Source organism: Pyrgilauda ruficollis, unplaced genomic scaffold (genome assembly GCF_017590135.1).
Source record: "Pyrgilauda ruficollis isolate IOZ18807 unplaced genomic scaffold, ASM1759013v1 scaffold29, whole genome shotgun sequence".
Taxonomy (NCBI): domain Eukaryota; kingdom Metazoa; phylum Chordata; class Aves; order Passeriformes; family Passeridae; genus Pyrgilauda; species Pyrgilauda ruficollis.
In genome coordinates this window covers 6,340-294,697 of record NW_024524266.1, presented here as the reverse complement: position 1 = coordinate 294,697, position 288,358 = coordinate 6,340, and the positions used below count along the sequence as shown (strand labels likewise).

The following is a 288,358-nucleotide window of genomic DNA, read 5'->3' as shown; positions in this document are numbered from 1 at the left end:
TGGTTGATGCTTTGAGCATCTAAGGAAACATGCAAGAAGTATTCTTTCCTCTTTGTTCAAATGCAAAAGTGACTAGGGAAGAAGTGAACAGAAGTAGTGAGGTGTTGAAGGTAAAGGAGACTGAAGTTGTTACACAAGGAAAAAAAAAAAAGAAACCACTGTGGGTATCCTTCTCTGTCGAGACATAAAGCTTCAAATGCAAGTCCTTGGGTGTTTTCGTCAGTTGAGACACCCTGTGTGTCCCTTCTCTCCTCCCCTCACTATCACTGTTTGATTTCTCATGTGTGGAATGAGGAGTGTTAAAATAGAGGAGAAATGTGAAAATTTCTGAAGATTCTGATGCAGGGACTTACTGGGTTTTCACAGTAAAGGCCCACTGATGAGAAGTTAGCTCTGTGGAAAGAGTGGGCTTTCTTTCAGCATTATCATTTTCACATAAGGGATAATAAATATTTATTTCAAAACTGGGTCTGTGCTGATGGTGGGAGACATGTACTGAGACGGCCTTTACCCATCTCACTGCAGACCTTTAAATGTAATGCTGATCTGGTGAGAATCTCCTGTAGTTTTTAGAGCATTAAAAAGAAATGAGCAAGATTGCCTGGCAAACAAATAAGGGCTGTACATGAGAGGAATAATACTTCTTTAAAGTGAAGAGCTCAAACGTGCTTTTTAACATACCTCAACTTTGCAGTTTACTTTTGATGTTGCGATTTTCTTTTACTTCCTAGTATTAATTTTATTTTTTGCTTATTATGCTTCAAACAAGAAACTAAGTTGTGTTTTATAAGCTTGAGTGTATCTGGAGTGACAGCACATTGTTATATTTAAAAACACATGTTATGCAGCTTTTAATATAAATTATCCAAACTCACTTCTTTGCAAATGAGGAAAGAGATTCAAAGTAGACCCCATGGAAGTTAAGCTCCATAAAAACCAAGTTCCTGCTTTTACATTGCATCTCAGTGGGTTTGTAGTTCTCTCTTCCTCTGTTTTCTGTTAAAATAAACCCATTCTGAAGCCCTTAGTGTGTGGTTATATCTGTCTATCAGTTTTCCACTTCTGTAGAAGGTGAGCTTTCAAAATAGTAGTTCAAGGCACAAACATTATATTTGTGTTCAAATAATGCCACCTCTGAAAATGCTGATAATTACTGTTTTATGAGCATGTTATTTTAGTTTGGGGAAGATAGAGTAAATCCTTGCTATTGAGAGATCTATTTTTTAAATTTTAGAGTATAAGTGGTCTTTATAAATCTTTATAGACATTTATAAATGTTACCATATTATGCTGTTGCAACACTAAAAAGGGTTTAATGATCAGGGTTTTTAAAAGCACTAGTGTTTGGCTTATATCTACTGTGGTTTGCTTTAAAATGTCTTGATGTCTTTGGGGGGATTGAAATAGAGCCTGTGAGTTAACTTTCTGCAGTTGTTGTACATACTGTAAATTTAATGAAAGACATGCCAGTAGATGTGTGCATGTTAATACTAGTGGACCTGGAGAGAGTTAATGGGCTTTTTGTGTTCTAATACATTCTATGAATTAGACTTGACAATTTATTTTAAGCTGTTTCTGTTTGGGGCAATAAAGATGCAATTGTATCCTGGGAATCCATGTATGTGTATAGAAACACATAAAACTTTTTGTGGAAACAAGTTGCATGTTGTAGATACAAAGGATGTAGGTGTTCAGAGGAGAAAATAAAATGTGAGAGCTGTGACTGTTTAAAGTCTCCATATTCCTCTTCTAAGTAGCCTTTTCTCTTTCCTTTACTTGAATTCACCAGTTTTGCTTATGAAATAATTTCTCCCTTTCCCAAACGATAAAATGTTTGGTTTTGTTTTGCATGCATTTTTTAAATGTTGCTTCCCATGTCTACTGCAGAAAAAGCAAATGGCTTTAACAAAAGGAACAGCCAATTTCTCACTCATGTCTGGTTGAATCCCCATTTAGGTTTTTCTGCTTTTGTGTCAGTACTTCTGAGAGAGAAACCTGTTCCTTTCCTGGGTTTATGCACAAGAGTCTTGTATAGGCAAATGTTTGCAGTTCTTGCTGTCCTTCCTTGTCTGAATTTTGAGACCTCTTCCCGGCTTTTAGCATCCCCTGTTAATTTGGTGCTTTTGTAGGAAGGCTTGTTATTTCCTCCAGTTCAGAGGAAAAACCTTGTCTCTTCTGTAGAAACCTTTCTGTTCAGGACTGCCTCAAAGCCTATTTATCATCTGGTAAACTAACAGGAGAAATTATCTGACTTAAGACCTTAAGTGGGTTGTTTTTGTTAAAACATAATATTGTGTGTGCTTGTGATTCTTCACAGTGCCAAAATGGGTTTGCTTGTAGAGAATGAAGTGTTGTAACACTCATGATATTGAGCCAAACATAAGTCTCACTAGTTTTTCTACTTATATGCAGAATAACTTCAGAATATGCTCATCTTTTAGTGGAACCTTTGGGGGGGTTTTTGTTGGGTATTTGTTGGTGGGTTTTTTTTGATTGTTTATTTGTGGTTTTTGTTAGTGTGGTTTTTTTTTTTTTTTTGTGTAAGGGGATGGTAAGAAAGGAACACTGAAATAAAGTACTGTTCTTGCTATGTTTCCCTCTCTTCTTGTTTCATTGAGTTAAATTAACCAGCTTAAATAGCTTTCTGGTTAAGAAAAGTATCCTAGAGAAAGGATAATAAAGTAGATTGTTCCAAAATGGTTAATAATCAGCAAGGCATGCTTTCAGGCTACCAACAGTATTGTCCATTTAGCAAATGCTTTTCTTAGTACTCTTGAATATTTTTGTTTGACTAGTTGCAGGTGCATGCAGATTTGTGTTGTCCTTGAGAGCTCTGCATGCTTTCTGTGTTCTAATGTGGGTCATGCATTTGCCAGTTCTGATATAATAAAAACAGTTGTCATGGAAAAGTAGTAGGTAAGTGAAGATTTAGACTTGAGTATGGAAGGGAAGCAGGGAGGGAGCGAAACATTAAAAATGGTGCAAAAGTGTAATTTATCAGAGCATATAATGTCATGGACTTGGGCTTCAATTTCATACTTCACCTATTTAAAATGTTGGAAGAATTAAATACTTGACAGTGTTAATCAGCTTAAGTGGACATTTAAGAATTAAACCTTCATTCTTAAACATCCACCTTAATTCTTAAATGTCCAGAGAATGCTTAGACCCAATTGCATGGGTTGTTAGGCCCCTTATTGAGAGGTGCTGTTCCCTGCATGAAAAGAACTCTTTCTGGAACCGAGGAGTCTGGAGAGTATTGGGGCATCAGGAAGAGTGAGAAACTAAGAAGTAAGGATTGTTTTCCTGGTTGTTTCTGCATGAAGGAGGCCTCCCTGATGTCAAGTGTGTTTTGTTCTCTTGATTAGCAATATTGCCATTTACCGCAGTGCTAACATTAGACTCCTCTACTACTACAGCGATATATGATAAAAGTCCAATCAGTAGAAGCAACTGCTCAGATAGTAATGACTCCTTCCTACAGTGCCATATTTATAACACTGATGACCTGGAGTAATGTGATTCTTGGACTGTTATTGCGGCAGTAGAGGTGGATATAAATGAGGAAGGAAGGAAGTGTTGCCTGCATAAAGAGAATATTTTCTAAAATCGATACAAGGTTTCCACTCCTTTATATTTTCCTAATCAGGTAGCATTGTGAACTACCATGGCATTTAGTAAGAGGCATACAGTTGCTCAAGTATGGTTAAATAAATTATTTGAGCTTAGAATGGAGCTTTGGTAACTTTCTTGGCGGTTACTGCCGTTTATTGCACTTATAAAAAAAGCACCCGTGTTTTAATCTTAGAGGATAAATCCCTCAAAATGTATTGTGATGGTACATAGAGATGTTACCCTACTTCTGTGTATTTAAAAAATTCTCTTTTTACTCTTGAGATTTCAGGATGTTCCTCTGATGTAATCTCTGCTGCTTGTGTGTGCATGTTTGGAGCTTTCATATTGTAAAGCATCCTGTATGCTGCTGTTATGCATTGTGGAAAGCAGCTTCACTCTCTCCATTACTGAGACAGCTTTCTAATGTCCTGTGGAATGGCCTTGCCTTTGTGTTCTCCAGCAGGGATGCTGTCTGTGAAGCATGCTTCAAGGGAAAAGTGTTGCTCTCATTTCTCCAGTCATCAGGCCTGTTACTGAGAAAGTGGACCTTGACAAGTGTCTCCCAGTGGCAAGTAAACATTTGTTCATTGAAATTTTTGAGTCTATATCTGAGTTGTTCTTAAATTTTCTTTTATTTTTTTTTTTTGTCTAAGACAAATCTAAGCCACCAGAAATGAAGGAAAGACATTCAGTGGGGTATAGCATGCAGGTTATACTTCTCAAGAACAAGTTTATACTGGTTTAAATCCTGAGAGTAAATGGCAAAGGCAAAGACTGAGTTATTACATCAGGTCATCTGGGCATCTTAGATCTGAAAATTGCATGCAACTAATAGCTTTACTTTCCCAAGAGACCTTGAAGAATAGAGTAACTAAGAGAATAAAACTGTCAGATATTTATGTAGCAATTGTAATTTTGTTACAAAATAAGATTTTTAATCTTTATTTTGGCATTGTGACTGTGTCAAAGTTCGTACTCTAAATTGTAAGAAAGCAGCTATTTAGCTATTCATGCTGGGCTCGTAGGAGGACCAGCCATTATGTATACAGTTGGTATCAGATGAATTAAAGCTTTGTCAAAACAGAGCCTGTGTGGTGCCCAGTTCAATATGTAAATCATTTAATACATTCAAGAATTCTTGTAATTTTGACCTTGGGAGATTAGCTAGGTCAGTAATGGGCATGCTTGACGACTTAGCAAGGAAGTAAATGCTAGTGAATTGTGGTCTCTGTTTCCAGATCTGGTTGAGCTGGAGGAATTTTTTTCATTGTACAGGGAGTCCTAGATAGGATAAACAACCTAGCCAGGGCCCCTCAAATAGAGTGGTGACAGTGAAAACTAGAATATGTCTAGTGAATGCTCTCAGTAAGACTAGGCTTTCTGATAGAACTGATAACCTAAAATGGAGGTTTTAATCTTTGAGCACCATCTGTTGTGCAGGGCAGCAGCAGGTGGTGTGCCTATGGAGAGGAATGCCAGGAGTGGCTGGGTGTGCTGCAGGGTGGGTGGAGCTCTGGTGGCAGTGAAAGCTCTGTGCAGTTATTTGCCTGCTACCACTTTCTCCCTACCTGGTTTCCATTCAGCAGTTACCCCGATATTGGCTTTGAGAAGTCTGTACTTAGAAGACAAGTTAAGAAAAGACATATCTTTGCCTAATGTTGTAAAATTACTTATTGTGTTTGGGCTGAGATCTCAGATCAGCTGCAAATATCCTCATTTCTCATGTTTACTACTGTCACTTTCTTTAAAAGGCTCTAATTGCTCATTGCACTTTCATTAATGAATCGAAGTTACTACACCATTCTAATCTCACACATTATTTGTCTGTCTTCTTCAACTCTACTCGGAGACCTGCATGTGATACCTCTTGTGGTTGGTGAGGAGGTAATGCACAGCTCAGTTGTAATGTCATGTGGAAAAGAACTGGCGAAAAGCAGAGAATGCTTGTGTGGAAAATAACGAAATTTTCCCTTCTTCAAAATCAAGTAGTTGATTTTAACTAAAAAATGAAAGCAAATTCGAGCTACTACTTCTTAGCTGTTTTTATTTGGGGGAGCAGCATATCTTTGGGCTTATGGATTTCCTTAAGACACCTCCCTGCTAGGTGGGCACCTGAGAGTCATCCAATTTGTTGTTTTAATTGTAGTGCCTACAGTAAAGGGAGTGTGCACTGGATGGGGGAGCAGTCCTCTGCTGCTTCTGTGTGGGTACTGTGCAGGGATGGTGAGCAGTCTCTGGCTTTACTCACCTTTTAGGTAGTGCTATTCAGATTTCGCTTTTTTCCTTGTAACTGTTCATGATTTCACTAGCTCAAATGCAGGTTTTACATGCTGGGGCATGCTGAAGTGTGTGTATCACCAGCTATGCTTACAAAAGTGTTTTTTCCATAGAAGACATTGCTTTGAGCAAAGCAGAAACTGGGAGGGTTGAACAGTGTCGGAATAGCAACGAAACTCTTCTGATTTTGAGGCTGAGGGTTCTGTTTGATTGCTTTCTGTACCTTCAGATACTCTAGTATTTCTTCTAATCACAAGAGAGTTGAAATAGAACAAAAATGAAAAACTGTGGGTAAAAAATTTAGTTCTTTTTAACAGTATATTTATTAAAGGTAGTTTGCTAGTCATGACAGTTTTGAAAACAATAAAACCAAAAAGCTTCCAAACTCTTGGAAAAATTATCATGCATAAAAACTAGACAAAGACTCTAATTCTCTGTCCTTCTAGGAGCAATGACTATATAATCTGACAAAAAATGAGCATACTGTAATCTAATATGTCATTTCTTGGTGTAATAAGAAAGCTATTCCATGCTCTACTTCCTTTCATGCTATTAATAAGAGGCTGCCACATTATATTACTTTGTTCCTAAGCTGTGGCTTAAATTTTTCACCCTTCAAGCAGGCCAAATTCAGTGATCTGATGCCCACTACATTTATTTCATATACCAAGTCAGATGAAGTGACAGAATAGCTGCAGGTTATGAAACTTTGACATTTCAAGAGGAAGCAACAAAAGGCATCAGACTTTGACAGCTAGTGAGCTAGATCAGAAATGTCTAACAGAATGTAAACGTTTCACTGTAGTTCAATTTGATGTGTTAATAAATGGAATGCCAGTAATTTGCTGTGTGCTAATATTTTTAATGGAAGCATATATCTAAATATGTAGAAAGCATATCCCACCCAGAGAGCATCTGAGCCAAAATCAGCTTGAGACCATAAGTGAGAATTGCCAGCTGCCATATTCTTGCAGAACTTTGGGCATTTGTTAACACCTACTGTCAGTGTAATTACCTTTGTCTGCTGTTTTGTTTCAAGTCTGGTTTTCTCAGGACTGCTATGATAAGATGCAAGATGATAGAATCATTTAGGCTGGAAAAAAAATCAGAGTCCAGTGATTAACCTTACACTGCCAAATCCACTGCTGAACTGTAATAGAGTTGGGTTGCATTATTGCCATGCTGTTAGTAATTTCCAGAGCCCAAGAAGTTAATATAGACCAGCGTGCAGACAGGTGTCTCAGCTTGCCAGTGAGAAGGGTTAAGTAATGATGATAGAAAAGGGGAGTTGAAAGAAGCCAATACTGAGCAAAAGACATGCTTCAGGTAGGCAACAAGCTTTTTAGGTGTTCTCATTCTCAGTCTAGTAGTGTCAGAGAAGATGAATGCAGAGTGCTTGGTATGGTGAGCTGGTGGTGACACTGCAATGGTTCATGGAGGATATGGCCAAGAAGGGGCTGTCATAGGGCAGTATTTGAGAAGCAGGATTGCTCTGTGATGGTGGTGAGCTGTTAGACCTCCTAGGAACTGGTGAGGAGGCTAAAAGGTTTTTCAGTGGCGAACTACTGGAAAGTGTAGGAATGAGCAGTGACTGGGCAGGTGAATTAAAAACGCAGGGATTCCCTTTTAGTCCCTGGGATTGGAGATGCACTCTGCCTGTTGTCAAAATCTGAAATTAAATTTAAAAATATACTAGCTTTATTGTAATAAATTTTTTATCACTCCTTGAACTGAAAGCTCTGGAAGAAAAGGGGTTTTTTGGGTAGTATTTCACTGAGTGATGAAGGGCCAAGGAAAATACTTCTGTCCCTTTTTTCTTGTTGCCTCTTTTCTGAACTTTAATGTGTTACCAACTTAAATCCCCTTAAATGGTATATAAAATTATGTATAAAAACAGACAAGTTGGTAAAGCATGGAATCTTGTGTGGCTTTACTAAAATCCTGTGTGCCTTTTGAAAAAGGTAGTAGACTGAAAACTATTTTAAAATGAGCTTACTCATGCTGGAAGTGTTTTGAGAAATTTGATGGAAGAGAGATAAGCAAAGAGACTGCAGTATCTGGGTGTGAATATGTAGGAATTGTATTACAGATGAGTTGCTTTAGTGGAAAGGAGGATGGGATAAAGTAAGATGTATTCGTTTAAATTGATTGAAATCCATCTTAAAAAGAGAAGGAGGTTAATATGGTTGCTATTTTGTTCACTGATAGTACAGCTGTGCTGTTTATGCACATAATCAGGATACTGACAATTACAAAAATGCTAGAAGGCATGGAAAAAAACCAAAAGGAAGAAGTTTTGGTAAAAGTAGTGTGGTTCATTTACTCAGAACTGAGGAGGAAGAACAAATCTTACTACTGAATGTGATGGAGACAATACTTATTTCAGCTGTCAAGGGTGGTTTTAGATCATCTACCTTGATGCACAAAGAGGAAATTCTTATCTTAGGCAATGCAGGAAGTCTGATTTGAGCTGTTACTTTGCAGTTATCTTGAAGAAATTGCTTGTGTTATATTGGTATATGGCATCCCTGTATGAACAAAAATACTCCCAAATATTTATTTTTTTAATATTAATTTAAGATTGCTTGTTCTTCCCCTTCCCAAAAACCAAGTCAAGCCTCAGATTCAGTGAAGCCAAGTAAGAAGAAATGAAGAGGTAGAGCTTTGAAGGCGAGTCTTGCATGTCAGGACAACAGATTGGAGACTTGGAAGTAATATGTGTCAAGAAATGAAAAAAACAAAACAAAACAGGTTAAATTGAACGAAAAAAGCTGATGGTAGTAATCCTTCCAAGAGCAGAACTCTTTGAAGAAAGACAGGTTTAAAATTAAAAGCGCAAGATAGTGACTGACTTCACTGACAGTGGGGAGAATGTGAAGAAGGCTGTTGCTCTGTTCAGTGGCCAGCACATCAGGGAATTCTTACAGAAGGTGCTGTTACAGCAAACAAGTCACAGGAGGTTTTTGCAGAAGTGTCCACTGTTAGAAGACTGTACATGAATTCTCAAACTGAAGAATTTCTTACAGGCATGATCAACAAGATCTTTCTAATTAATGTGTTAAGAGGCAATCAGTATAAATTAATAGGATAATCATGCAAACCAGTTAAAATTTACTGAAGGTGTAAAATACCTTGAACATATAAGTGTCTAGTTTTTTTGTCAGAAGTATGTAATCCATCACTTAAAACAGGCTGTGTGTACCAGAGGAATGGAAGCTGCAGATGTGATACCACAGTGACCTAGGAACTGAGTGCTTCAAGAAAGTAGAGTACCATAAAAAAATTTTAAACACATCAAGTTAAAAAAAAATGGCCTTTTTTAGCTAGAAGTCGTGCATCATGAAGCAGTTATAATCCTTGGAGGGTGCAGGGAGGGAGAGGAGTAAGTATATGGCTGGTGTAATGCACTTCGATTTATAAAAAGCATTTGACAAGACCTTCTGCCAAAGGCTTTTAAAGGAAATCAGCTGCTGTGGATTAAGAGGAACCACCTCCTGTTGTATTAATAACTGGCCAGAAGATGAGAAAAATGTAAGACTAAATGATCAATTTCCACAGAGGTCCTTCCAATGGGATCTTCAAGGATATGTGCCCTCAGCAAATTCATACATATTCTAGACAAAGGAACAAAGTGTGCTGACATTCAGCTAGGAATGCAAAATCCAAAGTTAATTGTGAGATGTTCCAGAAGAATTTCAAAATAGACAGATACTGGACAATAAATAGCTGCTACTATTTCATATCTGCTAATTGTAATATGATACCTACTGCAGGAAGAGGATGAACACAGTTCTGTTTATATGTCTGCTTTAACAGAATCCTAGTTAGTTGTGAACCTTTGGCAGAAATGTTATGGGTTTTTTGGTCCGTTCTTTCAAGGTATATACTTTGAAGGCAGCAGTGTTTAGGAAAGTAATAGAAAGTAGAACAGAAAAGATCATTATTATTCTTCCTTGGTGTGCTGTATCTGTCCTTGGTTCCTGTCCATGGGTAAAACTAGTAATGGTGACTGGGATAATTGCCGTGGCCTGGCTTCTGTTTGACAGAAGGCTAAACAGGATTGAGTGGAAAGAGGAAAGTTTGTGGGTTAAAATTAAGCATGAGGTTCTTCTGGAAAAGGGACCCAAAGGATGTGTCTCTGCCTTTTTTTTTCCCCTATTCTCTAGCAAGTCCCACCACTTTATTGCAAGATAATTTCCATTATGTATGGATTACTGTATGATACTAAAAGATGCTTTGCAGAGGAGATTTTATAGAGAAGGTCACAGAATACCTTAGAGAAGACTCCTGATTACTTTAAGAATTAATGCAAAATATAAAAAAAAATAAAGCACTGCAAATATATCTGACTTTTCAAGGCTGTCATGTAGAGTGTGTGTAATTCTGCTGTCTCTGAGTGATTGTGTCCTGTGTAAAACTTAGGAAATTTTCATTTCTATTATCTACGTATGGGAATACCGTTGTAGACTAACTTGGGCACGTGAGCTTGGAAACCTGAAAAACAGCATTGTTAATAGAGGTATTAATCACCTACAGCCCTGATTATCTACTTCAGGGGAAACAGTAGTGAAAATTCTTTAAAACAAGAGCAGCTTTAATTTAGTCCCCTTCCTCCAGGCCCAAAGTAACAGCTCTGGTCTCCTCTTCAGAGACCTTGGTGAGTGTTTCTGGGTCACGTTGATGGCTGAAGCAGTGCTGCTTTTGTGAAGAATGCAGGTGTTACAAATTCAGTCATGAAAATATTCCTGTGTGTCACCCGGAGTGACTCACCTAATGGACTAGCAGAGTAGTTGCCTCCCTGTGAGCTGTGGTGGTTGATGACCACCTACTTAAATTGCTATCAGGTATTATAGTAGAAGATAAAAACTGATCATCCAGTGTAAGCTGCCAGGAATAATTTTCATTTTAAATTTGATGTAAAGGACTGAGGTTATTAACCCTTCCTTTCATTTCCCCAGATTGCTAATAGAAATTTCTGAACAGTTTTTAGTGACGGAGAAAGGGAGATAAAATGGGGGTCACTTTTAAGTGAGGGGGGAAAAAAAGCTCCAAAGTAAATTTTATCTTGTCAGAGACAGTCTGGCTATAACATTACACTGGTTTTGCACAGGGGTTGGTGGTGGGTTTTTTGGTTGTTGTAAAAATTTATGCTGAGACATATACTACAGAATTACAAAGGGAAATAGATACAAATTGAGAATTTTTTTTTAATTTACTGAGTTATAAATTGTATTATGAGAGAACTGCTTTTGAAAGATTGTGGGTTTTGTCCTCAAATTAAAACCTGTAGAAAAAAAAAAAATTGTAGGTGAGACTTCTGGTATGCTTGAATCTGCTATAACTGAGGATCATCTGAAATTCTGTGAAATACTAGTTTTTCTCCATGTAGAATAAATCATTTAGCAAAAAAACCTGGATTTTTGATTTTGCATTTTTAAAATGTTAGTATAATTTTCTGACGTAATGTTAAATTGGTAGTCTGTTTAATGCTGTAAACCTGTTTTTTCCACTTAAATTTTTATTGAACAGAGAGGAGTCACATTTTGTATATGGAGATGAGAATTTACTACCTTCTCCTCTTAATGAGTGAGGCACTGGACTCTCTTAATAGTGAAAGTCACCTGAATATTAAGCAAACTAAAAATGCAGCTATCTCAAGTAAAATTTTTTTGACTCTTGTGAAGATTATTCTTGATAAAGAAAGAAGCTTTTATAAGGGCCTATCAAATGTTTCCTGTTAGTAGTCATGATTGGACTTTTGGAGCATTTTGAAGAACAGTACTGCCACAGCACTGCTCTTAAGCCTTTGAATTTACATGGTTTCTTCAAGGTTTTCTGTAGAAAGGAATTTTTAAGCTCCAGTTTAAAACAGTCTAATCCATACCAGATGCAGATTTTTTTGGATGAAGTTTTGCAGTCTTAGTCCTGGTGGTTTTTATTGCAGAAAAGATTTACTGGTATTTCCAGGTGTAAGTTCAAGAGCTCATTGTTATTCTGCAGTTACAACTTCAAAAATTATAGGAAGATTTTATTAGTTTGTGCAAGAATTCATGTGGAAATGAGCTATGACAGGATTAGGTGTGCAGAGGGAAGGAACAGGTTCTCCTTTAAGGGACTATGACTGTTGAAAATAATTTCTCTAAAGGTAAAAATATTTGACTTCATTTGCAATTTGTATGCTCATGCCAGTCTTGTCTCTAGGAAAAATGCTTCATTTAATCAACTCCTGATAATTCCTAATTCTTTGAAAATGCCCAAATCTGTTTAAATACTTAAAATTCATATTGTTTTATTTGCTAAGTCTGACAGTATACTGAAACATGACCACTAAATTGCTTCTGTTCATTTTGTCTATCTTTTTTTGTGGTTTACCATTTACATACTAAGCTACTTAAGCCCTTTTTCTACTTAAGTATTGTTAAACCAGCTAATGCTGTGTAATGTGGGTCACTGACTAAAATGATGTATACTACTCAATTATCTGAACAGAAGGAATGATAGGAGGAGGGGAAGACTGATTTACTTCTTGAAAAGTTGGGGTTTGCCAGTTTTTGCTTCCTCAATGTTTGGGATTTTTTTCCTGAAGACATTGCATACATTGAACAGTTGAGATTTAAACCTAAAATATTTTCCTGTAAGGACAAGGTTCAGACTTCCCTTTTTTAATTTTTGACTAAGTCTTGGTGATTGTCAGTTTTAGGTGGCTCTATTATTGGAGGAAGGCGGTTTGCACGATGTTTTGCTCATTCCAGTGCAGCAGAAGTTGTCTGGAGAATTGTGTAGTTCATAGAGGGATTGGTATTTCCCAGATAGAGACTAGAAGTCTCAAAGCTAAAATCATTATTCTCTAATGTGTGGAAAGAACATGGTTTCAGAGTATTTGGGGAACTTAGAGGGCTTATTTTTAAAATTAAGGTACAGAAACATCTGTGCAAGTGGATTGCAGTATTCGTATCAGTTCTTATGAAAGAAAAAGCTCTTCAATTTTGGCAAAAATCATGTGACATGCTTATTTCCACAAAACAGAAAATGCCCGTGGAAAATGACAGATAATCTTAGAGATGCTGATGAAGTATGAAATAAATGCCTGATCTGTGTATTGTTTAAGTGTCATTGCTGCTTAGCAATTTGCTAGTAGAGCATGTCTTTCTTAAATGGATTTCTGTCAGGAATAGAATAGCTTCTCTATTTATGTTGTGTGTAGCTCCTTTTTGAATGTGGAATCATATTTACCAGGAACTTCATCTTAGTGACATTGAAATGTGTCAGATTTATTTCAGAAGGAACATGTTTTTTTCAGAGGACTTCTGCCTATTTGCTGTTTTCATTTTCATTACTCCTCTTTTCCTTTAGTAATTTTTTTTTCTCTCTTCATTCCAGCCTCTCTTGCTTCTTGGACTCAGTTATATGGTGCTGTCTTGCAGATACTAGTGTTGCCTGGAAGGGCTCAGGAGTTGCATGGAAAATGAGAATATACTGATCTTCTTATGCTCAGGGCACACTTCACCTCTTGAGATTCTCTTCCTCGATATTAATTCTTTTGTCTTTCTACACGTGTTGTATTTTTGTTCCTGTGCACATGCTATTTTCTTTGCTCAGAGTGTATTTTGTTGACGCTAGGTTTGAATGTCACATCTATTTCTTCTTGTTTCAGAAGAATGAAATTCTTTCCTCTGATGTCTATCTCTGGTGAACAGTCATATCTGAAGAGTGCTTTACAGTTCTGATATCATCAGGCAGGATTTTGTGAACTTTGTCTCAGTTGAGTACTAAATAAGCTTCTGTAGAAATGTGTTGAGATAATTTTTGTATTTATTGCCATGTCCTCAAAGTAAATTGTGAGTAGTTTGGCTGTCTTCCCAGCTGCCTTTGTCATATGTGTTAGTACTATGCCAGCAGTCTGGGTGTCTTACATATATGTGCTTGTAGTTAAGATAGAGTTTAAAGACTCATTTATACTTCAAGACAAATTCTGACACAGCTGTTTTACAGAGAGAGTGTGCAGTCAACCTCATGTTAGGTAATCCTTTGGTGTAAACTCACATTTCTTCATCTCCTGTCCCTTTGGTCCCCTCATTTCCTATGACCCAAGGGTTGTCTGCCTTTCAGTGTTGAACACAGTTTAGCTTCAGCTGTGTGGGGCTCATTATACCCAGGGAACCATCAAGGATGCCTAGCCGTGATTCTGTTAGCAGGCACCAGGTATGGTCCTGAAGTTAGGGATCATTAAAACTTCAGCTCTTGCTGCCTGCAGCCAGTAGATAGCTGGTGTTTGGTCTGTGAGTCAAATACTAGTAGAAACCATGAAACAACTTGATGTGGCACTTAGTGCTGTGGTCTGGTTGACAAGATGGTGATCCAAGGTGTTGGACTCTGATCTTGGAGGTCCTTTCCAACTGTAGGGATTCTGTTATTTGAAGCCAGCTATAAATATTTCTAGCACACTGGTTATATCTCTTGCTTACAGTTAGGCCATTATTATAGTGGAGACTTTTGTAGGAAGTTGAATATGTTAATATTGTGTGACAGCCCACCAAATACTATTTATGGGCCTTTCAAAGGCTGAAGTAGATGGCTTTCCATTAGCCATAGCTTAGGAAGTTTAAACAGCTGTGCCAGTTTTTGCTGAGGTTTCGTTCACCAGAATGACCTGTTATACTTAAAAAATTCAGTGAGTACAGCACACACAAAGTGCCTCCAAGAAGCATCATCACCTTCTGAGGCTGAAGATACTTCTGTGGAATTGCTCTCAGCTTCTTATTCCTTATCTGTATCTTTGGGCAGCAGCTGTGTAGTCAGAAGCAAGATCACTTTGTCTGTGCTGACACTATGACTTAATGTTGACTTGATCATACTGGAGTGAGATCAGAAGTTGCTTCACTTACCTGTGTTGCAGGCTATGAATGCTCTTAACAGGGAATTAGGAGGGAAGAACAGGTTGCCTTACAGACTGTGATGATTGATTGCATGTTGCTTCTAGTTCATCACCTTTTTAGCCCTAAATATGTTTTGTAGAAATCTTATTGCAAAACTAAGGTAATTACAGTGTTAGTGTAATAAAAGAGGATGTTTATGAGACTTCTGACATCATAAGTCATCCCCATATAATACTGTGGGGATACTCCCTGTTTCAGGCACTGTTTTCTGGGGCAGGAGTCTGCTGGTACCTTATGGACAGGTTTTTGTTTAAGCAAAGAACAGCCATGCCACTTGAACATGTTTTTTTAAACTCAGGGCTCTGTTGTTCAGTTAAAAACTGCCACTTACCCAGGAATTTAAAAATAATCTCTATAAAAAGGTTCAATTTAGCTGTGGTGGCTCTTATCCCCGTGGAGTATCCTCAATGGTAAGCAGTGATATTTTAATGACTGTAGTTATTGTACCGCAGGTTGAAGGCTTGAACATTTTTAAGATTGTACTATTCTCTTAATGTATTTTGCTGGTTTTGTTTCTGAAGCTGATCCATAGCAATTAAAACAGGTTATCCCACTTTTTAGTGTTGAGCTTTTGTTAATGTAGGTGTAGTGATCTTCAGCTTTGAGGCTACAGACTGCTAGCCTTAGATAATTGAAATAAGCAAAGTCTGAGCTTATTCCATTTGTTTGATAACTGTATTAGTTTTCAATTCTGACTATCACCAGTTCTGTTGACTGCACAATATATGTATCCAATAAATACGGATGTATAGGTGTAGTCATCTGTCTTGTCATGTTTGTCAGCAGAAAGTTTTCTGCGGTGGAAGAACATTTTAAGTATCAACTAGGTAAGCAATTAGAAATGTTATGGTTGCTAGAAACTTGCTAATAGAACAGATGGCAGGTGATATCTTTCTAAACCCTGTTCTGAAATATTCTGTATAGATTAAGTAAAATAAAGTCTCATATTATTTCAAGTGAGTATGTTCCTGTAATGAAAAATGCCTTGGGATTTAACATTTTTCAGTGGAATGTTAACACATTTAACAGTGGAAGAAATATGCAGATTGGTGGGGACATTAAAAAATTCTCAGTGAGAGATCATGTTTTTGTGAGCAAATGATGAGCAGTGCCTTCTCTGTCCCAGATGCCTTTTGGCTTTTATTCTTTCATATAAAATTCTATATTCCAGGCAGCCAGCCAGCATTTGTCGTCAGTTTGCCAAGTTGAAGAGTTGTTAGAACTTTTTTCCCATTGGAAAGTTTTTCTTACCCCTCTTCCAAAAACCACCTCTACAAACAACCAAAATTTCACTACTTTGTTTGGCATCTTCATTTTCAGTCAAACTTCACAGACAATTTTTGCATATCTGTTCATAAACCAAATGTTTTAGTTCTGATTCCTTTTTATTAATTTGTATTTTATAGGAAAACACATTTTTCACACTTCAATGTCATGGATTCCTAGGTTTTTCTAGACAAAAAGTTAGTTTCTTCTCATCCCAAAGAGTCTTTGATTATTAATATAGACCTGCTGTGTGCCTGATTTGATTTAGATTGATCTTTTATAAAATAAGGAAGGCTGGAATAGTACTTTTTTTTTAGGTGTCACCCATGCCCTGTAAAATGTTAGCAGTACACTTCTTTCTCTACAGGCCCATCCTCTGGCCCTTTCCCAGCTGATGAACCACCAGTTTATAGCCACAGCTTTTACTTTTAGTCCTTAGAGGTGCTTCAGTTTATACTCTGTATGATTAAATTTTACTGCTTTTTTTGCTACAGTTCTCAAGGTGTTCTAGTAAATATCCCAGTCCTCTTTGTGGTGTCTAGCTTTGTGTTGTCATCAAAATTTACCACTACTCTGTAAAACATTATTGTGGTTGTTTCTGTGCAGTGGTGTGGGTGATCCTCTCTTTGCCCAGGCCTTGGTCCTGTTTAGTCCCCAGCTGTAGGTGTACTTTGCTTTGCTGGCCAGGCTGAATGCTTGTTGTTCTGAGTGCCATCCAGACACATTGCAGCTTCCATGCTTTCATTATCTGGCACTTCCCCACAAAAAAGCAGATTTATTCTTCTACTCTGAATTTTTTTTTGGTTCCCTGTAGTACAGTGCAGGGCAATGGAATCTTAACATGGTTTATGTTGAAAATGACATCTGAGATTGTAAAGTCCAACACTAACCCAGCACTGCATAATATTGTATATATGTATTTCTTTTGTTCTAGCTCAAAGGAAAAGATAACAGATTTGGGAATCTCTGTGGAATATCAACTCCACCCTGCCTACACACACACATTCCCCCACACACTAGCCCATGTAACATTCTTAACTGTTTTGGGGAGACTGTTACAGAAATAACACATCAAGGAGCAGTGCAGTGTGTGGTCCTGCTGCTGGGTTGATCTTGGACCTAGCTGATGGTTCTGTTACTCTTTAATAAAGAATAGCCTAAAAGCTACTTTCGTGTTGACTCACGCTGAACTCAGTTGGGAAGGTTCTCAAGGTAAGGTGTGTTTATGATCAGATTTTTTTGTTCTTTTGTTAGAATTGCATGTCAGCAAAGAACAGGATGAGCCGGCTTCGTTTCGAGAGCACAGTGTGAGACTTGATTTTTCGATGGAAGTTTTTTGTCAGTATGAATGCAAAAAAAATGCTTTCCCAGGAGGAGGACAATGCAAAGCAACTTTTCATAGCTGAAATGGGTAATCTAAACAGTGGAACCACAGAGAAGGATCTTATTAAAATGTTGATATATTTTAGGGAAAAAAGCGTTCTCATATATGGCAGCCTTGAGAGAAAAAAAACTTAGAGATGGAACTACAAGAAGTGTTTAAAGATCTTGTCATATGTTTAACAAAAGAAACTATTTTTCTGTTAGATTACGGTATTTGTTTTATTTCCTCTTCCATGTATCCAGGTTGTGGCAGCATAAACTATATGAAAGGTGGATCAAGAGGCACATTGCATAAGAGGATGCTGCTTGTTAAGTCTGGGTGACTTAACAGCTTATGTTATGACTTCCTTTTCCTTCATGGAAGAGGAACTGTTTTAATTTAAAAAAGTATTTTCTTCTAGAATCATTGTTTCATTCCCACCATAGTTGTTTAGATCATGTTGTTTTGAATGCAGTTAAGAATAAAGCTGTAAAACTCAAATCCTGTTGTTTTTTTCTTTTAACTTGATGGTGTGTAGCACTATATTTGATGTGATAATCTGATTCAAGTTTTTCTTTGTGATTCCTAGAGTAAAGCCTGCAGTATTTGCAATTTGCAGATCAGTAGGTTGCTTTTCTTCTTTCTGCAGATTTTTTTAAGGCTTTAATATTAGTGGATATTAGTAAATGTCTTGTTTATTCCAGGAAGTAAATCTTACTTTCTGTAACATTTGGTGCATTGTTAACTTCTAATCTCTTATTAGCAGAACACAGAAATTGAAGTTTGTAATTCCAAGTACTTTGCTTTCCCAAAAAGAAAAAGCCAGCATAGTCCCATAACAAAGCATTTTTATTTTGTTTCTGTCAACATAGAGTGAAGGGGTAGAAACTTTTTTAGTTTTCAAAATGGAGCAATCTCGAGGAAATACTGTATACACAATAAAATAGCAGTGCATCTTGAAATGGGACAGTCTTGTGCCTTTTGGACTAATAAGGCAAGCTACAGTGTTGTGAGTGAAGGATGAAAGGGCATGGGATGGTAGCAAAGCTTCTCAGAAAGAACACTGATTTTTCTATAGCATTATTGCACATACATGAAAGTCAGTTGCTACAGGGTAAAAATTGTTGGTTATGGGCCATGTCTTCTTTACTGCTTCAGAGTTGGTAGTTTAACTGTTGAGGGAGGGAGGAAGGAATTTATTCATGTATATAGCAGGAAAAATCTGAGATGGAGAGTGCTTTTTATCAGTATGGGTAGGGTTAGGCACATTGAGAGAATCTTACAGGTTTTTTTATTATTATTTTTTGCTTGTTTATGCCATGTTTAAATGAAGATTGTTACAGTTAGGAATAACCACGTGTTATGTAGAGAGAAGTGATGATGGAGGGAAGTTTATGTTGTGATTGTTTATTTTATGTAAGTAAATTGAGATGTGTAAGATTTCTGAAGGCCTTAAATACCTGACTTCAGGAGTGAAGTAGTTTTGCTGGTTGGTATGTGTCTGACATAAAAGAAAGGTTTTGGTGTTGATAAAGTGGTTGTCAAGTCACTGTTTATCCTAAAATTACTTTTTGTCTGTTTAGCTTATTAACTTAGATGTGGTACAAAAAATATCAATTAAATGGCTTGTTATGCCTTTGGTGATGTGCAGTGGAAAGTGTCCTATGCAGATTTCATTTGTGGAAATGGTGCTAGATAGGTAAGTTATTCTGATGCCTTCTGGTCCAGGGAGGAATAAGGATGAATATTGTGTCATTGACTGGCTTATCAATTAAATGGCTTGAAGAACAGTAATTTTCAGTGAAGAACAGTATCAGATTTAATTTTGTCTAGTAGTACATAGATTCCTAGTAGAAGTCAGAAATGATGCTCATAAGTGGAAGGCAAACATTTGTTCTCTGCTTGAGGCTTTTTGTGCCTTGGGCTTCTTTGTGTTGTTGCTCTTTTCCAGCTTATAGGAACAAGCTAAATGCAAGGACTTAGGAAAGCATGACCTAACAATGCCCTTCCCCTATGTGAGGCAGGTCTTTATTCTCAATGGATTATGAAGATTACCCACATTTTGTCAACTTCAAATATGTTTGTTATGCCTAATGTGTTCAGAACCTTCAAAGCTTTACGTAGAAATAGACACATTGAGCAGACCAGATTTACCAGGCAGCGTAAAACATAGTTTAACGAAATCCATCACTTTTCTAAATTTACAAGGTTAGCAGTGTTTTTGTAGAAATCTGTGACCAGATGACCTTTCCCCCTTTGCCTTTTTCTGATGGATTGCTGTTTATGCTTGAAAGTTAGATGTTGAAGGTCTTGTGACCTTGGAAATTGATCTACTTGAATTCTCTAGAGCCTGAGCTCGGAAACCTTTAGATCCTGAGGTTTACTTGCTCAGCATGTATGGTTCTTTTCCTGGTTTGACTTTTCGTTTCTCTTCAGTTGATTGTTTGGTTTTATATTGAAGGAAGCATTTGTAATAGGCTGAGCTGAACAAGTTATTTTTTTTGTTTTAAATGCCAGAAACTGACGTGCAGTGTTGGTTCTTGGCTCTGTCTGGGAGTGGGAGAAACACAGGAAAGATCACTTCAGCAGATCTAAGTGATGATGAAATTGGTGATTTTTTCCCCAGGATTAAAACAAGGTACCATGTGTTTGCCACTCTCACAGTAATTACTAAAGCTTGGAATTTATGCTTAAATGATTGTAGAAAACACCTTTAAGGAATTACTTTGTGTATTGGTGTAATTTTGAGCAAATTGAAATACTTACAGTGCTTTTTTTTATGCTGTTCCATTTTTCTGAAAGGGAAAAGCAGCAACAGCTTGTGTGTGAAAGCACCTTTGTTACTGTACTTGGCCCACAAGACACAGTGCTGACCTGTAATCCTGGTATTATCGGTATTGAATGTCACTCTAGGGATGTTTAAAGAAAAAGCTGAACATTTTTAGAGAGCTAGAACAAAGCAAATGTCTGAAGAGGATGCAAGTTTTAAAATGTTGCAAAATAGACATCTCATAATTGATTTTTCAATTTTGGGTCTTGGAAAAGTAGTAATAATCTTCTTAAAACAGCCTCACATAACTTTGATTTGATCTTATTGGCATCACTGGAAGTAATTGTTGTAATTAGAGCTGTGATCTGCTCTCTTATTGACCTACAGGAGAATGGGGAAAAAAATAAAGTAGTAGATTTGATGTGTATTGGCTTATTACTTGCTGTAACTTGAAGGAAAAGTGTGGACCTTCTCATTTATTTATTCATTCCAAGGAATTTCCAAGGTGATTTCTTTTCTTAGCCTAGCCTTGTTCTGTAACCTAGAGAATTTTTGAACTAAGATGATAGGACAATCCAATACATTACATCATTTGACTGAATTTAATGTGAGCTCCCTGGAGTGGAACTTCTTAAATCAATAACATTAGAGCCACTCATTTTTAAAGGAAATGGCACGAACCAATAATGACAAGCTAGCAATAAAAGAGGAATAGCCTTTTTGGAGGCATTTCAAAAGAAAAGTGTGTTCTTAGATCTTCTGATGTGTGATCATTTCAGAGACACCGGAACTACTTAGCTAATGTTGAAGAGAACAAATCGGAAAGCTGGACATACGTTGGCTCTGTATAAAATGGGAGAGATACAGGATTATTTGCAATATGATCAAAGATGCTATCCACAGTTAGATGCATAGTACTTTAAAGTAACACACAATCCAGACCCCCTTCAAGCCTTAATTGAGGTAGTTCTTACCTTGTGGAAATTTGTGTACCAGTACAAAAACCAAAGTTGAAGAGTAGTGTAAAGAAGTTTTAAATGGCCATGAGTATAGGTTAAATGTATTGCTTTAAAAATGGAAACCAAATTGAACAGTTGTCAGTTAAATTAACTGTGATTCTTCTTAAAGGAAAGGACTTTCCAAGTATAGTAGTTGCTGATCTTTCCCCAGTTTTACAATAGAAAATAAAAAATGGTTAAATCAGTGCAACAGCTAGTGTTGGATTTGTCTTTTTCAGGTGCTGCCAAGGGGCTGCATTGTTTCCTGTTCTCTTTTACAGTACTGATAGTTGAACTGATTCAGTGGTGTGAACTGATCCACAGTATTAAAAAAGCTTGGAACTGAAAACACTGATAGATTAGGAGGTTAAGAAGGTAGCAGTAAGGGACTAGGTTGTGTTTTGTCTATCTTGTGTAACTCCGTATAAACTCAGTTTTAACATAATACATATTTCAGAGCAAATATGGTTCCAGAGATGAAGTCATACCAAGAGTTAGATATGGGAAAATACCTGTGTTCAGAAGATCAGAATAGCAGGAGAAGATACTTCTGTCTCTTTCAGCAGCAGGAGGTTGTTGTGACAATCATTCTACAAGACTGCATCCCAAGTGCAAATCAATATTTTTTTTGTACAGGTTGTCTCACTGGGATTTTTTTGTGCTTCACTAGACGAGATGTTCTCAGGTAGATGACTTCCCTATCCCCATGTCTATAAATTTGAAGTTCATTTTCTTCAGTGCTATATTTTTTTTAGAAATTGTTTGTCTGCTTTCGCAGCATCTTATGGATATGTGGTGAAGAAGCTTTCTTAGCTGATACTAATCTTAATCTTATGAGGTATGGAATAAGCAGCTTGATTTGTGTTGCTCAACCCTTCTGGTGGTGATGGCATTACCATGTGGCCATAAGCTACAGAAAGGCCACTAAGGTGGCTCTACTGTCACAGGGGGAATTTTGTGTGCCAGCAGTTTTGTACTGAAGATGCAGTTTTTCCATGTCTTTTTCTCCCCGAGAAAGACTTTATGAAATGAATGTGCCTGTACACTGGCATCTGTCACATGTTTGAGGCAATGGTGACTAAGTTTCTCCTGCGCTTGGGGCTGCCAGACAAGGATGAGATCCTCCTTAAGTGGGGTCAAGGCCAGGGTTTCAGCAGACTCTGCCAAGGCATGGCATTCTGACACTGTAAAGCAGTGGCCACTGTGGTGGCCCCGGGGTCTGGAGACTTCACTGGTGCTCCACTTTGTCAGGCCAGGTTTTAGGAGCTCTGCTAAACGTGGTGGCAGCCGTGTGGGTACGGCAGGGTTTGGTTTTGCTAGATTTTCAAAATCAGTTGTTTGAAAAAAATGTTTAACATAAGGAAACTGAGTATCATATGAATCAAATTCCTTCAACCACATGCATACACTTCAAAAACTCTTCTGTCAGTGGAACGTGAATGCTTAGAGTGTGTGGGTGGTCCCTTGTGAGGTTGGCCTGCTCGGCCTTGCAGCGGGGGCTCTGCAGCCATACCAGCTTTACCTGCGAGCGCCTCTGGTGTTCCGGGAGAGCCTGCCCTCTCTCAGGTGCTGCCGCCTCTGGGGACCCTCCTGTGTGGGCCTGCAGTGACCGGGGCCCTGCCCTGTGTTTCCAGCCCAGCTCTGCCTTCCTTCTGGTGCTCCCACCATGGCTCTCAGGGACAGGGCCTTGCGGAGGGCCCTGAGGGGCCGGCCCGGCTCTGCCATGGTGGCGAGTGTCCCATTTCCTGCCCCGTGCCTGGAGCTTCATCCCCAGGTGGGTTCGTCCTGTTGCCCGGCCTCCTTTGGCCAGTGCCTTAGTGTGTTACTTGTTTTCCACTCCTTTGGCCTGTACGGACTTCCTCCATGCTCCTTCTCTTTTTTAAATCTTTCTTTTTTTAACAGCTCCTGCCATCTAGAATTACTTTCATTTTATGTTGTAAGTACAAAAGAGCATTATGGAGTCCAGTATCTTCACAAATCACAGAGGTTTTGCCCCCTATTAAGTAAGTCTAACACTGGCTATTCACCTCTTTTACCAGACAGTCTTCAGTTGAATTTGCTAAACAAATCCCATTGTGAATAAGTAAGAAGGAAATACCTACACTTCGTATTTCTTGGAGGGCTTGCAAGGGTCATGGTGTGGCCTTTCATGTCCCTTCCTCTCTAGGATCTACCTGAGGTACATCAAGCTTGTACCTCTTAAGACATCAAGACAAAATCATGTTTTTTTCATGAGTATCCCTAACTATTGAATATTTGCTAAATCTAATGTTGAATTAAGCTTTACCATATTTAGAAATGCCTAGACTTCCACAGTGAAGACATCAATGAGGATGTTGATACTGAGGTGAGGGATTAAAAGGGAAACAAAGTTGAAACCAAACATTTAAGAGGTAGAATTTGGTTGAGTTTTACCTATATGTAGCTATGATATTATGAAAAATCCTCTGCTGGGATTTTTCCTCTCCTGAGAAGCTGAGGAGCCTCAGGAGAGAAATGTAAACAATTACTATTTGCTGTTGTAGAATGCAACAGGTGCATCTGTGATTGGTCTATGTAGATTGTTTTCTATTGATAACTAATCACAGCCACCTGTGCTAAGGCTGTGAGCAGTTACAAGATTTTGTTATTTTGTTCTATTCTTGTTGTAGCTTTCTAATCTCTCTGTTCTTTTAGTATAGTTTTAATGTAGTATTTTAATATAATATTTAACATAATAAATCAGCCTTCTGAAATGAAGTCAAGCCTCGTCCCTCAACACGTGGAGAGTTCGCCGCAACACCTATAAGGTTTCCAGCTCACATCACATTTAAGGAAAATCCTTTTGCAGGTGCCCAGTTTCATATCTGTGCAGATGTATAAACAAAGCACAAAAAGATGTATAAATGGTATTTTACTTACTGCAAAAAAGTATGTAAAATTAAAATGGAAACATTGGGAGTAGGCAGATTACTGTACACCACTAAGAAAAAAACCAGTATGCTATTTCTTCCTTGTTCTGGTATCTACATGGTAAGAAATCTGGCTTGTTATTGCTCTCTCTCCAACACTGAAACAAAGACAGTGTCCAAGAATTGCCTTATACTGATTAAATTGAGAGAAGCATAGAAATGAGTACTTCATGCCATAGAACCATAGACTACTGAAGCAATGCACATTCCATATAATGGATAACCAAAAGCAAGTTGCTTCACAGTGTTCACACTAGTAAAGTTCATATGCTGTCTCTAAATCTAGATCTGAGTAATTTTTAGACATGTTCTGTGTTACTGTTTTATGAGATTTAGATACTTTAAGAGTTAAAAGCCAACTTTCAAAGTATTTGTTCTCTTAACTCCGAAGAGTGAATTTGAATATAATTGTTACTGGGTATTAAATCTGATTTTCACTCTCGTGACCAGTGACAGGACGCAAGCAAACAGTATGAAGCTGAGTCCTGGGAGGTTTAGGTTGGATATCAGGAAAGGGTTTTTTAGCCAGAACATGGTTGGGCACTGTAACAGGCTCCCCAGGGAGGTGTTGACAACATCAAGCCTGACAGAGTTCAGGGAGTGTTGGGACAATGCTCTCAGGCACAGGATGTGATTCTTGGGGTCACCTGACCAGGGCCAGGAGTTGGACTCCATCCTGATGGGTCCTTTCCAACTCAGCACATTCAATGATTCTGCGATTCTGCTACTGTTAAAGTATGGAGACCTTTAAAATGATCAGCTGCATATAGCAACAAGGAGAGGGAGAATTACTTGCTTAAGCATTAATTGGAAGGGATAGGTATTTGTTAGATGATGGGGGTTTTCCAGCAGAAGTTGCTTTGTGACACATTGTACCTCCCATCTCCATGGTCTAGCTCACTTCTCTTTGCACACACACAGAGAAAGCACTTTCTAAAATTTGTCATGTTTCAGTTCCCTGAGCAAATGCAGAAGAGCTCTCTGAGAGTGTGATACTTTAGTTTTTTTGGGGTATTTTGTTTGTTTTTTTGGGGTTTTTTTTGCAATAAGGCAAAGTAGAAAACATGATTGTAACCTCTGTGCTCTCAGTAGAGCTGAAGCAAGCAGCTTCATCAGCTGGACACAACACTGTTGTAGAGACATTGTATTTTTTTTTGCTGGTCGTGAATGAAACAATAGTTATTCCCCAAGTACCAAAGTCAAGGTTTTCTAAACCAGCTAATTTGGATACTGAATTTACAGACGTGTAGCAAAGTGCCTTGTAAAATAATTACTACTAAGGAAATATAAGCAGCTTACAAAGAACATTACCACAGTTCTTACAGGGACGCTAGATCATTGTAACTTTTATGCTTGTGAGTTAGCACAAACTTTCTTTTCACAATAGCTTCATTGGAATAAGTAAAAACATACAATTTATTGTTTTGTTTTTCCTCCCCATTAACAGTGCAAAGTTAGCGTTACAAGGACACACTTTTGGTTTTATGTAGAGCTGAGGCATCATTTTATGGTCTTTTTTTAATGGAGTATACAGGAGAGATGATATAGGTTCTAATACAAATGATTTAACATATATACTCAGGTTTTATAGTACTTGCTTTGTTTTCACTCAAGATTTCAACTAATATATACAAAAAATTGTGGTGTTTTTGGCTGTTTGTACCTTTGAAATAAAGCTTAGTACTATGAGTCAAGAGAGGATGCTATGAATGTGTGTAGTGTGTGTGCAAATGAAATCTGAATTTGTCTCCAGTAAGTATTTTTATAGTATATTAAGATTATTTGGAGGTGTAGTTTTCTGATAGGACTTGTTTGTAGGACTTCAACTCTCTTCATTTGAAAGGATTTATGTTAAGTGCAAATACATTTCAGCACAGCTTCTATACTATCATTTTACTCTTTCTGTAAATGTAAAAATTTACCCAAATTGCAAATGTAACCATTATCTGTTTAATAGCTCCCTGCTGCTGTCCTCACAAAAGCATCTGGAGGTTTTATTTCTAGAAGTATGCAGTCAAATTCGGTTTTCTTCCTTTTGTAATGTTATATCTTCACTGAAAAAAGAAACCCCAAACAAAAAACAACAAAACAAACAACAAAACCCCCCCCCCATTTAAACCCCAGTGTCCTTGACTATTTGAATATTGTCCATAATATATCTCCTTAAAAGTTATAAACTTTCTTAACAATAGCAGATTTAACTCACTTGTGATGAATTTGATGCATAATATCCTTACTCCTTGCATGTGCCAGAACTTGTCAAACTGGTGTGAATGTTACTTTCCTTCTAATGGTGGGTCCCGTGCCATTTCCACCTCACAGTGCCCCACTGAGGAGAGATTGTGGCTCAGCTGAAGTAAAACATTCCAGCTGCCACCGGATAGCCTCTTGCATAAGCACATAATCAACTTACATTAAGAAACAAAGTAAGTCATTATCTCCTCTTATCAGAACACTTGCTCCATTTGAATTCAATGTACAGTGTATAATTGACCTCTTAGGAGCCATGTGTACTAGAAAAAAAATCTAGCAGATTAACTGGTAGACTCATAACCTTGCTCTGCACTAGACCTACAGTAGCTATTTGCTTCCAGGGGTGTTCTTGTTGGATATGATAACTGATATGGCTGCTGTGGCAAGGCCTCAGATGCAGTCATATTCTAAAAATAAAATAAATGTGAAAATATTTTCTGCTTTCCTTGATTTTAGCTGCTTATTTATAAGAAAAAATGTTGAGTTTTCTTTTCTGTTTGTACTGTGTCTCCTGCGATGATTCAAGTTGCGGTCTATGCCTGGTATTCCCTCTGTCTTTATTAAATGTAGTTGTATTTTATTTCTAAGGAATTGTCTAATAGCATGCTTCCTAAAACCAAGAAAGGTTAATTGTTTCTAGATGGCAAAAGTAAATTACTTTCCCCTCCTGAAACTCTCTTACGGATTGTTTCCTCTTTTATTTAGAAGAGGGGAAAAAAAAGGAAAGTATTAGGAAGTGGGCAGAAATAAATCTTGTAAGACATTGTACTACCAACCAGGGCACTGCCAAGGATTACTTATCTCATTTGCAGTAATACTCCTTGGGCTATCACCTGAAGTTTTATTTTTGGCACTATCCTTTTGGTATCTTGCCCCGTTGTTGTTGCCTACGGGACAGCTGTATCCTGTAGGATACACGTCCTGAAGAGTGCCCCATGTCAGCAAAACACATTTGGAAATGTGGATTTTACAAAACTGGTCATGTGCTCTTCTGCAGAAATCAAACCTGCCTCATGCATTAACAGTGTGTATTTATGTCCATGGGTGAAGTAGGATTTCTAGAATCTTGTTATTTTACTGCATTTTGAGGGGAACAAGGAAGTTAGTCTAGAGCAAGGATTTCTGATTTGATTTAGGGATTGCCTTTGGCTTTCAGCATTTTCAAAGGTTTAAGATAAAGAATTACCTAATAGAATAAATATCATGAATGGTTAGACTTTTGTTTACAAAAAGCAGACTGAAACAGACTTTTGTTTACAAAAACAAATTGAAATTGGCCAGGTAATCAATGACCTCATGTTAGCTGGTTTGGACAGAGCATAGTATTTCCTCTCCTAAAATCACTGAATTTTAGGCATTTGTCTTTCAGTTTGTGCAACCAGTTGATACCTGGAAGTTATTTGATCTAAACATCTGCTCAGCATATGGGCAATTTTATAGTTCATTGAACTTTGAAGTCAGTCAAATCTGATTCACACTTCCTTATTTGTAGATAGTATCAAATGATTACAAAGTACAGATCTGCTGTGCACTTTTGAAGGAAGCCCTATTTGGAATATATGTTCCAGTATGATAACAGTATTGGATATTCACTTTATATTTTATTCTTACTTCCTCCATACAAATGTAAAAAAAGCCAACACAGCACGACAAGCTAGTTCAATAATCCCCATTCCTTTTCCTAGTCCAATTTTGCAGCAACTGAGAATTTTCAATTTGGGACTTCTTTCACTTGCACCGATTACAGGAATTTCTAGTCCAGCAGGAAAAGACACATGAGGGGGCACGTTGTTTTCTGGGAATTAAGCATAAAAACTGAAACTTTAGAAGAACATTTGTCTATTGGACTGTTTTCAAAAAGAGCACTAGGGAAAATCTATTAAAAATATTTTCTTTGCTGTTGTGGTACCTCCATTTCTTAAGTATGTGTATTCATTTGAAACAAAAATAATTGTTAGCAAATGTGCTTTTTATGATTATTTAGCTATTTCACTTTGCAGGTTCTGCCTGTCATACACAGCAGATTAAAATAGATAATCCTGATGATTTTGGTTCAGTACTTTTTTGATACTTGTTCAGTTGAAGTAATCTCTCAGGTGTTATTCTTCTACTGTAAAGGTGAATTGTTAATTTCTTGGTTTTTTTTCCTAAGATAATCTGTCATACTGGCTATCCAGAAGCTGGGTATATTCAGCTTGGTTTCTGAAGGAGCTGTAGAGCCTGTGATGCCCTTCAATATTCGTATGCTTTTTTAAATTTACTAAATAAAGGTATTTCCTGCCAGCATGTACTGGGAGCTTATTATTCCCAAAATTTGGGGTACAGAGACTCCTCTTATTGAGGAGAAAATGTGATTAGTTTTTTTTTCTTGCGTTTTTTCCTTTGCTTATCATTGTAAAGGGAAAGAATGGCAGATCAGCCTTTGAAGTGTGAGACATTTCTTCAGAAGATTATTAAAGACGTGATTTGATGTTGTGGAGTATGTTTGTCTTGGGGGTAAAATATGGAGATTTTTCTTAGATTCTAGGGTCCTGAGAGAGTTTTATGGCAGAAAGCAACTATCCCATCACAAGTTGTTTTTAGGGGATGATGTATAGTAACTACTTGCCTTCATCCCTCCCCACATCCAAGAAGTCACAGCAGTAAATCAAAGTCTAAAAGTCAGTGACTTCTCTTATGTTTTTATGTATGCTTTTGCTGCTGCATAGAAACCAGCAGCATCAAAAGGTTGTTAAGCCTCTTCTCTGTATCACTGAATGACAGACATGTGGAGGTTGAGATTACACTTATCATCTCATCCCAGACAAACCTGCATAACCTCCTTTGCCTTTATTATCACAATCATTGCAAGTCAGAATATATTAATCTCAACCTACAGTACAGTTCTAGACTTGATAGAAAAATCTTTCTTTAAAAATACCTTCCCTTTTCTGCATGAAGGACACAGAACAGTTTTGATATATTGAAGTGCAGTGTGGACATTTTGTCTTCCACATATAAATAAAGGGAGGTGTATGGATCACAGAAAGCTTAAAATAACATCCCCCATATTGTATAATTATACTAATACAAGTCTTTTAGTAACATTTTAAAGTGGGAAGTAGCTACAGTTCTGCTAAAATAAAACAATTTGAACCATCTTGCTTCTGACCAAGAGATGGTCTTTCATACTGTGTTTAGTATACTGGAGCTTGACTTAGATATGTTGGGTGTACTGTGTTGGCATTACTTTGAGCTCTCTGGTTATTATTAATGCTTTTATTAGTAGTATTTTAAAGTATGAAATGTTTACTCAGGGTGGCTGTTCATTGTAGATTAACTTGTAGTACCATACAGATGACTGACTATATGTTGAGAAAGTGTTTTGTTTAAATGTTCCTCACCTTCGCTGTATCACAAATTTCCTCAGAGTTATTAATGACATCCTGGTTTAAAATTCACCCTATTTCCGCTGAACTGTTTAAGATGATAAAAACTGAAAATCTGTCCTGGAGTTCTGGTGTCCTGCTTGTTGGGGAATTAGTTAGATAATGGAGTTTCTCTGACTTCAAGTTCCCAAAGGTTTTAGTTATAAACCCTTATTTTCACTGTTTTAAATGCTAAATATGCACTATTTTGATTTGTTGAGTTTGTGATTTAATTACTTGTGTAACAGATATTCTGGACTTTCTAGATTTTTTTTTTTTTTTTTGCTAGGAATTGGCAACTAGCTTCTAACTAAGCAGTCAGTATTGTAATGAATTTTTTTGAATGTTATATATATATCTTATTCTGTGTGACTATATATGACAAAGGAAATAGCTCTAATGTAAAATAATTCTTTTGTATGAATATCTAACTTCTAAAACACAGCTAATAGCAAATACTAATAAAGGTTTTTTTGTAAATATTTGGCTGATTACTGTAGAAGTTCTTGAAGTCTTTTGATGTTTGTAAAAGTAGAGTTGTGAAATATTTATTGTACTTCAGATTGTTCAGTTGCAAGTCTTTAAATCTGTTCTTTGAGAATAAAAGTAAATATTAAAAAGCTCACTGCAAAAAAAGAGTTGTAATGTTTAATCTTAATGGAATTCGCATTCCTTAAGTGCAGTGAAAACAAAAGGTGTTCTAAAATCTTGTGGTTATTGGTGTCATAAACTTCTTACGCATCATAAGTAGGTTTACTCATACTCCTGATGTGAACACTCAAAGCTACTGAATGTCCTTTATGTCATTTTATAAGTTTAAAATTCTTGTCTTTCATCAATGTAGACTTTATCTGAAGTCAGATTTATGATCCTGATGCCTGCTAATTTTGGAAAATTTAAAATATCTTCACTATTACGCGTGAGGATTGAATGTGGCATTTCATCAGTAACACCTATGTGTTAGTAGATAAAACTGTACAATAGAGTTTGTGACCTCTTATCTGAATCAACATATGGCTTTTTCCCCTAGAGTATTTCAACATGTGGCCTTGCTTTGCAATATACTTGAAGAAGTAACAGCTTAAAATTTTATATTTCTTGAATGTTTCAGAACTGTACTTGAATACTATTGTACATGTAAGAGTCAGAAGTACATTGAAAGTATTTGAAATAGCTCCAAATAAATGTTTCATTAACCTTTTAGCCATCTGTAATTAGGGTCCTTCCTTCTATCAAAGCGTCTGTGTGTTCACCAAGCTGAATTTGCATGACATCGTATTTGGTGCTGATGTGCAACAAAAAGCATGGAGATGAAGGAAAATGCTAGTTAGCTTCTAGTGCTACATAATTAGTCCCATTATTCTGAACAGCCAAATTATTTTTGAACTACAAGTTCATGATTTCTTCAAGATGAAGTATAGGTGTGCTGGGGTTATTTTGTGACTCTTCAAATAGTGCTCAAAACCAATTGAGTGTAAGAGAGAGAATTTACGTGTTACACTGCACAGGGAGTATGGGGCAAAATATAATCACTCATAATAGGAAATTTGGCTATTATTATTGTCATTTTTACTTATTCCAGACCTTCCAGGCTGTTGATAAATTTATCAGTAATGCAGGCATTTGAACTACACCTGTTTACTTTTATGGCTAGTTGTGTAGACTAATATAGTCTGGTCTTAGGGGGAGTAAATTCAAGACTAGCCTACATGAGCAAGATCTTCATTTGAAAAATTGTCAGAAAGTGACACCTGCCAGTTTTTCTGAGTATTTAGGTTTTTGCTTATATATGTGGAAAACTTAACAGGTAGCAATTCATTTAGTAGTTCAGTAGCACCCACATGGTAGTTTTTTCTTTTACAGTAAATATTTGTACTGGAGAATCACCAAAATATGTAACAAGCTTTAGGTTGCTATGGATGGAACAGTTTGTGTAATAACATTTAGATATTCTTTGGTCACTGACTTGGTGGCCTGCAAGACCAGCATTTTACAAGTTGTTGGTTTTGTGCTACTGTCTTGGTTTGAAAAGACAGGTGTCTTCTAAGGAAGGTAGGAGCCTTCCTTGAAATGGAAAATGTACATCCCTTCCCTCCAAATTATTGTAATTTTGAAATTAAAGGGCTCTCAGGCAAAGAAATGGGAATAGGAATAACAGTTCTTTACTAGGAAAATTAAAAATACAAACGCAATAGTTCAAAAAAAGAGAACAAACCGCTGACAGAGTCAGACTATGACCTGACACCCTGTGGATCTGGGTGTTGGTAGCAGTCTGATTCAATGGTGGCTGCAGCCCTCCTGCAGTGACAGATGCGCTTCTGTTGGAGCAGGGATCCTGTATAAGGGTGCAGTTTTCCTCTGAAGGCCCAGTGGTGGTGTAGATGGGCCTGGTCTTCCTCTGGGAATCCAATGGAGAAGACTGCTGCCCCTCTGGCAATCCAGTAGGAAAAGGCTGCTCTGGTGTTCCAAATCTGAGATTATATCCAGGAAGGAATGCTTGGCTCCTCCCCAGGGCATCACACAATGGGATGATGTCATTTTATCAGTCATGCAGTGACACTCAGTGGCCCATTAACAGAAGATACCGCCTGGAGGGAGGATTGGAAGAGATAAAGAAAACTGCCCAATTAACAGAAGATAGCTGCTCCATCTCTAACAGATGGCAAATAGAATACACACATATCTTACAACTCAGGACAGGTATCATAATATAATGCAAGAAGGTTGCCCCATCTTCTGTTTGCTAGATTCATAGCTTCACTAACTCTATATACACTTAGACTTCAAAATTGTTTCCATTCCTAACAGGCACTGACCATTAAGATAGTGAGTAGTTGCTACTTGGCAGTGAACGTGTTTTACAGATTTAAACGTGATGACAAGTGTTAACAATGGGGGGAGGTGTTTCCTTGACATCAAAACTACATTATATTTTTGTAGTAAAAGTAGGAATAGAGGTCTGCTGCTCAGCTGTGTGTCAATAGATCACAGAGTGCAATAGTTAACTATGCTTTTTATTTTTTCATCCATAGTTTACATGAGCAATTTAGAGACCAGGAGACATGTAGATGAGGCATTTTCACAGCCCTTGTATAAAGAAGAATGCAGAAGTCCATATATTTTAATTATCTTTGTCCTGAAATTCAGGTGGGAAACGTGACTCTTCCCCTCTTGTTTGCTAAAATCCTAGTGGAAGCTGGTGTCACTCTGATCAGTTCTGATGGTAATTTACTGTTCTAAATATAAAGAATATTTTTAGGGTACAGTCCCTTTTGAATAATCTGAAGCTCCTGTAAGAATACCATTTAGGAATAGATTTCATTGCATCTGATCTTGGAAAGTCTTGCTGATGCATACTGTCTCCATATGCATAATGTTGTTCCTAGGAGAAAATGCACAGCAGGTATTCTTGCTTGATTTTTCTTAATAATTTAGCTACTTAATTTAATAATTAACAATGTTAATTTAAAAGAAAAGAACTAGTGTGGCAAATCTGTAGGTTTGTTACTTATTTTTAAATGAATGATAGCAATCTGCTGCTTGCTTCCCTCCATCCCCCTGTCTCTTTAGAATCTGTAAATACAATTTAAAAAAAAATTCCACGTTCTGTCCTGAAAATTTGATAGCTTTAGATTCTTTTTCTTGTTGGATTACTGCCAACAGAGGATCTATTGGCAACAAAGAGTAAAAAAAGAAAATCTGCATTCTGAAGTATCTATACAACTCTCTTGAAAATATCTTTGTAGCTACTCTGAGTGACTGGCACTGCATGTAGATCTTAGTGGCCTTCAGTTGCCTTAAAAAGATGAAATTGCTCTTCTTTTACGGCTTCACTTGGCACCTAAGGAAGCTGTAAATTTCCTCCGCAAAGCTTAATTTCAGATGTTGGTCTGGAGCTACTTAGAAATAAACTTGCTTTTTAATTAATTTAAGTACTAAGGCTGTTGAATGTCCTGTGTCTTATGTGACACTTTCCCTTCTAGCTTCTCTTACCACTGCACTTTGCAGTGTAGTTTTTTTTTCTCATTTGCCTTTCTAATTGCAAGTGAGACCCTTGAAGGATTTCCATGTAGGGGCGGTCCTTGACTGCACCTGGGCAGAGGAGCAGAAGGCGCACTGTGTCCCTGTCCCACTGGCTACAAGGGGCAAAATGTGCCAAAACTAGTACTCTGACAGGAAGGAAAAGTGTAGCAAAAGCATTTTTCCTGATGCCCAGTAACTCACGTACGTCACAGATCCACTTTCTTACCATCAGTGCAGTGGTTCCATGAAACTAGATGAAGATTGTAAATTAGGATGGAATAGGAAGCTTTTATCTCTATCACTTTTATTGTTACTTTTCATGGAAATAAACAGGGAAACTAACGATTCACCCAAAGAGAAAGCACAAACATCAGAAATAGCTATACCTAACTGGCCAGTATGTCAGCAGTATTTAGAATGTAAATTGACTGCTTAGAAAAGATCTCGGTCTTCTTTGAATAACTTGAGGTGAATTTTTATGTATGTGAAACAATTATTGTAACCCTTTTTAGGTGGAACACAGATCACTGGCTTTGTCATCCAGGAGGTCAAATTATTCAACCATTCAAAGTACAGAGTATGGGGAATTCAGATAAAAAATATGTTCCAAACTGGAAATCAGAAAGGAGAATTAGACTGTCTTCAGTGTGCTGTATTGCAGTGTCCCAGTGCCAGCTCATGTGACACAACTGGAATATAGTTTTATTAGAATAGCTTCAGAAATGTTTTACTCTTAAGTATGATGCTCAAGGAGGCATTAACTGGAAAGCTAAAATAAAATTTATATTAAGGACATAGAAATGTTAGGTATTTTACAGAAACTGGAACATTTGTTGTTGTGACAATGTCTCTAACAGCTGTGAATTACGGAACTTTGCATCATTTTGTCATCATACTTTTCTATTTTCTCTTCAAAAATGTCACAAAAACTTAATTCAGCCTATTGCAATAAATCCATTCCCCCTTCTGACTGCATGCATAAGACCCTTACAGGAGGTGGAAAGAAAGATCAGAAAACCAGGATGCACCAAGTAGTAGAGACTATGGCTTGATTAGTCAACTTGTGGGCATGGCACCATTTTTTGTAGTTAAGATGTACCTGCTATTGCTTCTAATCACATCTTTTCTCTGAGAGCATAAATAAAATAATCTATTTGCAGTTAAAGGATGTTAATATCTTCTTTCTTTTCCCTCTGCATACACTTATGTCCATTATTCTGTGACTTGTAGGCAATTGATTAGAGAGAGTTTTGATTTCAAATGTTATTTCTGGCAAAAATCCTCATCCAAGAATTTAAAATTCATTTGCTGAAATGAAATAACATTCTGTGGCAACAGATCCCATTATGGGTGACCCATAGGAAATGTGTTAATTAGTCGTAGAAGTTTCTGGGAGAGAGTTGTTCTGGTTTTTTTTTTGTTTGGTTGGGTGGTTTTTTGGGGGTTTTTTGGGTGGGTTTTATTTTTTTTTTTTTTTGTGCTTGCATCTGAAGAGCTGCATTTCGGTATTCCATTAGTTATTTGATGGCATATGTCTGTGACTTGTAGGTGAATGAAGTAATTTCCTTTCTGTTTACAATGTCTCATCTTGAGGTAGTCCTTTTTTAGAATATAAAACCTGATAGGGTATTTTGCTGATAATTATATGAACTCTTTTATCTGTGCTATTCTATATTAATATGAAACATAACAACCTGAACAGTTTTCAACGTTATACTCTTCATTCTGAGCTTGGCAAATTCATATGGAGGGCTGGTATAATGCTGTGCACAAAATGTAAAGCATAAGTTCTCTCTCTGTAGATATTTGTGGGCTGGCCTATCATTTGAAATCTAACTAAGATCCTTTAACACTGATGAAAATTTCACGCTTTATCTCCACAAATACATACATGTAAGTTTTGGGTTTTTTTTTATTTTTATAGAAGTGGACTATTTAAAAGCTTAATCTATTTTATTGGTTAGCAACTTTAGGGAATGTAGATGATTTAAAAATCATTATTTCTTTAGATGGATTTTTGTTATCTGTAGATCAAATCTACCTTTAAAAGGACTGGGTTTGGAAAGATGACAAAAATCTGTACTGTGTACCATTGTTTGAGAAGGGAGATGGCTGCACCTATTCCTGCAGAATGGTGTCCAGTGTAAACGAGCAGGTACTGAGAACATTTGACAGACAAATATGAGATCATGTGATCTCATGGTTTGGTAAATACTGCATAATAAAGATGGTTTCCTTACAGTATTAGAAAGGAAAACAACTTTATTTTTCTCTTCACTTTAGTGAATTACAGCTTTGAGATATTGAAGTTGTTTCTCTTCACTGAATGAAAAATTGGAAACTGTGAGCCTTTAGTGCAGAGCTGTTGTAATGCGTGAATGTTTTTTCACACTGTGCACCATTAGTTCTTCCTGTAGATTCGGAGTGATAATGGCTTGTCAGTATCTGTTATCCTAAAACTCCAAAGTGGTTGAGCAGCTGTGTGTTCAGTGTGCAGTTTTAACAGTGGTGCTAATTGCTTAATTGACATCAAATATTCGTGATTCAGTAAAACACCAGGCTGTTAGGAAAGCCTGCCTCTGTTGGTGTAAAGTACTTCTGTGTGGAGGAAAGGAGTCACAGCCTGGGTGAACAAGGCTATAGCCGATGCTGAGAATTTGTTGCTGTCAAATCTGTGGTTAGAGTGCACTATCCCTTTTAATCAAAAATCATTTAGAAAAAAGTAGAAGAGAATACTGTTCAATGAAATGTACTTTGAGCTTGGCCAGGGCAGATTGATTGAGTTTTCAGCAGTACTTGGTGCATATTAACTTATTTGAGTAGTGTTTGTATTTATATTATTTGGAGAGAAAATAAAATATTGAAGATTGTTGCTGGTAATTATGCCTGAGTTAATAGTTCAAGTGGAGAGTCAGGAAATGTCATTCAGTGTTTCCACTGACTTCAAAATCATACATTAAATCTCTTTACTAAAAATAGGGGAAAAGACTTGGAATCTTTCAAAGTCAGTTACTTTTCCAGCAACTACCACTAGTATCTTCCTATCACCCTTTTGCTGTCACCCATTGAATACCAAGCCCCTTGCCTTTTCAGGCAATACATGTGTTTAAATTAAATCTAGATAAAAATTACCAGAGTTACATGAAGGTGAATTTCAAGCTAGTTTGTTTGCTTTTTTAAATCAGAAAAAGATAAGCTGCAGAAATACTTAAACTATTAAGATAAAATCCTGTTAACTGTTTCTATTTCTATCTCTGTGCCATAGTCTTTTGCTGGTCTTTGCTTTCATGGTTGCTGACACTGCTTGAAAGAGTAAAAGGGCTATGTAACATTTCATTGATGTGCCAATAAAACTAGGTCTCAGTACATTGAGCTTTACACTATAAATAGAAGCAGATAATGCTAAGGTATATTTATGGTTTCTTGGACATATTCTTAATGGGCTTAAGCAATGGAACTTAAAAAAAAAGAAGTTAATGCAGTTTGTTGTTCTGGCAGCAGCATCAGACTGCTTTTTTCAGTGACTCTGGTGACATTCTGTAATACCAGAACAGTAAAAGAATTGTTAGATCAGGGTGTTTGGCTTTGGAGGTTGGCATTACAGGACATTCAGTTGCTGTAGTTTGATTTCTCTATGTGGACCATGTCCTGACCTAGAGTGCTGTTTTTCTAAAAGTATCTTCTTCTGCTTCACACAAGTGAGTTGCCTTGTTGCCATATGGAGCAGTGCATGTGAGTTTGTGCATTGCAGCTCTACCTCACTGGCAAAGAGAGCCTTACTCTCCCATGCTTAGTTTTTTACACTTGTACTGTGAGTAGTTTGGGAGGTTTGAAGTTGTTGAATTAGTTTGGTAAAGTGCATTTATTTTCTATAACCTATTAACATAGTGAAAAAGAAAAAAATGTTCTGTGCTAGCAGATAGTTTAAGTTAGATATGGTTTTATACATTTGTGGTGAATTTATCAATCTGTGTTAAAGCCAGATGAAATTAAGCTAATGGAAGAGATGGTCTTTATTTTATATTGATGCTTAAAATAATGCCTTGCTTTAGGGACACATTCTAGAGTGGTTGGCTTACTTAGTGTTGACACAGTGCTCCAGGGCTATCAGACCTGTAAATACTGGCAGTAATGGCAGGAGGGTGCTGTTTAGCGCTCTATCTTCCCAGATTCATAGGAAATTTTGGAGGCCTGTTTTGACTGAGTCATGATGAAGTCTCAATGTATGCAGTGAAACTTTAAAAAGTGCTTTTTTGAGCTAAGAGCGTTGTCATGCTGTTTGGGCTGGTTCATGATAATTGTGAGATAAATTGTCAAGCTGGACCTCTGTAGAGGAAAGTAGAAGCTGAGAGGTATCTTCTTGGTTTTCAAAGTTTATGTGGCATTCCCATTAGCTGTTTAGGTAATCATCTTTGAACTTAGGCACTTCGCTTACCAGGAGTAATCTTTGTGCTGCGTTTATGTTTGGAATGTCCTTCCTAATTAAAAACTAAAAAATTGGATGCATTTTGCAGGAATATCTCCCATTCCCTTGTATTTCTAGGAGCATTAAGTGACGCAAGTGCCAGTAGATAATTTGTGTGCATTGTACACTTAGTGCACTGACAAGATAAAAAAAAGTACTGTGTACTGATAAAATGGTAAAGATACCATGTTTTGTTATTGCCATAGAAGTAAGGTGGAATATAGAAACATTGTCATGCTTTACTTCCTTCCAAAATGTTTTTGCTTGCTCAAAGAATGTTATCTGGTCTTCAGGAGTGGGTGAATGACACTTGAGTTTTTGACAAGTCCACTTGGTGGTAAGGGAGAAGTTGTCTGACTGGAAAGTCAATGCAATTTTTATAATGACCCACGTCCTAGTTTCGAGTCTGTGCTAGCTGTGGCATGGGAGAAATGTGTGTGCACTCCCACTGAGCCAGGGGCAGTTGCAGGGCTTAGCATAAGGCCCTGACTGGGCTATTGGTATGTCTTATGAGGGGCTGTCATTTTTACTTCCTTTGTAAACAGCTTCATGTAATGCATAAGTGACTCTTTCAAGTTACTGGAAGTTGAATAACACATAAGAAAGACATGGGGCTTACTTTTTGCTTTAGTTTTATGCCTAGCATTGAAATTTTGTCCTTTGATATCTTCTGAACATAATGCCTTCATTTTTCTGTCGTGTGTAAGAATCAAATAATGACTTTGGGTCCTTTGTATCTGCTTCTAGTATCTACTTCTGGGATGGCAGAAGTTGCTTTTCTTTAGTCCTTCTACTTCACTTTACATTTTGCTTGATGACTTCTACTCAGCTATTTTGTGGTTAATAGTCTGTGTCCAATAGGTTTTCTTTTTATATTTTTGATGTTCTCTCCAACCTCGAGAAAGTCATGCACATCACAGAGATAATTGTTTTATTAGCTTAACTGCTCCAAATCTGCAGAGTATTGCAAGATTTTATGTGTCTATTCCCAATAAATTATGTAGAAAGTGATCTTCAGCTGTGTTGCACTTAAGGGCAGTGGAAAAATCACAGGTGTGAACTGATGAAGAAAATGTTAGGGTGAAAGTTTTTTTAAGTTTGAGAACTAAATTTATTTTTAGACTTAATAGCGAAGTGTGTACTAGTAAAGTAAATGGACCTAACTATTTAAGACTAGCTAGAAAAGAAGAAACCATGTCTGTATGACTAAACTCTGTCAAGAACTGCACAGGAACATCCAGCTCCAAGGGGAATGATGCCTTGGCTGTGTAAAGTACCAAAGTCACACTGTTTGTTTGGGGTTACTTTGCTCGGTGTCAGTCTGACAGTTCATCTCCAGAGGCAGACCAGCACCGGTGCCCAGGAGCACTTTCAGGACGTATTTGATGTACTAAATACCATGTAGCTGTTGAGGATGCAGAAAAGAAGCTTCTCTCTAATATGCTTAATGAAAGAATGTGTAAATGCATCAGTGCAACCTAAAGCAGAGGTTTTGAGTTTAACTTATGATGTATTTAAATTACTCCAGATCTGACCATATGATAAAGTTGTTGATGCCTGGGCTTCTCCAAGTGTTAGGAAAGTGTTCTGTGCTTCAAAAATGGTTTTTATAAGGTAGGTGTGAATTAGGCTGTTGACTAAGGGATGGTCATTTTATAATTTATGTCCCCCCCAAAAAATTAACTTCTAAACTTAAAAAATCGGTTATTTTGGTTTTGTGTAAGTGCTTTCTTTACAGTGGTTTGTACTTTTTTACAGTTAATAGAATGCAGAAATAGTAATTTTGGGCAAGCTATAGGTGTGGTGGAGTTTGATGTTAATGTGAAAATTTGGCACACCTTTTTTCCTACAGCTTTCATAGAAGAGAAAGTGCTCTGAGTTGACAAACTGAGGTCTTTTCCTGGCAATCTAGGAGTCTCTAAGCTTGTTCATGTGTGGAGAAATGATTACTGCTAGTATTTCAGGAGAAGAGAGTTTCACTTTGCTGCAAATGAAATTCTTAGTTATGGCTGGCTAGTCTCAAAAATGTGAAGAATTTGTCATATATTAAAATACTTTAATTAGCACAGATTTTTATTAGTGGCGAAAAGACTAACAAACATATAAATACTTATTAAATACCTAATTTGACTGAGGTTCTTAAATCATTCACCCTTTTTTCAGTTATAAACAAAAAAAGAACAGTGATTTTTGTGGATGCTCTTTCATTGTGCTGTGGGAAAATGAAGTGCAGTTAAGGCAGAGTTTTGACATTTGACTTGGCTTTAGGTGTTTTGGTGATCTTGAGCTGATACAGAAAAGTGTGAGGGGCCATGTGCTGCGGGCTGTGTGTGTGTTGTTGGTCAGGCATGTGATTAGTTAATTCAGTGTGTGACTCATGTTACTGCAGAAATACTGAGTGAATTGACACAGTAACTCTTTTTTCTCCCATAGTGTGCTGGAGAAGAGAATTGGGTGGACAGTCGGACTATTTATGTTGGGCATCGTGAGCCACCTCCAGGCGCTGAAGCATACATTCCACAGAGATTTCCAGATAATAGAATAGTCTCATCAAAGGTACCAATATTTTCTTTCATTCATTTAGATAAATCAGCTGAAGTTATTCTTTGTTTGTTTTTTTCAAGATTTTTCCTAGGCTTCCTGTATATTTTTCCTTTCCATAACCAGTAAAGGTAAAATGAAGATGTCTCAGATTACTTCTGGATAAACTAGTTGCTAATTTGTCTCTAAAATGAATAGAAATAGAATAATTTCTCCCATGTTTACTGTAGTACATAGTATAGTACAGTCTTTGAGTAATAATGAGCTTTTCAACAAAGAAAAAACCAATTTTGATTTGAGGCAATCCTGGAGTAAATAAAATCTTCCTAAAGAAGGACTGCATCCTTTGTACTCAAAAGCAATACCTCAAAGTAGTAGAAATAATTTAATTTGTTAAGCACTTAGATTCATCAAACTCTCTCTACCCTAAGTATCATTCCCTTCAAAAGCTTCTACTGTTCCTGTGGGATTTTGTCAACAGTCTTCGTTATTCACATGTAAATACATCATACTTAAAGTCTTGGTAGTGTAATACATTTGTGCTGTTCAGAAATCTTCTAGTTGTCCCTTAGCTCAATCAGTAAGTTTTAACTTCAAAAGCTCCAGCAGCTTTTTGTGAGCAGTTGGGATGTTGGTACTTCCCAGCTGGCTTCCTTTAACCAAAGTTTTTACTGCAGTGGTGTAGACATTTGAATGCTTGCAGGTGATGTGTGGCTAACAACTCAAGAATTCCCAAGTTTGCAATATACTTAGATTTTAATCTTCATAAGCTTCCACCTTCAGCTAATACAAAATAATAAATCCAAAATAATATCTCCTTTACTGAGAATTTCTTTTTGAATAGTGTCTCAAATCCTCAGCCATTTTAAGAACCTTGGTAGCATTGTGATCTCAAGGAGCTGAATGATTACTCTTGTGGACCTGAACACTTGCCAACCATTAACATAATGAAAGCCAGACTTTTCACAAAATGGTGTGTCATTCCCATGTGAGATTTTCTATTCTTACCATAGTTACCATAGTTCATTCAAATAAAGTGTACTAAGCAGCAGTGTAGTATTTAGTATTTTATCTTTTATTAGATAGAATGCTTGAAAGGTAAGGCAGATGAAGTACAGTCAGACTGGTACAATGGGAAATCCTGTGCTCTACGCATTGGGTTTTATTGCCTTTTGAATTATGGAAGAGTAAACACACTTAATGCAAATTTTTGTACTCCTCTGACATTTTTCTTAATTTTTTATCTCATTTAAGATGCATGTAAATAAAACTATTGAAGTTACTGCTGATAGTTTTATTGAATAAAAGCATCCTGTTCAACTATGTTTTGACATACTAAGTTAGTGGGAGTTACAAGTTGCTTTGCTTTGCAGAGTGAGATTTTTAAAGTATGACTTAAACCTGCATTGAACTAAGGCATCCCTGCCAGCAATTAGTAACCCACCAGTTCAGGACACAGACTTTACTATATTTTTATTTAGATACAAAGCATATTCAGTTAAATATTTTAAATGTTAAAATATTTAGCTGTGAACTGTATCTGTAAATAACCTTTCATAAACAAAAAGTAATAGTGGAAATACGTTTTATTTATACAAGATGATTCTCAATTTTTCTGTTTATTGATTAAACTTATCTCTTTTAAAAAATGAAATATAGGTTGTCTTTGTGAAAATAAATGGTGATATTCAGGTGATTTGTGAAAGTGGTGATATTTCAGGAGGGAATAGAATTCATGTAAATGCTGTATATTGAAGAGTTCCTCAGACTGCTGAAAGCTGTTTGATGAAAGCTCTTGCCTGTGTATATGCGAACTTCCTGTGCTGTCCCTTTCAAGTGAACTCTATTATTCCCATGCTCCATCCCAGACAAGCTGAACAAAGCAACATAGTGGCTTGACCAGCATTCATTCTGGTTCTGTAAGCTGCTTCCTTGTACCCTTTCACCTGTCCTTGTCCCTTGCTCACTTATGAACCCTCTGAGGGGGCACCTTACAGTGTAGGGAACACAGACATTACATTCCTACTAAATGCTCAAATGTGCAAAATTAAGATGACAAATCCATAGTTGTTAGAGTAAAGGTACATGCTCACAAGCACACTGTATAATGTTACCTCAACCATGAAGGATACTTCCTTCATCTTTCATCAGCAAGACAGACAGTAACTTTCAGCTGGGCTTTTATAGCTGTTTAGTGCTTATGTAAGAAGGTGTATGATTGCTCTTCAAGGATGAGGAATTCTAAACTTGCAAGTATAGACTTTACCAATTTAAGACAAACTGAGTTTCTAAAAAGGGTAGTTGAAAAGCATGAGAAAATGGCATCAATTTTTCTGTCTGTATGCTGCTTTACTAAAAATGTCACGTCATAATGCCCTGAAAAAGACATCAACTTGCAGTAATGTGAGCCTTAGACTTTACTGGTCCTTCCAAAGGTACACTTTGCTATGCTTCACCAGAGGCTTCCTGGTGTCAGCAAGGTAATACTTTGATTCAAGTGCAGAGGGATAGTTCATGTACATTGCAGTGTCACTGTGGAATGTGGTTAATGCTCTGTCTGCTTAATGATACATTCCTGATTGTGAAAAATTGTACAGGGACAGACCTTGTCTAGACAGAAGTGTTCTACTGGTTTGATGTGTTAATTCAATTATGATATTAACAATATATTGCAAAAGGTGTGTGCTAAAGTAAAACTCATACAAAAGTATGCTAAAGAAACTCCTGTCTTTTGTATTGTGCATGCAGTTCCTTTTACCTTCTAGAGACAGTGACCTTTATTATATGTATCCTTTTGTTGATTTAACTTTTAGCTACTTCAGCTGCCTTGGGTGTTGGCCTTTGAAGTGGTTGTTATGTGCCTTTGATTGAATTTGTCACATGACAGTGCTGCAGCATGGAAAAATATCAGCTAGTAGAAAAATTCCAATGTTTCAAATGTAGAAGAAAGTAAGTAATTGAATTGGTAGGAAGGTGGCTTGCCTTTTTTCTGAAAAAAAAAAAATATATACACATTTTGATACTGTTTGCTTTTTGGTGGAACTTACAAATTAAAAGGAAACTAAGTTAAACTAGGCAGCCATAGCAGCTACCAAAACTTGGTGAGAAACAACCTCTTTTCCTTATGAAACAGGATTTTACTTTTTGAAAAAACTGATAAATTATAAAAACTTCTTAGTACAAAACTTCCTTGAGGTTCAGGCTTCATGTTATTGTGCTGGGAATATGATTGTGTATTAGTAGTCTTTAATGAATTTTTCCTTTGTGAATTCCTTCAACACCTTTTAAGCCCATGTAAATTCTCAGAATAAAGAACAGTTGAACTGTAGAAATGTTTGCCAAAAGAAACTATGAGCCTTCATTTTAAAACTTCCTGCTAATTTGAGTTAGTCATTGTCCGATTCAAGGATTTGGAATACAGTTATCCCTTGTTTCTAATCTTGTTCCTGTTGGTGGTCTTCCGCCATATTTCCTTTCCAGGAGGAGTAGCCTGAGCCTGTTCAATAATTGTTTATGTAAAAGCTGCTCCATGCCTATTTTGCTCAGGTTTGGTCTGATCCTTTTCCCAAACCAGTGGAATCATGCACAGATTATTCAGTACATAGCAAACTGTGGATTTATGTAGTGTCATGATGATGTTTTTAGCTTGCTATTAATTAATATTTTTCAATATCCAAATTCCCTTTTCCTGAAGTTAATCTAATACTTTCATAGAATTGCTATGCTTCAAGGAGCTCATTTGTTGACAAAGTAGGGATTTGCACTTCTTGTTCTACTGGAATCAGTGAATTGAAGACTGATTGGATGTGTACATTTCTCTTGAATAGAGGGAAAAATTGTACTGAAAAGAACATCTTTTTTGAGGCAAGAACATGGAGTTCATAGGAACATGTTTAATTAAAATTAATTAAAAAAAACAACAACTCTCCCAAAAGCCCATAAAGAAAGAACCACAAGAAAGAATCAGAAATTCCTGGATAGGAGTTGTTTGTTTAATGAGAGCGAAGAGAATTACCTGTGTGTCAGAGACACCTGGCAAAATTAGAAAATCCACAAACTTTAGGAACTTTAGGCAGGAGAAGAGATTCCCCCCGCCCCCAATATCTTCCACAGAGATGTTGGATAAAGGAGACTTACAAAGGCTTTTACTCTTCATTTCAGTCTGTGATAATCAACACAAAGTATTTTGCCTCGGTTGTCCTGTCCAGCTGCAGACTTTTACTGTCATAATTTAAAAAAGAGGAATTTTACAGCTACAGAACCCACTTATGATGCCTGGGTCACCAGCATAACTGAGACAGCAGGGCATGTGCTCCTGGAAGATGATACTGAAGAGTAGTGGGATATGACTCTTGCGTGAAATGCAAGATTGACTCTACAGTGGATGCGGAGCTATTACTTGAAGAATTTGCCCTAAAGAGATGTCACTCTAATTAAATTATACATGAAATTATGAAGTGTTCATTTGTGCTGTAGCTTTATTTCCTGTTCTTCCTTATAGAAAAGCAATCAGTTGAACTCAGGTGGGAGAACTGGACCACTGTTATTTCCTGCTTTGTAATCTGATCCATGCTGTATTCATGGATCAGAAGCAATACTGGTTTTGCTGTACAAATAATGCAGTCTTCAGTTGTCTGTCTGTTTCTTGAGGACTTTTCATTAAATACTGATTTTGGTTTCTGTGATAGTGGCCTGAGACAATAATGCTGTGTGTTGGGAGTCCTATACATTGCAAGGCAAAACTTGGCTACCTTCAGTGCTAATCTGATTGAGATGACTCACAATTAATCGCAGTGACTAATAGTTTAATAAAGTTAAGTAATTCTGACATGTTTCAGCAGATGTTGATGAAATATTCCTTTCTTTGAGCAGAAATTCATGTCCTTGTGCTGTACCTCTTCTCTGCAGCACTTACTCATATAAACACACAAAGACTGGGTCTGCTCCGATTTCTCATTTTCTTGCCACATTTAGAAGAAATATTAATACTTACTGAAGCTTAAGGAAATACTAAACCACCTCTATCAAGATGAGCCACTTGGAACCCAGCAGAAACCTAGGCTGTCCCACACTTTCCAAGGTGCTGCTTCACAACTGGAAGCCTTTGTGTGGCCTCCCTAGGGCCGTGACATAGCAGTTTCAAGATGAGGAGTCCAAACACAGCCCTGAGCAATGGTATTTGAAAACCAGAAAAGTATCCAAAGCCTGCAGTGGAAAGAGGCATGGTCGTAGATAAATGATTGTGTAGCATACCCTGGGGGGGCAGAGAGGGTGGGTAGACAGAAATGTGTATGGGACAGGGACTAATGTTGTGTGTGCCTTTTACTGATCTGCTCTGAGCGCAGCTGTAACACAGAGCTCTCATTTTCTGCCCAGGTAATCCCCTGACTCCCAGCCACACTGGGGGAGCAGGAGGTCAGATCCCATTCTGCAAGGGCTGAAGGGTCAGGTGTGCCCAGCCCTGCCAAACACTGAGAGGGAGAGGAGCTTAGAGACGAGAAAAGTAAATGGACTTGGCTGGCAGTAAAGCTTAAATGCCTCTGAATCAGTTGGACTCTCAAAGGGGCCATCTGAGGGATTTCAGTACCTGAGCTGTGATGGGAGTGCATGAGTGTGCACTTCTTCCAGGCACAATAATACAATTTCCTTCTGGGGGTAACTCTCAGTGCCTAGAGAGAGCAAGGAAAAGCTCTTCTTTGCTCTTGATGATCCTGCTCAGCATGGGATTTCCAGGTCAGAGGTTCTCTGCAACCTCCCCTGTGTTCCCAGGAGAAGCCATTTACCCTTCCCATGGCTCAGTCCAGGGTTATTAGCAATATTTTATCTTCTGGTCTGGTATTGCCCCTAACAGAGCTTTTAAAGTTTTTGTATTGGTGTGGAGGAGGGTTCATGTAGCAAAACAGAAGCAGAAGAAAGGAAAACAACAGATCCAAACCTAAGCCTAAGGGAAGACAGTTGTAATTCTTCTCTCTTTACAAGTGAGAAAGTGAAGCTTGCTTGCTCTCTCACATGCTATTTCTTCTGTTTTCTAGTATTCTCTGTGACTTCTGCATTCAGTCATTCTTGCAGTAACGTTTTGGGGTTTTTTGAATTTTAAAATTGTAATTACATAATTACAGATGCTGGAGGATTTCTTTGTCAGAGGAATTCCTGGAGTTAATAGCCTCTATTTGATAAGATTGAGAGTTGCTGAACAGAGACTACTAAAGACAGACTTGTTTGTGATAGAAATCCTCTTTTATCAGCAACTGGTTTTAAGGAATCCTATGCCAAAATATGTATCTTGGTTCGTCAAGTGTGCCATTTGATGTTAACTTCCCCAAATCTGTTTCATTTTTGCACTTTCTCTGAACGTACTGGTCGTTGTTATTCACTTGTAAAAGCTCTACATGTAGCAGAGCTTTCACTGATCCTTGTGTTGTGAATGACCTTGTAATGTGGAGAAACTGGAGTCCCTCCTGCAGTGGAGTGATAAACACTGTGCAGATGGTGCATATGTTAATACTTTTGTTAATGGAGTGTTGTGTCTTTCTGCATTTATTCCAAATTGTCATAAATATGGCACAACACTTTTCAAAATATTCCAGTTCTGTTGAGTAGCATATAAGCACAGAAGTCTGTTTTTTTTTTTTTTTTTTTTGCTTTGAGTCAAAGTCTTCATTTTAGTTTAATACATTAAAGAACTTAGATGAGCTATGCTATAAACTTTCTGTATGTTTACAAGCAAGTTACTTGAGTTTGACAAGGCATACTCTCAATTCTCTTCTTATAATTTCAGATAATTACTGATTTCCTGATTTTTTTATACCCTTTGTAATAGCTTTCTGTACCAATTCTCTATATAGATAGACAAATCATGTTTCAAAAAAAGTAGTATTTTTATAAATAAAATTAACTTTAAAGAAACTGTGAAACTTTTGATCAGACCTTTTTCAGCTTTTCTGTTGAACAGTGTTACCTATACATATATATGTAATATTTATGTCATTTTAGTAACATAATACTTTTAAGGTGGTGTTATATATAAAGTGCTATGTTCGGTACCTAAAAGGAGACTACAAAAAAGCTGGAGAGGGAGTTTTACAAGGGCGTTAAGTGAAAGGACAAGGGAGAAGGGCTTCAAGCTTAATAGAGGGTTGGTTAAATTTACCTTGAGGATGGTGAGGCACTGCAACAGGTTATCTAGAGAAGTTGTAGATGCTGCATCTCTAGAAGTGTTCAGGGTTGGTTTGGATGGGGCTTGGAGCAACCTGGTCAAGTGGAAGGTGTCCCTGCCCATGGCAGGGAGTTTGGGGCTAGATCCTTGAGAAGATCTTGAATGTCCTCTTCCACCCAAACCATTCTATGGTATGCACACATGCCTGCAATCTAGTTTTTAAACTGCAGCTTTAAGAATGTATTGTTTCTTGGTAATTGGTATAAAAATGTGTTCATTAAAAATACTGAATTCACCATGGACACAAATGAATGCAAGATCAGCTTTTCTCTATATACTCTGATTTTATTGTCCTCAGAATGGATTTTGTTTTGTGAAAAGGATGAGAATCATCGTAGGAAGATGTCTACGAACCAGGGCTAAACCAGTATATTAGATGTTTTTATTGTAGTAGCTCTAAACATTTACAAGAAGCAGTCAAAAAGGTTGAGTGAAAAGAGTGAAATCAGGGTGTGTTAGAAGAGAGGTGGTGACTATTTAAAACAAATAATCTGTAAGAAACTGAGGTGTTGACAAAACTCAATACAAAGTGCTTTTTCTTACAGCTTCAGCTTTTGATGTAAAGTGATTACTTAAGAACCTCTCCTTTTGCTTAAGAAAATACCTGCCTCTTAGTGGAAAGAGAAGCTTGAAATATGAGCCAAAATTCTGGCATCTGGATACCAAATGGAAAGGTCAAAGTACAGTGTCAAGAACACTGTATTTTACATTTTTGAATTTGTGTGACTGGCTTTGGAGGTGCTGAAAGCAAGGTGATATTAGTTAAAGAGCAAGATGGAGCCAGGGGCATGGGCGGGAATGCAATGGACATGCTCTTGAGTGCAGAAATACACCAGCACTGCAGGTGCTACCGCAATTATTAATGGGAAGAAAATCTACTTGAATGATGCTGTTTTGACACCAGATTTATCTTACAGACTCTTGCACAGTGCTTCAGATGCATCTGTTGGCACCATGTTCTTCTTTTGGCTGGATGCATAACTACTACTACTTTGTGTCTGATGTGTTACCTCCTGTATGCAAAAAGCACCCGTGTGCTCTGGCCTGTGGGTCTTCTGTAGCATTTGGAAAAGATCATTTAAGCCATCTCCAACTTGAAAGCTTATCTTTGTAGTGTGTAACTGTTTGGATAAACTTATATCCTTCAATTGAATTATAGTGAAAAAAAGTAGTTAAATATACATAAACCACTTTTTAAGAGTTTACAAAGAACGTGACTAGAAATATCTGAAGAAGAGAGATGATAGTACTAACTCTCACTACAGTAATCCAGTGGATTTAATATGGTCAGTTTTAATGACTTTCACTTAAAAATTTTTGTTTTGTTCCTGCCTAGCCAGGGTAGAGAAACTGCCTTGAATACAGCAGTCATGGGATAAATCTTGTTCTGAGTAGCAGCCCCTCGGTTGCTTCTCTCGGGGGTGATTATGTTGGTTAAACATTACTTGCTCATTTGTAGATACTGCTCTGAGCTACTGATGGCTTGGGTAAGGGAAGGTCTGTCTAGACATCTTAGTGTTCTTTCTTGCCTAAACTGCAAAAATCATTACTTCTCTGTTGAAGATGAGTGGGCAGAATAAAGACATACATAGTATGCCTGAAACCCAGAGTCGTCAAGTGCTAAAAATTTGTCAGATTGAAAATAAAGTTTTAAGAAGTAGTCTGTGTTGAAGAAGCATCCATTTTAGGAAGCACTTCTCAATCATAAAAGTGATTTGTTCCCATGTTATTCACTTTATTTACCTAAGAGAGTTGTTGATGAAAGATGGAGCTGTGGTAGACCACAGCTTGGCAGAGAAAGGAGTGGACTAAAGTTGGAATATGAGGAGAATTGGATACTAAGGGTAAAGGTGAATGACCTTTTTACGGATTGTTGTTTTAATTGATTTACTTGATTCCTCAATCAGATATTTTAAATATCTAGTCCAACATTAAAATTGTCTATCACCAGACATTTAGTCAAAAAACCCTCTAGGAGGTTTTGAGTGGAAGTTATTACATAAGAGGTTACATTTTTATGTAAGGAATGGTGATTTGGGGGGCTTGTGTAAATCATTGAAATTTTAATGGTCAGAAGACCCTTTACCTTGGAAAAAATATTATTTCTATCAAAAGAGCTAAACAGAAAAATGGAAACAAATGTTTTTCACTTTCTTTCCCAGCAGAGATTCTTAAAAAAAAAAAAAAAGGATAAAATTAAAAAACAAAGATCACTTACCTGACAATGATGAAAATATGCAATTATTGTCATTGAATAGAATCCATACGGTCATCTATCTATAATAGCAGTTTTGAATGGTCAGCATTGTTGTGCAAGGAAAAATAATCAAGTCTAACTCATTCTCCCTGAAAATTCCATGTAGCTGGATAATGAGTAGTGCAAACTGCATTCCTGTCTGATGAAAAGTGTTCTGATTGCAAGACTAGAACATTTGATCTTCTAGCTGTTGCATGTCTGCATGCCTGAGTTTTGGCTTGCTCACAGGTGATTTAATACTGAACTAGCTATTATGCAGGATTAAGTGTTAACTTAGTACATATTTAAGGTAGATACTGATTTTTGGCACATGACAGAAGAAGAACATTTCATTCCTATGTCTTGCATGTTCAGGCTTTAACACCCAAGAAATACAAAGATTGCTGTATATAATAGGGTTTCATATACATTTAAAGCATATTTCTCCTGGATACTTTTTGTCTCTAGATGTAATAGGAGTACTTTCCTCTGGAGCTCTGTCTTTGCCTTCAGGGCCAAATTCAGAAGATATCTAGTTCATGGAATAATTTGGTTATCTGCAAGTATAAGTGCAATCTGCCAAGAGGAGACAAGGCACATTTGTAACAGAGCAAATAAATTAGGATAAGCTTCTTAGCCCATCTCGTTTGAAATGAAAGTTTTATTGGAGTTGTCATTTTATTATGTGTCAAAGGATAATTTGGATAATAACATGGTGCAGTGCTAGTTTTCTCAAGCCATTTTTCAAACCTTTTCACACAATTTTAGCTGACATTTTTTCACATGTGTTCCAATAAGCAAGGCTTGCAATGTTTTGCTGGAGCTTGTACAAAGTGGGCTGTGTAAAAACACTGTAGTTGAACCTGCTGCAGGGCAGGGGATGGGGACTAGATGATGTTAAGGTCCTTTTACCATTTTTACATTACTTTTTAAATTTGAAGTTTTCACATTTTCTGTTTGCAGCTTTATGTACTGTTTCTTATGTCATTTTACAGCACTTATGGTAATTTGTAAGATCAGTACAGAAAAATGTAGCCACTTACTCTTATTCACCACTGTAGTTTATCTTGAGGAGTATTTTTGTGTCCCTGCCAAGGAACAAAAGAGCTGACGACATTTATTTGGTTGTCTTGTTGTTACTGTGTAGTTAACTCTGAGTGCCACCTCTCTCGAGTCATGAACACAACATAAAAGTGAATTAAAATTGCTCTTTGAAATTACTAAGGTGCTTTTAAAATCCATTAACAGCTTTAAATAAACCATTCCATAACTAGCTAACTCTGGACAAGTATTGTTGCTAGTTAAAAAATTATTGCAATCCCTAGTACAAAGATTATCACAGTTCAGGAAAACAATACTATTCTGAGAATACATGATTGTCAACTAAGATTCAAATTCAGGAAATTATTAAAGTAAGTAACAAAACCACTCCTGCTTCTTGTTTAGTTTAATCTTGAAATGTGATTTACAAAATTGAATGTGAATAATAATTTCTTCACAAATGCTCATAATCTGTACATTTGTTTTCAGTACACATTTTGGAACTTTATACCAAAAAATTTGTTTGAGCAATTCAGAAGAATAGCTAACTTCTATTTTCTCATCATTTTCCTTGTTCAGGTAAGATATCCCCATTTCCCAGTAAGTTCTGTGCTCTTTCTAAAATAGGGAGAGGTTGAAAAAGCTTTTAAAATTACCTGATTTTGATGATCATGGAGGTAAATGGTTGCACCTAGAAAGGCTTTTATGCACTGAAGATATGACAAAAGGGGTTTTATTTAATTTCCAGGTTGTCAATATGAAATTAATCTGATGAGAATTTGACAGCCACATTAGTTGGACGGCAAGATGTATGTCTTGAAAAAATTGAAAATAACGTCTGTAATTTTTATTTTGTAATACACATCCAGATCAGTAAAACTGTTACTATAAATTCTGTTGATGACAAAGTTTTCTTTGTTTTGCAAAAATACTATATTTTATAACAAAGTAATGTTTCAGTCATAGTTTTCCAACTGTACTGTGATCAAAGCCTGTCAGAACTGAAATAATAGGTACTGATACCTTATGGAATTACATAAGTACTTGTTTTTGAAATGAGTTCCATGAATATCTAGTGTGCTGCTTTATAGGTGTCTTAATTCTGAACCTGTCACAGTCACTTATTGTTTAAATAATAAAAAATCTTACTAAGTGAAGAGCTGTATTACTTTGCGGACCAGATTCTTCATAAAAAAAGCAGTGCAGATTCTCAGCACAACTTAGATTTTGCCATTTGCACCCTCTCTGTGAATTCTGCCTCTTTGTTTATATTTGCAGAAGCCCCAGCTCAATATTTCAGAATTTACTCTTTGTATGCATAAGGACAGCTATTGTATAACATGTAAAGCCAGTGCAATGCTAATTTCTAATGGTGCTCCATAATTTTGCTTCCAAAGCTGCAGTGCTCCAGTCTAATACTTCCCTAAAGTCTTGCTAGCAAATATTTTTACGAGGCATTAACATCTGATATTAATGTGATCTAACTAGAGTATTGTATCTTCTTATATAATATATATATTATATATCTTATATTATATTTTCTTATAGAATCCAGTTTTCAATTTTTACCAGTATAATACACATTCTTAAAGTTTTATTGAAGTACTGTTTTTTTCAATTAAAATTCTTTGATGTCCTTTAACATATTGATGAAATTGCTTGAAAGATCTTACTTAAAAGATTGACTGTTTACATTCACAAAAATATAACCAGAAAATACTTGTTCTCTTTGTTGCAGTTAATCATTGATACACCTACTAGTCCAGTTACAAGTGGTCTCCCACTTCTGTTTGTCATCACTGTCACAGCTATCAAACAGGTGAGTAATGTAGGGAGCAAAAGTAAAACTAAAGAGAGAGTTGGGTTAGTTTGGGTTTGCTTTCCAAGCAATGTCCCCTCCCAGCCTCTTACCCACCACTGCCTGCTGGTCTGCTGTAGGAGAAGGTTGAGGAGAAAGCTGATGCTGACACTCTTCAGTAGTAGCCTAAACACTGGCGTGTAACCAAGACTGGATTAGCCCCAAGTACAAAGCACAGTAGCACAGGACTGTGGTGAAGAAAGTTAAAACTCCACCCTAGATGGTCCCAAAACAGAGGATAATTTCGGTTGTCCCTTAATAGATAACTTACTGCCTTCACAGTCTTTATGCTAAATGCAGACTTCATGAGTCTTCAAAGAAGCTATGGAGAGTTGTATTTCTCTTTCTTTTCAGTGGCAACTATTCATAATTGAGTATATTCTACAGTAAAATTCAGCACTTCTTGTTGAGCAAAAGTTGTGATACATGCAAGAGGTAGTATTTTAGTGTGACTTTCCCAACTCTTAAGATTTTAAATGTTACACTTTAAAGTGTTGTTGTTAGTAGTTACCTACCAAAGCCTGACAGTCTGTGCCTGGTACTGCAGTTCGGTATATTTCCTTGATTTTTCTTCCCAACAACTTGTGTACATTTTGAGACCTTCTGAGGAGCTGTACCAACCCCTCGAAGTATATTACACTAAAGCTATAAAGTCTCTGTAAATTCACAAATTATTTTTGAGAGCATCTAAGGCAGTGATACTTTTGTTCTGCACTGAATTTTCAAATCTGCTCAAGAGAGTTAGATCTAAAAATGCTATAGACTACTAGTGGTATTTTCCATCTCTTAACCACTTATGACTTTGTCAATCCCAATCTTTGTCATATGGCAGGACCTTTTCAATAAGAAAATTGCAGATTCCCTATCCTTTAGTTTGTGTGCTTGTATAAAACACAAAGTCATAGGGTAATTGAGCACTAAAAATAGGGTACGCTGCAAAGTTTCTCAAAACAAAATTCTTCACAACTGTATATTGTATATACGGTTAAAAGGTTTGGCTGAAATGTAAGACAGTCATCAAATATGACAACTTTTTGTCATGTCATGTCTATCATCTTACAGGATAAAGTCCCATTCTTCCAAAATATATTGCCTACACTACCAGCTTCTTGACAACTGCTTTTATGAGTACTGTGCATGTACTCGAGTCAATAGAGCATGAGCAAGAGATGATCACTAAAATACCAGAAACTGTTCTACACTTTTGAAACCCTTATTCATCCAAATGTCTTCATTGAAATACATGGTTTTGTTTGACTAATTGTAACCATGAATGCTCTTTTTCATAGATATCCACCAGATCTCTGGTACTGACATGGATCACAATTTCATTTGTTCTAGTGAGAATATTTTTGCCCTTACAGTGATCAAGGATAATTCTTAAAATTTTCGTATAATGTAGAGCTATTCTGTGTCTTTATAGCCAAATGTGCATCACTGCATCATTCCATTTCACTCTTTTCTAGGGTTATGAAGATTGGCTGAGACATAAAGCTGACAATGCAATAAATCAATGCCCTGTTCATTTCATTCAGCACGGAAAACTGGTTAGAAAGCAAAGCCGAAAATTAAGAGTAAGTAACTATGACTTAACAGGTTTTGTGAGTCAGACTTTACTTCACTCTTCTTGTACACTTCACACATAAAACAAATTATACAGAAACGTACTGTGATGATGCAGCATTTATTGCATTTAATTATTAGATCTACAGTATAGTAATTTTTAGTTTTATGCCTCTGAATAAATTTTTATGAAATTTAACTCCTAATGAGTTAAACTGTCTAATGAGATTAGATAAATCTCACTTATTATCATCATTCTAAGATTTTATTTTTCCAAGTTACTATTGCTGTGCTTTATCAGGCTGTTTTGCTTAACTGGAATTAATGAACTCTTTCCCTAAATGTTACTTTCATTTTCCATTTTTAACTTGGAATTTTTGTCATGGTTTATCTTTTCTCTACTTTCTGTCCACTGTAATTATCACAGAATCATGGGATGCTTTGGGTTGGCAGGGACCTTAAAGATCACCTAGTTTCAATCCCTGTGCTGTGGGCAGGGACACCTTGTACTAGACCAGGATTCAGCCTGGCCTTAAACACTCTCTGGGATGGGGTATAATTACTATTATGCACATTAATAATTTATTTAAGCCAGATTGTGACAGTCGGTGCTATGTATAGAGATACATGCATATATACAGGCAAAATACATTCTAAATATTTTCTCAAAACCCATCAAATCACAGTCTCTCCATTGACCTTGTGAATACTGCTACATTCCCCTTTTGGTATATTTTCAGAAATTCGTTTTTGTTGCTTCGTTGGTTTTTTTTATTTTCTTTAGAACTCAGAAAATTTGGTAGATATTTGTTTGGAATTTTCTTTTTTTTTTAATATGTTTGTTTGGATGTCTTTTTCTGCTCTGCTGTTTTTGGGCATAAGTGTATCAACAGTGTTTACAGCCTTTTTGCTGTGACCTTCCATTTGAGTGTGAGAGCTTTTGCCTGGGGCTTCCTGGTAATAACAAAAAATTAGGACATCACATGCCTGAGAATTCCAGGTGTGTTAACTAACCAGTTAAATATTCCAAAAATAGTCAAGTACCATGCAACTGGATTTTGAATTTTAGTGGTTAATCTGTCACCCATATTTTCTTAATTTCTCCCCTGTTTTTTACCTCTAGAGGGTATGTATCGAGTGACTAAATGATAGGAGAGACAGACCTTGAAAACACTTGGATAGAGAGGGATATCTGTGTCTATTTGTAAATGGGTGACATTCTCAGATCTATATTACATGAGAAAACAGACTAGGTTGTAAAAAGTAGACCCCTCTGCACCTAAAACCTGAGGACACTTCATTAAAGAAGGAATAAAAAAAAGAATTGCTAAAAATGGAGTTCTTTTTCACACAGTCAGGGAATGGTTGAGGTTGGCATTGGCAGTGGCTTTACTTTATTTTACTGGAGGTTTTCTGGTCCAGCCTCCAGCTGCAGCAGGGCCACCAAGAGCTGTTTGCTCAGGACCCTATCTAGACAGGTTTCAAGTCTCTGAGGATGGGGACTCCACTGCCTCCCTTGGGCAGCTGTTCCTGCTCAGTCATCAGCATGATGAAAAGTTCCCATGTTCCAGGCTGTGCCCACTGCCTCAGGTCCTCTCACTTTCCACCAGAAAGAACCTGTCCCTGTCCCCTTTGCATCCTTAGCTGACATAGTAGCAAATACTGGAACAGCTTTTAAATTGTATTAAGAGGCTATCTACTAGTACTTTTATTTGGTTTGGATTGAGGAAAGTTAGAATTTCATACCTGATTGTTGCAGATATGCTTTGAGTTTGTGTTCTCCTGTGCCATTTGTACAATCTGCAATTTTTCATTGCTATTGGTTAAAAAAAAAAAAAAAAGCCTTTTTCAGATCTACAATTAGGTAAATCTCAATTTTTTAATAATTCTAAAATTTTATTTTTAGGTGTTACTATTGCTGATATTTTTCAGACTGTTTTGCTTAACTGGAATTAAGTGACTCCTGCAAACTGCTAAGGATAGTGGAATTTAACTCTATAAGGATATAACAAGCAATGATTAAGCTGAGTCTTATAATAAATTTTGGCATAAAAGTGTATTGAACAGGTGTTGACCTACATGAAAAATTGCAAAAATTATGTATTTTTGATGGGATTTTTATTAAAACCCTGATATTCTTAGAACATGGAATATGTCTTTGCCACTTGTTTAATCTCCAAAAATGTAGAAAAACTCATTTTTTTGGAATGATTTGCATGAAAATTTGAATTTGTAATTGGTTGGCTGTTCTGTTCCAACATTCTAACATGCTGTAAAATATTGCCTATGTTTCTATGAATAAAAATTATTCTGCTCAACTTTAAACATGGAGAAAAATAGGACTGAGTTCCTAAAGTGGACTTCTTAAAAATTCTGCTAAAAATGTATCCTGTTTTCATCAGCAGATTAAATTGCTGGCTTTTTCTGACACTTTTTCAGCTGTGTCTAAGAGCAGCTTATATCTCCTGCTGTTTTTGAAAGTTTTGTTGTATTTAGTCTTAAAATAAAGATAATATCTTCCATCTCTCAAATAATGTTGCAAAACTTAATAAGACAGTACTTGCAGGCTGGTTATCCTGAGAGGAAAGTCAGAAACAGTAGATCTCAGTCATTCTACAGGGAATAATTCAGTTTTCCAGAGATATCTCTGTAATTCTTTACTCTTCTGGTAAAATGGTGGTGTAAATAAAAATAGCGGAATTTTCAAAATGCTGATGTTAATCTAGGAAATCTGAAACTGGGGCTGCTACATACATGCATTTTATTTTCTTGTGTTTTTTCCTTAGGTTGGAGATATTGTAATGGTAAAAGAAGATGAAACATTCCCATGTGATTTAATATTCCTATCAAGTAGTAGAGGAGATGGAACATGTTTTGTTACAACAACTAGTTTGGATGGTGAATCCAGTCACAAAGTAATTACATGTTCTACATTTTCTTTCTAAGGCAAAGTTTGCTTTTAATTTTTGACACAGACCACAATATGACTTCATGCTTATATGTGTAAGCAGGTACACTAATTTGTGTAATTTATGTTTCTACCATATGACTTCATTTCTCTTAAAGTAATATTATTTTATGAATGGTTTTAAGACATTAATTTGTGATTTTGTTTGTGTCCAGTATAGGCATGCAGATTACAGTGATAATACACTAATGTTTAGTACCTATATGCTTTCATAGTGACCTGATTTATGAATACACTGCAAGGTACTTTCACATAACTGTATAATCATTAAAAAAAAAGGTTGGAAAACACCATGTAAGAAGATGCCCAAACAGGAGCATTTAGAGATGCTTCTTATTTGAATTATGAGCTCCTACATAAGTTAGTAAATTTCATGCTGAGCTGCAGTGTATGTACAGATTAATGTCTTGTGTATCTGTTCTTTTTTATTTTATTTACATGTTTTTATTGATTCCAGACTTACTATGCTGTTCAAGACACAAAGGCATTTCACAATGAACAGGAAATCGATGCACTACATGCTACCATTGAATGTGAACAACCTCAGCCTGACCTTTATAAGTAAGACAATAATTCTTACCTGTTTCATTTAAGGTACCTGAGCAATAAATTATAAAAAAACATAATGAAAGGATACTGACTGCATCTCTCTGGTTAGAGTGAGCCCCAGAGTGAGCTTGAAGTCAGGTAGGTCTTCCATCCATACTCCTTTTGTTCAGGTAGCTCCCTAGGTGTGCTCCTAGGTAGTAATTTCCAAAGGGGGATGGCACAAAGCAGTCCACTGAGGAATGTGGTGAAAATTTTAGAACTTCAGTTTTTGTTTTGTTTATTTTTTTTTTTTTAATACAAAAATAAGGAAGAAGTTAAGATTTACTAATACTTAGTGTACTTCTTGATATTGGCACCCATACCCTCTCTGGATGTCACATAGAATTTGTGAGGTTCTCCAGAGGAAGAGGGTGTTCCACAATATGGAGAAGTTTCCTGTGGCACTCACTCCTTTGCTTTCAGCATATTGCAAAGTATTGTCATTTATGTGTACTCAGTTAAATTTACAGATTATATGATCTAGTTTTAACTAAAATAGCACTCACAAAATGCTGAAGTGGCTTTAAAAGGGTTTGCAAAGATATTGCAGATTGAAGATAATAGTAACAGTCTAGTACAAATGCACAGTAAGTAAATGACAAGCACTTCTAGTTCTACAGAAGTTCTACAGAACTTCATCAGTCACACTGCAAAGTAAAGCCATTCTCAATCTAATCAGATCTGACAGGATGTCAGCCACAAAAAATTTAAATTGTCAAGACTATATGAAACACAGATTTTCATCTGATGTTGTTAACCATGAGCCTCATACCATAGGCTTTGAAATACTGACTAATGACTGCATGATGCCATCACGATTAGGAAAACACTTTAATGCAGAACATGAACAAAAATGTCTACAGGTGTATAAAGTCATACAATGCTCAGTATTTTACAGAAGAACTGTACACAATTCCACTAAACCTAATGAGAAATCTTGAGAAGCCCCTTTTGAGGTTTTTTTCTTAATGGTAATACAAGAAGTCCTATACCATTGAGAGAACACTTGTTTTTTCTGCCACAGTAAAAAATAGCTGAAATAATACACAGAAAACAATATGATGTCAAGCTAAAATGCAGTCTTTTGACAGCAAATACTGTTGGAAGATGCAGAAAAAACATTGCTTATTTCTGAGGTGTGAAGTCATCTCTTTTCTGTGATCTTGGTGATTAAGAAGCTGGTTTAGAAATCTGCTTGAGAACAGGTTCTTCAGAGTATCAAGTCCATCACTTGCTTGATCCTTTTTTGAAATACTTGGCTCTCAAAGTGAATGACTGCAGGTTGAAACTCATGCTATAATAGATGGTGAAATTCTTTCAGATAGCTGTTAACACTAAAATAATGAAAATGTTAATTGGTAGTCAGCTTGTATCTCTGCTGATTCTAGCTTAAAACTTTACCTCTCAACAAAATTATTTTTTTCCAAAGGCACGTGGTTATTTTTTATCATGATGCATCATAACCAACTGTACATTATTGTCTTCAGATGTGACCCTACCATGTTGTGTGTTCTCTAAGCAGACAGTTTACCACTCCTGTGAGCATCAGAGGTTCCATTTCGGGGTAACAGGCCCACCAGCTCCCCACAGTTTCCTCCACCATTGAGAACCCTAATGTCCAGGTTAATCCCCTTTGCATTAGGTTATCCACTTGGACAGTGGTATTTTTGCAAATACAGTGTACTGAGTCTGGCTGGAATGAAGTCAGTTCCCTTCATAGCAGCCAGTGTAGTGTAAGTGTTGTTGCTCTGAGACTAAAACAGCATTAATTGCACACCATGGTTTTAGCTATTGTTGCCAAATTTTTACAGTGTCGAACTTCTTGTTCCTCATTTTGCCCCTCCAGCAAATAGGCTGGGGGTGAGCAAGAGGCTGGGGATGGACACAGCCAGGATGGCTGGCCTCAGTTGACCAGAGGGTCTGTGCCATAGTGTCATGCTCAGCCATAGAACCAGGGGCAGAGGGCAGTCTTCCAAAGCAGCTGTTGCTTGGAGACTGGCTGGACATCGGCAGGCTGGTGAGTGGATGCCTTTGTGTCACTTGTTTTTTTCCCTTCACTTATTACTGTCAAGATCTTGGTTTTGCTCTTTCAGTTCTGTTCCCTGTCCCGCTGGCGAGGAAAGGAGCCAGAGGCTGATGGGTGCTTAGCTGCTATCCAGGGTCAAGCCACCACATACAGATAAAATGTACTGACAAATATTAAGAGGAAGAATTACTTCCTGGTTCTATGCTTTGGTTTTAATTTAGCTGTAGGCTTTAGATGTTGTAAAATATAGTAATTGCACTGACTTATCTCGGGTAGTTTAGGGCATAAGATTTTTTATTTCTTTTTCATGAGTCTACTTAGATTTATCCCTATTTTTTACACCTCTTTATTTGCAAAATTTATGTCAAGTTACCATTCTATGTATTTTTGTATTTACATGTTTTAAGTGTATATCTATATGTATCTCTTATGTTCTTGTTCATGTTCTGGATAATTGGAGCCTGTTCAGTTGGAAAGTGTTCTCTGTGATACGTACTTTCTAGTAAATATTTCTTAATCTATTAGCAGTACTGTTAAACTACTTGTATATTTCCCTTTCAGATTTGTTGGTCGAATAAATGTTTACCATGATAGGAATGAGCCTATTGCAAGGTGGGGAAATCCAGAGTTTCTACACATTTAAATATTTCACAGTTCAATATGTATCAATAATGAGAATTACCTTTCGTTCGCCAACATTGTGCTGCTATGTTTTAGTGATAAAATATTTTTCTCTTAGAAAATCCCAGACTGCTATTTCATAAATAATTGATATTTTATCTTCTAATCATATTTCTCTTCTTTAGTATTTTAATGTCTTTATCCAACTTCAATTTTATCTGATATGTATTTAGTTTGTAAATGATTTTGATAGGATTTTGATAGCACTTATAAAATACTGCCCCATTAGTGTGAGATCTTGGTAGTGCACTAAACAATATAAATAGTATCACTTGTGTATTTAATTTTTCTCAAATTTTGAAGGATCTGAACACGTCAAATAATTTTTTGTGTAATTTTACCAAGTGTGTTTGTACTTCTGTGTAAAATGTCCATAGTGCTGTGTGTTCAAGAGAGGCAATATCCAACTTGCTGTACCTGATTTTCTTCTGATTCTTGTCACAAAGAGACAAAGCAATAGGAGAGAAAAGCTGCTTGCTGGGGTGATATCCTATATCCCAGCATGTGGGGAGTTAGGCAGTGCGGGCTAAGTGCCTTCCTAACCTCAGTGTGTCTATAGACATGTTATTTTCTGTCACAGTCTGCTATGGAAACTGTCGATTGATCTGGGTCATTAATGTAATACTGTTCCACTAGTCACTTGAAAGTAGTTTCAGGTTTTACGTCAGCATTGTAGCCCTGTTTGTTTGGAGTTCCTTGATTTTTTTGGGAGTTTCATACCACAAGTGCACTTCGAATGACATTGGAAAACACAGAATGTACTTCTTGGTTTGGTTTTTTTATTGCTGTGTAGACAGAATCTGACAATTCTGCATGCAGTCTGTCTGTAAAGTAGTCCTTGGCTTTGAACTCATATGATGATTAGTGGACATATGATGTTCTAAAATATTTAAACTTCATTGAGGTCCTTACATTAATTCCTGTACTCTTCAATGAATTATTTTACCTATATTTATCAGCATTTTAAAAAAATGTTTACAGCAAGTATCAAAAATATCTAGTATGCCATTTAAAATAAAATGGAGGAGTGCATTGTCCTTAAGAAGTTGTAACATACAGGACACTATAATTTATATAAGCCTAAAAAATAACAGAATTAATATTTTTAAAAATAATTACTGTGCAATTATGATGTTGAGTCTTTATTTGGGTACCTACATACGTGGGGTTTAGGTGCCAAATCTTGGTTTAAGACTTGAATTGTGAAATTCTGAGCTTAATTTTCGGCATCTGTTTATCTATTTTTAATTTTCACTTTAAAATTTTAAATATGCCTTGTAATTTTTTTTAAATAAAAGGTTTTTAGTAAAACAAATTTCATGTTTTATGTGACTTCCACTAAGGCCTGATGGTTTTCTCTAAATGCTTAAATTTTGTAATACTTACCTTTTGCAGGCCATTAGGATCTGAAAATCTGCTTCTTAGAGGAGCCACTTTAAAGAACACAGAAAAAATCTTTGGTAAATATTTCTGTTGACTGCTTTAACAGACCCTGAAGTAATAAGCAAACACCAAACAAGGTTACAAGCTTACAGTTACTACTGGGCTTATGATTTCTGTTGCATCACTTGTTTTACAGCTTTTTAATGAGGTTTAATACTGTTACATAGAAACACTTTAGCAATTGGAAACTGTGACTGGAATGGGATGTAAATGCTGCTTAAAATTTCTAAGTACCAAGATAATTAAGCCATTTCTAATTTTGGGTTGTCATCCAAATCTGTGGTTTCTTTCTTCAGACTAAAGAATTAAAGAAATGACAGAGTATAATAATCTAATGAATTGTGCTCTTTTGAAGTTACTACACTGTGCAATCTTTAGTAAAACAAGTTGTCTAATTTCAGGTGTTGCTATCTACACTGGAATGGAAACTAAGATGGCATTAAATTACCAATCAAAATCACAGAAGCGATCTGCTGTAGAGAAGTAAAATTTCTAATACTTATTTTGGGGTTTCAAAGCTGCATGTTTAGATGGTGCAAATCAGATTTGTTTTTCTCTGAAAATATATGTTTCACTGATTTAAATGAAAGAAAAGAGATAGAATTAAAACTTGCTTATTTTTAAATATTTTTTTACTTATAATGCAAGTCATATAACACCATATAAATGAGGTTCTCAATACCAAATTATTCTTGTTAGATGTTCAAAAAATAAAGTCATTTTGATTTAATGCTTAGCTCTTTAATGTATGATGTTTTGTTATTCTATAAGACATTTCTTTCACCATTTAAAGTACATTTACTGACAGTTTTCCGAGGTTGTGCTTTTTATTATTCTAGCATTCAATGCTTTTCATTGCAATTAAATCTTGAATTCAGTAAAAAAAACTTTTTTAATGCACTTCACTTTGGATCAGCTGCAGTAACAGTGCTTTCTGTAGCATATTTTCCATGGTTTAGCTAAAATGAACAAGTTCCACACGGACATATATGATGGGAAAGTATGACAATGCTATCTTTAAGGAGTGAGCTGACATTGATTGTTTACTATTTTCTATTCCTACTCTATCTGAAATCATCAGCTCTGAGTAAGGTGTCCAGCCTTGTGAAAAACAAGATGTCATTGATTGAGGCGACATGTACTGACCAGCTGAAGCCCTTCTCTTACACAATGACTGAGAAATGATGATGTGTCTCTTTCTGTTGTTATTGGTGTATAACCCATGGCTTTTAGTTCATGCCCATCATTAATGAAAATGTAATCTTAAATGCAAAGTGTTCTTGCTCTTTTTTTAGATCTGTCTAGAGTTAAAACATTAAACTACATAGCAAAATGTTATTTTTTGGCTTTTTTATTTCTATAAAAGTACTTATGTGAGTGATTTTAGAATGATTCAGTGAAGTGGCATGAAAAGGTCTGCAGATTCAAGCCCAGTTATTCTGTTATGATTCTATCTATACTGTTGTTTTCACTAATATACTCATTTTGGTAATTTGTCATACATATTTTGGAAACAACTATAAAAATAGAAAAATAGGATTTAAAAATAGGAAATACTGCAGTTGTAAATTTTAACACAGTAATATTTTTCCTCATTGGAAAAGCACTTTGGAAGAGTTATTTAACATCTTAGCGTTGTTAGACTTGCAGCAAATATTAGACTGATGTATAACAGACTGAGTATAACATTTTCTGGTAAACTCTGTAGTTTATATGCTAATGGAATTCTTATTTTGCCCTTTTTTTTTTTTTTTCTAGATCAATGAATGTATTTCTTGTTGTATACCTCTGTATTCTCGTCAGTAAAGCACTAATAAATACTGTTCTGAAGTATGCTTGGCAGAGTGAACCATTTCGTGATGAGCCATGGTACAATCAGAAAACAGAGCCTGAAAAGAAAAGAAATTTGGTATGGAAATAAATTATAATACCACGAAAGTTACCCAAAACCCTTAATTTATAGAGATTCTACTGAAAAGTATGTACAGCCTGCTTACTTACCAGTCATGCTTTTTTGCTGACAGTGGTGATAGTGTACTTGTAGAAAGCCTGTATGTTAAATTTTTGCCCTTAAGTTGTATGTGTGAATTTAACTGATGAGAAAATCTCTAGTTTAATATAAAAATCTTCATGAAAGTGTTTTGGAGCTTCCTATTATTTATATAAATTACTAAAGAATTGACCTCTCACCAAGAAATACAAGGGCTGGAAGGAGTCCCACAGCTATTGGCAGTCCTGTAAGAGACATGTTCAAAATAATCCACTGTGGGAATCTCCATAAAAATGCCCCTCAAAAGCTAAGTTTCATATTGCTCTGTTCGAGGCATCAGAGAGCATCAGTCACCAGTGCCAGATGTTCTTACAGGAACAAGGACGTTCTCCTGAATGGATACCCAGAGGATCCGAAGCAGTGAACTGAACCCTACCCTACAGGAAGCACAGTATTTATTTCACTAAATCCTCCCAGTCAGACTAGGGGAAAATTTGCTTCCTTACCCTGAATGCATGTGGAGCACATGCTAGGCAGGCATTCTGGAGTTCTCATTACCACCAGTAGCACTGTCTCGACCTGCTCAGCGGGTTGACTGTAGCTTCACCAGGTCTCCACCACTGAAAAATTGAGCCAGTTTATGTGTATACATTCTGCTTGTGTTGAGAGAGGGAAAGGAAGCCCTTTATGTATTTATGAAATGCTACTGCCTGAAACATGTAATTGAACTTGAAGGAGTTACTGTGGAACTATGCTATTTTTTTGGTAATTTTCGAGTGTACATGTTAATGTTTCCCTTGTTCCCCAAAAAGTCTTCACAATGCTCATTAGTTGCTCTAGAACTTTACAATAATGTTATGTAATGGCATTCTACACCTGTATATCTGTAAAGAAAAATGCAAATTTTAAAGAGAAAGCTCTGTTGCATGCCAGTTGTGATGTTATAAATCATGAAGGTTTATATCCTGTGCTGAGCTGTGAGCTATGAAAGATGTTACTTATTGTTCAAAAGTTACTTGAAAAAACTGATTTGTAAATATATATAGTAATCTTGCAGTTTTTAATGGTACATGAAAAATCAATATTTCCATCTTGTTTCTTTGTCAGTTTCTTCAAGCTTTTACAGACTTCCTTGCATTCATGGTTCTTTTCAACTACATTATTCCTGTCTCCATGTATGTCACTGTGGAAATGCAGAAATTTCTTGGTTCTTATTTCATTGCATGGGATGAGGAAATGTTTGATGAGGGTACAGGTGAAGGACCACTGGTGAACACTTCTGACCTCAATGAAGAGTTGGGACAGGTAAATTTCATTGAATTATGCTTTTTTTCAACTGTTTCTACTGTAAGTTTTTATTTTAAAATTGTTACTTCAAAGTTTTTTAGTTTTGGGCTTTTTTGCAGCTACATGTGCATTTTTCTTTAGTGATGATTAATTTTAAAAATAAAATCAGAGATATTTTTGTTTTCAAAATCAAAAATTCTGATTTGTCACCCAGTCAGTGAAATTCAGTTAGTATTACTGTAGTATTAAGGAATAAACACTTCCTCTCCATTGACTACAGAGGGAAATTATATAAACATTTAATTTCCTTAGATTAAAAATTAGACACAAAAAAACCCCAAAACCCCTTTTTGTCTGACTAGACTGACACTGCATCTCCAGACACAAGTCTCACCCATTAAAATGATCAATTGTCTGTCTCATTTTTGAAAAGAAATTCCATTCTGTGTTAAGAAAATCATCACCTTGAAACAGATACAGATAAATTTTGTTTGAGAAAATATTTAAGATCTCAGTTAGAAATGTTTTCATAGGTTTTTCAAATAAATAAATAAGATGTTGTATTTCTTTCTAGTCAATCAGGTAATAAAGGTTTTAAGGATACTAACTGTCTGTTTGGATTAAGGGTGGTACCAGGTATTTCGTTATTATGGCAGACAATTGACACTGCCTCCAATAAGATCCTGAAAGAGGACCTGCTGAATTACCGCCTGGATGAGCAGTCAGTGAGGTGGATTGAACAGGGGGTGAGCAGAGGGTGCTGGTCAGCAGTGCACAGTGGGAGGCCAGTGTCTAACAGTATACACTGGAGGTCAGTACTGCCTCCCATCCTGATCATGAATGATTTGGATGACTGGGGGCCATCCAGCTGGAAAGCAGCTTTGCAAGAGAGGACCTGTTGTGTCCTGATGGAAATCAACATAAGCCAGCAGTGTGTCCTTATGGCAAAGAGGGCCAGGGGTATCATGGGCTGCATTAGGCAAAGTGTTGCCAACAGGCCAGGGGAGATGATCCTGCCCCTCTCCAGGCCTCACCTGGAGTGCTGTGTCTGGCTCTGGGCTTGCCAGGACTGACACGTGGGCATAATGCAGGGAGCCTAGTGAAGGGCCACAAAGACTGCCAAGGGACTGGACTTTGCATGGCTCATGAAAAGACAGATAGGGAGAGCTGGGACTGTCCAACCTGGAGGAAAGAAGGTTCAGGGAAGATCTTACCAATCTATACAAATATCTGAACGAGAGGGTACTAAGAGGATAGAGCCAAGATTTTCTCAGTGGTGACTAGAGGCAGTGGGTACAACCTGAAACTGGAGGGTCTGAACATGAGGAGACACTGTGACAAAGCAACACACTGAATGACTTGATTGAGAGCATTTTGTAAATTTTATGATGAAACTCAGTGTAGGGGTTGAGATGAAAAAAATCCATATAAATCCTGTCGACTCGGAAAAAAGTTTAATTGTGGGTATTCTGTCCACAGATAAAAAGCCACCATAAAATTTTGCATTTGCCTTTTCAGATTAGTGGATATTATAAAAGTCAATCTCAGTGGAAAGTGTGTATAATTAATGATGTTTTTGAAGACTGAGCAAAAATTTATTTCGTTTTTAGTTTGCTCAGTGCACTGCATAAATGGAGACATTTGATAAACAGTCTGATGAATTCTAAATAATAGCCTTATTTTCAGTGTTTTGTTCCTTACCTTACTTCATTTTCTTAGTTTATCAAATATGACATGCAGTATGTATACTACATACTACATATAACTACATAATAACTACATCCAGGATCCAAAATGGAGCCAATCTAGTTCTTCTAGTTGATAGTTCAGATTTTGGTTTTAGTTTTAATGTTGTTAGACTTAAGCACTAGGGCTCATTGTAAAAGATGAAGTTAATGAAAAATTCAATATTGAGTCAAAATGAGTGTTTCCAGGGCAATTACAGTGCCCAGGCATATAACTGTATGTGTCCACAATCCTGCTTTAAACTAACGTAACAGTAGTGGGGAATTCTGATACTACCCTGAAGACTGTTTTGACAGTACAGTACTGCACATCCAGCCACGTGCATTAAATAAAAATCCCTGGAAAATGAAATTTGTATGCATTTTGTTTCCATAAATACCTGTCTTGCAGCAAGAAAGACATTAAAAACTAAAAAGGACCTACAGAGAAGAGTGGAAGTAGGTTAAACACATCATTTACATCCGTTATGAGGCAAAAGGTAGCATTACTTGATACTCTTGCAGGATAAAATCTTTCAGGGCCTATATTTCTATGAAGATAACTGCCAAAAGAAATTGTTGTCTTCCTTTTCTGAAAGAGCGTAAGGATTTTCAAAGGAAGGTGTAACCCATTAATAAACTCAGTTTTGTTCAGAGATGTTGGAAAATTCTGTTCACATTCCTGCTGTTTTTATTTTGTGCTTGTTTGCAGATTGAGTATGTCTTCACAGATAAAACAGGAACATTAACTGAGAACAATATGGAGTTTGTAGAATGTTGCATTGAAGGGCAAGTTTATGTACCACATGTTATCTGCAATGGCCAAATCCTCCATGATTGTACAGGCATTGATATGATTGATTCATCTCCAGGAGGTAGTGGAAAGGTAGTATAACTCTTTCTATGTTCTTGGTTTCTTACAATGAAACATGAAAATTGAACTGTACTGATGAAGAGAATGTTAGAAATCCAACATTCTTGAATTTTAGTAATCAAAGTAGATAACTGCATAGACATTTTCATTTCCTAGTTAAGAGTAAGATTTAAAGGCTTAATGGGAAGTTTCTCATTTTAATGCAGTTATAAAGCTGAGTTAAAACCCAAATATAGAACTTTGTCTGGTTAATAGCTACAGACACAGACAACTGGTTTTCATTTAACCTTAGCTACAACAGAGAAAGCAAGACAGGAAAATCCTCAAAGGGGAAAATGGGGGCTTAGTGCAATCACTTATTTAGGTATTTAGTCACCACTGAGTGAAAATGTGGCCAGAGAATGATATATGATCAAATTAAATTTCTTTAAAATGTGACTTAGTTTAGCCACATCTGAAGTGTGCTACCTACAGCATGTATGTATTGTGGCTATTTGCTGTGTTGAAAGTTGAAAATTAGTTGAAAGTTCGGGAGTCTTCGCGTGTCAACAGGTGAACAGGGTGTATATGGGCAGGATAATCACAGTCAAAGGACAATGTATTTTTTATTACATCAGTACAGCATCATATTCACACTCACTTCATGTCATGCCCTTCACTGAGACAAAATGAGGTCTCTTGAAATATGTTGGTGTAATTCAGCAGCCTTATGTCCCTCACCCATGGCCCTCAGAATGTGGTCCCGAGGTATGCTGAGTTTTTATCTTGGAATCACAATGGCACAGTTTGTATTTAACAGCACAGAAGAATAGGTTTCAGGCACAAAGATATAACACACACAGGTATCCATGAAATAGAAATCTCTTTCTGGTGCCAGGAGCTATCATTACCAAGCCATCTGAAATTTTATAGGAAGTGGTTGGCTGGAGCTGCCAAAGTATGTGCACTTCAGTAATTTATTTAGTTCCGAGGGGTGTTCAAGCTGCTCAAGAGATTGAAATCTGTAAGCCCTGCTAAGACCTGTGTTCCAGGTACCACATCCTTCTATGTGAACTCAGGACTTCTAAATGATACCTTGACTAGTACTTAATTAATGTAAGTTGTTAAAGTTTAAGCAAAAGTAAAGGAAAAACACCTTCAGCTACATCTAGGCATTCAGAGGAGGTAGAAGATGCACTCTGGGGGTTTTTAGCATCATTAGCTTGACTGGTATGGCAATTCTAAGGGTACAAACAGCTGTGACACAATTGTGTGGTTACCACAGGGAAAGACCTGGCTCCCCCTCAAGGAGCCTGCCTTTGTCTGATTAATAATCAGCAGTAATCAGTAATATCACAGTCACCTTCCAGAAGAAGAGTTTTCAAGTGATAACATGTAATGACAACCATTCATTTTATTTTTCAGGAGAGAGAGGAGCTATTTTTCCGAGCTCTTTGTCTCTGCCACACTGTTCAGGTAAAGGATGATGATAGTGTAGATGGTTTGAAGAAAAACCAGGTACCAAGAAGACCTTGTATATATATATCATCATCACCTGATGAAGTTGCTTTAGTCGAGGGAATACAGAGGTACGTGTATACTTAGCTATTATATTTTTCTAAACTACAGGTCTAATCACTGAAGCTCAAATTAGTTTTCAGAACAAAAATTGTAATAACAAACACCAAGTAATCTTCAGCTGATTGCTTTCTTAACATGAATTCATGAATATTCGTAGCCTAAAATCAACTAAAAACAGTTTGGGATTTTGGTGTTGGTTTGTTGTGGGTTCAGCCTTAAATCCTTATGATAATGCTTGAACTGGATAATTATATATTTGTTGCATTTATTCTCTCATTCTGTGTTTTGTTTTACAGACTTGGTTACACCTATCTAAGGCTGAAAGACAATTACATGGAGATCTTAAATCGGGAAAATAACATAGAAAAGTGAGTGGTTGAAAATATAACAAAATAGACTGATGAGATTTTGTTGATGCGTTTAATAAACCATTGTTTCTTTACAGATGAATTTTTAAGTCAGGAAAGTGAAGAACCTTGTGTTTTAGTAGAAAAATAAAGAAAATTTACTAATTTTAATTACTTTCACTTTTTTTGACATTATATGCAGTATAAAATATTGATATGACAGTGAAGGTGTGGTGTGGGATTCATGACCTAATCTAATAGTTCCTGATGGTTTTATATATTCTTAATAGAAAATGCTGTTTACCCAATTTGCTGTTCACAGATAATCCATGGAATTTACAGGAGGGTAATATCTGTAGAATAAATTTTGTGGAACATAGTATGAGTCAAATTTTCAATAACATTGAAGTAGTACAGCTGTTCCATGGTATGGACATACCCTTGAAAATTTACCTTACACTTCTCTAGATGGTTGCTGGTTAAGTCTGGCATATCCGTATCTTCCTGCTTGGGTACTCTGCTAACTGTACAGGGACTCTTAGACACAAATATAGGAACCCTGCTCTTACTTTACCCCTTTTTAGGACAATATGGAGACTTTTTAGGCTCAGCTCATAAGAACTGGAGTCAGTATCGTTTGGTGACTCAGAAGAAATCATTGTAATCCTTGAGAATTTTCTCCAAATGCATCACAGTTTGTAGACATAGGCCTGATGTAGCTTTGCACAGGTCTGAGTTCTAGGGTGTTAAAAGGACTTAGGACTGAAGGATCTAATTAAACAAGTAGATTTGGACAGAGATGAATCCTGAAAAAGCTGGGATTAATGATTGGATTGCTTATGTTTGCTCTGGAAAAAGGGGGGCTCTCTTAAGTTAAGGGAAATAGATAAGAGAGTAAATGATAGAAGTATACAAACTGATTAAACCAAAACAGTGCAACAGGAGCTTGTGTTCATTTTTCCTCTTAAAAAGGAAAGGAACATGTGATAAAATCAAATAATAGAAATAATGGCAAGTATAAAACCAGTAAAAAGAAATATTTTTCTCTTCACTTGAATAAATTATCGATCAACATTTGAGCAAGATTATGGAATTTGGTCAGCACTTTTAGGAAATTAGGAATAATAAAAATTAGAAGAATGAAAGGACTTGGGTGTAAGCATGCATTTCAAGTTCTAAGGCTATGTCTAAGTATTATACATAGAAACTTACTTTATAATCGGTACTGTGCTCTGCTGCAAGGTTTCTAGTCTTCTACTTAAATTAGAGTGACTATACATCTGAGGATACTTAGGGACATCACAAGTTCTGTTTCAAGTAACTAGGAGCTAAGGGCTTTCCTTACTTATTAGTTGCAACCTGCTGTTTCATTCTGTACTAGTTCCATATTCCATAGTACTCAACATAATCTTCCATGTTAGAAGTAATGTTTAATTTATATGCCTGAAGTCATAATAACCAGTTTAGGAATTGGAAAAAATAGAGTTGTGTAAAAAATTGTTCTGTTTCTTTTTCAGGTTTGAATTATTGGAGGTTTTCAGTTTTGATTCTGTGAGACGGAGAATGAGTGTAATCGTTAAATCTTCAACAGGTAAGGCTGTCACATTCTGTTTGATTTTTTTTCTCTCACTTGAATTTGTTTCAGATTTGTTAAGAGTTAAGCATTAAACACAGTCTGTATGCCTTTCTTTATAAAACAAGGGACCAGCATGAGTACAAATGTTACCAAAAAGTTGGAAGAAAATATTTTGAAGACTTATTAATTTGGATGTTTTTTGAAGAAAATATATTTGGTCATTTTGAATCGCATATGCTGTCTCTTTTAGGTGATATATTTCTGTTTTGTAAGGGAGCAGATTCCTCCATATTTCCTAGGGTTAAAGAAGGTAAAATTGACCAAGTACGAGCCCGAGTACAACGCAATGCAGTGGTAAGATTCCATTTTATTGGTCTGTTTACATGATATCAGTGTCCAAAATAAATTCAGTGTTCTGACCTGCTGCTTTTTGTGCTAGAAGATTTGTTTTTACAGGCACCAAGGTTATTCTGTGCCAAGGTTCACTCAGGCTTTGTGGCTAGCAGTCTTTGTAACTCCCTTATTTGCATCTGTCCTCCATCTCATCTTCCAAATGTCAGCTGTGGTGCAATATGAATACATTAGATATGCCCAGCTCTATGTTAAACCAGAGGTCATCAGTTAGCTCGTTAGTATGGCAGTTTCACAATTGTGGTTTGAATTAATTTTTGAATAGAAGAAAAGTGAAAAACAATAAATCTCTGTAAAAACTATTGCTAGTTTCAGCCCCCAGCCTTAGCAACTGGGATGTGCTGCCTTTGATTGCTTTATAAGCTCTGAGGAGACAGTGCAGTGATCATCAATATCTTATATTTTTGCTTGCTAAAAATCAGCTATGAACTGGCTGATGATCTTCAAAAGAAATTTAGAACTTGGTTTTACCTGAAAGTAGTATTTGGAGTGGTCAAGTATTGAATTTTGTTGTATCCGAAAATATGCAGAACTGATTGCAATGCAGGACAACTGCCAGTCTTACAATAGAATACAATTTGCTGGCATCCAGTACTCAAACTGAAAACAAAGTATTATTACAGATATGTGGAAAAAAACCTGCTGCGGTGTCACCTGATTTTGTTTGAAACAAAAAGCTCTCAAAGTGTTTTACTAAGCTTCATTTTATGGGACAGCTGTCTGATAATTATAAATAAAAGAGGCTAATGAAATTGAAAAGTATTTATGTATCATATCCATTCAGTGTCTATCAAGAAAGAAATCCAGACCAGCACCTATTTATTCATCCTGCATAAATTGGAAATAGGACTGGGTCCTATACACAGTAGCCTCTCAAAGAAAATACCTGGCACCTGTTTTTATAAATTTCAAGAGTCAGGGAGATATTTTAATAATTGTCCTTATTGGTTTGGTAATAAGTAACTATACAAAGACCTACTGGATGAATTGAAGTTAAGGAAGCTGAAGTGCCAGTTAAATCGTTCGTGAGAAGCAATATATAACTCAGATGGCAAAACTTTACTGTGCTTCTCCCCACCTTACGCAATCTATATACTCCCTTTCTTGTTCATCTCTCAGTTCAGAAGTTTGATGCAGTCTGAATCACCCACAGCTAAATTCTCGTTTTCACTTGATTGAAATGGTAGAGTTGGATTTTCACTTTCAGTTCTGTTTGTGATGTTTGGTCCCCATCTGTGGATCTGCGGCAACACAGCATCAAAATCAGATTCTGCAAAGCTACTATTTATATTACTATTATTTATTCTGACTCATCCTGCCTAATTATACACATAGGGAAAGAAACCTTTTCCTTGACTTTGCCTTCTCTTGTAATCTTATATATCCAGTTGGATCACTGGGCTGTTTACCTTCTGGAGATTGAGGTTGGTCCATCAGGTTGTATCTGCTTCTGGAGCAGAACAGAATTAAGCTGAACCATATCCTAGCCTCTACTATACTGTACTAGCCTATACTTAGTCACTTCATGATGTTCCTTTTTCAAATCCTCCAGCATAAACACCAGCAAAAAGTCTAATGTAGAGTTTTATAAAATGCATTTTGTTTCTTTTGATTGTGTTCTGTAGGAGGGACTGCGAACGTTGTGTGTTGCATATAAGAAACTCACAGCAGAAGAATATTGCGATGTACAGAGGCTGCTGCAGAGTGCAAAGCTGGCCCTTCAGGAGCGGGATAAGAAACTGGCAGAAGTGTATGAGAAGATAGAAAGAGATTTTATATTACTTGGTGCTACAGCTGTTGAAGATCGGTTAGTTAGTACATTTCTTAGTTTCTTACCTTCAGTGATGATGACAAAGTAACTGATGACTCTTTCTGCATTAGAGAATTTTTGGGAAACCCCTTATTTTAGTTGATTCTACACCCTTAGCTTACTAAAGTTACACATGTTAACTTTATAACCTCATAAGCAACTAATAATAGCTAAATGTATTTTAACCATGTAATAATTTGTGGATCAAGTTATAGGCAAAAGTTTCAGAGGGAAGGATTACAAAATGGGTATTGAGGAAATGAAGGAGGAATCTTTAGGTCTTAAAAAGATTCAAAAACATATACTAGTCCCCTAAATATTTTTGGCGTCCTACTTTGGAGAAAATTCTTAGATCTGATAACTTCTATTGAAACTTTTTATTTGTTTAAGAAAATCTTTCAATAAAGACTTTTCTCATTTCCAAGCAATCCATCAATGTATGTTGTCAATTGACTTTACAGACTACAAGAAAAAGCTGCTGATACTATTGAAGCACTCCAGAAAGCAGGAATTAAAGTTTGGGTTCTGACAGGAGACAAAATGGAAACTGCTGCAGCTACTTGCTATGCTTGCAAACTCTTCCGAAGAAATACACAAATACTTGAGCTAACCACAAAGAAAATTGAGGAGCAGAGTTTACACGATGTGCTTTTTGACCTAAACAAAACTGTCATAAGACAAAATGGCAGCTTAACCAGGGATACCTTCTCAGGGTAAGGAAAAAGTTGGATTTTCAGGCCAGAAATGGGCTTCTGGGCATTTTGCAAACAATGAAATTATGACCAGTTACCTTAAGAAGAGCAGTATGTTTCAGTTTGTGTTGCTAACGTGTGAATTGTTGTATGGCAATTAAGTATAAGCTTGTTTAGGTAAATTTTGGATTTCAGTCATGGTTCTTTATCTCATTTCTGGTACTACTTTGACTATTAAAAGAAAAATAACAACTGCTACTGTAATAATTTTTCCACCATAAAACTATTAGCAGTGAGTTAATAAGCATTTGCAGTACTATTTTAGCAGAGGTTTTCTATAACTCATAGCCTTACAGCTTAAATCTCTGGACCAGATAATTTTTCTTAGCTCTCCTTACAGTTTATACCCCATTGGTCTAATCAGGAACACTCGTATATTCAGTTAAATTCAGTTAATTTTTCTCCATGTCATCTGTACCATTTTCTTTAAGTACCACAGGTCTTACAAGATGTGATTAAATATGTTTGTTTAACTTTTTGTACAATGTCAAATTCTACATGTTAAAGGTCTTCGGAATTTATTTTTTTTTACTTTATCTCCAGAGCTAGAGAGTAGTACTAAGATAATAAAAGCAGGATTCTACATATATATTCAAATTCAGGCTAAAAATATTTCACTGTAATACACCAAACATTCAGTACATTGCTTGAACTTCATAATGATACCTTTTCATTTGATATCATTGTACACCAGTGGCATTGCCCTATTTGTGCCAAGGGTAGCAAAGTGGTGAAAATATCTGGGAACTGTTACTAAATGTAGTTTACAGAATTTTATCTTACTTGTCAAAACCAGCTTCTGTTCTAATAAAAAAAGGTGGAGATGTCTAAAATACATAATAAATATGTGTGTTTTTCACAAACACTGGTGTTGGTGAAACCATGGTTGTTGAAATCCCATGCACAGTAGTGTATAACCTTGAAACACTGAAAAGAGAGTAAAAATAAACCTCAGTGTACATTTATAAAACATTCACTGTTAACCTGGAGCCTGAGGCTGCTGTGTAATGCAGGCAGATGCAAGGGTGCTCTGAAATAACTTGTCTGGATGCCACTGAAAATGGTTCTTGCAGTCCAGACCATCTTATTTTCCCCATTGTTCAGTGTGTGATAAAGTAGTGAATAAACTACTTCCTCTGACTGTGGTTACACTTCTAGCAATGCTCAAATTACTACAGACATACTGCTAATAGATTTTTATGAGTAAGAATATATTGTAATATTATAGGAAACATAAATAATTATTTTATTTTAGTATTATAAATAAAAGTAAACCTGTATTTGACTTAGCCACTACTCTAAAGGCAAAATATCCATACTCTAGATGTAGACAGTGGCTTTGTCCATCTGGGCCAACAGGTTTCTTGTGGGCATTTCCTTCAAGGCAGAATTTACTTCTGTAAAAAAAATTATTTCCTCATCAGAGTACTAAAGGCTTTTCCATTTAACTTATTTTTCCTCTGTGTTATGGAATGTGCCACAAAATTAACTTTTTTCCTGCTGCTTGGTTTACCTCACTGCAGTTCTTGGAACCTTTTCAAACCAAACTGAAAAGTCATTAATTATACACTTATACTCACTGGTCAAGTCACTGAGGTATCAGATTTATGCATTCAAACTGGTGAAGCACTGTGAATATTTTCAACATAATCCAGAGTTTTAAGATGTTGTAAATATCAGTCTTATATAAGGAATCTCAATTTTAGAAATTTATTAACTTTGCGGTATTCTATACTCATTATTTTTTCATTAATTGATTTTCACATAATTCTTATTGCCAGATTTTAAATGTGTCTTTGAATTTTATAGTGACACTTAGTTTATATTTTATCCCTAAACAGACTTTCAGCTGATACGCAAGATTATGGTTTAATTATTGATGGAGCAGCATTATCATTAATAATGAAACCAAGACACGATGGGAGCTCTGGTAACTACAGAGAGATTTTTCTTAATATTTGCAGGAACTGCACTGCAGTGTTATGCTGTCGAATGGCACCTCTGCAAAAAGCACAGGTTTGTGTTTAGTTTCATAATTACTTGTTGGCTTTGAACGTATGTAAATATTGAAGGTTAATACTCTGTATGACTTACTGTGATAACTTGAGATGCTGCCATTTGTTTTTGTATCTTCTAAAATGGAAAAAGTGAAAAAAAAAAAAGGACAATTTCTGCTGGCAAGCAATTTAGATGATGGTATTGCTAAAACAGCACCCATCTATGCATCTGAATTTGAATACATATTGTTCAAACTTCATGGTTGGTATATGCTAATATAAACATATTTAATAAATGAACTAACTGCTCTCTATTTAACCTAACAAGCTTTGTATAGTCCACTCTTTTGACACTACAAGAACCTGTGTTACTTATTACTGCAGAGTGATATTTTTTCTCTGTTTTTAATATAAGTGGAAAGCCAAGAAGAATCCAGACAAAAAAAATGTGTGTGTTATCATATTTAAGTATACCTGACTGTTGCATTTGTCATTTGTATCAAGTAAAAACATATCCCTCCATTACTGAAACCTCTCAAGATAGCTGAAGAACTTTTAAAGGAAAAAAGTACTGGAATATGCATTTCTCTTTTCTTTCAGTTTGTCATGTCTTTTTCTCAGTGTGCAGGTACAGCATATGTAACCCTTATTCACATTAACAGATGTATTTAGCCAGCACTATAACTGTCTGGAAGTTTGTAGAAGTTTTTAGTTGCAGCTGAGTTGGTACCAAATTTACAGAAGTGATAATTTGTAATGGAGAGATTTGGAGTCAAGTGTTTAGACAATTTATACAATAGTTTTTATATGTATACAGAGTCCAATATATTTTCTTAAATGTAGGAAAAAAGTTCAACACATATGAGAAAGCAGAAGTTTTTAGTCTTTCATTTCAGGATTTCTTTGAAATTGTGCACTCTGTCTCTGGAACCCTCTTAATTTGTTGATGCACTGACACAGCATTAAGCAATCTCAACAACATCTTCCATTATTCAGCTCTTCCTTCCTTCTATCCCATCTCTCTCAAAGTAGTTTGGAAGTATTTAAAAAAATATTTGGAACAAATACTTTGTAACATGAAGAAACTGTGATCTTTATGCATAACTGTGATCTTTATGCATTACATTGAGTAATGTTGCTTTTGTGTTCCTTCAGAGAATTTCTTATAAAACTGTCCTGGTAATATTTTTTAATGTTACACTTACACAAAATAAGCAAACCATTACAGAGGAGAGTTTGTAACACTATTTTTTTTCCAGATTGTAAAGTTGATTAAGTTATCAAAAGAACATCCTATCACATTAGCAATTGGTGATGGAGCAAATGATGTCAGTATGATTCTAGAAGCACATGTTGGTATAGGTAAGCCTGCTGCTTAGTATATTATTTCAAGTGAAATTACAAAACCCATATCTTTCTTAAAAATAGGCAAGCTCAAAAAATCAGCTTATATGTGTTATAGACAATTTTTAGTGCATATATCCTAGGAACTGTATGAGATACAGTCGTGATCTCCCATTACATCATTGCATTATTATATCATTTTGCAATTAGTTGTATCTTTTTAATAGTTCTTTAGTTATTAAATAGCTTCACGTCTTTTTTGTTTTTTAAAGGAATCATTGGCAAAGAAGGTCGTCAAGCAGCAAGAAACAGTGACTATGCAATACCTAAATTTAAACATTTGAAAAAAATGTTGCTTGTTCATGGGCATTTTTATTACATTAGGATATCTGAACTTGTGCAATACTTCTTTTATAAGGTAGGAGAATGCTTATTCCAATTACATAAACCTCAAAAACTTAAATGGTAATGTCTGACTATATACAGTTTTTCCAGCTAATGGTGCAAACCAGCAACAATTCCATGAAGAGATTTTCTGTGCTGGGATTATTCGTTTTATTCTAAACATGATGTGAAATAGCTTTTATATAGATAGATTCTGTAACCGATGTTACATTTAAAACCAAAATTCTTAACTTATTTTTTCATGTCCTGCAAATTCCATTTCAGACTGGTCTGCTTATTTCCAGTACCTTCCAGGTTGTCTCTATAGTCAACTTTTAAAGCACATTGGAAATAGTATTTGAGAGCTTAGACATCACTGCAAATTAAGTTATGCTAAATTCATTAGGATAGTGTAGGTGGAGAAAATTCATAGTGAGTATCCCCCTATTTAGACAGTTTTATTATTTCTGAATGTTGGCATCCAATCCAAGTTCTTTCAGTAAGCGATGAAAGATTATAGAAAGGAAGTGTCACAAGGTAATTCAGGCTTCTAGTGTTTGACTATAGGTATAATTGGGAGTGGATGGCATTTGGGGTTACAGCTAGAAACATCTTACAGTTGCTTTGCTGGTAACCATGCTAATCCATGAGTATCCAGGCTTGCTTTTCATAGTTTATCTCCTCCTGCGGATTGTCCCTTTTTTGCTTTGCTTTAACTGAACTGTATTCCTGGATCCCAAACTTCACTGCCCTTGAATTTTCAAACTGTGGTCTTGTAAGATTGTCTTGAAAATATTTGAAGTGGTTTTTTTTTCTAACAGTAGTTAAATTTTTAAAGTGATTTTTTTAATCTACTGCAACATGTGACTGTTGGGATTTAATATATGTAGTTTTGTCTACTGTTCCTGCAATGCCCACAATTGTTAGTGTTATAAAACTATGATATATAAATCTATAGCATTGTATATAAATTGGTGCTTGCATTGTATATAAATTGGTCGCTTGACAACAGTCACTTTGTTTTTCAGAATGTCTGCTTCATTTTTCCTCAGTTTTTATATCAGTTCTTCTGTGGGTTTTCACAACAGGTTAGTTGATCTTTTTCCATCAATGTAATATTATCTCTTTTGCTTTTTTTGTAACAAAAAAAAAAATCTTCCTGAGAATTTAGTGTTAATTTACAAAGAACAACATCACTTCTGGTTCTTACGGTATTCAGTGGCAATTGCATTTAAGTTACAGAAGTCAGTTTTATGAATTATTATGAAAGCAATGTTAGAGTCAAAGAATACAGAAATACAGTATTTGGAAATGGCAGTGCAAAGTGAAATGTCTCTGGGAAATATACAGTCAGTTAGATTTAAGCCTACTGGATGTAAATAGAGGAAATCCTGAAAGATGAGTAATTGAATCAGTTGTTCATTTTTAGAATTCAGAATGAAAATGAGACAATAAACTAGTCTTCTCTAGCATGAACAGCTATGCATTACAAATTTCAGATGAATAGCAGCATTCAATTGGTTGAAAAGAAAACATAAAAACTGAAAAATAGAGGAAAAGTGAACTGTTGCTCACCAAAAACGTGTCATCATTCAGACGATCCAGTATTTGCCTTCCTAAATTTTTGTTTCTTTTCTCACTTGCTCTCATCTAACTTGTGTAGAAAATATCTACCTCTTCTTTCTTCTGAATGAGGAAGCAAAAAACAAAGGAATGAGTGACTGAATTTAGACAAAAAGTGTCTATGTTTTCAGTATTAAATTGAGGAGAGTTGGATTTGATTGGGAGAAAATAGTACTATTGCTTTGAATTTGTTGAAAGAAAGCCCCAGGAGGAGTTAAAATGACAAAACTATTTTTTCTGTTTTAGTTTCCATTTCAAACAGCCACTGAAAACTTTGTAGGTTTTTATAAAGCATTATTACGATTTAGATATGAAAGCATGTGTTATGAAAATTTAGCTTAATTTTTATCCTTTTAAGTGATAATTTTGAATCATAAAGGGGGTTTTGATAGCAATTTTTCCAGAATAAATGATTACCAAGTAGGTTTTGGGAAATGAACAGCTCTTTTTATGGTGTGACATGGTAGGTTGGCAGGTACACTGATGATATATACATGAAAAAGAATCTCAGTGAGAAGAAGAATCAGAGACACATTGGGATATTTCATCTTTGGGATGTTTGGGAAGCTCATTGCAGTCATAAACAGCTGGAAAACCTCCAAAGTGCTCCTGCTTGTTCTCTGAATACCTCTATGTTTTATAGACATTGAGGAAATAAAAGGGAAGTGAGATATATGGATGTTGTGTCAGAGAAGAATTTCTGCCTCTAAAGGAATGTGCTGTTCAGTTTGGGTACTTTGGAGCTGGTGTTACAGCTGAAACAGTAGGAGGGGCCAGTATGTGGACCAGGCTGGTCCATGAAATGGATTTTTCTGCTGATCTTTTTCCTCCAGGTAAATGGAATACAAGTGGAGAGTTGTGTCCTATATCAGTTAGCAGCTGTTCAGGGATACTTGTCTCCATTCTGAAGGAATATAACTTTGGTTGCCTGCAGAAGTTCACATATTCATTTTAAATCAAGTCTCATGCAGAGGATTTAATTTTAAAGTAAGATTTCATTTTCAATTAAAAGTAGTTGATTTAATTCTTTTCCATCTACAGACTTTATATGATACTGCGTATCTAACACTGTACAATATCAGCTTCACCTCCCTTCCTATCCTCTTGTACAGTCTAATGGAACAACATGTCAGTCCAGACACACTCAAGAGAGAGCCTTCCCTGTACAGGTAAAATTAAAACACTGTACCCCAAAGTTTGACTGTTCACTTGTGGGATCTGTGTCTGTTACAGTGGAAGTCCTCAGGATTTCAGTACAACAAAGATACATCAACATCAGATACGCTGCAACGGAAGGATTGAAGGCCACATGCATGGCTACAAAGTACAGTAGATAAACATGTAGTTTTATATGCACATTTACAAACCACACTATGCATTTGCCACAAAGGGAGAGAGAGCAAAATAGAAATCACTGTTTAACAAAATCAGATTAGGAGACTTATTTTAGTACTCTTTATTTCCTCCAACCATGGGGAGGAAACATGGGGAACATAAATATTTTAAAAAAAGAAAACATGCTGGTTTTCTCTATATACATGTTCTATTCTGAAAGAAAAGATGACTGAGTGTTAGAGTGTATCAGAGGATGTATTCTGTGTGCTGTCCAGCATTGTCCTCTGCATATTGTTGACTCACTTCTGGACATTTGAATTGACTTGTTTAGGTTTTTAGCCACTTGAAATACAGTTCTTGCCAATTAACTGCATTTGGCCATTTAAATTAGGAACAAAGTCCAGTTTAGATCCTTCTAGCTGCAAAGCCAGTACATTTCATGGAGGGGTAACAGTAGATAATCAAAGGAAAAACATTCTTTGAAAGAAGTAATATTAGCTGTCCAAACTTTAATCAATATAGTGATATGTTTTACCAATGAAATTGAAGAGGAATACAAGAGATTACTATTGAGTTTCAACAGTAATGTTTTTATTTTCTCTTTGATGTTTTGAATGTTTTAAATTTAGAAGTGGTAATTCAGAAGCCTTTTTTGGTTTATGAAAGCTAGCAGAGCTTATTTGTCAGAAACCTCTGGGTTTTGATACCTAACAGAGCCTATTGCTAAGCTGTTTTGGGGAATAGTAGCTGTTCTGGGCCAGGTGAGGCTCTTGTTGGCCACATATGGGTTTGCAGTCTGTACTGTTAATCTCTGGGGAGAAATTACTTTATATGGTCATCAGATAGTCTTTATGAAGTTATATGTTGGAAGCACTGGTTGGTAGTAAATGTTTCTGTAACTCAGGGTTTTCATTTAACTGTGTCCTGTCATTTACTCTGATGCGTTCTATACTCTATGCCAAGTCGATACATACCCATTCTGTGGACAAGAACTGAAGTTGTAACATTTAGAATTTTTTGTAGTAAGAAAATGCATGCTACTGAAGAGTTCTGTTGTTGACAAATCCTGTATGTTTTTGTGGAAAAACGTTTAAGAAACTCTATTTGACCTGAGGCTTCAAGTCAACTGCAAACCGCTTGTTTCACATTCCACATAAAATTAATGTTTTATTTTGTTGCAATAGTCTGTATCCTAGGGGAAATAAAGCAAAGTCTCCAGAGACCTCTAGTGTTTCCACTTAATATCTGCAGTGGATCATGACATACACAGAAAGCACTGGAAAAGAGATACCTTCTCTATAAAGATTGAAAAGTAAATGGGTACAGCACAGGGAGTTTGCCGTTGTTGAAATAAGCAGCATTATGGGGAGCAGTAAAGAGTTTAGTAAGAATTAAATAAAAATAAATAAAGAGGTCATTTTGAGGAAGGAGTTAGATTTGAAGTGGTAGACAGTTGTAAGGTGGAAATGTGGTGGTTTTCAAGAAACAATATGAATTATCTAATTTATCTGGGATGTTCAGACCTGCTGATAAAGAGTACATGTTTCTTGTTTCACACAGAGATGTTGCCAAGAATGCTTTGCTGCGCTGGCGTGCGTTTATTTATTGGACATTCCTAGGAGTGTTTGATGCTGTGGTATTTTTCTTTGGTGCCTATTTACTGTTAGACAACACAGTTGTGACCAGCAATGGACAGGTTAGTGTTGGATTTCATCAGTCAATGGTAACTTTTTTTAATGCCAATTGCAAAATGAACATAGTTTTAATTGTCTTCTTCAATATTTCATGCAAGATGATAACTTCTTTTTGAGTTACTGTGAGATAGATGGGTTATCTGTTTAATAAAATCTGAACTATGCAGTAAAACCTACTGTGTATTAGTAAGCAGAGACACAGGATTGGATACTAATTAGGAGAAATATATAACATAAATCCATGTATTACTTCTGAATTTATACAGTAACTTTTCAGTTTCATACTTAACATGCATTTGATGAATATCTGTTTAACATATCAAAAGACTCTCAGTAGAGTAGTTTTGAGTGATCATAAAAGATGTTAAATATAACAAGCTTTTTAATAGTTTAATTATTTTTGACATATAGCAGCTTTAAAATAATCTATCTCTACTTGCTTTGCAGTCACATGAATGCAAATTTTATGAACTTTTGCATTTTATTTATTTTATCCATTGATATTTTGGTCTATTTTATTTGTGTGCTTTTTTTCTTTTTGCTACTTGCTTCTCTTCCTATCCTCAGCTAATGACAACCAGCACTCACATGGTAAGACTATTGTGGATTTGTCGTGATATCCATTTCATCTTTCACTGTTCTTAAATTAAACTGTTAAAGAGCAGTAAAATATCATTTAAACCTACAGTTAGAAATGTTCTTTATAGCTACTCTATAAGTACTTAAAAGGAACTTTATAGAAAGCATATTGAGGTATATGAGGTGCGGTAAAGAACCATGAACTTTAAAAAAGCTTTTTGCTTCCTTGCATTTTGTTATTCTGTTGTATGCTTTTCTGTAACCTACATTTTGTTGCTGACTCTCTGCTATAGAAATTTTTTACAGTTTATGCTATAATGTGCTTTAATGGCTTTAGAAAATGTCCTCGAAGTGAGAGCGAAAATAAACTCTACACGATTTTGTTGCCTGTATGCAACATGCACATTTGCTAGAAATGCAGTGTTTAGATATCATTAAAAACCACCTTTGTGACATCTGTCAGGGAAATGACCTTCTAGTGTGAGAGAGAGCACATGTTAAAAAAGCATTTTTCTTAAGGACACAATGAACTTCCACTAGGCAGAATTGTACCCTGCACTATAGCTTTTTTTGGTACCATTATGCTCTCTGTTAGATGTCCAAAATTCTTCATCACCATATACTTATGGTGCAGAAAATTAGAGTTACCATACCTGTACCAATTTTGTAAACAGTTTGTATTGCAAATATTCTCAATTTGTATTGCAAATATGACTCGGTTCCTTTCTGAAATTCTAGTTGTCTTCCATTGCACACATTCAATCTAATTCTAAGCCTCTAAAGCCTAATTTTATTTTTAGATTTATGCCTAATTCTCAAATTTCAGATGTTGAAGTCTACAACTAGATATCCATGTTAACACTTAAAGATAATATGTTGCTTGAGGGGACATTTTGAGTCTTCAATGTCTGTGGTAGAAAATTTGTCGTTATTTTGAGGATGCATGCCTGTGTTATGTATAAAACTTGAGAGATATTGAGCTGCAATTTTAGATTTAAAGGCTTGAAAATTTCAAGTGTTCAGGAATAGTCAGAGACACTTACATGAGTTCATACACACATGAATGCTAATGGATGTTGATAGTTATTTCCCAGTTTTTAAATTATGCTTACATCTGGAAAAAGTCAGTGAAGAATTTGAAGTTTTGAAAGGTTTGCTACTGCAACAAGATGTTATTATTGAACAGGGGAAAGGTACAAAGCAGTAAAGAACATAAAAGAGCTGACAGTAGCACTAATGCCATGAGTGATATGTAGTGATACAAGTCAGGTTCCAGATTGTCAGGGTACTGAAGCAAAAATTTTGAATTTTTTTTCCCCACAAATGAACTAATCTCTATTATTGCAAAACTAGTAAAAAATTACCAAAGTCAAGATCTTTCCCATACAATGATGCCTGTCAGACTAAAATGAATGTATCATTAAGCTTGCTTCCAAACACATTCCTCCCAAAATGTTTCTCAGGATTCAGAAATTAGTTTGAAACTATTTGCTTCATGTAGTGTGATAATACTAGAATAATGGAAAAATGTACTTCTGATCACTGAGATCTACTTCATAAATGACTCACTTGGTCATTTTCTGGTAAACAAAACTAAGATGCCAAGGATTTATCTCCTATAAATTGTTATTAATTTATGATAGTGCTTTGTGTGTATGGTGTTCCACTATGGTTAGGACATCAGGGCTGGTGTTACAAAAACATACAGTTAGAAACCAGCTACTGAAGAAATGTAAGAAGAAAGGGGGGCGCTGTAGAAGTCATTGCAGATTGCAAATGTCATCTTAGTTTACCCATATAATAAAATGTATTTCCTGGGTGAATTTCTTTATTTTCAGATTTGACAGAGTGTATTAAATGCAATTAATTTAATATAGTTGAGAGAGACTAAGGTAAAAGGAATAGCTGAATGAGAAATACAAAACAACAGGAAGGAAGATAGGTGACCAGAATGCTGAACTGGAACATGGAAGATCAACAAATACAGTAGGAGGAAGGAAAGTCTTTTATAGGCTGGGAGCAGAACACAGAAAAATAGTTGTTAAGAAGCTATATGTTAACAAACAGACTTACAAAAAAATGATTCGTTGCTTGAAGGCATGAGTAGTATCTTAAGACATTCAATGCTTAAAAGGCATTGTGCATTTTTCTAACTCACACCTTCCCATATTGCTTTGCTTACATTTCTCTGTGCCAAAGTAGCAGCTTTATGGATCTTGTCCCTGTGCTGGGACTCTACTTTCTGAGTCAGTAAGATGTGTAGATTAGGGGTTTGGTTGCAGACTAATGCTTTCTATCTAGCCTTACAAACAGATACAAGAAGGTTGTTTCAAATTCTTTATTTCATTTAGTGGCTTATATTGCAAATATAGACAAATGTGTTCAGTATGCGGAAACTTAGACTGACACTAGGTTCTCTGAGAGATGCTACATATGACACGAGAATACTGTAAAATTTATCTGCAAGAAGAAAGTTGGTAAATGGCATGATTGGAAGTTGCCGATCCAGATTCCTATCTGATGTTAACTGCACAGGTTTTTTTAGGGCACAGAAAACATAATGATGGCATGAGCCTATTACATATCAAAGTAAAAGATCAAAATGAAGGTTTTCCGAATTTTATCTAGTGTTCAATAGACTCAGTCACACAGTAAGTAGTTTTAAAATAGTGAAATGGTAACTGAGAATAATGAATCTTTTGGCTAGTCGTTTTTTTATTTTAATTTTTTGTTTCCATTCCCAGTTGATTGCATTATCTTAGCCTAACTTCCTACTGATTTATGTCCTGTGGCTGGCTGTGGTCTTCATTCAAAATTTTTCATACAGAGCATATTTGTGTGATCACCTTCCCACATGGATACCCTGTCATGTAATATTGGGTGAGATCATACAGAAAAGTGTATATTGGACATAATCCAGTTAAACTCACTGCTCTATGCAGGGCTAATTAAAATCAGTTTGCTGAAGGCTTTGTCAAGTCTTTTTCAGGTTTTCAGTTACTCAGAAGATGCAGATTCCATAACCTTCCAGGGCAACCTATTCCAATGTTCTTCTGTCTTCATGGTGGAAAAATTTCTCACAGTACCTAAGCAGAATATTTCTTGTTGCTGAGGAGGGATTTGTTCCAGTTCTTCATATTTGTAGCTCTTCAGACATCTGTGGGCAGCTGCTGGATTGTTTCTCAACCTTCCCTTCACCAGACTAAGCTCCTCCACCCCTCTTTGCAGAAGAGCAATAGACTGCTAAACACCTTGGTTGCCTGCCACTGATCATTTCCTATTTTTTCACGTTACTCATGAACTGAGGGGCCCAAAACCAAGAACAGTGTTCCAGGTTGGACCTCAGCGTAGCTGAATAGATGGGAATAATAACCTTTCTTCAGTGGCCATGTTCCTTCCAGTTGCTGTGCAGTTTACCTTATCTATAGAGAGAGCACAATATGGACTTGTATTCAGCCTGTAGTCCACATAACCCCCCTGCAAATTCCTTTTCAGCAGGGCCATTGCACAGCCAGCCATTGTAGGTGTAAATCTTTGCACTACTTCTTATTTAATTCCATAAGGTATCTATTAGCCTGCTTCTCAAATTGGCACAGGTCCCTCTGGATTGAAACTCTGTCATTATTTCAGCTATTCTCTATTTTTATACCACCTGGTAGTTCGCTCATGGTATTCTGTCACCATCCAGCTACTGACAGGGGTATTCCACGATTCCCAGTTGCTGTTCCTAGTGTGGTTGGCTGATTACCAGAAGCCAACACCCATCAATGACGTTTGAGTCCAGTGGTTCAACCAGTTTTAAACTATAGTAGTAGTCCATTTAGCCAGCCCCTGCTTCGTTATTGTCCAAGTGTCAAATGCCTTGCTAAATTCAAAATATATTGCATCCACTAGTTTTCCTTCTTAAAAACAACTCAACCTGTTGGTCCCACAATGTTGCCTGCTCCTTTCCTTCCCAAGCTTTGTTGCTAAATGCAAGGAGCAGGTTTTGTTTGTGAGGACTATTATCCAGAGTGTATTGGGTAATTCAGCATTTTCTTTGAAACCTTCCACTATGTTGTCTTACCACTTCATCAGCAGACTTGTATTCTTCCTTTGAAGCAAGGATATCTGTAAATATCTTTTTTGTCCCCCTCAACACCGCTCAGTAATTCTTGTTAGAGCTGAGTTTTGTCTGTGATCTGCTCTTGCTTTTATGCTGTTTGTTGCCTGCCCATATTGTCACCTCTTGAATGCTCCCATTTCCATTTTTCCTTTTTGTCCATGCAGTAACATCCTACTTTGCCAACTGGATCTTCAGCTGAAATTCCATGCCTGCGTGGAAGTTGTCTCATTCCTGAAGTTGTAACTGCAGAAGCAGATAGCAAGAGTTATCTTTCAAAGTAATTTGGATCTCTTGGACACTTGTCTTTCATGGGTGCAATACCCTGAATCAAACACAGTCTCTTCTAAAATACAGCATCCTAACTGTTGCTTACTTTTCCAGTATTTCTCTGGATCCTGAACCTGGTCATCTGGTAGCTGCTGAAGTCCATGCAATCCTCTGTGACAATATTCACTACTAGTTCTTCCCTGTGCCAGCATTAATGGTCATTTCTGCCCACTTGAAAAGCAGAGGTGTTTTTATGTCCTTATGCAAGTGGGGAGAAAATCAAACACAAGTTAAAAGTGGTTTATCTTAAAACATATGTGGACGTTTTTGTACTTGTATGGTTCTAACGTTCTTATGCTTATCTGTATAACATGCTGTTGAATCTCCAAGAAATTGTTGGATGCCAAGAACATCCAACAGAGAAGGGAAATCAGGGAAAAGATGACATCCAAGAAGATTGATGAAATGACTGCTGTTTGTTTTTCAATCTTGGTGATTTGTAAATTGCTCTAGCTTTGATTTTTATTAGGAAATATAATATGTGTGAACTTCAAGTTCAGGGCAGAATGTTGGTTGTGGTCTTTGTCTGTCTGAAATCTGAGGTGTGTACACACAGAGCAAGAAACTAGAGCACTTTGCACTGGATAGATCATGTAGGAATTCAGTTTTTGCTTAAGTGTCAGGTCATGATACAAAGCAATACTAATCTTTAAGATGTTTACTCTGAACAATTCACAACATAGTGGACAATATTGCCTATAACTGCTTTGGAACATTTTTTATAGATGTTTGGAACTTGGACCTTTGGAACAGTGGTGTTTACTGTGCTTGTATTCACGGTTACATTTAAGGTAAGGTATGCTGTATTTTATCCACTGAAACTTTCTTAAAACTTGTTTTTTTAATTGTTGCTTATTTATATTTGTTTCTTTATATCACCATGCATTGTTTTATTACTTTAAATAGAGAGTTTGCTATCTGTGCCTTCTTAACTGTGCTAAAATTGAAAGATGTTTTTAACTACTTCTATGTAGAATTCTTCCCTATTTTCAAAGGGTATAATTCTGTTTTATCTCCTGCTGCAAATTCCTGTTGTATCTAGATAGTAATAACATCATATAATATCTTTTTTTCCAGCTTGCAATAGATACACACTATTGGACATGGATAAATCACTTCATGATTTGGGGATCACTGGTATTCTACATTGTCTTTTCTCTGCTCTGGGGAGGAATTATTTGGTATGAACCCTAATATTAATTGCATTGCAAAAGTTGTTTCAGAATCATAAAGTTGTTATATTTCACCTTTTTGTCACAGAATTAAATTTAGCCTTTACGTAATGCAGAACTCTTATTTTAAACACAACATAATTGCTAACAGAGTGCTCAGCTCTTCCATCAATGAATGTCTGCTAAAATCTTCTTAAAGAAGAATGCAAGGAGAATATCAGACCACAGACTACCACTGGGTTTTATCTCTGTAGTGTCAGTGGAAAGCAGCCCAAGGCTTGGTTCAAGGAGCTGACATTGCCTTTCTGAGCCAAAATGTCACAGAATAGATAAAGCCTGTGCAGTAGGTGACGACCCACCTACCTGCTGGGCTTGTCTTGGAAGCTAGCTGTAGCAGTCAAAACTAGACCCAGGGAGCAGAACTCAATATTGAAGTCATGTGGATGTCCAAGAGTCCTGTGTTAGAGCTCATTGTTTTGCCTCCTTACTTAGCAAAGTGGAGTTACTGTAGGTGTCTGATCACCTACTTATTCATGTTGGTAAGAAGCTTTGTAGGAATAACTCTTGTGCACAGCCAATTTAAAGTATTGGGGGGTTTTGCTATTAAAAGTTCTGTGTGCTTGAAACTGAAATTTTTGGAAAGGAAATCGAGTTGGAACAAGTTCAGTTCCTAACTGCGTGATTGCCATCAGGAGCTGGAAATTATGTTTCACACTTGTAGAGCTCTCAATTATGAGGCCATCTTCTTAACTGCTGCTAGTAGTTAACTACTATTCTAGTTTGCATTCATAATATTTTGATGGACTAGAGGAGGAGGGGGCTAACTATTGCTTGGTGATTAAGATGCCATTTAATTTAGAGAAAGGATTTTTATTTAGCGTGGCTTTTGCAACCTCTTAACTCCTTGGATATTTAGCTGCCTCTTCTTTTTTCTAGTAATATCAGATCTCAGTTTCTTCAGCATCAGTTTGCAGAAGTGACATTTTCCCAATAGTTTTCCAACCAGCCTTGCTGTGTGTTAAAGATGTGACTGTATGTATATAAAAATGTATTTCAGCTTAGTTACCTTTTTAGTATGCAAATACTACCAAATTTTGAAAACAGTCATGAAACTGCCATACTGGTTTTACACTGCAGTGTTGCTGCAAACTGTCCCTTGATCTTGGCTCTCAGTGATTATGGCCTCTGGTTCCCAGTACCACACAGTAGTGGCATTTTAATGATCATTCAACTGCATGGGATACAGGGAGGTTGGGAAGAGAAGGCATTAATAGTGTGGTTAGATAAGCATGTGGTGAATAGGATGGGGAGCATAACATGAAAGTATTAGACATACTTATGGGAGCCTGAGAGGTATGAAAATAAGCGTGGTTAACAAGCATTAGTCTGAGGATACACACAAAGGAGTGTGCCCTAGCGAAGACCAGGGGAATGGTGGGTGGGACACAAAGAAGAAAGATGGAAAATACCTGGGGCAAGATAAGGGTACATGGAAGTGCATAAACATGTTAAGAATGAACTTAATTTATCTTTGCAAGGGAGAGACACTGTGGCAGGGAGGGGACAGCATGATATTTCCTTCAGTCTGGGAGACAAAAGGAAGATAGTTATCTCCAGATGGTGCATGGTTAGCACCAGCACCCTGTGAGAAGACTGGGATGGATGAACTCCCACAAACTGGGAAACTGAACCTGAAGTATTTCACCACTGGCATAATTTTTGTATTTAATAGTCAGCCTTTTGTGTATTGAAGTATAATAATTATCTTATATTTTTTCCTCTCAGGCCTTTTCTCAATTATCAGAGGATGTATTACGTGTTCATGCAAATGCTGTCCAGTGGTCCTGCGTGGCTGGGTATAATTCTGCTCATAACTGTAAGCCTTCTTCCAGATGTTCTGAAGAAGGTCTTATGCAGGGAGTTGTGGCCTACAGCAACAGAAAGAATCCAGGTAGATAATCTTTTTCATTGTGAAGTTAGGTATTTTTTGTATTACAAGTGTCTAATCACCTAGACCAAGGTCAGAGATGAGATTAAAGCAGAGATTCCCCATCTGTGGTGTCTGAGCAATATGGTGAAAGATGCTGCCTGTTATTTGCATGGTGGAGTTAACCTGAATCCTGGGGCAGCACTTGTGCCTCCATACCAGCCACCACAGGGAAATCAGCTGATGAGAATGGTGGGAGACAGCTACATGGCTCAACATGATTTCTGATTTGAGGAGATAAGAAGGGCAATGGGGTTGGGATCTCCAAAAGGGTAGATAAGAGGCACTTACATCTGATAACATGCTGATGCCTGTTACAAAAACACATGTATTAAATCTTACTCATAGCCTATTAATAATTTTTTCCTCTTTTATATTTTGACTTACATTTTGCCTGTTCTGATCCATTATTTATATATAAATGTGCCTTGCTGTGCCCATGGGAAAAGGATTTTAAAATCCATTCTCTCCTTTCATCTGATCAGCCCAAAAGGAGAAATGACTGTGTAAATACAGTCCAGCTCTTCTAAGGCTGGAGAGGAAGCCAGGTTCTGTGGGAACCACGGTGCTATGCTGGGGATGTGAATAGAAAATGTTTCCTGTATTTTAACCCCAGTAAACTTTTATATATTGTATATGTTAGAATGTGAAGGACGGTAGCGGTGTGCTGAACTTTAAACTTAATGTTACTGCCCTTGCGCTTTTCAGCCCATGAGCTGCCACCAGTAGGTTAAAAGAATGAGTTACCAGCAACAAAAGGGATTAGGTAGCATTTTGATCTTTAATTGAGAAGGTTCTTTGCATTAAGAGAAAAGGAATAAAGGAACTTTGCTACCAAAGAAAATAAAATATCCCTGTGGCAAATGTAAAACCCTCTGCCACTGTTTTGTATTCCTAGAACGTACAGGTGTAATAATGCCTTACTTCAGGAAAGAATAAAGAATAGCAGGAAAGCATTCCCAGGCAGAACAGTATTTAATGTTTTTTTTCATTTTGAGATCTTAGATGTCTCTTTGCCTTATGTACCACTTGTGGAAGGAGTTGACCTCAGTATAGATTCTGAATAGTTAATTTGAAAGTCTAAAGAGAGAGAATGACCAAAATTTAAGGTAAAGAAACAAGCTAGTAAATAAAAACCCCTACCAAAGGTTTTGTAGCATTTCTTAGAGACATTGTATATTAGTACTGGAAAATGAATCAGTAGTAAAGCAGACTTGGGGCTCAACACTGACAATATTCATTTTTAATATTTAGTCAAAGATCTGTGACTTTTAACCAGTTATATCGCTTGTGTTTCTTCTTCTCTCTCTTCGTTTCTTCCTGTCTTCCAATCCACTTTGTCTAAATAACTGCTACCTTGCTTTAAACATAAATGATGTGCTCGGTTGCTTCCTACAATCTTCTGGGGAAATCAGACTAAACATCAGTGCCTTTCTGTTGAGCAGTCCACCATCTTTATGCTTTCTCAGACTTCAAGCAGTCTAAGTTTCTAATGGAACAAAAGGTGACTTTTTTCTGACTTTCTGCATGCTTGGCCATTTCATTCAAAGTACTTTACAAAGATTATCATCAGAAGTTATTTACTATACTCATTATCTCCATTTGTGATTCATGTCCACTATATTTTGAGGAATACCATTTAGTACAGTGTTTTCCTTCTGTGTATCTCAGAGATTGTATGAATTGTTGTCACAGTCCATCACTGTCACTATCAATTTTTGTCACTGTTCTTGCTGCATTTTACAGAATGTTTCTGCCTCAGGAATCTATGGTTCTTACATCCCATTTTGATCATTGGTCTGTCTGTAGATGAATGCATGTTGTGTTTCCATTGTACCTGAATGAGTAGGATAGTGGCCACACAAACAAGTGATAATTCTGATTAGGCTGATGTTGCTAGCATCATACCGAAAATGTGGTACTGGCAACCACTTAAGCAGTCTCTGGAATATATTAATGTATCTTCTCTGCACTTATGTATCTTCTCTGCTAGAAAATGCAGCTTTTTTCTTTTTCAAGCATGCATTTTGAAACTGAGCTTTCCTTATGTTCCTTTTATGAAATTCTGTGCTCTTTCTAGGAAGAAAACAATTCAAGGTCTGGGAGTTTATGACATTATTTACTATAAAAGTAGAAGAAATGCTAGTTAATCTTGTTTTCCCTACAGTCTGCAAGAAAATGGTTTTTTACTTAATGTTCAGAGACTGTTGGTTTCCATTGCAGATTTTATATCTTTCTTTCTTAAGTGGTTGAGATAAAAAATGTATTTCCTCCTTCGTTCTTCCTCAAAAATACATAGTCAATAAAATTTACTGTAATTATGTAAATCAGAGGGAAAATACAGTTTTTTTCACTATTGACAATTCTGACCAAAATTGTGTCTTAAGTGTTTTAGGATTGGTTTGAACTGAGCTTATTTATAAGTACTTTTAAATGTACTGCATTCCTAAAAGTGGTATTGCTTTCTTTATAACAAAAGGGCTTTGGGAACAATTGAAAAGATAAAGATAGGACTAGTGACCATGTCCCAGGTTACTAAATTAGTTCTACTCAGGCAATAAGAATGCATAAAGCCTTTGAAGCAGTTCTTATACTTCCAAATGTTTCAGTTATTTGAGAGTCACTCCAGTGTGTGGTGAGCGATTGTTTACCATCACTAACATTTGGATGTTTTAACATTCCACATATAGCTCTGGGTTTTTTTCAGAGAGCTTTTCTGTGATATATATATATATATATACATATATATATATATACATATATATATATATACATATATACACAGACATATATGTGTATACACATACATATATGTGCATACAAGTATATGTATATATATATATGTGCATGTATATTGGTATTGATAGAAATATATATACATAGGAACTGTTGTCTTTCTTGGGCTAAAACATTACTTCTGCAAAAGCTTTGGAGGAATCTGTTGCCTTTTGGTAATTTCGGTCAAAATCTGCTTATTTCTTATATATGTAGTCTCTGCAACTCTGGCTCAATGACACAAACTGAATTTTGTGCTTTAACTGGTGACTGTGCAGCTGCAAGGTTTCTTTCAGCTTTTACTTTTAAAAAGCAATAGGGTATTTTTTTTAATATAGCCAATCTACATTGATTATTTTTTTCTTTATTCTTCATTCTTTAATAGCAGAATTTTAGCCACTCTGTTAGGGAAAATATAAATTCAATTTAAATTATCCTATTTCCTTTTTTATAATTTTCACTTTGATTGATAGTGTTTCAGCAATTCCAAGTATTTGGTAGCTGAAATACCAGGTGTTTAGTTTCTGAGCTGTAAATGACTTCTGTACTTCCATCCCTTTTAAAGAAATATTTTTCTTTTTCTCTTTGTTTTTGACTGATGATTTTTTACTTTTCTTTCACTCAGTCACACACTTGGGCCATCAGCCATGTTATGAGATCTTTACCCTTTGCTGCACCTGGAGAAACCCAAAGTGGTCCTTTTGCCTGGGGAAGCTTCTCTGGGGATTCATCATTCCTGTCTTCCTCAATGGGCTTAGCTGCTGTTGAGCAACTCTCCTAGATGCTCAGACAAATGTTCACCAGCAAACTGCTGCCTTGTCACGTGTCAGGCTCCTCCTCTGAGGGGACAAGGCAATGGATCTTGCTGTTGCAATATTTCAATGCAGTGGAAGAAGTTTCCTTGGCAAGTCCCTGGCCTCCTCTGCCCATAGTGTAATGATGAAGCTGTAAGTCAGCCTTCATGAGCACCACCCCATCACCTCCGTGTGGGGCACTCCCTTCGGTGTGCCAGCTGTTCCGGGGAGTAGGGAAACGGGATGCCCACTCCTTAGTGTAGGATCAATTTGGCCTCCTCATACCACAGGCACCTCTCCCATTCAGTGCAGGTTATTGTTAGAGGGGCAGGACACAGAGTACTTAGTCAGTTTAGTGCTTTTGAGAGTAATTTTTTAACAGAGTTTGAAATGGAATTAAAAACACCCTCAAATGATTAATCTCAGGATCCAGAAATAGAAACCTTGTTTTACACTGGATAACTTTTCCTTTTTAAGTCTGTCAGAAAATCCATCACTTTTACAGGACTTTGCTATAACAGTTACCAAATGGTACAATTCATTCACATTTCTTGTATTCATCAAGAGTCTCACTGTTTTTCCTCATCCTTGCAGAAGAGTATGAGACATAAAACAGGCCAAAATGCACTGGCGAACTGCGATGGGCCACTTCTTGAAGGAAATCTTTCACCTTCCGAGCCATAATTAGATCAAAGCTAGGTAACAGTACTGTACGTGTTGCCAATTTGGATTAATTTCTATTGGTGCTATTTACAAATCAACTGTTTCCTCCAGAGTTTTTGATGTACTTTATCAGTATTGATACAAAATCATTATGTGTTACTTGGAGAGCCTAGTTTTTGCAAGAGATGTTCCATGCCACAGGTAAGATCTTTTTGTCTCAGACAGTTAATCATGTAAAGAAGACCAATAAATGGATACACCTGTATTCATGTCCTATAAGTACCTTGTATTATGTATAGGTGTTGTGTGACATTTCTTTTATAAGAGCTGCAGTCATTATTGCAGTGTGTACTCACATTACACCACAGTGTAGAATACTTAAAGTCAGAGGTAATTCTTACCCAGGAGCAGTTTCTCCATCATCTTGCATGTTCTTGAATACGTATATAGACCAAATGCAGATGGTAACATGTGGAGATAATCATAGTGAGTTACTTGTGAAGAGGACCTTGGGTCAGAAGACTGGGGCTGTACGTGTGACAGTGTCTGCCACAGTGCTGTGTTCTGTACAGACCAGGGCATTGCTGTGTTACTGCCTCAGATGAAGAGAGAAATGTGATAGTTCAGCTGAATATCTGAGACAGCAACATAATTGGTGAACTCAATTCCCAAAACAAAGGGCCAGCAGAATGAAGTTCTCTGCTTTATGTCATGTCCTTCCTATGCCACTGATGACACAAACAAGAAGGTACACCCTTTAATGATTCCCATCTGGATGCCATGGCTGTTCCAGTCCCTTCATGCTCTCCTGACCCCAAAAGCAGCACATGAGGAGCTAAGTGAAGGTGCAAAGTTAGCAGTGTTTGAAAAGGACAAATGTCATGTGCTCTGTGTGCTGTACTACTTTAAAGTAGCTGAAGGTAGCTAAAGTAGCTGATTTGCTTTTAATGACTGTTGCACAAGTAGCAGTAGAAAAAACCAACTTCCTTGACTAACTTCAGGCTTGGTAAAGGCTCTTGTCTTGGAGCCATGTGTAGAAAAAAGCATTTTATTTTTAGAACTATCTATGGTAACTAAAATGCTTCACTTTCTAGCTGAAAGAATAGGAAAATTAGTTACTAACTGTATGACTAATCCCTCTTACATTTCCAAAGCAAATCTGCTAATGTGTTACCTGATTTTTATGTAATAATGTTGCTATTTGGTCTATATGTGTTTAAAAGAACCCAGGCCTCACTGTGATGAGCAGTTTAGGATAGTTTTGTGACCTTTTCAAGACTGTCTTTTTAAGAGAGCTTTCAGATTACTCTAGGTTATGCAAGAGTAGTGTTTCAAGCTTGTGATTGGCAGTTCCATTGCAGCCAAAGTTCTATAAGATACATCATTAATATTTTGTGATTTTGTCCTTTTGATACTGTGTTCTGATTAACAGGGAAGAAGGGGATGATTAAGAATACAGGATTAACTGATCTATGTAGCATTCATGGAGAGATTGATGAATAACATTGCTTTGAACTATGTTTATAATGCGTTTATATGTTAGATACCATCACAAAACCTCCACACCTCTATACCTGGAAATTATATGTGCATTTAGTGAAAAGAATTTCATAAACTCATTGGGGAAAGGGCTGTGCTAGTTTTATTTCAGTTTGTGCACACGTCCAGGCTCTTGTCATGCAGCTGTGGTGTTCTGTAGTCCTGAGCATTTCCTGAGTGGAAGTGCCAATTCTGCCAGAGTGTGGAGTGATTATGTGAAAAAGAAAAATTTTAATAGGCAATTAGACCAAGATAATACTGAGATGTACAGTATAAATTGCCTGTATAGATGCTACACGTAACCTAAGCAAGTCTAAAATTCAGTACTGCTTAGAAGTACAGAGCAAGTGCATTAAACTCTGGAACTCTCTTCATTTGTTAGCACAAATAGACTGTAAAGAATTTCCTCTCTTTGGAACTACCGGGCAAAGTACTTGAATCTGTCCTGTCTTAAGATTCCACATAAGAAATTGTAGTGGGAAAAATTCCAAAATTAAACATAACCTTGATTTAAAACACTTTCATTTGAAGGCAGGCCTCTGTGTCTTCATCTCTCCTCTGAAGAGCCCATTATCAGGTTTAGAAGTTAAGTGTAAAACCATGCCTGGTTCTGTAAGTCTTAGTATAAAACTAATCGTGTTGAAACTGGTTGATTGCAAAGCAGCACAAGGGATTATACTTTCACATGAAACAAATATCTAGAGTTGTGGTCTAGGAAAAGGTATTATTATACCAAGGGGACAGTGGTCCTATGAAAGAAAACAATTATATACTTCTGGTTCCAAGATTGTATATTTACTGTATATTTGTTTCTTTTTTTCCCTTTAACAGAAGGCATCGAGGCACTGTCGGGAGCACATCTCAGAATTCACACCTCTTGCCTGTCTGAAAAGCCCAAGATACAGGAGCAGTGACTGCAGCAATTCCCCAGCAAGAAGGTCTAATTCTCATTCTAAAAAAGTGATGTTTACGCAGTGGAGAGGCATTGATTATTCAGTACTTCCATCTGTCTTTGGCTATTCAAATAAGCATTGGCGTTCCAGTGCAGGCTACCACTACAGTGGGTCAGGTTTGGAAACGTCCATATGACAGAACACCAAGTCAAGCCTTTAAAAACTGTGGTTTTTGTTTATTTATTTTTTCAGGAAACAGACATGTCACAGAGACATATTAAACTATATGTGGCTTTTGGTGTCTGAGGTAGTGTTGAGAAAACAGGATCAAGAGCTAGAAGTATGAACCCTTCCAGGCCAATAGGCCTCTTTTTATGTTTTGAACTACTGGAGCAATGAACAATCTGCACAGTCTGGTACTGTGAGACTGGTAGCACTAAAAAATCTCTTCATCCTGTGTCAAGACTTCTGTGTATTTACTACTTCTGCCATCTTTAGTGATTTTCTTTGTTACTTGAAGTGCAGTTTCAGTCAGTGACCTACATTTTGAGATCAACAGTTTTAATTTTCAGCCAGGAGCAATTGTCTCAGTTATCTCAAATGAAATTCTCCTAAAGCATATTTAACAAATGCTGTTTCTGATTTTCTCCTGTCCTTTTTTCTTTCTTTGCTCTTTCTGTAGAACAAACTGGTGTTTCCTCTGTGCAAATCTGCTTTCAAGAAACACTCTCTAATGTTCACTTCCTTGTAAGTGGCCAAATCAGGGCTGTGTATGGTTTCAGTTAGTTTTCCCCTGTAGAAAGATAGGTAAAACAATCCTTGTGTAGAGTATGCACACACAATATGAAGTCAAGTTGGCTGTTAAACAGGTAAATATCACCAGTGTTGGTATTTACTTATAAACTGAATGTAAGCATTTTGCCTAAAACATCTTTGGATTTGTCAAAGATGCACATTACCTGGTGTTCTCACTTCCTGTCCCTATGATTGTAAAATATATATAGCAGAAAGTATTAAGCTTTTTTTGACACAGTTTGCTGGGGTTTTTTCTTAAAACAAGAAAAGCTGTTTTTCTGGATGAGTATCTTTTGCTATCCTGATTCATACTCTTAATTTTGATTTTTTTTGTGTGCATGTATGGTTAGATACTGGCTAATGGGCTTGGTAGATGTATTGCAAAGCACACAACTGTTAGCTTTTGCAGGCAAACCACGAGGTGGCACACAACTGTTGACTAACAGTTGAACCACAGTTGGGATAGAGAAACTAGTTTGACTGCAAGGATTCTGTTTGAATTCCCTTAAGAATGACAGCCAACTTGCACTTCTGTTTTCTCTGCTACATTTATGTTACCTTGCAGTTAATTCAATTATTAGCTGCATCCTTGTGTTGTTTCTTTAGTCCAGTGTTTTATTTTGGGGTGCAAAAATATCTGAAGCAGTAACCTGATTTCAGTCAATTTCAGCTTGATGGTTACAGCTGGATAATGGCCATCCTCATTCAATACCTCTATGAGGACATTACCTAAAAATGTATTTCAGTGTGAAAACAAAATCACAGGAATCAGACCTGCAGCATTTATTGGAAGACCTGGCCAAGACATTGTTAGTTGTCTTCCATGTGGACAAGGGTGTCAGAGAAAAATTATTTCCCTTTTTGTGTTTTAACAAGAAAAAACAGAGGCAAAATAAGCTTTACTACTTTACTTTTTAATAAAAGAAAAACCAACTTACTAGGAAATGTCCCTCAATGCCCTGGGTCAAGCAGAGATTGTAAAATGAGTTATGAAATCTTCAGTATACCAAAGATAACAGAATTTTACAAAGTCTAACAGTGAGCACCACAGAAAAAGGTTTTTTATCATTTAACATATAGCACTTTTAAGTTTCAAAGAACATCCTTACAGCAGTAGCATTTTGAAATACATACACATGTGTGGGTGTGTGTACATATATTTGCCATTGCAGACTTGAATGTTGGTCAGTTAGAACCGTCCCCTACATAAAACACTGGTGTATATATTTTTAAGAAGTTAATATGGGTATACATTTTATACCAGTAGCAGTGACAAATTTCTTGTGTGTAGTTAACAAATTATTTGTAATGTATTTTTTAGAAATCTTAAAATTGCCTTTGCACTGAAATATTTTTCATACTGTAGCTATTTATAAATCTGTTTTACGCATACATTTGTTAACACACCATTTCTATTTTTTTTAAGTATATGTTTTGAAGGCTTTTTTTATAACTATAAGTTTTGGCCACTTAAATTTAGCTTAGAGTGGAGTTGTGGCTGAATGTTGAAATTCTAATGAATGTCAAATTAGAATACAGGTCTGTTGCTCTATGAGTCTCACCCGAGTTATTGATGTTTTGTTGGGATTTGTGGTAGCAGCGATTAGAGCACTGTACTTGCAGTGCTGTATTGTAACTGCTAGCTTTTTTACTCTATAAAGCCTCCTGCTTTTTTACTTTGTGAGTTCTATCTTTTAGCCTTAAATAAGGAAATTTTTGCTTGATATTTTTGAAAATGCTGCATTCCTGTTCTGCCTACTAACAAAGCAGTTCATTGCAAACTTCATGTAGCCCTGTACTTAGATATTGTTGACAACATTTTTCAGGCTGAAACATCTGTATATGTTTGAGAAATTTTAGTTAAACGTGTCATTTTTGGAGGAGAAAGAATGCTTGAATTTAAGTGGAAGTTTCTGCTTTGATTTAGCAATACTTTTACCTTTAAAAGTTGGTGCTGTTGGTTTGTTAAAAGAGACTGTTTAATGAAATGAACATAAAACATCAACTTGGCTTCACTTGATGTGTTTTTGCTTCAGTCCCTGTTACTATTGCCATGTAAACCTAGTCCACTGCAGCAGGTGTTAGCTTGGGAGTTTTACTGCAAAAGATAAAAAAGATGAAAAAGTAGAAATTAGATCAAAATGCACTAGAGAGTTTTATTATGGGTGGTACACTGAAAGGAGACTGATTTTTATGTATGAAGAAAAAAAAAGAAAGGAAAATTCTAAAAATCTATGTAATCTTCTAACTTGCCTCATTCAAATTGTTGCAGCTTTAACAGCATAATGTCTCCATAACTGCTTCTATAAATGTCTTGAAACTGGTAAGCGCTAACCAAATGTATGTGAAGACTTAGAAAGTATTTCAAGCTTTCTGGCCACAGAAGCTCATATATTCCTGCAGTGGCTTGTGGCAAAAGATCTTTTTTGTTTTACCATGTACAATAATTGTTTGTTCAGCCACTTAATGTAAAAGCTTACAGTTTACTTTCTTGCTTGCATTAGCTTGTGTGTCTTGAACCAACTGGCTTGCAAAAATAAGAGGGAAAAAAATAGCGTAATTGAGGAACTGCACTGCTTTTCTTTTGGAAGCCAGTGGGATCCTTGTGCTCATGCTACTGTCTCTGTTAAAAAAGCTTTAATGGAAATTTGTGAAAGTATTACAAAAGTGAAAATGTACATGATTCTACTTTGCAGAATAATCAAAAAATCACTTTATATAGCTTTAATTTTTTACCTAATGAAAATTCAGAGGATTTCAATCTGCATTGTCTTGGACATAAATTCTGTGCTATGTACACTTTGCATTTTAGAGGTTCTTTCATGATCCAGTGTAAAGTAGAATCTGCGAAAGTTGCTGTATGGGGCTGGGGGTAGTTATCTGTGCTTTAAACATTAAAGATGTCTGTAGTCATCAGCACCAAATACTGACACTTCTTTTTAATTGAACAATTTTAGGTGCATTTATTTGACAATAAATCAGCCTTCAAATCTAATGTTCAGATTATCCTGTACTAAATTTATTTGATTTGAAGAGTCAGTGTGTGAATACATTACTGTAAAGTTTCTTTTCAGTACTATTTTTAACTTTTATTTCTGTAGACAACCAAATATAACTTGTTTATATTCAGCCACATTTTGGATCCTTATGTAGAATACATAAGCAGGAGATACAAATCTGCTTGCAATAAATATAAACATTCAAGACTGGTTTAAGTTTGCTCACAAGTAATTACAGTAATTCTAGTATGAATATGAGATGGTTTCATATTAGTCTGTAATAAAATGTAAGTATATAAAGAAAACAGAATGAGTGTTTGATTGGGTTATTGAATATGTTTGTAGTCACACTCATTTCTCATACTGGAGCGAGTCCAGTGGAGCACCACAAAAATGACTAAGGGGACTTGGAGCATCTCTCTTACGAGAGACTGCAGGAGCTGGGCCTGTTAGTCTAGAGAAGAGAAGACTGAGAGGGGATCTCATCAATACATATAAATATATCGAAGATGGGTGTCAAGAGGATGATGCCAGGCTCTTTTCAGCAGTGCCTAGCGACAGGATGAGGAGCAGTGGCCTTAAACTAAAATACAAGAAGCTTCACCTCAACATGAGGAAGAACTTCTTTATGTTGAGGGTGGCAGAGCACTAAACAGGCTGCCCAGGGGGCTTGTGGAGTTTCCCTCTCTGGAGACATTGAAAACCCACCTGGACACATTCCTGTGTCACCTGCTGTAGGTGACACTGCCTTGGTAGAAGGGTTGGACTGGGTGATCCCTTCCAACCCTACCAGTTCTGTAATTCTATGATTTTCAGAGTGTGTGTAGCCAGCTAAAAAAGCAAGTTAACAAAAAGAAATTCAAAGAAGGCTGGAACATGGGCTGGGGGATTGGGGGCTTGTTCCAAAACTAATAGAAATTGGTATCGGTCCAGGAGAGCTTTGTTTCTTCTGCACAGATTAAGTGCTGAAGTTCTTTCCAAAGTAAACTCATAAGCTATACAGGAGAAGGTCTGCTACATTTCCTTGTAGTTCTGCTGTGTGAGGTGCCCAGAGCCATTTCTCTTTTCTTTTGCAATGTTGTGAATTTAAGGAAGCTAAAGTAAAAAACAATGTGATCTGACATCTGAGTTGGTGGCAGTGTTCCTAAATACTTACAGAAGAGGATGAGTGCATGGAAAGACTATGATTTTACTTCATTTGGTGATACAATTTTACAAAACTTCCTTCTGTTTCAAAACCATTACAGGCTCCAAAGTACATCGGCTCCATCAGGGTGAAGGTATCCCAGACAGCCTCCACACAGCAGTGGAGGGTGTCAGGTTTGGTCCCTCCTTCTGCTGCTCTGAGAATATGTAGAATGCTTAGGCCTTTGTTTCTATACTGATTTTGCACTTCCCATAATAAAGGTTTCAGAGGAATGGGTTTGTATTTATATGAGACTTTTATCTAAATAATACAAGAATGCTGTACCTACCATCTCCCTTTTGTACATCAAGAAATTTTGTGTTTCTACTGAATGAACTCCTAGAGAAGGTAGTTTGAAGGAGCTGGGTAAATATGGAAGATGTTTTTCCCTTTATTCATGCAAAGAAGAAAAAAAATGCATAGATTGCAATTAGATTTTGCATTGAAACTGTTTTTGAAAAAAAATGTGGTGATACATCTGGATTTCAGGAAGAACACAGTACCCATACAGACATGTTACCACACAACTTCATTTTGCACATAAAATTACATTTACTTATTTAAAGGAAAAAAGGATAGAAAATAATTTAAGTAAGAAACAGTATTCTTAATCAAATGCCATGTGTTTTCCATTATCTTTTAAGTTATGCTCTTTTAGTAAACTACATTATAGAATTGATAGAAAACTGTTTTTATATTCTACAGTGACGCTACTCAATATTTTCTGCAATATATGCAACACTGCTGTATAAAATCTTTCCTGGAGGTTAGCTTGATGTGAAGTGAGGTAGGTTGGAGACAGACTGAAGTTCCTTGGTTTTGTTTTTCAAATATTCTGATTTCCTCAAGTGATACTCTACAGGAATTTAGAAACAGTATTTGACTATTCTGTTAAAGCTTTGTTGTTGTGTGTTTCCACTGCACATACAGGTGTATTAATTTTCATTTTATTCAAATGCTAAAGCAAAACCCATACCCACTTAAAGGCTTCATTTACACTAGGAAGTGATAAGATAGGGATAAAACCAAATATATCCATTAGCTTCCTCCATTAGACAGATCAGTTTATCAGGTGCCTGATGTTCCCATCTAGGTCTAAAAAGTTTTTAAAAAGAAAATTGCACTGTGTGATCTTTCTTTGTTAACTGGCAAGTCTGCAGTAAATTAATAATGTTGAGTCTTAATCATTGAAGTGTTGGTTTTCCATTTAAAGGTGACAAACAGTATTCAGTTTTAAACCACCAAAAGGCTTGTTGTTTTCCATTATTCATTCCGGTTAAGAAATCTCATGGTGCATTATGCTTTTAAAAATACATAGGATGCAGTGTCCTGCTAGGTTCAGAGGCCTCCTATTTCAGGGAGAACTGCTGAGTCTCTCCTTATTTAATGTAGGATAAACTGATCTGTTTTTTCTTCCTAACAAGATAAGGAATGTAAATATTTTTTTCAAAAGTGCATCAACAACTTACCTTGAGATTTCAGACATGTTTTGTAAAAGTACTTCATGGTGAAATTTGAAAGCTCTGAATTTTGCCATCTAATAAACACTGGGATCTAGAAGAGAAAGAAGACAAATCCTGGTCCACGGATCAAGCCATCAAGTGGTATGCTGATTTTTATTTCAGGTGATACTTCCAACCAAGTAGCCAGCCTATAAGAGCATTTTTCTAGGAAGTACTGAACAGGTTGCTTTGACGATGAACAAAATTGCATAGCTAGAGAAAGTTGTCAGTATTAATGAGGTTGAAATCTAATTGTTTATTCCCAGCTATGAAGAGGTAGTGTATATAATTTCATTCTAAGTTATATCCTGGAAATAAATATTTCTCCTGAGTGGTTTCACGCACAACATGACAAAGCTTAACACTGATGCAGTGACAGAGCTCAGTAACAGTTGGGATTTGCTTGACTTTTAAGTGACTCTAGAAAGTCCAAATTTTGTATTAGTTTAGCATAAAAGCCATGTTTGTGCATCATTGTGCTGAAAGGAACTGGTCCACATGGAAAAAACGTGAAGATCCTTCCACTGTAGATTGCACTGGAACATGAGTCAGGCTTCTCTCTCTTCTCAAATACAGCACATAGCAGATGATTTGGAATCCACCTTTCTTGAATTGTCCACCTGGAGTTTAACTAGGGTTTCAAACTTTAATGTCTGCTCAATTCTTGTTCTCCTTATACGCAGAAAATGGCATACATATGTTTACATTTCCCCTTACTTGCCTCCCACCTGGCATGCTGGGGTACCTGCCTTTCCCCTAGAGGTCTGTGCAACATACCATGCTTAATTCTGAAAGGACAAAAACCCATTCCTTTTATGATTGGGCAAACATAGTTCCATGCATTTTAACAAGAGTGATCTCTCTTTTTCATGGTCTCTTAGAGAAATATTCAGCAGGCAAAACAGCACATCTGAAGTAACATGGTCACCACCACAATGGTTACTTGCCTTGGTTGCTTTTACACAAAAAGTACCTTGATCACGTGCACATAAACACACAAACTCTGGGTGTGGGACATAATCGCTCATCTTCATCCTGCCTTTCCCAGGCCTCTTTCTCATCAAATTAACTCTCAATGTAAGCTCATCCATCCTTTTCTTTACTGAAATGGGCATGTGTGGGAAATTAATCTTCTCTCTACTGAGTCCATTCATGCAATTGTTTCAAAAGGGTACATAGTCTTATGGGACTCAGTAAATTTATTTTTTTATTATAAAAATTGTGATTTGAAGGTATTGGGGGAAAAAGGAATTTTTAACCCAATTAATTTATTGCAAACTACCTGTGTCCTACAATTTTGTCTTGACAAGAGAAAAAGGTCTGTTTTCATACATACCCAAAGATTTTAAGCTAAAATAGAAAGGGAATGGCTATTTAAATTCTAATACCACTGCCACCAAGGAAATTCTTATCCATATTCAAAAGATAAATTTCACTCTGATCTCCTACTGTTCTGGTTCTGCATCAATCATGATTATATCCTTCAATCAACTTTGGGAAATATCCATTATCCTGAGTCCATGAGTATCTGGATAGTCTATATCCTATCTGAATTCCATAGCTATTATTATTATTACTATTCCTTATCCTATCTGAATAATGCACTTAACTTTGGCATCTTATATATCCAGATGTAGTTCATGAGAACCATCTGTCAACACTTTATCTCCAAATGTGTATGAATACTGAAATACAGAAAGTTGAGATATATCTTAATTTTACTGGCAACTAATCCTCTCATTCAAGAAAAGTCTCCTCCCTGACTCATTGTTCAAGAGCTGTTGCTAGAAGCTACTTGTGTTTTCCATGAGGTTAATTGCCAACCACACTATTAATTTTTTAACTGCTTCAGTCTATGAAGATTTACATTCCCCTTACATTTCACAGAGATGCACACTTAGCAATCCAGATATAATTAATTTTATATCCAGGTATTGAGCCAAGACACTTAAGTTTGGAATTATACTGATTTGGGGAGAAAGTGGATGTTGTGCAAAAAACTTGGGCTACTGCTGCCAGGCACTATACATCCCACAATGCTCTTGTCACTGATGTGTTTTCTCATCTCTATGTGGACACCACAGGTGTTACATGAAAGTATGTCAGCTTGGGAGTTAGGAAAGTTAGAGTGGCATAAAAATAAATTTCACTGATCCACAGAGTTCAGGCATCCTCTCATGTGGATTGACCTGTAAATCTGATGAATGTCCATTTGAACGTTTGCCTGCACCTCACCTTTTGCATTACTGTTCACAGACATTTCATCTTTCTGCTGTGTCACACCACTCTTATAGTGTTCATGGGTTGCAAATCCATTTATTCTCTCTACCACCACATCACATGTACTTAAAACTAACATGCTCTAATAATATTTTCAAAGAAAGTCCATGGGTTTTGTTCAATCCCAAACAATTTCTTTCCTTTACTGTGAGTCTTCATTGTTTAATTTTAGTTGTTTCTTGGTGCCTAGCCCAAAATTCTGACATAGATTATGTTTCCCACAGAACAAGACAGGAGCACCTATGACTTTGAAATTCCAGCTTCACATACTGCAGACCAAAGCACACCATGTTTCTAGTCCCAGGAACTTTTCCAGTCCCCTCTCCCTCTTTCTCTCTTCTCTGCACAAGCAGAATTAAGTGGGAGTTAGCTCAACCTCAAAATATGATCCAAGAAACCAAACTGAGGTTCAGGTTCAGGCACTTACAGCTGTGTTAAATGCAGGTGTCTAAGCTCCCATTACAGCCAGCAGGAGATTTCCTATTGGGTGAAATAAAAACAAATAGTACCTGTAATGTGTTTTTAATCATGGCATTCAGCCCATGTACTTTAGTATGTGTTGTATTTATTGTATTTATTTGCATGTGTTTGTATTTGGTGTCTCATTTACTGGGCATAAGCATAGTGAACTCCATTAATTTTTTTTTTTTTTTTTTTTTTTTTAAGCTCTTGGGAAAGCTAAGGAAAAAAGTAACCAGGAAGGAGAGAAAACACACGTGCCAAAGGATGTTCTGCATCCATGACAAAGAAAAAACCCATAGAATATTCTTGGTTCTTTCTGTCACTATGACAACAACGACACAGAGACAGAAAATTTGCAATTTGAACAGCAAAGGTAGAATTTGGGGCTCTTGCACAAGCCATTAGCCGGATGGATGTACAGCTTCACCCTCCAATAGGAATTTTGTTGCTTGTGGCCATGTCCCCAGTACACATTCTAGGGCTAATTTATTTAGTTGACAAGGTCTGGACCTTGCAGCCTGAAGATGTAAAGTTTTGTATGACTGAACCATCTTCAGAGTCCCAAATGTCTAGCCAGGGAATCTTCCTCCTTCCATTTAGACACTTGGGACTACAGGCAGATCTCCCAGTCCTCCCAGTACCTTTAACAGCTGTGGGACTGCTAACAGGAGACCTCATCTGACTTGTTACTCTGAAAGGAAGGAAGGGAGGAGAGGAAAGAGGATCATGTGCTCCACAAGTTAGATATGTTCCAGGAGTGGTGGAAGAGTCTGATTCTATGCCAACCACCCAGGTAAACAACAGGACAGATTTTCCATGGCCACTTCCAGAATGAATATTTGCTAAATCAAAATATGGGGAGATGCTTGCCCTGTAGATTTCCCTATGCTTGCAGGAAATCACCTTCTATCTTGTGGCAGGCATTTAGGATTGCATTGCTCGTCCAGGCCCTTTTTGAAAGCTCTGCTGTGCAGGGTAACTATGACACATCAGCTGCACGAACTCTGCGTGCTTTTTACTGCTAATGTTGTCCACAGTGTTGGTTCAATTAGAATGGAAAAGCATAAAAAAAAAAAAAAATTTCCAGATTTTATAAGATTAGAAGAGTTTTTTAATCTGCCCTTTTAAAGCCATGCAAATAAGAAGCTTTCTCCGCATTAGCTGTATTTTCCCTTGGTCCCCACTCTTGTTGCTATGGGTTTCCTAGTACCTTCCAATAGGAAGGTCCCACCAAAGGATTCTCCTTTTATTACCTGATTCCCTGGAAATAATGTTTGTCCTGGTTTATTCATTTCTCATACATCTTAAAAGACTGAAGTGTATCTCCACTTTTTTTTCCAGTGACAGGTTCAGAGAATTATAGCAATAAATGGTAGGAGATTTGCAAAGGATGACTTCATCTCCAGAATTCTGTGTGTCTTCACACAAGTAGTGACAACAAGTCTCTCATTGGACCATCTGGTTTTTAAATCCCAAGCTTGTACACTGTTTTTTGAATAAGCAGAGTTCAGGGAGGGCATCAAAGTGCAGTTGGTGTACAAAGCTTTCTCCTTGTAGGTAATTAGCTTTCTTACTATTCACTGCACATATTTGAGTGTCTTGTCCCTTTGATTCCTGCCCAAGCCAGTGCCTTTCCCATTTGTTATGGCAATTGTTCTGTGTTTCATCAAGAACTCTGGTGGGCACAAAAGGAGTATCCAGCCATAACAAGCTGAATGTTCCACTGAACCCTTGGGATAAAATCTAACATACTATAGGCTAAAAGGACGGCCATGGCCTCTGCTGGTATTTGTAGCATATTCAGCTTGAATTCTCAGCCCTAGAGTAACCCTGAAAACAAGAATCTTTCTGATATTTATGGAGAGACTGGTGTTATTTTTACTGAGTTCTTAGGATTTGCATTAAAGTAAATATTTCATACCAGAGAAAGAAGAATTTCTGGAGATACTTTATGCCATCAGAAGGCAGAGTATGATTGCAATAGTGTTCCCTGAACCTATGAGTCATGTTAATGTCCATGCTGTAATAAGAAGATAGGCTCAATTTTCTAGTAACGTATTTTGCTCACATCTTGTAAAAACATGGAATTGTGCAGCTTACCAATGGGATTCTCTAAAGTCTTGACTCTTCCTTTCTTCCCAGTTTATTCACATTTTCCCTATATTTGCCACTAATAAATTTTTCAGCCCTGTGTTTTACCTCTATTGCTCAGTTTGGGTTTTTTTTTAGCCTGCCTTAATTTTAATCAGAATTGGTTTATATCATTCACTAATTATTGCTCTAATTATAAAGAAAAGACTCACTGTCAAGCTATGTAAAAAAAAAAGTATTTTCCTCTTACCTATATCCAGTCATTACTATTTTATTCTTGGTATGTTTCAAAAATCTCCCTAACTTACCATGGAGAACTTATGCAAATAACAGCTTTGAGTCTTAATTTTCTTACTTTTTCTCAGTACATTACTATGATTTTACTGAGAGTTTCTGATTCTGTACAAGTTGTGGTTCAGACCAGTTGCTCAGTAAAGGTCTCAGATTTTTGATAGACCCAATTCATGTAATCTGTTCCTGAAAGCCAACTTTGTCATTTTGCAGCCCCTCCAGACTTCATAACTAGTGGAAACAGGTACAGCTGATCCCAAGAAAATTTCATGCCATAGTGCCATAGTTATTTCTGCTCTCACTTGAATTTCATGCACATGACAATGATTCCCTATTTAGATTCCTTTGTACATCTCTTCTTACTCCTTGAGATTTAAAGTAACAAAATCACAGAATAAATTAATTTGGAAAAAGCCTCTGAGATCATCAAGTCCACCATGTGATGAAACACCTCCTTGTCAAGCAGACCATGGCACTGAGTGCCACATCCAGTCTTTCCTTAAACACCTCCAGAGACAGTGACTCCAACACCACCCTGGGCAGCCCATTCCTATGTATCATCAACCTTTCTGTGAAAACCTTTTTTCCTAATGCCCAACCTAAACCACCTCTGGTGCAACTTAAGACTGTGTCCTAAACATGTATTCTGGTGTGTTCTTCTGGACAATTTCGGCAACAGACACAGGGCACTAGGTCAGGAGAAGTTAATTCCTGGACTAAAGGTCCTTCCTTCACTGAAAATATTGTCTTCTGCCTTCCCAGCCAGACTCCCAAAACAGAGCTATGCCAGTGAGTCTCAAACACCTTGCAGAGTTTATCCATAATCCTCAGCATTTGTGCAGGAGATGAGCGAGTTTGGCCCTCTGTTCCTGTTAGATCCTTCTGGTCTTGTCCAAGCTTTTGTATAAGTTGAAAAAAGGACTTATCAACACTAGCCCCATATTCATTTATAAACTTTCACACTGACAGCATCAGAAATACCATGTACACCTGTGTGAAGGAGGTGCTCTGTGGTACAATTTTTGCTAGAACCGTAATACTTCACTGGTTTACAATTCCTAGGAATCTCACCCTACTTCTCATATTTAGGACAGATATTTTAAGAAAATTCAACCTCTTTCCAACCCACTTTTACCTTCAGCTGTTGTAATGTGAAAGCACACATTTGCTCTAGTGACTTTCTTTCTTTCTTTATTAATTTCTTCTGACCTAAATGCCATCTGTTCTTGACATTTGCTTGAAACTTAACTGGTCCTGCTGAAATTCGCCCCAGCTTCTAAGCATTAGTCAAAACAAAAGTATTTTCCATGGAGTAAGCATTCTTATGAAAGCCAATATTATATTAATGAATATATTTTACTTACTGTAGAAGAAATAATATTTCTGAGTCTATTCATAATAAAAGTCTATTCCTAATATGATCCATTTCTTCCATAAACTCTGATACTACTAGCCAATGCAACTGTGTCTTCCTTTGTGCAAAGATTTCTGCAGAAATCCTGCTCAATCAATAAAATGCTCAGATCTTCAGTCTGCCTTCTCACTGCTTGACTCCAGCGGGTGCCTAAGGTTCTGGTTTGACACAGAACACAGCAGGAATCACAAAAGTCAAAAGCCTCATGTTACTACTAGCAAAAAAAGCAGGTCACGAACCGTCCTTTGGCACAGGAACCAGCTGGCACAACATGGCTTTCATACACACAACTAAACTCTTATCTCCTGAAATAGGTCAGTTCCACGCAGACAGTCTGCTGGGAATGTCCTGGCACACAGGGACTCTTGAGCTGTTCCACAGGGACTGCACCAGGGACACCACCACCCAGGGGACACTACAGAGGATGACCAGTGCTGTGCCTTAATCCTGAACCCCAGACCCATTTAGTTTACTGCTGTAGGGGTAGCTATAGGGATAGAGATCAAAAAATGCCTGCAACACCAAACAGAACTGAAATCTAAATTGTATGTTTGATTGCTGCCTCCCTTGTGCTTTAGAGACTTCTTTCAATGCTGTTTTTGACAGTATCTCCAAATTAAGGCATCCTCTCTGCTCTTTCATGTCATCATTAATTGGCCCTTTTCCCTGGACAACCAACTGGATCTTTTCAACCAACACTGAAAATGCTCTTGTGAGGTACTAAAAAAAAATATATGAAAAAACTGTGATCTATCTGAATCTGCACTTACTGTCTGCAGTCCCCTGTTTTACAGTGAAGTGTCACAGGGTCTCTCCTCCCTATGACATACTGGAGCACGGCACATCTCATGGAGAACAGCCCATGCTGCTGCTAAGTTGATTTGCTTACCTACTCGCATCTCAAGTTCTGTTTGATCCACATTTTGGGTTAAGCTGCCCTCAGAAGCTGCTAGACACCAAAACCTTGTTTCTGTCCTGACACTACTCTGGGTTCTTTGGCTTCAAGAAAGAGCATTTCAGGTTATTAAGGAGACAAGTGTACACGATATATCTCTGTCATCTGGTATATTTTTCAAAATCAGAGACCTCCAGCTCAAGAAATAGGAAGGGCATGAAATATGTGCTAGCCCCACTTTGTCCTCAGCTCTGGAATATTTTTCCTGAAAAATTTAGTGTCTGAAACTTGCAGTTGCATTATCATGAACATAGACAACTGCTGTTGCAGCAGGGATGGAGAGTAGCGTTGAAGACTGCTGACTGTGTGAGTAGAGATTGAGAAAGCCTGTGGCCAGTTAGGGACACACATCTCTGCAGCTCCTGTTTCTCATGTGTTTCTACATACAGCACCCAAAAGCACATGCTCTGCATTGTTTTGCTTAAAAGCGAAGGTTTTAATGCTTGGGGGTACCTGAATAAAAAAGAAAATACCTGTTGTTGGTTGACTTGTTGCTTCCCCCCCGCCCTTTTGCAATAGGAAAACAAATCCATTTCCAGCTGTTCAATTGTCTGATCAAGGTGTAAACACAAAAAGTGTTGTTACCTTCGTATACGCATTTCAATAAAAGCAAAACAAAACGCTGGGTGCCAAACACTGAAACACCAGGAAACATCAGAATTGAGGCTGCAAAACTTCACGTGGCACACAGCGTACCTCCGCTATTGCAGAACCAGGGAATTGTTTAGGTTGGAAAAAGCCTCCAAGATCACTAAGTCCAATGCTTGACCCAGCACTGCTACTAAACCATGTCCTGAAGTGCCACAGTTCCCCAAAAGATGAGGCGAACACTCCTACAGGTAGCAGCAGCTTTCCTGGAAATAACCACTTTTCACTGAAGAAGCCACACAAATCCCCTCACTCCAACGTCCCCTCCCTACCCGGGGAGCACCTGTCCTTTGCAGCCCGCGGCGAGGAGCGGCGGCGCCTCCCCAGCCCTCACAGGTGCTGGAGGTGAGCGCTGCCGGGATAGGGACAAGGGCAGGGACAGGGACAGGGACAAGCACTGCGCTCCCTTCCCTCGCCCCGCCACACAAAGGGCCCCGCTGCCTCCCGCGGAGCACGCACGGGGCGGGGGATGCCGGTGCCGGGGCGAGGATCGGAGCCCGGACAAAAGGCAGCCCCTCTCCGCCGCCTCCCCGCCCGCGGGCGGGGCCCGGCGGCGCCTCCCCCGCGCTCCATCCCATCCCATCCCATCCCGCTCTCTCCCTCCCTCCCTCCGTCCCTCGCCGCGGGCCCCGGCGGGAGGCGCTGCCCCACTCGCCCGGTTGAGCTGCTGAGCGCCGGCGGCAGCGGCCACCTGGTCCTCGGGCAGGGCGGGAGGTGAGTGAGGCGGTGCCTCATGGCCCGCGGGGCCCGGGCGGAGCGGCGGGGCCGGGCCGGGCCGGGCCGCACCCCCGGGGCAGCCGCGCTCACCGGCGCTCCGCGGCTCTCCCTGCCGGGCGCCGTGCCGCTCCCTTCCTCTCTGTTTGCCCCCCTCAGCGTCGGCGGCGATGGGTCCGGGCTGGGGGAGGAAGCCAAACAAAGGCAAGCACGGTAACCTGCCTGAAAACGAGCGGACAAACGCAAAACGTGGCGCCCAGCGCGGGATGCCCTCTCCTCCCGAGGGGCGTGGGGGAAGCCGGGGCTGCCCTGCCCTGAGCTGCCGTGGTTCGAGCAGGGCTTGTGCCCTTGGGGTTGCTTCCCCGAATTACAGCCCCGAGTTGTATCCCCGAACCGCAGAAACAAAGCGGTCCTTTGGTGTGAAGAAGGTGTTTTAGGTGGGGGGTGTTGTTGGCTGGTGTTACCTGCAATGGTTAATCACAGGGACTATAAAAGAGGATGTTGCTGCCGCTTGTGGTGTTTATTTCCCTTTTGTGTTTCATTGGGACTGGACTATTAAAATAAATTTGTTGATTATGTTTGTAGATTTTTTTGCATGGTTTTGTTGTTTTAGGTTTGTTTGGCTTTTTGTGTGTGTGTTTTGTTTTTTACTTCTGTTTCTTTTGTATCTACAAAAGGAAGGAGATTTAAGTGTTTGTAATCTAAAAACAAGAAATAAAGGTTTATTTAAAGATATTTTTAGCCAAAAACCTTGAAAAGGAATTTAGGAATTTAAAACTTTATCGCCACAGACTAGGCAATGGCAAGAGCCTATTTGCTCTTACAAGCCCTTTATTTCCTTTATAGAGCCAGTTTGATTTAGTGATTTCAGAATGACTGAGACTGTGAACAGCAAAGAAATAGAAAAATTCAGAAAGCAAATAAATAGAAGCCAATTTCTTTTTTCTTAAAAACCTTTTGCAGGTTGCCTTTTTATGATAATCATAAGTGCTTTTTGGAGTTTATTAGTATAAACAGAGCTTTTCTGGCATGGGGAGTGGAACAGTCAGTTTAATGTTCAGTAGCAGGGTCTATGTTTATTAAAGGTACTTACCCTGTGCAAGTTTAGTTAGCATGTTGAAAGAAATAATGCTATTCTGAACAGAAGGAAACGTCGTTTTAGTAGGAGGAGAGAGGAAAAACGTTTGTTGTGGACCCTAATTCAAGAAGGTGCTAAAGCACAAGTCTAATAAAGGCACAGTGGTAGGGTAGGGAATTGAGCATTGTTTTTGCACTTGATGTTGCATGTCCTTTTCTTGTTTTCTTGTGTTTTGGGTCTGGCTGCTACCACACAACCCTCTTGGTCCATTATTATCCCTTCTGTAGGGAGGTCTGGGTCATGCACGTGATTTTGTTTTTTTTTTTTTTTTTTTTTTTTTTTTGTGTTGAACTTTGCAATTCTTTGGTTTCAGATGGCTTCCAGAAGTGATATGCTTCACTGATTTGGCACTGGACTATACAAAAGTAATTACAGAAGTTGTGTGGAAAGGCTTTTTTTTTTTAATGATGGAGGTCTTTAAAATCAGTCTTGAAGGCAGCCACCTGTGTGCACTGTTGAGGCTTTGCAAGAGTTTCAAAATAGCTACCAGATTTAATCGTCTTAAAACATAAATCTGCTTGAAACTTTGAATGCAGTGCTCCTTTCGCAATTAAAGTTGTCAGTTGCAGTTTCTAACAAAATTACACTGTTGGGTAAATCTATAACAAATTCATTAGGAAGTATTCATCATGGTTACTTAACAGGAAATTAAATCCTGTAGCAGAGTAGATCGGAAGAGAACTTGCCTCCTCTTTCCTAAAGCATTACCTTTACCTTGCACTCAGGTTCAACAGATTCTGCAGGCAGAATGGACAGGACATGGGCAGCACTCTCCATCTCTGTAGACAGGCAGTTGGGGAAGGTTTATTGAGCCTTAGGAAACCTCAACCATGCCTTTTTTTCCCTTCTGTGTGTGTGATGGTAAAAGACTGAATGCTGAAGCTACAAGTCTTGAGGGTTTTCTTGGTGGGTTATTGCAAGATGCTTTTGATCTGCCACAAGCTGGGTTTGGGGAGGGCTGGGGGGTGGGAGGAGGAAGAGAAGGGACATGTGGAGTAGATGTTCTGTGAGCCCTTTGAAACTGGACACCTATTATATGTTTGTCAGCAAGTTGGTGGTATGAAGTGACCCAAGTGATCTCTCAGGGACCTGTGTCCTCTGAGCTGAGCACAGCACATACTCCTGTTTTACGGTCACTGAACAAAGGCACTCTCCTTGGGGCTTTCTGCAGAGAAAGGTCTTAGATGTTCCAAGTTCTGATTTCAAGAGAAACTGCTAATACTATGATGCTTGTTCCCCTGATAAATAAATTAAAAACCAGAACGTGCCATGTACTCCCTGACCTTCAGAAAGTAGCATGTATTTTTCTTCTTTCAACTCAATTAGTCTGGGAGTTGGGATTTGTGTGCTTGGTCACAGGTACCTCTGAGTTAAACAAATGGGATTTGTGTAGTGCCCTCATTCTGGTGGGCAGCATCTTGTATTTGTCACGGCTTTGTGCATGGAATAATGCATTGGTGAGATGGGAGTTTGGGTTTATCATGACAACAACTTGAACAAGGGGAGATTTATCAGCCCCTTGAAATAAGGGGTCAAGTACAAAACCACCTCATTCTCCACAGAGTACTCTATAGCACTATCAGCTTCTATTGTGTTTCAGGCTTAATCTAAAAATGAAACCTGGCTTGTCATTCTCTGGGGTCTTGGAAAAAATCTGTGAAATGTGATCTGAGTGAAAATAGATACAGTGAACTGTTCTAGAGGAGTATAAGCTGCTCTTCATGCTGCATTAGAAGACACCGTGTTCAGGCCAGTATTTTATTTGATGTCTCATGGATGGAAAGAGAAATAAGTGGGAAAGAAAGCTGGGGTTGTGGGGGCAGTATGAGGGGGCAAGAGGAAAAGTTTAGATATCTAATTCCAAAAGCTCCATTTTCAGGAATGTAGGTGGTTTGGTGGGAGTTTTAAAGCTAAGAAAATTATGCTTTTGCTAATAATGATCTCTAGGCAACTGGAATTCTGTAATATGGAGGTTTTCTCACACTTACATTAACACTCCTCAGACTGATTTTCTTTGGTTATACTCACTAAAAATATGGAAGTCTTGCATTCAGCAGTAGACATCACATTTGTGCAGAAGGAACAACGAGCCACTTTTCAAATTCCATGCTGTATAAAAGTTGAAATCTGTTTTTTTTCCTGTTTGCAAAGGGGAAGTGTGGCATGTATAAGGTCCAGGTTTCTGTAGAACATGAGATGCAGCTCAGGTGAGTTTGCTTACAGTCAGTTGCTTTGTCCATACCCCATTTCATTCCTGCATGGAGCTGTTGTTTCCTTGTCCTTGTGCTCTGCTCAGGTGGTCCATGGATGGCTTGGTGAGCGCTGGGCCCATAACTCTGAAAAGGAAGAGAATTTGGCTGAGTACTTGAAGCTCTTCCTGGACCTGTGTGCAGTGGGTAGACCCAGGCTGTAGGGAAGGTTGCTCAAGTCTTGGGAACTCAGCTACCCCCTGTCATCCTAGGTTTATCTTTTTATTGTCTTGTTAGAGGTCTTAAAATATATTGGACAATTCTGAGTTGACTAACAAAAGATAAACTTCTTATGGCTTTCTGCCCCAAAAGGAGGAAGCTGACTGACTTCATTTAAATTTGTAAGCATTTCTCAAAGAAGTGGCTACCTATAGGTGAAAAGTTGAATAAATAAGAAAGCATTTCTCTTATGAAACACATTTGATTTATTTCCTTTGTAGGGGCCTCAGGTTAGCTCTTGCTAAATAGTCTAGCATTTTCTTTGAAATGTGTTTTCCACATCAGCCTGATGATGACTTTTAATGCTTTGTGAAAGGCTTTTAAGTACAAAATGAGACCCTTTATCTTGAAGGACTACTTAGCATTCAAGTTAAATGTTGATCACAGTCCAATTCCAAGTGAGAAAAAATTTAGTCTTTAAATTGATTTTGACTTAAAAGATGTGAGGGTATTCTGCATCCCCTAGAGAGTGATTAGAATGGGGCTTTGTTGCTGGTTTTTAATTTTCATCTTTCTGGAAAAAAAATGTAAAAGGACTGGGAGAAGGGCAGGAGTAGAAATACAATATCTCTATAGGAAGAACTTGAGTAATTTCATGGACTTCAGTAAAGTCCTAAAGTGTTTTATTGTTTTTATTATGCAGCTCATTCTTTGTGGCACTCTGTTGGTAATGAGCACAAAAGTGGGACTTTTCATTATACAAAGTCAGATTGATCTACAGTTGCCTTGGACTCTAGAGTTGAAGTAAGGGGCTGATGAGCTTCAGAGGATGCCCATCTCTCTTACTCCAGGGAATGCTGAAGTCCTGTGGGTCAAGTAGGTTCTTAACTTGGACATCCCAGTTTCATATCTGATCTTGGATGGGAGAAACCTGGGCCATGATTTGTGTCTGATGTGTTTTGCACTTTCCCCTTGCACTGGGAGATGGGAAGAATGGCTGGCTAGCATTGCAAAGCATACAAATTGGGAAGAATGCTACAGACAGATACATACACCTGAAATAAGATTCCCACCAGAGCAATACTGGCAGGTTAAAATATCATTCAGTGTATTTTAATCCATCCTAAAATAAAGACATATTATTATACAGATACTGGTGTCCAGTCCAATTCTCCTGCAGAGACCTGCAGGGTGCATCATCATCTGGACTCTGCTATCTCTATTGATGTGGGTGTACTGAGCTTGGTGAATTACTAAGCTTAAAGTTGCTATCCAGGCTGGATATTAAACAGTTTTTCTTTAAGGGCATTCTCATTAAGTGTCACTGTGTATATGGAAAATAAGTGTGTGAATTCTTAGTAGGTGCTGAATTAGGAGCGATTTTCCCCACACAAATACATTTTATTTCTCAGTGACTTAAATGGAACAATGATTAAAGCACAGTAAAATGCTGCACTGAGTCAGTGCTGAGGGAGGTAATTCACAGGACAATCTGAAAATATCGGACAAGTGGTCTTAGAAATGAGATATATTTAAATGTTTGTGTTACACCTGACTAGAAATAATGCCCTTCGCCAGGGAAGTGGCTGAAGAAATTGCATCATGTGTCAGCAACAGTGATCTACTAACAGGGCATGGATTGAGGGTGATGGGGACCCTGGGAGTTGGGTTTAACTGCTGTGGTGAAGTGGCTGCAGAATGTGGATTTAAGTTGCTGAGAAAACTGTGTGCCTTACGTAATCTGGTTACATTTGAAGATAATTATTAACTACTGCCTTTGCAATGTTGTTCTTGAATTAAAGGGGGATTTTGGATGGAAAACTGAAGTAAATTCAATGAAGTGTGTGTGCAAAGTAATTGAAATAAGATTCTTGCTTTCAAAAACTGTTCTTTTGTCTGAGTTTCATAAGCATTGTTTCAGGAAGCATTTGCACCTCAATTAAGGAGTAATGTGGAATTAAGAATATTAAGACTATTATTACTTATGTACAGCTTGTGAGCCCACAGTTAGAGATGTCCTGGCTGCAGTGAAGTCTACCAATGCCTTTGTGTTCTGACAAATGAATCCAGATTCTGCCCCTGCTTTTCCTTGGGTATTTCACCAACTTTGATGTCTGCAATCTAATTTAAAGCAAACAGAAAAAAAACCCTCAAACTCTCAAGCAGTATTGGTTCTAGCACATGAAACTGAAGTTTGGGAGCAGTTGTTCAGACCTACAAAATCGCCTACAAAAGGCAGTTTGGGTCTTGGGCTTTTTCCATGGTGTATCAGCCTAGTTTTATGCTGGCTGAAGGCATGAGTTTATCTTTGGATGCTTTGGAATAATAAGAAAAGCTACTTGTGTCTTCAGTGTCACTGCAGTGATCCAAGAGGAGGTACATCCATCAGGGATGCTTTGACTGTTTGGAACATCTTGTGTTAGTTCATAAACCAAAAGAGAAAGTTAAGATTTTCTGGGGTTTCTTTTTTCCTCTCTTTTTTATGTTTCCCTTTTTCTAGGCAATCTTGGTCAAGAACTTTTATGAATGTGCAAGATGCCTCTCTTCATGAAAGTGTGACAAACATATACAGTGACTATCTCTCAGCCCTTGTGTATTTTTTCCCCCCAACTTCTTTGCCTCTAGAGTTCCTACTGTGTTTTCTTAAGATCTCACACAACCATTCTTAAAATCAAGATGATCAGTGGATAAGGTCATAAATGCGTGTCTTTAACTGCATGTTTGTGTATAATTATTTCTGACAAACTTCAGGCCTTTCTATTCCTTAAAGAAAGGCAATAAATGAAAAACTTATTTCTAGACTAATTTGCTGGATTCTGAAGCATAGATCCAGTTCACCTTGCACAGGAGCGGGGAGAAAAACTGCTGTAAGTTTCTGGGATTCTTGTCTCCTGCAAAGAAGACTTCCCTATCTTTGCCTCAATTCTTGGGCTAAAAAGTAGAGAACTTTAAGCTTTTCTAAGTGGCTTTAAGAAGTGAAATCTATTTAGTGTATCATATGTAAGGGTAAGTGAAAGAATTCCCTCTGCTCCCACAGAATTTAAAAAAATTGCTATGAAGTGCTTTTTTAATGAAACCCCCCTGTGCACACTTGTGCCTGTCACTGCACATGGCATGCCAGACAGTTGTAGAGGCAGAAGCATCTTAAAACTGTGTCCTATTTGCTACATACATTATTTACTAGCAGAATGTGCGTCAGTACAGCTGGAAGTGTTTGCCACTTTCTGTGTGACAAGGAGGATGTGTGCAATGAACCTGTCCAGTTCAGCAGCTGTAGAAAGAGTTGAGCAATTTGCTTTTAACTCCATTGCCCATCCTCTTACAAACACTGCAAAGCCAAAGTCTGGAAATAGGCAAAGAGAACTGATGAAATGGCAGTACGTTGTCTAAAATAAAACAAAATTGCTCTCTTTAAACTGGAGAGAAGATGTACCTTGCTGTAATACTTGAAGGATGTTTTATCTGGAAATCTCTTCTGTTGAAGCATTGCAGTAAGTGCCAGAGAGAGTACTTTATTCTTCATGGGTGATTCCTGTGGGATCTGGTGCTAAATGATCTCTTTTTTTGCCCTTTTTTAAAACAGATACCACTTTTATATTAAGAAGGCTTTTAAAGTGGATTTTACTTTGTTCAGGTCTATAACTGACACTTTGAAATGTAATGCAGAGAATGCAGACTTATTATTAATATCCATGGTCTGGAGTGATGCTTTTACTCAATCAGCAGCTAGAAACAGATACACTAGAAACACTTGGATTTTGATGCTTGCAGGACAAATGAAGATTATGCATCTGTTTCTTTTCTAAAAAGCATTAAATTTGCCCAGAGAGATGCATACGTCCCCTACTTGGGCCTGGTGCTTTCCAGATGGACTTGGAAAAACCTGTCAGGTCCTTTGTGCTTGGAAATTTGGACCATTATTTTTCTTGCCTATATGCCTTCTGGTGGAGAGTGGGAAGAAACCCATCTCTGGATGTGGTGTAATTTCCTGAAGAGTACAGGGGAAGCAAGGACAGGTATCCTGGGAAGATTTCAGGGATGCAGTCCAGTTGTAGGGTTGTGGTGAGGAAGGCCAAAGTGAAACTAGAACTGAACTTGGCACGAGATGCAAAGAGTAGTGAGAAGGGATTCTGTGAGTATGTCAGCCAAAAAAAGGAAAGTCAAAGAAAGTGTACCCTGCGGATAAGCAAGGCTGGCATACTGGTAACAGTGGATGAGGAGAAGGCTGAGGTGCTCAGGCTTCACTGGCAGCCTCTCTTCCCACGCTTCACGAGTAGATGAACAGCAAGATGGGACCAGGGCAGCAAAGTTCCTCCCACTGTAGGATAAGATCAGGTTTGTGACCACCTGAGGAACTAAAAAGTATGGGATCTGATGAGATGCATCCTAGAGTCCTGAGGGAACTGGCTGATGTTGTCAAGCTTTCGGCATGATTTGAAAAGTCATGGCAGGGGAAGTCCCAGGTGACTGGAAAAAGGAAAACATGGTACCCATCTTTATAAAGTGCAGGAAGGAGGACCCTGGGAATTGCCAACCTGTCAGCCTCATCTCTGCCTGGAAGATCATGGAACAGATCCTCCTGGAAACTGTGCTCAGGCTCATGGAGGACAGGGAGGTGATTAGGGACAGCCAGTGTGACTTCACCAAGGGCAAGCCCTGTCTGATCAACCTTGTGGCCATCTGTGATGGAGTGGCCACATCAAGTGACAAAGGAAGGATTACAGATGTCATTTATCTGGACTTACGTAAAGCCTCTGACTCGGTGCCCCATAACATTCTTCTCTCTAAACTGGGGAGAGTTGGATTTGATGGTGGACTGTTCAATGGATGAGGAATTGGTTGGATGGTCATATAGAGAGGGTGGTGTCAATGGCTCAGAGTCTTGATGGACATCAGTGACAAGTAATGTCCCTCAGGGATCTATACTGGGATCAGTGTTACTTAATATCTTCACTAATGGCAAAGGATTGAGTGCACCCCCTGCAGGTTTGCAGATGACACAAAGCTGAGTGGTGCTGTTGACACATCTGAAGGATAGGATGCCATCCAGAGGGGCCTGGACAAGCTCAAGAAATGGCCTCCTGGGAATCTCATGTGGTTTAACAAGGCCAAAGGCAAAGTGCTGCACGTGGGTGCAACCGCTGGTATCCATCTGGGCTGGGGAATGAGCTGCGGTGGTGTCAATGGCTCAGAGTCTTGATGGACATCAGTGACAAGTAATGTCCCTCAGGGATCTATACTGGGATCAGTGTTACTTAATATCTTCACTAATGGCAAAGGATTGAGTGCACCCCCTGCAGGTTTGCAGATGACACAAAGCTGAGTGGTGCTGTTGACACATCTGAAGGATAGGATGCCATCCAGAGGGGCCTGGACAAGCTCAAGAAATGGCCTCCTGGGAATCTCATGTGGTTTAACAAGGACAAAGGCAAAGTGCTGCATGTGGGTGCAACCGCTGGTGTCCATCTGGGCTGGGGAATGAGCTATTCAAGAGCAGCCCTGTTGAGAAGGACTTGGGGTGCTTGTGGATGAGGCAGTGTCCAGGTGCTGCTGAACACAATCCAGCCATGTGCACCTGCAGCCCAGAAAGCCATTGAGTCCTGGGTGACATCAAAAGCAGTGTGGGCAGCAAGTTGAGGGAGGGGATTCTGCCCTTCTCTCTGATGAGAGCCCACCTGGAGAGCTGCATCCAGCTCTGGGGTCTCCAACATCAGGAAGATGTGGACATGTTGAAGTGAGTCCAGAGGAGAAGATGGATATGAAGATGGTCACAGGGCTGGAGCACATCTCCTATGGAGACAGGCTGAGATGGTTGGGGTTCTTCAGTGTGCGGGAGACCTTACAGCACCTTCCAGTACCTAAGGGAGCCTGTGGGAAATCTAGAGAGGGACTTTCCACAAGGGTATTTGGAGATAGAAAAAGGGGTAATATTTTTAAGCTGAAGAAGGATTGATTTTATATTAGATGTAGGAAAGGAGAGGCTTTTTGTTTGGTTGTTTGTGGTTTTGTTTGTTTGTTTTACAATGGGGTGGTAGATAAGTGGTAGATATCCCATCTCTGGAAACATTCAAGGTCAGGTTGGACAGGGTTCTGAGCAACCTCATTGAGTTGCTCATTGTAGGAGGATTGGGCTTTGTGACTTTGTAAGTCAAACTGTTCAATGACTCAACTTCACAGAGTTCCCAGCTGCCTTTAACAGTAGGAAAGATCATGTTGGAAAGATCGAGATGTTTCCTCATGTGGACAAAATCTTTCAAGTTAATGCTGTTTTAGTTGTTATTTCAAGAAGGGGGTGATTTTTGTTTATGTTAAAAAACAAACCTCCCTGTAGTTCTCTGGCATAAAATGAGAAGCTAGCAGGTGTTTAAGGATGTTTAAGGATGTGCTTGGTCTCTTACCTGCAAACACATATAATAAGCCTGGTGATTTCTAGCTCCTTCTAGGCTAAGGGAGCCGTTGCCCCTTCCTTCTGCTCAGGAAGAGGGCAGTGGTGGAGGACCTGAGTGCTGTGTCAGAAACCAGTCTTCTCTTCCTGCCAGATTTCAAATGGCAAGGTTTCATTCAGTTAATTTGTTTAATGAAAACTTTGTTTAATGAAAACTTGGTTTAATGAAAACTTTGAACTGTAATTTTGGCCTCACATATAATAGCAATCACAGTATCTTGTCCTTTTTTATAATTTTTTTTTCTTTTACTTTTGTGACAACCCATGTTCTGGTGTGTTCTTTCACCTAGTTAAAATTGACTTTAGATAAACTTGGCTTTTGAGATAAATATTGACTTGTTCTGTGAAAAATACACAGTGATAATAATTTTTTTTTGCCTTTATGCAGATCACATGTAATTTGATGTTTGTATACTGGTTTTTTCTTTGATTTTTTAAATTAGCTTCCTGACTTTTGATATAAGCATTTTGAGAAACTACAGGAAACTCAAACTTTTTACTTTGGGTACTATACCATGGATGATTATTGTAAACTGCATATTTTTTCTTCAAATAAAATAACAGATATAATTTGTATGTAATTGTTAGCCTTAACATTTGAGCCTCTTCTTTCAAGTAGCAAGGTTTTTTCCTCGTGTTTTGCAGAAAATGATTTTCTGTTTGTTGTTATATTTCAGAAGTCAGCTCACAGAGTTTTCATGTCTGACTACTGGTATCGGACCCTGCTCCTGTGCAAAGAAACTGGAAGCTGCAACTGTTTTGCAACAGCCAAGCAGCCTAATGAAGAGAAAGAAGAAGACACCAGCCATCAGGTTGTGGTGTCAGATACCATGCAGCTTGTGCAAGATAAGCAAGAGGTGACAGAAATCATGGCAGGTGAGAAAAATAGGGCATATTTTGAAACTGGCCGGCTGGCTGCCAGACTGTTAAGAAGAGGATGGATGGCTTCAAGAATTTTAGCATTTGTATCTCATCTCTAACAATGAGAGTAGGACAGGGAGCCCAAGAAAAGGAATAGCTGAGTATTCACTGGAGGGGGCTGATGTCACCACGAAAACAAATGGTAATAGCAGCCATTGAAAACCTGTACTTGGGAGGACTGATGCTTCTTATAAGGAATTAAAATGATTGCACAAATTAATTGTTCAGCAAAAAATAGCCACCCCAGAGAAACCTCACCTACCTTCCTACAGTTTTAAAATCGTAGCTAAGAAGCAAGTAAAATATACCTCAGCACCATATCACATTACTTTTGTTGCTGTGGACCATAAACAAAAAACTGTAGTGAGTGCTAGTTTATGGTTGCTGGGAGTAAGACTACTTTTTTTTTTACTATACCATCTGATCTTCTATTTACCCATGCAGGAGGTTGTCATGTATGAATAGAAGCTTTCCTGTGGTATTAGTGCAGATGGACAGGAGTTTTATAATTTGATTAGCAGTTGTATCTGATGGCATTTGGTCTTTTAAGACATCTTCATTTCATTTTGAAAAATGCTTTTATAAAGCCTCCTAGGTAATTAAATTTAATTAGGTAATTAAATACCTAAATATATTTATGCAAACCTCTCTAAGCTGGAAAGAGTTCCAAAACTGGAGAGGTGGAATTCACTAAAATATGGTTTTGCATTTAATACACAATTATAAAACAGATATGACTTCTTTGTCCTAGCTGGAATGAACTAATGATGTTGCTACTGCAGAATGATTCATAGTCTGCTCTGACTTAACAGGAAGCAGTGATTAGAGTAATCATTTTGCTTTTGTACCAGTGATGTCTCACCCAGAAGGAGGTTTCTTTTGAAGGCAACAAGAAAAGATGCAAAAAAACCCTGCAGTAATTCCAAAGGATGATGTCAGGGTTGATCAGATATGATTTCTGTGGAAATAAGGTGCATATCTAGACCACAAGAGAAAACTGAAGGGAAATCACACATATTCTGACTTTCTAGTGGAGATCTGTGCTGCTTATGGAAGAAGGTGAATATCTGCTTGTTTCAATTTTCTTGTTGTCCCTAACTATTAGAATAGGAGCAAGAAAATGTGAATTTGATTCCTGCAGAGAAGATTTAGACCTAATTGGGGCATTTGTTAAACAGACTACTTAAAGAGCTTGTGCAGTCTCTAGCTTGTTCTTAATGAAGTCTCTAGTGAAACAAACCACTGCTAGAGGTGAGCTGGCTGTACTTGATTCCATCTCAGTGATTTAAGCCAAGCTTAGAGCACTGTGCTTCTGTGGTAGAAGAAGAAACAAAGAAGTCCTGGGAAGGCAGGCCTGGAGTAGGAAGTCAGAGGAAAGATGGTTCTCTGTTGTGTCATCTGGAGGTTTTCAACAAATGGGAAATTGCTACTTCCCCTCCCCAGAAATTCAGGGAAGAGCTGTGTTGGGTTCAAAGCTGCATGTTTATTCTCTGCTGAAGTGTTGGTGAATCAATGGTTGACTGGTTTATTGACAAGGGAAGCTTAGTAAACTGCAGGGACTGAAATGAAAGCAGTGAAGGCAGACCAGGAGCTGAGTGTAGAGGTGACCTTCATAGGCCTGAGACTGCCGGTATTAGTCTGCGCATACTTGACTATGCTAATTTCATCTTGTAGCTGTGGCTGCTGCCCTTCTATCACTGCGGTGTATGTAAAAGGGCCATGAGGTTTAGTGGAAGAAGTTCTGAACGAAGTTTCCTGGCCTGAGAAGTAGCAGATTTCTCATTGAGGATTATATCCATGTCTGGCCTGACAGCTGAATTGCAAGCCATTAATTGAAACTGCAAAGCACATGATGATAGTCTTTATCCCTGGAAAAAGTGGGATGTAGTTTTCAAAAAAAGGTATGTTTGTTTTCTTTTGACTTGAAGACAGCGAGTGTGTAGACTGGGAAAGGAGCTTTCTCAGAACTAGGTAGAGGCTACATGAGAAACTTAGTGGCAGATAATTTTCTGCTAAAGTTCATAAACTTTAGTAAATTAAGTGTGAAAGGTTTTCTGTGCCATATTTAATGTTGTTGTTGCTAGCAGTGAGGATTAACCAAATAATTGTTTGTGGATATTTTACTGGGGTTTGATTTTTAACAAATCATTGCTCTTAATTAATGCAATTTTTATGTTAAGATTTTCTGACTTTATCTAGGGACTGCTAAACAGTCTGTTCTGAAAAGAGCTAACGTGGGGAACATTTAAAATGAGAAGATGTTTTGCTCTATTTTAATACTTATTCAAATATTTATTTCAAGAAAACAAGGAGGTATTTTTTTCTGTTGGTGAAGGAAGGCATAGTGCCTTGTTCTGTGAAACTAATCCTTAGAGTCTTCTCATGGGAAAGAGAGATGCTGCCATAGAAGATAATGTTGGAGTCTTCTCTCGTGTTATTTTTGACTTCTGAAAGCAAATGTGAGGGGTGTTAGTCTCCCATGCAGACTAATAATACTGTATGATGGAGAGCATCTTTCTGCTTTTATTTAAACCATATGTTGCTGTTGCTGAAGTTTTAATTCCCTCTCCCTCCCCAGGAACTCATCTGCTGTGCTGTTGATACTATATGAACAGCAATATTTTTCCTGCAGTGTCTTCCTAGAAGTTATAATTAATATCAGGTCTTCATTGTGTCTGTAAGTGCACACACAGAGAGAAGACACTTGAAAGCTTTAAGAGTCGAGCTTGAAAGCGATAGATGAGCCAGCGTGCAAAATTCAGCTTGGGGCAGAGCACAAGTGAGATGGGAACTTCATAGCACCAGACCAACTTGTGTGTACTCTTGCCTCAATTCAAACGCTGTGTGTAATTCAGCCTTCCCTCTCCTGTCTTCAGCACAGCCTGAAAAGTGGAAAGATCCTGGAAATTATTGGAGGCATGGAAGACAATAATGAGCGTTTGCTAATAATAATTTAAAAAATAGTATTTCTGTGTTTTCTCAGTGCCTGTTGTGTTGTTCTACCTGTGTGACATTGGACTTGAGGAGTGATGTGCTTGGAGGCCTATTTACATACAACAGTTGTTGTTGGGTTTTTTTGTTCTCTCTCCCTTCAAATGGTTGACACCTTTTCTTTATTTGTTTGGATTTTTTCCCCCACCGTTCAGTTCAGGTCTATTTGGAATATAATCTTTTAATGCAGGAGTTTTTGGCTTCCTGCCATGATGCAGCAGGGGAAACTTTTTGTGGTCTCAAGATTTGGTAGTGTTACATCTTTGGAGCTGTAATTGCTGAACTAGTAGGAAATAGCCATGAAGGTGCTACAGTCAAAGCTTTTACAAAAGTAAGGGACTATCATGCTCAGGTTTTGAAGAATCCAAGAATGCAGGTGACAACTGACTGAAGTCTGAAGTTTCCTTAATCCAAACTTACCTGAGATGACATACTCAAGGAGTAGGAAAATTTTTTTTAATTATTTCAAATTATAAAATAGGTGTCATTTTATCAATTTACCTGATTTTTGACATTTTTGCGTCTGGAACTACAAGGCTGCTGAAAAGACAACAAAGTGACTGTGATGTGCCAATTCTAACCCTTGTAGCAGTGCTGCAAAGCACCATATGAGCTGTTGCACTCACAGGCCCTTGAAATGCTCGTCTGTTTCACTCGCGCTCTTTGAAAGAAATGTGCGTGGTATTATCTCAGAGTGTTAAATTGCATTGTTTTCCATAGATAAACACCCTTTTAGGTACTTCTCAGAGGCATTACTGAAGGTGACAGCTTTAACTGAATTATATACATCTGCAACATGACTGTAGCAGGATGCTCAGGATACATTATCAAGATCAATGATGACTCATCACCTGCATCAGAAGAGGGGAAAAAAACAACATTTCTCTTGAACACTTTTACGTCTGGTAACTTCAGTTATACTCAGAACCCGTAGTATAACTTCAGCTGTGTGTACTAGCCCTTTGCTTCCGCTAGTCAGAACTGTGTAAATACAAGATTTCCAAAGTAATGTACAAGGGAAACATTGTGGGTATTCATTGTTACAATTACTACACTGTTTCAAATTAAGTGACTTTTTAGAAAAACAGTAGTTAATTCTGTTTGGATTGAGACCTTTCTATTCCTTGGTAGTGTACAAAGACAGCCTTTAAAAATCTTAATTAAAAACTAAGAAGCTGAAAACTGTCTCTTAGAAGCTGCTTCTGTTGGTAGCTAGAAGAGTGTCGTTGCATTTTTGGGGAGAAGGCTTTCATTTATGCAATAAATTTAGAAAGTCCCTGGATTCTTGGAGCTGTTTTGTGTTCTCCAAGAAGCTTTATCAGATTTGATACCTTAATAGAAGTTTAATTTTAAGTGGCAGAGTTGTGTACATTGCAGTATGCTTCCATTAACAACTTTATGAAAAAGTTTTCTTTGCAGGGGATAACTTATAAACTAGACTGGTACAGCTAGAAGATACATGTGAAAAATGAATGTCATACTGAGTATTTTCTATGAGGTTGTTTGCATACATGAAAAAATAAAGTGTCAACACCAAAATATGTGAGGCAATTGAAGGTTTCCTCTTTGTTAGAATTCCAGAGGCATCTACAAGAAGACCACTTTGTTTCATGGGTGTGACACCAATGTACTTTCATTAACATTGGTATGTCTTCTTTGGAATGCAGATGGCATTACAGACTTCTCAGCCTCAGTCTGCTGCTCAGTTGTGCAGGTGTAAATAGCCCATGACCTTTTTTACCTTTAAATACAAGCCAACTAGGGCAGGAGTCTCTAAGCCATAATACACAAGCCACTTAGTGATACACGGTCCAGCACGTAGCTGGGAGCTATTGTTGTCCCTGGTGGCATCTGTCACAATGCTCAGGGAGGAGGAACCTGGGATTTGTTTTCTTTTTTATGAATGTAGATCTGTGCTCAACATAATTTTTCGGCAGAAAAGGATATTTGTTTTGCAGTGCATTTTTCTTCATCTCCTTGGTATCAGTGGGTTGCCCTTTAAAGACTGGTTGTGTTTTGCTGTGGAGCTTATAAGAAAATCCACGTAGAGCTTTGTTTGGTACTAGTGTTTTGATTGATATGAAGTGCATTGCCAAGATACAGAAAATATTATGTGTGCAGGGTTAGCCATAGTTGGAGGCTATTTGCCTACAAATGTCTTTACAAGCCTTTTCCCTTGCTGGCTGGTGTAGGACTGGTACTAGCCTCAGCATGTGTTTGTGAGCCAGTGTTTTTATGTCTTAGCTAAAGGAACTGCTTTTTATTAAAACTGAGTTTCAACTGAGGGAATTTGGCAAATTCTTATGAGCTTTACTCCTCAGAATGAGACACGTTTAAAGCTAATTGGAATAATCTGTCTAACAACATGGAAAAGAAAGCCTTTGCGTGGTAAACCTCTTCTGTGTCATGTTGCTGCTTTGAGTAATAGAGCAGTGAAATCCAGTCTGATTAAAATCAGTAGGAGTCTTGTCAGGATTTTCGTCTTAAGACTTCTAAGCTATCCAAGTTAACCACCCTCTTAAATGAAATTAATATTAAACATCTTACTCTAATTCCTTATTTCCTGGGAATTACAGCAGATATGGAATATATAAAAATAACTTCTTGTTCAGTTCAAAAAGTCAGAGCAGAAAAGCTTCATTAGTGTAAAAAGGCATTGCCAGCTAAAAATGAGCTATGCAGAAGTAGTTTGGTAATGTCAGGAGTAAAATTCTATGTGTGTGTGTGTATATGTGTGCATCTATCTGTCTGTCTGTCTCTCTGTAATTAAGTGCCACACTTGATGAATTTTCAATTCAGCTGCTGCTTGCTGAAAAAAAGCATTTTCAGGAAATGGTCCTGCCTGAAATTGCTCTTAGCTTTTATCAAAGGCATTAAAGCATTTTTTTAATTTTTACTTCAAAGTTCTTTGATCTCTGTTGAGAAATATTTCACAGAGATGTCACAAGCACAAGTTATAGGTGTTCTTTGGTTCACAATATATTTAAAATCTGTAGCCATTTAATCAGAAGGGAAACCAGTAACATTTAGTTTATTAAGAAAATTTCTAGCTTTTGTGATGCATCTGAATGTAGTGAATCTTTCTCTTTTTGTTTAAATCATGCTTTGCTTTTCAGATATTCTCAGTGCAGGATGAAGCAATAGATGCTTGCTGAAGCTAAAGCAATTCTGTTTAGTCCCTGACATGAGTACCTTTGTGCTTTCAGTGCCTCAGGTGGCTCCAAAGAAATTGGAAAAGTGTCTAAGCAGCAGCATAATTGAAATTCAAGAGGGGTTGCATGTCTAACCTGCTTAGGTATTCTGTAAATCCCATTTTCCTGCGCCTCTGTAGGCAGTTGATATCTTTGTAAATCTGCTTGATTATAGTAAGTAAACAGAAAAAAACCCCAAACTCCATTTTAGAAACTGGTTTATTCTGTAAGGGCAGGCTGCTTGCCAGATTGGGCACTTGCTCCTTAGGTTGGGAAGATGGAGAAGTTGTGAATGTAAATGTTAGGTCTTGGATAGGTGTAGTAGGAACCATCTGAGTGACAAGGTCTCACATGCTGCCTTAATATCATATCAGTGTCATCTATGTATCTGTAGGGAAAATGTGGGGTTACACAGCCACATTGGCTTCCAGCTGGACTGTTTGTGCTGGACCATTTGTAATGGAAATAGATTGCTTTGCCTCACTTCCAGCCAATACCCAGATTAAATGCTGGTTCAGTTGTTGCCTCTGGCACTGAAGAATTACTCAGGGCCGTTTCATGCAAATGCACAAATTTTCTGGGGCTAATCAATGCACTCTATTTCAGCATTTAGGAAGTCAAACCCTCATTACATAGGAGGAGGGAATATTGGTAACAGAAAGAGTTGAGAATAATGAAATCAAATATTGAAGTTTCTTTTCAACTCTAGTTTTGCTTTCTGCTATAGCTGGAAGCAATTTAAGCTGTTCCGTGAGAAGTTTTATTTTCTCAGATCAGCTTATATCTGTTTGAGCCTATTTGTTATCATAGGGGGCATTAGAAAAGCTGATTCTTTAAAATTATCTGTTACATAATTCGATTACTGTAGTCTTGAAATGTCATATTAACTAACTATTGATCAGACTGATATGTTTTCCACTGACATTGCTACACAACTCTTTATAAAGAGAAGAGGGAAGTAAATTTGATGTTGCATCTGGAGTCTGTCAGTGAAAATTTCCTGTTGCCACATTTGTCAACCTGTTTTGCAAAGACTTACCTGGGGAAATGTACTTGTTTACTAAGTGTGTGGAGGAAGGAGGGGAAGGCCCTGTGGTATCCCTGCAACGTGTGTCACTTCCATCTGAAAATCATCTTGGAAAAACAGCTACACTGAAAATTACGGATTCAGTGGAAAATAAGGCACCTGGAATTAACTGCTACCAAGGAAACCTGTCCAAAGGTGAAGGTTTTGGGGAGAACACATTAGTGGTGCTTCTGCTGAGATTTCTTTGAGGTAGGGAGCAAGTCCTTGAAAACCAGGCAGTCTTGCCAGCAGCTTCTCTTTCCAGTAAGGTGTGTGGATACATGCATGAAGCCAAGTATGTGCAAAGAATATATTGGGGACCTCTGTAATGCTGTCAGGAATTGCCAAAAAAAACAATTGAAACAAGGCTGGTGGGCCTAGAAGCAGTCAGCTCTCTTAATGCTGCCTGAAATCCTCTTCACTAGCATTCTTTTTGTTGTGGACAGATTTTTTTTTAGGTGAAATACTAGCAGTTGCTTTTTTCCACAGATAGGGCTTGCAATCAGAGGAGTAGGGGGAATAATATGGAAAAAATGCCACGTTGCATGTTTGCTTCTGTACTTTTTTCCCTTCCCTATTATTGCTTCTTTTGAGAAACACCTCATTGTAGGACACAGATTGTATGTTCTGTAACCATACTGTGTATTGAAATTTGCTGTTTGTGTGGTGTACTGTGCCTCTGTGAGGTTTCAGTGCAGAGCAATGGTCTCACGTGGTGTATTGTGTACCTGGGTGTCCCTCATTGCACAGAAAAGGGCCTGTGCCTGCCCTTTTTACTGTTGCAAAACATGTTTACATAGGAAGGCTACAGATGAGATTACAGAAGATATCAAAATGACATCTGTGTGTGCAGCCAGGACCAGTCCCAAATGGAGCAGTTGGGTTTTCCTGGGTTTTTTTGGGTTGGGTTTTTTTGGGTTGGGTTGGGTTTTTTTCCACTGACTGGTGGGGCTCCAGCAGCGCTGCTGGACTTTTGTTCACTGCACTGCAAAGGAAGAGGCTCCCCAGCAGCGTGTGGGAGAACAGTGCCAATGTTTGGGGCACTTTGGTGGCATTCAGGTGTTTAAAGTCCAAGAGGGCATAATTCCTTCGGCAGTTTTTCTGATGAGGACTGAGCTACCTCCTCACAGGTTCTCTTACTTTTGCCCAGAGCTGTAGAGTATAAAAGGTTGGGCTAAAGAACAAGATGAGCAGATGCTTGCAGCCCTCTGATGTGGTATGGTGTTACTCTGTTTGGGTTAAAGCCATCTGAAACTGTTTTATGATACTCTGTGTATCGTGGCTCTCACAACTGCGATATGTGCTGCGACGCAGAACTGCTGTCATCTTGAGGAGGCTGTCTGCAGTTTGGTGTGTGTGGTGTTCTTGAGGTGCTTGGTGTGCCCTGCACACACCTTGTTTGGTTTCTCAAATGGCAGGGCAGTCAGCTTCGTGCAGAAGGGGTGTAATGGCATTGGGGTTCCTGACATATGCCACAGCAAAGTGAGCGGAGTACTCACCCAGAAGAAGAGTCCTCTCCAGTTTCCTCCTCAGCCTGGAAGTCGGCGTGGATGTTTGGTCTGGCTGCTGAACTCTTCCTGGGTGAAGGTGCTGAAGAGTCACTAGAGCAGAGGGGGTGTAGCAAGGGGAAACTTGGTTTGCCACTGACTGTGGCCCCAACAAATAATCACTTTCACTAGAGCAGAGGGGGTGTAGCAAGGGGAAACTTGGTTTGCCACTGACTGTGGCCCCAACTTGTAATTAGGAAAGTCTTGAGTTTCTCTCAGTTTCCAGTTGCACTTACACTTCCAACAAATAATCACTTGCTTTGTGGTGCATGGTGAGTGCTTGGAGCAGAGATCCTGTTCTCATATGATTGCATTTTAAAAGAGGGAATTGTGTAGATGTCAAAATCCAGGCAAGGGCTGTGACTGTGAACCCTACTTGGTGTGTGCCTTTCAGCAGGCAGGTGAAACACCAGTCCCTGCAGAAAGGCACCAGCAAGGATGAAGCCGAGCTTGTCCCATTGTCATTTTCTTTGGATTGCTTAGATGAGCGTGTCAGAAATGTGGCTCATCCTGTGCTCCTCTCAAAAGGCTCCAGTTATTAAGTTCTAGTTAGGGAATTTAGACCCCAGTAGGTTCTATTATGAAAGGAAAATACTGGGTGTTATTAGGGCAAAGTTCTTTGAAATCCTTGTTCTGAGCACGTATTACGTTCACATGTGTGTTCATCTTCTTCTTTGTGAAGTTTTGGAGAACTTCTGCTTGGTCTGATCTGATATTTTAATATTTTTACTGGCAGAATTATTGTCAACTGGTTCTGTTAGCCCAGTGTATCTAATATTCCTAACTGTAACATGTTTTTTGTCATATATATGTCATTATGTAATATGGTGTCTCCAAAGGCAACCAGGAGTCAGTACTATCCTTCTGTCCATCTTTCTGTTGGGTTTGTTTCCCTTCTGAAGAGGTGAAGAGGAAGCAAATGCATATTTAAAAGTTTTGTTTATTTCTGGTTTCACAGTGACTGCCAAGGTATCCAGAAATAGATACTGTAAGTATTATATGTTCCTCTACCTGACCCTTTAATCTCTTTCAAGAAATTGAATCTTACCCTTCTGTGCCCAGTAGATGTTGCTGTTGATTCAGTAACACTGAAAGAGAACAAGCAGAAAAATGCTTTAACAGCTCAGAAGATTTATAAATATTCCAGTATGTTACTCAGAGAAAAGAGGCTACTTAATAAACAAATGTAGTGCCTCTATTTTAAGTTATATATATTTGCCTTCCTATCTGTATCATAAATGAGAAGTAAGCATTGTGTGAGTTACTGATTTAATGTTCTGTGGAAGAGCTGCATTGAAAGTGGATTTTGTACCTTGCATCTCCATTATGGTCTTACTAAGTATTTGTATTTTTATCCTTATCCTAAGGAGCATGAATCATACCAACCATGATGGTATCTCTGTAGCATGGTACAATTTTGCAAAGCTATGCTGTATGATTGGAATAGGCATTCCTGTAACCTCTCCCAAGTCAGCATTTTTTCTTGGAAGCTGGAACCTTGCTAAGTTGTTGGAGCACTTTTTGGGATGAAAACCCATTGCATGGGGTGGGTTTTGCACACTTTTATTGAAGGAGACAAAGCAAGGGAGGTAGGGCACGTTTGGAAAGGAGACTGGAGGAGAAGAAAGAAGAAAAGATTTAAAGGTGCTGTTTACTGTTCAGTAAGCTCATGTGTAGAGGAAGTTTTTAAAATTACTTTTAATGCAGTCTGGTCTTCTAACAGAGTTTGAGAAATAGTTTGTTATTGAAGCCAAAAAAATGTGTGACTAAAATACTGAGTAGATAAGCTCACTGCTGAATTTTCATTCCCTGGTGTATGGGAAAACACCTGCAGCTGCTGGTTTCCTTGGTAACAAGTTCACTGGAAAATCTAAATGCACTGCACTAAGCCTGTCAATTGTACTGCATTTGAGGGGAGTTTAACGTGCACACTTGGACCTTTTGATACATGAGTTTCTCAAATGCCATGTCATTTATGCTGTTCTTGCATAAAATACCTAATTAAAGGAGATGTGCAACATGTTTTGGATTTTGGACAAAACTACAAAAAAGGTTGGTATTTACAAGTCTAAACATGGCCTCTGTATGTGTGTGTAAATATTTCCTTACTGCATCTTGTTTTCTGAACACTTCTAAAATCTTGCCTTTTAAAGCTCAGTGCTATTGTTTGCATATTGTTGAGTCTTAACTGCTTTTTGGAGCTGGAGATCAGAGAGCTGCTGAAAGGAATTGCTAGTACATGTGCCATATAATAGAATTTTGGCAGGACATGGGTTTTATTTGTCCAAGTAATTCAATGTGGGGTACATGTATATGTTCTCACAGATGGGTATTTTTGCTCTGACTGAAAGTAGTATGATTTCCTATATTGTGTTAGAAGATTTTAGTGATGCTTATGATTAGCTTCAACTGTTTGAGCCAAAATAAAAAAAGAAAATCTGTGGAACAGTGTGGTTGTGTTATTATACCAGAAAGAATTAATTTAAAACCTGTATTGTTGTACTTTAAGAAATAGAAACTCTGTTAAGCAAGTATTGTTAAAGAGTTGGATTGCTTTTCAGCAAGCATAGCTTCATTGTGTGTACCTGGATCACAAGTACTTCTACGGGAGTAGAAGTCATATTTGTGACTGCCTTTGTGTTTGTTAAGGGGTTTCCTGTATTTACTGGGAAAATAACATACAGTACTGAGAAGACTAGGCAGTATAAAAAACCACAACGCATGTTGACAAAACATTGTCTGTAGCTTGTCAAATATTATAGCCATCTGGCAGTGACTCCATGGTGGGATTGCTTTCTAAAATAGGCTTTAAAATGTTTCATAAACTCCTTTTTCTTTCTAAAGGGAAGCAGCTGTTCACATGAAATTGTGTATGAATTTGCATAACTCTTTGCATTTGGGGTCTTATTAATGAGTATTAAACAACCTTTGAATCTGAGACCTTACTGTGTTTCCCCCACAGATATCATTAATGAGGAATATCCTTTTAAAGAGCTCTCTCTGGAAAAGACTCAAAGTTTTCATGGACTTTCTTTTTATTACTATTTGTTTTGGGTCCTCTTAGTATTAGTTAGTATTGCATCAGAAGGGTCCGTGAGCTCTGTGTGTACAAGCTGAGCCTATTGGGGGATTGAGGAAGTGGGGAGAGCAGGCAGATGCTGTCTTTTACATGAGAGTTTTAAATGCTCCCTTGCAAATGTCACGGAAAAAGAAAAGGGACAAGAGGAGAGTGAAAGAACTATTTTACAATGCAGTTATTCATGATCTGTTTTCTGAATCCATCATATCCCTTCTTGCCACCTTTACTTTGAAAAACATAGACAATGAAAATATTTTTTTGATTGTAGAGCAAACAGTTTAGTTTCTTGAACAGCGTGCTGCCTCATTATGTGAGGGAATAAAAGTTAAATCATCTAAAACTACTCTGCTTTTGAGAGCTCTTTGCTTGCAGCCCACTACACCACTGATAATTACAACATAACCCATTTGCACATATATGTGACAGTAAAGAGAACTCTGATACTTAAAAAGATGAAGTAGAATAACAGTTTATACATGTAACTTTGTGCTATGGAAAGCTTTTGGATACTTAAAGAATCTCTGATTTCTGTATTTGAGGATATTACTTCAAACATTAGTTGTTAGGTTGTTTATAGTTATGCATTTATTTGGTTTTACAAAATAGGGCCTTCCAGACAAAGTTACATAATGGTTTTTGCTTCTGTAACAGGGGATGCTAGCAATGACAGATCCTACCATGCTAAGAACTACAGATACAAAAGTGACTATTTCCTTAACGCCTGTCTTGTTTTTCTCTAAATGGTTGGTTGAGATCTTGAAGGAAGTAAATGGGTCTTAGGGGTGCTAATGCAGATCATTCTCCAGGAGCTGAAGAGACTCTTGCTGTCGTGTGTGTTGGTCTTGTTATAGCTAAATTTTCAAATCAGGCCTTCCATGGTATCTGGTATCCTTAAGCCTCGTCTTTATGCTGCCCTTTGGAATTCTGCTTTTAAATTACATTTCATAACACTGACCTCCCTGTTCTCCCTGCTGCTTGTCTGTGCTCTGCTGATGCACTGACAGTATTCCACCCTGAAAATGTTTTTCCTCTTTGGTACACAAGTAGGAATGGTGAAGAGGATCCAAGTGTTCTTCTTCAGGGATTCAGACTTTGCCCTGGCACTGATGTTTTGAGGCTCTGGGAGGCAGCTGGAAGCTGAAGCAGTATTTTACAGCCTGTTGAAACTGATCTTGTAAAGAGAAGAATGCTGAGAGCAAGATTTTGCAGAAACAAACTTGAAGCATTTGAGAAATGGCAAAAATACATAACCTGAAATTTTGTGGAAATCTCACTTCAAACTTTCAGATCTTATGAAATGTGACAAGACGCAATGAAAACAGATACAGTGCGAGAGCAGGGTGATTACAAAGCAACTGTTGAAAATACCAGTGTTGAAGACACTTTGATTGCACTTCTTGGCGCATCCTGGAGATTAATTGCCACTAACTTTCTGCAGCTGACCTGACAGCATCTGAGTAGGATTAGAAACAAATATCTCCTGAGCTGGCCTGGGAAATGGTGTACGGCACTCTGGGGATGGGTCTGTGAGCATGTCTCTTTGCCTTGATATTTGTGGATTTATGGGCCAGCTCTTGATCATGGCCGTGATAATTTTTAAAGTATTTAGTAATTTTAAATTATTTGGTAAGCTTAAATTATTTGAAAGTGAAATCAAGGAAACCTCTTTTTTATCAAAAAGCACTTAATTTTACTGCATTTTAAGTGAAAAACCTCAGCATTGTATTAAGTTTCTCCTGACAAGCAAATCCTTGGTTTGGATTGGAAATAATTCTGAAGAGTCAAAGAGGGAATATAAGGAAAAGCAGCAATGGTATGTAATCAAAGAAACAAGGAAATGTATGCATTCTTTCTTATATTTTTCTTTCCAAAGCAGTAACAGTTTAGGACTGTGGTCATTCAAGAAAACTAACAGTAGGACTTCTTTATTCCATATCTCTTATGGCTTACTCCATAAGACTATTGAAGCAAAAATTCAGTCTTTCTGCTTCAAGGAAGGATGAACTGGTGGTTTGGATATGGCTTACAATATAAAGAAATCTAGATGACCTTTTTCTTTCTGACAGTTCTACCACAGTGCAGCAGAGTAACTATAAACTGAAGAGCAGTCGTTTTCCCTCATCTACTCAGGGGTTTATGCAGATCATCTCCCAGGAAAGATCAGTTTAATTTGGCTTGTTTGAGAAGTACCATATTCTCTGAAGAATATTAAATAGAAAATAAAGGGGATCTGAAAATACTCACTATTTCATATTCTAATTAAAAAAAAAACCACAAAAATCATTGTAAATTGGATACAGTGATTTTTGATTGTCAATAAATGAAAAATGCCTTTTTTAGAGGCATTTTTTCCCTACCTGGAATCTTCTGCCACTTTTGATGGTACCTGCTGTATTAAGCATCCACCAATAAAAATAAGAAAATAATGCTACTTTATTTACTGAGGATTGTTTGCATTAAAATAGACAGGGCAACAGATCTGGTAAGGAAACAGAGAAGTTTTCAAGCTCTGTTATGAAGGACACAACAGCACCATTGCAGGACCTGTGATGAGTATGAGCATTCTGTAGCAAGACTGAGATCTTGCTTGGGGCATGGTATCTTTGGCTGAAGTAAAATATCCTCGTGGTTATTGGAAATTACTTTCCTATTTCTAGGTAATTAATAAAAAATAGATTTCTAGATGAGTAATAGAAAGATTACTTTCCTATTTGAGATTTCTAAAGGTTTCCTGTTTTGCATTAAGAGAAAGCCAAGTCCATTAAGAGTGCCTGAGGTGCATTCCAGGAGGGAGGGCAGCACCCAGGGTGGGGTGGTAAGCAGCCTTGGGACAGCACATCTGCCAGAGGTGGGTCTGACCACCAGCCAGACCAGGCACAAACTGAATCTTCCCACTGCAGTGCATTCCCTGAGCATTGCACTACTCCCTCTTATGAAAAGGGAAAAGCTTTCTGTCACCCTAAAGCTGCACTGAATGCTACTTTTTAAGATGTACAAATGGAAAAGGTCGGTCAAATTTTAAGATTCATCCCATTCCATCCTTGGAGATATTTAAAATCTGTGTAGAGGTGGCACTTAGGGACACAGCTGAGAGGTGGACTTGACAGTGCTGCATTAATGGTTGCACTCAATGATCTTAAAGGTCTTTTCCAACCTAATGGTTCTGTGATTTTAAAAAAGTTCCAAATTAAAGCTGACATCCTTCTACTGAGCCCTTTATCTGTGTTAAAATTTGTCAGCCTGTTCCTCAGGGGTAAGCACTTCAGTTTTAGTCTGTGTAATCAAATTGAATGGTCCTGGAAAAACCCTGCTTTTTTACTCTGAGTAGGTTTTATATAGTTGATTGTATGTAAAATTAACAATTATATGTGGCAGTTAAATATCACTTTCTGTTACAGAGAAATTTCCTGAGTGTTTTAAATCAATCCTGACTTGAATGGTAGACCTGCTGAACTTTTATGTGTGCAGCTTGTTCTTTTGAAATAGGGATTTTTACAAAGTAGGGCATGTCATAAAATCTCAACTTTTAATACTCAAAATCTGAACGAACACACACACACAGACACACAAAAATAATTTGATTTAAAGCCCACTACTTCTTAGGATACCTCAAAGGTTTGAGCTCTAAAAACATGTTGGACAGACTCTTTTGGAGGGAAGAAATTACTTTTATGACCCCTCACCCAGCATTTCCTTTGAAAAGAAAATCACCCTAACAACAGAAGACAAAAGGTGTGTGTTTTCTGGATCCATTTAATTTCAGCATTTGCATACATAATACTAAGTCTGTGGAAGAATATGTTTGTGGCATCTCTGCACCTATACTCTACCATCTATTTAACTATCATGGTACCAGTAGCTGATCTTCTGAAACCAGAGCTCCCTGGCATCCACTGTTTTATTTTTCTACATTTAAAGTACTGTGGTTTCATTTCTTTCAGGGTTGGAGTAGTTTCCCTTGTGAAGCCTTTCCTTTAACTATATATATATATATATATATATATATATGGAAATGCCCCAATGAGGAAATAACAGTGATGCTTCATTTCCTTCCATATTACTCCTTTTTGGAGAAAATTCATTCCCTGCTCACCTTTATGCTTCCTGTTCTCAGTCTTCCTAACTTCCTACAGAAAGTACTTCCTTCATCTATAAAGATATCTCAGTAAACTTAGAAAGAAAGGGTCCTACTTGGCACTGCATTGGCAAAAGGCAACATTCATTCGTTTATTGCCATGCCTGGTTTTAGAGGAGTGCAGCTGTGGGCACATCTGGATAGTTTAGCTCCTCAGACTGAAGAAGAATAAAAGACTTGAACACCCCTCAGCTGGAGCAGGGGCAACTGGAGGTGTTAAATTAAATAAACTCTTTCAAGGCTGTTGGCTCTGCAGTAATTACTGGCAAAAAAAGGACAGAAGAAATCTGAATGAAGCACTTACTATGTAACTTGGTACTCTTTAGAAACACAGCAGACCAGTAGAAGAGATTCAAATGACATTTCATCCAAGCAAGGGAGGCAGGAGAAAAAGGAGATCCTGTCTGTTATGCTAGGAAGTATTGAAACCTGTGATGTGGTCAATCATTTTAAGTTAATTCAGGGTGAAGAGCCTTACTACAAAACTTCACAGCAGTATGAGGAATGCTTCTCTAGCATGAAGCTGAGACACAGGTTATGAAGGAAACAAAATAGGGAAAGTTAGTAACTAAATTAACCTTTAAGAACTAACTGATGTGGGGGGGGGGTTATTGCTTTTGTTTTGTTGGGAGTTTTTTTATTTTGGGGTGGGTTTTTTTTGGGTGGGGGGTTTGGGGTTTTTGTTTGTCGGGTTTTTTTTTAAGGAGAGGCTTGATTGCAATTGCTGGGGGAGGAAGCAAGCTGTTTGGGGAAGACTAAAAGTACAGGGAGCTGGATTGTAGCAAGATTGGGCTAAATTGGAGAAGAGGCAGTCAAATAGAGATGAGTATGTTTGGTTGCATTTCATCTACCTTTTACTAGTTTTCAGCCTTGGGCCTGAGCAATAATGGAAAAGGGAGGGGAGGGTGAAGCTTTTCCCCTTCTGCTGAGCACTTGATCTGGGTGTCACCTCAGCCTAGTCCCTGTGTAGGGATATCACACATCCCAGATGAGGGAACCTGGAGAGCAGCTGCTAGGACCTCTTCTGTATGGCATGTACTTTCTCAAAGAAAAATGTATTGAGTTTGAGGAGACACTGAAGACTTGATGGAGATTTGGTAAATTAATATGTTAATTAAACAAAGCATAATTTTGATGGAACTATTCTATTAACTGCTCTTGCACATCTGAAAGCTTCTTTAGTCTGTGTTCCTGTTATGAATGAACCTTGCCCACATGCAAGGCTTTGTATGAGTGTTTTGAGTGTCAAGTTTTTAAGAAGAAAAACTTAGATTTTTTTTTTCTTTTGTTTCCCTCCTTTCTCCATGTATTTGCTAAGTTCTCTGTATTTTTTGAGATTGTGAATCTAGGAACAATTTTCTCCTTGTGAAAGAGTGAGGTGTTGCCAAAACCAGAATACTGCCATCTCTGCTTATGAATCCCAGTTTCAAATCCCAGATGCTTTACATAATAAAGCCTAACTGGGCTGATTACCAAGAGAACTCAGTCATTCAGGGAAATAAAAGGGAAAAATCCCTTTTCTTCATGGAGGAAGAACTCGTGCCAAGAGGAGGTTGAAATGTTAAAAATGCATTTTCTGTTTGGATCTTTCATATCAACTGTCCTGTTTCCCTCTTCTTTCCCTTTTATTTAAGGCTGGGGATCAGTATCACCCTTATGCAGTGGGTGTATGTGGCAGTTTTTTGTAGGATCTGAGAGGACTTAAATTTATGAAAACCACGTTCAATGGGTCTCTTCCCTCTCTGCAGGAGCCCAGCTTAGGTAAGTCTCCCTGGCTGTGTTCGCAGTGTCTTTAGAGAGCAGCGGTGCTCCGGGGGCTGCAGCTTCTCTGCCCACCCAGTCTATGGAGTTTTGGGGCGTGTGGTGGGTGGGGCCGTCCGGGAAAGCGTGCGGGCTTGGCTGCTGATGCCGGCCATGTGGCATCTCAGGAAAGCTGTATGGGATGTTTGGCAGGGAATTCAGCTGCACAGGCACAGCCATCTATATGCTCTGTCTCCTCCCTGTGCTGCAAGCGATGGGGCAGGGCCCGTGCAGAGCGGCAGCAGGGAAACTTCGGTGTGTTTTTATTTCTTGTAGTCCTGCTTTATAGTCAATACATAATTTTCCTTATGCTGCAGCCACTCTTAGGCTCTCTAGGTTAAATTGGAAGCCCTCTTGTAGATTAGTAATTGACTGAAAAATGAGAAAGTTGCTTTAGGTGGTCAGTTTTCTGTGGATGGAGGGGGAGCTACTGGTGGAGAAAAAGCAGGGATTTCTGCAGGGCTTCCTGCAGCTGTTCCACATAATCCTAAATGAACTGGAAATGGGTAAAAGCGTGGAAAGAGAAAATTTGAAAATATGTGTAAATACTTATTCAAAATAGTAGAATTCAGTGCCAAGTGCAAACCGTTGGAGGATAAGTTGGTGGTGCTAAATGATCCGTACAGAAGGTGAAATTAATTGCTTGTACAAGTGATGCAGACAAGAAAAGAAAATGCTGTTCTGTAAGCTAAGCTGTTACCCTCACTGAGAGACCTTGACTGGCTGTGGGTAGTTCCCCAAAAACAGCAGCAGCTCCCTTGGCATTCAGTGTTGGTCCGAAAGGCAAACAAAACATTACAAACCCCTGAGAGGGAAACCGAGAACAACAAAATCCTTATGCCACTGAGTAATCTCTGCTGTGCCTACTTCTGGAGTACCATGTCCAGTTTTGTTCCCTTTGTTAGAGTAGAATTAGAGTACGTGGAGGAACGGTGAAGGCGGTCAGAGGTATGGGGTTGCTTTTATACAAATAGGAACTAATTAGTGTAGGAAATTTTCTGTCTGGAAAACAGGCAATTGGAGGAGACATAATATCACCTACAGTGGCAGTCTGTATAGTCATGAATGGCTTGGGGATGTGAAAAGAGAGTGTTTATTTCCTGTAGGGTTTTCTTGGGTTGTTTTTTTTTTTTTTCTTTTCCACTGCTTCACAAAAGAGAAACTGGGGCACACAGAAAACTTCCAGGAAGGTAGTTTAAGCAAAACCAGTTTTTCATACAGCACATAGTTAAATTTTGGAACTCACTGATAGCTGATGTTACAGAGATTAACATAAAGTTAGCAGAGAAATCTTTAGGTATATTGCTGAAAGTATCATTTGCTCAAGCAAAACTCATTACATGATTATATGTTAATGACTTATGGTTACCAGTCTGGCCCTCTCCCACATGAGTGCATAGCTGTGTGTTACTTCTGAAACATTTTCAAAATAGTCACCATTTCTTGAAAAGCTAGGTAATCCTATTTGGGTGAAACTGTTTGGCAATAAAATATATGTGATGTTGCTGTATTTGAACAGGGTTTGCTGAAGACTACAACCAAAACCAGAATAAAGTAGAGAACTGAAGGAAAAAATAATGTTGCTGAAGCTTTTGAATCTAATAGAAGTTTAGAAAAAAGTCAGTACAAATCAGGTGAAATATTATACCCATGCAGCAATGGAAATCGATTTATTAAATTAAATACATTTATGCCTCTCTTATCATCTTTGCAGTTTAACTGAAATAGACCAGTAGACAAAAAATGTTTCCAATGCATTTTTAACTTCTAAGACAGAACTGAAAGGCTGTGTACTCCTCAAATTTCTTTATGAATTCCTCTATTGCAGCAGGGGCTTGCCTGCGACTGGTGAAGATATTTTGCTGAGCACAATACATTAGTAGAAGTTAAAAATCAGAATTCCAGAAGGAGTTTGAATTTTTAATTTAAAAAATAATCATATTGTATCTGAAAAATTGCAACATGCCCTATTGTATTTACAGACTCAGTGCTAGAACTGGGCATCAGTCCTTTTACTATAACATTCTAATTAGGCATGAGATGTGTGGGACTAAAATGGCATGTTTAATTCCATAACATTGTTGTCATGATGATCTGAAGGGGATCAAGTTTTCACTTCAAGAGTGAAAACTGCAGTAGCTCTTCCCTGAGATATTGTCATGTTGTATTTTCAGGATTGTTTTTATTCCTTACATCAGGGTCAGATACTGGATTGCTTCATGTTGCAAGAAAGCTCAGTTGGGTTTTCCAGTTAAGAGTTGGTTTTAATTAGTTTAAGGTCTGTTTCTTTAGTCTGAGTCAAGGTTGTTCATGAAGCCATGGATGATCCTCTGTCAAACCAGCAGAGATCATAATCCCACGTTTGGTTAAGAATCTTGAAATACTCTCTGTTTCATTCGGTAGAGAAGCTATGCCAAAGTTTCTTACTCAGGAAGACAAGGCTGCCTGATTTCCATGAATGAACGTGATTAAACAAGTACATGATTACAAATAACCCACTTTTAGGTAAACTAACTTTCAGCCCAGCTAAGTGAACCTTTTCACGTGGATGCTGTGCTCATACTTTGCATGTTTGGAATTTGTTTGAAGGTGTAGAAAGTATATATAAAGTGGCATTGCTGGTGTAACTGAGGTTTAGCTAACATATTAGGGTTCTTCATTCATTTTGCACAAGTATAAGTTATATGTGCTTGTGATTCTGAAAGTTGACTGGTTGATGTGGTAAAATTCTTCACTACATTTTTGTTTTCCTTTTCATTTGTTATTTCACTGAGAAACTCCATGGAAAGATGGACCTTGGATATATGAGAAACTTAAGCAGTTTGCGGATTCTCTAAGGAAAACATGAAATTACTATTGAATTCAGTCAGGATACTCAGGGAAATCTGGGATTGAACTGTCATCTTCTCTTGCAGTAGGTGCTTATGAGTGAGTGTGTTGGCTGCACTTCTTGCTGCACCAGGAAACAGTGTAATCTTACAAGTGAGCTTTGCTGTTCTGCATATGCAAAAATGCCTCAGGCCTTTTACTTGCTGCAGGAACAAATCCCATTGGCTGTCTGGCATCTGGATTTCTCCCTGGGCTTTCTGTGGATGCAATATGGTCACACAGCTTTTGTTTGATAAAGAGCCTCAGCTATCCCAGTGCACCTGCAAAGATATTTTCTCATGCATTTGCTCCTCCTGGGTCACCAGTAGAATGGCAAGAGCCTGGTCTGGTAATTGTGGTCTTGCTGCCCGTCACTTGTTCCTGTGCATAAATGCAGTCTCAAATGGCAGTCACATAAACAAAATACTTTTTGCATATAAAGTGCCTACAGATCCTGTTTTTCAGTGGTAATACTTTGTTACATAAAAGCTTGACTGAAGACTTCATTTTACCATTTCTATTAATATTGAAATGGAAACATATATGGCTCTAGTCATATCTAATACATGGAGTTGCTGTGGGCCTGTCATATTTTGAGTGGAAATAATGTGAATTTATGTAGTAAATGAATTATCTAAATTAATTTTATTGGTAGAGGAAGCCTAGATAGTTTGACAGGTCCTCTTAAAAACTTTTTTTATTTCATATCCTTTCTAATGGTATTGTTGAGAGTTATGAGCAACTCATTACAGGCGTCCACTTATTTCCCTCTGGAGGCCTGTTATTTTTACCTGCTGTATACAATCTGTAGAAAAGAATTTTTATCTTAAATAACACAGCACAGTCCTTTTAAACATAACGAAAAACATCTCTTTTTCTTTCAGCCATGGACAATTCATTAATGTTGGTTAAAAATTAGCATAAAACCAATGGCATGATTAGAAGGGTGGGGGAATTCAGCAGAATTCACCATCAGCAAAAACCTGCAACGATGAGACTAGTAGGCATCAAGATGATCTTTGGAAATAAAAAGTGTTAAAAGCATCATAGTTTCAAACTTGTAAAGCAGTCTGTATAAAAGCAGTGGAAATCAATTATGAGCAGCAGTTGTATAGAGAAACTTTGTAGTGTTTTTAGTCTTGTTTTTCTGTGTCCTTGAAAGTTTTCCAGTGGTACTGTACCCTTTATAGTAAGTTTACTGGCTATGAGGTTTGGTTTTCCTGGCTGCCTTCTGCAGCAGTTCTGCTGTCATATACCTTGAGGAGTCCATAGAGCCCGACTCTAGAACCCCTTTGCCTAAGGTGGGAATGCAGTTGCTGTGGAAATACAGATTTCGCAGAGTTATAGCACTGCTGTGGCACAACATTTAAGCAAACTCCTCCAAAAACTCCAGAAGACAGGTGCGTTTAAAGGAAATCCGACAGCATTTAAAAGGAAATCTGAAGTCCTCAGCCTTCAAAAATGACGGGTCCAAACCGAACGTGGACTGGTGGGAGCGGCAGTGGGAAGAGGGTTGAATTTAACACAGCAGCATTTTCCTTCCAAGCTGCCCACCCTGGCAGGAAGGTGGAGGAGCCGCGGCGTTCACGTGAGTGCGGATGGGGCGTTCTGCGCGCCGCTGCTCCCGCGGGATGCGGGCAGCCCTTCCTTCCCAGCGCCGGCCGCGCCTCGGCTCCGCAGCGCCGCGCACCGGGCCGGAGCGCGCCGCTGGGCCAGCCGCGCGGCACCGGGAGAGAAGTTCGGAGCGGTCCTGCTGCCACCGGCACTCCCGGCTGCGGCTGTCCCCGCCTCGGCCAGGCTCTGCCAGCAGGGAACGTGGGCTCCTGCCTCCCTTTGTGCCGAGGGGAGCCGCGCGGAGCGATGGAAATGCGGGGCTGCGAAGCACTGCTGTAGCGGGCTGGTTTGGGGCTTTTTCCCCCCTGCCTCCTTTAATCCTTGAGCAGGGGGGCGTGCTTGCTGTGGATTCTTTTTGTTTTATCTGAGAATGAGATGCTGGCTGAAAATTGAAGAAATGGCCCTAGAAGAATTGATGCAAAGATTAAATGCGGTTTCCCAGTGCGCTGGTAGGAGGAGCTGCTGGTCTTAAATAATGTGTTGTGTGGATGCTGTTAGTGATTTTGTGGGATTTACAGAAAATCCTGGCAATCCGACTAGCTTTCTTTATGCATGCTCTCATTAATAGGAAAGAGAACATTAAGAGCTTTTTGTCAGCAGGTTAAACTTTCATTGATATTAACACTAATTAACATTTTTTTAGTGCTTAATTATTCCTGAAGCATGCTTTAGAACATCATTTTGAGTAGTTGTTAGCCCAGTCATGTACTCTAAATGGGTCTTGATTCCCTTTTTATCTCGGCTGTACCTAAATTGGGGGAGTTACAGATTTGTCTAGTGAAATGAGTCTGATGTGAAGCAGTGCAAAGCTGAGCTAACTGTAAGCACTTGCAAGCCAGTATTTTGGGTGGCTCTAAATTGCTTTTCCATGAGAATGAAGAGTTGCATGAATTAATCGTGGTAAATGTAGTTTTACATCTGTATGGATTAAAAATTAGAGCAGATCTCCATGTTCAGAACTCTCAGGTTTTAGCACTGAAAAAATATTATGAAAATTTCTGAGATTGTTTTATTTGTTGAAAAGGTAAATGCTTGTGTGTTCAAAACTAGAACCGAGAAGCAGTGCACAATGAGGTGATCTTTGATTAGATCTAGGAGTGTTATCCTGGCTATTGCTCATGCAGAGATGTGAACATATTTCAGAATAAAAAGTTACCTGGAAAGACAAGAGAGGTGGTTTTTGCATCTTTTGAAACTGTTTGCTTTGCCCTTTATTCTTGGTTGACAGATTACAGAAGTGTTGCATCTTCTTGGCATGTGAGACAAAACAGTGATTTGAAAATACAGAATATTATAAGGTATTATTCTTTGCAGTATCAAAACTTGGAATTTATCTTCCCATTTTCCTAGTCCGCTGTTTCCTAAGGGTGACTTTTTCATCTTTTTCAATTTCCATGTGGTGCAAGCAGATAATTAGCAAGATGGCTGATGCTGTAGGCTGATGAACACATAGATTAAAAGACAAATATGGAATGAACAGATCAGCTGCCTCTGTTTTCTTGGACAGGGATAAAAGATATTTTACCTTCTTAACAACATTTGGGGGGGGGAACAAGATTTGATCTGACAAGAACAAGCATTAAATGACAAGTAAAGGTCACATACACATTTTCTCTCCTTCCTTGTTTTTCCTGTTGATTATCTTCCTATTTTAAAAACACGTCTTTATTAAATATCTGGATATTTGTTTAGTTTCCTGTTTTGGTTTTCTGAATGCTTAAGAAGAAAGCCAGACTGATATTTGCTAGGGCATATTGTCTGTTGCAGTTTATTTTAGTATTTTTTACATTACTTTTTTCACTCCTGTGAAAATGCTGATCTAGGTTTTTTGTGGCAAGATAAATTTTAAGAACATGTGCTGGATTTGGTTGGGAGTGTGGGAGCCTTTTCCTCCTGAGCTGAAGAAGAGGGAGACTCCAGAGTGGGAGGTTTGCCTGTGACACTGGCTGTCTGTCAGCTGTGCAGCTGCAGGTACACTGTGACCTTCATGTAAGCCACCAGCAGCCCAAATGCTGTTTTCATACTTGCTGGCAGGTCTGACCGTGTGCTGGTTTTTAGCTTGTTAAACTTGCATATTTAAAGAAGAAAAAAAAAAAAAAAGGAGAAAAGGCAGCCTTTACTTTACAGCCAATTTCATACTCATGTGATTTAGCTGGTCCCTCTCCTCCCCCTTCTCTTTCTTTCTCTCTGTTATAATCCTTGTGCAGGTATTCTCAGGCCACAGGCAGTGCTTTTATACAGCCAGTGGTTGTATTTATAGGTGACTGTTTCAGGTTTCCTTTTTCCTTCCCCCCCTCTCCCTCCCTTGTTGCATTCAGGTTGCTCTGACAGTTGCTCTGTCGCTGTCTCCTATTCTTGGGCTGTGCACTGTCCTTGGGTCTAATTGTCCTCTGTCTGCCTTCATAGCAGTTCTGTTGGCTCACAAACCTTTTGCAAGCAAAGATTTCCTTAACAGCCCAAGATCATGTTCAGGCTTTTTCAATATCTCTGTGCTCAGGAGTAATTAAATGCAGAGGTTCCCCTGGCTTCCCCCAGTACAGCTGTCCACCTTCAGGCATTGAGGGATTTTCTCCTTTGTAGGATTCTAGGGAAAAAAACCCCAAAAACCTGTTCTTCTTCCTTAGCTCATTTTTTTTCCCTCCGAATTATACTACAGGCAGGCTGAGATTTATCCCAGGTAGTTTTAAGCTTTTGAGTAAGAAGAGGGATTCTAAAACCCTTGAGTGCCAAACAGAGCGAACGGGCATGTTAAGAAGGAAAGTCCTTCCACGTTCTGAGGTGTGCTGGTCGTTCCTGTGACTAGGTCAGGGGCCAGAAAGCCTGGAGCAGCTCAGCTCCCAACCTGGCATCTCCCAGTGCCTGAGGTTAGGAAAGGTAAGTCTGGGTGTGTCTGTAATCTTTCACTGTCCTACCAGAACAGCCTTTGTGCCTCTGGCTGCTTTCCCACTGGCAAGTCCCTTGTGTCAGTCTGGCACTCACACAACCTTTCTGGGCTACTCATCCCTCACTGCCACACCAATGCTTGCCTTAGAGATCCTGCTCCCTCTGCTCTGAGCAAATTCTGATTTACTCACATTCCCAGCCCCCGTGGTAAGTTACTGACCTCTCCTTACTCATACCAATGTGAGATCCTCTCCCTGAGTCCCTCGAGTGCCTTCCTGTGCCACATTTCACAAATCTTTCACAGCTTTCTCTGGAAAATCTTTGATTGATTATTTCTTGTCTTCCTCACCTTCACCTTATTCTCCAACACCTTACATTATCTTCTCCTGCTGGATATACTTAGCTGCCAAAATCATGCTCCCTAGTTTAATATTATCATCTGCTTCATTTTGCAGCTCTGACTCCTGCTCTACAGTTCAAAATCACCTTATGCCCTACACTTTCCCAACAACTGTGAAGGGTGTTCCCATGGCATCTTTTATTTTTTCCCAGATATGCTCCTCAATCTTCCTAGCCACTTTCCCTCTATCAAATGGCCACCTGGACTTGGAGGAGCAGAGTCATTGGTTTCGCTTTTCTCATATAAATCCATAAAAGGCAGAAATGATTTAAAGAAATTCTCTGGTTGTTTTTTTTTTTCCCATTAGATTTTTGGAGTTATTTCAGAAAAAAACCTCTGAAATTATTATCGATACTGAAAAACAAAATTCTGTTTTTGCCATGTTTATTATTTTGATGCATAATGGCATAATTTATCTTTATTTGGATTTAGTTTTTATTTTTCTTTTTTTTCAGTCCTGTTGCTGTTTTAAATTCAACCCCCTTCCACAAATTACTCTTTATGGACAGGATTTCCCCTCCCATGGAGCAGTAGCTCAGAGATGATAAACAGTTCTGACCTGGGACCTTATGGATTGTCCATTTCACTGACTGCTGTGGGGATTCTGCTTAGGACTCCCTTTGCTCTGACACACAAACAGTGTTAAGGCACCAGCTCTCAGTGTCAGCCACTACCCTACATTTGCATCATTTGGAAGCCTTGCAGTGATGTGTTTAATTCGTGCAAACAGGCAATACAAATCTGACATTCTCAGCCTTAAGCTTGTGGAAGCCCCACTATAATGGTTTCTTTCCACCTTGGAAAAGTGCCACTATAGCAGCTACCATCTGTTTCCTCTCCTCAAACACAATTTTAATGCTCTGCAGAAAGAAGAAACATCTGCAAACCAAAGAAGGAAAACAGGTGGTTCCTCAGTAAATCTGTATGCAGTGCTGGTATTTTAAGTGCAGGTAGCATCCCATAGCCATTTCAGTCACTTTTCAGTAGCTCTGCATTTTCAGTCTTATTCACAGATTGGGCCCAAACTTTACATTACATTTTTCTGGCTTTCTGTTCTTGACAGGCAGACTTTTGAAGCTTTGAAGGCTGGCTCACCTGTCTTGGCAAATCAGGCACAGATGTGGGAGGAAGGGACTCACACACCGTCTCCAAGTACCCAGAATCACTGGGGTGAGTTAGATTATTGCAAGGACAGGAACATCCTCAGGCATACTGAAGGGACATTTTAAAGTTGTGGGCAGCTGGAAGGACCTGTTCTGTGTGTCTTGTCCTCCCCATTCCTCCACTCTTGTGAGCTTGCCTGCTCTTTCTTACCCTTGTCCTTAGTTCGCTTGATTTTCAACTTTGGGGATTCAAAAAGTGTTTCTCCATGTGGCAGAGTGCTCTGTATGCTTCCATTAATTTGGCAAGCAGGCAGGTCTGAGCATGAAGGCATTGATTTACTACTTGGCAACTTTGTCAGCTTTCTATGTAGCTGGTGAAGTTGGAGAGATCCATGTGAGAGCTCTGAAATCTGCAGGCTATGGGTACCTCCACTGCTCCCAGGTGGCCTTTAGTGGTAGTGGGGAATGCCTCTGCTGGTATAAACTTGCTTTCCCTTCCTGACATGAGATTTAAAATTTTATAAATAAGGGTGGGTGCTGCAGTTGAACAGACACTAGCATTTAGGAGTGGATTGCTCATATTTTCTGTGAGGATGCACTGTCAAGGATCCTGGGAGCACCTGCATGGCATCCATTTCTTAGCATGTTCTGGCCTAAACCAAACTCTTTATTTTACTACTGAACAGCTGAGTCTAGTGAAACTAGTGGGAGAAAGGTTCAGAGATGGCAACAGAATCGTCCTTATCAAAAGGAGCTGGCTGCCTTTTTGGGAATCTGAAAAAAAAATTTTGATCAACATTAAGGTTGATTACATTTTCTTTTTAACCAAGTATTATTGCTTAAATATTGTGTCCCAAAACACTTCATTCAATAGGGTTTCTTTTTTTTTTTTTAACATACAACTTCCCCCCCTTTCAAAAAAAAAAAACCCACCTATCACTGACTTCATATCCAAAAATAGGTATTAAACAGTAAATGATAGCACATTTAGAATGGCTTTTCAGGGGATTGTGGGGTGCATATTTGTAAGTCTCCTCTTCAGTTTATGGACTTTGGGTATATATACTTAAAGCTTGCAGAGCCAGGAGAGCCCTGCTGGGATTTAAGTACTTAGTGATATGAAAGAAGAAAAAAGCCTTTTCCTTTGATGTGTTTTTATAACCATGGTGTGTCAGAATATTTTCTTGGCAGGAGTGCCTGGCACAGCTGCCTGCCACGCTTCCAACCACAGAGTGCCAAGCTGCAAGATTACCTCGTGCATATCAAATAACAGGGAACCACTGCAGAGAGGGAACAGCACAGAGCAGGAACGGATGTCTGCATGTAACACAGGCTGAGTTGTCTTCAGGGTGTTGGCTCTCAGCTGATGTGTTGGCCAAAACCTGGGAGTAGGAGGCATTTGGGTCGCTCACTTTTTCATTTAATGAAGATCAAGCCAGCTACCTGAGATTTTGTTGTCTGTGTGTCAGCTCAAACAACTTCTTACGATTTTCAGTATCTGAAACACTGCGTTTCAGCTGGAAGTTTGAACCTGCTGTTTTACGATATCTGGCTTAGTTCCATTGTTTCTTTTGTCTTGTCCCATTAAATAGCAGCTCTCATTTCGACAGAAAGAACAGGATCTTGAATGTTTTTGTATGGATTAATCCCTTGTAGGTCTCTTGAGTTAACCCTGCAATACTGCGTTAGCTATTTTGACCTTTCTCCAGTTACTTATCCCCACAACTACATAGCTCAAGCATGAGCCACTTGGCTCACCACACATAGGAATGTAGCTTTGTGGTGATGAAAACTGTTTGGAAGTCCAGCCCTTAACATTGCCTTTAACAGCACCAGGGGTGCAGCCTTCTCATGCCTTGTGGAACAGTCAGCCTAAGCACACAGTCCTGGGTGCAGGTAGAGATGGAATCATCATCTTGGAGGTTGACTTCCTGCACAGAGTGGGCAGTTTTGGACAATAAATCCCCTTACTTACAGCAGTCTTGGATTTTAGTTATATCCTCAGTCTGCCTCTGCTGTTCTTTTTGTGGCTTTTGAGTTTTTGTAATAATGCTTTCAATTTCTTAATGACTGACGGGAAGTGCTATTTGAGTTGTGGTGTTCCAGAGGCATGGAGCTGGCTGTTGGGCTTCCCACATGGTTCCCTGGAGCAGCAGGGAGTGGGACACAATGATACCCTTGCTGCAATGAAAAAATGTTAAACTTGGTCACACAAAGCTGTAACTGGCTGTGATTTTCAGCAAGGGAGAAAGCTGAAATGGAGAAGCCTTGTGATAGCTATCCCCAGATGTTTCTACCTTCATGAGAAGGTTGGTGGTGTTTGAGCTTGGTAGGAGCCAATGTGATGGTGTTTTAGGCACGTAAATCACTTTGAGGACACAGGGCAAGGCAGGTTCCTAGTATAATGTATCACTCAAATTGTGGTGAGCTGATAAAGCACAGTGCAGCATGGTACTGCTAAGTTTTGAAGATTTTGGTATGCAGTGCTGCTTGGCAGCAGTCAGCCTTTTTGAAATTGATAATCTGGGCAAACAGGTATTTGGCAAGTTGAGAACTGCACTGCTGTGCAATAAGTAAGCTCCTGTTTTTCACCTGTGCTGTTACTTCCGGGCTGTGCCTGCTGTCACCCTTCCTGTGCTTGAGGCATTTGCTAAGTGACAGTTTTACTAAATGTCTTTCTGCCTTCAGCATTTCATGTGGCAGCCAAAAAATTTGCACTGAGAAGTGACTGTCCTAGTTCTTTTAAAGTCTCAATTCTTGTTGAGCCAGAAATGTATCTTCCTTTTCTTTCAATTCCTGCCTATCATCTGATGGATTTAAAGGGAGGGTGTCTTTGCATGTGAAAAACCAAGTTAATTTATATAAATAGCAAATTATAATAATACACGTAGCTGATTTTAAAAATTACTCTTCAGGCTACAACCTTCATTGTTAAAAATATCAAATAATAAATTGCAGCCTTTTTTGTAAACACTCCTGTGTCTGAGATGAACAAACTTGTTTCCCTTGGTCACTATTTTGTTCTGGGCTGCTGGTTTTCTCTCCCAAGTAACCCTATGGTTAGGTTAGCTAACCATATTTAGCTGGTCATTTGAGGTTATCTCATGTCACATGCCTTGTGTTTGAACAAGAGCTTTGTAAAACCAGTCTGGTATCAGCTTTTGGCCCATGAACCACAGGAACCATGCGTTGCGTGACTGGTTTGTTTCCTCTTTCTGCATTTACCTTGCGTGTGTTGCTACAGGCATGATGCCTACTGAAGCAACTGCCATGGAAAGGCCCTGCCAAACTGAAATGTTCCTTATGGCTCTGTATCCTGCTCCTGTGGAATATTTGTAATTGAATTGGTTGTTCTCTATTTCCATTATCTTAACATTTGCAATTTTCAGATTTACTGTAGTGAAGAGAGTAATTTGGTAATTCATGTGGTGAGGTGAAAGCTGAGTGGGCTTTTCTGATTCCCTGTCTGCCCCTGGGAAGTGCCTTAACTCTCTCAGGCAGGTGTCTCAGGTGTGGGAGGGAGGACAGAATTTACCCATCTTATATCCTCTTGTTGATACATACATGAATTTCTTTATCCGAACACCGGGTAATTCTTCTGCTGGTTTTTGTTTTCAGTTTCCAGCTGAGTCTGGAACTTGGTTGTTATTACCAAATGGATTTATAAAAGGAAGCTTGATGCTTTCTTACTTAGCATTTCACTTTTTTGAGATACTTTATTCAGCCTTTCAGCATGTTTTTAATGGCAAAGTGCATTTATATAAAATACTCTATTCTTGTTATAATACTTAAAAACAAAATTAAAGCTCTCACCCGAACATTCAGTGAAATAAAGTAGATAGGAAAGAATGTTTCTGTTTGGGAAAGGAATTTTTCCAGCTTACTTTGAGGACTGTTGACAATGGGAGAAGGGGAAAGATGGGCTAAGGAAGCAAAACAGGTGTGTTTGGTTATGCAGCTTGGATGAGAACCAAAAGCTGGCAGAAATGAGGTGATATAAAAAGGTTCTCTGGATGTTTTGCTCATAGATGGGCATTTAGTAGGTCATGAAGCTGGGTCTGCATAATACACTGTCTGAAAAATAATAACTTTATGTTCAGTACTTAGGCTGGAATATGACCTACATTCACACAATCACAAGAGTGATGAAAATTCATCATCATTACTTAATTCATGCTTGAGCATATGCCAGGCTCTAATTATGAGATAGGTCCAGTCTGCTCAGGACCCAGACATTTACTGTGATCCTGGCACAGGTGGTTTTGTTGAGGACAGCCACAGTCAAAAATTCCATTTCTGGATTCTGTGCAACAGCTGCTGAGGCTGCAAGTGCCCTGTGGGATGTACACTGGAGTTCTGATAGTAGAGATTTGAAGGTAAAGAGGGGCAAAGAGCATCTGAGTGCACTGGAGGGATCAAAAGGAAGTCATTAAAGTTGCTGAGGGTTTTCAAAATGCTGCCAACAGCTGACAGGAAAATTAAAAAAGGATCTTTCCACATCAGATAAATCATTTGTGAAGTAAAGGTAAGAAAAAAATACAAAACAACACATAGCATTTTTAGCTTTCTAATTCCATACTTTCGTCCTTTCCTTCTGCTGAGTCTCTTCAGTGCTTCTTACTCCCAGCTGATGCGCTACTTGCCTTTCAAGGACATTGCAATCTGCATCTGACTTCAGTGCCATCATTGTTTCAAAGTCAATTCCTTTGAAAATTGTATACCTGAATTTCTTTGAGACCACAATGCCTGGAGCAGGAGAGGGTTATTAATAGAAACTGCTTCTCTCTGTTGTTGTATGAAGACAGAAGATGAACTATTTCAGTGTGACAGTGGGAGGTGTTTTTCAAAGCAATTGTTTACATTTTTGATCTAACAGGAAATTAAAAAGGTCTGGGTGGCACAGAGATCTGCCATAATTTTGCAGAAGGAGAGGAAAGGTACGCATTAAATGCTACATTCCTAATTTTGCAAGGTGTGCTCAGCAATTATCCAAGTTAAAGTAGTACTAACAGTTCCCACTCAGCCTTCAGAAAATCAGGAAGAAACTTTGCAGCATCCTACCACATGCCTTTTAACACATGGAAACAGAACAATTACTCGGAGCTTTATTTGATACTCTTTTTAAACACCCTTGAACGCCGCAACGATTCTTTTGGGATAATGGTGTCGGGCTGAATTCTGTAAAGACTCTGCCTGACATTCGTATGACACTGCAGAGAACTCTTATTGGAGCTGGTGGGAAGAGGCAGGATTTAAATTTTATCCCCAAAGGAGGGTGAGAGTTTAGAGATCCAAGAGTAGTTTGAAGGGAAATGCAGGTATTTGAGACAGTCCTGATGGGTGACTGCCAAGGCAGGAAGAGATGTGGGTGTTGCCATTTGGCACTTGGATTGCAGAGAAGCCCTTCCTGTTCCCCCACATTCCCTCAGGAGTTCCTCTCCCATCCTTTCCCATCAAGTAGCTCCTGACTTTCTGCACGTGGCCATTCCCTGAGCTGCAGCGTGGCTGGTGGCTCTTTGGTGTGCATCCTGCCTGAGAAGGAAAGCAGGAGCAGGCAGTGCTACGAGACAGAGCAGCCTTCCCACTCACCAGTATCACCACCACCCTGGACCAGCAGTCTCGCTGGTTTGACAACCAATCTGCAAGTTTCCCTGACATGTGAGACATGTGATGCATGGCTGGTACAGAGAGCTAGACCTGTGTCCTTAAATAGCAACAAATGTAGTTTATAATATTCAATTTCAAAGATACTCACGGAAGAGAAGGCAGCAAGACGTGTACATCCACTCTCGACTCTTTCCTAACCCTTTTCTCTGCTGCCTGCTCCTGGCAGCAGATCAGCCTTTCAGAGGGGTGTTTTTGCTGTTTAGGCTCTGTGGGTTTCTCACAAGCCTTGCCAGCTGTGTGCTGCTCTCCTGTGCAGGGAGCAGGGCCATGCTGGATGCTGTGTTGGGTTTGCAGATCTTGTTTCTCCACAGACCCTGCCCCACAGCCTGTCTGGGATTGCAAGGGCTGCCCTGTCCATCAGGGCCCCTTTATCCCATAGCGATCAGACTGCTTCACAAGTAGCTGCTCTGGCTACAATTTACTGGAGTCAAAAAGTACTCAGGAAAATGTTATTAGAAGTGTCCGGGTTGATTTTGTAGCATCGTTAATGCTGGAGACCTCAGACTTTGAAAATTATCAATGCATTGGTAATTGCAGAGAGAAGAACTTAGTTTAACAGTTTATGCATTTAAAAGGAATTTTGAGGGTCAAAGCCTGATTTTTAAAATGTATTGCTAATAACATATTAAGCAATGAATTAGTAAATTACTAAGCTATGAACAAATAAAATTGTGTTTGTTTTAAAGGCTGGTCATTTGCTCTGCTCCATTTTTTGTACAGCCTGCCAAGCCCTTTGCTGGTGAGCTATACTGCTCTGGACAGATCCCTGCCTCGAGTAACTTGTTATCTGTATTTGACACAGCAGAAAAGGAAACATCAGACAAGCGTGGTGGAATTGATGAGGGAGAGAGGGAGGAACATTCCCAGCAGAAATAAGGTCAGGCACAGTGCTGCCAGTGAGCTTCAAGCAGTGGTTTTGTTTGGGAAAATAAGGGGGGTGTGCCCCTTGGTATCTCTTGGCAGGGCTGGTCCTCTGCTAGCAGAGGTGAGAGTCTGGCTGTGGCTCCTGCCCAGCCCAGTCACCGGGGTTTCCTTTCCTAGAGGTGAGGTGAGGTGGGATAGGAGGGGGCAGGGCGAGGCAGAGCTTGGCACTTGTGCATCCCCTCCCTGATAAAGTCAGGGCACGGCAAGGGTGGGAGCTCAGGGGAGCAGCAACACCCGTCTCATCCAGAGGCAGCCTGGGAGGCGTCTGGCCAGCGCGACTCTGCGTAAACTTGGATATCTGGGCTGCTACCTGGTCTTGTTCTTCACCTCAGCTGCTTCTGTCAGCAAGCAACCAACGTTATGTTATGAACAGTTATCACATTTCGCCATAATTGATGCAGAGTTGTGGGTTTGTATGGTGTAAAGCAAACACTTGGTGAGCTCATTAGGTTCTGACAGCTGTTAGATGTCCAGTCAACAGAACTGCAGTTTCCATAAACAAAAGTTTCTAACGTCAAGCAGCAGTTTGACTGCTATTAATAAACCATGTTGCTGCTGCCTAATAAATGAGACATTTAAAAAAACCCAAACAAAAAACCCAACAGCAATAATTTTTAATAAAGTTTTTGATTTTTTAAGGTTTTTCAAAACGGTGATCCCAAACCACTTTCTAAGCACACTATTTTCCCTCCCTTGCCTTTGGCTTCCCATGGTTTCTCTTGTCTTGTATCAGGTGAGAGATGGGTGCCTTGCAGGGGTTTGAACCATTAAAATGGTGGTTGATTAAACAGAAATTTGCCTTTTTTTTTTTTTTATTTTTTGAGGAGAGAGAACTGTGCTCACTGTCGTATCTGCAGCCTGCCCTGCCTCATCCTGAGGTCATTTGATTTGAGCTGATACCAGGGCAAGAGTGAGAACACAAGGCCTTGGCACTGGAGGAGCAGGGCTGGGCCATGACTGCTCCTTCACTAGCAGTCTGCAGTTAATTAAGAGGAGAAATGGTGGAACTCCTGTGACAATCTCCCTTAATTTGTGTTACCTGGATAACTGAATCAAGTACCATCATCTCTTTAGAAGTTTACTGTCTTGGTTAACGTCAGATCTAATGGGTATTGAATGTTATGGCTGTTGGTTTGCTGCCTGGTCTGTTTGTTACCGTACTGCAGGTGCTTGATTTCTGCAGAGATCTGCCCATTAAGCCCAGTTTCTCAACTGAGTCTTTTCACTTATTGGTGCATGCTTCTGTCAAGATTTAATTGAATTTTGAGCTCACCAGTTATCCTGGAGTTCATTTCAGTAGGTGTAGTATCAGACTCCAAGTCTTCCATGTTGTCTGAAGTAGAAACATTTTGGTTCATTCTGTCCCCTGTCTGTAACTAATTTCAAGGTGTGATATCTGCACACAGTTTGTTTTCACACAAGATTTTATTTGATTGCTGTGAAAGGTAGAAATAGTTACATTTTTTATAGTACCACTTATCCAATTTTTAATTTTTTAATTTTTTCACACCTCTTAAAAGAAATACATGATGTGTAAAGCAATATTTTACTTTGAAGATCAAAAGTGTGTAGTTAGAAATGACAAGGAAATTCAGATTCTAGTATGTATAAACCAATACCAGAATTTCTTAAAGTGCCACATTTTTAACTCACCTTGTGAGTAAATAGGATTGAAGTGCAACCAGTGACTGACTTAGACTCTATTTCCTTTGCATTTTCATCTTGGCACTGTCTAAAGAAACAAATGTCATGGGATGGTGGTCTGGGAAGGCACAAGGCTGAAAGCTGAGTGTGCACACTGAGTCAAAAAAGCAACATTTTGTTGTGACTTTCATTTTTCTTTCTTTCTGTGGTTCAGTTTGTCAATTTACAGATTTGCCTTAGCTGAGTCCAAAATCAGAGAAAAAGGTTTGCTTAAACTAGAGACGAAATGTACATTACATAAGTAGCAACTTTCAAGTATGTGTAAACAATCAGCTGCAATGATAAGAGCTAGAAGTATTTTTTTTAATGAGACATCTTTTTTGATTTTTTCCAAGCCATCTATTGAGAGCTTCAAATATTGTTAAGATTTGCCATTTGTCCAAGAAAAAAAACCATGATTGTTGTGGCAACTATTTGCTGTTTTTCTAGCCTTGATATGAAACATGCGTGTATGATGCTTGTGTTTTCATTTAGAAGTCTATATTCATAGCAAACTTATTTTTCAGTGCTAAATTATTAATCTTAAATTTTATCTGAGAACATTTTGGTCATTTATTGGTTATTAACTTTTATTATAATTTATAATATTTGCAAAGTTAATGTGAGAGATATGGTTTTTTACACTTCGTGTCAGCTGTCAATTCTTGTGTTGCAGTTTGATGAGAATATGTTCAAGCTCTTACATTTCGTTTTTCAGTTGGAAAAGTGCCTTAAATCATGGAACTGAGGCATGAGATTTATTCTGAAAAGGAAACAAGGTACATCTAGGTTTGTATGACTGCCCAGTGTTTGCTGCTTTGAGGTCTTTGGTGGTTTTTTGCTCTGTCTGCTCTAAGATCATGAAAGAGTAGGTCTCTCACCCAAGGCATTGTGTTTTATACTTTATTAAAAATTGCACCCCATAAACTATCCAAACTTATCAAAATAAGCAGTAATTATGTTGTTTCTTATTATGATTCGTTGTTTGCACATGTACACTCCCCCTCTATCCCTGCCTGCATGCTAGGGAGGGTTTCTGTATCCGTGCAATATGAACAGGATGATCCCAAGTGTTCCTCACCTGTTTTCTCTGAGACACTACAGCACAGCAGCTACTCCAAGTGAAGGATTAGTCCCCAGCACGGAGCAGGAAGCACAGGGGCATTCTGGCAAAGCCAGAAGCAGTTTCCTTTGCATGGTAGAGGTGCTTTCTGCTCTCCTCAGAGTCCTGAGAGGTTAACTCTCATCCTGGCCTCTGCTCCCGTTGCTGCTGTCCTAAGCAGGTCCCTCCTCAGGTCTCCTGCCTGAGGTCCATCTGTGCACCCAGGCTCACACCACACCTCCCCTCCAGTGCCTGTATCTCCTCTGCCCTCACTCCCTTCAGTCCCAGCTGTCCCTCCTCAGTACCAAGTTCCTTTCCTCCCACAGGCTTCCTTGTGGTGTCTCCTTTCACTAGAAGTTGACTCTGTCCAGCCTCCTCCCCATTTTGCTGCAGTCTCACCGACCAGCCTTACCCAAGCTGAGGGCTGGTGTCCACCCTGTGCCAGCAGCCCTGTCTTCTGTGCAGGGCATCCTTCTACCTCCCACACCTGGTGGTTTTTCTGCCAGTGAGAGGAGGTAGGGGCTTGCATCAGGGAAAGAAGTGAGCTCCAGACCACACTGAGTGTTTCTGGGGAGGTGTGGCAAGCCCCAAGGCTGCAGGTGCTTTAACCCCTTCACTTGCTGTCGTTCCACCAGAGCTTATGTGCTGAGCACCCTGTGGATGGAAAACTGCCTTCTGGCTGTGGTGGAGCTGCCTGTAGGTGCTCAGAGGGGTTCCTGCTGAACTTAAAGTCAGTGGCATGCCAGAAGAGTTTGTCAGAAACAGAGGGTAGAAGAATGCTAACACAGTGTGGATAAGATGTGTCTGCTTGTTAGGACATGGAAGAAGCAGATCCTAGGTCTTTATTGCTGTAGAATATTGCATCACCCAGCACCTAACAATAAATACTACTTTCGGAGGTTCTTTGTTGGAAGGGCCCCCTTCAGAAAAGAAAGGAGATCTTGTTCTGCCAATCCTTTAACGACTGTGTGTCTCTGTGTGCATTCAGGGGAAGGGGGGGTTCAGATAGACAGATGAATTTTAACAGTAGGTCTTTGTGTGAAATATATGCACATTAAGAAAGAAATATATTTTAAATCAGTTTTCAAGAAGAATGTGAAGTTATGGGGGGTGGGGGTGTGGGGGGAATTGTAGTGGTATTTTGTTCAGCTTTGCAGTTTTTTTTGTAGAAAATACTTAGAGCATGGTGCTTCAAAAGTATTTCCATTTTCCAAACCTATTTCTGGTTAAGTTTTATTTGAAGGAAGTTGTTCAGCTGCATGTATAAGGCAGTAAATGCATTTAGAAAGCTAAAATTAGGAGGAATTCTGTTTGCTGTTCTTGTCTTCATCATGTGTAGAGGTTATTTGGAGTTGTATAAAAATTCAGCAGTTTAATAGTAGTTCTTTATTTCTTGAGCACCAAAATAAGAAGACATAATCTTTTATTCAAGCAAACTGAATAGGGTTGGTAATTGAAGACTTGAGAATTTAGGATTTGTTTGTTGGTTTATAGCACTGTTCACCCATTACAAATGAATTTTTAATTTATTCTCCCAGTCTGTGATAACCTAATCACCTGCCAACACTTGACAGTTCTGCACACTCGTGATTTATTCAATTCCATCTTTCTAAAGCATGGAACAAGGTTTGAATTGCATTTTGTGAATAATTTTGCCAGCAGGGCAACGGAGCCCTGTTAAATTTTTTGATTCCTTCATTTGCAGACAGAAACTGCTTCAGCTGGTAGCTCTGAAGCTTGTACAAACTTTGGAGCTACCTTAAATACATTTGCTTTAGCCTTCTATTATGCCTGAAAAAATCAACACAAACTTGAAGATTACTTTTCTCTCCTTAGACAAAGGACTTTGGCTGTCATGCCTATTGTTTTTGTACTTTCTAACAACTGTTAAATATATGATGCATCATTTATCTGCCTGCATGTGTGTACAACTTGTAAATAATTTAATGTTTTACTTTATCACTTGGCCTCTTCGCATAACTCTAAAATGAGGAAGATAAAATTCTGCTAAATTATTAATTCACTAGGAAATTGCAACAACCGACATAAATTAAGCACGGAAAATGGTTCCCTTTTCCTCTGTGGGAATCAAAGCAGTGAGCACAACTGAATAACAGCAAGGGAGCTAAATGGACCAGATGATTATAGACTAATTTAGATTGCAAAGGGCTTCTGTGGGTATCATCTTGTCCAATCACCAGCTCAAAACAAATCTGCTTATTAGAGACATGCTTGGTTGAATCTTGAATGCCTCCAACAGTGAAGATGATCCAGGATGGAGGGGTTCAGGAGTCTCCTGTGTCCATGGGTACATAGGGCATATCAGATGTGTTGCCTGGCTGGCTTGGTGCCACCTGCTTGGTGGTACTCTGCAGTGTTAGAAGTTTTCCTGTAGGTTGAAACCTTTGCAGCAAGGTGTACAGGTGCTCCAGTGCCACTGTGGCAGAGCGGAAAATTTTGCAGTTCGCTCTAAATGGATCAAGGCACAGTGACTCTATGATGGCTTCTAGGTGTTGCAACTTAAAGTAATTTGTGTCAATTTTTGTAGTAGCCATTTGGTTTTTAGTTATTTACTGTGGGGTTTTTACTTTTGCCATATGCATGTAGTATATATCGTAGCAGTCATCACAGATTGTTTTAAATGTTTAAAGATAATTAAATGATTGTACGTAGGGAAATGTGGTGAGATAGTATTAGTATCCAGGACAGCAGCAAAGTCCAGGCATGCAGCTGCAAAGCAGAGCAGAGTATAATTTGTGATTTAATGAGGAACCTTATAAAGTAAAGTTAAACCTGTGTTCTGCAAAATTTCTGCACTCAGTAGCAGCCCTATTCTTTGACACTACTTTGGTTTTGATCTGAATTTATTTTGATTCAAGAGCAGCTGGGGAGTTCTGAAATTTTTGAGTGTTGTATATATTTAACATGAACTGCAGTATCCGTCCTTTTTTTTGTTTTGTTTTCTTACCTGCTTCTCACTCCTGGGATATAGCTGGGAATCCCATACCTTCTTCTGAAGGAGAAAGTCAGTTTACGTAATGCTTTCCAGATGCCCTGCTTGTATTTAATAATATAAAATAAAAAATATCCCAGGCAGACCTGTACATAACTGGGGCTGGTGGCCTACACATCACAAATCTGAGCAAAGATTACTCCTATGGCCATGTCCCTGATTTGTGTTGGATTGCACAAGGAGAGGACCAGTTCCCTAGGTGGTCCTGTCCTTGAGGTTGGCATTCCACTACTGATTCTTGAACATCCTGCTCTGCTAACTGTTGTCAGCCACCCAGGTGAAATCCTGGACGTTGTTTGGGAAGCAAATGACTTTTTCTGTGGGGAAGATGGGATGTGTGCAGAGACACAGTTTAAATGCACAGGGACAGTATATATGACATGGTGGATGGAGTAATTGTCACCTGGAAGAGATGCCAGCTTTCTGGAGCTGATCACCCTCCTTAAAGATCCCTACGGCTGCATCCCTGAGACCAGGTCCTTAGTATAAGTCTTTTAGTGGGAGCACTTGTGCCCCTCTTCCTCAATAGTTCCATCTTCAGCGTCATCATCATCTTCTTCAAACTGTGGTTGATTAAGTCAGTTTGGTGATGGAGAGTGAAGCAATGGGATAATGTTTTTAGTGATCAAACTTTCCAGAAACACATCCTTAACAGACAGCAGAGAATGCCTGTGTAACATTTCTTCTGTATAAAAAAGGAACACATAAAAACTGTTGTCACAGTGCTGTCTTTACTGACAGCATTTAGAATGTCTGGAAAAAATTAATCTGTGAATCCAAATGTAACAAAGGAGATCAAAATTTGGGAGGGAGAAAGGAACTATTAACTGGAATTAACCTTTGGTTTTATGGCTCTACAGCTATGGGGACCCACACAGTGTGTCCTTTGCAGGCTTTAGTCACATCAGATAATATGCTGGCTAAGGTGTAACCTATGATTTTTTTGGTAATGTCTTGAATTTTCCTTTCTCAGTAGCTTACATATGAATAATGTTATTTCCCCCAGTGTTTCCATGCTGTATGTCAAGAGGAGCCATGATTTCATCACAGCCTGTTTCTACTTTGTATATTTAATTTACAAAATCTTCAGTGTCTTTCAACACATTTTGATGTGTAATAATTTGTTTGGCAATTGTAACTCCAATGATGTACTTACCCATTGTGCCTTTATTTGGATTTTAAGTGTACAGCCATAAATAGACATTATTTATGCTATTAGTGCTATTTTATTTTATTTATGCAATAGTGCTATTTTATTAAATCATGTGAACATCTCAGCTGAAGAATCCAACCACAAGCACATTTTGCAATACTATTTTAGGAAATATTAATTTAATAATACACCCAACCTGGAAATCAATGGTTACTAACAATTTCAGTAGCTTTCCACATGCCCCTTTGTGTACCATCATATTTGACTTCTTCAACCAGGAGCCACATCACGTGTCTCTGCTTGTCCTACCTGGAACGTATCCATGCATAATTCACTGTTGGGCTGCACAAATGCAAATGGCCACACAAAGGAAGCAAGAAGTCACTGGGAGCAGGAATCCTCCTTTCGGCAACAGTATGGAGTCAGGTCAAACAAAGTGCCTGTGTGATTGTGGCTGTATTCAGTGTTGGTGCTTGTTGGTAAGATGCTATAGATGGAATGATTTTCTCAGTCTTTTTAAAGGTTACAGTGATAGTAACTGCATATCATACAGCATTTATTTTAGGTTTTCAGAAGGAAATTGTTGATTCTTAATTCTCAGAGAACTACTCAACTGAAGCATGGACTTGTAGTCCTTCGCAGTTCCAGATGGCATAAAGACCTTTGGTCTCTCTCTCACTATGTTTAGGTATATTTATGTCTTTAATTATGACTGTGTAATTAAAATATGTCTATTAAAGCTGAGTAGCTAATAAGCAGAATGGGGCAAACTAACTCTGAACAAACTAAAACTTTGCCTGTCTAGGAAACTGTTGAACATCCCACCAGAAATCCCTTCATCCTGGTTCAATTAAGCATGCTTATCTGTACAAAGGAAAAATCCTACTTTGCTAGAGGCTGACATGAGCACCATCAAAATCAGCAGTTAATGAATATTCATTAATATGATGAAAATCTCATTCCTTCTCCAAACACTTAACCATTTCAGAAGACTGCAGTACACAACCTGCTGTGCCGGATCCTAACAGTAACCTGAGAAAAATTGTATGAAGTTCTTACAGCTTAGGGATTTTTGCAGCATTTTTGAAAGGTCCCTAAAAGGTATTATTTACAGCTGTATACAAGCTTTGTAACATATTAATAGCACTACTTCTTCTGTGCTGAGTGGATTACTGCCATATACATTTGTAATTGGTGTAACAGTGCATGCAGAAGAATTTCAAAGGAGCCACTCAGCTGAAAACTCTCTCATTTTATTAATAGCCCATTCATGAAGAGACTAAGAGAGGATTGTGAAAAGTGTAGAAGAATTGAAGTCTGATAAGAGAAGATGTGAGAACTGAGCACTGGATCCCTTGGGTCCAAAGCACATGGCAACAGAGAAAATTTTTCATAGGAAGGGAGTTTAGGGTAGCAGAGACTGAAGGCTGAAAGGGTGCTCCTGGCCTGTGGAAGCAGTACAAGACAACATCCTCTATTTATGTAGGTGCTCAGCAGTGATTTCCCTCTGTACACGTTAGATTATTGAGAGCACCTGAAGCTGTAGCCAGAGCACACCCCTGCTGGGAGTTGTCTGGGTGCATTGATCCAGCAGTGGTCTATGCAATGTTTTGTATTTCATGGTTGTCTAAGGCATCATCTGCAGGAAATGACCTTCTCAAAATCAAGGGGTTTGCATTTTCCTGGCCCTCAGCAAAATCAGCCCCTCTTGAACAACTGAGAAATGTCTTCCCAGCGCACTCCAAAGTGCTCTGTCTCCTTGGAGAAACTGAGGAAGCGCAGGTTTCACCCGTGAGCTGTTTGCTGATCTCAAATGCTGCAGATCCAGTTGGGGAAAGCAGCAACAGTCTAGAGTGTAAATGCATTCAAACCCCTTCTTTGCCTGCTTCTGCCAGAACTCAGCCTGATGGGAAAATACTGTGTACCTGCTTTACTTGTTAAAAGATAGAACTTTTGAACTAGAATTCTCTTTTGAGCATAATCAAAGGTTCCTAAATGCCAGCCAGAGTTTTCCCATGTCAGATTTTGGTTCTCACTTCCCCAGCTTATTCTGCACAGAGCTGTTTGCTGGAAGGTCAGTCAGTGTTGTTGGCTGCATGTGTTATTAATTTCTATACATTCATATGTGTTTGCATACGCATGTATATGCACATATTAGATGCAGGTGATTTTTGAACACAGCTTTCACTAGCATAACTCAATATATAAAGTCAGCCGCTTATCCTGAGTCCCTGAGGATTGATTTGATTATTAGCTGGTACATGATGGGAGCGACCACTGTGCCTCAGGGTGTATGAGCAAGGAATGACTGATAAGCCTGGAACAATAGTATGTTTATAAGACATAGTCAATAAAGCTGTATTTGATAAATGATCTTAAGACACTTCTTTTTGCTTCCAGTTGTTTTATCTGATTATCATCAGCAGCTTCCTCTTGCAGAGACTCCACAGGGTGCAGGCACCAAAAGTCTCCCATCACTTTCTTTCTCCTTGTCTTGCTGTGAAATTCTCTACAAGCCCCCACCTGCTGTGGTCTCCTCCCTCCCTTGCATTGGGCTCACAGAGCAGCACCAGTCGGGTGCTGAACTGTGGTTGGGTGAAAGTAGGGGTCCACATCAAGTTTAGGACTGAAATAATTCCCAAGAGCTTCCTATGCTTCTGTCTCCAGGAGCAGATTCCTCTTGACATGCTTTCACAGTTGTGGGAAACCCAGGACTCCTGAACAACTGACCAATATGATCAAGCAGAAGCAGTTTATTGTTTACATTACACACATATTTATAGATTCTACAAACTACTAAGTACACACTTCTTGATGGGTGCCTTTGTCTTGTTCACTCATTTTCTGCATGCATTTCACAGAGTATATGATTGGTTACAGTCCAGGTGTTTCACAGTCCTCTGTTATCTAGTTCTTGCAGTCTTGGTATTCGGTTTCTCAGCCGCTTCTTTTTGAATTTAGCACAGTTTATGTTCCAATAGCCTTGACGAATTCTTGAGGCTTTGATAACAAATTTAGAACCAGGCTGGCTGGTGCACACTATGCCTAACCTTGCAAATATTGCAACTTTTCACTTCCAACCAAAAATGTAGACCTCATACCTCCAACAGATCTGTTCAATCACAACCTGTAATTGCCACCTTCCAGGTAATTTTACCTGGCAGAATTTAAGTAAATGAGTGAGCTGGAGGTGGCAGTTGCATAATTAGCTCCAGTATCACAATGGCATTTACCTGTTGCTTTGCATTGGCACTGGGTATCATTGGCACTAATCAGGCTTTCCCCATGTTATCACCCCCTGGTCTTTGTCAGTGTATATGCAGTTTCCTTACTCTTTCCTAGAACATCTCTGAAGTTTTGAAATTAATTGCTATTTTCCTGCAAAAGTGAAAGGACTCAAAGGACAAAGTGGAAGGGCTGTCTTGTTAGATGTTAAACCCCACTTCACGTGCCTGATCATAAAAAGACATTCTCCTCTGGTTATTTCTCTGATCCGCTGTGATTTCCAGAGTATTTTCTATTGCTAATGGTGAAGGAACTTGTTCCTTTGGAGATGGGTCACATTTTTTGCTAACCCTCAGGAGATTCAGACATGCAATATAAGATTACCTAAATTAGAAGGACAGATGTTAGGCTTTAAGAGCTTTTTGTTATCTTGACAGTTAAGTGTTAACAGTTCCAGGATATTGAAACCCTAATCTTACATATTGTAATTTTTTGTTTGGTTGTTACTGTACATTTAAATTATGAAACACTCTGCATCAGGTTTAGGATTTGTTTTAGTTTAATTTTTTTTCGAGAGATCTTTCTGCTGTAAAGAAAGACTGGCAGAAGTGGCTCAGCAGCATAATGTGCAAGTATAAATAGAATGCAAGCTGTCCATTTATCTCAGTCCTGATCTACTTATATTCATCTGATGCTTATTACAATCGTGGTTTGTCTCTGAGCAGATACATCCAGTTAGGATTAAGCTTGGACAACTAACCTAATTCACTCTTGTAGCTTAATTCAGGGTTTCTGTCTAGATTTCTTGTAATACCAAATAATTCTTTGAACACCCAGCCCTTAATAAATCAACATCAAAATATTAAGAATATTTATTGCTGTCTATGTTTTTTTGAGATACTAAGTTTGATTGCAGTGGGGTTTAGGTTCACACAGATATATCTTCATTCATACCTATTTCTGAAATTTCTTCCCACTCCAGCTTCTGCTGCTATGTAATGGTATTTTATTAAATATATTTTCATATGGCAGATTCTCTAGAATACTTGATAGGACCCTCTATTGAACTTTTTGCTAGAATGTTCTGCTGGAGTCGTATGAAAGTGAAAAATAAGCACACCTGTCCAATTCTAACAAGCATAAAAATAATAAATGCAAGTGATCTAGAATATCCAGGGAATAATGATTTATTTCTTGGATTTTCAGACAGGTTTTCTCAGCATTTTCAGTCTACAAAAACCCTGTGGGATTTGTGGATGTAAGAATATCAACCTTTGTGTCTTTAACACCTCAGCTACATTTTCTTTTTCATTTAAAATCTGCCTCTAGTTGACTCTATTGTTTTAGCCTAGTGACTGGCCTCTGGCATGGATTAATCTTTGACAACTTGTTTTTAATTTTAAAAATTAACACAACCAACTTGCCATAATTCAACGCTTATATAGGGTTATAAAAAAGCTCAGGACTAAGCATAGTAACAATCACTGTTAACTTGTTATGCTGTGTGGGTGTTCAACTCTATAAAACAATTTACATTTCAGATTAGAAGTAACTTGTATATTATCTTTTAACGTGTGCAAAACAATCAGTCTGTACAAGAATGTAGCATGAGTCCAATTTAGCTTTCTGTTTATATGACTGTTCTCAACAAAATAAATAAGTATGCAGGAGATAATTGATGACATATGATTTAAAGAGAAAAATCTAAACAACATTTTTCACTTTTCTTTCCCCTCATTTAATTTCCACTGTTACTGCAAGTGTGCTGCAAGATTCATATGGCAAGATTTAGCTTGTAGGTGCCCTTATATTTGCTTTTAGAAACTGATCCAAGAAACAATAATTTCTGAGCTCTGCAGATGTGTATGGTAGACGCAGTTCCCCATGTAATTTTCAGAGTCTTTTATATTTTTCCTGTAAGATCAGTCCTGCAGCTCTCTAGGTTGTTATGGGGGGTGTGAAGGCACTTCTGATACTGCTGTTTCTCCTGCTTGCCAGAACTCCAGGGAAAATGAGAGGGTGAGTGAAAGACACAGGGTGCACAGGTGTACTCTTGAGCCCAGGGTGTGTGGTGAGATCTTGAAGTGCATGAGAGCTGCCATGTTTCTTGCCTGTGAGATATACTCTTTTCCCTGAAAAACATGCTCTACAATAGGAAAAACAGCAACACCAGGGCAGTGGCTTATCAGGAGATATGAAGAAGTGTGGAGAAATTGAATAAATCTAGAAAAAACTCTAGAACAGTGATGATTCTGCTGCCAGAGCCTGCTGCTCTGTACAGTTAGGGGGGATACATGCTCCTTAGTGTGAATCTTTCAGCATCACATCAAATGTGAGGATGTAAGGAAGAGCCTGTAAATAATTGTTAGGATTTGGAGGAAAAATCACAGTGGGCTGTTTGAGATGCCCTGTAAAGATAAGGCCTCTGTACAAACAAAAAGATCAAAAGGAGCAGTAGGAACATTTAGTAGTGAAGAAAGTGATGGCATTTTAATTTAATGATTCCCAAGAAAACTTGAAGTTACTGTTCTAAAGTATTTTGCGTGTCCCTGGGAAAGGAGGAATCAGAGAGAGCGTACAGCTGTAGGTCGACGTGGCTGCTTCTTTGTCAATGTACAACAATCTGCCTGCAGTCAGAACAGACCTGGAAATGAAGCATGAGAAAAATAAACCCTATTTCATTGCCACAATTGTGTTGATTCATCAGGCTGTCTGCAGTCATTTAAAGATAATTGGAGGGGTGTTACCCACTGAATGTTACTGTTTATGTGATGTGAAAGGAGAGATAGGTGCAGTCTAGTTGGTTCTCAAAGAATATTGCTGTCTATAAACTCCAGGGTAATTTGCTGATGCTGTACAGAGCAGAGATGTCCTTCAAATAGGAGCTTTTGTTGTAGTAATGCCAGCAGCAAGGGAAAATATTCATATTATTTTCCTGGAGATAGAAGCTGCTGCTGTTTGGAAAACAGTGCATTACACCATCTGTTTCCTTCTGATTGCGCACTACCATAGCCATTGTTGTGATTAATTTCTTTGCTTCCAGGCACAAATTGGAGTGCTTGAAAGAAGATTAAAAGCTTGTTTGCGGACAGGGATGTAGCTAATGGCTAGATTTCAGTAGGATTGTGTGTACTTACCAACTTTACAGTTTAAGTCATCAATCTTCTGCATGCATTTGATATGTGAAGAAAGAAAGGGGAACATCCTTTTTCCTTGTAATAATCCTCTACATGAATTGCTGGTGAGGTTTTCACCATGTGCCACTGGTGTGTGTCATCACACGCTCAAAATGCCACTGGGACAAAGGGTCACTTCATAGAATCATTTAGGTTGGAAAAGACCTTTAAGATCATCAAGTCCAGCTGTTAACCCAGCACTGGCGGGTCCACAGCTAAACCGTGTCTCTAAGTGCCACATATATATCTGTCTTTTTAAATACCTCCAGAGTTGGTGACTAAACTGCTTCCCTGGGCAGCCTGATCTAGTGCCTGTCAAATGTTTTTGTGAAGAAATATTTTCTAGTATTCAATCTAAACCTCCCTGGTGCAGCCTGAGGCCATTTTCTCTTATCCTATCTACCTCATTTTCTAGTGAGGCTTGGCTGCTGAAAGAAGCTGTGTAGTTTCATCCTTATCCCACTTGATTTGTCAGAACAGGTCCTCAGGTGATGAGTCCAATGTGCCCCAAGAGCCCCAAACAAGAAGTTATCCTGCCATGTGGGAGGGAAGCCCTGCTGGCTGACAAATGGCCACAGACATCTCCTGGCCACAGTTGGTGCCTCCACTGGAAACTCAGCAAGGAACACATTGTGGTGCTGTCTCTGTGAATGTTGTTGCTACCCTTGATGTGGCCAGACCTGCTGCTTTGTGCCCCCGATGAGAAGCAGCACAAGAAAATGCAGAATTTTGCCCAGTATGGATGCTGTGCCTTACCTCAGTTCCTCTTTTCTTTGAACCCTGAGTACACAGTACACTGGCAGTGTGTATCATGGTGGCATTCCACCACTAGGCTGTTCCTGTCCCTCCTTCCTGTGAATTTCTGGGTACTTAAATAAGTTTGAAAAGCCTTTGATCCAGGACATGTAGCACAGCTACAAGATGCCGTGGTCCATCTACGTGATATAATGAATTTGCCAAACAAGTGATATTTGCATGAAACTCATCTGTTTTTAATTTTTTTAAAAAATATCTTTCTTGTTGTCACTTGAATGTTGTCACATTTGTCCACGATTTCATGTCAAAAGTTGAACCTCTTCCAGCTAGGATTGTAATAATTCTCTGTTAACATGGTGTATGCATACTAATACTTTGTAATAAGGTATTTAATATTTACTTCAGTGTGACTTATTTAATGTTTGTCTGTTTGAATTTACTTTTAGAGTAATAGATGATACATCATATTTTAAAACTCTTCTTCAGGGTGATGTGCATAAACATGTATTTGGTATATATTTGGGTTGTGGCAGATCTGTGGCCATACAGGACATAGTTAAACAGAATTGGGAGGAAAATCTTGACTGCCAAGTAAAGCAGCATTATCAATTTCCTCTCTCCTGCACTGAAAGAGACAGGGGGAGCAGACAGTGTAGGGTTTCCTGATATGTTTTAAGAAAGCCTGGGATTCATTTCCCCTCCCTTCCTTCCTATTAGCTGTTTGTTAACTCCCAGGAAGACCCAGGTTTTTCTCGTAAGACCTCTCTGCTCACATATTCTGGAAACGGGCTCTGCCTTTGAAGGGCTCAGTCCGCTGTGCAAATACAGGGGAGGAAGAGGAGTTGGATTGGTGATGGGAGTCTAACTTTGGGCAAATCAGCTGAAGAGGAGTTTCTAATTGACAGCATTGAATTCACAATGATATTTTCTTCTAATTCTCTGGCATGAGCATAGCACTTGTCCCTGAAGGTGCTTGAGACAGAGTAGGAAATGCAGCAAGTGTCAGTGTGAGGTTTCTGTCTTCGCAGTGTGGAGCTGTGAACTTACAAGCAAGACTGTAAAGTTAAAAGAAAGTTGTTCAACTTGCCTTTCTTCAGGAGAAACCTTGTGAGCTTCTTTGCAACAGCTAGACATCCCTCACATCAAGGAGAAGGATGTGAAGAAGGAGGTGATTGTACGATTGTGATTGTACCAGCTACTTGGGATGATCGCTGGTGCTGGATCTCCCTGTGCGGCTGGAGCACATTGACAGCCTGGATGTTTTGTGGGGGTTTCCTTCATCCTAAACAGTGCAGGGCTGTTAGTTTGGATATAGTTATTTTGGATAAAACACTAAACTAGAGACAGTTTTTCACCTTTTTTTATTTGCTTAAAATGTCACTCGCTAGTCTGACCTGCTTGTGTGAGGAGCTGTGACTTCTTTATTCACACTGATCACACTGAAAGTAGACTGAAGCTGTGGCAAGATGTCCTCTATGCTGGGTGCAGCATGCTAGGAGCTGAGAGCGTGTTGCAGCTTCATGCAGAAGATATCTTGGTATTTTCAGTGCATTAACTGCAACTGATCTTTCTTCTTCCTCTCTAATGGAACTAGATACTGGTTCCTGAAGAAAGGCATATACAATACAAATAACTGCACTGCACGCTCTTCCAGGACTTTAAATCTGAGGGCTTTTTCATAATTTTTGATATCATCTGAATTTGACAAAGTATTTTCACGCTCCATTGACATTTAAAAACAAAATCAGAGTGTTTTCCAGTGTGTTAGAAGAGAGTAATTCTAAAGAGGAGATCTTTTCTTTCCTTTGCTGAAGATACACCCATGTTTCAACGCCGCCTTTTAAGGGAAGGACATGAAAGTCCTCTTAGGATCCTACAAAGATTCTTCCAAATCCCTCATGGCAGAAGACACTCAAGAAATAACCCACATCAAATATGCTCTGGTGAGGTGAATGTATATATGATCCTCTAGTGTGATGTGTGTGTACACAGAATGTTGCGACTGAACTGGAGCAGCATGTGAGTTAATAAGAGCAGTAGGCAGCCTGGGATTTGTGTTACTGATGTCTTTCAACTGATAATTCTTGCAGGAAGAAGTGTTTGGGTTTCTTTTTTTCTAAAAGTGTACTCATATAGGGATCCTGCAACTGTTACAGTTAAAAAATACAAATCTTTAGCAATATTAGGTACTACTCATGATAGTAATTACTGTCACCAGTACCTACTGGAGAAAAATGTTATACCTTCTTTTTACTTGCATTTCCAGGTGTATGACAGCATCTAACACAGATTTGAAAGCTTTAGATCAGCCCTCCTTTTATATTCTAGAAGAACATTGCTTGAGTACTCCTCTCCTGAAAAGTATACCTATTTATGTAGAAGAAAATATTTATAACTGTACTCAAAAAATCAAGAAGCCTCTGATCACATCTGTAATGTACTAAATTTAGGACTTTGCCACCACTTACTCAGTCTCAAAATCTGTTTCATGCAGTAAGTGTTTTGTGACTGATAATTATATCATCTTTGTGTTTAGTAAAGCTACATTTTGTTTTTTTCTTTTTCTCTGAAATGAGTTAACCCTGACTGGCTAAGATAAGCAGAAGTAGATTTTTCAGTAATTAATTAAAACTTTATTGGGTTTTTTTATGCACAGTGACCTGTTATGATCTTTAAAAAAAAAGAAAAGGAACTTTTTTGTGTCTTTTAAAATTATTTTGGAAATCTACATCGACATAAACTGAGCTACCTTTGTGAATTTTAAAAGCTTTTCAGTATTCCTTTATTTGATGTTGACATTTACTCTTAGAAAAAAAAATATAAAGAGAAAAATGCCTGTCTGGTGATTTTATTTCCTTACACCTTCATTTTTACTGTGCTCGCTGTGTCTTCTGTTATCTATTATCTTTGGATTTTAAATTACAAGGGTTTTTAAAATAAACTTTTCTTTATATAACTTCTGAAATGTAAAGATTTCACCTTTCCTGACTTACCAGTTCTGGGCATTTGTGAGGCCAAGGTTTGGTACTTTGAGGAGTGCTTACTAGTAAATTATCAAAATCTAATAATTAATTCTATTTATCTGATACTAGAAAAAGTTTTGATGTAAATTGCTGTTAATAACAGTAAAGAAAAATCAGGGAAAATGTAGTAGTATTTTAACCATATGGAATTCCATCTTGTAAAGCAAAACAAAACAAGATCTCCTCAAATTTCAGTCTTACTTTCATGTAGGATTCAACTGTTACTTGGTAGCACTCACACTGCAGTCAAGTTCATAGTGTAGTCATGAAAGCCACTGCTTTCACCAAATATTTTATGATATTTATGTTCTTGTGACTTTCAAGCACCTGCTGGTCATTCATTAATGGATTGGAGCTAATCCAAAGTATAGGCAAAGCACTGACTACATAGGAGAAAAACACAAATTTAATATGTTGACCACATTCTAACAGATAATTTTCTTAATTTTTGCCTAATTTCCTTTAGACCAAGATTCTTAATATAAATCATGTCTTACGTCTTCCTTTCACTATTTAGAGGTGTGTGTATAGTCAAAAAATAGTATGTTTCTGTAGGAAGCTGTCTGTTCTGTCTCCCACCCATCTTTATTATTATTCCAAAACTCTTTTTAATCATGTGGCAGCCTTTTCTGTTTGAAGTCTTCAAGTATGCAAAAATTCTGTTTCCTTTCCTTCCTGTTACCCATTTTATGTTGACAGTAGGAAAGCAATTACAAGCTTTTAATGTTACCTTTGTATATCCAGTAAGAATTACTCCATTGTTTTGGTCAAAGGTGGTTTATGGCCTTCTGGACTGATAGGAGTTTTTCCGCCTTCCTGGTAGCAAACCTCAGCTTTCAGTGGCACTTGCAGACAAATATTACCCAGAAGGTGGATCAAAGTTTTAGACTGTGGAAAGGGAGACGTATTCCAGCCTGAGAACATTTCTGTCCTGTAGCTATGCTGGGTGAAATCACAATTTTGGCAGAATGTATTTCCAAAGTAAATGTGCTTGTGGTTCCATGAATCCCTTGATGTAAGCATCTCTCTTCTCCTCATGACAAAGTTGAGCTGCTCTGTCCTGTTGTGCCAAGTCTCACAAGACTTGGTTCTCTCTTCATTACCATGTCTGGAAATTGCTGAGAGCATGTGTGCTTTGCTGTCACTTCATCCTTTCCCTGCATGTTAAAATATTTAATATAGCACATAGAAACCTTTAACTTAACAATAAATGTCCTAGTTCATGTATTGATTTTGCATTACCTTATTTACCTTAATAAGGGAAGCTGGGCTGTCTTCCAGAGTCATCATACTTCATCAAATCCATCTCTGTTTTATTTTCATTTTAACAAAGCAGACTTTATTTACTTACAGCTTGTTGGCAGCTGGATCTGTCCCACTTGGCCTAATCTCCATTGTGCTGTTCTCTGCAGGTGTCTTTTACTCAGGGCAGGCTGCGTTGCCTTTATCCGCTCACCCTGGCTGAGCCCAGGCTCTGGTGACACTTGCTCTTTGGAATCCAGACGTTTGGGACCAGGTGCCATGTGGCCCCTCCTGCCTGGACAGGCAGGGCCCAGGCTGGTACAGTGAGTGCTGTGAGACAGCATTGTGTTCTCTGAATCCATCCCCGACTCTGTACCTTCTGTGCTTCCTCATCTCTGACAGCAAGTAGGTGGGACAGCACTAGTGGGTTTGTGGAGGGTTTCAGCCCTGGGAAGCTGTGGCTCTGAGCACTTCTCTGGGGACACCTGTCTCCCATCAGCAGGACAAATTTTCCAAGGTGCTGTGGCCCTTTGTGACGGGCATCCCAGCGCAGTGCTCACAGACTGTGCTTTGAGATTCTTCCTCTTCTGGCTTTCTCTAAGCAATGGAAACAGTAGGTCAGCTTGAACCTAGAGCTGCAGAACAAGTCTGGCAAGGGGAGATGCCAGAGGCATCTGTCTTCAGTCTGTGCTGCGTGTGGTATGGATGGGGAGTATCTTTGGAGGCATCCTGTCGTCTGCATCTTTTCGCTCTGGATTCAGGTTGGTTTTCTGACAAAGATGACTGAAGCTCTAGGGTGGTTTTTTTTGTGTGTAGTTCTAGGAGTGTGATGAATAGGTGGCTGTGGAGATTGTCTGTGTCACAGGGTCTTTCCAATCCAAAGAAGTTCTGTGAAAAGGCACAGAGAGCAGCACTGTAATGTGGGTGTCTCATACTAATAGGTTTTTGTACTGGGTCAGACAGAGCTTGGTTAATCCATAACCTGAATAATCCACCACAAAAAGTGAAGAAGGGTCTAGAGGAAGAGCATCATCTGTGTCAGCCAAGGGAATGCAGATGTGGTACATCTTTTCCTGAAGCTATATGAGTAGTTCTGTGGGGTATTGGGCATTCTTGTAAGGGTAGACGGAGTTGATTTGTGGGCAGGCTAGCAAAATGTGTGGATGCAGGAAATGTCAGACTGAACACATGAAAATAGCAGAAATATTTAAGTACCTGAAGGCTTCAGTGTAGCCAAAGCCTGCCTGTAGCCTTTGCAAACACTAGCATTTCTGGTCAGTGTTAAAGTCTGCCACAAGTTCATTCCTTTAGTCCCCACACTAGGGAGGTCCAAGTGTGTGAGGATGTGTTTACTGTTTGCTGCATTCATGCCTTTGTTTGCTGGCTGCATAAAGGTGTTTAAAAGGGATTCATTTGAGATTTTGAGTTTCTGTGCCTGGGACTTTGATTGACCTGTCCTGCTTGAAATACTTGTGCACTTTTTCAATCAGAAAGATGGAGAAGAGAGTTAGGTGTAAATCCATAGCAGAGATGATAAACTGGACCTGTGAGTGAGCAATTCAATATGACTGGTTCCAGATAGCATTGTGAATATCTGCATGAAAAACAGTTTTGCTTTGTCTTGTTAAAGCCTAACATGAACAACAATATGCTAAGGGCTTATGCTTATATATACTGTATCAGACACTGGGTGTATCAGCAGTCTGTAAATATTCAGGGTGTGGTGATGAGGGGAAACCACTATAATTAAAGAGATAATTACAAGAACAATGGCATTAGTGGGAGAAAATATATTTGTAAAGTCATCTTGTGCCACCTGTTGTATTTATGGAACAAAGTTCAGGTAATGCAAAAGCTCTTACCTTCTCAGGGCAGTTTGTTCTGAGCAGGGGAAGGGAAAAGTGGACCTCTTTCTTCTCTGATGATGGACCAGAGAGGAATTTCAGTAGCAGAAATGAAGAGTTATTATTTTTTCTCAGAATGGTGTTCATGGCTGGACTTTGTAGCGCAGGGTAAGTTGGCTTAACTTATAACTCCTAGATCTTGTAAATGTAAACAGACCTGTGTAGTCTGCTAAGTCAGGGTGTGTAAGGTGTGTGGCTTGGGGCTGTGCTCCTTAATAAAACATTTTAAACATGTTTTATATGTGCCAAAAAACCCATGTATTTCAAGAGTCTTAATATAAACTTTGCTAGCTCATTGATCCTTGAAAACACACTGTTCATAGAAAACACATCATTGGAGAGTCTGAATAGTAAACGGCAGTATTTGGGTTGTACTTAAAAACCCTTTTCCCAAAGGAAGTAAAACATCAGGAATTTTAGGATTTAAATTTCCATATAAGGCTTTTATATACTTTTTCTTTTTCAGACAGCATTCCTCAAACTTAAAATCATTTAATAAGTAATTGATTTCTTTGGCTCAGGCAAGTTACTTGGTGAAAAGTGTGCACATCAGCAAAACCAGTCACAGCTGACATCCTTGTGGAGACAGAAAAGGTCCCAAGCAGGCTGTCCATCAAAAGTGAACTGTTTCTTCCCTGAAATTATTTTCAGAGCATCATTATACAATTTAATAGGGATGTGTTCAGTATATGCTTTCTGATAAAGAGGTTATTACTATTCAGATACCAATTCAGCAACACTGGCAAATGTTTTTCTTCCTTCACTTGAGTGTCTGTATTGATCCATCCTATAGATCTGAGGTACCTTAGCTTCTTTTTTTTTTTTTTTTTTTTTAAACGCTTTTTTGGCTTCTTTTTTAAATTTTAAAAACTTTATTCTTTGTATTAAAAAGTAAAAGTGAAGGAAATGCATGATTTGAGAAATGTATTCTACAATACATTCAGATGCATGCTGTGATAGGAAGTAGAAATATCTGAAAAGCATGACATTATCAGCAGATTTGTGAGATTGATCCCACTCAAGATTCCTGAAACTGCTTATTATGTCATATTATTTGTGTTAAAGAAGTGATTTGAATACAATTAGAACATTCTGAATTGCGCTGTTGTAAAAGTTACTATTTCCAAATGCTTGATGCCTTAATTAGAAGAAAGAATGTTACTTCTCCACCTGTGTGCATAATAAGGAAGGAGTACATTTTGGGATACTGCTATACAGACCACCACTTTTCAGCTCCTGGATGATGTTTCTTCCAAGAAAACAAAGGCTTTTAAGAGTCTCTCTAATGAGCAAGAGACACGCACACAGAACTGGGGGCAATACAAGACTGTGCCTCTGGGGTCCCCTTGCATAGATCCACACTGAGCTCCATGAGCCTGCTCCCTTGAACCTCTTCAACCTCTCTTTTTTCGTGTTTGCTAAGATTTAAGCTGTCTTTGAGTTTTCTTACAGGGAACAGACCTATTCTAAGGGGTTGTTGTTGTGTGACATTAAGGGTTGCACATGTGAATGGAGAAAAAAAAGTGAAAAATAGTTCAGTTATTCAGTACATGTAAAATGAATCCGCAGAAAATGAAATCTGACTGTGTCTTTGACTCTTGAGGTGGGGGAAAAATGTCTTCCTGACCATTAGTGCTATTTGAAAAGCCCATTTAATTAGAGAGAGTAGCTATTTATGACATTATACCATCATAGTTAGTGAGCTAGTAGGAATTTATATTTTTCCTGCTTTCATGGCCACTGAAGAATATATGAAAAAAAAATACAATAGTGAAAAAAAGAACTTAGAGTTGCCCTGATCAACAATCTGAGGGACTTTGCTTATAATTTAGAGTTAATATGACAGGCTTCCTTATACTTTTGCTTTCCCACATGGAGAATTGTCAACAAGTAGATATTTACTCTCTGGGCAGAACCAGTCCTGGAGCCAGGATGTAGCTTTATTTACTCCCTTTATCTTCTTCATTGTTCTTCCAAGAAGCTGCCAATCTCATGTGCTGTTGCAATCTGTTTAGTTCTGCTGAAGTTGTGCTTAATGGGACGGTTTGCACTACTTCCTCTTACTGTGTATGCTTACAGTGTTTAATGAAATCCCATATGATCTTCAAATTAACCTCAGAGGTTAAGCCTACCTGAAAAGGTCGAACACACACAGCCTCGTGCTGAAGCAACCTAAGCCAAAAGGATCAAAGTTTATTCTAAGATTTCCAGCACTTCCTGACTAAAGCTAGCTCTTGTATTTACTTATTTATTTTATCTCAGTTTGGAGCCATTACATCTTCTTCCAAAGCAGGAAGCGGAGATCAGTGCAACTTTTATGTTTCATTTCTTGCTCAGTGATCTAAAAAACATCCCGCAAAAGATTTTATTTTAATCAGCAGTTTATACAACATCACAGTTTGTTTCTTGCACTTGGATTCGAATATGGCATGAAACCTTCTGAAGTCTTGTTCATTGGTGTTTTTTTCTGAAAATAATGGCCAAGGGTTGCTGACAGCTCTGGTTTTCACATCTCCTTAATTCATTAATACTTGTCAGCAGTCTTTGGTGTCACTGAATGTGAGTTTGTCAACTTGCTCACAATTCAGTGTGAGGGACTAGGCTGTTGAGTAAGTTCATTCTTTCCTTTTGGAGTGAGGCCAAAGAACCAAGTGAAGAACCTGGAAATTTTCTGTAGGGACTGCTTCTTCTCCCTTCTTACCCCCAGGTGGAAAAATTATGAGATTTTTTCCACCTACACTGTTGACAGCATGTAGTGAATCTCAACCTCATCTAATTATTATCAGTCTTATCCTTCTTTGTAACTTCAAATTTTTTATTAAACTCTGGAGCTTTTTAAAATAGAGGTCACAAAAATGTGAGTCCGGGAACCGAGTTAGATAAAGATCCTGAAGGGCTCAGCGGGAATGGCTTGTGGTTGTCTTTTAGTAAGGAGTTTTGTCCTTTTAACAAACCATAGCAGTTGGTGGAATAGTTGGGAGGGAGTGAATCTGTAATCTCAGGTGTGAGCAGTTAGTCAAGAGTACACTTCTAAAAACGGAGTCCAGTACAATTCTCATGAAAATTCATCTTAGAGTTGTTCTGGATTACAACAGCTCTTGTGATGTGTGAATTACCTACAGTAATCTAAATGTGGACATGACTATATTCTGAGAACCATTAGGAGTTTCAGATGGACAAACTTAACATAGTTGCTTAGTTGTGTTCTCTGAATGATTCCCTCTCTTGATTTATTTCTCTGAAAAATCACTTCAGAATTATGTGACATAGTTTATATGATTCTGTGGCAGAGAGCTAATGGAAGGACTCATTTATCTGTGTATTTTGGCTTTTGGGGAAGGAGTTACTTGCTTTTCAGGCTTTTGTTTGAAGGAAAAATGCAATATATGTTGCCTTTGTTTTTGTCTTCTTTCATGAAACACAAGCAACTTGTTTCATGCAGTGAGTTTGTGGAGCAGAATACTCTCTAATTCCTAAGACATCATGATTAAAAAATAAACACTTTCTCTGCTTTAGCCAAACACCTAATTCTTACCATCCTTGGTGAATTCCAAAGGTGGATATGAGAAAGTGGATAGGGATTAATACATGTTTTTAAAGAGTGGTAGTATGTGAAATGAAGAATTCAAGATGTTGCTTCTATGCTTTTACATTAGAGAAACTTTACCTTTCTAATACTGTTTGTTATAGCTGCATTTTTGAAACAAACTCGAAACATGTCCTTCTGGAGAGAGCACAGCTCACCTTCAAGGCTCCTTTCAAACTCTAGCTTCTACCATCTAAATCTCTAGTAGTGTCTTCAGACATTTTAACTTGACTGTGCATTTGTGTCATCTACCATGATGGCTGTCAAAGACTGTTTAAGAACTTCAGGTGCAAGTAAAGGTGGTGTCTACTACTTTCAATATAAACTTTTCCCCTTTTGGTTGATAGCATTTGACCTTGGTTCTGTCTCTGATTTTTTTTCTGACTTCCAGCTATTGAAAATGATGTTCTTTGTCTGCAAGGTAAGTTGTTATAATAATTTTTGCAGATGTTGTCATTTGCCTTTAGGGAGTTATTTTAGGGCTCAATTCTTTGTGAAAATATTTCAAGATTCCAAGTTTTTTGGGGTGTTCTAAGCTGGTTAACATGCTCCCAGGTATGAGTAATGTACACCTCCAATTTAGCACAAAACCACCTCTACTGCTACATTCACTGAAAGCATTAAAGGAGGTTTGCTGGTATCTACCTTTAATATTAAAACCTAAGAACTGTCTTAGTGGCTCCGAGCAAAGCTTGTTTCTTTGCCTTTGCCAAAAGAAGGACTTGGGGGTCCTTCTTTGCTGTTTGGCCCAGCCCTTGAAATTTCCTTCTATATTCAGTCATCTAAATACAGATCAGACTGTATGCAGAGAGCTTGAGTGTGTTGGAAAAATCTGTAATAAACTTTAGGTTTTGAGGTGTCAGGAAGTTATTTTGGGGATCATGTGCTTGGACTCAGGTGACAGCTTTCTCCATGAAGGTGCCCAAGCCACCATTTGACAGTGTTTAATCCCTAAAAAACTGGGATTTGTCTGTCCTCTTTTTTGAGGATAAAAGTCTTAGTCACAAGAGCTACGGATCCTTCACCCAGTGTTTCCCACTTTGGCATGCTTCCAGTGTAAAAAATAGAAAAGGTATTCCCAAGCCCATCTTATCAGATGGGGTTTCAGCCATTTGCCAGTTTCAGGTCACCTCAGTTTATCCCCTTCAGCATTACAAAGTAACCCAGCATATTTTCCGGGAACAAGGAGTCATAAACAGAGTAATAACAACTGTTTTCCACATTAGTTTGCTTCCTTCTCTCAGTTACAAAACCCTATTATTATTATTGTTTACATTTAAACAATGAGAATGCTCTGTCCCTGCACACACCAACCTCGAACCCTTGTGGTCCATGGGATTCTTGTGGATGCTCTATAGCACAGTCATGGTAGTGTGCTGCTGCCCTGGAGTCTCCTCTGCAAACAATGGGCTTGTTCAATCTTGAATAGTTCAAATTTTTTTTAAAACTATTTCCTTTATGTGAACATGTTTGTTTTAGAAAGGAAAAAAACAGATATTGCTTTTGTAACCTGCAGAAGGCATCGGTGCTTCAGGGAGAAAAGACAAGTTTTAGAGCACAGTGACAACAGTTAAGCAAGTGAGAGGAGGCACTGTGATATAAAACAATAATTTAAAACCAGAGAAAACGTGACAAAGTAGGCTTTGGGTTGCAGTATGCCAAATTGTGGAGTACACCAGAAATACACTGATTAGCTGCCAATCTCTGCTGTTGCATGGGAGGCAATAACTTCGGTGGAACTGCTGCCACAGATGGGAACAGGCTTACATTAGATCTATTTCTCAGCATTTAGGCTTCAGGAGAAACTTTGTTTGCTGGTTTATAGCACAGCGCTTGATCTAAAGTGCTCCTTGCAGGAGGGGTATTTGCACAAGCTCTTTATCAGCCAACTGCTGATGCCTGCACCTGTAAACCTGTAACGCCTGTGAATTCTCCCCAGCAGGGCTGGCTGAAGCTGAATACCACTCAGCTGCCAGGGCGTGCCAGGCAGATGCAAGTTCTTTTGGGCAAGCTCATAACAGAGCTGAGTTTTTTCCTCCCACTCAGGTACTATGAGAGCTTCTTTCTGCTTGCCTGAAGAAGAAAATATGAAATAATCTCAATGAAGTCAAGGCTTTTTGTTGTTGACTTGTGGAGACTAACATATGTTGTTACCTGTTTGTAGCTGAGCTGCTGTTTTCTTCACTAGTTAATAAAATAGGGTTATTAAAAATAAGATGTGTAATGGTTTTTTTTTATGCCCTGAGGAATTACATGCAAGTAACAGCAGGGACTTGAATATGTGTTATATGTAAGCTGTTTCATATTTGTTCATAGTACAGGAGAAGCAAGACTTGAATATGTGTTATATGTAAGCTGTTTCATATTTGTTCATAGTTCATATTTGTTCATGTTCTTCTTTCTATTGAAGAAAAAATCCTGAGAACTGATGGACATTTCTAGAGACTCAGAATGGGGGAAAAAGGGAATATTTGAGGGCCTTTTATACCCTACTCCCTAAATGCTCTGAAGAAGTGTGTATAAGATATTTGTGAAAAAAAATTCAGTTTCTTGCCCTGAAACTTCCCTCAAAAATATAGTTCAGCAAATAATTCCTCATTGGAAAGTGTGGTACTTTTAATACTCTTAATACTACTTTGCAGTTGTTCTGTTTATCTGAGAAGTATATTTGGTTCTTTGCTGATCCTTTGAATTGGGTGGATATATGCATCTGTCATCCTTGGTATTGAGCCTTTGGTGTCCTGGAAAGGTGTCTGTGAGTGCTGAGGATTGGCTGAAGTGCTGCAGTGTGGGGCTGAAAGCAGCAGCAGTTACAGGATGTGCTGTGTTTGAGCATGGAGAGATGGAGGCTTTTGGCAATGGACATGAAATCTGTCATGTTAAAAAGACACTGTTCAGTACTTCAAAGATGGGCTGTGGGATGAGACCTGAACTGAAGAGGCCTCATTTGCTGCCACTGTAGAGCAGGGAACTACAAAGAGTGCCCTCACCTTTGATCCACTTGCCTTGTGCTTTCTTGCTTAGTGCAAATACAGGGGTAAGAGCTCAGTTCAGATTATGTTGAACTAATCAGGTATGCACTTGGGAAGGCAGGAGCTGGTGGAAAAAAAATGCATTTTTTTGCAGAGTCAACAAGAGGAAGAGCAGAAAAAATGGCTGGGAGTTGTGTCTCTGTTATCTGTATCTTATTCTTGTGAGATTCATGGACATTAGTTCAGCTGCTGCATGTGTCAGAACAGGTGGAATTTGCTCTTTGGCCTTTGTTTCATCTTTCTTTACATCTTCATTCTCCTTATGGATGGGAGAAGAAACACAAAACTGTTTCAAAAACCTCTTGGGGTTGAGGCATTTTCCCAGAGCTGCAGATGTGGGGGACCCCAGAAGCGTTGCTTTGTGTTAATTGTGACATCCTAATTGGTGGAGGTTGGGAGGTTGATGTGGTGGGCTGCCAAGTTTATATAAGTTTGCATAATTACATCTCTTACATGGCTGGTGCATCTCTTTCTGCTATTGCTCATCTCAAAACCGTGTGAAGGTTTTTAAGGTGTGCTGAAAAATCCAGCCTGATGAGAGGCTGGTGCTCATAAACCACCCTTGGCAGAGGTGGGGTTTTGTTGTCTCACGCCACAGGCCAGCCTGCGCTGTCACACCTGGGCCAAAAGCAAATACACTAACAAGGCAAGTAGCTGGCTGTAATGTGGAAAATGAAGGTAATGCTGCTGTTAAAAAACTTGTCCTCCACACTGCTTCCCTGAATGGGCCAGGAAGCATCCCAGGAGACTGGAAAAGAAGGAGAATATTGCTTTAGGTTGATTAAAAATCACAGGGACTGGCTGCTTTTTCAATCAGGTAAGGGCATAGGCTTCCTGTTTGGATCCTGGAGACTGGAAACAGGACACGGCTACAGCTGCTGTGCTGCAGTTGTTTATGGATGTTACAACAGCTCTTTGAAGGCTTAGGGTTTTTTAAACTTATTTTATAAAAGTGGCTCATTAAGGAATCACTGCCTTTTAAAATAATATTTTAACAGTGTCTTTAAAATCCTGCATCTACAAAATAAAAAGGCCAGGTGTGATTTATGTCATGTCTTTCCACAGAAAGCAAGTCCTGTGAGCTTTACCTCTTTTCCACTGACTAAACTCAACCAAGAATATTGTGCTGCTAAGTACAAGGGATAAGGTATTTTCTTCTCTCATTGTAGTGAGACTTCCTTTCTTTAAAGGAAGTGAATTTCTGTTGAGAACCAAAAGCAATTCTCCTGGTTGCCTCTCCAGGAGAAGTCAGTCTGTTTTCTGCTTCTTTCCTTTTTGCTCAGTGGAAAATGGCCTTGTCTTTTGCAGGTGTTGAGTATCATGTCTTGAGGAAATTGTGGAGCTTGTTGAAGCCCAGGAGGGTGAAAGAATTGGCAATGAGAGAAATTGAGATACCATTTTGGAAATATTTAAGTGGGGGGAATGGTGACCTTTGAGGATTGCTCAGTGCATTTGCTTGCATTTTTTCACACTTTTCCCATGTGTGGGGACTTTGTGGGTTGCACAGCCACAGACAGCTTGCTGCAATGTGCACGCCTAGGCCACAAAAATTCCAAATTATGAGTCAAAATCAGAACTGCCTTGAAAAGTAAGAAGACAGTGGCATTTTTATCCTATCAGTTATGTAGATTTTACCATTCTCAAGTGTAATCTCATAACAGTGTGGGTCAGATTTATGCAGTGTAATAAGGACTTCAGGTTGATGGCCCATTCTGAAGAATTTTGCTTATATTTGCCAATCTAAGATGACAAGTAATGACATGATCTTATAACCAGATTTTTTTCTATTCCATTTGAAGCTATGAGTAATCCTTCAGTACTGAAATATCATAATTAACTTGTTCAAACCCACCCCAATTGATTATTTTAAAGATGTGATGGAATGAATATTTTTTTAGCTCTTCATTTTGCCTCACATCAAAAACATGTCTCTCTTCTTGGCTCTCTGTCCTGTTTGCTCTGTATTTGGATTTTTGGAAATGACGATTTGTGCAAATTTTCCTTTCCTTCCTTTGTAATAAATAGTTTTGTAGTCTTTATCTGTGCTCATCAGTATTACAGGAGCATATGATATTTTCTTTGGAACCAGTTCTCCACAACTTTTGACCTGAAAGTTTTTCTGCTGCTCAGTATCTTGTTCATCTGGGGAAAAAAAAGGATGTACTTTAAGAGTCATAAAAAGGTTTTCCTATTGCTGACAATGTTTTATTTTATACTTGGGCTATAAATATATTTGTGATTGTGGCACAACACTTCATTGGTTGTAGTGGTCTCTGTCAGTTTTCCTTGCTTACTGAATTAATATTCTTACTAATATACATGTTTCAGAAGACATAATAAACTTGGTTTTCCTTTCCTAATTTTAATTTCTGTACTGCTTTCATAATGTGTTTCTGTTGTTATTACTCACTGCTGAGTTCTCCTTTCTGCTGCCACAGAGTTCCACATCCATTTTTTTCTTACTTCATTTGCTCCTTTAATCCCACTGCTGGTATAAAAATGGGTCACATCCTCTTGATATTTTCGAATTTTAGTCCTGCCTTCTATCCAAGCTCAGCAATGATTTGGTTTCCACCTTTAATTACAGTTTTCAGTTGTCATCAGACTGCAATCTCCACCTCTGGACTTTGAGCACCACTGCAGAAACGTTGAGCCCCGTGCCAGAGGTCCTCTTCTCCTCACACCAGCACAGTCTGGATAGTCTGGAGCAGTGTCTCCATGCAGGCACTGCTGCTCTGAGTACTGCTGCGGTTTGTGCAGTTAAAAAGGTCACATCCATTTCTTTGTTGGCTTTGCAGCTGTGGACAGAGGGAACTGTCACTAAATACTGCAGGATAAAGTGCTTACTACTAACTGCTGTGTGATTAAATTAATCCTGAAAAAAAGTCCAGTTTTTGTGTCTCTCTGAAAAAAGAAACCTTGGTAAAGACTGCAGCACAGCCAAGGAGAGGCCTGTGATTAAAGATTTGTGGGGGAGCTTTAGAAAGGGCATGTAAATAAAAAAGTATAAACCGATTAAAATTCAGTTCACAGAACACCAGAAATATGGAATTTTTAAATTAGAAATTGAAACAGATGTGTGATAACTGCATTCAGTGGCCAGGCTTCTGTCATGGCTTTGGGGAAAGCCCCTAAGAGTAGTCATGAGACCAGAGAAGTACCATCCTTGGTACGGTGTTACTCTGCCTTAATTACTGACATGCTCTTTTGCCTTTTGTTTTACTTCTTCGATACCTGGTGTGAAGGATGTGTAATCTTCAAAACTTTGAAGTTTATTATTGTCTTACAGTGCAAAGTGTACTTTTAAGATGTAATCTCTCAGCAGCTTTCCCTATGTTTTTTTGAGGCATTATCTTTTTGAAAGACAGTACAGGGTTCAGCCTTTTGATTGAACAGCATCCTTTTCTTTTAAGTGCTCCAGCAACTATATATATTTTCCAGCCTGCTCATTTTCAATGGAAAGAATATATTTCTTCATGGATGGAAGTTGTGATTGGTTTATTTTATTCTTGTTTACTGACCATGATTTTTGATTGGTTGCTCTTGCTTAAATTTAGGTTTAGATATCATGTGGGGACCTTTTTTGATTACTTAGCATCTAAGATAAAAATTACCAAAGCAGTTTCAAAATTAGTTTTGTTGTTGTGTGAAGATTTAACAAGCTGCTTAGTAGAATGGATTTATACAAACATATATATTTGTGCGTGTGTTTGTGTGTGTGTATAATGGGTGCATAAACTAATTTTAATCCTTGGAATCTTTTGATGTAAACCAGACAGAATTGTAAATCTTGAGTGCTTGATGACTTCAAAAAGAATGAAACCTCTTTTGCATCCATTCTTTGAAAAAAAACATCAAGAAGGATTAGAAGAAGAAAATTAATGGAACTTCTAAATAGTCTAGTATGCTAAATGAGAAGCCAACAGATGATGCAACAAATTGCTTCATGTCTTCAAAACGCCACAAATTTATAAATTCTGCAGCTACAGGTGTGAGGTGTATTTTACTAGGGTTTTTTTTTGAGAGAGTATGCATTTGCATTATACTAAGGATGATCCTATAAGGATAGCTCTTGCCATGCTGAATGCCACATTATTTTATTGGTGTGCTTTTTGCTAGGTACAGCACCCCTGAAAGAAAAATATGTTTAATAATTGTATTTTAATGTTGAACTTGCCAGACTTTAATATCCTTTACCATGAGCATTGCCACCCTTATGCTGCACACATGCTTTATAAAGCAGGTGCAGTGTCTTGTATATTTAAGCCACAGTCGTAGCTTCCTTCTCTGGGTTTCATAAAACTAGGATAACAGAGTCTTTAACCTCAATTGACTTTTACCCATCCTTTAACAGCTTCTCCCACAGTGTTTTCCTCCATTCTGCAGGCTGGAGCCTGTCACTCACATCCCATGCTGAGGTGGGAGGGAGAATTAACCTGAGTGCTGAGCTTGAGTGGAGTTGAAATTAATTTCTTTGCATTTATAAATACATACTCTCGTGCCCACCAAGATTTTCTCAGGAGGGCTCTTGGTTCTTTGTGTTTTAATAGAGCTTAAATTTGCCCTAAAGTCTTCTTGCTAACATGCATGCCCACACAGCACAATTTTCCTCTCTGATTCTATTTTAAGCTGGATCATGAAAGCCAGGGAAAGGTTTTCTGCTTCAGTGCTTTTGCTCTTTCTTTCTGCTCTTCTCTGAAATGCACAGCAAGGAATTCAGGTATTATAACCATAGAGCAAACATTTCACCCACACACAGAGTCCAAAATAGAGTGCTAACACAAAGAGCCATTTGGTTACTGGCTGGAACCCTCTTCTACCAGAAGAGTGTTTCCCCAGGTGCCCATCAGCCCAGCTTTCTGTGCAGAATGGAACTGCTAGGGAAGGTAAGCACCTTTGCCTGAACACCTTTTGACCAGGCATCTGAGACCTAGTTCCACAGAGACGCTCTGTGGGCTTCTGTCCCTCCAGCAGAGTGGGGGCAGGTTCCAAGGCTCCTCCACAGCAAACACTGAGCTCTCTGTGCGTACTTTTTCTTCACATGTGTTGCTAAGTCTCAAGACACTGGTCTCTAAAAGAAGGAGGTGAAGGTGTGCCTTGTTGGTTAAGATTGAAAGGTAACAGGATTGGAACACACAGTGCTTTATTTTGGTGCTCTTAGCCACAGACATTATTACATCTTGATCAGTCTGGAAAAAAAAAACCCTGGCGGTGTTCAGGGCCAGGTTGGATGGAACTCTGAACAGCTTGGTTGAAAAGTGTCCCATGGCACAGGGATTAGAGCTACATGATCTTTTAGGTCCCTTCCAACCCAGGCCATTCCATGATTCTATAATATATGTAACTGTGGGGCGTGGAGATTTAAGGCTAGGAAGGAGTATTCTAGGTGGGAGCATGGAGGATGACTGCTAACCCAAGAAATTAAATTGTTTTTAAACTAGTATTAGGTTTTCACCTGAATGACTGATTCCACTGTTTTCTCTACTGTGAAATCTGAAGGCAAAAGCCTGTTAAAATGTGGTTGTCCAGGTTGGGTACAACACAAAGGGACTCTGGAGCAGTCATTGTTGGATAATACAAGGATTTGTAGTTCCTCTCTGTCTTGATAATGAGAACAAGCACAACCAACATGTTATACATGTCATTGTTTTTCCTCCTTTACATTCATGGAGGATTTTTTGGTTTTGTATTTCTTTTTTCTTACGGAAGTAGCCAGCTTGCCAAAGTATCAGGTTGCTGGATCTTACTGTGTGGATCTAGGTGGGAGTGATTCCTATCTGGAGAAGGGTGTAGCTCCTCTTTTGCATGGTTTTAATCTCTGAAAGATGGCTATAAAACTTCCTCTCCCTCTCTATGGATGTTTGGAAAGTGTTCTCATGTCTGTTTTATCATCATTTATTATCAGATAATAAGGGTTATATTTCCTGCATGCTGTGCTGCAAGTGACACCCAGCCCATGCCACCACTAACAGAAGTATCTGGTCAGCCAAGCATATTGCTGTGGACTCTCTGCCCACTGTTTGATACCAGCTTGGTGCTGGTAAGTAAGAAGTTAATGTCAGTGTGTGTACATGCATCAGGTATCTGAGACTGTTCTTCCTGGAGCCGTGCTGTGGCACAACAGCCAGAAATAAAAATCCTGTGAATTGTGATCTTTGTCTGAGGAGTACAAGTCACGATATTGATCTGGGAGCACGCTCCAGCCAGAGGGTTAGGTGGCTGTCCTGGAAAGGAGGGAGTCTGGGCTTAGAGCCGAGACATAGATCCTGTGTCTGACGGTGCAACAGATGCTGTTACCTGATCTGAGAGAGCTCACCTGCTCCATCTCAGCTTTCACATGTGAGAGTATTTACATGACTTGTGGGAGTCGTGTAAAGACTCATTCACTAATTTTTAACTCTCTGCACAATCTAATGCGCTAATCACTCATAAAATACAGAATAAGTAAAGTAAGTACAGAATAAGTTCAGTAAAATATTTCTAAGGAGTGTCACTTCTTTTAAATCTACCTTTATTTAAAAACATCTGATATTGCTTAAAAAAGTCTTGTGTTTTGGCTTGCTACAAAACCCAATGACCCCAAAATGAAACAGCAGCACTGAAAATAAATTACTATGATTATACAGTCGCATACTAATGTCATGCACTGAATAGAGCTGCTTGTATAGATGGTAGATTTGTTAGAATACATCTCACTAGTGTGGGATTATCAACAGTTCCTGCCCCATGGCAGATGAGTGGTGGGAACACAGATGTGGGGTGTTTCAGAAAATAACCTCTAGTGTGGTCTGTGAGTGACCTGGGTTTGTTTTGGTTTGCTTTTATGGGATTGGTTGGTGGCTGGGAGTGCCAATGCAGAAATGGAGCTTTTTCCCATCTGCAAATGGGATTTTGTGAACAGATGTAACCATCAATTCAAGCTTTTTATCCTCGCTGTCCTCTTTCCTTGACCTCTCTTGTTGGGAGAGGACTCTTATAACACTGTGAAGTGAAGAAAAACAATCCTTTTGTTTTCATATGGCTGTTGCTGTCACTCGTGCTCCTTGGCTCACTCTTAGTACTAGTGAGTCTGAATGGCTGATAACTAATCTCAAGTGTATTAATTAACAGGTAGTCTGTCACTGGGCAATTACTTTAAAGGATCAAGTAAGGCAAGTCCACTCAGCATTCATGTCTGAAAGATCATATGGAATACTTCTGTTCTAGTTTATTTTGTCATTTGTTGCCTTATTTTTCAGTATCTTATTCGTAAGATTTCAGTGTATTTCCACTTGCAAAGTCACATTAGTAGAATGCCTTTTTGTCAGCTCCTGCTGCTTTGGGTAGGCTCCTTCATAGGAAACAGGTGTTTGTTGGGTTTCCCACCAAGGAAAACACCCCATTTCAGTTCCACCAAAGACATGTGGGTGAGAATTCCCTTACCAACAGGAACAGCTGACTGTATTTCTGGGGAGCTTTCTAGCCAAAGGTTGATTGGTAAAAGGGCAATTAATTTCCCTGCATGGAGTAGGGGTGGGTGGTAGAAAAATATGATAATACTAGTTTTACTGTACCATTGTTTGTTAGTACTAGAGCTTTTAAAGAGATGTTTTTTTTCGACAAGGCACACTTAGGATTAATTTTTTAATGCATTCTTACTCTGATAATGTTTGAACAGTGCATGTGTTCATATTTGAAGCAAACAGCTTGCATCTAATGCGTGCCAGCGCTTTATGCAGGAAAGAAGTGGTAGCCAGCAAGCCCTTCTGAGGAACTCTGAGCCAGCTGACAGGCACACTTACTCTGCATGTAATTTGAAGACAGGCATTGTGCCCCCAGTGGCTTGGCTTCGAGTGAAAGATGGAGTTTTGCGCTCTCATTTTGCACTGAGGATGAGTGCACAGATAAATAGGTCACTGTCCACGGAACTATTTTGCTCTAAATCAATTAAAAGCAACATGACCTTAAGCCTGATCTCCTTGCTCTACAAAGATATTGCTGAATTGTGGCTGCTTCTGAAGAAATGCACAGGTGTGTCTAGTATTTTAAATTTTCTTAGTTGCTTGATTGCAGGTCAGGCAGGAACTTTGGCAGATAACGTTATCCTACTGAGGAAAATGGGATGTGTTTCAGTACAAAGGCAAAAGTTGTATTCTGCTTGTGTGCATTAGTGTATAAATATAATTTATTGGTGTGTGTGTGTGTGTGTTCAGTCCTTGTGTAAATTTGCAATGTATCATTTTATTTGCAGATGTATCTCTCAGTACACCATATGTATCCACAAACTCTATTCCTGTATTTTACATGGAAGGTACTTTGCTCAGGATTCATTCATGCCGTGATTATGGTGATCGGAACAGCTGCTAAAGCTTGCAGGGAGAATTTGCTGTTGCAGAGAGCTGTCCTGCTGTTTCTGGTTTACAGTGTGTTATAATTTTCAATTCACGGCATTTTGTGTGACTATCAGATACATAATTTCTCCTGATCCCTATTGGAGGCAGAGAAAAAGCAATGTTTCTTTCACAGGATACAGTTTGGCATCCCCTAGTTGTTAGTACAGGCGGGTTGATCTGAAATGAATTATTTCTTTAATTCCTTCAGTCAGAGCTTTCTATAGAAATGTTGTTTCTGTTAAGAGATAATGAAATAGTAGAGATATTATTTGCTGTTAATAGTGCAGCCACAGTCCACTGCAAAATGAAAGCGTGTTTTGTGGAACAGGAACAAGCAAAAATTGCGTCCTTATTCTGGTGCCTGAGTCTACATTCCCAGTTCTGTTTTCTGCTTTTGGTGTGCATGACTATTGCAGAGGAGACAGAGCTCCGAACCCATGGAGTGGTGTCTAATACTGTTGCTTTTGAAATATCAGATTTAAATAAAACAGGTATGTAAAGGTTGGGTCTTCTAACTAAAGGGTGGATCTTCTTACTAATCTTTAATTAGTATTATTAATTATCAACTTATAATCAATAATCAATTAATTATCAACACGTGAGTCTGAGTGCTCTGCTTCTCAAGCAGTGCTTAATGCTACCAGGGGTAATACTAAAAGTCATGCTGCTTGGGAGAAATGAATGAAAGGTTTAAGAAAGATGAGGATAATCAGATGGAAAGGGTGGAGTAATCAGCCTAAGTAAATTTTGTTCTTTATTGCATCCTCATCTGCATCCCTGAGAGGGGAGGGGTGGATTTAGGAAACCACTGATTACTGTAGGAGACAGTGAATGTAGAACCAGGGAGTGTTTTGTGTCAAATCATGGTGGTGCCTATGTAATCATGCCAGGACTGCTTGTGTAAATTGCCAAGTTTAAAATTTGGTGTTTTCATCTGTATTTGATTAAGGCTTGAGAAATAAGTGAGCAGGGCTTTTGTTAGCAACTGCCAAGGCTTGATTCTCATCTGTTGACTGCCACCACTTCTTGTGGGCATGTTCAGTGTGCCAGACATCATTCCTTTCTGGAGAACTGTTGGAACATTCTGCTCGAAGTGGGCAGAATGGTTGTCCCACAACGGTTCCCTGGCACTGTTTTTTCCTCTTCCTCCTGAGCTTTGTATGGAGTATTTCTTGTGCCTACAGTCGGCAGAAGGGTGAAAATGTAAGTGAAGGAAAGGTCTCAGCAAGAGTGACTGTATTGCCCTAAATGAGTCTGTAGCTGCCTGTGGAAGATACTGAGCTGTGTCCATGTCCTGCCTCTGAACTACCTGAAGTAGTGCATGTTTCTTGTGCTTTAGAGAGGCATGATGTGTTTCATCTTTTTCATGGCATTAGACAGTAAGCCACAGTAGTTCAAGAGCTCTGCATTAACAACTCTGTCATCTGTGTGGTAAGGTGGGGCAGCCAACTGGGTTATGAATTTAGCAACCTCTTCTTCATAAGTAATCTGTAATCAGAGTCCCAGATACTAGGAAGTTTACAAGTAAATGTTTTAGCTGAAAACTAGTACACAGCTCTAAACAAGCCTCTTAGTGAACACTTAGTCCTTCTTTCTCTCTCACACTCACACATTCCCTTTCAAAACATTAGTTTATAGATGTATAGTTACATGAAAAACTGTATTTGTGTGTACCATAAAATAATATATTTGTTTCTTGGAAGTTATTCTCACCATCCTCTGTGTTGCTGAAATTATGATACTCAAGAAAGACCTTATTACCAAGCCCTGCAATGACTGGAAAAGGAGCACCAGTTTTAAATTGAAAGAGGATAGGCTTGGATTGGGCATACAGAAGAAAATGATTTTTACAATGAGGATGGTGAGACACTGCAACAGGTTGCCCAGAGAAGTCGTGGATGCCCCTCCCTGGAAGTGTTCAAGGCCAGGCTGGAAGGGGCCTTGAGCAGCCTGGTCCAGTAGAGGGTGTCCCTGCCTACAGCAGTGTGGTTGGAACCAGATAATCTTTGAAGATCTCTACCAACCCAACCCATTCTGTGCAACCTCACAATTGTTAGCATTGCTGTAATTTATCTCCAGAATAGATGTGTACAATAAACAATAAGATTTTACCGCTTTGCTGCTTTATAAAAGTGTTTCGGTTTTGTTTTTTGAACAAACAAAAATCACTCAATGTTTAAAATCCTACCATGCTTCCAAAACAGCACAGAAAAAAAGCATTCTGTGTAGTAGAATTATCAGGTATTCATATTCATACAGGTGGTCCTGTGTGTGTTGACTTTTCAGTTAAAGCTTTGGGGCCTGCTTTGAGATACATATTTTTCTGAAGAAGAAGAGTTGAAATCAGGTGGTTTTGGTGGAGACAAACCTCCAGTTTAATTCTCTGAAACATGTCTACTTCAGCATATGTGTATAAGCTGAGTGATTGCATCATTAGTTTTTAAGGCTCACTGAAGATGGGTCCTTTAGCTTGCATGTGGCTCTTCTGCTCAGAGCTGATCTTTCCATTTTCTCTGTTTGGAAGACTTCCACTTCTTTGCAGAGCTTTAGTATTTAGAAAGCAAAATTCCTGTAATAATTTTCTCAGGGCATTAAATCTTACTAAAATGCAGTTGGCAAAATCCAATGTCTTTGTTATTCCATAGAGGCTTGCTTGCTAAAGTACTGAGTGAGACACATCTGGGTCATTTCCCTTCTTATCACTTGAGTCCTGGCTAGGAGAACATTCTCTACTGCTCAGTCTTTATCTACTATTTCTCCATTTAGAAAACAAAATCTTTGCTTTTTGCAAAATCTGCTGCTTGTAGGTGAGTAAGTACATCTAATATTTTAGACGTAGTTTTATTCTGTACACTCAGCATGATTTGCAGTAGTGGGGAGTTAACAATGCTGCAGTTTTGGCAATATTTAAGTGTGGTTCCTAGCAGTCTGAAACTATCCTGCAAGAACAGAAAAGCGTTTACCAGCAGGCTTGGCTTCCTTCAGGACATCCTGGAAAGAAGAGAGCAATATTGTTGTTGCAATAGTAAGAGCATGCCATACGCATGAGGTTAATTATACATTTGAGTAGTAGGTACACCTGGCACTGATGCTGCTTTATCCCTAAGCCCATTTTGTGCTTAATACAAGTTTAGGCTATAGTATGGCTATGTGGCATGATTCTGAGTTCCACTTACTTCTCGGTTTGGAAAGAGAATAGTAGTTGTGACTTGAAATAGCACAAAGAATGTCTTTCTCACCAAAACAGAATGGGCGCGCTTGAGCGCGTGCACAGCAAAAGCCTGCTAAAACAGATTAGATGCTGTGACTGGTAACACGTCTTGCAAAATTGCAATGCACATCCCTGTCCCCTTTTGTCTTACTTTGTATTTTCTTCAAGAACAAAGAAATACTAGAGTTTGGGTTTGATCCCTAGATTGACTTTCTAATTATTACACGTTTTTCTTCTGGTTACAGATTAGCTAGTGTTTAGTCTCTCTTGTAAGCCATATCCAAACTTAAAGGTGATCCCTGACAAGTTGTGGGCTACAGAGCAGTCTGCCAAGTTGGTGTGACTGATGAAGCAGAGGAGGAAGAAGCTGTAGTATTTAGCACTCATAGTATCCTGCGAATGCATCTATTATACATGAAAGGGAGGGTATTGTATTTCCTCTCATGTTTGTGCTTTGAGGGGATGTTATTTTTGGCAAAATAAGGTGAAGAACTTTGTTGCCTTTCATAAAAGGGGAGGTGGAAGAAGAAAGAGAAAAAAATACTTTGGCATGTATAATAAGCAGTCAAATCCAATAATATTAGAGTTTGAAAGAAACCAGAACCTTGGTTGGCTCTCAAAGTGTGCTTTTGAGCAGGTATTTAAAAATTCGACTCAAGAAAATGGGAACTGTTACACCTCCTGCCATTTTGGGCCAAGCCAAGAGCATTGCATTTGCTGCATACCTCAAAACTTCTTTTTTTTCTAAAGGAAGGATCAGTGTTTAATCTCCCTACCTGAAACCAAACCAGCATTCTCATAGTTTTGTAGGTAGTCTTGTGCCAAATCCCCAACTCTGTGATCTCAAAGAAGAAATAGGTGGATATTGTGATTGCAGAAAGCAAAAATTACCTGAGTAAAGTAGGGAGTTCGGTAGGTTTCTGTACAAAGATGTTGGGTTTTACTTTTCGTTCTTTAACCCATGACAAGTTTCTGCCTCTCATATTTAAATTCTGGAGTTGTAGCCTTTAAGGATTAATTGGTGTGTCTTGTGGTGTTCTTCAGGTATGATCAATGAAGCAGAATTATATAGTTTCATTTCAATGAAATAATTTAATTATCACCAAAATTTAGGAAATATGAGCAATGCTGCAGAAATATAATTTCTGGACTTTGTGATGGATCTGTCAGATTTTCTGATGCACTAGGCACTTAAAACACTGCCCAAGGAGTAAGTGCCTGTGTCCACTGTGCCTGGGCTTATAAAACAGGGAATATTGTTCCTAAAATTTTAGATTTTCTTTGGCAGTACCACTTCCAAGTCTTGACTTAAATAGATCCTTAACTATTGTAGCGGGCCCCTAAACAGGGAATAGTTAGCATTGATTCCATGATTGCAGAAGGCTGATCAATTTCTTTATTGTACTATACTATACTATATTATACTATTAAGAAAAAACCCATCGCCCTTGCAGACAGTCCAATACAGCTTTGACCAGTCTGGTCAATCAAATCCAAACACCACCACCAGTGGCCAATTAAGAAATCACCCTTTGGTAAACAAATCTCCATAACACATTCCACATGTGCACAACAACAGGTGCAGCAAGTGAAGATAAGAATTGTTTTTCATTCTTTTCTCTGAGCTTTCCCACAGCTTCCCAGGAAAATCCTGGGAGAGCTATGTTTCTCTCTCTGTTCAGAGGATATGTGATTACCACACTTAACACTGAAGATGCATGGGATTCCATCCTAGCCTGTTGGAGCACTGGGTATATAGTAGTGCTGTTCTTTGCATATTGTGACAATAGGCCAGTCAGTCTTAGAAAATGTACTGATTTTAGCAATGCTGTGGAAGTGGATCTTGCATAAAGCATTGATTCTCTTAAAAGTAAAGGTATCTCACCTTAAGGATCTGCTTTACATACCAGGGCTTTTGAGAGGAAATAGTCTTTTCTAAGTAGCAGAGGAAATGGGAGATAGAGCTTAGCTGTAGTCTGTAAAGCTCTTAAAAGTAAAATTCTTATGTAACTATATAACTAAAAATGTTGATTGGACACTTAATATCATATGAAGCTGTTTGGAGCACTAGTCTGTTCTATATTTCTTTGTGTCAGCTAGATGATGGTAGAAGCAAAGAACTTGCATTTTCTGCTTGCTTAGGATGTTTTAGCTCACCAGAAACAAGCAAGTTGCAAAAGGATGGTTTTGCTCTGGTGATAATTTCCTTCCCAACTATACTTTAACAGACAACTGTGTTTTGCATGAAAATATCTGAATTTATTTGCTCACTTTTCCTGGTCCATCACTTTAATGATGATGTAGTCAAATGAAATCAAAATGAACTTTTCCTAAAGGGATTTTGAAATGGTGAGATTTGAAATCTTAGTTTATGAACACTTGCAGAAATTCCTGTCATCAGCCCAGTGTGGCTATAAATAGCATGAGGACCTGAGGAGCCTCATCTGCAGCTGTTGTGCCTGAGCATACCAAGCAGTGAGCTTGCAGGCATTGTCACTAATCAGCAATGATTTTTAAAATTCAGTTTTAAAGCTGGAAAGCTCACTTGGCATTTTGAGCAGCTCATTAGTTTTAGGTGGCTTAGAGTAGAAGGGGGCTTCTGTGCACCAGCTCTGCTGCTCTGGTTCTTCCCTGCTTGGGGGGGCTTCACAAAGGAGCTGACTGTTAGTAGTGGTGGTCGGGAGGTGAAGATGAAGAGGGAGGAATGAGGAAATGAATGATTTGCCTTGGGGCTGAGAGAGATGAAGGGACTGTTCTGAAAGTCATTATCTTGCATTTCTAATTACCAGATGGAAGGGTGGTTTAATGAAGAGATTTTTCAAATGAAGACCCCCTTCATAAAAGGCATTCAACTCTTTGGGTGGGTAAGCTGTTCCAGAGGAGAAGCAAAGCAAAACTGGTTAAGGAAAATACAATGTTTCTTGAATTTAAGGCATGGATTTCATAGAGAAGCTGTAGACAAGTTTTCATTAAAATTTTGCAGACTCAGAAAGAAAGAGGAGGAAGAAAAATTATTTGTCATTTGATTTCAGATGTGCTCCTGGGATCTGTGCTGAAAGGCGTAACTGTGTCCGGATGTGTACAAATAGATGGGCTTTCAAGTCAGTATAAAGTAATGGCCGTAGAATTTCCTGCAGAACCACTCAAAGGGTGGTGTAATTCCAGCTGGCTTGCTGGGAATTTCATTTAACTGGTTACAGGAGGCTCACAAGTCATGTTGGGAGACTTCCTTTTGTGTAATGTGGGTGCAGTCAGTTCAGAGTCCACTCAAATTTTGTCTTCTGTGAAAATGGGTTTACTTTAGCATGTGAGACAAACAACAAATGATGATGAGTTTTAGTTTGATCAGAAAAGAAAGAGGAGCTTTTTATCAATAAGGGAAATTCTTGACTGCAGTGACATTGATTTTTTTTCTCAGATCCCAAGCTCTTCAGGGCTTGCTGGCACCAGGTAATTCAAGCACGAGTTATCTTTGTGCCCTCGTGCTTAAGTCTGTCATCCTGCTTCATCTGAAATGCAGTCAGGTGCTTCTGGTGAGATGGGGTCAAGTCCCTCTAAGCCATCGTCCTTTATCATTGAGACAGGACTATCAAAGCAAGATTTAAATTTAATTAGAAGATTATATATCTGCAAGATTGTGGTTCACATTTTTTGTGAGCAAGGCTTTTTGTAATAACAACCATATATTTAACTGATTCCTTTATGTTAGTAAGATGACGCTTCTGCCCTCTCTTATAATTTGAATGCTAGCTAATGTGAGGATTTTTTTAAAGAACCTCCAGTTGTCAGCTTAAAAAAAATCTTTGTACATTCCCAGCTATTTTATGTGTTGGAGTTTGAAAAATAGTAATAAAAAAGCAGTACTAACTTTAAAGACCCTTATTTTACTGTTTATTATTACCTACAATACCAGATGTACTGTTATTCCCAGGGGCTTTCTTTTAAGCTTCTTAAGTGAGCTCCTCAGGAAAGACAGGATATTCAAGCATGTTTTGATATGAACAACTTTTTTCAGCAATGAATTTTTGAATTTTGGGACCGGTAAGACAGACAGACTCTTAGGTCTCTGTGTTGGAAATACTATGTAAAGCAGAAAACATAGAACAGGGAAGATAATGGGCTGTGTGAATCTTCATCTATTCAAGTACAAGTGGAATTTGATCCTATAAAAATTCCTTACAAAACAGTGAGCAGATTTTCAGTAATTCTGTATTTTAATGTGCACTTAATTAGCTTTACAAAAATTGAAATGGTCACTAAAGAATGTAGCAGGTGGCAGGTTCTCTATTTAAAGAATATTTCCAAGAAAATATTTTCCCCAAAGGCCATGAGAGTAAGGAGTGTGTGCTCTCACAGTCTATTTAGCATGTGAGCCTTTTGTTGACCTATCCTTTTAAAGAAATAGCATATTGAAGTAATGATGGATAACCTTGAAGTGAAATCATATTGAACCCCAAACAAACTGTGATGAACTCTCTTTTCCAGAGGGATGCTAAAAGTCACAGAAATGGTGCAGAGCAATGAGTCTTTACAATTGCATCTCCTCTGAAGGAAAACATACTGAAGAGGGATTTCTGGCTAAATCTGTGGTAGTACTGGGTTCAAGTGTACCCTGTCGAGCTGCTGGATGTGACCTGTTTGGCAATTCCAAGAGTTGAATTTCCTTGCACTTTTTTTGTGTTGCTATTTTTTATCTTGGTTGTTTCAAATTATTGAAAATCAGCCCTATCTTAGTGCATACTTGGCTTTAGAAGTATGTCTTGAAACCGAATCAGCAAGAGCAAGATGAGATGGCTTTGGTAGAGGGGAGTGCAGCAGGAAGAGGAGTTTGGTGTCTGTCAGTGGACACTGTGCTGCTCCTCCAGTTGCAAACAAGCAGGCTCTCACACTGGAGTTAAAACTGAGTTTAAAACCAGGCGGGAGGAAGAGATTGTCATTTCAGTGAAGCTATATTTGACCAGTGCTGTGGGGCTGACCAGTGCTCTGGGGCTGACCTGTGCGGGTGGCAAAAGCTGCTGCTTCTATCAGAGGGAACACTGGAGCAATCAAATCTAGACTTGGGTATTCACCTGGCACAGTGGGATTCATCTCAGGGCTACATGGGGAAATAGTGATCCTTATGTAATGATACATAAATAGTTTTTCTTCCTTGGGAATGTCCTGCCTCCAAGAGTGTAGTGTGTCATGTATTTACTTACATATGCAAAATTCAACTATTTTACTACATGCCATGCTATGCAGCAATGAAAATTATGTCTGCCTGTGACTTGAGCCAGGATGGCATTTTATAGACTGATGATGTTATTTTCCTATCTCCCACCAAAAAATTTGCATTAATCCTGTAAGAGTTTATATTCAGGTTAATGGGTCCACCTGCATGTATTGGTTTGCAGAATCAGGGCTGGGTAGTTTTTAAAACACTGCTGCAGGAGGTCTCCTTGTATCATAAGGCACAGACAGCAAAAATAAACTCTAAAATCCCTTTTCCTTTGGGGAAGTGGGGTATTCCTCTTCTGGAAATTACTTGGCCATCTGAGATGGGAGTTTTGAAACATCTGTATTGAGTGTTCTGTTGAAAACATTGAAATGGTGACATAACTGAGGGTCTGGGTGAAATATGACTTGACAGTTAAAAGTATCCACTTATGGATTTGACAGCATGGTATGCAGAGGTCTTCTGATCAGGCAGCAGTTTGCCGGATGCAGGAAAATAGCTCTGATCAGTGCGTGACCTTGAAAGTAGTCATGGGTCTTCCTCTGCCCAACGGGACCACAGAGAACAGAGAAGTTCTGTTTCACAGTATAAGTTCTTGCTTATCTGGAAGAAGTAACTGAAAGTGGCTTTTTTGCTATTCTCAAATAATTGCAGTTCTCAGAATTTTACATATGTAAGAATTGCTCCTAGAAGTGTCTGTCTGCTCACGATCTAGCATTGAAAGCCCTGTGACAGCACGTCCTTGAGGACCAGAGCTCTACTTCAGCTCATACTTCAGTGCAGGTGACACTTATCCTTACATCAGTTTTAGGTTTTTACTTACTTTTCCTGTGCACATTCACAGCTCTGAGTGTCAAAACCTATCTTCATGGCATTCAATTCACATGACATTCATTCTTTCAATGTGCATTAAAACCCAAAACTTCAATGTCAGTACAATGTCAGACTAAAAGAAATGTTCATAACCAATTAAAGAAAAAGCTATGTTGTCTCTTCTGTACTATTCAATGAGGCTAATATTTTTTAGGAATTGCAAAAGAGTAAAACTTCTTGTTTCCTTGTAAAAAATGAGATCTTAGTTTATTAATTAAGCAATTCTGTCATGCAGTATTTGTCACAATTAGCGAAACTCGGGCTTCTGCTTGACCTCTGGAAACATGCTGTGGGAAATGCCTCTGCTGAAACACTGGGGCAGAAAACCAAGGGTTGGGAAAGCAGAGTGGTTGTCACTAAGCTGAAGGGGAAGGGCTGAGATAAAAGCTTAAGCATTGCTTTTCAGGGTGGAGGTAAAGTGTGTGTGTGTGTGCTTTCAAGGGGAGGATGTATTTCCAAGCCAGTTCTATCTATCTTATTTAATGCTGTTTTCTTGGGGTATTTGAATATAGATGACAGGCTAGAGAAATCATAAGTTTCTTGGTTTTGTTTGATAGAGGATTTTAATAAAAATTGAATTTAATATGTAGAAGTCCCACTGTTTAACATCATTCCTGAGGAATATTAGTTCTACAGTGTTTTGTTCAGTGGCAGTTCTCTACTGGTTCTAAATGTCAGTAAATGTAAATTCCTCTTTTATATGTGTGCTATTCAAAGAAAAGTGTGCCCTTGGCAAACACGTGAAAGACTCCAAAGATTTTCATGTTTTTTTCAGAAGTTAGACAGTTTTCTGAGTTTTGTGGTTTAGGGATTTTTTTTAAATGTGTGCTGTGAAATTTTGCTTAAAATGACTTTGCAATGCAATTTTTTTTCTCTTCACAGATGAAATCATGCATCAGGATATCATTCCCCTCTATGCTGCAGATATTCAGGACCAATTAAAGAAGCAGTTTGCTTATCTGTCAGGTAAGACTATGGTGTTCCCTCTTATACACATTGCTTAGATGCACGGTACAGCCTGCTGTCCTTTCACCATCTCCGAGGACTCTTATATGAGAAATCAATGAGTAACTCAAAATTCAGGCTACTAAGACTTGTTATTTAAGGATTTATTAAAAGATTTTTTTAAAGTATAATAGAAATTTTAAAATTGCAGGTAGTTTTCCAGTTAACTGGAGATTGCAGCATGGATGCTCTGGTGGTTGCTGTGGTCTTGGAGTCCTCAGCTCACAGCCCCAGCTGCCACAGGCTCTGCTGTCGTGTTTGATACTGAAGCCCAGGCTGACACCTTGGTTGTGACCAAAGCACAACAGCATCAGTGCTGCGCTCAGACAAGTGCAGCATCGAGTTCTGGGCATGATTTTTGACTTGGTATCACTGACTGCCTTCTGCAAAGGAGCCTGCTTTTGGGTATAAGGCTGTCTCCAAAAGCAGCACAGCTACTTGCACACAGCACAGAGAGTCTCTGCCCCTGGGCCACCTGTTGGTGATGGGAGCAGTGTTTGTGCCATGCAGTGTTGGCTGCTGAGCTTGGTCCATCTCCGCACTGAGCCTGTGGCTGGCTGATAATGGGCAAAGGAGATGGTGCCTCTGCTCACTGATCAGGCTGAGTGGAAGAAGGTATCTGATAAGCTTCTGAGTTTGTTCTCGTGTCTTCCGCCCATAAAAGCTCTTGCAGGTGTGCAGCTGTGAACTTGCTGGAATTATGGCCCTGTTTGCCCTCCCTCCAATACACAAAAAGGGAGAGCATCAGTGGCTTTGCAGAGCTGCCCTGCATCCTTCAGCACAAAGGAAATTTACTTCTCTGAGCTACAGCTGGACTCTATGACTGTTCCCTCTCCCTCTGAATCCCATCCTGCATCAGATCCAGAGAAACAGGGGAATGAAACAATGTAATGCTTTACTTGGCAAGAGCTCACTGAATCTTGTTACACTCATAATCAACTATTAATTATGATTTATTTCTGCTACACAAGCTGAACTGTGGATCTTCAGCAGTGACTGTGTTTTCTGTGGGGTGGTGGTAGCACTTGGAAAATAAGATATTTTTTATAAAATTGGCTGTTCATACTTCATTTGAGATTATAGTGTTTAAGCTACAATTCTTCTCTGGGAATTTATTTTTTGACTTTCCAAGCTCATTCTTATCCATGGGCAGAAAATGTCCAATAAGAGTGTTATTCAAGAATCAGCCTATCTATGAAACTACAAGTAGGGTTTGTATTTTGCCCCTCTGAAGTGAGGGGGAAAACTGGTGACTGTGGTGGATGAGTTGTTGAGTTCACAAATCCACAAGTGTCTTCAGCAGTCAATAAATCCACTTGGCAGTGGAGCTTAGTAAGAGCAGCCATTCCTTATTCTATTTTCTTCTATCTATTCACACTCTTGTCAATTAGAATTTTGTTTTATTTTCCTCAAGGAATAAGTCAGCTGCGTTACTGTTTCTAGATTTTGTTGTATTTTATTATTCTTGGGCAACTTGAGTGTTAGGCATTTTCACTTCACTTTGGAATTCAGGGGGGTTTTTTTATCCTAATGTTCTTCTGCAGGATGTTTGTTGATGGTTCATTCTCTGTGCTGTACCAAATAGTGGTTTTACAGGTTCTGTGTATGAAGGAACAGAGCCAATGTTTTGATACTTGATTTATGTGCAATTTGTTGTTAGAGTTGAGCTTAAGAGGGGCTTTGCTCTAAGGCCACTTAAGACATTCCCAGTGTGTGAATGGGACTTTTTTGCTTATTACTGTTGCCTTGAGAATAGAATCTAAGTCCATGGCAGAAAACTCATTAAAATGAAAGTCCATAGATTACTAATGCCTTTGGCAAAATAGCATGTTTGCAGGTATTGCAGAATGTTTTAGATAAATTTCTGATTTTAATTGTTGGCTTTTTAACAGCAATTCAACGTGTACTTGAGAATTGCTTTAGTTTCTCTAATAGGATGTATCTAGGTCTCATGGGACACTTGCTTAATAGGGAATGAAACCCAGTCTGCTTCTTGTCCTAGAGGCTTTATCCCTTCCCGAGCTGCTTGGTCTACATCAAGGTCACTTCTTACTTGTGTCTCTCATTGTGCTGGATTGTAATGGGAATGCTGCAGGAACACCCAAATTAGACTTGAAATGAAACAATAAGTGAAAACTTCCACTAATGCTTCAGTTTGTCAGTAAAGATCTCAAAGTGCAATGAAATCAAGGTGCTCACTGCTCCTGCAGACTGGCTCTTGCTCGGCACTGAGTATGCAGTCGTGTTCAGCTTAAATATGATGGTGGGGCAAGCTGTGGATGAGGCTTGTAATTACACAGAAAGTTTATGAACCCTGAAGTTAATATTTTACCTCAGGCACGGTTGTTTACATTTTACCCTGGAGTTTTCTCTTTCTGTGGAGCAAGGTCCTTATCTGCGCTAAAATTATTACTTTTGTTGTTGCTAGGCTATACTAAGTGCTGCATCTACACGGTTCAGTGTTTCACCTTTTTTACCTTTGCTTTCTTTAGTTACTATTAGTGCAACCACTTTTTCTTCCACATTTAAAGGGGTCTTCTGCCTTTTTTTTTGTTTTATTTTTGTTTTTTATCCCATGAAGGACAGTGTAAGGTCCATTTGAAAGTCTCTGGAAAATGTATCCTTTGTGTATTCCTCACAGTCTTTCATTCATGTTATATGTTTTCTTTCATAAGTATCTTCTCTTCCCATGATTGCTGTGTGACTTTTCTCCCCACCCAGCCTTGTGTCTGTCTGCCACCACAGTGTGCAGATGTGTTAAAATAAATGTAGATGGAGAAGAGCATACAGACCTGTGTATGTTGATATGCATCCTAAATCATTCAAGCTATGTGATGTGCAAATGAGACTCTTGGCCACCATGAGTGCTGAGCTAGTTAATTTAACTCCCTTTCCTTTGAATGCCTATTTATACATTGAACAACTTCAAAGTGTTTCCATTAAAGGAAATACAAATATGAGTTCATGCTATTTGCATTTTCGTCTATTGATTCCTTGTTGTTTTTCCTCCCATTGAAGAATTTAACATTGGTACTAGCTTTCAAAATGCTTATACCTTTGATTTATAAATATACACCTATATGCTCATACCTTTATCATTGTAAATAGTAAGTATCTCACTTTGTCTGAGTTTATTTTCTCGGATGTGTTCTTGCTCTCATCTGTGGGAATGACCTGACCGCTCCTCACTGGTCAGACTGTTCCCATTGAAGTAGCTCTGGCTGCTCAGTCTGTAAAATTACATTTGAGAATTTCTGAGTGGATCCTTTACCACATACATTGTGACAGTTAGCTAAAAATATCAGCCTTATTTTGTTGCTGATATAATATGGACAGTATCTATGTTGTGTATGGACAGTGGAAGAGGTATTGCTTAGCAGCCTTTGCCTTGCACAGGTGTAAGCTTAAGTAATGTTTTTTATTTGCTGTGCTAAACCTGCTGTCTATAGAGATTTAAAAAAATCAAAGCAAAAAAATGTAGTAAGGGAATAGATAAAGGGAAAAAATGAATCCTTGGCTAAGAGATTTCCAGTTCAAATATGTTCAGATTCAAATTTATGTATTGCAATCCAATTTTTAAGCTGTTATATTTGCTGCTGATCAGCCTGAGCAAAATGCAGCTTGTGAAGTTATGCAAGTAAAACTTCTCCTTTCAAGGAAAGAACATTTTAATAATTTCCTCCTGAATCTGTTTTTCTTTGCAAAGGATATGCAGAGAAGCTTTTATCCAGTCCCTCATTGAAGTCTACATGTAATTTCAAATACTGAATTCTCCAGTTAAGTATATTATGCAAGCAGAAAGGAGAAACTCCTTATCAGAAATGCACAAGCAGAATAGCTGAACCACTACAATAGTAAAAAAAAAATCTGAAGTAAGCCCTTCTCTCAGTCACATGAGGACTTCACTTTTGACAGAACTGCAATTTTTTGGCAGCATCTTTTGAACTAAAGTTGTAGATCTGAGCCATTCAACAAGGCTGATGCTCTGGGATCTTGTGTGTGCACACTGATCAACAGAGAGGTCATATTTTTTCTTATAGTCCAAATGCTATTTCACTTGTATTATAGAATCAGGCCAGAAGACTCTTTGCTCTGTCATCTAATTCTATCCTGCTACTTACTTCCTTTTTGTGGGGGTGGTCAGAGTACTTTTGAGAATACTTTTTTTTTTTAATGCAAACAGGAGCAGACTAGTAAGGGAAACATTACAAAATAATCTCTTACTCATCCTTCCTGGAAGTAAGGCTAAGCAATTTCTTTGCTGCTGGCAAACTTTGCTGCCCATACAAAACCCCACACAACTAGCATGTTTTCTACAGGGTTGTGGGGAATGACCCTTTTCTCTGTGTTTGTGTCTGCCTGTGCCCTTGTGTGTGGTTTTTAGCAGATGTACAATATGCAAGTTTTGTCATTTTCCAAGTCAATGCTTTTTTAAGTTGAAAAGAATACTAATTATGTCTCATTTGAGATTGTTTTCAGATACCAAGTTACTAACATGCCTCTTGATTAGAATTTCTGAAAATGCTGTTCAATTCTCTTGGGTTAGCACTTCTCTATCACCCAACCTGCTTAATAAAAAAGAAAACAAATGCAGAAGACATAGCAATTGTGATGGGAAAAGTTAGATGTAGCAGAATATAAAGAATAAGTGCTAAATCACTGGAACTCTAAGGGAAATTTTACCAATCCCATCTCACAATAGTGCAGCTAGTTTCCCATGGTTATTTTCTCTACTGTTTTCATCCATAAGATCATGATGCTCTGGGTACACACAATTTTAGCAATTGGTGATATTGCTGGTGTTAATTGTGTTCAAAAGCTGGGAACGTGAAATGTTATTTTCTAAGCACAGTTAAGTCACTTTGCTGTGGACTGTGGAGCTAGTACGATTCAATGTTTTTAAAATGTGTGTTTCTCCAAAACACGGGGCTGTCACTGTTGTAAAAACAGACCTTAGACCAAGGCTCGTAGATCTGTCTAGAAGAGCTCCACCTAACACAGCTAGCATTTTCAAGGTTTATCCACTGAAAAATTTCCATTTTATGATGGCAATTTGTTTTGTTTTACACTAAATCTATTAAAGAATTTTCATGTGAATAGGCTGCCAAAGTCATGTATAAGTCAGATAATAACAAAGTTTTCCATTCATGAATACTCACAGAAGTCGCATGGAAACAGATCTGCTTAATTTAAAGTGGTGTGGTGTTTTTATTTTATTTAATTGCTGAAATAAGCTTCAGTCCTCTTTACTTCTATGGTCCTTCCATTTGTAGCCTGGAAAGTAACAATCCTCTCAGTTGTAGAATGTTACATATAATCCTCTCACAGCTTCATGTTATAAGACAAGCATCAAGGAATTCTTGGGAATCATTTCAGGTAATATGTCTGCAGACTGATTGCACCCACTTAAGGACTGATGTTTTCTCTTCTGCTCTTTGCAATAAACAAAAAAACAAAAGTTGGCACTCAAGTGACATTTGTTTAATATTTCATAGAGTAATGATGCCAAATGTATTTCAGCATTTTCATAGAATCACAGAATGGATTGTGTTGGCAGGAACCTTTAAAGATCATCTAGGCTGTCCCTGCCCTGTCATGGGTAAAGGCATCTTTCCCTAGATCCATTCAATCTGATATTTTCATAGTCAGAACAGTGCTCAGATTTTTTAAACAAAAATAAGGGGATTTGTTATACTTTCAGAAATGTATGTTTAAAAAAAAAATAACAAGGCTAAGATTAGACTAAGAAAATGCTCATAATGCTCTCGGGTACTTGATTGTCTTAAAAACACATAAAACTATTAAATTCCACTTGTGCAGTGCATCCCTGTGTAAGATTAGAAGTAGGAGAGCAGGCTTGTTTGTGCCTCTGTGGGCAGAACTTGTCAAGCAGATCAGCTGAGGCTGTTCAACAGCTGTAGCTGGAATTTCTGGACTCTGAACTAGAGGGGAATGCAAAAGAGGTGATTTTCCAGAGGTTAGGACTGAGGTAGTTAGATGTAGTCACTGTACCAACTGACCTGAATTTATTAAAATATTGCTGTTAAATTACTAATTTTTTGTATGGTGATTAAAATTGCAGTAATTATTTTTAAAAACTACTCTGTATGTGCTGAATTACTTGCATGAGTTGTAGCACTCAAATATTCATCTCTGTCTTTTTTGGTAATCTGGTGTATATAATTCTGAGGTGCTGGAAGATTATTATATGAATTAGTTTTAATAAGATGTCTGAATTTTTTGCCTTAAACCTGTTTCAAAAAGGATAAGAGAAGTGAAATTTTTCAGTACTTTTCACTTGAATGTTTTCCCTCTCACTAAAATTAAAATCAACAATAAAACCCCTCTTATCTTCCTAAACTTTTTATCTCCTCCCCTAAGTTCTGTGGCTTGATTTATTTTTGGGTGAAGAGAAGAAAATCACATTTTACACAGCTAATTTTATGAACTGTGTAATCCTGCTTTTGCAGAGGTGAAGAAAAATGAGGAAGAATGATTCTGATTAAAGGAAAACAATAATTTCCTGCTGTGTTAGCTTCATTAAGAAATAAAGGACACTTTAAAAAGTGAACTCACTATTTCTAATATTTAGTATAAACACAATTAATATGTAGGATTTTTACTTTATTTCATATACCATTTTGTAAATTTCTCTGACAAGTGCTCATTTTAAAGCAGCAGTTGCTTTGGCTAGAGTGACCTGTCTTCCCTTGGTGGTCATGTAGTTAATCACAGAATCACTAGGTTGGAAGAGACCTTCAAGATCATCAAGTTCCACCCATAAAGTTGCAATATAGAGAGCAACTTCTTTAAGTCATGTGGTGTTAAAGCTGAAATTTACAGAATTTCTTATGTTTAGCATTTCAGGTCACTCTGCCCTAAACTCTTTTGAGCAGCAGGGTTCTGATAAGGAAAAGTAGTTGAGGAGCATTTGAAGGTATATGTGTGTTCAAGTAGCCCAGCAGGGAAACAGCAATGAAAAATCAGTGAAGAACTGATTCTAAGAGCTCAGGGCAGAGTCATCTCCACCCAAGATAACCACAGATGACTGTTCTAGAAACTGAAAATTAATAGGCAGTCACCAGGCAGGATGGCTCTATTTGCCCTTGACAATCGGTGGTGGTCTGGGAACTTCCTGAAAATCCTAGTCCAGACTTCTGCTTTTAGGACATGTCCTGCAAGTCTATTGTTGCTGTTCTTTTGTTTCACATGTCCTATTTATAGAAATTAAGTGGAACAGAAAAAGTAACCAATGAAGATACCACAAATAATGTATGATTATGTCTAAAAATAGTTTCTCTAGAGAAAGCAGAGCACCTCATAAGCAACAGAAATAATCATTATCATGCTTTTAACAACAGAGGAAAATGCTTTAGTCGTGAAAGCTTGAACAAAAACCAATAGAGTGAAAATTGGTCTTAACTTATAATTGTGTTTTGAGTATTTGTATAGCTAAAATTAGCTCCCTTGACTCAGTATTGCCATGTTTGGATGTGTCATAAAGGTCATATTTGCAAACTTGTAATATTTGCATAATAGTTGCATTTTGTTGTTGTTTAAATGTATCCAAAGCACATTATTTTTTTCATGTATTTTGATTCCAAGAGCTTCAGTGACAGCACCATGCCTGTAAGCTGGTAAACAGAAATCAGATTCACCACAAATTAACATAAAGATACTATTTCAGCTGTTCTAATTACATGTGGTTTGGAGGGAAGTTGTGATTTCTTTTATCAAATGAATCTGAGGTCAAATATTTCTCTTGTTTTTCCTGTGAGGTTAGACTCAAAGGGACTGGAAGTGGGTAATAATCTTCACAAGTCACTGTTGCTCTCATAATTGGTGCTGTTAATACTGGTTTCTGCACAGTTACCGGATTTCAAGGCTGGAAAAAATATCCTTGTTATTTTGTAACAGTAATTTTTTTGTTGTTTTTCTTCTCCTGTAAAGATAACTTCCCAACAGTGTGTTCCTGTCACCCCAGAGCAATTAACTTCATGCAATTGCTAGGGCTCAGCAAGCCCCTTGTCCTACCTGTCTTTATGAATATACACTTGCTAAAGACATGAAACACTAATAATGCCTTTAAAAAGAAATTATTACATTTTGCATATAAGAATGTGTGTGAAGTGCATGAAGAAGCATTGTGTCTGTGAATTGTACCCAGTGGTGCAAATGCCAGGAGAGACGCACATAATGGTACCTAGCTCATCAGCAGCTCTACTGCAGTGTAGGTGTTCAGCTCTGCTTCACCTTCTGTACAAAATCTGGGAATGGGAAATCTCATCTGAAACACCTACGCCCATTTCTTTTAACGTTCTGCCCCTTCTCTTTCACCAACCTGGAAGCAAAGCAGCAACTGAGCAGGGTAGGGGGTGTTGCATGAATGAGTTCCAACTGGTGAGAGGGTTGAGTTCAGTTCAAGATGGAGATTCACCTACTTAATTCTGAATTAACAATTTTGTTTCTAAATTAGTTGCTTTCTTTCTCCGAATTGCTTCTACTTAGATGCAGTTGATGTTTATCAGAAGATGCACTGCCATCTGGTGTCAGTACTGCTCACATTGGTCCAGAAAAAATATCATGTGGTGAATGGGATGTAAAAAATTCCTTTCTATAAAACTTCCTAAGCACTGAAGAAGAGAGAGACTGCTCAGAGTAAACTGTCCACACATGAGCCCTGAAGAAAAAAAGAAAGAAAAAAAAAAGAGACAGAAAAAATGCAGTTGTTTTATTACTGGGAAATTTCAGTCTAGGTAAAGAGACTTGCATATAAACACATTTGCTGCTTCTTTTGTAGGTGGAAGAGGGGGAGATGGCTGCCCTGTTATCACCTTTCCAGACTATCCAGCTTTCAGTGAGATTCCTGAAAAAGAGTTTCAGAATGTCCTGACCTACCTGACAAGCATTCCAAGGTGAGCACCTGTCTGGAAGAAAATAGCCTTTTATCTGCTAAGGGACTTTCCGTATTTGATCCCTTACATGTGGTGTAAAAGTCAAGCTTGGTATTTAATTAAAGAAAAGGAAAATTAAGCTTATGGTGCAGTGTCAGTAAGTGTTGGTTGGTGACAGCTGTCTAAGGTAGTTGTTAGAAAAATTACATGCTTCTATTTTCTATTTCATCAGAAAATTACTTCCTGGTATGTATGGATTTACACGATGGACATTATCCTTCTGTGTCTTCACTGTATCTTAGAATGCAATATTCAGAGTTTTAATTGAGCACATGTATAATTTTGGCAGAGCATGCTAATTCCTGGGTGTTGCTCAGGATATTACTCAGTGAGGGAACACTCTGTATCTGCATACAGAGGTTTGTCCTCACCACTTGAGCAGTTTCCCTGGCTTAGCTGAATGTATCGTGTCTGCAGACTCCCAGAGCTTTGCCTGATGGTGCAAAGCAGGCCCAGGGATTAATTCTTACTCTCTTAGAGGGCACAATAGTCTAACCAATGGGCTGTCCAAGAAATACCATGATTTTTGATAGTCTGTTAATGAATGAAATCATTAACAGTGGGCTCAAAATCTTGATGGAGGTAAGTAAGGCAAGTAGCAGAATAAAGTGCATACCCTAGAATTCAAGTGAGCTAATTTTGGGCTTATTCAGGGAACTGGTAGGTGGAATACAAAGGAAGGCAGCTCTGAAGAGTAAATCTGCTGCAGAAGGCTGCCAAGTTTTGAAGGACAGCATTCTCCAAGTACAAGAATGGCACGTCCTGGAACGTGAATGGACGTAACAGGAGGCTGACCCCACTGTCTGAAAATGAACTTGTGACTGAGCTGCGATACAAAGGCAGCATACAGGAGGTGAAAGCAGGGACAGGCTACAAAGGAAAAATGTAGATACATTGTCCACACATGTCAGGATGGCGTCAGAAAAAATCAAAGCACACCTGGAGCTGAGGGACAAGAAAAAAGGGACACCAAGGACCCCTTGAAAAAACTTCCGGTGCTTTAGCAGTACAGGAATAAACAAGGAAAACGGGAACCTCTGCTGAATGGACTTGGGCAAATTAGTAGCAGCCAATAAAGATGAGGCTGAAACACTTGAGTTCAAGAAGGAGAATGCAGTCTTCTCTGACACTCACAGGCCTCTGTGTACAGAAAGAGAGTTCAAGAAGGAGAATGACAAGCAATGGCTGAGACAAAATCAAGCATCTCTTGAGAAATCTTGACCCAAATCTAGAGTTTGGGATAAGATGAGCTGCTTTGAGAGTGGTGAGGACACTGACCAGTGTCATAGTCAGGTTGCTCTTTATAATCCTTGAAAGGTTTGGAGATTAGAGGTAACCTCACTTTGATCTGTGAAAAAATTATGGAGTGAGTCCTCTTAAAGCACACTTTTGGGCACATAAAAGAAGGAGGTGATGGGGAATAGCCAGCGTGAATTAAACAACAGTAATAGTGCTTGACCAGCCTATTTCTGTGATGACAGTACTGAATGCATCAATGAAGCAAAGCTGTGCATGTTTTTTGTCTCACCCTAAGCAGGACTTCCAGCTCAGTCTCCCACAGCGCTCTTCTATTTACCTTGGGTTGTTACATTTTGGCAGGTAGGCTCCTGAGTGGTTAAGAAAGTGCTTGGATTATTTGGCTCAAGGAGAGGTGTTTACTGGCTGATGTTTTATCTGGAGACAGATTTCCCCAGGGAACTGTATGTATGTATGTTTTCTGATGTCCTTGGCAAGGATCTGAAGTAGGAGATGGAGTTGAAGTTTCATGAAGTTTCATGAAGTTGTACTTGATGTAACCAGCCCCGCCTGGTTGTACTTCTTAATCCCTGCTTTGTCAGGGAATGAAACTCTGAAGCTCACTGCCAGCTTTTGTGTTTTCTTTGTTTATGCTGGTGGTGGTTAAACTGCATGGTGCTAAGCATCCCTTGATCGTATCTTGGATACTGTTTCTGCAAATAATTATGTTCTGAATTCACATCTGCTACTCCTTTTGAAAGTCCTTGGTGGTGCATTTCATGGTGGCCCACTAAACTTCTGCACATAGTGGGGTTCATGTGAGAAATTCTGATCAGAGCAAACAGCATCTGGTGCAGTGGGGGAGCACTGAGTGCATCCCAGAGCACCACTTTGACAGGAGCAGATTTTCTGAAGGTTTTTCTGTCATTCGCTCCTACCTGACAACAATTACTCTCAGAGTATTGAGCCAGAAGTGGTCACTCCTTAAGTCTGGCTTTCTTCTAGGATTTTCTTGTTTCTTTAATTCGTAAGTATTTAGAAAGAGAGGACTGTTCTTTATAAACAAAGGAGATAGCCCAGCTGTCTAGATGTTAAGAGTAAGGTATTCACTATTGTGCATATAACAGTTCTCTAGGTTTAAAGTGATAACAGTTCAATTTCAAATCTTGTAAAAATAATGCTGTTGTTAAGATACTGATAAATGTGCCACCTTTTTGTGCCTGAGAATCGATAAAATCTCAAAGGACTTATGATGTTCCTGACTGATACCTTCTCTAGCAGTGTCAGAAGCTTATAGTGTAAAATTGTGTTTGTGAGGCCTTGTACAGGTTTATGGGAATAAAAAACTACAGAAATGACACTAGCCAGATGCCAGCACACATCCCCTTGAGAAAGATATTTTGCTATTGATATCTTACATATATTGATAGATGTATAACCCTAAGGGGCAGTGCTGCAGTTCTTCTTGAATTGGGATATTTCTAGTGCTCTTAAAAGGTGGTGTAAGATAGGATTTTTCCTGCTATCTTAGTGCTCAGGTACTGTTTCAGGTGCTTTGGAAGTGGCTTTTAAAGGAAGTGGAGGCAGTTAGCTTTTAGTTTGTCAGTTGGTTAAAGAGGTGTAAGGAGTACAGATTTACAGAAAAGATGGAAATGCAGCCCACAGCTCTTAAGCATGGACTGCTCTCCTAGGTTGCTGTCATTCAGTTTATCAGATATGTAACTTGCCTTTTGGCTGTTCTGACAGACTAAGGGGAAATGGACTTTTCTAAGAGCACAGAATGCAGAGCTCAGACACAACTGGAGCCACCTCAGTTCCTCAGAAAACTGCTTGTTCTCCTTGGCCCTCTACAAGATCACAACAAGGGGCTGGCAGCAGTAGCTCAAACATTGTCCGACTGCCTGGTGTCACATGTTAAGGGAAAATGTATTTCATGGGGTGACAGTAAGGAGCTACTAAGAGCCCCATGAGAAAAGATCTTTCTCTCCTCTGCAGCAGAGCTCACCCAATAGTATATTTACTGGTAGAATAAATCTTAGCAGTGACTTCAGGTTTTCAAGATCTCTTCCCAAGTGAAAGAAGGCTAGCTTAGAAGTTTGTTGAAAGAGGAAAAACTGAAGCCTCTCAACCTACCTTTTTATTCCTTCTAATTTTATAGATAAACATGAGCTTGTCACCTCTTACTGTGTCCTTGTTCTGTATTATCTAAACACTGGATTTCACAAGTTTTTTCTGTGTGAACTTCCTCTTGTCTTTTTCACAGTAAACTTTAATCATGAAACAATAAATATCTCGTGGGGTATGTTGCATTTAGGAATAGAGCTATTAATAGTTGCATGCTATCAGCTTAGATTATAATGGAGTGGAATAGTGCAAATAGTAGAGCTATTAGCATGTGCTTAGTTGTGTAAATGCCTGATATGTGAGGATGTAAAGAAAGGACACAGTGGAAAGGGAATACCTCATCTCAGTTTAAAGATACACAGTTAACCTCGGTGCAACTGTATAACATTAAGCAGAAAGCTGAACCATATTCTTCAGGTGGGTGTTAATGTTGCAAGGTAAATTCGCATTCCGTAGATGGCTGGATAAAATATGATGTCTAACAAGGTTTGTAGTAATCTCAAAATATTCAGTACAGATTGTTGACATAATGTGTAACAACAGTCATGTACCATGTGTACAGAAAGATTGCTGCTTTGTCAGGAAAAACAATGGATTGAGGAGGAGTACAATAGACAGTGGAAGATTGCAAATAATGCTTTTATAACTTCTGTTTTGCTATTGAACTATATGTTGTAAGGTATCTGTGTAGTGCTTCTGAAGCAGGTTTTTCCTTTTAGCAAATTTATTATTATTATTATTAAAATATAAGAAAAAGTTTTATTGAAAGGTGAGAATTGTCTTAGAAAGATACATAGGCTACTCAAGTAGGAGAATCCATGGCAGTACATAAGGCAGTACTTTCTAGGAAGAGTAGCTTAAGTGAAATGCTGAATTGGTACAAATAGTTAACATATAAATATTGATCCACGTGAATGAATAGTTCCTATCAATGGAGTTGTAGAATACAGTAATATCTCTAGATAAAGTGTCTGTAAGAGGTGACAACTTTAAATTCAATTGTATTTCAGTGGAGGTCAGCCATGTCTTGCATCCCTTTGGGATATTTGGAGATTTTATAATGTCCATGTAGTTGGTCTGATTCTCTTTCTGCAGAGAAAGTCTCCTGTTACGTCTCTCTGTGAGTCCTTTGGGGATGACGTCTGAGCTTGGTAGGAAAAAAAGGCCCTGCAGATCAAGGTTGTCTTCTCTCTTAGCTGAGTAAAAGCCAAATTACCTCCAAACACCATCATTCTTACTGCATAGTGGGAGAGGCAGCTGTGCAATGTACCTTTTACATCCCACATGTACTGAGGCTGAAGGAAGAATATTGTATTTCAGGGCATTCAGTGTTCTGTGTTTTTAAAGCTGGGTTTTTTTGCATTTTTCTATTGATCCTGGTAAATTGGCTTCTAAGACTTGCAGTGTACCTTGAAGGCAGGTGTTATCCATAATTAATTTCTCTTCATCACAGCTGTTTCTTGAAATGTATTTTATTTGCTTAAGTGTATACACATTGTTGGAATATGAATTTACCAAATATGGGTAGTAGCATGAGAACTTGCTCCAAAAGAAATTAATATATAATTGCAGTGGTTAAAAAAACTTAACTACACAGTATTCTTCAACATATGGTTTTGCTTCTGGTTAATTAGCAGTTTCTACTGCAATTAGAAAACAATCTGCTGTTTATGAGAACAGAGGAGTATAGTTTTAATGCTTTTCTTTCCTGCTCATATAGGCTCATCTTTGAACAAAGAAAGCAAGCTGGGATTCTTGTGGCTACAAGAGATTGGAAAGTTAATATTTTAAAAGTGCAAAGCTGAGTCTTAAACACAAGGTCCCTTTCAGGAGAAATAAGTAGTGTAGATTAGAAAATTCAGAATGGTTTTTGATGGCCTGTTTGAGTCCCATGCTGCTGATTAAGCATGATACATGGGCCCTTTTTCCTTGTATTCTGACAGAGCCTTGTACAGCTTCTCTTTGTAATGCTGTCCTGTCCTACTGCATGATCTTGAGCATAACTCAGGTTAACTTGGCATGTTCAGCAGTTTCCTGTTTTGAAAGGTGTCCATCAGTTTCCCGGCTGGGAGAGCATCCCCTTCTTTGAGATTCCTGAAGGTTTACAAATTCTTGAACACCATGTAACCTTCTAAAAAATGCTGTTGTTTTTGGTACTCTGTGGTGTAGGAAACTAGGGAGCCATCCTGTCCAAGTAATGGAACAGAACAAGATGACGTCCGAAAATGTTGATGTCCAACAGTTCCAAAGCTCGGTAGTTAGGGTTTGCTAAGGGTTGCTTGTTCATTATACCAGCTTCCCATTGTTTGGGATAACACTGGAAAACTGAAAGAGAAATGTGTGTGCTAAGGCTTTCAGTGGGTTCAGATCTGTGTGGGCACAGCAAAGCATGTTGAGGTGGAGTTAGTAGGGACCAGAAGGACTGGCAGCAGCATGGCATGGGTGTTGCTGGAGCTAGCAAACCTCGGTGTCAGGGACACAGGAGAGCTCAGGGCTCACACAGCTTGGGCCTGGCCAGTCTCCTTGGCATACATCCACCACTGTGCTCTGAAAGCAGAGGCAGCAGTGTTGGGGTAATGCTGTGTTTTGAGCCTGTAAGTTTGTCAGGGTCCAGCAGACCTTGCAAAGAGCCAGTGTCAGAGGGTACTACCTGTGTTTGCTCATTTTTCTGCAAACTGAATGGGCAGCCCACCACCAGCTAAGAGTTGAGTTTTGTTTTTATGGAGTGCCAGGGATGAGCATCACCACATAATGGGAAAGAAGTGCCAAAAACCAGCTGCCCTGACAGTTCATACTGACGTGCTGAGCAACAGCTTTGCAGCTTCAGAGTTTATTTCTGTCAGCTGTGCTTAATTTCCGTGCTCCTCTCTTTGTTGGATTACAATCCAGGCTGAAGATATGGAACCTGTACCCTGCTGTTACCTTGGCAGCCCCCCAAATTTGTCAGTGAGAATATCCCAGGACTTCCAGCAAAATCTGTCACGCTGTGTGTACCCTTCCTTTCTCAGAGCACAGCTGCCAAACAGTTGTAAATACCATATGTTGCTGTAAGCAGACAGGGAATGTAAGGTCTTAGATTTGAAGTAAGAGCACTCTATCTTAAATTTAAGTGGTAGCCCAAAGCTTTTGTGTCAGACACACACCCTCACAAGATTAAGATCAGAGCCCAAATTGTTACTCAGAGTCTGAATTTTTACTGGGTTTAAAAATATTCACACTTGTTTCAATGTCCACCTTATAAGTGCCCTAAACTTGTTTTAAAGCCTAGCCCTGTACAGGTAAAGCCTTTCCAGTCTTTAAATCCCATTTACACCTTTAGGGTTTAAAGGATTTGGGTAGTATGTATGACACGCACCATCCAGTGGTAAATTTAGTCTGCTAATAAGACAAAGTAAAGTACACACTGTAAAATTGTAAATGTTCATTACTAAAATCCTGGACTGTCACACAGGGGTTTTTATTAGTCCAGTATTAAATTCAGAGAATTTAACACCCTATTTAAGTGTAATGGGTGTTGTAAGATAAATTGTGCAGCATTCCCTGTAAGGTTGTTGTAATACTTTGTGCATTAGTGGTTTTTGCAGTGTCCTGGAAATATGTATATTTCCAATATTGCAGTTCTGAATAGGTAGAAAAATGTTTTAGGGAGTTGGACTTAATAGTTCTAAAATGAGGGCCACACGGGGTTTCTGTTGCTCAATTTACTTAAGCTTAAACTGACATAGAGCCCTTTTGCCTTTATTGACCTATTTATCCTTAATTGTCCCTCCAGGATAATGTGACCTACTTCAGCCATCTGTAGTTAAGTCTAAATGAGTCCTCAAAGTTGTTGTCTTTCTTCGAACAGTCCTTCTAAAAGCAGCTCTGCATGACCTGAAGAAATCACACTGTGTTTTCCATTTAGAAAATTATAACTCTTACTTAAAAACTCTTATTTTACTTAATTTCACACACTAAAAGAGGATGTGCTAAGCAACAACTTGTTAAATTAATTTTTCTTTTATATTCAAAAATGCATTAAGGTTGCTCTGATTTTAGTTCCTTGATGGGACTAAGCTTGTGAAATTCTGGGCAGTCAGAACTAGATGATCTTTAAGGTCCCTTTCAACCCAAGTCATTCTATGAATCATAAAAAAGGCTAATTGGTACCATGGGAAGGTGATGAGTGCATGTGGTACACGCAGATGTCCAGGCCCAGGCAGATGATGATGCCTGGATACTTTAGTTGTTATTTTTAACCCTGGCTGCATTCCCTCAGCTCCCCCACAACAGCATAAGCTTTTTGGAGCAGAAAGAAGGTCAGCATATATACTAGAAGATAGCCAGCATTACTGTCTTCCAATCAGTCATGGTTAAGGAGGAATTGCTGAAAGTGGAAGAGAGGCTGATTTGAGGACCTAAAGGAGCACAGGAGATAAAGAGCAGATACAGGGACCAATCAAGGAAGATACTCATGCCCATATCTCTGAATCTGAGTGGGGAGATAAAAGAAGTGTGACTTGGATGTTATATAAATTGGCATAAATATTTTAAAATAAATAAGGTGTGTACCAGTGCTGTCCATTTGGCCAAGGAACACAGCAGTGCTTAAGACAGAATTCCCTCATGTAAATATGTTGGGATTTGTATCTCAGTATTTCAAGAGACCTAGTTCTGTGCAGGGTAAAGACTGCTGGTTGCTTTTGGGACCAAGGCTGGAGGGCAGTGCTTTTGGTCAGTGAGTTAGCATTTGCTCTCCTGTAGGTCAGTGAGTTAGCATTTGCCTTGTTGCTGGGACATCTCTGGCAGTGGCCCATCTTCCATGTGTGGTCTTGGTCTGCTGGCAGTGCAGTGAGCTCTTGTCATCACAGTCCAGTGGTGACCAAGGAGTTTTCAGAACAGGCATAGGGCTGCACATAACCACATAACCACTTGTGGCTGTCTGACCTACAATCGTTCTGAAGTTTTGAGTTGTTAACAGCCCCTTAGACAAAGCTCTTTGAAGTTGCTCTCATTATTTTTCTCCTGTTTATCTGGCTTTTAAGATCTCTTGTCACTGACATAACATCATGTGTAATTATTCTTGCCTATGCTTATAAAGTGACAAAAGGCATGCATTTTCATGGTGTCACTCTGCCTGGCTGTATGATTCTGTTCATCTCTTCTGCTTTATGAGCAAATTTTAATCACTTGCCTATGATGATCTTTATTTATGCCACCTCACAACCCAACATTCATCTAAATTCTTCTTTGCCCACTTGCTGAGAGATCGTAAAGTGCAATTTTGGTTATCTGATTGTTGCCCAGCCCTCAGAAAATTGCAATACAGTATGTTTTTAGAAATGCCTGGGGCATGAACTAATAACAGCTGAGACCAAAAGTAAGCATAATAGGAAAGGAAAGAGAGTAGGTTTTCATCAGTGGTACCCTGGATAAGATTTAGGGAGAGTTAGCTGGAATGCAGAGAAATAAGAAAAAAAAAAAAAGGTACATAGTTGAGGCAGGGAAATGCATCAAATTTCTTATCTGAACCTTGTCTAATGATGAAGGTTTACAGGTTCAGCTCCAACACAGAAGCTCAGATTTTCTTAATTTCCTGTTTATCTGAACCTTGTCTAATGATGAAGGTTTACAGGTTCAGCTCCAACACAGCTCAGATTTTCTTAATTTCCTGAGCAGCTTCATCTGTTTCTGTGAAGGGAATGCAGTAACTACCAAAACCAGAATAAAGAGATGGTGTAAATGCTTTGGGGTTTTTAATGTGCATTTAAAAATATATCTATTCACAGAATTTCAGTAGAGAATTAATTCAGTAGAGAATTAATAGATTGTAGAATAGTATGTTGTTTTTTAGGGGGTGGAGGGGAAATGTTTTTATTTTCAAAATCAGATTTGAAGCATCAGCATCAATAAGAAATGGGGCCCTCTTGCTTGCAGGTTGTGCTGCTGCTATGGAGTGTCAGGTTGTGCTGATGCTATGGAGCATCAGCTGTGTTGAGTGAAATGATGCTGTTAGTGCCGAGAGCTTAAAAGATAATTTTTACTTGACATTCAGTGGTTTTGGACAGGCCACTAGAGGCTGCACTTGTATAACAGCACTTCTGGCTGGTTTATTTTAAATTTCTTCTGCTGGAATTCCTTGTCTTTCCTACATTGCTTCATGAACAGTGGCCAGCCTTAGTTTGAGCTGCGTGGGTTTTGCCTTCCACAGTTGCAGTTCGTTGAGCTGACTATGACAGGACTCAGTAATCTACATCAAGAGCCTTCTTTTGTGTTGAAATGCAGTACAAGTTGCTCACTGGTTAAATACAGTAAGGAGTATCTGGCAAGCTTTTTCTCTGACTCCAGAGATGAGGGTATGGAAAGACAGGTGCAGTGCAGCAACTTCCACACCACCATGCACCAGCTTTAAATTCAGCACCTCAGGAAGTTTGAGGTGAGCCTGTTCCTTGGGTCTGCTTTGGATAATTTTTCAATGAGACAGAAGAGATGAACATGTCCTTCCAGCACTTCTCCACTAGCTGACTTCTTCAGTGTTTTCAGCTGAAGAGGTAGAGGTTACAAAAACTGATCCCAAAACTATATTAATTCTGTCTGAAATGATAGAATTAATGTATGAAGTTGTTAATCACTGCATTCCTATTTTTGCCCCATATGCTGTGCCATGTACCATAAATAGAGTGCATCTGTGATTTCTGGTTTTTCTCATAAATATTGCTGGAATAAGAACTGATTACTGATAAACTAGATATACACCTCAGCTGAAAGTGATTCTTGTAGGAATCTGAACTGAGATGTCACAAATGAGTTTCACCACAAGATGTCAGTTTTGTCACTGTTTGAGTGGGAGCCAAAATGTCATGCCAGTTTGCTTTAGGGGCTCAGGAGGTCTGCTAGGTAGCCAAAGAGCTTCATCTCAGTGCTCATAAATGCTGCCTTGGTTAGGGACAATTCTGTCCTCAGGTTTGTTCAGTATACTTGACCTCAGTTAGTCATACATCTTCATCTGTGGCAGATGTATGACTGCTATTTTCTGTCTAAGGGACTGAATGCCGTGACAGCAACATGCAGTTGTACATGCAGCCATCTTTTGGAAATACGTTTTCATTCTATTTATTTTCTTGGAATATGGTTTCTTAGCTCAATTACAATGCAAGTCTCAACTTTTCTGTTGAAAAAAATAGAAAATATAATTCTGAAGTTTGCTAATTTAGAGCAAGTGTAGTTAATGGGAAGGTTTTACTGTCTAGTAAAATCTTCAGAACACTTCCAACTTGTGTTAGGGCTGTAATTACTTTGTGATTACATATGATATAATTTAATGAGTGTCAGAAATGATACATTGCAAGTTTGGAATATAATTTGTAACATTATGTAACTTTATAAAATGTTACATTTGTAACACATTCTAAAGGATTATAACTTTATTTGCTAGGGTATTCTTCAGTTAAATGCTTTTAAATGCTAATTTAAGTGCAGGTTTTTAGAAAACTCATTAAGTAAGATCTGGAATAGCAGCAGGCTTACAAAGCAGCATTCAGCTTAGATACAGTGTTAAAACCTACAGGCTTGCTTTGCAATTGAAACAAGGACGTTCAAAGTAAGAGCTCATATGTCTGGTTTGTAGATCTTTTTCAGTTCCTGCTATCTCTAAATTGTTTTAATCAGGAACCTTCTGCAGTAAGGCTGGGTACTTTGGACTATAAAATCCTGCAATATCTGAGGCTTTCAAACTGATGCTTTGAGGAGTATGATGTATATCAACCTATTTTCATCATTTACTTAAGAAAGCACAAGTCTGCTTTCTTTTCCTTAGAGATGCTGTTTTAAAATGTTAATTCCCTAAATTTAGTTTTACTTTGGATTGTGAGAAAGAAGCTGTCATAAGATAAAAATATTTAAAGACCACATGAGTAAAAGACACTTTAACATTATTAAGCAGCTTTTAAACATTTTAAAATTAAGGGTACATGCCAAATATTATACATTTTTTGAGCCTTTTAAAAAATACCCAGCAGGTGGATTTCTTTTGGAATTAAGTGGATGAATTGGCCAGTTCTGAAACAAAGCAAGCTTTACAATAATGAGCAATCAAGAATTGTAAGAAAATGAAACTGCTCTAGATCTAATTATGGTTTAGCTGGTTTAGTGTCTGGGTGCTACATTTTGTATAATGTTACAGCTGAATTTTTTTTTTTTTTTTTTTGTGTCAGGTTCATAATCCATTAAATTCTTCTGCTCTAGGAAACACTGCATCCTCTAGGATGTAGCTAATGATCAAATTGAAGTAGTATGGGTTACCCTGCACAAGGGGCAGGAGCAGAGGAGATGTGCAGCAAGGCTCTGCCAGGTGAATTGTTACTGCTCTTTTCCTTGCTGGCAAACCACCATACAAGTGGTACAGTGAAATGTCACCACAGGGCTTAGCTGGCTTATTTTCCTTTGCAAGTTGCTGTACTGGAGATTTTTATCTTGATTTTTTAATGCCATTAATACCACATTCTTCACTATATTATTTGACTGTCTCCTAGATCTTATAAAGGCCATTAAGGAGGTGGCTCTTCTCTGCTTCCATTAATTGCTGGGGCATTCATGGTTTCATTTTTTTAGTGTGTGAAACACTGATGATTATGAAAGAATTCTTGTCTCCCCTTCACTCCCCAAGAAATCATTCTTAGCAGCAACAGGAGAGATGGAGAAGTAGTCTTTGAGGTGGCTCAGGTTCAGTCAGTTTGAAGTGTCTTGCCTCTGCAAATGTAGAATGCAGTTTCTCTTGGAAAACAGCAGCCTTGCTCATTGAGTATCTGATTTCCAATGGCGTGTTCCTAAGCTAAGTGACCAGTGAGGAGTGGGTGAGCCAATTCCAAGTCCTTCTTACATAGGTTTACAGTTGTATGCCAAAAAAGACTAGAATTTGTGAGGTGCCCCAGACCTCACATCTTTTGAAGCAGTGTGTGCATGTCACTATGCTGAGAGTGAGGAAGCTTTAGGATAGGGTTGTACCAGAGTTCTGCTTATGATACAGATTGCTGCAGACATTGCCTTGGTGCTCTGTTCAATGAAGTAATTCTCCATGAAATATTATTGAAGTCCTACTATGGAAATAGCTGTTCAGCCCTTGAGAGCAAGAATTTGTAGTCCATTTGTATGCTGAGGTAGTTGAGGTAGGGAACAGTCCTGACTGTCATGCAGACCAACTGTTTAGTAATAAAGCTCTAAGACTGAATTTCGGTTTTAAATAAGTGGACTTACGTAACCTAAAATGCTGTACAGAATTTCAAACATACAGAGGTTTGATACTTTCAAGTCTCTGGGATGAACCCAAATATTTGCTTTGTTTCATTTGTGGCAGAGATCAATGTATACTAACTGCTTTCATACAGCAGTGTAGAAGCAGTGGGAAATTGTGTAGCAGTTGTCACCACCCATACCTTGGAGAAATGCAAGATCTTTCAGAGGATGTTTATGTAATTTCTTCCACATACCCCAGAGGGAAGTTTCTTTCCACAGTCCTATGTACTATAAGCTTTCCCACCCTTTCCCCCAAGTGCATGAGCTAATAAGTCTTGCAAACAAGACAAAGAGGAGATGTCCCCATAATCTAAACTGAGGAGTCACTAAGTGGAAAATTCAGTTCCTGCTCTGCATGGAAAACTGGCTGCTTGTTGTGCAGGTATTTCAACCTCACTGTCATCTCCTCCTAATGGTTTTACACTGGCTTCCCAAGGCATGGGGAGGGGGCCTGAGCAGAAAGTCTACCCTCTGCTGCATTTCTCCCATCCTCTGTGGCCCTGCTCCTCTTCCTCCACTTTCTACCTTTCTAACCTGGGCTTTGTGGGTTTGCTGGACACATTTCCTGCAGAAGCAGGGATGTTTTAGAAAGGTTCCCTGCCTTTCTAAAAATGTTCTGTTCTTTGTTCTGGTGAATAAACAGAAGAACAGTGCTTATCCCATGATGTTTTGGGTTTTTTGTTTTGGTGTAGGGGTTTTTGTGCATGTATTAGGAGAGAAACAAAGGAAGGAAATACTAAATTTGAATTAGAAGTTTATATAAATTATGTTTCAGAAAGTACACCGGATACAAGTTAATACATTAAAGAAACAAAGGTCATATGGGAAATGTTAAGAAGCCTGAATAGACAGGTGCTTCTGCTAAGGTTTTCTAATATTTCTCACTGCAAGCATTGCTTTCTGGTCGTTTACAACTCTGCCAAATTTTCTTTCCATTTGTGAGGTGCCACCTGATTTTATGGTGTAAGCCAAAATAGCTGTGTGGTTCCTAAGATGCCAAGGAAAAAAATCCACCATGCTCTTCAAACATTGAGACAATTGTTTGAGAAGCTCAAGTGTCTACTTCCTTTGTTCAAGGACTCAGACTTGATACTCAGAAGAATGATGGCTTTTGTGTCAAGAAAGTACCTTGAGAAAAATCTGCCTAAATCCCAGGCCACAGATGCTAAGTAACTACTCAAGCCTGTTTCCAAATGTGTCCTGCTTCATCCTGGGGCTGAGCAGGAGCCTCTCTATGGTTACAGGATCGTCTGCTCTAGAGCCAGGTCTGCTGCCAGGGCTGAGAGCAGGAAGGCTGTGGCATGGGGTGTGGATGCCGCCTCTTGAGCAGCAGGCAGTGCAGACAAGCTGCTGGACTCCACAGGCAGGAGCACAGCTGAGGGAAGTGTCCACCAAGGAAAGATGCTGGGAGATGGAGTGGGACATAGCATACAGTTGGAGGATGAAGGGACTGTGATATTCAGGAAGGGGTGAGAACTGATGTCATTCATCCTGACAGTCTAAACTTAAAAAGAAAAAAAAACTTTTTGAACTGCTCTTGGGACAAGGAGCGATGAATGGGAGAGACAAGTGTCGGTGGTGGAGACAAGTTTATTGGAAAGTGATGCAGAGGCATGAGAAGATGTGAGCTAAGCTGATGAGTACCGTGCAGCTGGACTAAGGCAGGGAAAAAAGCTTGATGAGCTTTTGATGAGCTGTGCCTATCAGAGCATGCTTCTGCTGAGACACTGAGCACAAAACAAAATGCATTCCTCTCAAGCACATGGAGGGATAGGGGAAAATCAGTGTCTGGATAAAACGTAATAAATATGTCTGAGGGAAAGAGGGACAGCTGGCACTCACAGTTAAATCAGGAGCCAAAGGAAAATTGAGTGTGTGCTTGTTCCCAAAACACCATTCCCCTATGCCCTAGAAAGGAGGAGGGTATTGCAAGGTGTCTTGCATCCCCATATGCAGGTGCGTGTCTGGCAGCAAGGAGAGGTCAGTAGAGCAAGGGTACATTGGCAAACAGACCTGTTTTCAATATTTACTTTTCTTGAATGCATGACTTTGTTCTCTTTGTAATGTTCTCAACTTTGTTGTACACAATGTCTTAGTTTGGTTTGTTGCTTCCTGCCTGTGACTTGCTGGAGCTGGATCCCAGACTCCAGAGCCAGGCCTTTGCAGCAAGGCACTGTTGTCAAGATAACAAATACTTTTCCCACCCTGATTGATTTGGAACAGGGCATGTAATTTATTTTTTTTTTCCCCCACCGGTCTATATTAATGGAGTGTTAACAGTTTGAAGTCAGATGCTCAAGACTTTGCCACCGAGTCTCTTCTGGGCAGCAGTGGGGAATCCTGGCTTTTTATGTCTGAGCTTGCTGCTTCATGCAAGCACACAACATATTTGATCCAGTGGAAAAAGAAGGTTGGCTGAAGACATCTTTTGGGCTATCTTAGAGATGCGCTTTTCTTTGTTAATTCTTCCACATAAGTAAGCCTTGTCTTTTTATTTTTCTAGGATAATGATATTAAGCTCTGCTTATTGTCAGGTGTTGAGGCAGGTGATTAACTGTGTGGAGCTGCCATGCAGATAATTTCTGGGATCCCAGCTGAGCCTGTATTTTCGTGTGCTCCTAGAGAAAAATTCTATTGATGCTCTTTCAGAGGCTTTAATTTTATTCATATTGCACTGAAATATAAGTATTTTCTTGAAGTATTATACAGATGTTGCATTTAGGTACTCTGTGATTATGCTTCCTCTGAGGAAGTATGGAGGGATTTCAGGGCTCCTGGGAACTTCTACTGGGCAGGGAAAATAGACTCTTTATGAGTCTTAATACACTCAAAATCCACACTGACTCCTGTGGGGACAGCTGTAGCACCTTTTCCACTCCATTGATCCACATTAAGGCTGTGTAAGTGAGGAGTTTATTTTGCTGTTTCATTGTTGTGGCACATGGTTGCTGTTATAATTTTATTTTGCTCAGTCGCTAAAGGTTAAAATTGTGAGACCTTTAAGCGGGGAACAGGAAGAGGCTAAAATCAATCTGAATCTCTCTCCTCCACTTGCCCTTTAAATAAAGGAAAAGAAGAGAGGAAAGTTTAGTAAATCATGGAAATTTACTGTAGTGGGAAGCATATTGCTAATATAAAGCCCTGTTTGTCTGCAAGGGTAGTGAGGCTTACAAGGCGAGTGCTCAGATGTTGTTTATCAGTGTTGTCCTAACCCAGAGGCAAGAGTTAAGTAATGTGCACTGAATGTGGGCAGTGAGGATCACTTCTAACATTCTGCTGTGCTGAAAGGACTGCTTAGCTTCTTCTGAAAGAAAGCAAGGGTTCCTTTGCATTTCTAATGGTTATTCATGTTTGCCACTAAAGAGTATGTCTGTAAATTTGAGAGATGCTGCATTTTGTAAAAGAGAGGCAATAAACTGTGAGTCCTGTTTAAATCTGTAATTTTGAAGAGCAGCTTAAGATGACACATCTGGGTACCTGTGTTCTTCACCCTCCTAAACATCCTCTTATCATTATGCTGCTGACACAATCTTATAAAGAAAAGCTGGTATTTCCATGATTCAGCAATCTTGAATAAAGAATCCTGACATTCTATTGTGTTGATTTTTATTTTTTCTTTTGAGATATTACCATAACTAATTGATGCACAGTATTTCTAAAGGTCATAAAGTGCCACAGCAGGCAATAAATCACCAGGTGTAAAAATACAGCATATACTGAAAAAGGAGCAAATGTATGAGAAAACAATAAATCTGAGCCAGTCTGCCTTGCATTTGCCTGCTGTTTCCATTTTGATTGCGATTGGCTGGCAAGGGCTGCTGCTGGCATTGCACAATTGGCTTAGATGGGGAATTACAAAACAGGAGCACATCCCTTGGTCAGGGCTCGGTAGCACATGCAGCTGAGCACAGGCAAAAGAGAAAGGTCACCCGTATGGCAGGATTTGAGCAGAATCTCTCTCACAGATGTTTCCATTCCAGAGCGGTGCCTCTGAGCTCGTTGTTCTCATCTGTGGTCTGAAGAGTTTAAATGCTGTAAGGTTTTTTGTTTCAGTGAATGTGAAAATGCACCTAGGAAGAAGTTTACAGCCTGGAGGCATATGAGAATTTCAGATGCGTGGAGAAGTGTCATGGAATGATCAGAAGGATCTGTAGTTTTAAGGAGTTTTAAGTATCAGTGAGGAGGAAGACTATTCAAACAGAAGGTTAAAAGCAGATGTGAAAGGAAAACAACTTTATTTTGATCCTGAAATTATACTGACAACATCATGAGGAAGGGATCATATCAGCACCAAACAGTGGAGAATCAATCAGTCTCATTTTCTTCTGAAATAATCCCTGTGCAAGAAATGTAAATACTATCTTTTGTGAAAAAGAAGAATTCATTATTTGAATACATTTTGAAACTCTGTGAAACACTGTGGGACTGCTGCATCTTTGCAATGGTGCATAGTGTATCTTTATTTAAGATATTTATATGAAGAAAGTTCTGCACAAAAAGGTCAAGCTACTTTTTTTTTTTTCTTCACTCTTTTTTGACTGCTTTTCTGTCTGAGGGAACCAGGAGTTACATTTGTATTTTTAACTAAACTTTCCTGTTTTCTTCTTTCCTCCTCCAAACTTAGTTTACGAGATGCTGGAATTGGATTTATTCTTGTCATAGATCGCAGACAGGACAAATGGACCTCCGTGAAAGCTTCCATCCTGCGGATAGCAGTGAGTACTCTCTTCAATTACTCCTTAGAAAGAATTTTCTGTGTTGAATCTTCCTCTTACAAGTGGAAAAACATAATTTTTCTTCTCTCCAACAATATGTCAGCTAATAGATGATACAGAAGGTATTCAGCAGCATCCCAGACAGAGCATCATGTGTCTGTGGTGTGCTTTTAATGCAGTCTGCAGCTCAGGACATCTTCCTAAGTGTGCACTTGGAGAAAGTGAATGTGTGAGCATGCAGCTCTCCCAGGTGGGAGCTAATATTTGCACGGACTCCCATAGAGTTTGGGTCCACTTTTCACTATTCAAGTGAGCTTCCCTTTTACAAAGGAATAAGGGTGAGGGTCCTGACTGAGTTTACCACTTGTGAAAGGAGTTCACATGGAAAAAGCTGCTCTTGTGATGTTTGATTTAAAACAAGGATTACATGTAAGCAAGAAAATCTTATGTGCCTTCTGTGATCAATCAACAGGACATGCTCTTAACTTTCCCAGTCTCCCTTTCAAGTAATATTTTTTAAATCAGAAAAAGAAGCTTATTAGAGGCTTTTTTTTTCCTTTTCTTTTTTCAAAAGTAGGGAAGGACAGATTCATGTTTATCATGTGCTTATTCTACTGCTGTTTTACTTGGTTTTTAAATTTTTTGGTTCATTGGTTGCCTTTTTTTTCTTCCTTGTTATCCTTGCTTGAATTGTTAGAGTCAATAGTCTTTCCAGTAAGGGCTGAAAAACAAACTCTAAGTATCTTTTAATTTTTAATGGCTGAAAAATTTTGACTCTGTAAGAAAAAAGTGAAAACAAAACAGTAAATGTCATTTTAAGGTGGCCTGATTATGGCCAAAGAATTTTTTATTTATTATAAGTTAACAGTAGTACATTACTTTAAAGTAATATATCTTTAAAGGCAGTATATTACTCCCACTATATGATGTTTTGTGAATGAATATATAATGATATAATATTCCCACAACACAACTCTTTACACAATAATCGTGGTAGAAATGTTAAAACATAAAATACATTGAAATATCAGCAAAATTTGCTTTTGCAGCCCATATTGAAATTTTGAGATGCAGCACTGAGCAGATTCCAGTAATGAAAGCTGAGAGCAATATAATTTAGGATGGTTGAAGAAAAAGGACTCTATCTGGAGGTTTGGAATCTCTCAAAAGTCAGTGCTGTAGTTTCTGTTCAAGGACAGATAAGTGTTGCACAGATTATGGTCCTTTTATTTGCATAATTGGGGTTGTAAGGGTTAGGGAGCAACTACAGACAAGTTGCTCATAGCCATGATGATAACATTTATGGTAACATTCCTCCAGTGTGTGTTACTTTGCTTTGAAGCACAGTGAACAGAACTGAGCAACTATTCCCCATTTTAAGGGATCTGTCACTGTCGTGATGGTGTTGGTGCCTAAGGGATTTGCCTAGAGAAGGGTGTTAAGTGCTGGAGCACTGCAAATTTGCAGTACTGCTGCTGATGGGTTATTTTGCTTTTTTCAGTTTTTCTCATTCTTCTCTGCGCTTTTTCTGACAGAAGAATCATGCTTCTTAGCCGAAGTCTAATTTGTTAAAGGCAGGATTTTTTTATATTTGCTTCTCTGTTGAACAGCAACAGTGTTGGCTTTGATTGTACCCATGTATATGTATTTATAGCAGTCCTCCTGTTGGGCTTCAGCAAGAGTCACATCAGCCCTGAACACTTGAAAATTTTGTGCTCCTATTCCAAAAGAAGATGTAGTGAAGAATTGTTTGCTCTTGTCCATCATATCTTTGCTATAGTATTTGAGATAAATGAAATCTAATGCCTTTCAGCTGTCTGTTGTTTAACAGAAAAAACAAAGCCAAATATGAAATATATGTATATTGTGCCAATTTAGAGAGGTCCTATTGATAGACAGGTTTTTTTTTAATGGCTCAGGGGTAACTGGAAACTTCAACTTGTTTGGTTTTTCTAACAGTCAGAATTGTCTTTTGGTGGTTATGAAGCATCTGAATGTTATTTGGGCTATCCAGACTGTACTTGATGTGTGAAAGCCTGATAGCTCTGGCAGTTTCAGTCACAGAATGGTTTAGATTGGAAGGGACCTTAAAGATATGTAGTTCCAGCCCCTGCCATGGCCAGGGACACATTTCACTAGATAAGGTGTCTTAAAGCCCTGTCCAAGCCTGGCCTTGAACACTTCCAGGGATAGGAAATTCCCAGCTTCTCTATGTAACCTATTCTAGTGCCTTGCCACCCCCACAGTAAATAATTTCTTCCTACTGTCCCATCTAAACCTACCTCCTTTCAACTTGAAGCCATTTCCCTTTTATTTTTCTTTTTCCTTTTTTTTTTTTTTTTTTCTTGCTGAAGCTTATTGCTCTGTGTGAAGACAGGAGTCTCACATTATTTGAGATGAGAGTTTTGACTGTTGGTTTATTTGTTGTCATTTCTGCCATTTTACCTGGTTTTTTCTCTAATCATCCTGAGGGAGTTGACCCTTTTGATTTGTGAACTCAGAAATGCCAGTATAGGGTGCTGTGGCTGGAGCACTGCCTGACAGGAATATCCTGGCTGGAGCATCTGCCCATCACTAATACCCTGGCAACTGTAGGACCTGTATTTGTAAGCACTGAGCAGCTGTTGAACAGAAATTCATATTAGCGTGGATTTGTTATTATTATTTCTTGTTATTTTCAAGACTCTTCATACACATTTGGTTTGCTCTAGTGGGTATTGGAAGTATGTTTTGAAGCAAAACGAACAAAATGGTTTTTTTTCAGGCTGAAATTATTGTGGAAAATGTATTATTAAAAATTTCTAACCTTCATTTTTCCTTTTTTGTTGTTAGGGGTACTTTATTTTTCCTGGGGCAGAACATGAGCAATGATGAGCTGAATCTGTATTTCATGCTGATAGTTAAAGGTTGTTTAGTCAAGACTCTGGAGATGAGGTTAACCTATTTTTGCAGACACAGTGGAAGGCTAGTGACTGTGCTGCTTGCCCAGGGTGACTGCTGCTGCAGGAGATACAGTGCAGTAGGACTGAGAGCAAAGCCAGAGGCCTGGGCTGAAATATAGCACCACTTTTCATGGGATGTGACGGATACTATGGCAAGAGCATGCCCAGGCATGCAGACTTTGCTGTTGTTTTATTCTACTTGATGAAGTTGCAATGGGCAGGCAGCCCAGGATGTTGTTGTTATCAAGCACAAGACTTGCAGACTCTGTGGCTTAAGATGTTGCTATCTTATTGCAAAAGCTCTATACCTTCTTGGTGAGTTCTCATGGGCAGCTCCTCACAGCACTGACTCCTTCTTCCTCACAGTACAGCCAACAAACTGACTTCTCCACCAGCCAACCTACTCTTTTACAATACCATCCTGATTGGACCTAGCTGTGGCCTATTAAGGGCAGGCCTGTTCCTAATTCCTGGTAATTAACACAGCTGTAACCCCTTAGGGGTGAGATTACCTTCATCACTATCTCTATTCTCCTATATTCCATCCATCCACATTAAGAGACACTGCAAATAACATTATTCTTTTTATTTTTCACCTGATTTAGCTGAAGTGAAGTTATTAGCCTAGGAAGAATCTGGTCTACTGGGATAGTCAGACTAAGAGGTGAAATTCTGGTAGAGGTTCCAAGAGCCAAGTTTAATGTTAAGTGTGAAGTCTTGATAGCAAGTTGTCACGTTGTTAGAGACAGTAGAATTTGAGAGTTCTTACAAGAAAAATACTGAAGTTAGTAGTTGCAAATTGTTCACTTGTATTACATTGTTGTTTGAAGATACATTTCTTCAACTTTTTGCCCTGTCACTTGCAGTGATTCTTCTAAATGTGTATTAGAATGTCCTGTTTTCAGTTCAACACAGTGTTCAGAGTATAAAGAGACATGCGAGACTTTACTGAACCTTTTAGCTCCTGGGGCTGGGCAACTACATAGTCTCATGGATAAGTGTGCAAGGAGGAGCAGTCGTGGTGACTGGTAAAGCAGCTCTGTATTGTCCCAGCTGAAGTTGAATAACAAGTGCTGGACAAATTGATCCACTTGTCCTTTCCATGCAGTCAAAAATGACTCTTTTTCTTCCTCTTTTTTTTTTTTCTTTTCTCTGCTAATGTTACCATACTTAAACAAGCAAGATTCAATCCACAGTTGTAGGAGCAAGGCTTTTTACTGATCAATGCATTCTAGGATTTCACACTGCTCTCTTGACAGTTCTAGTACATTTTCTTTTAAAAATTAAGTCTATGTCATTACATTGTATTAGTTTCTTGTTGTCCTGTCATCGTCTTCCTCCATCTAGAGGGAAAGGTTACAGTGTGAACTCACTCTTTTAGACAAACAAAAAACTGCACTCAACATCATTAAAAATTTTACCATAGCCATTCATCAGCTGCATACTGAAGCTCCAGGGAAAATAAACTTCCTTGGTGCATTAGGGGATAACATACCTGTGGGCCACTGCTCTTGAGTGCTCTTTAAGCTGTTAGGGTGGAGGTTGGTTGTTTTGTTGGTGAGGAATTTTTATCCAGTTAGAAAATTCGCAGCCCTTTTTAAATGTGACAAGAAATAGGTTTTATTCTGACTCCTGGAGAAGAATGCTTTGTGATTTGCCACCGCTAGCTAAGGACACACTTCATGCAGATTTCATGCCTTCTGTTTTGTCCAGAGCACTGCTTTTCTTAGCTTCTTGAAAATGCAGTCCTCACTGTAACAGTGGCTTAGCCCATTAACTTCTTTGAAGATCAAGGCCAAGACTGCTGGCTGGCAAGAAGAAACCTGAAGCCAATGGACACAGCAAACCAGAATGCTTAGGTTGGACTCGATGATTGTGGAGGTCTTTTCCAACCTAACTGATTCTTTGATTTTGTAATACCAGCCTAAACCTTGCAGGAGTCAGACAGTCCCATTTTTGTGCCATCTGGAATCTTACTGGTTTGATAGCCAAGGTGAGAAACACTGAATTGCAGTAATACAACTTTGAGTTCTTTGGTCTTGTTTGTAGAGACAAGAGGTCTTGTATGTTGAGTTTCTTCGTGAGTTCTTGATGTAGAAAAGATATGGTTTTTAAGTGGTGCCCCATGAAAGGCACTGTTTTATATTTATATGGCATAGGTACTTCCAATTAGCCAAGTTTCTAGTTAGCTCTTTGCATCATGTCCTGAAAAGTATAGTGACACTTCACACTTTGTATGGCTTTAGTTTGAAAACACTGCTCTTCTTTCAGCCCCGGTCATGATTCTCATTTTGCTTGGATTTAAGACTAGAACTTGGCAGTATGATGAAGCTGGAACAGTATTTATATTAATTTTGTGGCTATTATTACGAATGAGTACAGTAAATGATAAATGAGTAAGTTTATTTTGAGACCAGTATGCTTTTGTCTGATTGCTTTGGATGTTTTGAAACTACTTCACATGCAGGCACTTTTGCAGTTATCCTTGTGTACTTAGCCATTTGTCTTTATTTTATGTATTTGTTGAATATCTGAAAACAGAAGTGAGTCACTTAAACTCAGAAAGCAGGATTGTAGTGTCACAAGCATTAAACATAGATCTAATGCAATACAGTTCTATGTTTTTAAAACTAGATTTCAAGCTGCTCTTTTTATTAACTGATTTCATTCAAGATTCTTTCATGACAAGAATTATGTGTAAGGCTTGTTCATTCTAGCCAGGAATAAACAGTCTTAAATAGGTAAGCAAGTACTTACTAGGTCCTTTATATACAGAAGTATTTTGGAAAGAAGTGCTCTGTGGCTTATGGCGTACTAGTAAGTGCAGAAAGGAAAACACATTACCACAGAGTTTGGTAATGTGGGTATTTTGAAGCTGTTCATAAAATGAAAGTTAGTGTTGTTCCAAATATTTTGAGACAGAACTACTAAAACCAAGTCAAGCATTAGCTCTTTGATGGCTCACATATTATGCACGGTATTTCTGCAAGCTGGCTTAACTTCAGGGTCAGTTCTGGGGGTACACACAGCCTCTCTGCCAGTAATTTCTGTGAAGAAAAGTGATAGCTAGGATTATATGCAAATAACATGTGCTCCAGAGGAGGCCACAAAGGTGATCAGAGGTCTGGAGCACCTCTCCTATGAGAACAGGCTGAGAGAACTGAGGTTGGTCAGAAGAGAAGGCTCTGGGCCTGACCTCACTGCAGCCTTTTGGTATTTAAAGGGGGCTTATATATAAAGAGGGAGAGCGACTTTACACAGGCAGATAGTGGTAGGACAAGGAGAAGTTGTTTTAAACTGAGTGAGGAGAGACTTACATTGCATGTTAGGAAGAAATTCTTTACTGTAAGGATAGTGGGGCACTGGAACAGGTTGTCCAGGAAGTTGTGGATGCCTCAGCCCTGGAAGTGTTCAAGGCGAGGCTGGATGAGGACCTGAGAACCTGGTCTAATGGAAGGTGTTCCTGCCCTGGTGGGGGGCTAGAAATAGGTGATCTTATAGATCCTTTCCAATCCAATCCATTCTGTGATTCTATGGTAATCTGACTTTGCATTTTGCCCAGAACTCAACTGAGTTCAGCCTATACATTTTCCCCTTTCCAGAAACCTGGGGCGTGCAGTGAAAGGCTCCCCATCCCTGAGAAGCAGAAGCCTCAAAGCAGTTAACTTGCTCCTGAGAAATTATTAATGGGTTTTCTGGAGAATTTAAGATTGTTGCCCATTTAGTCCAGCCAGAAAAAGGTTCTCACCCATATTCTAGGTTCAGGATACTTGTAGGGCAACAAAGATCTTGGTGTATTGGAACACTTTGATCCTGGGGCTGTGCTGTATACAAATTCATGGTTTGGTCAGATTTAATTTTAAGCTGATAACAATGTGCACAGTTGTATCTGTAGCAGGCACAGGGCCTGCAAGGCCTCCTTGGAGGTCTACATTTTTTCTCTTTGAAATTGGCACTGACCTGACTGGATGAGCAAGTGAAGGAGATGCGCAGATAGAAAACGGTGACTGTCATGAAATATCAAACAAGTGCAAGTGAGATGAATGAATATGTGGGCTGAGCTCTCCTAATTTTTGCAGAGAATATGAAAAACATGGCCCCTAGTCTCTTTTGCGTTGGCATGAAATAAGATAAATTCAATATTTGAGACAAGATGTTTGGGGTATTGTTAATATTAATTAATCCAGTAAAGAAAGACACTTTGGGGAAAAAAACCAATCCAGTTTTTAAACATACAAACCCTTCAACAAATCTGAGTCAGGTCCATTGACCTCAGTGAAACAGTCCTTGAAGGCATTTTATTTGATAGCACTGTTAAACATAACATGAATATTTTTTGGTATAACACTTAATATTTAGCAAAGCATTATTGAGAAGTCATTGTTTGTTGTCTGGTTAGCATACAATGGCTTCAAACAAATATGCTGCTGGACTGGAACAAAGGATTTTTGTTTTGTTCCAGTGTTCAGGGTGAAGTTGACTGGTCAATGAAGTTCACAGGCATCTGTGGAGTATCTCTTACATCATAGTATTGTCTCTGCAAGTCACCAGGGCTTTAGCAAAAAAATGTTAGGAAAAGTAGTAGTGTTTCGGCAGTGCAGATACAGCCTCTGATAAACTGTAATAGCTGGCATAAGTCCAACATTGTTTACTGTAGCACAACGTACCTTTCTTGTTTCACAAAAATTAATTTACAGACTTGACTCAGCCACAACAAGGGAAGGAGACCTCATTTTTTAAAACAAGGAGTTTTTTTGAAGAAAAAACCAAAACCAAATGGAGACAGACTAGTGGAGACAAGTTTATGCTGTAGACAAAGTCAAAGTAATGTAGAATTTGAGCTTTTGTTCAGAGAGAAGAGAAATTTCTGATAGGTTTTGAATGGGAATTCAAGTGATACCAAGACTGTATTGACTTCAACAGCATCGTTTTGGATTGACGCATTGAGATAGAAAATAATTGTATTGCATATTCTCTGTTTTCATTAAATTGAACACAATACTTAATTGCATCATGCAATTAAACTCTCTCTCATGAGTGCTAATACGCAGTCCAGAAAAATTTACTCTTAGATTGCATTTGGGTACTGCTGTCTGATTCAGTAATAACCTAAATGTCATAAAATCACAGATTGGGTTGGGAGGTGCCTTGAAACACCATGTTTTGTGGGGAAAGGGAGCCTCAATGAGATTATCTAGCACCCTGTCCAGGGCATTTCCCAGTGCTCCAAGTAAGGCTAAATGGGTTGTAGACATTTGCTGCCATGGACAGTGGGTCAGGACATGATGTGGTGGGGTGGATGTCTCACAAGGAGGCACCTTATTTCTTTTTCAAAATATGTTACCTAAAAAATATCTCTTCTATAATTTTTATTCTGAAATATTTGCATTGCCACTGAATAAACTTTGCATTTTGGAAGTTAAAGGTAAAAAATAACTGCTCAATTGGACTAAACACTGCTGTTACAGGCACAAAATAGATTGACATATCTGTTGAATAAGAGAAATAAATACAGCTGTCCTTCTAAAAGGCTTATCCATGAGATTTATTTAAAGAAATTTTTTGTCTGTTGTTTTAATGTCTCTCAAATAAATTTGTGGGTTTGCTTTGTATGGTAATTAAAAAAAAAATAGTGAGAAAAGCATAATCTTTTCTTTTTATTCTGAATACAGCCAGAAATTTTCTATGAAAAGTTTTTTCCTCTGATAACTATGGGTTAGTCACTTCACAGTCTGCACTTTTTTTAGTGAATTTTATAGTGCAAGAAGGCTGAGGAGCTAGTGAGGGCGCTCAGAATTACCTGGTTTCTGTTCCCAGCCATCAGACTCCTTTGGAACAGAACCACTGTACTTTCTAGAAAATGTGGACATCACTGAAGTCGAGGCAGATTAAGAAGTTCAAGCCTTTAAAGTTCCTTAGTCAAATGAAATTGTGGTTGTATACTGAATATCTGGGGAACCACAATGGATCTCGAAGCTTTCCAGAAAAGTGTTAAACTACTTTTCCCTTTAAAAGTTCTTCATTTCTAATGCTAAGTACCTGGAACCCTTGGAAACCTCAAAATTATTATTAAATCACTCTTCAACCTTCCAGTTACTAACAGTTCCAGTAGGCTTGGAACAGAGCATAGCATAACAGCTCCTTCAGTCAGTGGGCCTTTTTTGGTTGGCTTTTTTTTTCCCTCTGGTAAACCAGTTTGCTAGAAAAGTGAAATAACTTCCAACAGTATAATGAAGAAAATTGCATACTTAATCATTATAATGATAATTTCTTTAGCGAATTTCACTGCCTCCCTACAGTGGAAATACTGAATAGAGGAGAATGTTTCCAAGAGTGGCTAAATGCCAAATATGCAAATCTCTGCCACAGCAGAGGTTGATTTTCAATAATTTAATGCTATTTTTTTTTGTTTCTTCCCTCTTCTGTCTTCCCTCTACCTGTTGTAGAAAGATCCACCAGATTGCTAGTTGGAAGTTGATGAGGAAAAACTGAACTGAGAATTTTTATGCCTGATTTTTATTTTTGTCAGCCAAATTAAAGATTATTTCTAAGTTACTGCCTAAGAAGTTCTTCCTCTGCGGCAAAAACTTGTGTAGGCAACTGGCAAGGTAGTATATGCACAAATTAGAAATTTGTTGTTAGGTTTTCACACAATGGTGGAGGTGTCTTTGGCACCTTCTATTAAAGTGAAGATGAAGTAACCATGACAGTCTTGCTGTTAAAAAAATACTGAGCCACTGCTGTTTGTTCATTAGCCTCCTTGGGTAGGTTGTAATCTTAGCTGAAGAGCAGTACAAGCCAGCCCTGAAAAAAAACTGATTCCAAGAGAATAGATCCCTGTTCCCAAAGACAAGTAAATGTCTTTTGAATGAAGTTCTTTGTACTAGCCATGCAACAATATGATTGGTCACCCCATTATGGGAGGCCTTTGATACAGTTTGTGGTTTATCAGGGGCTTCTCCTTGTTCAAAAATATTTTCTGGAGATGAGACACAGAAAATAACAGGCTAAACTTGCTTTGCAGGCATCTTTCCCAGGAAACCTGCAATTAGTCCTCGTTCTGCGCCCAACAGGATTTTTTCATCGAGCTCTCTCGGACATTGCTTTCAGATTCAACAAAGATGAGCTTAAAATGAAAGTACCTGTAAGTAATCCTCTGTTTTAACTTTACTATCAGGAATCTGTAAAAGTACTTAAGGCAGCCAATGAGGACCAAAGAAACCCCAACAAAAAGCCATGCTTAGAGGCAGTTCTAGCAATTTAGCTAGTTCATGATGGGTTTTTCTTGGAAGAGTATGTGAATTTTGAAGCAGATGCATTTCCCATGGACAAATGCTGTGGTTTCTGTCTCTTGAGCAGATGTACAATGGATGCCTGTTAAATCTCCAGTAAACCCACAGATTTTACTTTTGTTTGTAAGTGTACAGCATTTATATTTTAAAATAAAATTTGAAACTATATGAGCTGATTAAATAAAAGTTACTGTACTTAGCAGAGGTAAATCAAAAGGGGGAGAGATGGTCTTTAAGAACATTTTCCCCAATCCTTCATTTATTTTGGGGAACCAGTGCTTACATGACAAATCCATGTAGACGCTATTGTTCTGTCCTGCAGATTCAGAATAACAAGGAAAAATGAACCAGAGATGAATGCTGCTTTTAGAAAATAGCCAAGTGTGGTTTATCAAGATAAAAAAAATCTGGCAGTGTTATGCTGTATAATCCATAAACTTTTTTTTTTTTAAATATGCCTGGTGCCTATGCCCATATTCAGTCATTTACATGTACATGATCTTCAACTGAAAGAACTGTTAAGTTTGTGTTTCTGTACCCACAGGAAACAGTTCCATCTCTCACTTTTATATTAAAAAGTGCATCTTCTCCGTTGGTCTGAAAGATGGGGCTTAGAATCCTTGTCACCATTGATCACGTTCACTTTCTTTCTGTCCTGCTGCAGATCATAATGCTGGGCTCAGTGTCAGAACTGCAGGGTTACATTGATAAGACACAATTAACAGAAGATCTTGGTGGCACCCTGGATTACTGCCACAACAGATGGCTGTCCCGTCGCACTGTAAGCCTTAGGTTTTGTTTTAACTTTTCAGCTTAATGAGCTCTTCTGTTTTATACCCTGTCATTTATAAAACAGATTCCAAGTGATGCAAGTTGACTTGCTCAGTGTGAGAAGATGTTCCCAATGGTACTTAGTCATCTTAGAGAAATAATATGAGTAATAACTTGGGAGTGGTTTTCTGAACACTTGGAGCAAAGGAACTACAGTGTGTTATTGTGTTGAGGTTTATTGGTTTTGCTACAAGAAAGAAAAAGCTCAAACTGTAAAATAACTCCAGATTATAAAAATATGAAGAAGATACACCTGATACAAGCCTAAGAAAAATATACAATTAAGGAATTAATGGTGACGGTATCTGTTGCTTGCAAAATTCTACTTTGGCCATTTTTCAGTCTTGTAATTCATCTGTTTGGGCTTGTTTTGAGAGTTATATTTTGTGTGCTTGTGTTTGTTTGTACATATGTGTCTGATGAACACAAAACATCTTTAATGCTTTTTATTCCAAAAGGCTATAGAAGGTTTCGCCCAAAAGGTTAAGCAAACAGCTCAGATTCTTCAGTCCTTTGGGACTGAGCTGGCTGAAACAGAACTACCAAATGATGTGCAATCAACCAGCTCCCTTCTTGCAACACACACAGAAAAGAAGGACAAAATGAAGGTATGTAATTTTTGTAGAGATGCTGTCTTCTAGTTAAACTGTTTTGATTTATAGCTAGCAATATTAATGGAAAATATGGACGATGCTAATAGTAATAATGGGAACCATCGATATCTTTTTGAACTTGCTTTTTCTGATGTTAAAAATCCTTTTTGCATTGAAAAATGACATTTCTTGAAACTAAGTTTACGTATGTACAAATGCATAATGGGTTGTATGTGAAACAGTAATTTCTTTGTAAGTAGTGGTGTGTTTAATTTGTAGTTTTGTTTGCAACAGGAAATTTTATTGTATTTGCGTGCATATTAAAATATATGGCCTTTTGAAGCATGAACAAATGTTCTTTCAAAAAGGATTAAATGAAGGCTATTTGGCGGTTTCAGAACTGTGCGTCTAAGATTTTTGAGATATTTGTAGCCTAAAGCTACACTAGAAGGCTGTCTACCATGAAAATTTAACTCAGTTACACTGGGGTCTTGAGATGGCAAACATGGAAGAAGCTGACATTTATCATTTACTGTCTGTTGTCAGCCACTGCCTTTAATAAAACTGTGCTTGCTCGAGTGCTATCGAAATCCTGCTTTCGATTCAGTGCCTTGTGAAGTCTGCTTTAAAAACAACATGCCACTACAGCATGAGGGGTTTTTGTTTTGTTTTGTAGGAGGATATCAGGGTAGCAGTAGAACAGGGAGATGATATCCTTGGAAGTATTACAAAACCAGTTACTGAGAATCCTGATTACAAACTGAATCAAGATCAGCTAGACAATCAAACAACGGTAGAAAGGTGAGAGGTGTGGAATACTAAATATGCTGCTTTTCTGCTTTTTTGATCCCCCCCCCCCAGCTTCTTTATTTAATTCCATATTTATGCTTTGCAAATAAGCAAATGTTTCAATGTGAACATTTTAAATAATTTCAGAAACAACTCTTATGTTGTCAGATCTGTCCTGAACAAAGTAACCCTCTAATGCCCACTGCGGAGTAAGGTGGCTATAGGGAAATGGGGTTGGAATTCTGATACCACACAACACTGTTCTTCTTTTCATTTTTGTCACATTTGGACTCTATACTTGAGTATCTTTTCCTTATTTTCAAGAATACCAATGCTTTGTTTAGAAACTGAAATGCAATCCAAGTAATTTTGCTGCTGTACGGACAGCACGAGGGGAAGACTGAAGTGATCCTTCTCTTCTTTTCAGTAGATGTGTCCATTTCCCTCAGGTCCCTTTGAAGTGGGAGGGTTTTTTTCTTTTTAACCTGTTAACTTATCACTGTTGCTAGTAGCTTTTAAAGGCTGCTAGGGAGTACACCACTCTTGAAGTATCTATGCACCAATTTCCTATGTGCTTCCTCTGGACAAATAAGTAATAGGTATTGTTTTCCTTTGCTCCTTGCCTACCACATACACACCCCCCTCACATTACTGCCAGGTTTGAAGACATTATATCACCGTAGCACAGATGTAAATTTTCACAAAGCTATGAAAGCATAGCTCATTTCCCCCAGGCAGTATTCTGCATTCTTTTTTTGTCTGTCATTCTGTGTTTCTGTTATGCTCAGGCCGACTTTCTTTCCAAATAACTGTCCATTCCAATCCACAAAGCTTGGCAGAAGTCACTTTTTTTGGTCACTGTTGCTATCAACTGTCCAAGGACGATCAGGGTGGGGGTTGCTAATTTATCCATAACATTCCTATTCAATACAATGTCTGACGGAAGTTGGAGCACACTGTGTGTGCGTGTGTCACTGCCTTTTCTCTTGTTGGTTTTAACTTGTAAATTCAGAGTTCATTTCTGTAGTGTTAAAGACAAAAGTTCATTAAAATTCTGATGGGTTGCCTTCCCTGGATGTAGCCTAAGTTCAGCAAAGTGCACTGTATAAAGCCCATGGGATATCATACTGTCAAATGCAATTATAGAAGGTAAGTTAAGAAGTGAAAGTTTTAACTCATTTGCCAGAATTATAATCAAAGAAGGTTTTCCTCATCCCACTACAGCTGCGCACTTGCCTGTGATATTTAATTAATAACTCTGCTTGGAAGAGAAGAAGCAATGGCCTTCAGGTTTATAGTGAGCTTTGCTCCAAAGAATGAAATGTAAGGACAGCTGGCTGGTCATAGCAGTTCCAATTTTTTACCTTAACTTTTCCTGTTAGCCAAAGGCTTGGGTTCCTCTGGGTCCTAACCCACACACATTTACATATCTTATTTATCTATGTTAACCCCATGTCCCCAGGCCAAAGCTGAGAACGTGCTTAAAATAAGCACTTGCCCATTTTTCAGAAATTAATGTTTGTGTTGAGTTTCAGTTTTTTACATCAGTGTTATTGTAGGAAATGATACTGTGCGATACAAAAAATGTTTCCTGTATCCAGTTTATTTGTCCTGAAACATACTGCTTTGGAGAGGTTTTTTTTAATTTACTGTGGATGTTTGCATTGTCCCTTGAAGGCTGTACCCATCATTCTTAGAGTATTTTTTTAATGTGTTTTGTTTTGATTTTTAAAGGCTACTAGCTCAATTACATGAAACAGAGACCGCCTTTGATGAGTTTTGGGTGAAGCATCAGCAAAAACTAGAGCAGTGTCTGCGCCTTCGGAATTTCGAACAGAATTTCAGAGAGGTGAGAACTTCTTGGTGGCAGTCAATATTTAGTAATATAGAAATGATTCAGAAAATGCTTCCTGCTCTTGATTTTACAGGTCTTGTATGTACTTGCAAGCTTTCTCCAACCTTTTTCTTGTACTTGCCCTCACTTGACACGCTGCTATCTTTACCAGTTTGGATTCTTTCCTATAGAGACATAACTTTTTTTTTTCCTACAGCCTTAGGAAGTTCTTTTCCATGCTCCCAGCAGTGTATAAGCATTCAAAAACTCCTTTGAAACCTGTTCTGTACCACAGAAACATAAAATGCTGCTGCAACACTTGAATCTTGCCAATAGGTCCTTTTATGGAACCAAATCTCAACTAAACATTTTGGCTGAAATGTTATGAAAACTGTATCCAACACTGTGGGTGGGAAGTTGCAACTATAGTGTTAGAAGCTGGGTGGAGGCTGCACTGCAATTTTCACAGCCAGTTTCTGATCTCATATTGTTTAATTCATGTGCTTGATGGCACCTACAGACCCTTTATCCTGGTGTAGCTGCTCTCAGAGCTCAGCCCCTGTGTCTCCAGGAGAGCAACACTCAGAAACGCTCTTGCAAGCATTTGTTTGTCTCTAAAACAATTACTGGAGTGGGGACCTCTCCCTCATGTTCTGCTGTTAAAATTAATGTCACTTTGTGTCCTTGTCATCTGGTAAAAGCAAGATCATAAGTGTTTCCTTTGCATTAGTTTGCTTGCATCTTTTTCAGTACCAGGAAACAGGATTACTTCACTGCCTTTTCGTTGTATTTGTTTTCCTTTTTAACTGGGGGAGGGGGGGAAGGTAGGCTGACAAATAAAGGTGCTTTGTCTCTGTGTCCCAGTAACCACCTAATGTGAGTCACCTGACTGCAAATAGTGGCTCTCACCTATGTAACTGGTGGGTCTCTGGAGAGGTGGAGGTCTCTTCATTCATTCATAGCTGTGTCTCATTTCAGGTCAAAGCAGCTTTGGATATTGTGTCTGAGAGACTGTCTGCTTTCACAGATGTGGGAAACAGCCGTTCACATGTGGAGCATATTTTGAAAGATCTTGCCAATTTTAAAGAAAAATCAGATGTAAGAACTCTGCAAGTCTCCTTAGTTTCTACTATGACAATGCAGGTGCAGAGGGGAGTGGGATTTGGTTACTGAGTGTGTCAGCTTAAGCTGACAACAAGGCAGAATCAGTGTCTCAGGTAATGTACAGAAGGAATCTGAAATAAAGTCTTAAACCATTGGAGCAGAGTAATTCTTGGACATCCCTCAATACAGAGCAGAGTGACCAGACACAAAGTGTGACTGCTTCACGTAAGAACTGCATGAAGTGTCTACATAGCCAAGTTTTGCATTTACTGATCAAGGGACCACTTCCATTCCTATTAAAGCCATGTCTTTCAATAAATCAGAGATAAGAAATCTGTGTATTGAATGTACAATAAAGATGGCAAACAGAAACATACACTGAACCATATAGAAAGGGAACCTTTTTCTGTGCTTCACAATGAAACAAATTGCTCTCTAAGTGAGGTTGTTGCTCTTAAGGCTGAGATAGGTTTTTTTTTTTTATTAATTTCAGTTCAGATTGTTGATGTACCCCAAGTTGCATTCATACACACACAGACCCTGCTGAATAAGGCATAGAAATACAACAGTAGTTCCTTCACAAGGAGGCCTGTGATTAAACTCACTGTTATTTCTGAGGTACTCTGGTACATGAAAGTTCTTGGGCATCTGGAAAGACAGGAAATCACTTTGATTTATTAAGCAAGGCAGATATTAACTAAAGATGTACTCTTTATCAATATTGTATTTCACTGTGTAAAAATTGTTTCATTGATCTTGATCCAAGGAAAGATGTACTTTAATCAGTGCTTATTTTCTTAGGAAACTGTAAGAAAAGCCAAAATGTTAGCCTCAGAGCGTGATGCTTTTATTCAAAGCAATCATTATGCTGTGGACTCCATTATTCCAAAATGCAGTGAACTTCATCATCTCTGTGATGCCTTCACTACTGAGACAGAACGGAGGAGAAAACTTCTTAACAAATCTCTGGAACTGCATGATTTACTAGAGAAGGTAAATTTAATATGCAGCAGTTGTTTCCCAAAACCTCAGTCAAACAATTGTCATGATAGGTAACATTATCTCAGTGTGCTGGAAGTTTTCTTTTTAAACAGCTGAATACATGATGAGGTTGAGGTGGTTTAGACTCATAGTGTGTGATGCTGACATTGGTGCATTGTGAGCCTGTTCTTCTCTGTTTCTAGTCTATGAAGTGGTGTGACGAAGGAATTTACCTGCTGGCTTCCCAGCCAGTAGATAAGTGTCAGTCTCAGGATGGTGCAGAATCAGCGTTACAGGAGATTGAGAAGTTCCTGGATACTGGTGCTGGCAATAAAATCAAGGAGTTGAATAAAATTTACGAAGAGTATGCACACATCCTCAATGAAGACCTAAAGGTACTAGAAGATGTTTATGTGTGTCTGTGTGTCCATTTGTTCATTCTAGAATTGCTCTCTTGTACTGCCATTGACAAAGCTAAATAATCAGTACTAGGAGTTATACCTGTGAACTGGAAAGCCAATACATTTCTGTGCCTGAGTCTCATCATATCTTTGGATAAGAACCAAGGGCTTCAGAGACTTTTCATAACTACTTTAATTTTTCAGATAGTAAAATTGCTTTAAAAAAAAATTCTCCCAAATGAGTATTTGAAATACCTTTCTTATATAGCAAAATTGTGCTAATTTCTTTTTTCTTTTTTTAGATCTTGAGAATATATTCCTTTTCTTCATGGTTGATCTCTCTCTTCATGTAACAGAACCTTTAGACAGTCAAAAAATTTGTTTTTTTTAAATTAGAACTTGAATCCCAGATTTCTCAATAGTAAACACTTAAAATATTTTTGAAGTAATGTTCCAATTCTTAAGTGTACAAAATCACAGTAGATTACATCTTGTTAAGAGTGAAGAGTTAGTGTAATATTTTTCTATGTGGTATAAAAGTAATTGCAATTTCAAATCAGTATGCTGTAGATGCTATAGATGTCAATGTAGCTTGTTGATAGGTCTCTGACAGGAATTTAAAAATTATAATAAATTATTTAAATATTTTTTTAATTCAAATTGGCTTTTATTTCCATGGAAACTGTAGGATCATGTGCAAAAGGTTTTCCAGAAGCAAGAAAGTATGGAAGAAATGTTTCAAAAGCGGCAAGTAAGTCTTAAGAAGCTGGCAGCTAAGCAGACACGTCCTGTTCAGCCAGTTGCTCCAAGACCTGAAGCTTTTGTAAAATCTCCTTGTACATCTCCAGGTAAGTTATCTGTATTAGCCTTTAGTTTTTTGTGCTATGCTGAGAAACTGAAAGAAACTTCCAGCCATAATTTGTGGTTGCATGAACATCTGTGTCAGATTTGATCCAGTTCTAACTTCTGTTTGATTCTGGTTTACATGTTTAGGTCTCCAAAGAGAAAACGTGTCCAACTCAGAAAGCAGCGCACTTCGGAGGGTAAACTACAGAAAAGGAAAGGTATTTTTGTCACTTTGCATTTTTCACACATGCACTACTTGAAAAAGTCATAGTACAACAGAATATTCAGGAACTCTCAATAAGTATGAGGGAATTCTGCTGAGAAAGTGATGGCATTGTCCCAGTTGAAGGAACGCTGGTGAAACAGTCACGTGGTTTAAATAGGGGCTGCTTTGTTGCTGGGCTGGTTATGAGGGAGGGTAAAGTAAATAGTAGGAAAAATGTTAGGGGCAACAAAATATTAAGTCTGAACAGGAACCATTTTTTATTTGCCAGTAGTAATTGGCTACTCTTAAAACCATTGACAGTGAAGAAGTAGTTGTCATTGGCTCCAAGACAGCTTCACCTGACCTGAATGGATTGCCATTCCCAAGTGGGGATGGTCTTTCTGCCCTGCCTGCAGCAAGGGCAGTATCTGACAGCAGCAACAGAAACAAGGAGTTTCTTCTCTCACTGGGTTAGAGAGTTGAATTAACTCAGCAAAGGTGCAGCAAAAGACAAGGCCAGGAGGAAGGCTGGGCCACATGATCAGGATGGACAATATTTGAAGAGAAAAGGGGTTCAAGGAGGGCTTGAAAGCAGAACCCCTCTCTTTTTTCAGCAAGCTATAGTTAGGTTTAGGCATTACAGTGAATGTTTTAGGAGTGAATTTCTGTGTTGGTTTAAGAAGTAACCAGAAAGTTAGCACAGTACCTTATTTTTAGCTGGGAAAACAGACTAAGGCTGGTGTTGCCTACAAGATTATGCTGGAGTTCTGATGTCTTCTTGAAAAGGATTTTGAACCACCATCTTTTCTTAACTGGCTTTTGATGGAGACCTTTCCACATCCAAATATTGTGTGCTTCAAGACCTTCAGGGTGACTTGAATTTTTTTCACAGCATTCTTGCAAACTGCCTTCATTTTTAGTGGAGTACAGTCTTTCCAGTGAAAAGTGCTGAGCACAAAGCTCTGTAGTTTAAAGTTCTGCATTTCTGCATCTGTGATGCCATGATTTTTTTTTTCACTGTTTATTTGTTTCCTTCTTCAGAGTGAAATGACTGAACTCCATCAAAGCAGAGGAGGATCTACAATGGATGATGAAGAAAACCTAGCTGTGTTACGACAGTAAGTGTATTTTGATAAGCAAAAAGTGTGGATTTTCTCTGATTTAGCCTGGGTTTTGCTAAGGATTTGATAAAACAAGTATATTTCTCTGAAATAACCCTCAGTGGCTTTTGAAATGCATAGGCTATGCACAGAGGAAGACATTTCTGTCTGCAGCATTATTTACAGTTTGGATAGTACCAGAGTCTACCTGTGCTGCAGTGAGATGATGCTATGGCTGGACAACTGCATATTTTCATTTCAGAGATGATACTGTTTTGAGTAATAAACCGCCTGTATATCTAGTGAAGGTTTTGGTCTCCATGCTTTGTGACTTTGTCTTTTTATTGGACTCTTTTTAGTCCTCTGTTTTGATATGTGTTACCAAAAAAACACTATTATAAAAACTGAACAGCATAAAATATGTTAAAGAAATGACATGGTATCACCTGTAGTGCATATAGCAGACCTTGCATTTTTACTTGTAAACTGGCTACTTGTATGATCTTTTTACTGCTATAACCTTCTGTTACATCACACAAAATCGCAAGGGAAGGAGTTTGGGGGAAGTATGTTTCAATGCTTGATCATTACGGAAATTAAATTTAAAGCATCATCAAGATATTAAAGGGTGCCCTAAATATCTCTAATTTAAAATTACCAGTGTAGCTTTAAATCTGTATTTGATAATCCTATGCAGCTCCAACTCCAGCTCCTGCAGTAGTTGCAAACACAGTATAACCAGACTTTGTACATACAACGATAAAACACTCTACTGCTTCAAGTGAGTTACTACTGCACTGAAACTGCTAGATTTTATGTTTTCCTATTCAAACACATTTTCAAAAGTTTTTAAATGTTTTAAAAATACGTATATCTCAATAAGGATATATAAAATAATGACAGGAATATCCATGGAACATCACATTTTCCATTACCTGGAAAGAGTTATTTTATTGTCTGAAGTAAAGAAGAAAAACAGACAAAATTAATGTTGCCTCATTACTTTACATAAGTGAATAGGCCCATCTTAATTGTCATTCTTTGTCCACAGGCATGTAATGAATGAACTTATCGAGACTGAACGAGCATATGTGGAAGAACTTCTCTGTGTTCTTGAGGTAAAGACTAAGTTTCTCTCTGGATGTTGGTGAATCTTTTGCATTTCTTGATTCTCTTTTGTTTTCCTTACCACCATAAAGCCTCTGTTTGTTCTGTCAAGCAATGTTGTCATTATATTTTTTCCTTTCTCATCAGAGGCAGCAATATGTGATTTTTTCCTAGAAACAGCCATACAACTTGGATTTTGTATTAGAAAACACACATTGAGCAGAAAATAATATGTGCCTTAGTATTTAGGTGGAATCATAGTGAGATTTGTAATGATCGTTAATTCCTGCAAAAGTTCTCTCCAGAGTCTTGGGTCAGTTCCAGGAAGGTCATGTGTCACACAGGAACGTGAATCTGCGTCAACAGGCTCCTGTGTCAGAGGAGAAAAGTTGTTTCTTACATCTTTCTTTGCACATTTTTAAGTGAACTTCCACATGTCTTTGGTACAGTTGTGGGAACAGAAGGCCTTGTAATAAAATTCCCATTTGAAATCATCAAGGAAGCAAAGGTGCTCCCTTTGCTCCACCCTTACGGAGGCATGATTGCAGCACTGCTGAGTTGCTTGTAGAAATACACTGCAGTATTCTTTTTTTCCTCAAGTTCAAGTCTTCAGCTATGGATGTGTCATTTTCCTGTAATCCAATTTGATTTCAGGGAATGATGAAGTTGCAGATAACTATGGCGAATAATTTGATCAGGATCAACTAGAGTAGAGACAAGTGGATATTCTTGGTGTCCATATCAATGTTAACTTCCTAATAGGAGCTGTCAAAAGTTATGGACCAGGACTGTAACTTCTGAGTACATACCTTCAAGTGAGAGTAGTGTATGAGGGTTTTGGACTCTGGTCTTGGTTGTGCTTGTTTGTGCTGAGCTTCCCACAGCATTTACATCCTGTGTTCAGTGCAAGTGCTGGAAGTGTTGATTACAGCAGGATGGTCACATCTGACATGTGATAATAAATCCAGGTCAGTTTGGAGTAGGCCTTAAAGATCACTTTATCCTCTGCTTTTGTATGCAATGCGTCTGTACAGGTCGGCTCATAAAATCAAGATTTGAATAGTTTGAGGATTTTTGGTCCTTACTGCTGCTGCTGGAGCGTCTTTCTATTCCGTGCTATTACTCCTGTTTTCCATAGAGTGCAGTGCAACTCCTGTCTTGCTGGGCCAAGTGTCTTGGTTTTGTGCCACTGTGAGTGACACTCCAGTACTCTGTGCCAGGCACACCTCTCTGTGCCTCCTTGCAGTTTGGTAACCCTCTATCTTGAACTTGGGTGACTGGGAGTGCCAGCTGTAATTCTGGATCAGATCCTTGCTGAGGTATGGCTCAGTGGCAGTCTTCCAGCTTTTGAGGAATTCTAGTTATTTGTCCATAGTTCTGGCTGTTCTCCCATACCCTTTGTTTCTCCTATTCTATTAATCTTTCATTTTTTCCTGTAAAATAATCTGGTATTCCTTTGTAGGCACAGTGTCTACTCTTACTATGTCCTATTTGTTTGCCGTGCATTTTCTGTCTGCCAAAGATTCTGATAGAAAAAAAAGCAAGGTAGTTTCCCAAGATTGATTATTTGGAAACTGCTATAGCTTATCCAAGATCAATATTTTTTCTTTCATTAATAATCATGATCATGCCACTTTAGTCTGTGAAATTCCGTAATCTTTACTGGGAGAAGAATACTGGTCTAGTTTATTTTTAGGTATTGAATTCTACCCTTTTTTCCATTTACTTGGATGGTTTTAGAGCAGCTTTCAAATGAAAGACTAAGCAAGGCCTTAAACATTTTTAAAGTAAGATTAAATCATCTCAGTGGCTGTATTAAGTAGCTTTCTGTCTCTTCTTAAAACACAACTACTGCATAGGTAGTAAAACATGAAGCTTTTTATAGTAAATTTTAAAAATATATCAGCCTAAAGTGAAAAAAACGACAAAAACTTTTTGTCAATGTATGCATTTCACGCTTTTGTTCCTTCAAAATTCGCAAGTAATGAACTCTGTCAGGCTTCCTTTCACCTGAGCTAAATTTGATACTCCTCCTTTTGCCAGTGCTGGCTGTGCTGCTATGTTCGATATCATCTTGACTTAAAGGGAAATCATACTCTTTGTGGAGCTCTTCATCTAAACTGCATGGTGGCTGCAGTAGTTCTTTTCCTGTTGAAAAAAATTTAACTCCATTTTAGCTGAATTTTTTTTAATTTTTAAGGCTGTACAATTTTCCTTAATTTATTTATTCTACTCTCTTTTTTCAGACTTTGCATTTTCCTGCTTGGGGGCAGGAAAAATATGAGAAAGGTACCAATGCTTAGCTATTTATGAGATCCATCGTCTTTGCCTATACCACTGGGTGTTTTTGTTTTGTTTTGGATTTGTTTGTTTCTTTGTTTTTTGGTTTTTTGTTTTGGGTTTTTTGGGGTTTTTTTTTGTGTGCGGTGTTTCAGGAAAAAATACACAGACTTTAAAAGGGCTGATTCTGGCTTCTTTAAAAAAAAATTCTGTTCTTGCCAAATGCTTGAATTCTTCAGGTTAGCTGACTTTACCAACTAGTTCTTCTATTTTCTGTAGTTTGGAGCACATGTTCAAAATGTTGAAAATCTTAATTGTAGGTGTACCTTTGTGTATCTTTTCTTTTAATTATTTAGTTTGTTATAATTTGGTGTGGTTCATTATAATCAATGTGACTTAATGCAAGGATCACCTTGTGTTTAAAATAATTTAAAAAACGAACAAAACCAACAAACCACAAGAGAGAGAAATCTAATGCAAATCTAAAAAAGAATCATCTTCCTTCAATGCCTGTATGCTAAGAAATTTATTTCTATTAAGAAATCTACTTATAATGCAGGTGTTAGATAATTCCTGCCGTTTTTCTGGATGACTTGTTGGGAGTGTTTTGTTTATTTAGGGTTTTTTTGGTGTTTTGAGAGAAGGCAGATTAGTGACCTCAGGCCAAAGGAGAACAGTCCTGGACCAAAGCCACTTGTGTCCTTTTCTGTGCCAGATAAACAGACAAGAGAATGTGTGCTTATATGACAAGTGGAGGATGTGGGAATCTAAAGCTACTCCTTTAGGTACTAAAGCAAATGGAAGATTTTTAGCTTAATGGTTTCTGTTACCTGCAGAAATAACAATCAGCTTCTTCCTTCATAGCAATGGCTAAAACAGGCATGAAGGTTTGTGTGTGTACTGGAATTGTGACTCTAAATTCAGATGTGTAAAGTCTTAGCAAAAAGAGTGTGAGGTATAATTTGTAAGCAGTATAGGAATGTAGAGCCTTTACTTGGTGAAAATGATTGCAAACATTGTTTCATCCTCACTTATCTAGAATTGCAGGATTTACTCAAGTGTCTTTCTAAAGACTTTGTGTGCGTCTGAGTGGGGTGATGGGAAAACAGAATTTGTATTCTTCTTTCATGATTAATACTGAGCTCTTTCTTGTCCGTCTGTCAGCCTGAAGGCAGACTGCCTTGTTAGAGAGAGAAGTACGGCAAGTAAAGGGAGATAATAATTGTGCCTCTCTCCTGTGTTGCAGGGTTATGCTGCAGAGATGGACAACCCCTTAATGGCTCATCTCATTCCACCAGAACTGCAAAATAAGAAAGATATCTTGTTTGGGAATATGGAAGAAATTTATCACTTTCACAACAGGTGAGGATTTGCATTCAGTTCTAAGAACAGCATTTGGATGAGATTCTTTACTTTGTATTTTAATCTGCCTTAGATTGCTAAAAGATCCTTACAGAGTTCTACTTGTCTGTATGGCATGTCAACATTGTATTGCTTAGAAGAGGAAAAGCAAAATATCTGTAGAAGATGAGCAAAGCTGTGTGAAACTGCATACATGCAGTACACAGGTAGAATTTTGCATTGTGGTCATCTTTCTGAAGCAAGATATTTGGATCTGGTTACAAGATAATTAAAGTAGGTTTTGTTTGCATTTCTTTTTTTCATTATTTTTTGCTATGGAAAGTAGATTATGGTTCTAAACCACAAATTCTCAACTCTTACATCTGATTGAGGGTGATTAATTTTATATTTCTATAGATGTATTAAATAATATATAAAATTAATATATAAAACCATATTTATTTGTATATATTAAAATGTATATTGAGTGACCTCTCTGAAGTCTGAGTCCTTGCTGCTAGAGAGGTGTTTCTTCATAGGATAATATTTAAATTCATAGGAAAGGGAAATTGATTTTCAAGAGAAGTTAAGCATATTAAGTAGTTGTTTCTTATTCAGGCAAAACTAGAATGAATGTTTTGTCACAGATTGTTTTAGTTTGTGTTTCGGATGGGTTTATTTTCAATTTTGGGAAGGTGGTTTTGGGTTGTTTGGTGTGTGGTGTTTGTAGTATTGGGATGCAAAACCTAAACACTTTAGACTGTACAAATCCTGCTGCTGAATACATAAGCTCCAACCCTGCATTTGATTTCAGTTGCAGCAACAGTAAGCTAAAAGAAATTGGTCAGAATATTTGTTTTAATTTGCTAGCCCCTTTAAAGTACATGATCTAGAAGAATTATGTTTAGTTTGGCAGCATTACAACTCTGTTTCCAATAGTGTAGAAAACTAATTGCAAGACTGTGAACATTATGACAACTTTCTTTAATGTGTGCTCTGAGAAAATTTTCTGTCTCACAGGATATTCTTGAGAGAACTAGAAACCTATGTGGAATACCCAGAACTAGTAGGACGGTGCTTTCTGGACCAGGTATGTGTGGCCTTTTGCTGGCACTTCATTCACAAACCTCTTTAGGGTTGTAACACGTGAGAGTGATTCTCATTACCACCACATCCCCTTTGTTTGTCCTGAGCATGTAAGAGGTTGAGAATGTAGATGTTATTTGAGAGTTAAGAGATACTTTCCATTATGCAGTACAATTGATTTTGTTAGAAAAAAAACCTACTATATTGTTAAAAGAAAACTGCTTTTTTAAAGTGTCAGTCAGGAAAGCATGGAGGGGAGTCATGCACTGCATTGTTTCACATCACTATAAATGGTTGGTTTACTTAGTTAGATTTCTTTAGTGGATTGTTGTTTTGTTCTTTTCTGTTTGCTTTAAAGAGTACACCTCAACAGAGTAAGTCCAAAACATTTTTGTTCCAAAAAAAGAAAGCTATGACAACAACAAGCTTTTTAAATTGGGGATGTACTAAACAATGAGTCTCACCTGTAGCATACTAAAGGCTAAATAAGAATGTGTGTATGAAAATCAGACTCCTGCTGTTGCTGCCTGTTGATGCTCCTGGGAGGAGCCATCCTTCTCCCTTCTGTTTTACTGGCTACATCCATGGAGATGCTGTTTCTTAAAACTAAGGGATGGAGGTGCTTCTGTGCCTGCTGATTTCCTGCCTGCTCTTTCCTTTATATCTATGGTTACTATGACATTTTCAACAGTCTTTATTTCCTTTTGCTTTCAGCAAGTGCTGAAGTCATGCTATTTAATTTTTTAAGTAATAAGGGAGAGAAAACTGCTTGATTTACCTTAGTGTGAATCCCAGTGAAAAACACATTTGTGAAAAGAAAATAAAGGAAAAGGACAAGTCTTTTAAAAAATCTACACAGTGGGTCTCATGGCTGGGCACACATAGAGATATTTTTCATATTGTAGTAGAAATATATTTGTAAATATAACATATGCTTCTTCATAAGGTGTTTAACATTCAATTGAAGCAAAAATTAACAAGAATGTTTTCTTTTGCAAATTAGTAGCCATTACAAAATCAGTGATTTTGCAATTCCTTGAGGCATGCTAAGCAAAAAACAATGATTCAATTTTTGGTGGTGGTGGATTCTTTCATAGCATTATTGAAAAGGAAAAAAATTGTTATGAGCTTTGTCTGTTAAAGTCACAAGAATTAATGAACTTTTTGCTTGTCTCCCCAATTCCAGATGGAAGACTTCCAGATTTATGAAAAATACTGTCAAAATAAACCTCGATCTGAAAGTTTGTGGAGGCAGTTTTCAGACTCTGTATTTTTCCAGGTATGCTTGCTTGAATCCCTAAAATAATGGTGGCTTTGGTTGTGTTGGGGTCTGGGGTTTTTTGTTTGGTTTATTTTTACTGAAGCTTCTCAAGAGCAAATAGCACAAATACTGATTAGTGTCCTGATAAAATCCAACCCTGATTACAGGAATGTCAAAGGAAACTCGACCACAAGCTCAGTTTGGACTCATACTTGCTGAAACCTGTTCAAAGAATAACTAAATACCAATTATTGCTAAAGGTAAGTCTTACTATACTATAATGCTAAGGACATATTGTGCAGTTTTTTTGAATGCTGCTTCTCTCATCCTGCTGGAGAGAAACCTAAAAATTAGTGAGCAGATGTGTAAATGGAAACACACAAATCCCTGTTCATCAGTTTTCAGGTCAGTTCTTTTTTCTTTCAGTCAAAAAACTTCTAATAAGTAAACATTACACAGAGACATCTTGTGTAACTACTTTTGCCCTTAGATTGCAGCTGAAAAGAAGGTGAAAAACTGATGAGGGTAAAACAGAAGTTCCAAGAAAACCTTGAAACAAAGATTATAGAGTGTCTGAAGTACTTCAGTTATAGTCACCCCACCCATATTGCAGCAACTTCTCTTGCTGGACTCTAGGAAATGCACTTGAGAGTGAGCACTGTGTGGTGTTTGTATGGAGGAGGCTGTTGTGATCACTTAAATATGCTGTACTGAGAGAGCAAAATAAGAGCAATATACTACCATAAATTTATTTAAAGTATTGTATAACATTTTGCTGTGTTTAAAATATTTCTCACAAAGACATGTTACAATTCTTGTATTTAACAGTAGCTTAAAAATTCACCTCAAATCAGATTTACTCTTGAGTTAAAACTGAGCTGTTAACAGCCTTTAAAGAATTAATTACTTCAGTCTTGTGTAAAAAGAGAATTATAAAGGTTTTTTACTTAAAATAACTTAACTTCCTACAGTCCATGACTAAATTCTTATTTTCCTACTGTGCAGTCAGAGAAGTTCCAAATGAACTTGCTGCTGTGTTCATCTGTATCAAACTGGAAGATGCTGCTTCACCAATAATCCCTTTAGGGAAGGGATTCCTTTTTAGATGTGTAGCCAATACCCAATGCAGTAAGTTTAAATCTGCTACTAGCATGCCAGGCCTTGCCATAATTAAAAGAGTAATTTAAGTTTGGCTATGTTTTAAAATTTGTTTTGAAAAGTAACATGTGCTAGTTTCTGGGGTCCCCAAGACAGAGGAGGAATTGATGAATTTGACTTCATGTACTTAGAAGGCTAATTTATTATTATATTATATTAATTATGCTATACTAAAGAATAGAGTAAGGATATTTACAGAAGGTTTAACAAGAATGATTAATGAAAACTCGTGACTCTTTTCCAGAGTCTGACATAGCTGGACGGTGATTGGTTATTAACTAAAAATTATTTACATGAGATCAGTTAAATAGTCACTTGTTGGACAGACACTTTCTAGACCACATTCCAAAGCAGCAAAACGCAGGAGTAGCAAAATGAGACAATTATTGTTTTTATTTTCTTCTGAGGCTTTTCAGCTTCTCAGGAGAAGAATCCTGATCACAGAGGATTTTTCAGAAAATATCACGGTGACAGTAACAAATGAAAAAAACCCTATCCTTTTGTTAGAGGATGGTTGGATTGGTTTGGTTTTTGGGGTTGGTTTTTTTGTGGGTTTTTTTTTTTTTTTTTTTGGTTTTTGTTTTTTGCAATTATGATTAAAAGATGTTTGCAAATTTAGTCTTGTAAAGTTCTTACATACAGCTTACAAAACCTCTAGATCAACAAAATATATTTGGCTGTCGAGCAGGAGAAATGAGAAGTAAATCTTTAGGATCTATTGAGTTCCAGCCACTATTGAACTGCCTAGATTATATGGTATAAAGCTTCACTTTGCTAACTTTAAATTTCCAGAACCATAGAATGGTTTGGGTTGGCAGGGATATTAAAGATCATCTCATTCCAGCCCCGCTGCCTAAAATTCAGTGTTAAAATTTGAACATTCCTAGTTGCTACTGTTTCAAAAGCTAGGTAAGTGTGTTGTCATTCCATTGCACTCAGGAAATGCTGAAGTACAGTAAGAACTGTGAAGGTGCTGAAGATCTTCAGGAAGCACTAACATCTATCCTGGGCATTCTTAAAGCAGTTAATGATTCTATGCACCAGATAGCCATTACAGGCTATGATGTGAGTAGCAGTATTTTTCCTTACTTTTAACTTTATTTTCTTTTTTTTTTTTTTTTTTTAGATATATGTACAGCATGCCCTATACTATGTACTAATAATGAGAAGAGTGTTTTACAAAACATGCTTTTAACTTAATTGTGTAATGAAAATAATAGGAAAGGGATCTCTTTATGTTCTTTTGAAGTTTTCCTGCTATGACTAATATTTTCCTCTGTCTACCTAAGTTGGTTTATTTTCTGATCTTTGTTTTTCTTTGTTCTTTGTTTTGGGTGTAAAACTACATCCAAAACTTTCAGTTCCCAAAAAAAAAAAAAAACAAAACCCAAAACAATACATAAGCAGATTTGGAGCAGAGTTTGAGGGGAAGAACCAAACAACCAAACGTATTTTGCTTCCCTCTCTCTATATGTAGTTCTCTGTGCCTCTGCTACTGGTACTCTTGAATGTAAAATCCTGCCTGAACAGTGATGGCCAGTGCAAATTATATGGAGAAATCCAACACTGATTTCATTGCATTTCCAAATCCAACATAAACACTGAAATGAGAGATTATTTGGAGCAACAGACTTCTAAAGATCTGTTCAGAGTCTGTATTGTAATCTGATGTTATCTCTGTAGTTACAAACATCACTGGTTTTTTTTGTTCCAGGGAAACCTGAATGAGCTGGGCAAGCTTTTAATGCAGGGATCCTTCAGTGTCTGGACTGATCATAAAAAGGGTCACACAAAGGTGAAAGATTTGGCACGCTTCAAGCCAATGCAGCGACACCTCTTCCTCCATGAGAAAGCAGTGCTGTTCTGTAAAAAGCGAGAAGAAAATGGAGAGGGATATGAGAAAGCACCTTCTTATAGCTACAAACACTCCTTAAATGTAAGACACTGATCAGCCCTGACAGTCAAGGTACTGAGGGCTTAGCCTGTAGTGATATTCTAGTTCTATCTGCAAACCTGTGTTGCAGCATTGTACTGGGAACTTCACTCTTTCAGACAAACCTGACTGGTGCTGCAGGTCTGTGTTATTCAGCTGTCTGTCCAGCTGAAAGGCAGTTTTCTGTGCATTAATCACACAGAAAACACAGGGAAAGGTAATGTAAAAATCATGAAGGGTTTGTTGGTCTGGATTTTAAAAGCAACATTTTACAAGTCAGTCTCAATCTAATGTACCTAAACCCTTCTTCCCTCCAAGGTAGCCGTGCTGATACAAAGCACTAAATCTCTTGTCTCCAACACGCGGATCACAAATTGTTGGCTAGTATTATTTTCCTTGTGCAAGAAGCCAGATGGGGTTTTCCTTTCCAGAAATAAGATCCCAAAGAATACCAGTAGCTTCCCTCTTCTGTTTTTAACATAATTGCAATGCAGTATGTCAGCTTCTGTTCTCTTTGCTTCCAGATGGCTGCAGTTGGAATAACAGAAAATGTCAAAGGTGATGCAAAAAAATTTGAAATCTGGTATAATGCAAGGGAAGAAGTTTACATTGTACAGGTAAATAACATGGCCCTGCATTCAGAAAAAAAAAAAAAAAAAAAGGAAAGGAAAGGGGAGGAGGAGTCTAACCCTAAGATCTGGAGGGTTTTTCCCCCTCTGTTATAACACTTATAGAGTATGATGAGGAAATGTATAGAAAAAAAGAAAACCTTAGTCATATTTCAATAGAAGAGACTTCTGGGGGAAAAAATAATCACATCTTACAATGTCCATAGAGGATATTGTATGCACCATTACTATAGCTGTCACTGGAGTAGTGGATGGCTTGGGAGATGGGGTTTGGCTGCAGCACATGCACAGCCTCTGCCTCAGCCTGTTCCAGTGGCTACAACCAGTTTCTGGTCACAGAAGTTCTGCAGAGGGAGCTTTGTCCCTCTTGAATGATTCCTCTGAGGCTATGCTTTGGCATGTAACTATTTGTGTAGTAACTATTCTGTGCTTGATGGCTGATTGTATTTATTTTTGGGTAGGCACCAACCCCTGAAGTTAAAGCTACTTGGGTAAATGAAATAAGAAAAGTGCTAACAAGTCAACTGCAGGCATGCAGAGGTAAAATACTTCGGAGATTCTCTTTTTTATTTGTCAATCTTTTAAAATCTATTTTCTCTTCAATCCTCAGATCCTGCCCTGTAGATCCTCCTGGTGTAGGACACAAATTAATTCTAATAGTTCTTTTTCTTTCCTCTGTTATAGAAGCTAGTCAGCACAGGACACTAGAACAAACACAGAGCTTACCTCTACCACTACCAGCATCATCTTGTGCAAGGTAAGTATGTTGTCACATCATCTTGTGAATATACTAATACATCTGATTTGCAGCTCTTCATGTGGTTTGCCAGCTGATAGAGAATACCACAGAAATGTAATTTTCTGCACCAGCCAAAATCCTGGTGGGATTATGTGTCTGCTTCTTGAGCAGCTGATTATATACATTATGGTCCAGATAAGAGAGTTTTATGGAACAGCTTTTTTCTTCCTTCAATTTTCTTTTCCTTTACTTTTTCTTCCTTTTCCAATGTCATGTTACCTTCTTTTTTGTCTTTTTCACAGTAGTATCTTTTCTCTGTCTCTTGTTCTTAAAATCTAATTTACTTTTTTTTTTTTTTTTTTTAACCGAAGTAATGTGTTAATTCCTCCAGTGTCCCAATTTCAGGGTGAAGTTGTTGGGTTTTTTTCTATCCTTCACCATACCAACCTATATATTCTTCTGTTCCCATCTGTTGTTCTGCCCTTGCCTGACACCTCTCTTTAATCCTCTGCTACTCAGTCTGGTTTTTCATATGTGTGTGCATGCACCTATCCACAAGGCCATGTGCTCATGTCCATGTGGTGTGTGCACAAATAGGTATTGGTAGCTCTCTGCCCTGCATCTTTTATGCATCTACTTATTGCTCAGGGAGAATTTCCCAGATACATTGTATTTGTGAAGTGCCTTTCTCTATCCCATGCCCAGACGAAGTTGTGATGGGTATCCACTGCAAGGTCCCTCATTTGTTCCAGTATTAAGAGCTTCTGGGAGGCAGAGTTTATTCCTTTATCTTTCTTCTTTTATTCCTAGTACATTCTGTTAGCTGCAAGTGAGTGGAAGTTGTCCTGAGCCATCTTTCCAGTAACTCCCACTGCTGTGTTACATGTGATTGCAGTTAGTCAGGAGAGGTGTTTCTCATCTCTACGTTCCCATGGTCTTTAAATGCACAATCACCAATGACTTTTTCAGTCCTGGGAGCTACAGTCTGAGAAGGAATAAATAAATGGTTTTCAGCCTATATATCTGTATGTAAAAGCCTGTGACTGGATTGATTGTCTTCATTCTCTTCTAATGAACAGTCCTTCACGGAACCACATCAGAAATACCAAAAAAATGGAGGAGAAAAAAGCTGATCTCACAAGTCTAGAAGGTTGTGGCACTACAGTAGCACCAAAGTATCCCGAGAAAGGCAAAGGTGAGTTTTCCCGTACATGTTGTGGTCTTTAATTGCAAGGAGCATGCCTGCACTGCAGCTGCACAGGCAGATCCACCAGCAGAGTAGCCACGGTAGTGCAGGGGAGGCAGCAGGGCTCCTGAAGGAGCAGGGCATTGCTGTTTTCAGCCCTAGGGCAGCCCACCCACAAAGTGCTGCCCACACTGCCCAGCGCGCTGGTCCCATCTGCCCTTAGCTTGGGATTGATTTCTGAATTCCAGTGTGTGGTGTGGACAGGCCCAAAGCCATCTTGAGTGGATGGTAGCCAAAGGCAGGTGGGAACTATTTGTTACGAGGCCAAAGTCTGCAGTAGGTCTTCTCTTAAGAGAAGACCAACTTCTCAGGGTTCTCTTTCTCTGACAAAATTATTTGGTATTACTTGATGTGTGAGGGAGTTTTTTGTTCTGTTCTGCTTTTTCTCTTTAATTTTTTTCCCATCGTGGAAATTTTTTATTGAACCACTGGTAGTACAAGCTCTTGCATAGCAAGAACAACTGGACACTTGTGTTGTACCTGGACTTTCAGTTGTCCCTTCTCATTCTAACGTGCAGGTTCCCTGGCATAGCTGCAAATGACTTTGTGCCTTGATCTTTTCATGGCCTTCTCCCTTTTCTTTCTGTGTCTCTCTCTTCCTTTGTAGACAACAGTAGCTCTACCTCAGAATGCTTTGTACTGTCAAAAAAGCGCTTTACGCTGCAGGGCTTTACTAACCTCAAAATTCAGAAAGGTAACTTAAAAGTAAGGCTAGACTGTTTTCTGTGTAAGGCTGTAATTGAAGCATCACGTTGTATGTGTGTGTAGTGTGATAGGTTTTCAGTGTACACACTAGCTTGTTCTTCCAAGGTCAAGCTAGGTTCCTTAGTCGGTGCCTCTGACAGGGAGATTTCAAGAGAAGCCAGCTCCAGAGTGGGAGGGGGAGATGCAGCTAGGAAAAGTGGGGCTGTGGAGATGCAGGAGAAGGAGTGTGATTTCCAGTGCCTCCAGTCTCACTGTCAAGGCCAAGGGCGGAGTTTATAGTGCCCCATTTCTGTAGAAAAACCAGAGGAAGGAAGCTGTGTTCTCACCAGACACCTGGCCTGCTCCTAGCTTCAGTGGATCTGCCCCAAATGCACTTGTACTTGGCAAAAAGGAATCAAGGTGATTCTGTGAAGGTTTTATAGAGGACTTTTTATTGGCATCTTTGCTAACAAAATTCTCAAAGCATAAATAACTACAGCAGAATGTGTCTGACAATGCTGTTTTGCTGGATAGAAAAATAAGTAAGAATTTCCCTATTCTTCCAGAAGTGGTCTTTGCCTCTTTTTTCCTAGACAGGAAAAAAGTGTTTGAGACTTTTCTTGCTTCCTCCTGCCAAGTAATCACACTGGTACAGTCACTTCTTGCTTTGAAGAGCTGTCTTTGAACAGTCTGAATTGCATTAAGATGATGGCACTTGATCAACAGCATGATATTTTTTTCCCCCATCAGAATGCCTGTTTAAAACCCAATTACCTTTGAGTTCTTTCTGGAGAGACTCTAGGGTTGTTTATCTAATGCTATAGAGGTGAGCACTAATGTCCCATGCTTGCCTTGACAGAAACTCCATCTCCTTCTGCTAAAAGCCAGACATTGCCAATGATCCTCCTTACAGGACCAGGTATTGCTGTAGCACTAGATTTACATAAAAGTGATTGCTTAATTTGGTAATGTTTGCCAATTGAAGTTAATTGTATTCAGTTGATGTCTAGTCAATGTAGGAAAGTTTACATATATTTTCATCTATTACTGTAAAATAAATTAATCCATTTATCTTCAAATATCTACTTGTAAATAGTTAATTCCTTCTGCTGCCATGCACCAGTGACAGCTAAAATTTTATTACAGAAATCCACTTGTTTTCCAGTGTAAACTCAAAGGTATTTAGCATGCAATCCACCTATTCTCTTTTTTTCCAGTTCTTCATTATCTCTATTCTGTGTTTTTTACCTATTCATCCTCCTGCAGCTTCTCCTACCAGTCCTGACAAAAAAGCCAAACGGCACGAAGTAGTGAGTGACCCAACTCCTTTTGGTTCAAGAGGTACAGTGCTGCCACATCTTGTACTCCACAAGAACCCACACATCCCTCTTGTAATATGTTACATCAGAGTGCTGAGAATACCTGTGTGATGCTGTTGTGTGCAGGAGTATTGACATCAGCTGTGTTTTTCCAAGGGGATCTATATATACTGGTTTTGATAGCACAACTGGTTGAAGTTTTACCTTGGTTTAAATAGAGTAGCATATGGATAACTAGTTTTTAGAAGACAGGGGGAAAGAGAACTTTTGCTGAAGAGAGAGCCATGTGTTTAATGGAATTACAGGGCAGCCCAGCTACTCTGCCACCATGGTTTTCCAAGTGTTAGAATCCTTCTGTCACTGGGGCCCTTGTGGAGAGGATTTAACTTCTAAAAAAAAAAAAAAAACAATTCCAAAACTCAGACCACTGTCATGAGGAATTTCCATTTTAGATCTGCATTTATTACTGCAGACACAGCCCTGTTGCATCTTTCTTTGGGTGATAATTGGCAACTTTTACCACCCTGTGAACCCCAGATGACTTAACTGAGCCCCTTGCAGCAATTTGCCTCCCATTCTCCTAACTCACAGCTAAGCAGCGAATAGGAAAGTACTTCAATGAACAACCCATTTCTAACCAGCAGGGTGGATGGTGAAAGTTTGAGTACAAATCCCTAGGGCTAATGAACTAGAGTAGTAAAGAGTACAAGGAGAGCAGTCCTTCTCCTCCCGACTCTTTCCACCACTATGTCCTTTAGAAAATATTTGTCTAATGAAGCTGTTTCAATCCCCCTTACCATCAGCCTCCCCTCCAGGTTTCTGAAGCCTTTTATCTTGTCTGTGCAAGTGGTGCAAGCTCAGCTGCTGTGCTGGGGAAACTGCAACACCATTCACCTTGCTGAGCAGCAGGCAATGTACTCCTGGGCTGGACACATGTAGAAACACCACAGGGGTGGGTATGAGACTTACAAGGTTATTTTTCTGCAGGTAGCAGAAAAAACTCAGAGATCTCCAGGTACCATGGAAATCCCGAGGGCCCAAAAGTGTGTGAAAGAGAAGTGTGTTCTATGGCCTTTTCCTCAGGTGCTGGAATTTTCCAAGGAAGAGAGTCCTAGATCATTGCTGATTTACAGTAAAATTATTGTGTCCTTTAACAGGCTTATCTGATTTGGTGTTCTGTCCCATCTAGAGTAAGAAGCATCTTACTTTATGAAACCACTAAACCAAGTAAATCAATTTAAAACATCTACTAACTCCTCCTTCTGTCTTGCACCTTCCAATCTCTTTTCTGGCACTTTATCTCTTCTCCTTGCCCAGCTCAAAGAGGGATAAGCAGGGAGCTGACCTTCATTTTGGGATGAAACTGTGCCAAGTGATGGCCGCAGCAGAGCCCATGGCCCCCATTCATTTCCTTTCACTGCTGCATTGCTCTGATTTATGCTGAGCTCAAGGAATATGAATTAGTGTCAGAATTACATGTCATAGGCTGATCACAGCTCTTTAGAGAAACCTGTTAGATTATTTCTGAAGAGAAGCAGTTAATGAATTCTTGGTTTGCCTGGCATTGTTATATCTAAAATAATTTCTGAATAACCTTGTCATTTCTCAGGACTGCCTACCCTTTTCCTTCCCTGCCTTTATAGGGAGCTCTGATGTAGTCCCACCCTGGAGAACACACACACACAGATGGAATGTACATGCATAATTTCACTCCCATAGTTTGCTAATGCAAATTCTGCCATAGTGATCACCTCCCTTCCCAGCAGGAAGACTTGTTAATTGTAGACTGCCAGCTTGTATGAGGAGGAGTATTCTTGGTATGGCAGGATCAGGCCAGTCTGCTCTTAGCACATCAGCATAATATAAGAAGAGGCTGAGGAACAAGAGCTGTTACCCAAAATATAACAAAGCTGATATCCAGTGAGTATGAGGTTACAGGCTCTTAGACTGATTTTGCTTTCTTTTTCTTTTGTGCAACCCATTGGTACTGTTTCTAGTGAGAGCTTGGAACAATTAGGAGAACCCAAGTTTTCTTTTGTTGCATTGTTCCTAACTTAGAAATAACAGAAATGGTTTCAGCTGTATCCAACAAGCCAACTACAAGCTGTGAGATTCCAAGGAAATTTTCATGGAATACAGCAGAAATTTATTACTCAGTTTCTTCACAGAAAGAAGTTCATTCTTAACCCTCAACAGGGCCAAATGGGTCAGTACTTCCAGTCTTGTGCAGGTCACTCAGCAGCATAGGAAAGGTAAAAGTCCACTCTGTTTGGTGTGCTCTGGGTGTGATTCCTTTCTATGATTTCTTTGGCTTTATTCTGGTGCTGCTCAGGTTTTGCCTAATGCACTGGCATGACCAGCTGTGTGTCAAATGTCTCAGGAGCAGTGCAAAGTAAAAATGCTGATACTTTTTCAATTCAACTAATAGTTACGTAAAATGAGAGGTTCGTTCTTCCTTTCACTCTTCTCATTGAGTTTCACTGTTGTTACTATTTGGCTTGAAAGAAAATCTTGCTTACAAATACTTGTCTCTTTTATTATGACTTTTTTTCATTATAAGCTAATAACACATTTATTAGCAGCTGCTGAACTCGGTGTATAACATCCCAGTAATAAAATGTAATGTACTTTAATTTGGAAGAGGATTTTGTGCACTCTGGATATGATTCAGCTTTATGAATAAATTAAATGCTTCACCCTGAGAGAGAAAAAACAGTAAATGACAGGCAGGAGAATGTTGTTGTGGTGTTTGGTGCAGTGACTTAACACCAAGATGGTTCAGAGCACTTAAGTGTCTTCTTGTGTCAGCCTGAACACTCTTAAATATTGGGCTACCTTGTCAGGTGAGGTACAGAGTGCTTGTAACTTGTGTGGAATTTTTTGACAGTGTGAAGGAGGCAATGTTTATCTATCCCTTATTCCAGCAAGCTGGTTAGGTCGCTTTGAGTGACAACCCTGTTTGCTTAACCTCTTCCCAAAAGGTGTATGTTCCTGTCTTCTGCTTCCTCCCAAGAAAAAAATATGATCTATCCCTCATTTATCTTTGTATAACATTTATTATACAAATATTTTTATGTATTTGCTTTTCAGTTGGAAATTTGCATTCCCTCCATTAATTTCCCTTTATATAAATCCAAAGGGCTAAATTCACTGCCAATGCATTTCCACAACTCCACTTACTCAGATGGAAACAGGCCAACTTTCACCAGCAGTGAATTTCCCCCAGTGACTGTAATAACCTCCCTGTGTCAGTTTTTCTCCTGTTCATGTTGATCACTTACAAGCTTTTCAGTGGGGAGAACGTTTCTCCCAGTCAGTGGCTCCCTGCTGCAAAGCTAACTGTTGGCTGTTTCTTCCCCAAGGTTGGGCCAAACCATCCCATTCTCTTGATGCATCCGAAGAAAATGACGGCTGGTCTAGTGCTGAAGAGCCGCTGAATTCATCGGATGCGGAGGAAGAAGGAGGAGGAGGGGCAGGCGAGATCAAGCTGGTAACCAGAAATGCTTTCCTATGGAGCTAAGTGCTACAAACAGTGTGTGTGGCGCAGGATACAGGAGTGCTTTGAAGCTGCAGGAGGGAAAGTGTCTGTCTTGAAATGCTCAGCTGGGCAACATTCCCAGGGCAATGGAGAAGAACTCCTTCTCTTAAATCAGCCTGGTATTTGTACCTTGGGGAGGTCCCTCTGTGCCTTTGCACACTGCAGCCCAGCGAGTCGTGGCTGCTTGTGCCATGATGCAGCAATCAAGTGATGCCAGGTTCAGTGACCACATCAATAGACTTCCACACAGGTGCCATGGCGTGGATTTGCCAGGTTTTCTGTTTCTTTTGGTTTTATTTTCTGTAGCCAAATGAATTAATTGTTGTAGTGGCAACATTTCACTGAATGTTTTCCAGGATATGAAAATTAATGAATTGAATTTGCATGTAATCAATCAGCAGAATTTTAATGCCCCAGTATGTATATTTTCACCATTTTCAGCATGTAGGTAGATGGGAAAGAAGGGAAAAGTATTATAATTACATAACAAAAGCTGCAACATACCTTAAAGTACTCAACAGAAATAATTTGTTTTCTTTCCTCTGTGTGCATTTAGACTCCTGGTAAATATACAGTTGTGACTGATTATGACAAAGGAGTTTCTGAAGAATTTACAGTGAAAAGTGGAGATCTAGTTCAACTGATTCGTGAAGGGGAGGATGGACTTTGGTACGCAGATCTGTGTTTGGAAATTTTTATACGCAGAACTGTGTTTAGAAGGCAGATGTTTAGGGCAAAACTTCCAAAGGCATCAAATGAAGAAGTCTCACTTCTATTTTTTTTATATGTTTTTTTTAGGTTTGTAAAGAACCTGAGCAGTGGTAGAGAAGGTTGGATTCCAGCAAACAATCTGCTGATGCTCATAGGCAACTCAAAATCAGCTCAATCTTTAAGCAGCTCTGGTAGGCAATGTATTTTAAGTAAGATGATTGTCTCTTTGAAGATTTCCATTATCAAAGAAAGTAATGAAAAACAACCACTATATAATATTTTCTTGTGTGTTTTTTTCTCCCTTTCTTTTTCCAGAATCAGGCACTGCCTCCAGCAATTTGAGCACATCATCAAGTTGCAGTGATAGCTGCAATGTCAGTAGCACCAGCTTCTCTGATATTAAGGGCTAATATGACATGTTCATCCCACCTCCCCGGAAGGTAAATCTGGAGATTGTCATTTGCTGCAGAGTTCTGGACATTGGACTTCATTGGAGAACCACCAGTACTGTGTTGCCAGCTCTGAATATTTTTAGTGGTGACTTTTACAGGTTCTCCCAGAAGATCCCAGTGAGAAGTGCATGGAATGTGAAGTTGTAAATAAAAGTTAAATGATTTGAAATAGGATTTTGTTTCTGCTCTGAAGAGCTGTTAGCATCAAGCGCGTTTTCTCCTTGACACACGATCAGGTTCCTGCAGAACTGTATCTTTTTGTAACAGCCAGAATCTGAATGTGAGCAAACAAAATGTGTTCAATGCTAAATGCTCATTGTAAACAAGTAACATAGCAATCACTGTACAGGATAGGTATGAGGAAAATAAATCCAAGTTTACAATTTCTTCTCCCCAAGAAACCCTTTCTCCAAGGACATACCTCGGTCAGTGCAGTGAATGGGACTCCCATGGCAACGAGGAAGGAGGTTTGGTCCACCCTTTCCTCTTGGATTTTCAGGATATTCTTCTGCTCCCTAGAGGCTGGGATGCAGACATGACCAATTCACTGGCCACAGCAACATCAAGAGAAACTATTACTTTTTCCCTTCCAACATTTTAGTGACATGTGCAATAGAAGAGCCCTTTTTTTTGTTTTGGCCTCACAACCAAATTCTTTACTAAGATCACTGTTTACATAGCCTTGGCAATTTAGTAGTATATTTTTCCTTATGCAGGTGCACAATGAAACACAAATGTTCTTATTCACTAAATGATTTTTTAATAAATAGTAATTGCATGGTTACTTTCAGCTCTCACAACATGCAGTTACAGGCAGAGGAAACTATTGTAACTGCACTATGGGTCAATAGCCATCCTTCAAACAAACTTATGAGGGCTGGAAATCCAACATATTTTTAGTCCACAGTGTTTGTTCCAGATTAATTGAAAGATAAAAAACCCCCAATTACATAATTTTTCTATAAAAGTGGAGCACGGGAGAAAAAAAGTCAGATTTATGCTACAGATGAGTATTTTAAAATTTTTTAAATGAAGGGTGATGCTAAATTTGCCATTTTTCAGGGTATGATGCAAGCCAATGTTGTAAATTTTCACTTTGTTAGACATTCTTTACACACCATCCTTAGAAACAGTACAAAACTAAGTGCATATATAGAATACTGTATTCATTCCTGTCCATCTCTCAAATACTTTTGCTTATAAGGAAACAGTTTTTAACTGATTAATGTACCATATTATTTAAAAATAATGGGGACATGAAGAGCATAACTTTTCAGAAGCACTAAGCACAGCAGATTATGTCAGTGGGGACTGCTGTTAACCATCAGACTCACTGATGGCTGAGCCCTGAATTCTATCTTAATGCCAGAATTTTATGTCTTAGAGGCTTCAGATTAGAAATCTTAAATGACAAACACTTCTAAGAATGATGCAGAAGCAACCCTACCCCAGAGGCAATCAAAATGCAGCTGACCATGGTCAGACAAATTGAAGCATGTATATACACACACATAAATGCACATACATATGTGCATGTACATGCTTGTGTGTATATATCTGCACGTGTAGATATGTATATATGTGTAGATATGATGTATCAATGTAAAAGATGTATTTATAGTCCTCATGCTGCTGAATGTGTCACTTTACAATTCATAAATACTTAGTTTTCTTGCAGTACTGCAATATAAATGCTGATCAGGGTTTTACTTCAGGCATCTTTTTCAACATGGAAATCCTCTGATCTTTTTTTTTATTATTCCATATAATACTGTGCTGGCCAGGAATATTTAGTCTGATATTTAACAATGGAATAGCAACATGAGATTCAGCTTATCTTCATCTATGTAAGTTATTTTGTAAATTATCTGTAACATAATTTACTTATATATTGCTGTCATTGCTTGGATGAGACTGTTGTTTCATTTCTCACTGCAGCCTCATTTGTGTTACTTCAATGGTTTTTCCACATCATTGCACTTTAATACAACCCATTTCACCACTTCCTTTTTTACTGCTGTTGTGAATTAGAAGTTCAAAGTCAGAGGTCTCTACTGTAATTAATTTGAATAAATTTCAGCACTTCTTGCTGAATGCCTTTATATAGACATGCTCTGGGGTTTATTTTGTCTCACAGTCTTGGAAGGTTTTTATGGGTATCATATTAAAACAGAGAGAGGTTCTAGGGTGTGGAACAGAAAACCAGGTCTGTGTGTTCAAATCCTCAGCCTGCTCATTCTGGCACCATCCCAGAAATACACCATTTCACCTTTGTGGTCATGTCTCACTTAGACTCATGTGCCTGGCACTAGGGAATTAAAGCCTGTCTGCAGGCTGAGGATAAAAAATGAAAGTCAGTGCCAGGTAATTGGATTGATTCCCTTTTTCCCACACACCCTTTTCTGAAAGAAAGCACATCACTGTTGGGTTTTCCCAAGGAAAGCCATGTATCCATGTGTCCTCTGGTGTTAGCAGAACAGGTTGGAGGTCTGCATCTGGCCATGGCTGGGTGAGAAACAAGACACCATGTTCACCCTTGCTGCAGCTGAAGAGGAACATGCTTGCACATTCAGGGGTTGATGACTTTAAGCACCACCACGCCATGCCAGGTGGATTTCACACTGGCTGGAGTTATTTGGGCTGGGCTGTTGGTCATGTGCATTACACGATCCAGTTATGGTGTTTTACTGAGACTTGATTGCTTTTTGTTTAGTCTTGATCTTGTCATCATAACAAGCTCCCTCTGTAACAGGTAGTCCTACTTTTCTCAGCAAGAGGAGGTCCAGTTTTTTGAGGAGATCCACATCATACTTGTTAGAGCAAAAGAATGAATGAATTCCAGCCCAAATGTACCTTAGTAAAGAGTAAAACTAAAGGGTTTTCCATATAAAAATCCATAATAACGATTGGTTTCTTAGGTCACTGTCTCAAAGCTGGGGCACAAACTGTTTCATGGATACAGAAGCAGTTGGAATACAAAACATTTTCTCCATCCTGCACAGATGTTGTCACTGAGCAAAACTGAGGAAGTTGTACCATAACTCATTTACATCACCTAACTCAAAATGACAGGAACTCCCATTCCCCTTCTCAGGGATATGGTAAATGTTACTATGAACTCCTCAGTGAAGGTAGGAGTGTCCACACAAGGCCCAGAATTAGCAGCCTCCCTAGATCTGTGTGGCAAGAACCAGAGCTGCCTGCTATGATGAAGCAACCCAATTCAGGAGTATTCAGGTAAAAGTAATCAAATCCCTTAATTAAGGATGCAGGAATAGAAGAGACAGAGTAAATTCTGTCATTCACTAAGACTTTGTGTAAACTTGTGTTTAGAAATTGTATTACTAAAATCAGACATTTAACTACTGACGTGCCTTCTCTGGGCATTAATTTGAAAGCAGGTGAATTTTTATTTATCCCCCATCCATTAGCAGGACAGTGAGGACCCCAGCTACATTTAAAAGACCATGGATTTGCTAGTGGTGCTGTTGTAGCTGTGATGGCCTCAGTCAAGAAAAGGTTTTTAGCAGAACTAGTATCTCTCATTACCAACAGAAATATGTGGCATTAAACAGACAAACTCTGGAGCACACTGCCTTTATTATTTTCTTCTTCCTTTATTCTCTCTGTATTTTCAGATATCCTTCTCAGGCAGTGAAAGAACAGAAAGAAATAACCCACATCAAAATTAAAAAAATACAATGTTAAGCTTGTATTCAGGGCTTGTCACAAAAAAGTTTTCCCATCTTCTCTTTCCTCTTTGTGAGAATAATTGGGGTACAGAACTCTGTTAGACAGGCAGGTAGTTCTCTCCAAGAATGTAGTTCTATTTTGAGGTCTAAATCTCAAATTGTTTGCTTTAAAGTTCAGCAGCATAATATTCATATATTTATAGATTAGTATAACAGAAATTAGTAACTTGCTCAAAGTCTTTGCTTTTAGTCAGTCTGATAAATGACTGATGGCAAGTTGCTACTGTAAATTCAAAAAGCAGATTAATCCTAAAACTTTCTTACCTAGAAACAGTTTTGGCAGCTTACTCAAATGATCTCTGACAGCCTCTTCAAATTGGAATTAATATTGATTTTTTTTAAATTGTTTCTTGATGACAAAACTCATGTTGAAATGACCAGTGACTTGTTGGATCAGATCAAACTGCCCAGTTCCCAATAACTTCCATGCATATCTTCTCTTCAACCCAAAACATGAAACTAAAACCAAGAAAATTGTAAGAGTACTTCTTTTAAAAATGCCAGCAGAAAACAAAGCAAATATAAAGAAGGACATCTTCTGAGACATCATCATATCTTCAGGCTCATGATCCTGCTTTAGATTTTTTTTGTTGTATAAACATTTTTCATGTTTAATTTTTTTACTTTGTTTTTAAAATAAATAAACGTCGGCACATCAAAAAATATCCTAAATCATATTTTTTAAAGAGCTGTTCCCAGACTGATTCTAGTAGCACCCATGAGCCACAGAGGTACATGTTTGCATTAATATATATTAATTTTTAATTGAACAGCAGTTCATTTTTGTTGGAATTGCTCAGAAAACATAAGCCAAAGTTGAAGGCAGCACTGGCAAGGAGATTTATAGAACAGAACTGCAGGGGAAATTCATTAACTAGAGCACGACTGCACAAGGAAAACAAAGTAACACATAGGGATCTTCTGGGGAAGAAAAGCAAACTGTTTGCTGCTCTGGCTGGTGACATGGCTCAGCCCCAAACAGGACAATGACCATGCAGCTGCTCACTCCCTCCCCCACCGTGGGCTGAGGAGGAGAGTCAGGAACAGAGAAGTATAAAACCTGTGGGTTGAGATAAGAACACTTTAATAATTGGAACAAAGTAAAATACAATAATACTAACGATAATAAACTAACATTACTACTACTACTACTAGGAGAGAGAAAGAAAAAAAATGCATAACAACAAGAAAGGACAAGTAATGACTATGCAATTGCTGAGCCCCTGATGACCAGTGCCCAGCCCCTGATGACCAGTGAGCAGCAATCATCCCCTTCCAGTTTATATACTGGGCATGACTTCTAAGAAAGGAATATCCCTTTGGCCAGTTTGGGTCATTGCTCCTGGCCGTACTCCCTCATGGCTTCTGCTGCAGCACCTCACTGGCAGAGCATGAAACTCAAAGTCCCTCACTTAGGGTAAGCACTACTGAGCAACAGCCAAAACATCAATGTGTTAGCATTATTCTCATACTGAATCCAAAATCCCAGCATAGCACTGAAGAAGAAAATTATCTCTGTCCCAGCTGAAACCAGAACAGTATCCAACCCTTATTCCATACCACTTCTATCATGCCCGGTCCCCTTCCAAACATCCCATCAACTTTTCCATCTTTTGCTGGATATCCACACAGATACCAATCTCTACGTCTATAGGCCATGCTTATAAAAGTCCACTGAATTCATTCAGTGACCGCAGTCCTCATCTTTCATAATAATTTTTCAGGGCAGGAAAGATGGCACGTGGTGTTGGTCTGTTGCATGCTGAAACCAGTTCTGATTCCATCACAACTGTGCCACCATCAGTTGCAGGATGTGAAGAGGGGACCCTTGCTTTGAATATCCAATGCAGCACCAGGGTGTAACCAGGGTGCCAGGAGGAGCTGTGCTTCTGCACCAATCACTTCCAAAGCCACTTCAACACCTTCATAAGCTGCCAGTAGCTCTTCATCAGTTACACTATCGTGGGCTTTCGATCCTCTGCAGTCGGTGTGACTCCATAAGGATCAGTCTTGAGTCTCCTCTGGTACTTTCTCCCAGAGGCTCCAGGTAGGACTGTTTCCCCTGTCTGTGGTGTACAGCACATTCTTTACATCTTGTTCTGTTCAGCATTAATATCTCTTGCTTGACTTGTCCAGAGGCTTGTTGCTCAGAGTCCCAATTGAAATCATTCTTCCTGGACTCTTGAGAGAGATGACAACTAGACTGCCGTTTGGAATGTGCATTCTCCAGAAACCTGCAGCACCTAAGAAAGCTTCTATTTCTTTTTTGTTATTTGGTGGAGACATTGCTATTGTTTTATGATCACATCCATTGGGATGTGGCAACACCCTTCTCACCGCTGTATTCCCTAGAGCTGCATCTCCTGTGCAGGTCCTTTAACCTTTCCTTTGTTTTATGGCAAAACTGTCGTTCAGAATGAGTTAGACTATTTTCTTCCCTTTCTCAAGCACTTCTGCTATATTGCCCCACACAATGTATCATCAAAGTACTGCAGGTGTTCCAGAGCTGTTCTGCTGCCTCTGGATCCGTCCATGGCAGATGGTGGGGCTGTGCTTCCACCCCCGGGGCAGTCAACTTCAGGTGTGCTGGACATCCCTCCAAGTGAAAGCAGCTGGAGTGTGCGTGGCCCCAGTGCTCGTTAACAGAACTGGAGTAGCTTCAGAGCTTGTTGCCGGAGTTTGAATCCGTTTCCTCCCTCGAGTAGCAGCGCCTGTCATGGGGATTGGTGTAATTGTTAACAGTTCCCGGCAGATGGCTCCGGAAACGCCAAGGGGACAGCGATGCTGAGAACACACGGGGCTGGTTTCGCAGCCAGCGCTTCTTATCAGATCAAAAGCCGGTACGAGGAAGTACAACAGAACCCAGGCCCCGAAGGCGACAGACACCAAAACAGAAACAAATGCTGCAAGTAAGGTATTGCTTAACACAGCCCTGAGAACAAGCACAACCACTCCAGTGGCAAATAAATCAGCATTGTAACCAGTGACTATTAACCAATGCAACGAAGGCTTATAACAAACTTGTTTTAATACTCTCTGGTCAGATCAGTCATCATCTCAACCTTCCAGGCCCTATGTTGAGCACCAAGGAGACTGTAATGGTTTAATCCCAGACACCAACCACCAGGCAGCTGCTCAATGCCAACCTCCCCATGAGATGAGGAGAATCAGGAAAAATGGGTTGAAATAAGAGCAGCATAATAATTGAAGCAAAATAGCTATTAATAATATAATGTAATAATATTAGTAGTATAAAAAGCAAAAAAAAAAAAAAAAACAAAACAAGAGAAACAAGTGATGTACAATACAATTGCTCACCATTCACTGGCCAATGCCCATCCTACTTCCAAGCAGTGATCATCTCCTCCCAGCCGACTCCCCCAGAGTTTACATACTACACATAAGTACATAAGCATGACATTCTGTTGTATGGAATATCCCTTTGGCCAGTTTGGGTTACCTGTCCTGGCCCTGCTCTCTCATTGCTTTTTGTGCAGCTCCACACTGGCAGAGGATGAGACACTGAAAAGATCCTGACAGGAGAAACACTGCTCAGCAACAGCTGAAATATCAGTTTGTTATCCTTAGCCTCACAATGAATCCCACAGCACCATAGAGGCTACTGAGAAGAAAATTACCTCTATGCTAGCTGAAACCAGGACATTTAGGGTCTAAGACTGCAAGGAAGGGGGAACTCCCCTTTAAAAACACAGCTCCTTAAGCAATGAACAGGCCCAGCTGAAGTTAGTAGGAAACACCTGTGTGATGAGATCTGTCAGTACAAAGTTCTTAAAGAAAGAGTGGAATGTAGTCCTGAAGTGCTGAATCCTCAGTGACTCTTCTCAGGTTCATCCTAATGGAGCCCAATTGCATTAGTTTTCTTGGAAGAAGGATGATCCCCATACAAAATGACCCTTGTTCCCAGCACTTGGGCTTCTTCCAGGGCTCTAAAAGTAACTGTTTGGCTGTATTCCCAAGAACTAAAAGCAAAGACTTTCAGGTTTAAGGGATGCCAGCAGAGGATGGAAGGCAAAGGGAGAATAATGCCTCAATCTCGTAATAATGCCTCTGCACATTACAGAGAAGTGGAGGTTGCAGAGGTGCTGCGATGCCGCTGTGGAGCGGCAGCCACCCCACCGTCCCTGGCAGGGAGATGCCCACCCTGTGTAAGGAAATAAAGGGAGTGAGGAGCATAGGTGCAGACTCAGCCAGGCCTCAGGCAGAGAAGGCAGAGCTTCATTCTCTGATCTGCATGACTCACACAGATAGGTGGAGCTAGATCATTCCCAAGAAGATGAGATTAAAAGAAATTTTCAAGCTTAGTTTTGGTCTTGCTAATCTGAAAATGCATTTGCTATTTTCAACTCCCTGCCACAGGCAAGTGAACAAGGAGTAAGGGCTGTGTTGGCAGACTGAGAGGTATGGAGAGGGTTCCCAAAAAGCAGCAGAGGGCGGCTGTAGTTTCTTTTGCATTCCCGTAACTGGCTTCCTTCCTCTGCCTGGGACAGGACATGCCATCTGTTCCCAGCCATCCCAGGAACTGGGCTGCTGGGAATTAGCCAGGCTGTGATCCAGAGAAGTGCCTGGATACCGCCTCTTGGAAAAGTGATTTCAAAGCAGAATATCCAGCTGTGTGTACTGCCCCTAAACAACAGGACTGCATGGAAACAACAGCCAGGAGCCTGACTTTCCTAAGCAATCACAACTTCTGCAAGGAGTTATGCTGAGCATTGGCACAGAGTAAAAATCCAGCTGTTGATTTCCTTTGCTGTAGCATTCAGATGCAGGGCTGACCCTCCTTCCTTTCCAAGCAGGAAGGGGAGAACAGCCTGGAAAACACTCCAGCCTTCAGCTAATGCTTCACTTCTCATAGACAAACATGCTCTTTACCTTGCTGCTATCTTAAGTAAATATTTCCCCAAGAATGTTGTCAGCTTTCCAGTCTGATGCCATGAATTGATTTCCATTAAATCAGGGAACTGCTTATGTTCCAGATAAAGCACTGTCTGCAGAGTGGCCCCTCAAGCCCTGGTAGCTCCCAGTGAAGTACAACATGGATCAGCTCAGTGCCACTTCCAGCTGGTACAACCTGTGCAGGCCACATAGGTCTGGCAGCAAAGAAGGAGAGAACCAGTGTAGAGTGTCTCTTGCTGGTTAATTAGTGTCTCCAAGCAAATTCAGGCAGAACTGCACAGTTTCAACTGGTGATAGAAAAATGAGAATAGATGCCAGTAGTACAATCATACTCCAAAGCACTGAAAGGCACTATCTTAACTGCTGATGCAAGAAAATATCACCTCACTGCTCTCTGCATGTGGTGCTATGTGGCCAAGTTAATGCCTGTCCTATGGGTTCAGTGTCCCAGTATTCATGTTTCTCATGGAAAAGGTGTGTTAAATGGAAAATGCAGGCCTGGGCTTGCAGCCTGTGTAACCAGCATAGATTTTGCATGGGTCAGGAGAGCACACTTCAAAACCAAGCTCCCTGCTCCTGTGAAAAGGGCACATTGCAGGATTTGCATGTGCCCTGCTCCGCTCACCAGGCTGTCATGGATCTTTTGCTGTTTCCATGACTTGCTGGCCCCTCCTCTGGCTCCAAGCGTTTGAAGCGAAGCCCTTTGGCCAAACAGTCCTTGCTGAAATGTCAATACACTACCAGAACACTGGCTCGCAGGGTTCATCATGATTTCCAGGCAGTATGTGGCTTGGTTTCTCTGCTTTCTGCTCCTGATCCCTCTTTCTCTGGATGCAGGTATGTTGTAGCATATAGCTGTAATGATGTTTACTGGCAATGGCCCTCTTTCCTGTTACTGAGGTGATTTCCAATGCAAGTTTTGAGCGCTGTTGCGTGTTTGTTGTGTCTCCTGCTGTGCCTGTGTGTTTTTCTAAAGCTCTAATTTACTCTCAGAGATGGCTCCATGCACTTGTTCTGCCAACTAAGGAAAAGCACCTCTAGACTGCTAAATTAATTTGTTATCTTGGTGCACAGACAGCAGACAAACCACCAGCTGTCTACATGAAGAAAGGAACTGGGATTCACTGTTATTTCATGCAGAACTGGGACGTTTTTCAAAGCAAAGCATCAATAGCCTGTCATGAGTAAATAAAGCGGGTAGGATCCACCCTGTTTCAGTAGAAAGCAGAGAAGAGGTAGCTCTTCAGTTGCTCAGTGTATGTCCAAAAACTAGCTACCATATTAATAAAGCAGATCCAGTGCTGTCAGATTCCCCATTAGCCACTGATTAGGTCTTGCTTGTTGCAGTGAGGAAAGGTGGAAAAATAGGTAGCAAAGTCAGAAGTGATCCAATACAAAAAAGTGGATAATGAGTGGATGGATGGCCCAAGTCATGTGCTCATCCCCAGCCATGTGCTCAGGCATGCTCCTCTGTCAGAGTCTATGTTCAAGCACTGATACATGTGCCACATATCTGCAGCACAAGGTTAATTAAAAGCCTTTAAAGAAAGCCATATCAAATGCATACATCCAGACTGATATCAAGGCAGAAAGACCCAGATGACATTCCTATAATGACCAAATGCTTCTGAAGCACCCAGGGATAAATTCAGGGCACAATAATTTATTCTTCTAGGTAACTTTTGAAATACAGGGGGAAATTACCACTATTCTGCATGTAATTCAGCAACTATCCTGAATTAGACACAAATGTTTATGGAAAAACCTCACATCACTTCAAAATGGAATAAACCCTCTCAGCATCTATGATTGGGTGTGTATTTTGGTGATGACACATATGAGTCTGTCTTTCAGCATCCCTCAGGGCCCTTTCAGCAGGTAGAAGACAACTCCCACTCTTTTGGAGAGAATGTCCTGGGGAAAGGCAGAAGACGTGCATCAGTCTCAATCCCCAAACCTACCCACAAGCAGAGGTGAAACAGTTAAAGTGCTGAAATGTAACCTGTCCAGAAGCTCCCCTACAGATGTAAAGGAGAAAAAAAATTAAAATGTCAAGATTTTTTCTGTGTAGTACATGGAGCAAAATTACACACCAGCACTTGGACTTCTTGTTCCTTATCCTGAATTATACTGGGAGAGCAGAGTTGTGTGATGTGCTAATATCCTGAGGCTGAGGAGCAGGTCAGCATGGGGACCATGACATTAGTGATTCCAGTGTACACTTCTCCCAGATGCAAGCTGATGCAGCTCTAGGAAATGAGCCCTGCTGATGCCTGCTATCAAACTTATGTGCCCAATATCCTTCCAAAGCGTGGTAGAGACATACAAGGCCCCTGGCTTGTAGACTGTGGTGATGGCAGGAGCTAGGAGCCATTCACAGGCTCCACTAGGAAATGCAGTCAGCATTGTCCAGCCTTCCTATGTACCTTAACATAACCCTTTCCACAGAAGAAAATCAAAGATATTAAAGCAGTGGTTCAAAAATTGTGGTCTACTAATGGTGGGATAAATCCCTTCTTGAGGTCCAACAAGTGGAGGGGTATCAAATAACATGTGACTGTGGGTGAAGGCATGACTGTGGTCCATGTGTCACTGTGACTGACTTATCAAGTACAGAAAAATCACCTTTTACCGTGTACACCAGTGCTAGATAAAGTGACACGAGCTTTCCAGTGCCAAGTACACCAGTGCTAGATAAAGTGACACAGGCTCTGCAGCTGCTACAGCTGTAAGAAACTACTGCATGTGCTAAGATGCATCTGACATGCAACAGTAGCTCAGGAGTCACTGACATGCATACAACACACACCTTCCCCCCCACTGTTGTAACAGGCCCATCTTCTCCTGGGCTCCGCGATCTCTAAAATTCCTGTGTTGTCACTTTACCTTGAGGCAGGCCAGAGAAAGGAGACTCTTCCACATCTGCCCATTTCTTTTCTAAAGTGTCTCAGAAAAAGCTTGGGAAGCAGAAAAGCTTTCAGGGGAAGCCGTCCCCCCACCCTCTCTGTCCGGCAAGCGCAGCCGTATGACAAACAGAATGTGCCGTTGTTTTTCAGTCTTTCTAAAGCAGGAGGAGGCAAGCAAAGTTTTGCAAAGACAAAGACGAGCCAACAGCTTCTTTGAAGAGATAAAACTGGGGTCACTAGAGCGAGAATGCATAGAAGAAAGATGTTCCTATGAGGAAGCAAGAGAGATTTACGGTGACATTGAAAGGACAGTAAGTAACACAGGGCGGGGTGAGCACTCATTGTCATAAGGACTCTCCCTACTCAGGGGTGTGCTTTGACACTTTAGACCACCAGAGTTAAAAAAGCACTTTGTGTCCTGCTGTTTGCATTTTTCTTTTCTATTTACAGGGGTACACAGCAGCAGTGAGTTGCAGGAGGGCACACTGCATGGGCAATCCCAAGCAGTAACCACCTAGAGGATGGTGGGAAAATGGATGCTCTCTAAGGCAAACCCCCAGTAATGCCTACCCTGACAATACTTTAAATTATTGCATTGTGCAACATTTTTTTCAGTCAATCCCACCTCAGTTATACAGAACTTATTTATGTTTGATCCATCTATGTGCATTAAACAAGGTCCTTCTCTATCAGTATGTGAAAATAATGTACAATCTAGACATAAAATATTCTATTTTATGGATATTAACTGTCACAAACTATAAAGGCAGAAGTGGCATCACTGGCTGTCTGTAACCCATGCTGTGCAACAAGGGCTGTAAGACTTGACTTGATTCTTCTTTAATTAAATCTCACATCTTTTTCTTCCAGGAAGAGTTCTGGCTCATCTATTCTGGTACGATCATTCAGGATGTTCTAACAGCTGTGGAACACTCCCACTGCTGCAGCTCTTTGCGTGAGCTGGACTGACAATGAGTGTTTTACAGACCCCAACCAGTGTGCCTCCAACCCCTGTCAGAACGGCGGGATTTGTGATGACCAGTTCCAGGATTATGTTTGCCGCTGTCCCGTCGAATACGAGGGCAAAAGCTGTGAAAAAGGTCAGCTGTGGCATAACTTAACAAAATAAAAATGCTGTTATTAATTCAAATGCAAGGCATTGAGATAAACAATAACAGTTATTGTAATTCAGGATTTGGTCTTGATGATCCTCGTTGGTCCCTTCCAACTCAGAATATTTTAGGATTCTGTGATTCTGCACCATTCCAGCTGCGACAGCTTCTGTTCATAGTGCTTTTGGTGTTGAGGGATGGATCGAACCAGATAGCAGTCAGGTACTGCAAGGCAGCAAGGTACTTATTGCCCTATAATGACTTTGTGAAAAAAAAAAAAAAAGAATTGCATTTGCACACCATCTGAGAGAAAAGGAGGAATTTCAAGTGCTGAAGTTATGTTAATTTAGAAGCTCCATGCCGTATGTAAGAACTACACTGCGTATGCACAGTACAAAGCCCAAAGGGAAGGATCCAGTGGTTTATGAAGTTAATACACACCTTTCCACTGATTTCACTGAAACAGAGGACACTGAACATTGAGTGTGACATCCTCAGCACACGCAGAGTCTGGACGAGGGCTAGGCACTCATGGAGTCTAGGCAGGCAGTCTCAACAGTCATCGCAGAGCATCCTCCTGCTAAGTGGCAAAATGTCACAGAATTAAAATTTTTCAGTCATATTTTACAATGGTTACCACACAATTACAATATCTCCATTCTTGAGACAGATCAGGTGCTGTATAAATACTGATTGATTTAATTTTATGTATATATTTCTTAACCAGAGCCTATCCTCCCCTAATCCCTGGAGATCTAGGCCTACTTAGCTTTTGATGAAAAGCAATTTGGATGAAGTTGCTCTGCATAAATCACAGAAATCATTTTTCCTGCCTTGCTTTCCTGACAACATTCCAATTGCAAGTTACCAATGTTAAGCAGAAAAATCCAAGTCTTGAATCCTAAATGTCCTTTCTCTGACTTTAGCTGTGGCTGACAAACTGAAGTGCATTTTTGACAACGGTGGCTGTGAACAGTACTGTACTGACAAGCAGTCCAAAATACGACTGTGCTTCTGTGATGATGATTACACTTTAGCCAGTGATGGCATGTCCTGCATCCCTCAAGGTAAGACACTACCAACCTGATGCTAAGTAGAAAAGTTTTCAATGTGTACCTGTCAGGACACGCAATGCATAATGCTCAGATACCAGCTCCTCACCTCTTCTCCATGGGCAGCGTCCCAAATCATACATTTGGCTTCTCTTGCAAGTTACCCACCCCAGAAAAGCAGTGGTCAGCATGGCCACCAAGCAGAGATCCTTCTGGACTTCTTCCTGGTCCCAGAGGTTCAGTCCCCTGGAATGTGGGAAATTCAAGTTTGACCATCCCACCTGGTCAGAGCTGGGAGGGAGCTGAACCCATCTCTTCCTTTGGGAACACACTCACCATTAGTGGAGTAGAAAGGAACTGAGCAGTGGAGACAAGCTCCTCACTCCTCACCAGGTGATCTAAATAAAGCAGGGCAGCAGGTGGTCAGGGATTTGGGGTCAGGCTGAGGGGTATCTGGTGAATGAAGGGGCTCTGGGCCTCACAAGTCCTCTTTAGCTTACACCCACAGTAGGAAAATACGTTGGTGGCAGATTTGTTTTACTTGTCTCTCCAATCTGAAACTGTGACTAGATTTTACCACTATGTTTATTTCAGCACAAGAGTCAAGAGAGGAAGAAAATCCCTCTCCTTTTCCTTTTCCTTTTCCTTTTCCTTTTCCTTTTCCTTTTCCTTTTCCTTTTCCTTTTCCTTCCTCTTCTTTTCCTAATTGTTAGGAATAATATACTTTTGGTATTCCTACAGACACTATGGCTAGATATTTCTTTCATCTAGCAAGGTAAATTTCAACTGGGACTAGGGCAGTGCAAGTTAATCTTTTTGCCAATGCATAAGCTGGCACCCGACTCTTTTGCAGATGCCTACTTGAATTACTTTAATAGAGGGAAAATGAGACCCCTGGGGATATGAACATAACAACATAATGGACAGAGCCACAGGGAGCCTGCAAAGTAATTCTGAGGAGTGGTGCTCCTCTGCACACACCTCAGTGGAACACTCATGCAGAGAGCTGGTAATGACAACCTAGCTCTCAACAGCAGCAATTTCATTAGAAAAAAATGTCTACTAACGTGCTTATCCCTTATTAACAGATTCTGCAATACCACGTGATGGGAAAGCTGCTTTTGTAAAAAGCTAAGAACAATTCAAAATTCCTCACAGGCTTTTCAGTGCATCTTTCCCTGCAAGGAAGATGTATTTGTTGCTGCTTGCTTCTTGGGGACCAAAATAGCTGTAAAATTGACCATGCGTTGCAAGTAGAAAAAACTGTGTAACTGCCAGGCTGACAGTCCCCTCACTGTCCCTCTGCCATCTCACACAATGGCCCAAATTTGTGTTGCCCTACACACAGCATTAGAGACTATGGGTGTTATGTGCTATGTCTGTTCAATCTTTCACCAGCTGCCAGCAAAAAGCTAGTCCTGTTTCTCCATACCTTGCATGTACCTGTAAAACCTTGATGCTGTCTTCATGTCAGATGAGGTACTGACAGCTCCACGGAGATGTTGCATGCAGCTCAGCAGAGACTATAGGACCTGGCTCCAAAGAGATAGAAAAAGAGCACTCCTCCTCACAGTGCTATCACAGAGTGAAGTGACTGCCAGACAGAAGGGATGGTGTGCTCAGTTACAGCACAGACACGTGACACACAGGCACTCCCAAGGGTAGACCTTCTCCTTTACAGAAAACTCAGCTGGGTGAAGGATATACTGAAAACATCAAGATTTCCTCTGCACTACAGCTTAACTGCAAGTTCAGTCAGGATTTGATTCTCTCTATTGCCAGTCTTCACGTGCTGGCTCAGGCAGAACAGAGATGCGCAGTCTGGAAGAATCCAGCAGGCTCTGGACACAAGCAAACAAAGTAGTCTGGGAGAGGCACACCAGAAGACACTGTCTGCCCTTGGGACATCTTTGGCTCTTCTCAAACAAAGGATGGCAAGATGATTAAGCCTCTGTCTCATCCTGTCATGGATACTGTCAGCAGGGATGTGTAGACTGCAGAGCTTGTCAGGGTCACTTCTGCACTCCAGCCTGCAGCCTACCTCATTGTGCTGATGTGTATCTTAAGCAGGTTTATCATCTGCAAAGACCTATGGTAGGTGACTCCGTGTCAGTGATGCTGTAAGGGCCTCAACTCTAATTGCAAGAGCATTTCTGGCTGTTTCCAAACAAAAAAAGACTACTTACCTGCTGAGCTGTTTTACATTATTTTTGAGAATCCATGCTCCTAGACTAGAAATCAGTTTTTCAGCTGACATAGCTTCACTGAAGACATTACACATTTCGCTGTGAATTCAGTACATTAAAATCCTTGTTGCCTTTTGTTGTTTTGGGGTTTGTTTTTTTTGTTTTCTTTTTTCTCAGTGAAATACCCGTGTGGAAAAATACCAGTGCTGGCAAAAAAAAATTCAACTGTACATGGGAGAATAGTAGGTGGTTTCACCTGTCCTCCAGGTGAATGTCCATGGCAAGTGAGTTTTCAAAAATCTTTCATTGCTTTTATTTCTTAAATTTCCTTATGAAATCACTACACTAAATTAATTGTTTTAAATCTATGATGTTAAAAATTCATAAAAAGTGCCATTTCTTAATAACCAAACTCCTTCATCCATAGCCAGCAGATCCACCTGTTTCATGTAGGCACCTTAGCTTTGTTCTGGAGTACCTGTTTCATAGGAGTAGAGAGCACAGCTGTCTCTATCTCCTGACCCCTTAGTCCTCAACTTCACTGCCAGCAAGAATTTTAGTTGCAGCTTCCAGGGATATGCTTTGGGCCATAATATGCAGGGTCCATACTACAAGATGAAGAAAATTCCACAGGAAGACTTCCCTTGCTAAGTTCTTCATGCAGTCAGCATGGTATTGTTAAACACAGTTGCATAAAGGGACAGAAAGAAGCAATATGAAACCCATATCTACTGAGAGTTATGTCAAGCACATTTGATGAAAGACATAAATTTGCTTTATGTTGGCAGGCCCTGATAATACAGGATCAGAGAGAAAAGTGTGGTGGCACTCTGCTTTCCCCAGGGTGGGTGGTCACTGCAGCACACTGTTTGGAGCATACTCACCCTAAACAGCTTCGGGTGAGACTGGGTATGTATCTTCCCCTCCTCATCTTATCAAGGTGGTGGCAGCTTCTCAACCTGATAAAATCAGAATAGAAGGCTTTGGCAGTATAAGGTAATCGTCCTTAGAGGTGTCAGATTAGAAACATCCCACATCCTCAAACTTCCAAGGACTCAAGGAGCTACCTGATATGACCTGCAATTAATAACTTTTCCAGGTGAACACAAAATAAATGTTGATGAGAAAACTGAGCAAGAAAGTGGAGTTGCCAGGATGATCATTCACGAAGAATACAGGAATGGACATGTCAATAATGATATTGCCCTCTTGAAACTGGAAACACCCGTGAATCTCACAGACTATGTGGTACCAATATGTTTGCCTGAGAAAAGGTTTGCTGTGTATGAACTGTCCACCATCAAGTTCTCCACAGTAAGCGGATGGGGACGCCTAATAGATGGAGGTGCCACCTCTTCTGTTCTGATGAGAGTTGATTTGCCACGTGTAAAGACACAAGAATGTGAAAAGGAGACCGACTTAAATATCACAGAGAATATGTTCTGTGCAGGAGACCTGTCTGGGGTTAAGGATTCCTGCAAGGGAGACAGTGGTGGTCCTCATGCTACACGGTACAAGAACACTTGGTTTCTGACTGGGATTGTCAGCTGGGGAAAGGGCTGTGCTGTTGAAGGCAGCTATGGGGTTTACACAAGGGTATCCAAATACATCGACTGGTTGAGGAAGCACATGGACTAATGATGTTGAGCCACAGCATTTCCAGGCCGTGTTATTGCCCCCCAATCCCTCTATACCATTTTCCCACTGAAGTATTCCTTCATTATCTTAGATATTTGATACAGGCCATACACACAACACTATTAAGGATTTGAAGTGAGCCTAAGGCCTACTTGAATACATAAAATAACTTCCCTCTCAGTGTTGTTTGTAAACTTGTGTATCTTGTCAAGCAGGCAGAGGATGACCGTAACAAATCAGACACAATGTCCCTCCTGTTCTGCATCCATTTCTGCTGAAGATCAGAGCTACATGCTGAGAGAAAGACTGTCAGCAATACATCGTGCAGATCATAAGCCTTCCCCCAGCTACTCTCTCAACTTCTGGTATCAGTGAAGCACAGACTTCCTGAGCCAGAAGTTGCATTAGATTGAACAGTCATGAATGAATGTGTTGTCCCTAATTGGGTGCAATCTCCTTTGAACATATTTATGCTTCTGGCTTTCATAACTTCCTATGCTATGGATCCTGTAATATAATGATGAAATAGCAGAAACAAAAATAGAAAAGGTGCTTCTTTTAGATTATGTTAAAGCAGCTTTCCCCCACAGTTGCAGTGGCAACAGGGAGATTTGAAGTGGAGGAACTGCAGACACTCTCCAGGACAAGAAATCTGGGAAAAGGTTGATTCCATATTTACAGGTCTGCTATGAAAACTTGATTTAAATATTCTTACACCAAGCATTATTGCTGTAAGGCTAGTAAGTGCAATATTTAACCTTATAAGTGGTAAAGAATACCATTGATTTAATCTTATCTTTGCCTTGGCATTATGCATGTCAATAGAAAGAGTGCAAATGAAAGGGAATGTTTATCAGTTGTCCTGTATAATCTCAATTGTACTCTCTATCCTGAGATCTCAAACCAGGACAGGATAATTGTCTACCCCTCTGCAAAACACTGACCAAAGACCATTCACTAAAGTCTTAAGACATAAATGATAGAACCTGAAGCTCTCTGAAAACATATACAGTTCAAAAATGTACTTTCCAACCTTAGCATGAAAACACTGACAAGGTGAGGAAGATAAAACTGAACTAGGAGATTGGAAAACAGTTTAACTATCTCATGCAGAATTTACACTCTAGATTGTTCAAATAATGCAGAGTATCAATGCAATCACAAAAGCTTATCAGCAAGTAGGACACAATTGATCATACTCTATTATTGGGGGAAAACATTGTCATTGCATGGTACATACCATGCAATACTGAACATCCTGTAACCTGTTTTACCGACAGAGAAGGAAGTTTTACTGTTCATGTAGGCACTGAACTGAACTAGGAAAAGCAGCAAATTTCAGAGACCTGAAAAACAAGAGATGTTACAGTATATATGCATACATGCACTAGAGGTTCTCCGTGCTCCCAAAGACAGTCCAGTCTCAAGGAGCAAGTAAGCAGTGACCAGCAAATAAAGCCTCATTTTTATTTAGATGAGGTGCTCAGCACTGTAAAACCATCCCTGAGGAACCCTCAAGGTAGAATAGTTTCTGTTTACCATGATCCACAAGATGATTTCTCCTCTATAACATTCCAGTGAAAATACTGATATTTGTGAGCAAATCACCCCTCAGAAAAAAAGGGTAAAACACCAAAAGAAATCAATACTAATAACTGCCACACAAAATTACTTTTTCAAAACAAGTCTGCGTTTTAGATTTTTTATTTTTTTTTGTAATATAACAGCCTGCTTAGGAAAGCCACGAAGATGAAGGAGACCTGATGGCTGGCTCTGGAAGCACCGAGGACGTGGCACTGTGAACCCCCCCAAGGAAGGGGAGATTGAGGCCAGTTTCAGGCAGCGCCGGCCGAGGTCACTGGTGCGGAGCGCGGAGCCAGCAGGTCACAGTGCTGGATGTGGATGGGACACGGGGCTGGGAGCAGCCAGGAGAGCGGCTGCTGCGGGCTGGGAGCGCGGCTGTGCCCAGCGCCGGGGCCACGCCAGCTTATTGAGGGACGACTCACTTCCCTTCCTCCGAAACAAAAGGTGCAATTAAAAACAAAACAACCCCCACGCTGCCTTGGGCTTTGAAAAAATAAAGAACAAAAAGAAGATCAGCCTCATCCCCCCGATGAGAAATCCCGCCGCGGCTGTCACCCTGTCCCGGCGCTTCCGCTATTTCTGGGCAGGCTGAAGCTACGCGGCTTCAGTCTCACCCCGCCCGAGGGGGTGAAGACTTCGGCTCCCGTCCCTCCCGTCCCTCCCGTCCCATCCGTGCCGTGCCGTGCCGTGCCGTGCCGTGCCGTGCCGTGCCGTGCCGTGCCGTGCCGTGCCGCCGGCGCGGCCCCGGGAGCGGCATGGGCGGCGCTGCCATGGCCGGGCGCCTGCTGCCGCTGCTGCTGCTGCTCTGCGCCGCGCTGCCCGCCGGGCTCCGCGCTCAGGGAGGCGGTAAGGCGGCTCCTTTTCCATGTTTTCGGGACGGGGGAATCTCCCTTCCCAGCAGTGCTGGGGGCAGGCGGGGGCCTGCCGGGTGAGCGCCGCAGGCGGTGGCGGTCGATGCTGCGCGCACCGGGACAGTGCCAGGAGCCGCGGCGGGGAAGGGCGGGGAGCGGGCACCCCACGGCTCGCCTTCCCCGGCACGTTCGGTTTCCGCACGGCTGAGGGCTTATCGGCACCTGTGCCGACCCCGCACACCGCCGTAAAGCGGGGAGCTGAGCTTCGGGGGCCGGGAGCTGCTGCCGGCATCGCGGCGACCGTGTAGGAAAGTGGGGTTGCCCGCCGTTCGCAGCGGGAGGACAGCTGCCCTCGCAGCCTGGGCAGGTGCTCTCGTGTCTGAGGGAAGCGTGGCCAAGTCGTGGCTGGGTGCCCTTGGCCGTGGAGGAGCTGGGGCACAGCGGGGGAGCAGGTCCCGCTGCCTCTTGTGCCGCCAGTCAGCGCCCAAGTCCAAGGCAGCATCAGCAAATAACTTTTCAAAAGCTGTTAACTCTTCCTTCAGTGAGT

At 38.8% G+C, this 288,358-nt stretch overlaps 4 protein-coding genes across 10 annotated transcripts in view; all 4 read left to right on the top strand.

The window, feature by feature from the left end:
• The window catches only part of ATP11A (ATPase phospholipid transporting 11A), a 119,941-nt gene extending 17,810 nt beyond the window's left edge, over positions 1–102,131 (top strand). The window contains exons 2-30 of one of the 2 annotated variants that reach the window (XM_041472298.1): positions 40,758–40,880; positions 51,848–51,937; positions 53,097–53,177; positions 54,683–54,790; positions 57,566–57,694; positions 58,205–58,308; positions 60,923–60,973; positions 62,438–62,502; positions 62,887–62,968; positions 64,244–64,394; positions 65,583–65,780; positions 68,199–68,372; positions 69,765–69,928; positions 70,217–70,288; positions 71,785–71,858; positions 72,094–72,197; positions 73,880–74,061; positions 74,526–74,777; positions 76,658–76,832; positions 78,073–78,175; positions 78,430–78,575; positions 79,570–79,629; positions 81,206–81,333; positions 83,060–83,195; positions 88,930–88,995; positions 89,282–89,385; positions 91,162–91,327; positions 92,779–92,867; positions 97,966–98,100. In XM_041472298.1, coding sequence (XP_041328232.1) covers positions 40,758–40,880; positions 51,848–51,937; positions 53,097–53,177; positions 54,683–54,790; positions 57,566–57,694; positions 58,205–58,308; positions 60,923–60,973; positions 62,438–62,502; positions 62,887–62,968; positions 64,244–64,394; positions 65,583–65,780; positions 68,199–68,372; positions 69,765–69,928; positions 70,217–70,288; positions 71,785–71,858; positions 72,094–72,197; positions 73,880–74,061; positions 74,526–74,777; positions 76,658–76,832; positions 78,073–78,175; positions 78,430–78,575; positions 79,570–79,629; positions 81,206–81,333; positions 83,060–83,195; positions 88,930–88,995; positions 89,282–89,385; positions 91,162–91,327; positions 92,779–92,856 — 3,366 coding nt within the window. In that variant the 3' untranslated portion in view covers positions 92,857–92,867; positions 97,966–98,100. Of the gene's footprint in view, positions 1–40,757; positions 40,881–51,847; positions 51,938–53,096; positions 53,178–54,682; positions 54,791–57,565; positions 57,695–58,204; positions 58,309–60,922; positions 60,974–62,437; positions 62,503–62,886; positions 62,969–64,243; positions 64,395–65,582; positions 65,781–68,198; positions 68,373–69,764; positions 69,929–70,216; positions 70,289–71,784; positions 71,859–72,093; positions 72,198–73,879; positions 74,062–74,525; positions 74,778–76,657; positions 76,833–78,072; positions 78,176–78,429; positions 78,576–79,569; positions 79,630–81,205; positions 81,334–83,059; positions 83,196–88,929; positions 88,996–89,281; positions 89,386–91,161; positions 91,328–92,778; positions 92,868–97,965 lie in introns of both variants that reach the window. The other variant, XM_041472296.1, reaches the window with a different exon arrangement.
• A 44,791-nt stretch (positions 102,132–146,922) lies between these two features.
• MCF2L (MCF.2 cell line derived transforming sequence like) lies at positions 146,923–269,918 on the top strand. Of its 6 annotated transcripts, XM_041472394.1 has the most exons (32): positions 172,430–173,595; positions 202,993–203,076; positions 211,916–212,030; positions 229,324–229,414; positions 239,381–239,500; positions 240,313–240,429; positions 240,938–241,087; positions 241,749–241,873; positions 243,596–243,710; positions 244,674–244,793; positions 245,601–245,792; positions 245,984–246,175; positions 246,870–247,029; positions 247,175–247,245; positions 248,274–248,350; positions 249,384–249,450; positions 252,966–253,081; positions 254,081–254,150; positions 255,333–255,425; positions 255,575–255,667; positions 257,505–257,630; positions 258,280–258,501; positions 259,023–259,115; positions 259,589–259,667; positions 259,812–259,884; positions 260,946–261,061; positions 262,656–262,715; positions 263,063–263,137; positions 266,478–266,605; positions 267,210–267,322; positions 267,452–267,555; positions 267,680–269,918. In XM_041472394.1, the coding sequence occupies exons 1-32, from the start codon at positions 173,475–173,477 to the stop codon at positions 267,772–267,774; spliced, it is 3,573 nt and encodes a 1,190-aa protein (XP_041328328.1). In that variant the 5' UTR covers positions 172,430–173,474; the 3' UTR covers positions 267,775–269,918. The 6 variants fall into 6 exon arrangements, with proteins under 6 accessions (XP_041328329.1, XP_041328328.1, XP_041328333.1 ...); XM_041472399.1 differs by lacking the exons at positions 172,430–173,595; positions 262,656–262,715 and adding an exon at positions 261,720–261,806; XM_041472395.1 differs by lacking the exons at positions 172,430–173,595; positions 262,656–262,715; positions 263,063–263,137 and adding an exon at positions 146,923–147,016.
• Positions 269,919–277,249: 7,331 nt separating this feature from the next.
• On the top strand, positions 277,250–285,525 carry LOC121356203 (coagulation factor VII-like). Its single transcript, XM_041472383.1, has 8 exons — positions 277,250–277,319; positions 279,539–279,699; positions 280,259–280,283; positions 280,375–280,488; positions 281,427–281,567; positions 283,916–284,022; positions 284,527–284,647; positions 284,838–285,525. Exons 1-8 carry the CDS (start codon positions 277,250–277,252, stop codon positions 285,374–285,376), a joined length of 1,278 nt encoding a protein of 425 aa, XP_041328317.1. The 3' UTR covers positions 285,377–285,525.
• A 1,649-nt stretch (positions 285,526–287,174) lies between these two features.
• LOC121356216 (coagulation factor X-like) overlaps positions 287,175–288,358 on the top strand; it is a 4,075-nt gene continuing 2,891 nt past the window's right edge. Inside the window, exon 1 of the mRNA XM_041472404.1 lies at positions 287,175–287,806. Coding sequence (XP_041328338.1) covers positions 287,716–287,806 — 91 coding nt within the window. The 5' untranslated portion in view covers positions 287,175–287,715. The remainder of the gene's footprint in view (positions 287,807–288,358) is intronic.

Coding starts and splice junctions, on each gene's coding strand:
- MCF2L (XM_041472394.1), top strand. CDS start 173,475: ATGTTTCAACGCCGCCTTTTAAGGGAAGGACATGAAAGTCCTCTTAGG. Junction 243,711..244,673: donor TCGAACAGAATTTCAGAGAG/GTGAGAACTTCT, acceptor GTCTCATTTCAG/GTCAAAGCAGCTTTGGATAT. Junction 261,062..262,655: donor GTATCCCGAGAAAGGCAAAG/GTGAGTTTTCCC, acceptor TTGCCTTGACAG/AAACTCCATCTCCTTCTGCT.
- LOC121356203 (XM_041472383.1), top strand. CDS start 277,250: ATGATTTCCAGGCAGTATGTGGCTTGGTTTCTCTGCTTTCTGCTCCTG. Junction 277,320..279,538: donor CCCTCTTTCTCTGGATGCAG/GTATGTTGTAGC, acceptor GTTGTTTTTCAG/TCTTTCTAAAGCAGGAGGAG. Junction 284,648..284,837: donor ACAGCTTCGGGTGAGACTGG/GTATGTATCTTC, acceptor TAACTTTTCCAG/GTGAACACAAAATAAATGTT.